The sequence below is a fragment of the Chiloscyllium plagiosum genome, unplaced genomic scaffold (genome assembly GCF_037043375.1).
Source record: "Chiloscyllium plagiosum isolate Xiang-an unplaced genomic scaffold, Cpla_swu_hap1 HiC_scaffold_16, whole genome shotgun sequence".
NCBI lineage: Eukaryota > Metazoa > Chordata > Chondrichthyes > Orectolobiformes > Hemiscylliidae > Chiloscyllium > Chiloscyllium plagiosum.
Genome location: NW_028270154.1, coordinates 17,657,650 through 17,946,007, shown reverse-complemented (window position 1 = coordinate 17,946,007; position 288,358 = coordinate 17,657,650). Strand labels below are relative to the sequence as shown.

General features: G+C 41.7%; 1 protein-coding gene across 4 annotated transcripts; it reads right to left on the bottom strand.

The window, feature by feature from the left end:
- Positions 1–58,609: 58,609 nt before the first annotated feature.
- On the bottom strand, positions 58,610–211,392 carry rad50 (RAD50 homolog, double strand break repair protein). Of its 4 annotated transcripts, none has more exons than XM_087995185.1 (26): positions 211,316–211,392; positions 191,214–191,418; positions 188,719–188,802; positions 183,184–183,335; positions 180,726–180,911; positions 176,657–176,861; positions 166,796–166,924; positions 161,582–161,747; positions 160,397–160,590; positions 159,143–159,349; positions 154,489–154,671; positions 149,017–149,174; positions 125,514–125,689; positions 123,628–123,865; positions 123,240–123,429; positions 117,317–117,443; positions 106,536–106,729; positions 105,289–105,399; positions 104,745–104,837; positions 104,545–104,658; positions 95,946–96,073; positions 93,086–93,310; positions 78,209–78,294; positions 74,944–75,086; positions 69,196–69,329; positions 58,610–59,170 (listed from the first exon to the last, which is right to left on the bottom strand). In XM_087995185.1, exons 2-26 carry the CDS (start codon positions 191,340–191,342, stop codon positions 58,984–58,986), a joined length of 3,939 nt encoding a protein of 1,312 aa, XP_087851311.1. In that variant the 5' UTR covers positions 191,343–191,418; positions 211,316–211,392; the 3' UTR covers positions 58,610–58,983. The 4 variants fall into 4 exon arrangements, with proteins under 4 accessions (XP_087851311.1, XP_087851312.1, XP_087851310.1 ...); XM_087995186.1 differs by having other exon boundaries at positions 191,214–191,398; positions 211,316–211,369; XM_087995184.1 differs by lacking the exon at positions 211,316–211,392 and adding an exon at positions 211,095–211,257.
- Positions 211,393–288,358: the final 76,966 nt, after the last annotated feature.

The following is a 288,358-nucleotide window of genomic DNA, read 5'->3' as shown; positions in this document are numbered from 1 at the left end:
GTAAATTGAAAGAGGAGAATGCACATTAAAACCTTGGTGTCTTTGTACACCATTACTGAAGATAAGCATGCAGAGCAGCAGGTAGTGAGGAAGGAATGTTGGCCTTCATAGTGAGAGGACTGTTGCAATTATACATGACTTTGGTGAGATCACACCTGGAGTATTGTATGTAGTTTTGGCCTCCTAATCTGAGGAAGGAAGTTCTGGTAATGGAGGGGGTGCAGCAAAGGTTTACCACACTGATTCCTGTGATGGCAGGACTGATGAATGAGGAGAGGTTGCATCAGTGAGGATTATATTCACTGGAGTTCAGAAGAATGTGGGGGGAATCTCACAGAAACCTATAAAATTCTAACAGCACTAGTTAGGTTAGATGCAGGAAGGATGTTCTTGATGATGGTGAGGGAGTCTAGAACTAAGGGTCACAGTATATGGATATGGGGTAGACCACTTAAGACTTAGATGAGGAAAACTTTCTTCACCCAGAGGCATTTGAAATTCATCACCACAGGAAGCAGTTGAGGCCAAAACATTGTATGGCTTCAAGGAGGAGTTGGATATAGCACTGGGGCTTAAGGGATCAAAGGATATGGGGGAAAACAGGATTGGGCAATTGAGTTGGATGATTGGCTATGATTATAATGAATGGTGGACCAGGCTCAAAGGGCCAAATGCCTACTTCTGCTCCTATTATTTATGTTTGTATGGCTGAGAAGAACAAGAGCAACAGGCACATTGTAGCAGCATGACTACAACTTCCTCTCTACATACCACCTGAACTAGGAACTCTATTGCCTTCACTGTTGTTAGCTCAGAACTCCCTCCCTAACACTGCTGTGGTTCTCTCTACAGCCTGAAACTACAGCACTCACAGAAGCATTTCATTCCATTTTCTCAAGGACAGCTAGGGATGAGTAACAAAGCTGGTCTTGCCTGTAATGTTCTCATTTAATATAACAACTCTTCTAGAGGTTCTGTTTGCAGACGAAGAGTTGTTATATCAAACGAGAATTCACACAATAGTTCTTTCTTTTTGTATGATCTGAACTTCTCTGAATTACAATTCATAGGATTCCAGTGTGCTGCTTATTTTCATCTATCATCTTTTAGTTTGAAGGATATTAATATATTGGGCCAAAGCCTTTCTTTAATGTCATCCAACAGAATAGAGGTATAATGTATGGGTCCACATTATTGTTTCTGCCAAGTCAATGTGGAACGCCATGCCACCAACCAGTATCCCATCTCATAGCATGGCACAGAATTGACCAGTTAGAGGAAACGCTGGTCCTCAAGTCAATGAACTGTTAATTAGGATTAAGGTGTCTGGAGAATTTCAATGACTGTCACTGTGTTGATGATTTTGAGATGCAAACTCAGCAGGTCATAGGGATGTACAGGACGGAAACAGACCCTTCAGTCCAACTCGTCCATGCTGGCCAGATATCCTAAATTAATCTAGTCTCATTTGCCATCATTTGACCCTAATCCCCAAACCCTTTCTATTCATATACCCATCCAAATGTCTTTTAAATGTTATCATTGTACCAGCCTCCACTATTTCCTCTGGCAGCCCGTTCCATACACGCACTACCCTCTGTGTGAAAACATTGTCCCTTAGTTCCCTTTTAAATCTTTCCCCTCTCACCTTAAACTCTTATGCCCTCTAGTTTTGGACTCCCCTACCCCAGGGAAAAGACCTTGACTGTTCATCCTATCCATGCCTCTCATGCTTTTATGAACTTCTATAAGTCAACCCTCAGCCTCAAGGGAAAATAGCCCAAGCCTATTCAGCTTTTCCCTCCAACCCAGGCAACATCCTTCTAAATCTTTTCTGAACCCTTTCAAGTTTCACAACATCTTTCCTATAGCTGGGAGACCAGAATTGAATGCAGTATTCCAAAAGTGACTGAAACAATATCGTGTACAGCCGCAACATAACCTCCCAATTCCTATACTCAATGCACTGACCAATAAAGGTAAGCATACCAAAGACTTCTTCACTATCCTGTCTACCTGTGACTTCACTTTCATGGAACTATGAACTTGTACCCAAAGATCTCGTTGTTCGGCAACACTCCCCAGCTTTGGAAGTATCTCTGGAGAGAGAAACAGAGTTAACATTTCAAGTCCAGTGATTCTTCTTCGAAACTGAAGTGAGGTGGAAAATGATGAGTTTTATGCTGTTGAAAGTTTTGTGGATTTTTTTAAAGATACTAGCTCCACTTTAGTTGATAAAGTAGCCAAAGGTTAATAGTGTTCACTGTTATTAATGCTGCAATCATCAAGTATCTTAAAAGCAGGGAAGAAATACCCTGTATGTTGCAAAACAAAAATGCTGCTGGAAAATTTACATTGCTCTTCCACTAACTTTGTGAAAATGGCAGTTTGCTCTCAACTGCCCCCTGAGTTTCATGAAAGTACTTTATTTAGCCAATATATTAATTGCCTGTTAAAAATGTCATAAAAATTTAGGATTGTCACTTAATGGTTGACTTTTTAAGGAGGAGTTATTTGTGCACTGCCAAACAACCTCTCTGGCCCAGTAAACAAACAATTGAAATTATGGATGTGTAATCTCTCTACACATCCATCCACAAGCAGGGTAGTCTGAAAGCTCTCCGCTTCTGCCTTGAAAAGAACAGTCTTCATTCTCCTTTACCTGGTTGAACTGATTCTCACTTTGAACAACATTTTCTTTAGTCCATCTCACTTTCCCAACATGGTTGACAGGGCCTTAAGCCACTTATCCATCACTCCCAGCATCTGCTCATGCAAACATAGAAGTAATTGCACCAGGCCTTTCTCCTCCCCCCCCCCTTCTCACTGTCCAAGGCTCCAAACATACCTTCCTGGTGAAGCAGCATTGTACTTATACAACTTTCAAACTATTCTACTGTATTTTCAGCTTGCAATGTGGCCTCCTTTACGTTGGCAAGATCAAATGCAGCCTGGTTGACAACATGGTCGAACATCTTCACTTTGTCCGTAAGAAGGACCCCGATCTTCCAGTTGCTTGCCATTTCAAAAAAACCTGTTACCTCCATGCAAATATTTCTATCCAATGAAGCTCAACACAAATGGAGGAACAACATCTTACTTTAGGCTTAGGGACTTTATAGACTCTAGCACTCAACAGTGAGTGCCACAACTAAAAGCATAACCTCTGTTCTTCATATATACTGCACCCCTCATCACCCCCTACTCCCATCCATGTTTTGTTAATGTCTTGTTTGCTCTCAGTGGAGTGGACCTATTTGCTCCTTTTCATACCTATCATTTACACCCATTTTCCATCTTGATCACTCCCTTACTACCATTTGCACTTCCTTGCCTTTTGTTCTGTGGACCCTCACAATCTATTCCACTCACTCATCTTCCCCTCTGTTAACAGCACAAAAAACAGCATTTTCTACTCTTTTCCTAAAAATGAGGCATATCAGACTCAAAGTGTTAATTCCGTTTATCTCTCCACAGATTCTTGATTAGATTCCCTACAGTGTGGAAACAGACCCTTCGGCCCAACAAGTCCACACCAACCCTCCGAAGAGTAACCCATCCTACCCCTCACTAATGCACCTAACACTATGGGCAATTTAGCATTGCCAATCCATTTAACCTGCACATCTTTGGACTGTGGGAGGAAACTGGAACACCCGGAGGAAAAATGCGCAGACAGGGGGAGAATGTGCAAACTCTACACAGACATTCACCCAAGGCTGGAATCAAACGTGGGTCCCTAGGGCTGTGAGGCAGTAGTGCTAACCACTGAGCCACCCCATTCTACCAGACCTGCTGAGTTTCTGCAGCCTTTTCAGTATTTTGCCTTTAGCAGATGTTGGGAATCTTTTCTGTAGCCTTTGTTGGATACTTAAAAAGGAATATAACATATTTACCTTATTTTTTCCTTTCATATTCTTTATTCTCTCACTTAATGCAGTCTTGCATCCCCGTTTTTACTTTTTTTTCCTGTTATGACTAATTTATCTTATTTTCATCTGCATGATTGCTCTCGTTCTTGTTCACACTTTAAAGCTACCAGCTGAAGTGACATACCAAGGTTCCAGGCACCCCCTTGCCCATAATGCAATGTTATCAGCTCATGAGTCCAGTAAGTTAAAGAAGAAAATACATAGTTTAAACTGAACGCTCTAGAACAAAGTCTAATCAACATTTATATAAATGATTTGGCTGTGATTTAGGAGGAATAGTTAGTACGTTTGCAGATGACACTCTAAAGTTAATGGTGTAGTTGACAGTGAGGAAGAGTATCTCAGAGTATAACGGGACCTTGATCAGATGGGCCAATGGGCCAAGGAGTGGCAGATAGAATTTAATTTACAAAAATGTGAGGAGTTACAGTTGATAAGGCAAATTAGGGCAGGATTTAGATGCATAACGGCAGGATCCTGGGGAGCATTGCTGAACAAAGAGACCTCGAGGTGCAGGGGCATAATTCCTTGAAGGTGGAGTCAGAGGTAGACAGGATAGTGAAGAAGGCATTTGGTATGCTTTCCTTTATTGGTCAGTTCATTGAGTACAGGAATTGGAATGTCATATTGCAGACTAACTGGACATTGGTTAGGATACTTTTGGAATACCGTGTACAGTTCTGGTCTCCCTGCTATATGAAAGATGTTATTAAACTTGAAAGGGTTCAGAAAAGACTTAAAAGGATGTTGCCAGGGTTGTAGGGTTTGAGATATAGGGAGAGGCTGAATAGGCTGGGGTTGTTTTCCCTGGAGCATTGGCGGCTGAAAGGTGACCTTATAGAAGTTGAGAAAATCATGAGGGGCATGGATTGGATAAATAGCCAACATCTTTTTCCCAGGGTAGGGGAGCCCAAAACTAAAGAGTATAAGGTGAGAGGGGAAAGATATAAAAGGGACCTAAGGGGCAACTTTGTCATGCAGAGAGTTGTACATGTATGGAATGAGCTGCCAGAGGATGTGTTGGAGATTGGTACAATTACAGAATTAAAAGGCATCTGGATGGGTACATGAATAGGAAAGATTTAGAGGGATAGGGACCAAATGCTGGCAAGTGGGACTAGATTAATTTAGGTTATCTGGTCAGTATGGACGAGTTAGACCAAAGAGTCTGTTTCCGTGCTGTGACTGTATGTGATCCTGCCAGAAAAATGAGTTGACATAACCCTGATTATGGCTGCTAGGAAATTCTCTTGACTGGAACAAAAAATCCTGCTCAGAAACATAGTGTAATTGGGCAGTGGAGACAGAAAACTTAATTGAAGGTGACAGCTTCAGTAGAATTCTGCAGTTACTGACATTGAATCAAAGTTGACAATCCTTGTACTGATTTATGTTTTAGACTTAGAAGAATTCCCAGATCTAATGATGAATGAGATAGGCAAAGTACAAGCATACATCCATTTTCAGTGGTTCGTTAGTCCTGGATTAGATTAGATTAGATTACTTTCAGTGTGGAAACAGGCCCTTCAGCCCAACAAGTCCACACCGACCCGCCGAAGCGCAATCCACCCAGACCCATTCCCCTACACCTAACACTACGGGCAATTTAGCATGACCTGCACATTTTTTTTGGACTGTGGGAGGAAACCGGAGCACCCGGAGGAAACCCACGCAGACACGGGGAGAATGTGCAAACTCCACACAGTCAGTCGCCTGAGGTAGGAATTGAACCCGGGTCTCTGGTGCTGTGAGGCAGCAGTGCTAACCACTGTGCCGCTGTTTGCTAGCCTGAAGACACAAACCAGAGATTGGCAATTAGTTATGCTGACCAGATGTCTCTGCCCCTCTTACCACCTGCCATTGATGTGTTTGAAGGATTTTCATGTTGATAACCAACTTGTTTCACATGTTAGAAAGGCATCTTGCATGATCAAGTTTGGAATGAGATTCGAACCCTGAACCTGTGGCTCTGAAGCAGGGTTGCTACCAATTGGGCCACCAGACCTACCCACTATGTTTTGCTACATTATTTGATTCGTGGGAATAAGCAGATGATGAGGGAATGGTCCAGCATTCAAGGAATCTAGGTGAGCAGAACCCACTCAGCATTTAATGGAAACTGGAGTGAAAATGCAGGCAAGAATTGAACATGCTATTTAGGTTCAAATTGGATGCGGTATTCTGATCTGCATCTGCGAGAACAGAAATGCACTTATTCATGGAATTTCCTCTTTTTGACCATGACGCACCAACTACAATATTGCTCAACCTGAATAACTATAGCAGTCAGACCATATATGGATCTTAACGATACATTTGAAGATAAGAAAAAGTTCTGAAGCCATCAACGCTCATCTGATTACAAAAGGCATATTTCGTTGAAAATAGCTGAAGATAATAATTATCTTCCATGATCAGCCACTTAACATCCTTCCATTGCTATCTAGCTGCAAAGTTGCTTTTTAACTCAGCATTGAGGTGACTTCCAAATAACACGGACAGTGCAACTAAGGAAGAACTACTTTTTCACAGAATCTTCATATCGTACAGTGTAGTAGGAATCCAGTTGGCTTATCAAGCTTGTGCTGACTCTTTAATAAATCAATCATGCTTTCTCTCACATCTCCCGCGCTTGTCCATAACTCTAGGAGTTCTTCATCATCCTCTCCAAATCTCTTTTAAAATTATTTTTGGAAATAGCTTGAAGTAGAGCCATGAGCTTTTCAGAAAGACCATTCCAAATCCTGACAACCTTCTAACGCATAAGATTTCTGCTCAGGTCTCCTCTAAACGTTTTTCTGCTGACTTTAAATCAGTGACCATTAATGTGTCAGCCTAGTGAGCATTGTATCACTCTTTACTTTGTCATAATATCATTATGAAAACCTCTAATGGATTTTACCATTGCTCATCTGAAACTAACAGCATCTTCTGGAGTCTGCACATTCTCAGTTGCATGCATAAACTTCAAATTTGTTGTAAGCGATTCCATACTTTTCCATTGTGGGTATGATTGAAGACTGCAATTTATTAGAAATCATTGAATTCATGAGAACTTGCCCATTCACATTCTTGTGCTGGTTTAAAGACTCTTGAAACTCTTAACTCAACTTTTATGAATGTTACCTGGGTTTTTACTGATATATTAAGTTCATGTCTACTATTGAACAGCCTCAGTGGTATTAGAATGCTACCATATTTATACATTCTTAAATCTCTCCATTATGATAAAATAAGACATGCAGTTTAAATCTTTTCAAAATGTGTTTTTTTATGTACTTGGCTTCTGCCTTAATCCTATGTATCTATCCCAACTACTTTCGCTGGGCCAAAATCTGGAACGTTCCTTCGAAACAGCATTTTCAGTATCCTTAACCCCAATGATTGTAACAAAAGGATTATAAAACCATAAGATGTAGGAACAAAAATAGGCTATTCAGCCCATCATACTTGCAAGGCATTCAATGAGAACATGGCCAATCTGGTAATTCCTCAACTCCACTCTGCTGCTAATTCCCCATAATTCTTGATTCCATCCTGCTTAAAAATATATTTATCTCAGAATTTTATACAGTCATAGAGATGGATAGCATGGAAACAGACCCTTCGGTCCAATCTGTCCATGCCGACCAGATATCCCAACCCAATCTAGTCCCACCTGCCAGTACTCAGCCCATATCCCTCCAAGCCCTTCCTTTTCATATACCCATACAAATGCCTCTTAAATGTTGCCAGCCTCCACCACTTCCTCTGGCAGCTCATTCCATACCTGTACCACTCTCTGGGTGAAAAAGTTGGCCCTTAGGTTTCTTTTATATCTTTCTCCTCTCACCCTAAACCTATGCCCTCTAGTTCAGGACTCCCTAACCCCAGGGAAAAGACTTTGCCTATTTACCCTATCCATGTCACTCATAATTTTGTAAACTCCTATAAGGTCACCCCTCAGCCTTCGATGTTCTAGGGAAAACAGTCCCAGCCTGTTCAGCTTCTCCCTATAGCTCAAATCCTCCAACCTTGGCAACATCCTTGTAAATATTTTCTGAATCCTTTCAAGTTTCGCAACATCTTCCAATAGTGGCCTAACCAATGTCCTGTACAGCCGCAACATGACCTCCCAACTCCTGTACTCAATACTCTGACCAATAAAGGAAAGCATACCAATTGCCTTCTTCACTATCCTATCTACCTGTGACTCCACTTTCAAGGAGCTATGAACCTGCACTCCAAGGTCTCTTTGTTCAGCAACACTCCCTAGGACCTTACCATTAAGTGTATAAGTTCTGCTAAGATTTTATATACTTAATGACCCAACCTCGACAGCCTTCAGTGGTAAAGAATTCCACAGATTTGTTACTGTCTGAGAGAAGAAGTTCCTCTTCATCTGTTTTAAATATGTAACTCCTTCTTCTGAGATTATGCCATTTGGTTTTAGACCCTCCCACAAGAGGAAACAGCATCTCCACATCTACCCTATCAAACCTCTCAGAATTGCCTACATATAAATAATGTCTCCCTATCCATTAATTTTGCTTTGTTACCATTTTCCCCCTTTGAGCTGATTTGCTGCTGTCATTTTATGCTTGTGCTCTCTATCCCTTCCTGCCCTGTGCTGGGTCTCATTGCCAAAACAGTTGTCCTGCAATGTGTTTTGTATATCCTTTTGTTCGTAAGCATACATATCCTCCCTCTCAAACCCTCCACATCCCTGCGTCCCTAATTAGTTTAAAGCTGTCTCCACACTCCTAGTTATTTGATTCACCAAGTCTCTGCAGCCAGCACAGCTCACCACTAGGGGAAGCAGAGACCTCACTCCCTCAATTGTTTTATTTGCCCTGTTCTATGCAACAGCAATGTAGCACTGCTCAATACAAATATCCACCTTTGGAAAGTCATGAGGATTATTTGTTGGAATGTTGAAAGCAGAAGAGCTCAAATGGCCCCAGTGCTTCTCTTTGATTTCATGTATGGGATATGAGTTTTGCAGAAAAGGTTGGCATTGTTACCCATCCCTGGCAGCTAATGAAGTGCTCCCATTGACACAGGACCTTAAACAAAACAGCCATGTACTTATCTGAAATTGTGTGGCTTCTACTGGAATATACTACTCACTCCATGACCTCACCTCCCACCTCCTCGTTGACTGCATCCTAATCAACTGCAATCTTGGTAACCAACTCAAGTGATGAGGCTCTGGATTTTATCCTTCCATGGATAATTTGGACAACCCTCAACTGCTTGAGGATAATTGAGGTGAGATGTGGTTATTTGCGCTACAAGAGGAACAGGTTTGCAGAGTCACAGAATTGTTATGGTGCAGAAGGAGGCTTTTTGGCCCATTGTGTCTGTACTAGTTCTCCAATGGGCATTGTCACATAGTGCCATTCTCCTGCCCTTTTCCTGGAACCCTGCACATTATTTCTATTCAAATAATCATCTAATGTCTTCTTGAATACTTTGATTGAGCCTGCCTCCATCATACTTGCTTCTTTTGAAAGCTGCTTTAAAACTGTACCCTCTCATTCTTGCTCCTTTAGCATGTGAAGACACTATCTTCCTGTATATTTTGTCCACACCTCTTGTGATTTTGCAATAGAGTCATAGAGTCATACAGCACGGAAACAGACCCTTCAGTCCAACTGTCCATTCCATACAGTTATCAGAATCTGACCTAGTTTCATTTGTTAGCATTTGGCCCATATCCCTCTAAACCCTTCATATTCATATATCCACCCAGTTGCCTTTTAAATGTTGTAGTTGTACCCACCTCCACCAGTTCCTCTGGCAGCTCATTCCACACACCCACGACCTTCTGCATGAAAAAGTTGCCCCTCAGACCATTTTAAAATCTGTCCCCTCTCACCTTAAAACTATGCCCTCTAGTTTTGGACTCTCCCACCATAAGAAAAAGACCTTGGCTATTCACTCTATCCATGCCCCTAATGATTTTATAAACCTCTGTAAGGTCACTCCTCAGCATCTGACACTCCAAGGAAAAAAGCCCCAGTACATTCAACCTCTCCCCATATCTCAAATCCTCCAGTCCCGTAATACCCTCGTAACTCTTTTCTGCACCCTTTCAACTTTAACAACATTCTTCCGATAGAAGGGCCACCAGAATTATACACAATTTTTGAAAAGTGGCCTCATCAAAGTCTTACACATCTGCAACATGATGTCTCACCTCTTATAATGTTCTGACCAATGAAGGAAAGCATGTCAAACACCTTCTTCACCACCCTGTCTACATGCGACTCCATTTTCAAGGAAATATGCACCTGCATCCCTACGTCTCTTTCTTCAGCAATACTCCCAAATGCCCTACCATTAACTGTGTGAGTTATACCCTGCTTTTTAACTTCTGTCAAATCTCCTCCTAGTCTTCTCCTACCAATTTCTCCAACCCATCACCATTGTGAAGATCTTCATCCCTGGAACCGTTCTTTTAAACTGCTGCTGCAATCTATGTAATTAAAATCTTTCCTGAAGTGTAACACCCAGAACTGTAAACAATACTCCAACTGAGGTAAAATGAGCATGACATACAAGTTCAGTATAACCTCTTTGCTCTTGTACCCCATGCCTCGATTAATAAAACTTGGGTACTGTATGCTTTATTATGTACTCTCTTCACATGTCTTGTCACCTTTAATGACATATGCACACCTATGCCCATGTCTCTCTGCTTTTGCAAATCCTTTAGTGAAGTATCCTTTATTTTGTATTGACCTTCCATTCCGTATCCTTGCATTTTTCTGCATAGTGAACTGTCATCTGCTCTCTACCTGTGTACTCCACTAACTTGTCAATGTCATTTTGAAGGTCAAAACTATCAGCTTAACAGTTTAAAATGTTACTAAGTTTTGCATCATTTACAAACTGGCCCCGTCATTAATATAAATCATGAAAAGCAAAGGCAGCCTTTGCAGACAGCGATCATAACTCCAATAGATTCAAGATTATCATAGAAAAGGACAAGCCAATTTTAATAAGATCAGATGTGATTTGGCCAGATTGGACTAGTAGCAGATATCTTTAGGTAAATTTGTATCAGGGCAGTGAGAGACATTCAAGAAGGAAACAAGATTTCTCAGGAGTTTTGCCTGCACCACTCTTAAAGGCAATGAATTCCAGATGCTCTAATTCCAGATTTTTCCTTGGATATCCACTAAAACACCTGCCTCTTTCCTGTATTCTGTGCTGCTCATCATTGACCTCTCCCTCCCCCACCCTCCCCAGCTCTAAGGCGAAAAGTATCTTCTTACCTACCCGAACTAGATCCCTCCTAATTTTAGGCAGCTCAATTATGTGCGCCCTCAATCCCCTCTGCTCCAAGGAAAACCATCCCAATCTATCCAATCTTTCTTTATACCTAAAACTCTCCAGCCCTGGCAACCTCTTGGTAAATTTCCTCCGCACCCTCTCCAGCGCAATCATACCCCTTCTGTGATGTGGATTCCAAAGCTGCACACAATAAAATATTTGTTAACATTCTTCTTTTCTTTTATTTATTACTGTGTTTGATCCATTGCTCACTTTGGAAATGATTGCTTTTACCTCCAAAGGAAAGAGATTAGCTTATACCTTAACTATCACTTCTCTAAATGCCTATCTATTTGGTTTTTCCAAGGATCAGGCAAGGTGAGGAACCTGAGACAGGAAGTCAGCCTCACCTCCTGGAGGCTCCTATGACAAGACATAGTTTTCACCTGAGAGGCAGGTGAGAAATGGATCCCAAAGCAAACAGTTGGAGACTGAGCTAAATTCATTGGAACTGATTGGATTTAGTTCTTGCTCTGCTACAGAGGAAAGAGTGAGATGTTTGGTGAGTCTCTGGTAAGTGGTTTTTATTCTTAAGTTTTAACATACTATATAAATTGACAGTAAGTTCATAAAACATATGAAAGGGAACATAAATAAGTGAATAACACCATTAACTAATTAAAAGTCTCAAGGATGGGAGGACAGGTGATGTGTCACAGCTGCAGCATATGGGAGCTCCTGGACCACTGATCCAGAACAAACACAGCTATAATAAGTATTTGGAGTTCAAGCAACTGCGGCACAGAGAGCTGGAGGCTATTCAGTCAAAGATACAATGACACATGGGAAATGTGGAAAGTTACCTGAATTTGTACCAGGAAGCAGTCACATCTCAAGATAAGGTCTTTTGTTTGGTCACATATCAGGGACAGCAAGTATTACTGTGGGTGAGGCAGGTAAGGGGATTCAGATAGTGGGGAACATTAACCTCTGCAATTGTCCAATAGGTTTGACAGTCCCCTTGGCTGTGTTGCCTATTCAATGCCAACTTTTGTGCAAGGCTGGAAAGGAACTTGTAGTGGAAGGGGGAGGATCCAGTGGTCATGGTGCAACTGGTACCAATGACATTGTAAAACTAGGAAATAGAGTTTGCAGAGAGGAGGTGGAGCTGAGCACTAAATTAAAAAAAAACTGAAGCTTCAAAGGTGATAATATCTTGGATAATTACTTGACCCAAATGCAAATGCCCATAATGCACATGAAACTAGAGGGGTGAACATGTGGCTTAAAGACTGGTATAAGAGAACTGGATTCTGGTTCATAGGTCACTGGCACCAGTTTTAGGGAAAGTGAGGGCCATACCTTTGGGATGATTTGCATCTGAAATGTGCAGGGACCAGGATTCCTGCGAACTGCATTATGAAAGAATTGGAGGGGTTTTAAACCAAATAGTTGGGGCAAGGGATAACATGTGGAAAGATGTGGGATATCAAAAAGCACAGTGAAAGCAAGAGAGAAAAATAATAATGTGGGAAATGAAGGTCACAGAATGGTTGGAAGGGACAGAGAAAAAGAAATCTAGGCATTCACCAACAATCAAAACCAAATAACAGATAACAAAAGAATTCTAAAGGCCTTGTATCTGAATGAATATTCCATTCTTAATAAAGTAAATCAATTGTTAGGGTGTACTGAAGTAAATAAATATGATCTAATAGCCATTCTGGAGATTTGGATTCAGAATGACTAGTATTGGGTTCTGACCATTGAGGAGGTATATGACATTGAAGAAGAATATGAAGCTAGGTAAAGGTAGAGGGGAATCACTATTAATTAAGAATGACATTTTGCAATATTTAGAAATTACCTTGGTTCATTGGGATGTAGGATTGATTTGGGTGGAGATGATGAAAATTAGGGTAAAAAGACATTTGCAGGCCTTCAAGCCACAATGTGAAGCAAATTTTATAAGAAGCAATATTGGGTGTTTGGGAATGGTAGTAATCATTAGTGATTTTAATTTACATATAATCTGGAAAATTTAGATGGGTAGTAATATCTCAACTGGAGTGTTCATAGAATCCTTTTGAGACAGTTTCTTAGAGCAGCATATTCTGGAACTGATCACGAAGCAGTTTATATTAGATTTGGTACGATGTACTGAGATGGCATTAATTAATGACCTCAGAATAAAGGCACCTTTAGGTAGCAGTGACCAGACTATGATTAAAATATACATACAATTTGAAGGGAGAAGATTGGGTCTAAGACTTGTATTTTAGGTCTAAATATGGACAACTATTTTGGCATAAAAACTGAACTAGCTCAGATGTACTGCACTTAAAAATGTGTTGCTGGAAAAGCGCAGCAGGTCTGGCAGCATCAAAGGAGAAGGAGAATCGACATTTCAGGCATAAGCTCACCCGAATCGTCGATTCTCCTTCTCCTTTGATGCTGCCTGACCTGCTGCGCTTTTCCAGCAACACATTTTTAAGCTCTGATCCCCAGCATCTGCAGTCCTCACTTTCTCCCAGATGTACTGCACACCAGCCTCGGAGATAGATCAATTGATGGGCAGTCGTAGACTTTTAAGGGAATATTTCAGAATGCACAGAAAAAGCATATGCCTTCTATAAAGATAAAAATACAAACAGAGATGAAATCCCGTTACACATCTCCCACCAGGATGGTCTCAGGGCTCTCTGCTTCTTCCTGAAGCAAAGGTCTGAACTCTCCCCATTCAACACCAGCCCCCTCTGCCTGGCCGAGCTCATCCTCACTCTGTACAACTTCTTTTTTAACTCCTTTCACTTCCTTCAAGTCAAAGGAGTTGCCTTGGGTACCTGCATGGGCAGCAGTTATGTCTCTTTGTGGGGTATGTGGAACATTCCTTATTCCAGTCCTATTCCGACTACCACCCACAACTCTTTCTCTGATACATTGATAATTTCATCGATGCTGCTTCCCTCTCTCATTCGGAATTGGAAAAGTTTATCAATTTGCTGCCAATTTCCACCTTGCTCTCACCTTCACCTGGTCCATCCCTGACTTCTCCCTTGTCTTCTTCGACATCATTGTTTCCATATCTGGGGATAGGGCTGGCCACCAATATCCACCATAAACCCACCAACTCCCACAGTTACCTCGACATATATCCTCACACCCTGCTTCCTGTAAAGTCTCTATTCCATCCTCCCACTTCCTCTGACTCCTTTGCACCCTGTTCTGGTGATGCCAACTTTGGCAAGGGAGCCTCCGCCATGTCCACTTTCTTCCTTATTCGAGAATTCCCCAGCACTGTTGTTGACAGGGTCCTCAGCCAAGTCTGACCCATCTCCCACACTTCAGCCCACACTCCCTCTCTTCCATCCTGTAAAAGTGATAGGGTCTCCTTACCACCACCCCACCAGCAGCTACATCCAGAAGATTATTAGCTGCCATTTCTGCCACCTCCAGCAGGATGCCACCACCAAAAATATATATTCCCCTCCCCTTCCCTCCCTTGTCCACCTTCTGCTGGGACCATGCCCTCTGGGACAGCCTGGTCCGCTCCTCCTGCACTCTCCACACCATCCACCACACCCACACCCCCTCCTCTCCTTACACACAGCGCCCCCCCCAAAGCCCCTTCCCCTGTAATCACAGAAGGTGTCACATCTGCCAGTTTACTTCCTCTCTCCTCAGTATCCAAGGGCCCAAACACAGATTCCAGGTGCTTTAACTGCACTTTACACAACCTAGTCAACTGCATTTGCTGCTCACTTTGTGATCTGCTCTACACTGAGGAAACAAAGCGTCGACTGGATGACCGCTTGGCAGAACACCTATGTTCTGTCCACAAAAAGAAAATACCCTTTGCTTCCAGTTGCCTGCTACTTTAACACATCACCTGTTTCCTGGCCAACATCTCTGTCTCAGGCTTGCTGCAGTGCTCCAGCGAAGCTCAGTGCAAGCTGGTAAAACAACACCTCATTTTATACTTAGGGACCCTGCAGCCCTCTGGACTCAATATCAAGTCCAACAATTTTAGGGCTTGAACTCTGTCATGTCTCAGCCACTACCACACGATTAGCACATGGTATGCTATTAAATATTATCTATTGTTAACCATTAATAGTCCCTATTAATCATCATTCATTCTTAGGCTAACGGTTATCCACTCCTTTGTTTGTCTGACTCTCTCTCTGGACTCTATCTCCATCTAGAGTATACTCCTTAACTTCTTCCCTTCTCCACCTACCCCCATCTTTTGCATAAATTTATTTTTTCCTAGCTACCACCAGTTCTGAAGTAGGGTCACTGGTCTCAAAACAAGAGGTGTAGTTAGTACGTTTGCAGATGACACCAAAATTGGAGGTGTAGCGGACAGCGAAGAAGGCTAGCTCAGATTACAACAGGATCTTGATCAGATGGGCCGATGGGCTGAGAAGTGGCAGATGGAGTTTAATTCAGATAAATGGGAGGTGCTGCATTTTGGGAAAGCAAATTTTTGCAGGACTTATACACTTAATGGTAAGGTCCTAGGGAGTGTTGCTGAACAAAGAGACCTTGGAGTGCAGGTGAGTGGAGTCGCAGGTAGATAGGATAGTGAAGAAGGCGTTTGGTATGCTTTCCTTTATTGGTCAGAGTATTGAGTACAGGAGTTAGGAGATCATGTTGCGGCTATACAGGACATTGGTTAGGCCACTGTTGGAATATTGTGTGCAATTCTGGTCTCCTTCCTATCGGAAAGATGTTGTGAAACTTGAAAGGGTTCAGAAAAGATTTACAAGGATGTTGCCAGGGTTGGAGGATTTGAGCTATAGGGGGAGGCTGAACAGGCTGGGGCTGTTTTTCCTGGAGCGTTGGAGGCTGAGGGGTGACCTTAAAGAGGTTGACAAAATTGAGGGGCATGGATAGGGTAAATAGGCAAAGTCTTTTCCCTGGAGTCGGGGACTCCTGAACTAGGGTGAGAGGGGAAAGATATAAAAGAGACCTAAGGAGCAACTTTTCACACAGAGAGTGGTACGTGTATGGAATGAGCTGCCAGAGGATGTGGTGGAGGCATTTGGATGGGTATGTGAATAGGAAGGGTTTGGAGGGATATGGGCCAGGTGCTGGCAAATGGGACTAGATTGGGTTGGGATATCTGGTCAGATGGGTTGGACCAAAGGGTCTGTTTCCATGCTGTACATCTCTATGGCTCTATGCTGCCGGACCTGCCAAGCTTTTCCAGCAGTTTTTCTTTCTGTTTCTGATTTCTGCCATATGTACTTTTTTTTTGGTTTTAAACATATTAAACCCTTCTGTTCATGAAGGGAGGGAGGCAGTAAACAGGAAACTAAGCTTCAGTTAGATTGACGTCTCTCTGGGGAAAGTGTTAGAATTGATCATTAAAAAGATTACAGCTGCGAGGTGAGAACATCTCAAGGTAATTGGGAAGTGTCAGTGTTGTCCTGTCAAAGGGAAATCACGTTTCATCAATTCTTTGGAGTGTGTTATGGATAAGGAGGAGCCTGTACTATTGGGAGAAGTTCCATATTTGGATTTCCCTAAGGTATTTGTTGCTAAATCAAAGGTTATTGCAGGAAATGAAAACTCATGATGCCAGGGATACCATATTAGCATGGATACCTAGCAGGAAATAATGAGTATGTCAAGGTAGGCCTTTGTCTGTTTGGCACAATATGATAAAATGAGTCTTGCAGGGATCTGTACTGGGGTCTTAACCTTTTACAATGAACACCTATGGTTTAGATGAGGAGACTGATGGCAAACAAGCAGAGCAGCTAAATTCACAGATAACACCATGATAAATAGGAAAGTAAGCTGTGAAGAAGACATTTGACAGATGGGAAATAACGTAAGAAAATGTGAACTTATTCACTTGTGAGTATCACTGGCTGGCCAGCATCTATTGCCTGCCCCTAACTGCTTGTGAGAAGGTGGTGATGAGCTGCCTTCCTGAACGGCTGCTATAGAATGTATTATAGAAATGCTTCAAGTTGTACAGAGTCTTGATGAAACTACGTATTGAATACCTTGAACAGTTTTGGTTTCCTTTCGTAAGGAAAGGTGTAAATGCTATTGAGATGGTTCAGCAGAGGTTTATTAGATCATATTAGGTTGTATTCTGTAAAAGGCTTGTGGGTCAATTGTTTTGAATTTAGGAGTTGCCCTTTTAGCAGTAACATGAGTAGAATGGTTTTCTCTCAGAGGGTTCGGCAGCTCTAGAACACTTAGCCTCAGATTAAATATTTATAAAGGCAGGGTTAATAGATTCTTCTGCTCCTTACTTTGAATCTCTGCCAACAAAGAGGAAAAACTCCTTCCCGTACCCTATGTCTCTGATAATTTTATACATGTATCACATATATTTCCAAGTCAGGATGGTGAGTGGCTTGGCGACAAATTTGCAGGTGTTATTGTTTCTATGTGTCTGTTACCCTTGTTCTTCTGGATGGAAGTGTTTGTGGCTTTGGAAGGTGCTGGCAAAGAAGCTTTGGTGAATTTCTGCTACTGAGCATTGGTGGTGGAGGAAGTGAAATATCACAAAATGCGCACAAAGCTCTATGGAATCTGGAGACTCTGGCTAAATTACATGAATTCTAGTCAGTAAGAACAGAAATTTAAACTGACTCTGAACTGATCTTCTAATGAGGTCTATAGCTTTGAAAGATTTTTTACCTCTTTGACTATTAACCCCGATATGTTAATTCTGTGTAGACCTTTGTTTCCAATTACCAAGCAGGTCTTAATGGCTTGTTTTCTGCCCTTACTCTGAAAAATGTAGATTTTCGACGAATCTACAGGTTAGATTTTGACCAGTAGTGAAGGACACAACTGCAGATATCAGTGATCAGCTGTAGAGCATCCTGAAAGGGAGTTATTGTGGCACAATGGTAATGTCCCTGCCAAGGAGCATGGGTTCAAGTCCCACCTGTTCCAAGGGTGTGTCTGAACACATTGATTAGATAATGGTTACTTTTTTCTCTAAAAGGGCAGGACAGCAATCAGAGATCATTTTACACATTGCTACCAACAACATAGGTTGAAAGAGGACTATGCAACAAGAATTTACAGAGCTAGGTAGCAGGAAACAGGCACTTGAGAGTTATAATTTCTGGATTATTCCCAGGGCCATGTGCTGGTGAGTATAGGAATAGGTGGATAGGACAGATGAATGAGGAGCAGAAAAGTTGGTACAGGAGAGAGAGCTTCAGATTCCTGCATCACTGGGTCTGTTTCTGGGGAAAGTGAGACTTGTATAAGACTGCGAGTTGAAGCAAAACAGGACTAACATCCTTGTGGTTGGTGGGGCTGTAAAATAATTTGTGGAATAGACTAAGATAGGGAGTGGTAGTGCAATACTGTGCAGAAAAATCAAATTCAGACACAGTGTGTGCAGTGAGATTAGGGCAAAATGATGCATGGTAAGGTTGAATAACATTTACTTTGATGCAAGAAGTTTTATGAGTAATATGAGTAAGTCAGATGAGTTGAAGGTGCTGAGTAACGCATGGGAGATGATCTCAATGTTATCCCAGTGACATATTTGCAAATGGGGCAGGACTAACAGCTCATTTTCTGGTTATGTATCCTTTAGGAGAGATAGGAGAGGGTTGTGTAAAAGTGGAGATGGTGTTAATCAAGAACTCAGTTACTGCATTTAGTAAAGATATTATCATAGAATCCCTACAGTACAGACAAAGGTCATTCAGCAGCACATCAAGTCTAGGCCAACCTTCCAAAGAGGATTCCATCCATACCCAGACCCTATTCCTGTAACCTCACATTTACCATGGCTTACCCACCTAGTCTGCACATCCTTCAACACCATTAGGTGACTTAATGTGGCCAATCCACCGAACCTGTACATCTTTGGACTATGGGAGGAAACTGTATCACCTGGCAGAAACCTACACAGACACAGGGTGAGTATGCAGGGTGAGTCATCCAAGGCTGGAATTGAACCTGGATGTCTAGTGCTGTAATGTAGCAATGTTGTGCACTGAGTCACCACAGCACCCCAATCACTTAATAGATTTCTCGATGAAAGCCATGTGTATATAAGTTGAAAATAAAAAACAGGCAATCACATTATTGGGATTGAACCATAGACCCTGAAACAGTGTCTATAGCTCTCAAGGGAGTTAGTAAATCTCAGAGTAGTAGGAATAAACCAGGGAACTTCAGGCCAGTGAGTCCAAAATCAAGGATATTTGTAATTACACTGAAGATGCTTCAGAGGAAATTCACCAGGATGTGGCCCACCTGGAGCACTTCAGCTATTGAGATCGGCTGGTGTTTACCTTGGAGTTGAGAAAGCTGAGGAGGGACCTGATCGTGGTTTTTAAAACTGTGAGGCACATAGACAGCGTAGATAGGAAGGAACTTTTCCCTTTTACTGGAAGGATCAGTAACCAGGGGACATAGTTTTAAGGGAAAGACCAGGAAGTTTAGCGAGGATTTAAGAAAAACCTTCTTCACCTGGAGGATGGTGGGTATCTGGAACTCACTGCCTGTAAGGGTGGTCAAGATGGAAACCATCACAGTGTTTAAGAGGTATTTACTTGTAATATTTGAAAAGCTATAGCATGCAGAACTTCAGGCCAAGTGTTGGAAATGGAATATCACTATATAATGCTTCATGACTGGCACTGGCGCGAAGCCAAAGGACCTCTTTCTGTGGTACGTATTCCAAGCCTCTATGAATCCTGATAAAAAAACATTTTGAGGTCTGTTTGTAGTTTTGTTGCGTCTCAATTTAAACCACAGAACATTTTAGGACGTCTGAAAATATCCTTTGGCATTTCCTTGAATGCTATCAATCTGGCACATACCCTAATCATTTGTGTTTTTCACTGAATTAAACTGGCTCCTTGACAGGGATTTGTCTGCTTACCAGCAAGTTATATTTTCAACACTCTCTGACTGACTGAAGAACAATGTCTTTGAGTCATGTATCATATACTTTAGCATGATTTAACATTGTTGACCATTTTTCTCCTGCACAATAACTTGCTTCTTGACTGTGCAAACACAGTCTCATTACTATGTTTCTTTCCACTTTTGTTCACCATGCAATGTTATTTGATTTGATGTATTATTGTCACTTTCCTAAGTACAGCGAAAGTTACGTTTTGCATGCAGATCATGTCATAAATTCAAAATGATATGACAATTATTTGCTCATCAGGGATTGATTAATTCTGCAGATCAGTTTATTTAATACAGTAAAACATACTATAAGCTATGAAGCAGATAATACAGCAAATAGACTGATGTCCAGTGTGTGCAGCTTGTAGAGACACACAGTGTAGTAACTGCAAGAATCACAACAAGAATGCATACACCATGTATCTTCAAAGTAAGATATACATACAACAATTACGACAGGTGACCAAAAGACTAATCAAAGAGGTAGATTTTAAGAAGTGCCTTCAAGGAGACAAGGGTAGGAAAGAGATTTAGGATGAATTATAGAGCTTAAGGTTTAGGTAACTAAAGGCATAGTAACTGTTGGAGGAATGGGTAAAGTAAGGGATGTGCAAAAGACTAGAATTAGATGATCACAGATTTAGTTCCTGATAGTTGTGGGACTGGAGAAGGTTATAGAGTTGAAGAAGGTGGAAAAGATTTGCAAACATGGATGGGAAATTTAAAAGTGAGAATATTGTTGGACCAGAAGCTAGTTAGCAAGTGTGGATGGAAACCAAGTCTTGACTACACTCTTGAATTTTCTTTACAACTTTGATCAGAGTTTGTCTTCTCTTTTTAAATATCTACCCAATGGGCCAGAGGTATGTGCACACAGCAGGAAGGAGAGGGCTATTCTACCATCTCCCCTGAACTCTGGTATTAATAACATCTGAACATAATTATGGTAAATTGTTTGCCATCACAACAGTAAGCTAATACATTGCTTTGTCTTTTTAGCCTTGATGGAAAATCAGTGTCTAAATTGCCTAATGACTTTGTACCGTTTTTCTTGCTGCCATGATACCTTTAAATTAAAACTCAAAGGATTCTTTCTCCTATGTTGATAGATAGGAAAGGATGGGACAGGAGTTCTGAAAAAGGGTCACCAGACCTGAAATGTTAACCTGCTTTCTCTCCATGGATGCTGCTAGATCCACTGAGTTTCTCCAGAATTTTCAGTTTTTATTCCACACTTCCAGATTGCACATTTCTTTGTTTTATTATAGATAGGAAAGGTCTTTGGTATTATCAATCAAAGTAAATGTTTTAATCTTCAAAGGCATGGATAGCTTTGTTTCTATTGTGGTCTGCATCCTCACTAGATTGCCTCCTTGTGGCCTGTAATGCATCGAAAACTGCATTGTCTGTTAATCCTATGACATAATTTAATTATTTCTTTGTAACTGAAAGAGAATTGGGTACAAATTCACCTTGGCTATAAGTTCAAAGTGAGCAGCATCTGAAATGTCAACTCCAGTGACTTCTATGGGTTGTCATAGCATTGTGACTATGTTACTGAGCTCGGAATCCAATGACCTGGACTAATAATTCCGGGGCATAACTCTGAATCTCACCCTGCCTTCGGTAAATTTAAATTCAACAGATTTAGTAAATCTGGCATAAAAATGCTAGTAGCAACTAATGGTGTCCATTAGATTACCATCAAAACCCAACAAGTTGATGGATGTCCCTCAGTGATGGAAATTAGCTATCCTTATTTAGTCTGACCCATCTGTGTATCCAGATCCACAGTGATGCAATTAGCTCTTAACTGTGGGGTCCTCAGAAATGGTCTAGCAAGTTGGTCAGTGGTTACAGGACAGGCAATGAATGCTGATTTTGAAAGTGAAGCCTATGAATGAATAATAAAAAAATGTGTGGTTGACAGGCATCTTGTTTAGACTTCTACCCAAGATGATCTTCTCAAGCCATTAAGTTTCTGATGGTATGAGATAGACAAGCAAATTCATTTTTACACATATCTAATTGCTCTCAATTATATTCTTCACCTTATGTCACATTGAGGCATTGAACCATTCACTTGGAAGAATCAACAAGCAGTTCCTTGTCAAAGTGTCATAGAGTCATACAGCACATAAAACAGAATCATTGGTCTGGACAGTTCATGCCAACCATAATCCCAAATTCAGCTAGCTCCATCTGCTTGCACTTTGCCCATAAATCTCCAAACATTTCTTATTCATGTGCTTATCCAAATGTCTTTTAATCATTGTAACTGATCCATCACTTCCTCTGAAAGTTCATTTCACACATGAGCTACTCTCTGTGCAAAAAGATTGACCTTCATGTCTTTTTATAAATCTTTCTCCTCTCACCTTAAAAATATGCCACCTAATCTTAAAATCCCTTTCCTAGGGAAAAGACACCTGCCATTCACCTTATTTATACCCCTCATGATTTTATAAACCTCTATCAGATTACCCCTCAACCTCCTATGCTCCAGTGAAGAATGTCCCAGCCTATCCAGACTTTCTTTATAACTCAAACTCTCCATTCCCAGCACAATCCTGATAATTCTTTTCTGAACCTTCTCCAGCTTAATAATATCCTTCCTATAACAGATTGACCAGAACTGGACACAGTACTCCAGAAGAGGTCTCACCAACATCCTGTACAATCTCAATGTGATGTCCCAACTCCTATGTTCAATGGTCTGAGCAATGAAGGCAGGCATGCTAAATACCTTCTTAACCGCCTTGTCAACATGCAGTGGAAACTTCAAAGAACTGACAATGGGAGAGATCTGGACTGCGGGGAATTGAGGCCGTGTGTGTGCTACATCCAAATGTCATCAAAAGCAAGAGAACCATTGGACTTCCCTTTTGCTCACCCGGTGGCACTGATGCCAACTGAAGAAGTTGGCCATTGCAACGGCTGAGACCAATTAATAAAGCAGACTCTCTGGTTCAAAACATTTCCTTGTAATGAAAGACATGAGGATTCAGGTATCATTCACAAAGATTCAGGTAGCACCAGGAAGCGTGAGAGTGACCAGGACCTGAATTCAACAGTTATATTCCAGAGGAGTGGGAGGGTTGTCTTTGGGAGGGTGGGGAATGACCCAAAGGGAGGGAAACTGGTTGGGAGTGAGGGGATAGATTGGGGCCATTAATGCTGTTGAGCTGGATGAAGTGATCGTGCAAATCTTAGCTCCACATAGGGTATATGAATCTTGAAATCTTACAGTTTTAATCACCCTCTTTAGCAGACTCTTTGAGATCTGTTGGTTAGATCACAAGTGAATCACACTTACCCAAATAGAGCTTTAGGTCAACGCAGATTAACTAGAACTTTCATCATTGGCTCAATTATGATCAGCTAAGATCAGCACAAAAGAATGATCAACCATTGGGATTTCCTGCTCTGCTTGAGTCAGTCACCTATCTGAGTATATCTAGCCACTTGCAGATAAATTTAATTTCTGATATCAAGACCTTTTATGAGTTCCAGACGACTTCATGAGTAGCATTTGGAGTTGATGACTTATCCATCTCAATTCTCCACCAATTCAGAGCAATGATTTCACTTAATGGAGCTGTTAGACCAGAAGACTATCAAACTTAGGCCATTCAGCCAACAGATTTTGCTCTGTCACTCAATGAGAATGTGGCAAATCTGATAATCCTCAACTCCAGTTTCTTGCCATTTCCCCCATAACTGTTGATTCCCTTACTAATTAAAATTCTGTATCTGAACCTTGAATAGACTTATACAGCCTCAACAGCCCTTTGTGGTAAATAATTCCACAACCGCTGAGAGAAGAAATTCCTCCTCATCTCTGTTTCAATCTGTCTCATCTCTGAGACCCCTTATTATGGCCCCTCTTCCGCAAAGGGTAATAATCTTTCTGCATCTACTCTGTCAAGTACGCCACGAATCTTGTACTTTTCATTAAGATCACCTCTCATTCTTCTACTCAATGAGTACAGGCCCAACCAATTCCTGTTAGAAATATTGTGAGACAGCATTTACGACTGCATGCATATAGACATTTACTTTTCATGTAGAAAAATCTTGCAATGCATCTAACAACAGTATAAAATAGAAACACTTTTGACACAAACCTTCGAAAGGTAATAATAGCACAGATTTATGAAAGAATGATCAAAGACGTAGGTTTCAAGGAACATCTGAAAGAGACTATACATTTTTTTATTTCCAGAGACAAATGCAGTGTTTTGTTTTGATTTAAGCAAAGTGAATGTTATATTTGCAGTCTTTCCTGTATGTGATTGTCTCATACACTGGGCACTGGGGAAAAGGTAGCACTGACCGAGAAAGGGTTGTAAGATGGGATGAGACTATTAATCACTAAGCTGAATAACATAGTTCTTAAATGGCAGTAGATGTTAAAGTACACATTTGTACATACAATGGAGAGTCTGCTAATCCACTCTGTGCTTGAGAATAGTTAATTTGTGGTTCCTTTCCCACTGAAGGGCAACTATGGATGGTCAAATGCTTAACTGGATGAATAGTTGTGATTCAGAGACGGTACCAGAGATCCTGGGATAGAGAAGCCTTCAGTGAATGACAGGACATGATGATTGGGACACCATAGGGATATGGTGCGTCGGTAATGAGTTGAGTTTGGGGAAATAGTGTGAGAAAGTCCCTGAGGCCTTAGGGAGAGAAACCCTCTATAAACCTCACTACAATTGACATGTAGTTGACTGCCGGTAAAATTCAACTGCTTGTCTCGACCCACAGGCAGTGATTGACCTCAGTAGAATGGGTGCAGCCATTGAAAATGGACATGAATCCACTCAGAACCACTATCTTAAACAACATCTTTGTTCTACATCACCCCCTACCCCAACAACCAAACTTTCTTGCCAATAGAGTACTCTCCCTATCGTGTTTACTAAACTAATCATCTAAGGGCTCCTTGGATGCCTGAAATTAATCTGCCTCCACAACACTTCCAGGTAATGTGTTCCAGACCCTAACTTCTCAGTGTTTTCCTCATGTCATATTTGCATCTTTTACAAGTTACTTTAGATTTATATCCTCTCCTTCTCGATCCTTTCATGAATGGAACAGTTTCTCCTGCTTGAATCTGAACAGATCCCTCATGTTTTTGAATACTTTTGGAAAATCCTCTCTTAGCTTTCCTTTCTCAAAAGAAATCAGCTCAATTTCTCAAAAGTGTTGTCGTAACTAATGCCTGGAATCTTTTCTGTAAACATTCTTGTAATTAAACCATTATACAATTATGGTAATAGCTATATTACATTTAGCACAACCTCAACTCACCCCAAATCTTTGTCTTCATAAACGTAGGTGATCTGGACATTTCATACTTTTCCCAGAGCGCACTCTCTTGAGACTTGGAAGAATGGTGGGTGTCTTGCTTGAGGATATTCATGCTGTTTCTGATAATTTCTCCACTGGTGGATTATTTTCTTACCTCTTGGATATACTTCATGGAGCATGATGTTCTTTGTAGATGTTGTTGCTGGAGGCTCCTTTTCCTCCTGAAATTCCTTCCTGCAGGACAACTATTCCAATTGTAATACAAGCTTTCTTCCTTGTGGCATCCTGGATTTCTAGATCAGCTAACCACCTTCCACTGGAAGAGGTTGTCTCTTTTTCTGCATTACCTTGGACGCTAATACCAGACAATTTTCTCTTATTCTTGACAATCATCTGAATCTGGGAATATTAGCCTGACCTGCCTAACACTCTCCACCACAGACATTGACTGTTCTGTTTGACAAGACAGTGGATTGAAAAGTTAAGCTAGTTCTGTAAAGTCTTTGATTTCCTCAAAGTTGACAATATTTATCAGGTCTCTGATGCTGACATAATGATCTCACTTGATTCTTCCTTCTGTTTGGGTTCTGCCATAAGTCACAGAGTCATAGAATCACACAGCACACGGACCCTTCAGTCCACATTGACTATGTTCCCAAACCAAAGTAGTCACATTTGTCTGTGTATGGCCTTTTTTCCCCTCTAAACCTTTCCTATTTGTGTACTTATCCAAATTTCTTTTAAATGTTGTAACTGTGCCTACATCCACCACCTCCTCTGGCAGTTCATTCCACAAATGAACCACTCTCTGTGCAAAAAAGTTGTCCCTTACATCCTTTTTAAATCTTTCTCCTCTCACCTTAAAAATATGGCCCTTAGTCAAACCCTCCATTCCCAGCAACATCCTGATAAATCTTTTTTGAACCCTCTTCAATTTAATAATATTCTTCCTATAACAGGATAACCAAAACTGCACACAGTACTCCAGAAGAAGACTCACCAATGTCCTGTATAACCTTAGCATGGCAGCCCAACTCCTATACTCAAAGGTCTAAGCAATAAAGGCAAGTAAAATGATTAATGAAAGCAAGCATGCTGAACATCTTCTTGCTCTACATGTGATGCAAATTTCAAACAATTATGTACCGGAACACGTGGGTCTCTCTGTTCTACATTAGCCAGGGCCCTATCATTAATTGTATAAGTCCCACCCTTGTTTGTTTTCACAAAGTGCAATGCCTGACATTTATCCAAATTAAACTCCAGCTGCCACTCCTCAGCCCATTGACCCAATTGATCCAGATCACTTTGTAATCTTTGATAACCTTCTTTACTATCTGCTATACCACCAATTTTGGTGTCATCCATAAAGTCACTAACCGTACCTCCTAAATTCACATCCAAATAATTGATATAAATGATAAACAAAAGTGGACCAAGCACTAATCCCTGTGGAACCACTGCTGGTCACAGACCACAAGTCTGAAAAAAGAACCCTCCCCCATCACCCTCTGTCTCCTACTGTCAATCCAATTTTGTATACAATTGGCAAGCTCTCTCCGCATCCCATGTGAACTAACTTTACTAATTAGTCTACTATGGAGTACCTTGTCAAAGGCTTTATCTAAGTCCATGTAAACAATGTCTACCACTCTGCTATCAACAGTCTTTTTGGTTACCTCCTCAAAAAACTCAATCAAGTTTCTCTCACACAAAGCCATGCTCACTATCCTTATTGGGTCTTTGCCCCTCCAAATGCACATAAGTCCTATCTTTCAGAATCACCTCCAAAATCTTACCCATTGCCAATGTCAGACTCACAAGACTGTAGTTGCCTGGCTTCTCCTTACAGCCTTTCAGTTATTTTACTTGCACCATGTAGTCTTCTTTCTGCAGGTTGTAATCTCTGCTTCTTCAGCTGAACTAATAGAACAGTAACATTTGCTCCTGCTTTAAGCACAAGATCAACAAGATGCCCAGAGACGTAGATAGGGTTCTGTCTAGAAACAAACAACCAAGAACGGTGGATTCACCGGACTTGAAACATTAACTCCATTTTCTCCCCACAGATGCTGCTAGACCTTTGAGTTTTGTTAGCAATTTAGGTTTTTGTTTCAGGGTTCTATTTCTTCTTGCTGATTTGCAATAACTAGTTCTCCGTGGAATGCCATGGATATCTTTTCCAATGGAGATATCTTGTCAAATTCAAGCATATTTTCTAATGATGGTAGATATTCTATTTTATAAACCTATTGTACGTGACCACCATGCTGTTCTGAAACTGTGTCTTACTTCTGCACCTCATTGAGAAATAACCTAAGGTTTTGAAAATGTTGCATTTCTTAGTAATGGCTGGACATAGTCTATGCCTGTGAGCCTTTGTTGTCTGCAGTATGACACTTGGTTTTTCAAATCAGCTGATTGGCATGCTTTTTTGTGCAGGCTTGTCATATGCCTCTCCAGAGTGTTCATGCTTTATAATGTCAATAAACTTTGGTTTTTGTTGAGGTTCTCCTCTCAGGATCTGTCTAAAAGACTTTCTGAATCCTGCTTCCAGAGTGATTTGATTAGCTTTGTCAATTTTAAGTCTTCCTTGGATGGTAAGAAATCAGACAAGGTTTCATCAAGGATTCCAACAACAATTCTGTCTTTTTTAATTACAAAGCTCCGCATTCACAATTTTCCACTAAAGATCAGTAATAAAATAGTCTATGAACTATCTTGGAAAATAATTCTATTAAATTTTTACCATACACAAATTTCATTTCTTCTTAAATTGAAATAATTATCAAACACTTTCCAGACATTTGGAATGTGTTGTATTCTCTTTCTTTTTTTTAGTAATAAAGTAAAGGTAAAATTGTGAGACTCCCACTCTCTTATGAGACAGAGGTGGGGGAGAGACAGAGAAAGAGATAACTGGTGCTGATTTAACCTGCAGGTGAGCATGCCTCAGGTGAGGGATGAGATCAAGAAGATGGGATTTCATGGTGCCCTCAGCTGGTACCCATTGAACCCATGCTGCTGGTGAAACTCTGAATTACAAACCAACCATCCAGCCAACTGAGCTAACTGCTCAGAAGCATTGTATCTTTTCCTATTGTCTTTGCTATAAAGCTGCTTTCAATTTGCAGCCTCACAATGCTGTTTGTAATCTTCTGTTCCATGGGCTTGCGTTCTTATAGTCATGAATGTCATTTTAAATTGAGTTACTGTAGTTTGATAGATCCTGTGTATCATTCCCTTTATTACTAGCTGTATTAAGCTCTAGTTCTAATATTGTCTTACTAGCCATTTTATTCTTAATGATCAGTTTTCATTGTAATACTATTTCCTGTCTTTTTTAATGATCAAAATAGTGGCCAAATACATTTTCTAGGGTTTTTCACCTTTTGCAGCCAAGATGGAGTCCTCTGGCTGTGGCCTTTATAGATCTTGTCACTAAAATTGCCACTTAATTACTGAATCCCTATCATAGAGACATAGAGTCATACAGCATGAAAACAGACTTTTCAGGCCAACCAGTCCATGCTGAACATAATTCCAAACTAAACTAGTTCCACCTGCCTCCTCCTATCCCATGTCCCTCCAAACCTTTCCTATTCATGTATTCACCTAAGTGTCTTTTAAATGTTGTAACTGTGCCAGCAGCCACTTCCTCAGAAAGTTCATTCCATGTGTGAACCACCCTCTGTGTAAATAAATTGCCCCTCATGTCTTTTTTAAATCACTCTCCTCTCACCTTAAAAATATGTCCCGAATCTTGGAATTTCTCATCCTAGGGAAAAGACCATTAACCCTATCTATATCTCTCATGATTTTATAAACACCTATAAGATTAATTTTCAATCTCATATTCTCCAGTATAACGTCCCAGCCTATCCAGCCTTTCTTTATAAGTAAAAGCTTCCATGCCTGGCAACAGCCTGGTAAATCTCTTCTGAATCCTCTGTAGCTTAATAATATTCTTCCTGTAACAGAGTGACCAGAAGTGGACACAGTATGCCAGAAAAGGCCTCACTAATGTCCTGTACAAACTCAGCATGATTTCCCAACTCCTATACTGAAAGGACTGAGCAATGAAGGCAAGTGTGCGAAATACCTTTTTAACCATCCCATCTCTCTTTGATGCAAACTTCAAAGGATTATGTACCTGAACCCTGTCCTTTTAAGTGTCTAACATTTCCTGAATTTACTTCTGTTAAGTTCTTTAAATATATGTTTAAGTTTGCTCATTATCTGCTTAAATAACAATATTATAAAGGAACAAATGTTTGTATAAGTTAAATAAGATTTTAATAGAATAGAAAAGGTTAATTCAGCGCATTATTTTAAAAGAAACCATAACTATTGATATCTTCATTAAAAGGAATTAGATTCAAACATATGATCAATAAGACCAGGAGAGATATGAGAAAGTACTTAATCCAGAGAGCAATTAGGATCTGGAATTCTCTTCCTCAGAGAGGTTTGGAGGTAGAACCTCTGCAGTTGTTTTCCATGGGTGAGCTAGATTGGTCTTACAGAAATTTCATGAAGATTCCAACACAGTGGAGGACAGCTAAACTTTAAAATGTAGTAATCCCTGCCGGCACCTGGAGGCACCTGTTATGGACAAGGCCAGACCACTCAAACCATTCTTGAGCAGGCAACACAGATCATAACTTTGCAATTTGTTTTGTAAGTGTACAGTGAAAATTACCTGGAGTAAGGTAGCTAGGTTGACTACCAGGTTTTAAAACAGACAAGAATTTATTCACAAAATTACACAATGAAACACAAAGAACAGAATTAAAAATCCCTACAGAACTCAGTCTATCCAAACTAGACTTAATTATGCTGTTCTGAATATACACAACAGTCCCAATTAGCAGACCCCTTTAAAACACAGTAAAAAATAATGGAACAGATGTTTACAGGTTGAAATTAGAAGGAAAGAAAGAGAGAGAGAGAGACTTTCCACACAGCTCACTGTTGAACTAGTTCTGGACTGAACTGCTCAGCTAGAGAGCTGAGCAGTTCAGTCCCCTTTCATTATATAAGTCACCTCTAAAACATGACCACTTTGGCCTGAAGTCTCATCTGTTTATATATAAACAAAAAGGTCTCTCAATACCCTTTAATCTCTGTAGCAAAATAGTCTAATTGGAACTGGGAAATGTTTATGACCCCTTTGAAAAAAAATCAAGGACACAGTTTCCTTGAGAAAAGGAACAGCTTTTAGAAAAAACGGACCAGCTTTGTGACAGCCCCCCCTTAAAGAAAAGAACCATCGACACCAAAAGATGGCTTCAATTTTAAAATCCTTCAAAAACAAACTGGTTAGTAGTCTAAACACACATACACTATACTAACGATACTCATACAAACATGCACAACCACATGCAAATTCAGGCCATGGCACACCCACCACCGAACACCTCCGTATCTCATTCGAGTCTCGATAACGCATTGTCAATCAGGTTTTCATGACTTGCCACATTAACAATTGTCAAATTGAATGGCTACAACAACAAGCTCCAGCTAAGCAATCTGGCATTGTTGTCCTTAAAATTTCCCACAAATGTCAATGAGTTGTGATCAGTGTATAAGATTGTTTCAGATGCATTGCTGGTAATATAAACACTGAAATGTTGTAATGCCAACACCAAGCTTAAAGTCTCTTTCTCCGCCATTGAATATTTCTGTTGATGAACGTTTGACTTCCTGGAAAAATACCCGATAGGTCTTTCTATTCCCTCATCATTCCTCGTGAAGGAGCACCGCACCGACACTCACATCACTGGTATCAATAGCCAACTTGAAAGGCTTCATGTAATCCAGTGTAGTTAATACTGGGGCAGCGGTTAACACAGTTTTTAGGCTATTGAAGCCTTTTGACAGTCTGCTGTCCATTGAACATCATGCCCTTTTTTTTTAACAATTCAGTGAGTGGAGCAGCCACACTGCTAAAGTTCAGCACAAACTTTCGGTAAAATCCACTCAATCCCAGGAACCGTAGTACTGCTTCTCTCATCGACAGTGTGGCAAATTCCCCAATTACTTTCGTTTTCACATGCCTTGCGGCATTTGCCCATGTCCAATAACATGGCCCAGTAACGTGATTTAGGCTTTGGCAAATTCACTTTTAGCTAGGTTTACCACCAAGCCTGCCTTCCGAAGTCGATTGAACGAGTCCAATAAATGCTGTAAATGTTCCTTCCATGAGTGACTGAAAACCACCAGGTCATCAATGTAAACAGCACAATTATGGAACCTGGCAATGACCTTATTAGTCAGTCTCTGAAATGTGATTGGAGCATTTTCACACCAGATGGCATGACTTTGAGTTAATATAGTCCTTTCGGAAGCCGGAATTGCCTCTGCTCTGACAGAGGTACTTGCCAGTAGCCTCTGAACAAGTCCAACTTAGAAAGGTAAGTTGCTTGTCCCACTTTTTTGACATGTCCTCGAACCGTGGAATTGGATATGCATCAGTCTTTGTAACAGTGTTGACTTTGCGATAGTCCACACACAACCGTTGGGTACCTTCTCGCTTTGGCACCATGACTATGGGTGAGCTCCAGTCACTGTAACTCATTTCGATTATGCCATCTTGAGTATGAGCTCTATCTCCTTCTGAACCTGTGCCAACTTTAGAGGGTTATGCCTATCAGGATGTTACTTAATTGGAACAACATCTCCTATCTCTACTTCATGCACAATGAGGTTAGTACTTCCAAGTTTATTCCTGTATATCTCCCTATGTGATAGTAATAACTCCTTCAGGTCATTTTGATTTTCTTGTGGAAGGTAACTCAATAATTTATCAGAATTTTTGATAACTTCCTCATTGTCCAATTTGATTTGAGGAATGTCCAATTCAGAATCCTCTGAACTTGGTTCTTCCTTCTGTGCTGTAATCAGTAACACCTTCACTTCTTGCTTTCCTTCCCTATCAAAATACCTTTGAGCATATTCACATGGCACACTCTGTGAGATTTCTTCCTGTCTGGAGTCCTTATCAAGTAGTTCAACTCACTCACTTTCTTCACGATTTGATAAGATCCACTAAACCTTGCTTTTAAAGGCTCACCTGGTATTGGAAATAACACCAATACCTTATCCCCAATTGAAAAATTGTGAATTTATGATTTCGTGTCTGCTTCTTGTTTCATTGTATGCTGTGATACTTTAAAATGCTGTCTAGCCAACTCTCCAGCTCTATTTAATCGTTCTCTAAAATTTGACACATAGTACAAATGGGTGGTCTCTGAATTCTGACTTATTAATTTCTCCTTCATCAATTTTAATGGACCTCTTACTTCATGTCCCCAAAATTAATTCAAATGGACTGAATTTGGTTGATTCATTCGGTACATCTCTGATTGCAAAATGTACAAATGGAGCTCCCTTATCCCAATCATCTGGATAATCCTGACCATAAGTCCTCAACATGGTCTTTAGTGTTTGATGCCATCTCTCTAGTGCTCTCTGCGATTCTGGATGGTACGCAGTAGATTTGAATTGTTTTATTCCCAAGTTATCCATAACCTCCTTGAATAATTTGGATGTGACGTTTGACCCTGATCTGACTGTATCTAGTTAAAAAATTAAGTAATTCTTCGACAACCCTTTTAGCTGTGATGTTACATAATGGGATTGCCTCTGGAAATCTAGTCGATATATGCATTATTGTTAATAAATACTTATTCCCACTTTTTGTTTGATGTAGGGGATCTATGTAACTAATCAAGCGAAAAAGGTTCCACAAATGCTGGAATAGGTATTAAAGGTGCAGGTTTTATTACTGCCTGTGGTTTTCCGATTAGCTGACGTGAATGACATGTTGGCAAAATTCAACTAAATCCTTGTGTAGCCCAGACCAGTAAAAATGTCTTTGTATTTTACTCTCTGTTTTCCTCACCCCTAAATGACCTCCAAGTGATATCTCATGCGCCACTCGCAGCACCTCCTTTCTATACCTTACTGGCAAAACAATTTGATGAATCTTTGCCCATTTCTCATCTGCTTGAATGTGTGATGGTCTCCATTTCCTCAATAAGACATCATTTGTTAAGTAATAACACACAGGAATGCATTCACTCTCTTTTGTAAATGCCTTTTGATACAACTGTTTTAAGATCTCATCTTTCTGTTGTAATTTGATAAGCTTAGCAGATCTAAAGATACTTGCATGTTTATCTAGTTGCTCCTGCTCTGTCCCACTTAACTGATCAAAAAAAGTATCAGATAAAGCTATGTCAGCCTCTTTTTCTGTGACTTTCGGTCTCTCCTGCTTCAGCTTGTCCCTCTTTGATCTTGTGACCACACAATCAGGGAAAATTCCTGAATAAAGATCCTTCATTTCTTCAGTTGCTTGCATCTCCACAGGCTTTTCAACTACAGTAGGCAGTACGCCTAAAAGTGAGTCAGCTATATCATCTGCAATGGCAAATTGTATTCCTGGAGCTGAGACTTTGGCCAGTACTCCCCCCACAAATTCTCTACTTTTCTCTGGACTCTCTAGCCTCACTTTACATAATCAAGCACTTTTTGTCTCACCATGAATTCCTGTTGCCAGTACCTTTTCTGGCAATAGTCCCTCAGGAGTACATATCTCCCCATCCTTCAGCATGAGAGGCTGAGAGGACCCTGTGTCCCTTAATAGTGTAACCTCCTTACCTACTGGCCCTGGCCTTTGTGAATAAACTTTACCATTGCATATATATTTTTTAAGCAGATCTGGCACTTCCTCCTTAACCAACCTCTGATCATCTTGTACACTCTGAGGCAGATGTCTAACTTCCCTTGTGCTTTTCATTACTAGTCCAACAAAACTTCCAGGCTTGCCTGGTTTTCCTACATCTGGCTTTCTCATAGCCCACCATGACAGTGATATCGTTGGCCCATTTTATTACAATGAAAACATCGGAGCTTTCTAACTTCTTTGTCCCCTTCAATGGCTTCTTTTTTATCCTGTGGTAAGTTGTCCTTATGATCTTCATCGAAATCTACTTTTCCCTTTCCATGTGAGGATTTATCTTTGCCCCAGTTTCTATCCCTCATGGACTGAAATTGATTCTGGAAGCCAAACAGTGTTTTATGGACAAGCTCATAATTATCAGCCACTTCAGCTGCTAACCTTGCTGTTTTAACTCTCTGCTCTTCCACATGGGTTTGCACTACTTCAGGCAGTGAATTTTTGAATTCCTCCAAAATAATTACCCCTGGCATCATAGGTTCCCTCGATTTTTAAAGCCCTTATCCATCTGTCAAAATTACTCTGTTTGATCCTTTCAAACTCAATAAAGACTTGACCTGGGTTCCTCCTTAGATTCCTGAAACGTTGTCTATACGCTTCTGGTACAAGCTTATTTGTACTTAAAATGGCTTTTTTCACCTCCCCAGGTACCTCCTCTGGTAGTGATGTGAATATCTCATTCGCCCTACCTACACATTTCGTTTGGATCAACAAAACCCACATTGCCAGTGGCCACTGCATTTGTTTTGCTACCTTTTCAAATAAGATGAAAAAGGCTTCCACATCCTTCTCATCAAATTTAGGTAATGCTCGAACAAACTTAAACAGTTTCTCACTGGGCTTCTGATTAGCAGGGGCTTGCTCCTCCTCTCTCTCTTCCTCACTGAGCCTACCCTCAGCCTTTATTTCCAGCTTTTTAAGCTTCATTTCCTTTTTAAGTGTCAGTTTTTGAAGTTCAAAAGCTCTCTTTTTCTCTCTTCTGCTGCTCTTTTTCCCTCTCTTCTGCTTTTAATCGTAACTCAAACGGTTTCATTTCTGCTACCCTTTCCTTATCTCTTGCCTCTATCTCAAGTTGCTGCATTTGCAATTGCATTCTTGCCATTTCTATAGATTCTGGTGGTTTCACCAGTGAGTTTAAATGTCGAGCTAATGCTGTAATATCTCTCCTTTCATCACAGAAGCAGGCAAATCCAATCCCAGTTGGTCTGCTAATTCCTGCAGCTTGGTCTTATTCACCTTTTGCAAATCTTCCAAAGTAACCGCATCCACTTCCAGAAAACATTTGGTGACTGAAAGAGCCATTACTATCCCAAGCCTTGTCTACACAATCAAACCAACACCCGAAATAAAGACACTAGCACCTACCACTCACTGTTTAAAATCCCGCAAAGAGCCCCCAATCTGTTATGGACTAGGCCAGACCACTCAAAACATTCTTCTGCAGGCAGCCCAAACGATAACTTCACAATTTGTTTCGGCAAGTGTACAGTGAAAATTACCCGTAGTACGTTAGCGAGGTTGACTACCAGGTTTTAAGACAGACAAAAATTTATTTACAAAGTTACACAATGAAACACAAAGAACAGAATAAAGAATCCCTACAGAACTCAGTCTATCCAAACTAGACTTGATTATGCTGTTCCAAATATACACAACAGTCCCAATAAACAAACTCCCTTAAAAAACAGTTTTTAAAAAATGGAACAGATGCTTATAGGTTGAAGTTAAAAGGGCAGCAAGGGAGAGAGCACATTTCCACACAGCTGAACTCCTACCTAGTTCTGGACTGAACTGAACTGCTCAGCTAGAGAGCTGACCACTCCCCTTTCATTATACAGGTCACTTCTAAAACATGACCACTTTGGCCTGAAGTCTCATCTGTTTACATATAAACAAAAAGGCCTCTCAATACCCTTTAATCTCTGTCCCAAACCAGTCTTATGGGCACTGGGAGATGTTTATGAACTCTCTGAAAAAAAACTCAAGGATAAAGTATCCTTGAAAAAAGAAACAGCTTTTAGGAAAAAAGGGACCAGCTTTGTGACACACCTTGCTTGATGTTTTTGATTAGTCAGGGGATCAAATATAACAGTGAGAAGGCAGGAGAATAGAATTGAGAAACATATCAGCCATGATTGAATGGTGAAGCAAGCTCAATGGGCCAAATGTTTTAATTCTGTATCTTACGGTCTATTAAGATGGTTTCATCAATATTAGGCTAAGGTGCAATTATTCAGCAACGATATTCATCTGAAGATCAAATATGATATAAGCTGGTTGCCCTCAGGCACTACAATCTTGGATGTGCTAACCACAGCTCTCATTGTTGCAGGATTTAGATGAAACCAAGGTCTACATTTCAGATTACAGCCTTGCAATTTCAGTTAGAAAGGATATAAATGACAAAATTAGACAAGAGCTGGTGAAATCTTTCCTTTGCAACTTCCTTGCTCACACTGATTCTTAACTGTTGGTGTTCAGACAAGAAGAACAGTGGATTTGCTGAATCATAGCCATCTTATGTCTCAAAAAAATCAACAGAATATAATAATGCAGTACACATTGAAGAGGCAGCAGTGCAGTGGTAACGTCATTGGGCTGGTAGTCTAGAGACCTAGGTGAATGCTCTGGCAACATGTGCTGAAATTCCATCAGAGCTACTGGTTGAATTCCACATTTAACTAACTAACAAAATATGGATGACAGCGTATCTCACTAATTAGTTCTTGCAAAAAGGCATCTGGTTTGGTGATATTCTTTAGTGAAGGTAATCTGCCACCCTTACACTGTCTAACCTAAATGGTGCTGAATGTTACAGAATTTCCCATCAGTACAGCATTTTCCTGCCACTATCCTAATTCCTGGCCATTTGCATGGAGACCTGATTAGTGACCGATTAATCAGTTAAAGTGCCGATTAAGGCCATGAATCAGACTAAACTCTCCAAACAACTTGTGTCCCCCACCTCTCAGTTTTGGAAGTGTGATAGATTGTGGAAATAGCCTCCAGTAACCAGTCCAAGATGCCAGAGCTTCAGGATCATTATGAAGCATTGCTTCACAAATCCTGCTGCTGGAGTCATTACCCAGCTTCCATTGCAGACTTGGACAGCTCTAAGGAAGACTTTTCACATTCATCCTGAAGTTTTCCTACAACAACAGGCTGGAGTATGGAATTCAAGTTACTGGATACTTTACTATCAATCCTCATAAATATGCTGGGTATGCAAGCTATATGAAGGCCTCACTACAGACACAGACACCATCATTTTTAATAAACTGCTTTATATATATTTCTGGTGTTGCAAAAACACAACTTGTCCAATGCAAACTATAACATAATGAATTAAGTAACACATGTTGATTTAAAACAGCAATGGATTTACAAAAACATATTTCACGTAAAATGGAGTTTTGTTGTGTGTAACTTATGGTCTCGGCTGATGGTAATCCCAGACAGAGTGATAGACCATAACTCTTTTAATTTTTGCAATCTGATTATCATGGTGGTCAATCACTGAAGATGTGGTTGCCGATGTACTTTTAATAAAACATATCTATACTACACAAATATTTTTTAAAAACTATGCACATGTGACATTTGAAAAGGTCTTATAAACAGCAAAATGGAAGATTCAACCCATTTTCTCTGCAAAATCCTTCATGGACACTCAACTCCAACCTTCAAGCATTAGTTTCTGACTCAACCGAAGAAGTTGCAAATGTTTTGCGACTTTCTGCACATTCCCCAGATGTCATTCTTTCTGTATCTCCATGAGACATGCAGGAACAAGCTAACTGACTGGCTTTTCCTCACTGAACATCTAAGAAAGCTCTGGACTTTTATCAGCTCTATCTATTTGAACTGCTGAAACAGCTTATGATGTCTTTCAGCTCATGGCCTGGTGATAGCAACAATTAACCTGTCTTTCTGCTGGCATGGATCTGAACTGAAACTGTTTCCAGCCTCTGGCCTCATGATCTAGATTGTAAAAATTCAGCTTCCTCTGTAAACACTTCAGACTCACCAGGAAACATCTCAACAAGTAGCATGTCTAGTAATTTATCTTAACTCCCATAATTTCTTGGAGAAGTTTTTACCTATTGATAAAGAAAATTGAATTTCTAACCTTTAAAAATAACAAGTTATCTTCACAGAAATGAAAACCAGAAATCCACTTACCTCTACTTTAGAACTCAATTATGAAAATAAATTATAAATGTCTATAACACTTGTTATAGTTGAATTGACACTTAAAGGATTAGCTTGTATAAATGTATAAGGAGATGCACCTTACACAATCACACAGCATCTCAGAATTCCTGAAGAAGAACTTATGCTTGAAATGTCAATTCTCCTGTTCCTCAGATGCTGCCTGACTGCCTGTACTTTTCCAGCACCAAAATATTTGACTCTGATCTCCAGCATTTGCATCCTCACTTTCTCACAGCATAGAAAGGAGGCCACTTGCCCAACTTATATGTATCAGCTCTCAGAATTAGGACTTCATCGAGTAACATTCTATTGCTTTCTTCCTGTAAACCTCAGCATTCTTCCTTTTCAGTAAATAATCCAATATTCTCTTCAGTGCCTCAACTGAACTTCCTCCACCACAGTCAGGCAGCACGTTCCAAATCTTCACCACTTACTACACAAAAATGCTTTCTTTATATTGCCATTGTTTCTGTTGCCAATACTTCAAAACTTTCTCTGTTCAATCCTTTCATCAGTGTGAAACATTTCTCCATATCAAGCCTGTGCAGACTCTCATGATCTGGAATTCCTCTAACAAATCTCCTCTAAGTCTACTCTTTTTTAAGTTCTAACTTCACTAATCTACCTGATTAAGATTTTCGTTTCAGCAACCATTGTCATCTTTTTTGCAATGTCTCTAATGTCTTGATGTCTTTTCTAAAGTTTGCGCCCAGAATTGGGTACTAATAATCCAGCTGAATGAAAATATCAGATGGACTACAATGTTGAGTGTATTGTAGGATTCTAAAGTGTTGCAAGCCACTCCTGGCACCATGCCCCAGCAGGCATTAGGGTAGCAACTGTGAGACTGATAGAAGAATTTGCCACAAAGAAGACTGGATTTCCTCAAAGCTGAGAAATGTGCATCCTTATACAGAATCCCTACAGTGTGGAAACAGGCCCTTTGGCCCAACAAGTCCACACCAACCCTCTGAAGAGTAACCCACCCGGACCTATCCCCCTACCCTATTATCCTATATTCACCCCTGACTAATGCACCTAACCTACATATCCCTGAACACTATGGGCAATTTCGCACTTCCAATTCACCTAATCTGCACAATCTTTGGAGAATGTGCTAGCTCCACACAGTCGCCCGAGGTTAGAATCGAACCCGGGTCCCTGACGCTGTGAGGCAGCAGTGCTAACCACTGAGCAACCATGCTGCCTTGATTAGCCTTGGGATCCCAGAAGAAAGGGAAACAACAAAACTGTTTAATGTAATAAACAATCAGCAGTTTGAGTTCCAAAGAACTGTCATATCAGACTTGAAACATTAACATTGTTCCTCTTGATCCCCACAGATGCTACCAGGCTTGCTGAGTTTCTCAAACCCTTTCTGTTTTTATTTCAGATCTTCAGCATCCACAATTCTTTGATTTTATCAAAAGGTAGGAGTTGGTTCTGAGTAAAACTGAGAACATTAGAGATTGTCTGCTTCAAAGTAGAAATAGCTGTCAATGTGTTACAAATGGATTTCCATTTGATGCAGTGCCACACAACAGACTTGTGGGGAAAGTTATAGATCATTTTAAAATAGGAACAGCAGCAAGGTAGATACAAAATTGGCTGAGTGATAAGAAATAGAGTTTGATGGTGAATGGATATTTTTTGAGGTGAAGGAAGGTCTATAGTGAAGTTGCCCAGGATCAGTATTGGGGCCCTTGCTTTTCCTGAAATATTTGAAAGATCTGGATCCTGGTAGCTGGGGAACAATTTTGAAGATTGCAGATGACATGAAACACTGGAAAAATCATTACCTGTGAGGAGAAAATGTGGAACTCCAAAAGCATGTCGACAAGTTGGTGGAGTGCGCAGACAGATGGCAGGTGAGAAGGTTCAGTGCAGAGAAGTGTGAGGTGATACAGGGTACAATTCTAAAGTGGGTGCAGGTGAAGAGTGAGCTGGGTGTATATGTGCATAGATCATTGAAAGTGGCAGGATAATTGGAGGGAGCACTTAATAAAGCATACAATGCTCTTAGCTTTTTCAGTAGGGGCATAGTGTTCAAGGGGCAAGGAAGTGATGCTGAACTTGTACAAGACACTTGTTAGACGATCTGGAATATTGTGTACAGTTGCAGACCCCACATGACAGTGTGTGTGTGAATGCATTGGAGTGTAGAGGTCATTTTCAAGAATGATTGCAGGAATGACAAAATTTCAGTTAATAGCACAGACTGAAGAAGTTGGGACTGTCTACTTGGAGATAAGAAGAACAAGAGTATTTGATAGAGGTTCTACCTCCTTCCCAAGATCCACAAGCCTGACTACCCTGGCCGACCCATTGTCTCAGCATGCTCCTGCCCCACTGAACTCATCTTTACCTACCTCGACACTGTCCTATCCTCCCTAGTCCAGAAACTCCCCACATACATTCGAGACACCACCCACGCCCTCCACCTCCTCCAAGACTTCTGTTTCCTCGGCCCCCAACGCCTCATCTTCACCATGGATATCCAATCCCTCTACACCTCCATCCGCCATGACCAGGGTCTCCAAGCCCTCCGTTTTTTCCTCTCTAGACGTCCCCAACATTACTCTTCCACCGACACTCTCATTCGTTTGGCCGAACTGGTCCTCACCCTTAACAATTTCTCCTTTGAATCCTCCCACTTCCTCCAGACCAAAGGGGTAGCCATGGGCACACGTATGGGCCCCAGCTATGCCTGTCTCTTTGTTGGCTACGTAGAACAGTTGATCTTCCGTAATTACACCGGCACCACTCCCCACCTCTTCCTCCACTACATTGATGACTGCATTGGCGCCACCTCGTGCTCCCGCAAGGAGGTTGAGCAATTCATCAACTTCACCAACACATTCCACCCTGACCTTAAATTTACCTGGACCATCTCTGACACCTCCCTCCCCTTCCTGGACCTCTCCATCTCCATTAGTGACGACCGACTTGACACTGACATTTTTTACAAAACCACCGACTCCCAGAGCTACCTGGATTACACCTCTTCCCACCCCATCTCTTGCAAAAATGCCATCCCATATTCCCAATTCCTCTGCCTCCGCCGTATCTGCTCCCAGGAAGACCAGTTCCACCATAGAACACACCAGATGGCCTCCTTCTTTAGAGACCGCAATTTCCCTTCCCACGTGGTTAAAGATGCCCTCCAACGCATCTTGTCTACATCCCGCACCTCCGCCCTCAGACCCCACCCCTCCAACCGTAACAAGGATAGAACGCCCCTGGTGCTCACCTTCCACCCTACAATTCTTCGCATAAACCAAATCATCTGCCGACATTTCCGCCACCTCCAAAAAGACCCCACCACCAGGGATATATTTCCCTCCCCACCCCTTTCCACCTTCCGCAAAGACCGTTCCCTCCGTGACTACCTGGTCAGGTCCACGCCCCCCTATGACCCACCCTCCCATCCTGGCACTTTCCTCTGCCACCGCAGGAACTGTCAAACCTGTGCCCACACCTCCTCCCTCACCTCTATCCAAGGCCCTAAAGGAGCCTTCCACATCCAAAGTTTTACCTGCACATCCACTAATATCATTTATTGTATCCGTTGCTCCCGATGCGGTCTCCTCTACATTGGGGAGACTGGGCGCCTCCTAGCAGAGCGCTTTAGGGAACATCTCCGGGACACCCGCACCAATCAACCACACCGCCCTGTGGCCCAACATTTCAACTCCCCCTCCCACTCTGCCGAGGACATGGAGGTCCTAGGCCTCCTTCACCGCCGCTCCCTCACCACCAGACGCCTGGAGGAAGAATGCCTCATCTTCTGCCTCGGAACACTTCAACCCCAGGGCATCAATGTGGACTTCAACAGCTTCCTCATTTCTCCTTCCCCCACCTCATCCTAGTTTCAAACTTCCAGCTCAGCACTGTCCCCATGACTTGTCTGGACTTGTCCGACCTGCCCAGCTCCTTTTCCACCTATCCACTCCACCCACTCCTCCCTGATCTATCACCTTCATCTCCTCCCCCACTCACCCATTGTACTCTATGCTACTCTCTCCCCACCCCCGCCCTCCTCTAGCTTATCTCTCCACGCTTCAGGCTCACTACCTTTATTCCGGATGAAGGGCTTTTGCCCAAAACGTCGATTTCACTGCTCGTTGGATGCTGCCTGAACTGCTGTGCTCTTCCAGCACCACTGATCCAGAATCTGGTTTCCAGCATCTGCAGTCATTGTTTTTACCTAGTTGTCAAAACCATGAATGGTCTGCACAGAGTAGACAGAGAGAAGCTGTTCCTGCTCATAAAAATGGAATGAGAGGGCATGGATTTAAAATGATGTGCAAATGAAGGAAGGGCAATGCTGTAGGAATGACATTATTAAATTGGAGAGGGTGCTGAAAAAACATACAAGCATGTTGCTGAGACTGGAGGGTTTGAGTTATGAGGAGAAGTTGGATAGGCTGGGACATTTTTCACTGGCGCGGAGGAGGTTGGGGTTTATAGAGGTTTTATAAAAGGTTTATAAAAATTCACCTTTTATTTATAGAGGTTTATAAAATCATGAGGAGCATAGATAGGGTCAATGGCCAAGGTCTTTTCCATAGGGTGGGAGAGTTCAAAACTAGAGGGCATATTAAGTGAGAGGATAAAAATTTAAAAAGAACCTGACGGGCAACTTTTTCACACAGAAGGTGGTTCATATGTGAAATGAACTTCAAGAAGAAGTGGTAGACATAGGTGCATGAATCAGAAAGGTTTAGAAGGATATCAGCCAAATGCAGTCAAGTGGCACTAGTTTAATTTGGGAAACTTGGTCAGCATGGACAAGTTGGACTGAAGAATCTATTTCTGTGCAGTATGGCTCTATGACTACGGGCAAAAAAAGTTTATCCTCACAGTGGGTAGTTAGGGTGTGAAATACCCACTGCCTGGAGATGTGTTGGAGGGAAGCTTGATTGAGGCATTCAAGAGGGAATTGGATGATTATTTGGATACAAATGGTGTGCAGGGATATGTTGAAAAGATGGGAGATGGGGCTAGGTAGCTGGTATGGGCATGATGGGCCGAATCATCTCCTTCTGTGCCAAGAAAATTCTGTGATTCCATTTGAAATCCCTTACTTCAGAGTACAGCTTTTTAAAAGAAAAAAAAAATCGTTTTTGTTCAAATGTTTACTACAAACTACAACACGCTTTAGTTTCACTTTGAACAATGAAAACCTCTGGTTTCACATGATTAGGTCACAAGAAGAAAGGAAAAGCAACAATCAGCAGCAGATGCTGGAAATTTGAAAATGAAATAGCACGTGATGGAAATACCGAGATTTGTAAAGGAACTTGTGCCCAGTATGTTTACTGTTCTATTCTCCTTAAAGACTCTACCTGATCCCGCAAGTGTCTTCAGGATTTGTTGGTTCTGACTTGGGAGCAAACAACTCTTTTGGTGAAAGTGTCCTTTAGTGCTAGCTCCTGGAAATGATTTGACATAAAAATTCCAAAACTCAAATGTCCTCTCCTACTAGAGTTAGAAAGCACAATGGAAGAATTAAACTCATATGCATTGAAGAACGAGACTACTCTTCTTCAAATCTCAGACACAACAGTTCCCAATCCTGATGGAGTGTTGAAACATTAACTCTGCTTTCTCTCCACAGATGCTGCCAGACCTGCTGAGTTTCACTAGCAATTTCTGTTTTTGTTTCAGTTACCAGCTGTCACAAGGCTCCTCCAGATGATCCAACCAAGACACCCAACAAATTCCAGGTGTCACCAGGAATTCATCAGCCATAACCCTGTTAGCCTCAACATGATAGCTGGAGCCGAGTGTCACTGTGCCCATTGCCACATTAAGGTCATTAATAAATGTCAGGAAGAGTAGGGATCCCAAACTGACCATTGGAGAATCCCACCATGAACCTTCCTCTTGTTTGAAGAACAACTAATGACTCCAACTCCATTTCTTGTCATTCAGCCAATTGATTCTTGCTGGCATTTTTCCATTATGATCCATAAGCTCTAAGTTTGCTGATATCCCAATTATGTGGCACTTCAGCAAATGTTGTTTGCAAGTCCATTTACACATCATCCACATATTACCTTCACTGACACTCTTTGTTAGCTCATTGAAAATTTCAAGAAGTTAGTATCCATGATTTTCCCCCAATAAATCAACACTGACTTTTCTTAATTAATCCATGTTTGTCCAAATGACTGTTAATTTTCTTCTAAATAGTTGCTTTTAAAAGCTTTCCAATCACAGCTGACTAGCCTAAAATTTGTTTGGTTTATTCTTATGCCCTACTTTGACCCAGGGTGTAATATATATTGTTTTCACATCATTTGCCACTGGACCAGTATCCAAAGAGAGAGTGCATCACAGCTACAGAAATGAAGGTTGTTGAGGAAGTTTTGTCTACTGAGTCAGAATGGGTGGAAGTTAGGAACAGCAAGGGAACAGCCACCGCAATGGGGGTTTTCTACAGACCACCTAATAGCAGTAGAGAGATTGAAAATCTTATAGGCAGGGAGACTCTGGAAAAATGCAGAAGTAGCATGGTTGTTGTTATGGGTGATTTCAACTTTTCCAATATCAACTGGAACCTCTTAAGTGCAGATGGTTTGGATGGAGCAGTTTTTGTCAGGTGCATTCAGGAGGGTTTCCTTACTCAGTATGTAGACAGACCCATGAGGGGAGAGGCCATTTTGGATTTGGTGCTATGCAACGAGCCAGGATAGGTGTCAGATCTCACGGTGGGAGAGCACTTTGGTGAAAATGGTCACAACTGCCTCACATTTAGCATAGCCTTGGAAAGTGAAAGGAGCAGTTACCAAGGGAAGATATTTAATTGGGGACAAGGAAATTACGACGCTATTAGACAGGAGTTGGGAAGTACAGACTGGGAGCAATTGTTCCACAGAAAGGGCACAGCAGACATGTGGAGACTATTTAAGGAGCAGTTGTTGCTAGTGATGCACACATTTGTTCCTCTGAGACAGGTAAGAAGGGGTAAGATTAAGGAATGATGAGAAGAGAGGAACTTCTTGTCAAAAAGAAGAAGGCAGCTTACGTAAGGTGGAGGATGCAAGGATATAGCACATCTTTAGAGGATTACAGGCTTGCTAGGAAGGAGCTCAGAAGTGGACTGAGGAGAGCAGGAGTGGACATGAAAAAGGCTTGGCAAGAAGGATTAGGGAGAACCCAAAGGCATTTTACTCATACGTGAGGAATAGGAGAATGATCTGGGAGAAGGTAGGGCTGATCAGGGATAGCGGAGGGAACTTGTGCATCGAATCTGAGCAGATAGGAGAAGCCCTAAATGAGTTTTTTGCTTCAGTTTTCACGAAGGAAAGGGAACTTGTTGTAAGTGAAAACTTAGAGGAGCTGGGATACAGTCTTGACCAGATCAAGATTGATGAAGTTGATGTGCTAGAAATTTTGGAAAACATTAAGATTGTTAAGTCCCTAGGGCCAGATCAGATTTAGGGGAGAAAGTGAGGTCTGCAGATGCTGGAGATCAAAGTTGAAACTTTATTGCTGGAACAGCACAGCAGGTCAGGCAGCATCCAGGGAACAGGAGATTCGACGTTTCCTGAAGAAGGGCCTGTGCCCGAAACGTCGAATTTCCTGTTCCCTGGATGCTGCCTGACCTGCTGTGCTGTTCCAGCAATAAAGTTTCAACCCAGATCAGATTTATCCTAGGCTGCTCCAGGAAGCGAGAAAGGAGGTTGCTAAGCCGCTGGCAAGAATATTTTCCTCCTCACTCTCCACAGGAGTCGTACCGGAGAATTGGAAGGAGGCGAATGTTGTTCCTCTTTTCATGAAGGGTAATAGGGAAATCCCTGGCAATTACAGACCAGTCAGTCTTGCGTCTGTGGTCAGCAAAGTTTTGGAAAGAATTCTGAGGGATAGGATTTATGACTATTTGGCAAAGCATAATGTGATTAAAGGCAGTCAGCGTGGCTTTATGAGGGGCAAGTCATGCCTCACAAATCTTATTGAGTTCTTTGAGGAGGTATCAAGACAGATCGACGATGGTAGAGCAGTGGATGTGTTGTATATGGACTTCAGCAAGGCATTTGATAAGGTTCCCCATGGTAGGCTTATTCATAAAGTCAGGAAGTATGGGATGCAGGGAGATTAGGCTATCTGGATTCAGAATTTGCTGGCTGACAGAAGGCAGAGAGTGGTTGTAGATGGAAAGTATTCTGCCTGGAGGTCAGTGTTGAGTGGGGTCCCGCAAGGCTCTGTTCTTGGGCCTCTGCACTCTGTCGTTTGTTTCAATGACTTGGATGAGGAGGTTGAGGGGTGGGTTCGTAAATTTGCAGATGACACAAATGTTGGAGGTATTGTCAATAGTATAGAGGGCTACTGCAGGCTGCAGCACAACATAGACAGGATGCAGAACTGGGCTGAGAAATGGCAGATGGAGTTCAACCTGGATAAATGCGAAGTGATGCATTTTGGAAGGTCGAACTTGAATGCTGAATATAGGATTAAAGACAGGATTCTTGGCATGTGGAGGAACAGAGGGATCTGGGTGTGCAAGTACATAGGTCCCTCAAAAATGCCACACAAGTGGATAGGGTTGTTAGGAAAGCATATTGTGTTATGGCTTTCATTAACAGGGGGATAGAGTTTAAGAGCTGCGGGGTTTTGCTGCAGCTCTACAAGTCCGTGGTGAGACTACAGTTGGAATATTGTGTCTAGTTCTGGTCGCCCTACTACAGGAAAGATTCAGAGGCTTTGGAGTGGGTGCAAAGAAGGTTTAGCAGGATGCTGCCTGGACTGGAGGGCTTGCCTTATGAAGAAAGGTTGAATAAGCTCGGACTTTTCTCTCTGGAGAGAAGGATGAAGAGAGGAGACCTGATCGAGGTGTACAAAATAATGAGTGGAATAGATAGAGTCAATAGCCAGAGACTTTTCCCTAAGGCAGGATTGACTGGTACGAGGAGTCATAGTTTGAACTTATTAGGAGGAAGGTATAAAGGAGATGTCAGAGATAGGTTCATTACGCGAGAGTTGTGAATGCATGGAATGCGTTGCCAGCTGTGGTGGTGGAAACAGAGTCATTGGGGACATTTAAGCGACTGCTGGACATACATATGGATAGCAGTGAGTTGAGGAGTGTGTAGGTTGTTACTATATTTTACATTAGGATTAAACCTCGGCACAACATCATGGTCCAAAGGGCCTGTTCTGTGCTGTACTTTTCTATGTTCAAAAAGAATCTGAAGTTTATAGCTAGTGCATTCACAATTTTTACCTTTGCTTCCCTCAGTATGTTAAACAATGCTTGGAATACTTCTAAACAGTCTGGTCTCTCTTTTACAAAGAGGATATAGAGAAGGTATAAAGATGTAAAGATCTGCTTGAATAATATGAGAACTGAGGCATGAAAACTATCAGGATGGAATCAAAAGGTAGTGCTAGTTTTGCCACAGTTTCAGCATTCGGGATCCGCTGCAGAGCTGGTGGAGTATTGAGGGAATATTTCACTGCTGACTTCTTAGAATCCCTACAGAATCTTAGAATCCCTACAGTGTGGAAACAAGCCCTTTGGCCCAACAGGTCCACACCAATCCTCCGAAGAGTATCCCATCCAAACCCAACCTCCTTTACTCTACATTTACTCCTGACTAATGCACCGAACCTACACATCCCTGAACACTCTGGACAATTTAGTATGGCAAATTCACCTAATCTGCACATCTTTGGACTGTGGGAGGAAACCCATGCGGACAGGGGAGAATGCAAATTCCACACAGTTGCCCGAGGCTGGAATCGAACCCGGGTTCCTAACACTGTGAGGCAGCAGTGCTAACTACTGAGCCACCATGCTGCCCCGACTCGCTGTCTTCTAGATGAAAGGTGCCCCTTTGAGATTGTTGCACTATTATGATGAAGAGTTGAGTTGGACACACACACACACACTCACAGGCATTTACTGCACGCATAATCAATCATACACACTCACTCCCTCCCACACACACACTCTCACTTCCTCACATGCACAAACACACACACACATGTATAAGTCAATGGGAAGAATTTGCATTTGCAGATACATTCTATTTTGAACAAAATAAACACAATCTATAGGCAGTCAGTCCAGGTGACATTTTATAAATTCCTACTCTGGAAATAGAACCAGTCTGACTCAAGGTTGGCATACAGACAGACTCTGACATCACAGCTTTAATGCATAGTCTCAGCTGACATGTCACTAATTTTTATAAAACATCAAGTTATCTCGGGAATGCAACCTTAAAGAGGTTCTGGGGTTTACAAATTAATGAATCGAAACCTGCAGCTCATTCTAAGTGATCAAGACTTAAAAGCAATTTAGGTTTGTTCAATACATCGCATTAGTTGAATAACACTTTGACCTTTTACTATGAATTCTGTGTCCTATGATCCTGCCCCACTAGCTACCTGATGAAGGAGCAGTGCTCTGAAAGTTTGTACTTCCAAATAAACCTTTTGGATTATAACCTGGTGTTGTGTGATTTTTTAACTTTGTCCACCCAGTCCAACGCTGGCTCCTCCACATCATGGACCCCAACTTGTGTCATTGAGCTGCAGTGTGCAGATGATGCTTGACCATGTCCAATTGCAAGGATAGTCCTCCAGACGACTGTCAGCACCTTTACAGAGGTGTATGACAGCATAGATCTTACCCGGAACACCTGCAAGATGAAAATCCTCCACCAACCTGGCCCAGCATTGTGGAGCAAATCCCTGATCATCAAGGTTTATAGGGAGGCCTTAGAGAATGTTGACCACTTCCAATAACTCAGGAGTGTCCTATTGACCAAAGCAGCTATTGATGAGGAGATCCAGCACAACCTCCAGTGTGCTAGTGCAGCCTCCTGCCACCTAAGGGAAAAGGGTGTTCGAGAACAACAACATCAGACCCAACACTAAGCTTATGGTTTACAGAGTAGTGGTGGTTCCAGCCCTCCCGTATAGTTCTGAAACACGGACACGTCAAGTTGCTGGGGGGAGCATGTACCACCAATGCTGCCTTACGCAAGATCCCGCAAATCCGCTGGGAAGAAAGACGCACCAATACCAGCATCCTTGAGGCACTGACCACCCTTGATTGGCTGTGATGGGCTGGGCACATCATCCACATGACTGACATGAGACTCACTAAGCAAGTCCTTCCAGCCTTGAAACGGTAGGCAATTCCCAGGTAGTCAGAAGAAGCACTTCATTGATATCCTCAAGGCCTTGCTGGTGGAGTGTGGCATTCCAACAGATAACTGGGAATCACTGGCCTAAGACCATCCAAACTGGAAGAGGAGCATCCAGGAAGACATAGGCACCTCGAGACTTGCCATCAAGAAAAAGCGAAAGCCAGGCGCAAACAGTGAAAGGAGTGCACTGCCACATCAATACCTTCCCCCACCCCACTTCACTCTTTTCCCATGACCACAGTCTGCCCAGAGTGTAACAAAGCCTGCGGAGGCTGCATCAGTCGGTACAGTCACCTAAGGACTTAGCCTGAGAATGAAGAGAGTCATCCTCGTCTGCGAGGGACCATTCATAATAGCTGTGGAATATGCTTGCAGGGCAGTTCAGAACCAGGGACCATAAGTGCAAGATTGATAAATTGAATTAAAAAAAATGTGAGAAGAACATCTTTAACCGGAAGGTGGTTACCTAGATTGTGGAATTTGTTGCTACATTAAATAATTCAAGCATAGATGTTTTTCAAGAAGAGATAGATAAATACGTGTGAAAGAAAAGATTAGAAGAATACACACGAAAGTGATAAAATATTTAAATTATTTCTTCGCTCCATTGTACATACATCTAGTATTTCAGTTCTCTTTAAAACTAAATGTACCCATGCCAGACATAATACTAACGGAAAATTGGAGTGACGAATTAGAGATAGCTATCTCCAGTTGTCTCATAACATTTTATACAAAAAATTCTTGTAGTTTCAGCAGTCTGATTGCAATAGTTCAGTTTGGTTTCTTGTCGATAAGTGCCCAGACACACCCAGTGCTGAGAACACTATCAGTTGAAATGAGCTTGCAAGGTAGTACTGTCTGTAAAACCAATTGCCTTGAGTTCTCTCCCTGCAGTCCCTCAAATGCCTGGACAGTGGTGGTATTTTGAGGCAGAGCTGGGGTGTCACCTCTGACAGGTCCATCTGAAGACAGAATCCATGAGCTTCGAATTGAAATGATATAATTAGCCACTTCACATACTCTTTACATTTAGTTTGCATCTAATGTTCTAACAAAAGGAAGTGGAGAATCTTGGCAAGATTAAACTGAGCAGTTAAGCATAAAAAAGTGCAACAAAAAAATTCTTGTGTTCACATTGCACTGGTTTCTATGGTAAGTATTCACGAGAATCATAGCCTTTTGAGATGATGTTGACAGAGGTAATAGGTGAATATATCATTTTGTATTCAGCAAAGTGACAATGCGCATTTAGCAGCTTATACCGTGGTTATTAGGTAGGTTGGTGAAATCATTAGTGAAGAGTAGATCCAAGGTGGCTAAAGTAATGGACAAAGAATGTCCATTGATGTTGATAATGTGAATCTTCAAGAGGTATTTGATAAAGCTACCACAAGTTATCCAAACCTTGTGGAATTGAAAATACATTACAAGTCTGGTTCGGAAATTGGCTGAGCAACAGGACATGTGGAGTTAGAGTAATGGGCAGGATTTCTATTAGCAGGATTTAACTAGTGGATGCCCTGTAAAGCTTTCAAGACCTTAACAATTCATTAGCAACTTAGATGATGAGATAAAAAGCCACATTTCCAAGTTTGATAATGACACAGATAGGTGGCATTTTAGGTAATATAAAATTGCACGGAAATGCTGATAATTTAAGTGAATGGGCAAAACTGTGGCATTTTAATGTGTGTAACTGTGAGTTCATTCATCTCAGATGTAAAGGGGATAAATAGTTGAAGTTAAAAGAGATTTTGGAGTGCAAATACATGTATGAAAATGAAATTGGGAGCTGGATTAGGTCTTCTGAGCATGCTCAATGATTCAAGATCTGATCTATTTCACTCCACCTTCCTGCACTGTATCCCTGTCCCTTATATATTTGTGTTAGACATTTTAGGGAGGTCATGTTGGAGCTATACAGAACTTTGGTCAGGCCACAGCTGGAGTCCTGTGTGCAGTTCTGGTCACCACACAGGGGAAGAATGTGATTGCACTGGAGAGGGTACAGAGGAGATTCACCAGTAATTTGATTTGATGGAAGAGTTTAGCTATGAAGAGACTGGATAAGCTCAGGTCATTTTCTTTTGAGTAAACTGAGGGAGGACCTGATAGAGGTGTATGAGATTATAAGGGGCACAGATAGGGTGTATAGAAATAGCTTAGTTGAAGAATTAATGAAAGAGGGTATAATTTTAAATTTAAAGGGAGGAGGTTTAGAGGGGATGTGAAGAAATATATTTTCACCAAGAGCATGACAGAAGTCTGGGAGGGTAGTTGAGGCAGGAAACCTCACAACCCTTAAAACATAGTTGGATGAGCACTTGAAATGCCATAACATTCAAGCCTATGGGCCTATTGAGGGAAAGTGGTTTACTGTAAGTAATAGCATATTTTTGGCAGTACTGACTTGATGGGTCAAAGGACCTCTTCTGTACTGTATGATTTTATGATTCTGTGGTGTTTCCATTGTGAGTCTACATATCACTGTGCCAGGGACCATCTGAGAATCAGATATTAAGTATTTGAAATAACTTAAAACATGGCTCACAAATGGGTGTATAAGACTGACCAGCAAGAAAATATTGTGTTAATCACCAAAGACTTAACCCATCTCATCTTAGTTGCTGATTCATTTCATTCTGTCATTTAAAATAGTGTCTGTAACTCAGCTGCACATGGGTGTGATTGGCTGAAACATTCTTTAAAACCCTGGACAAAGAAGATGAAAAGTAGTCAAAGGATGTGAAAGCCCTGCTTGTTTCGATTTGGTGGGTGGGCGAAGGTTGGGGTGGGGGGTTGGGGAAGGGATTAGAGTTACCACCTTTAAAGAGAATGGTTCTCTCCTGTGAAATTGCGGGGCTGCATTAATTCCAGCATGACATGCCAAAATTGCTGAGTATATCTTCTGAAAAAATGAAAATGCTGTTCAGACATGGAGATTAATAAAGTATTTGGTAGAGCAGTAAACCTACAGGACTTGGACATAATTATATTCTGTTGAGGCAACTGGGAATTTCTCACCAATCAGGGGAAAAATATCCGTTGGCTAGAATCATACCTGGCACATAGGAAGATAGCTATGGTATTGGAGTTCAGTCATCTCAGCTCCAGGACATCTCTGCAGGAGATCCTCAGGGTAGTATCTTAGGCCCAACCATCTTCAACTGCTTCATCAGTGACCTTCCCTCCACCATAAGGTCAGGAGTGGGGATGTTTGCTGATGATTGCACAATGTTCAGCACTCCTCAAATACTGAAGAAGTCCATGTTCAACAGAATCTGACCAATCTCCAGGCTTGGGCTGACAACTCGTAAGTAACATTTGCATCACACAAATGCCAGGCAACGATCATCTCCAATAAGGGACAACCTAACCACAAATGCTTGACATTCAAAAGGTATTATCACCACTGAATTCCCCTACTATCAACATGTAGGGGAACTCATCGTCATCATGGGAGGTTATCATTGACCTGAAACTGAACTGGACTCACCATACAAATACAATGGCTACAAGAGCAGGTCAGAGGCTAGGAATACAGCAAAGAGTAACTCATGTCCTGACTCCCCAGTGTTTATCCACCATCTATAAGGCACAAATCAGGAGTACAATGGAATATTCCCCGCTTGCTTAGATGGCTGCAGCTCCAACATGTTAGAACCTTGACACCACCCAAAACAAAGCAGCCCGCTCAATTGGCACCACACATCCACTCCCTTCACTACTGATGCTCAGTACACAGTATGCAACTATCTACAAGATGCACTGCAGATATTCACCAAAGATCCTTAGACTTAACACCTTCCAGATGCACACCCACTTTCATTTAGAAGTACAAAGGCAGCAGATAAACAGGAACACCACCATCTACAAGCTCCCCTCCAAGCTATTCACCACCCTGACTTGGAAATATGTCACTGTTCCTTCACTGTCACTGGGTCAAAATCCTAGAATTCCTCTGTAAGTGTAATATGGGCTGCATCAGTTCAAGAAAGCAGCTCACCACTTCTCAAGTAAACTAGGGATGAACAATAAATGCTGGCTAGGAAACGACACCTGTCCCAAGAGTGAATCAAAAAAAGAGATCCAAAGAGTTATTAATTGCTGCAGATTGGAGCCTGGCTGATAAGAAGATGATTAAATAGAAATAGAAAATGCCTGAATAATTTACTCATCCTTTGTCACAAAAAAATAAAATTGTTGTTAAAGAATGCCAAAGTTATGGATAAAGAATACAAACCCTGTGAAGAACAGGTCACAACTCAATGTGACATATGTATTAAATACTGTAAGACACCACTATTCCCAGTTGTTAGTGGTCCTTCAGCCTGGCAATTTAGTGAAATAGTAGGCATGGATCTGAAGATTGGAATGTCTACCACATTTAACTGATATGGAGACCAGGGTTATCCACAGGATAAATAATAAGGATAGTCTGTAGTGGACAAAGTCATAGAAATTAAGGTCAGCACAGGCTTGGGGTCACCAACAAAACTGTCAATGGATAATGGAGGTGAATTTGTAAATATGATTTATGGGACACGTGTCAGAACTTTAATATTATAGTCATGCATACTGCTGCAGAGAGCTCATCCAGCAATGGCTCGTGTGAAAGAAACCATGCAACAATTGATGAAATGCTGTAAGAAATACTGGCAGGATCACAGAATTAATGAAGTGCTACAGTACAGAAGGCTGCAATTCAATCCATGTCTGTACTGGTTCTCTGAACGAGCATTGTGACATTCTCCTGTCTTTTCATAAGTAGTAGGAGCAGAAGTAGATAATTCAGCACATTAAGGCTGCTCTGCCATTTAACACGATCATGGCTGATTTCATCTTCCTCAAGTCACTTTCCTGCCTGCATTACACTTCAACCCATTACGAAATAAAAATGTCTATCGCCTCCTTAAATTTACTCAATGCCCCAGTATCCACCATACTCTAGGGTGAATACCGGAGATTCACAACCTTTTAAGAGAAGCAATTTCTCCTCCTCTCCATTTTAAATCTGCCACACTCATCCTAAAACCTATTCCATATTCTTGCTCATTGTTTCTATTTAAATAATCACCTGACATTTCTTGAATGGCTCCTTTGAGCTCCACCTCTTCATACTTCCAGGTAGTGGATTCCAGATCCAAACCATTCATTGCTTTAAAAAAAAAAGGTTTTCCTCCTATCACATTAAAATGATGCCCTCTTATTTTGTTCCTTTTGCAGGTAGAAACAATTTCTCCTTATCTACTTCACACACCTCCCCATAATCCTAAAATCTCTATCTAATCTCCTTTTAGCCTTCTTCTCTCTAAAAAGAACAGTCCTATTTCTCAAATCTTTCCTGATTATTGAAGGTTCTCATCCCTTTATCTATTCTTCCAAACTGCTTCAATGCATTCTCATCCTTCCTATAATGTGGAGCCCAGAGCTGTACACAACATTCTCACTGCATTCTAACAAGTGCCTTATACAATTTCAGCATCACAGTCTTTCTCTATGCCCCTATTAATAAAGCCCAGGATACCATAAGCTTTATTAACTACTTTCCCCACCTGTCCTACCAACCTCAATATGTGCACATATACAACCAGGTCCCTCTGCTCATGCACTGCCTTTAGAATTGTATACCTTGTTATATTTGGAGATGCCTGTGCTGGACTGGGATGTACGAAGTTAAAAATCACAAAAGAAGGTTATAGTCCACCAGGTTTATTTGGAAGCACTAGCTTTCAGAGCGCTGCTCCTTCATCAGGAGGAGCAGCACTCCAAAAGCGAGTGCTTCCAAATAAACTTGTTGGACTATAACCTGGTGTTGTGAGATTTTTAACTTATGTTATATTGTCTTTCAATGTTCTTCCAACCAATGTGTATCACCTCACACTTCTCTGCATTGATTCTATCTGCCGACTCCTCTATGTCCTCTTGAAGTTATACATGATACTCCTCACATTTACAGTGTTTCCAAGTTTCATAACATCCACAAACTCGGAAATTGTCCTCTGAATACCAAAATCATTAATAAATTTCAGGAAAAGCAATGGTCCCAATAGTAACCTCTGGGGAAGTACACAACAAACCTTCCTCTAGCCTGAAAAATATCCATTGCCATTACTGTTTCCAATCACTTGAACAATTTTCTATCCATGTTGTAACTGACCTTTGTATACTATGTACTACATTTTTTCTCACAAGTCTGGACTTATGGTTGAAATACAATGGTCAAAGAGCATTGACAACAGTGTATCTTGATGGTTCACAAAGAGACAATTCTGTTTCTTACATTTAAAATAAAACTTAATACTTATTAAACTCTTCAGGAAACATGCTCTTGAAATAGTGTTTAGTATTTATTTGAACAGTGTTAGATTCTGCGTACCTCTTGTCTGTCCTCTGCTGTAATGTCAAACCTAGGTTTGGTTATTAAGAGAAACTAAGTCAGCTGGAAACTTATGACTCAAAAGATATTAACTATTGCAAAAAAAAACCCTCCTGGTTAGACATAGAATCGTTTGTGTCATCTCTGCATACCTCAAAGGCATAAAAACAAAATTGGCATGTGATGGGGAATCAATTAATCAGCTCCAGTTTCTTTCTTCATCAAGAAATTCACTAGGCTGTGGGATCAATGGATTTCTGAGCTTAAAATTTATTTGCTCATAGCCTGGATATAGCACTGACTCCCAAGAAGGTGATACCTTTTACTTTAAGCCAGATAGGTGGGACTAGTTTAGTTTGGGATCATGGTCAGTATAGATTGGTTGAAGTCTGCTTCTGTGCTGTATACCACTATACTTCTAAAACAGAATATACAATAACATTCCTTCATGTGCCCTCTACACAGTGGGAAGTGAGCAGTGCATTTGGGTAAAGGTATGAAACTGCCTTTACATATACACACACTCAAGACACCCACATGCACAGACTCACTTGGTCTCTCTCTCTCTCACACACACACACACACACACACACAATGTGGGATGAATTTGTACTTGCAGAATAACATGTTTACTTTGCTCAATAATAACTAAATACACATAAGATTCTGTAAATCCCACTTTAGAAATAGAAATAGTCTGACCTAACATTGGGACACTGACAGACTTTAACTTCACACCTTGCAATGAGCTGAGATGGCACCTATTGTTAAAAGCTATCTTGAGAATGTAACTTTAAAGAAGTTCTGGGACTTACATATGAAGGAACCGAAACTAACATGATTATTCTAAAAGATGAAAGACTTAAGCTAAATTTGTTTAATATTACATTCCATGACACTGCAATCCTGTGCCTTATGATTTTGCTCCACAACCACCTGATGAAACAGCAGCGCTTCGAAAGCTAGTGCCCCAAATAAACCTGTTGGACCATAACCTGGTGTTGTGTGATTTTTAACTTGGTTCACTCCGGTCCAACACTGGTCCTTCCAATGAGTAGCCTAAATATAACTTGTGCATTAATCGCAAAACACAATACTTGAAGCAGAGGACGGGTTATAATCCCAGCCAGACACGACAAACATTAAACTCAAGATCCAGTGACACAGCTACCAGATTCCAGGAATATTAGACTTAAGTGTGGAATACCCTAAAGAAACCAAAGAAGACTGTAAAGGCCAAACATTTTTTGTGTCCGAGGTAACATACTGATATTAGTAGAGTCAATTTTATTCTCATAAGCTCAAAGCTATAACCCGTGTATGAACAATCCCAGGGTTGAAAATGAAATAGATGCTGTTAAGTATTTTGATACCAGATCTCATGAGTGAGTAAGGCTTGCATTCTTCAACTTGTATTTTAATCTTATCTGAAGAAGGTCATTAATTTAAAATGATGTAGTCTCAAATAGTTTGAGATCAACAAAAAGAATTTATGTTTCGTGATCACATATTCAAAAAGACCTCCTAAAAAATATTGTTTATACATTTTAACCACTAGAACATTTAAGCTTTTGTCTTTTGCAATAAAAATTAGTCTAAACTACAAGTTTAGTCTTTTAAGATTCATGCCATTTGGATCCAGAGACTATTCTGATAACCTGCAAGTAAGCTCATAACAAGCTAAAGATTGCCTTGGAAACTTGCAGCTTAAATCATTACATGTGGAAGAATCATAAAATAATGCAACATAGAGGCTATTTGGCCCATCAGACCTGTCATGGATAGATTTAACCTTTTAGATATCATTAGGTTTTTAAACCAAGAATTTAGGGCTGCGCTCTCATTAGAGGGATATGACTGGTGGTGGTTTAACCTGGGGGGTGGTCACCGTGCTTCAGGTGAGGTGAGAGAAAGAGGGTCCTTCACGGTAACCTCAGCCAGTGCAAAATGGAACCCACAATGCTGGCCCACATTGTGTTGCAAACCAGCCAAGTGAGCTGAGATCAATTAGTTGTGAGGCAGTGATGCCAACAGTATGGGTTCAATTCCCCACACAGGCTGAAATTTCCACAACGGACCTCACTGTCACTCCCTATCACCCTTACTCCCTCACTTGACTCCACCACTGTCATGCTCACTCCCTCTCCATTTCACTTACCCCATCATAGTCACACTCACTACCTACTTTCACGCTCTCACTCAGGGTCACAGCCACTTCCTCAAAGTCTCTCCCTCTTACTCTCACCATCACAAAACCTTCCTCACAGTCACACTCACTCTTCACTGTCATTCTTCTTTTCCCAAACTCTCCCATCACCTGAGACAGAGTCATTTCTCTCTGATGAGAGAGAGCAGCCCTCTGGTCTGCTAGGACTATGGTGACTTTACCTTTACCAAGAACATATTGCTGAGGCAGTTTCGTGGCTCAATGCTTATGATTTATATGCTTTACTCAGGTACTAATCAAACTTAACGCTGGAGACTGTAACTCATTCTCCTTTGGACTAGGAGAAAAAAGGCAAGCATTATGTAAGATGGAGTGAGGAATACAGTAGAGCAGTGAGATATTTGAGGGTGAGGAAAGAAACTTCCTTCAGCTGTGAATGCAAAATAGGGCTCTTCAGCTGTTAGGCGAGACTGACCCGGAATAACAACCTGATTGTGAACTATGCTGTTTACTCCATTCACCTTTTATTGAAGAAAAAGTGTCTTAACATTCAAATCATCACAAACCACCTACAATCCAAAAAAGATGGATTTCTGCCTGGCTCCATTCACCTTCCCATGGGCAGGAATCCCACACATGTTGATCTCTGGTTTCTAAATGTCGGAGGAAAATGGAGTAGTGTGAACAAAAACTCATGTATTTCTGAACAGATTGAAACACTGATCATTTTGTAGGCAGTACACTGAAGTTCCATCAATAAGCACAAAATTAATCTTTTGATCACACAGAATGCTGTGAGAAGTGATGAAAAATATAGCTTCAGTTATAGGTCACCACAAAATGTTATCGAGACAAGAATATTTTTACATGAACAGTAAAATTCATGGACCATGAGTATTCAGGGAGCTGACACTGCACTTCACGATTTCTGAACACTGGTCGATGTTCTTTTTGACTCTGTAGAAGCTTTCAATGTATTGAGAACGACTGAGTAGCTCCACAAAGTCCTCGTCATGAGTGATCACCAGGAGCTGGAAGTTTCGTTGATTTGAGCGACACTTTATTATTCTGCAAAACAGTGGCATTTTATAAATAAATAAAAGACAGAGGGGCTCATCAGTTAATACATGTTACCTTCCACTACTTCTTCCTTGCAAGGACAGGAAAAGCTCAACTCAGAAGAAGCGGTCTCAAATCTCGGTTGTGTGCACTCAGGTTCGACTGTCTACCTGAGTAGACAATGGACATTAGCATTTCACTGCAGCACTAAGTAACTGCTGCACTGTCTGAGCTGCCACCTTTCATACAGGAGGTCAATGCTGCTCCTGATCCTATTTTCAGATGGATACAAAAGATTCCCAGCCACTATTTCAAAAACAGATTCCAGGCTTCTCACTTGATCTTATCACCAATATCACAAGAACAGGTCAAATGCAAAATTCTGCAGACCTGACATAAAAACAAATTGCTGGCAAAACTCTGTAGGTCTTGCAGCATCGGTGAAGACAGAAGGAGAGTTAACATTTCAGGGTTCTGAAGACCATATTGGATGCCAAAAGATTAACAGGTTGTTATTTGGTCACACCTTGAATATACCTTCCTAGGCTGTCAGGTCCTGCAGTGAGACTTGAATACAGAGTTTCTGGCTCAGAGGTAGGGAAGTTACCCACTGGGCCATGAAACCTGCTCATAAAACAGTCTATCTGACCATTTGTTATCAGTAAAATGTTAGCTTCCAGGTTCGCTACAAAAATCAACACTGCAATTCATTAGTTGGAAAGAAATTTAGGGCGTCCTGAACCCATGGAGGTGCATTCTAAACAGTCATTATTAATTTTTGTTCCGTACTCAGTGAAGATAAATTTTAAGAGTAGAACAGTTTGCATAGCTTTCAGCAAGGGGATGAAGAACAACAACATAATGTAACTGAACTGAAATGTAAACTCAGGACATCTCATTAGTCACTCATAACTTCAATGCAGCTTTTTGGTGGCTGAAACTTGCTGTTCAAAATTTATTTTGCTACTATAGCCATTGTTGCAGAGGCACCACAGTGATTGGCTGGCACCATGGCAACTGATGTGGGTTTCCTTATCTCTGGTACACAATTACCAGCTTTGTACAGAAGCGAGTTATTTATTGAGCAGTTGATGAGGCAGAAGTAGCATTTAGGAGGATGCCTGAATTGTAGGATACATTACAGTCACAAAACCAAAACACACATTGATCAAGATTGCAGAGTAGAGCAAACTAAGTCAGGGAGTAGAATTGAAGGAGGCAAAACCACAATGTGAAAACTGCAGATGGAATTTAATGCAGACCAGCACAAGGAATTGCACAGGGCAAGGAAGAAAAGGCATCACAGCCCACAGATCATGTTCAACACAGCATCGATCTGGATAAGTTCGAGGGATTTCAGACTTGATGCAAAGCACCATTTTCTTTATTCTTTCATGGTACGAGGATGTTGCTGGTAAGGCCAACATTTGTTATCCGTCACTAATTGCCCTTGAACTTAGTAGCTTGCCAGGCCATTTCAGAAGGCAGTTAAGAGTTAGTGGGGAGGCAATGGCCTCATGATATTCTCACTCGACTGTTAATCCAGAGACCCAGGCAATGATGTGGGGACCTGGGTACAAATCCTGCACGTCAGATGGTGGAATTTGAATTCAATAAATATTCGGAATTAAGAATCTAATGATGGCCATGAATCCACGGCCGATTGTTGGAAAAACCAATCTGGTTCACAAATACCCTTTGGAGAAGGAATCTGGCCATCCTGAACTGATCTGGGCTATATGTTACTCCAGACCACACAGCAATGTGGTTAACCTTTCACTGCCCTCTGTAATTAGTAAATGTTAGCCTAGTCTGCGACACCCCGATCCTGTGAATGAATTAAAAAAAAGTTGATGTGGACTGGTGAACTAGATTTTGTTTTTAAAATGACAATCAATGATGATTCCCTGGTCACCATGACTGAGATGGGCCTTGTCTTCTAGGTTTACTCATTGAAATCGCATTTTACAAATGCCATCATAGCATTTAAACCCATGCCCTCAGAGAAATGATGCTGCCCTCTGGATTACTAGTTTAACGACATGACTACTATGCCACCATCTCCCCATTGAAAGCCAATGCAATGTTACTTTTGACAGTTCTATACAGTTGAAGACAGAAGCATTCTAAACATATTGTATGGTATGCTGATTAGACTGCACATCCTGAAGTTAGTGTCCACAATAAGCAGGGAGGACACAATGGAAACACTTAGGTTCTGGAGATAGTTTAGCAAAAGTGTGGCCTCAGTTGTTAAGAAGCCTAATTGAAAGATCAAAGGATATGTGTTTTTCAACCTTCGAGCGGAGGCTTCTCAAGTGATTCATGAAGTTCGTAAGAGGCAACATTTGAAGAACATACTATTTTTTCCACTACTTGATTTCCCGCATTTTGTTCTAGGACCCTCCCATTTGTAATTTCAATGAGCAATACAACAACAAACAATTGCTGTCTCTCATAAAGTTCCAGCTCTTCTGCCACCATGACTGAAAATTTGCCACTTTTACCATTGGCTCATTCCCAAGAGCATGTGACCATTCGCAAGAAGACACTGACAAACACCCCGAAGACTCTAATGACACTGCTACAAAATAAATTTGAAGAACTGCGGTTGCTGGAAATCAAACAAAACCAGGGAATTACTGGGAAACCTCAGCATCTGTGAAGAGAAAGCAGAGTTAACATTTAGGGTCCAGTGACCCTTCTTCAGAACTGGTACCCTCAGTATGTACATATCACATACAATATATGCTAACTAGTCTTCAGTGGCATTTTTAATGGAACAAAATTGTCCTAGGCACTTTCAGAACAGCCACACAAGGTGGTATTGAGAAAGATGATCAGCAGCTTTTCCAAAGAGACAGATTTACAGAGGGAATTTAGAAGAGGAGAGAGCAGGACGAAGACGCAATTCAGTGATCTCAAAGCATTTCAGGGCTAGAAGAAATTACAGCTACCACGAGGAGTGAGACAACAGGCGAATTTGAAGATAATAATATGAAGTACAAACAAATACATGTACCCCACATGCAAAGTTTTCTCACGTCAAAGGTTATATTTGTAAAATTAATTTTAAATTGTGAAGGAACAAGGTGATAAAAGATTCAAACAAAAACAGAAATTGCTGGAGAAACTCAGCAGATCTGGTTGCACCTGTCGAAAGCAAGCAGAATTAACAGAGTTCTGTGACCCTTCTTCAGAACAAGCTAAAATTTCAAACATGAGTTCAGAAGAATGAGTGGGAATCTCTCAGAAATCTTCAAAATTCTAACACAACTAGACAGGGTAGACATAGGAAGGACATTCCTGATGACCAAAGAGTCTAGAACCGGGGGTTATAAGATAAAGGATAGGCGATTTAAGATTGAGATGAGGAAAAGTTTCTTCACAAAGACTGGTGAGCCTGTGGAATTCTCGAACACAGAACGCAATTGAGGCCAACACATGGAATGTTTTCAAGGGGGAATTAGATATAATTCTTAATAAAAAGGGATCAAAGACTATAGGGAGAAAGTAGGACTAGGGTAATGAGATGTATGAAGGGCTTCATTCCTGATGAGGGGCTTTTGCCCAAAACGTTGATTCTCCTGCTCCTCAGATGCTGTCTGACCTGCTGTGCTTTTCTAGCACCACTCTAATCTTGACTCTAATCTCCAGCATCTGCAGTACCCCACCTCCGCCTAGTAAGCTGGATGATCAGCCATGGTCATATTGAAAGGTGGGGCAGACTTGAAGGACCAAATAGCCTACTCCTGTTCCAATTTTCTATGTTTTTACATTGTGGATGAATGACCATGCCTGTTCTAATGCAACTTATGACAAATTCTACCATATATGACCATGGCTCAACTTTAAACTGGCTGTTTATGAATTAATTCAGTGAATGAATGGAAGAATTCTCCCAGTATACTGAGTAGTGGCCACCATCCCTCTCCTCTGATGACAGACACCTTCACAGTTTAGAATTAATGTCAGCAATGCAATATGTTCAGAAGGTACATCTCAAATTGCGGATTAGAAAATATGAGGATAGTGAGACAGCCAATAAAATTGTGCTTAAAAGTCTGAATGACCTTTTGAGGACCTTTAAAATGAGTAATAAAAATGTGTTCAATCTTCTAAATCATAAAAGTACATTCATTAGTATTAGTACAATTGTCGAATATCCTGAATTCAGACTGAATTTTCATTTTGCTTAGGTTAATCTAACCACCAGAGTTTGAAATAAATTGCACAATGCAAGACACCTGCAAAATGAGAAAAATAATACTGCCCATGACCAAAGATGTAATTTGCTGTCAGAGTGCAAATGTGCATCTTGTAAAGAGTTCCTTTTTTATTGAATGATTATTCTTTGTAAACTAGTTTAATTAATTTGGTCAGTTCTGGATGAAACAGCACTGATATAAAATATATCGACCTGATCTGAAGATAAATGGAACCAAACATTGGACACCACACTAGACATGTACTCTTACCAGGATGGGTAGATGGGAAGATACATACTATTTTAAGAATGAAACTAGAAGCAGGAATAGGCCGCTGTTCAACATGATCACAGTCGATTCTCTATCTCAACAGAACATTCCCACTCTATTTCCAGGTCTCTTGATGGCTTTAATATCTACAGATTTATCAATCTCTTTCTTGAACATACTCAGTAACAAGCCCTAATAGCCTTCTCTAGTATTCAATTTCACAAGTTCACTATTGTTTATTATTCATATGTGGCATGGGTGTCACTGGCTGGCCAGCATTTATTGCCCATCTCTATTCCCTTCAGAAGATGATGGTGAGCTGCCTTCTTGAATTGTTGCTGTAGGCTAACCCACAATGCTCTTAGACTGGGAATTCCAGGATTTTGACACAATGAAAGTGAAGGAACAATGATACGTTTCTAAGTTAGGATGGTGAGTGGCTTGGAGGTGAACTTGTGGTTGGTGGTCTTCCCATCCATCTGCTGTCCTTGTCCTTCTCAATGGAAGTGGTCACAGGTTTAGAAGATGCTGTAAAAGGATCTTGGGTGAACTTCTGCAGTGCATCTTGTAGATAGCACAAGCTGCTGTTACTGAGTGTCTGCGATGGAGGGAGTGGATGCTTGTGGATGTGACGTCAATCAAGTAGACTGCTTGGTCCTGGATGGTGTCAAGTTTCTTGAGTGCTGTTAAGGCTGCACTCATCCAGACAAGTGGGAAGTATTCCATTCACTCCTGCCTTGTCCACATGGTGGACAGGCTTTGGGGAGTCAGGTGTGTTACTTAGCTACTAGCCTCTGACTTGTAGCCAGTGTATTGATATGGCATGTCCAGTTGAGCTTCTGGTCATGGTAACCTAAGGATGTTAATAGTGGGGGATTCAGTGATGGCAATACTGTTGAATGTCATGGGGGCGGTGATTATTGGAGATGATTGTTGCCTGACATTTGTGTGGTGCAAAAGTTACTTGCCATTTGTCAGATCTTGTTGCATTTGAACATGGACTGCTTCAATATGAGAAGTCATGAATGGTGCTGAACATTATGCAATTGTTGGCGCCCACTTCTGACCTTATGCTGGACAGAAAGTCATTGATGAAGCAGCTGATGGTTGGGCATAGAATGCTACCCTCAGGAACACCTGCAGAGACACCTAGAGCTGAGATGATTGACCTTCAACAACCACAGTCATCTTTCTATGTGTCAGGTACACCAATGAGCAGAGACTTTATCCTCGGATATCTATTGATTCCAGTTTTGCCTCAATTCCTTGATGCCACACTCAGTTGAATGCAGCTTTGACATCAAGGGCTGTCACTCTCATCTCACTTCTGGTCAATCCAGTTTTATGTCAAGACTTTGTAGTGGTTGATATAACCGAGTGGCTCACTGGACAATTTCAGACAGTAGTTGAGAATCAACCAAATTGTTGTGGGTCTGGCGTCACGTGTAGGCTGGACTAGGTGAGGATAGCAGATTTCGTTCCTTGAAATGAGCCAGATTAGTTTTTCAATGGTTTCATAGCGCTCAGTAGATTCTTAATTCTAGATTTTTAAAAATTGAATTAAAACTTTGGAATTTGAATTCAATAAAAGCCATGATGGGATTCGAAACTAATGTTCGAGAAACCCAGGTGAGTTTCTAGGTTAATAGTCTGGTGTTAGAGGCTGATGGCCTCCCTTTTGAGTGCAGAATTATTTCTTTGTCTCAGTTGTAAATGGCCTACCCCATTTCCCATATCCTGAGACAGTGATCCCTGGTTCTAGACTCCCCAACAAGGGGAAACATCCCCCTCTGCAGCTTGTCTTTTGAGACATTTTATAATTTCATACATTTCCATCAGATCCCTTCTCATTCTTTTACATTCTAGTGAATACAGGGCTGGTTGAACCATCTGTCCTCTTATGAGATTCCTGCTACCCCAGACACCAGCCGAGTGAACCTCTACTGCACTCCCTCTCACTGAAGAAGAATAGCCTCTCATTGGCAGAGTGGCCACAAATGCACACCATACTCCAGGTGTGGTCTCACCATGGCCCTGTACAACTGCAGTAAGGCATCCCTGCTCGGGCACTTGAATCCTCTCGATAACGAGGCCAACATGCAATCCAACTTTCTGATTGCTTACTGCGGATATCTGTCTTTTATTGTGTGGTATTTCAAAGACACCATTACACACGCACATTTCCCAATATAACACCATTTAAATAATACTCTGTATTTCTGTTTTTCGCACTGAAGTGTACGACTTTACATTTATTCATATTATATTGCATCTGACGTGTTTGTTCACACAATCAATTTGTCGAAATCACCTTAAAGCCTCTCAGCATCCTTCTCATGACCTCATTGAGCTTCGTGTCATCAGCAATGTAGGAAATGTTTAATTTTATTCCGTCACCAAGTAATCTCCCTCGTTCATATATATTGTGAATAGCCTCCCTGAATATTATCTTATCAACTAGATAATCCAAGTTTCTTTACAAGCATCCTTCACACGTTACAATCAAACTGGCACAACTTAGTAAGGGGAAATGTGCTCGAATTCAATCTAATCAGCAGCTGTTTGGTAAAAATCTCATTGTAAATCTTGCACGTCAATAATGAATAAACTAGATTAATCTTTGAGAGAAATACATCTTATTATGGATGTACTGGGTCTGAAGAAAGTAAAACATAGCTCCCAAGAGCGATACCTGGACTTCAGAAGTTGAGGAGACATTATACGAACTAGGCCTGTTTTCTCTAGAATTTAGAAGGTTAAAAGGTAATCTGATTGAAATCTTCAAGATATTAACAAGAAAATAAAGAGAAACTATTCCTATCGGCTGGGGATTCTGGAATTAAAGGGCATAGTCTGAGAATTAGCGACAGGCCATTCAGTTGGGCTGTAAGGAAGCATTTCTACACACAAAGGGTGGTAGAGGTTTGGAACTCTCTTTCACAAACAGGAACTGATGCTAGATCAGTTGTTAATTTTAAATCTGAGATAGACTCATTTTTGTTAAACAAACGTATCAAGGGATTAGGGCCAAAGGCAGTTATATAAAGTTAGGCCACAGATCAGCCGTGATCGCAGTGAATGGTGGAACTGGCTTGAGGGGCTGAATGGCCTGCTCCTGTTCTTATGCAAGGGGAATAAGCTGCTTCTGAATATCCCTGAAAGATGTCAGGAGCGTAGATGAAGTGAATGATCCATGTGGCTACAAATCTGCCGAAGATCTTTGCATCATCAGAAATAAATAGCTAGTTAGGGGAAGTGATTAAATCCTCCCATTTTGGAAATAGGCTTTGCCTGGAACTTGTGTGATGTGAGAACAGAAAACTGCCTGAGAAACTCAGCAGGTCTGGCTGTATCTGTACAGACAGAAACAACTTAATGCTTCAAGTCTAACGACTCTTCTTCAGAACTCTAATTCTGAAGAAACCATTGGACTCAATGGTTAACTTTGTTCGTCTCTCCACACATCTGATCGATTTCTCCAGTACTTTTCTGTTTTTATTTCACATTCCCAGCCTCCAGTGTTTTGCTTTCACTTGTCAGATGTGGGTTGGTCTCAATTGGGGCGTTTAGATCCAGCTCTGGGGTACCACAGTTTGGAAAAGATGTGAGAGAAAGAGAGTTTAGAAAGTCCCAGTGATCAACAACCTCAGTTGCACAGAAAGACTGGAGGAGCTTAGACAAGAGTACATTGAGATGAAGATTTTATCAATATACTCAGATCATGAGGAGTCTGGACAGAGCAGAAAGGCAAAAGCTGTTCACATTGATAAAAGGATCAAGAATGAGGGAGCACAGATTTAAGGTAATGAACAAAACAAGCAATAGAACATAGAAAGAACATAGAACATAGAACAATACAGCACAGTCCAGGCCCTTCGGCCCACGAGGTTGTGCCGAACATTTGTCCTAGCTTATGCATCCATCCATGAACCTATCCAATTGCCGCTTAAAGGTCACCAATGATTCTGACTCTGCCACTCCCACAGGCAGCGCATTCCATGCCCCCACCACTCTCTGGGTAAAGAACCTACCCCCTGACATCCCCCCTATACCTTCCACCCTTCACCTTAAATTTATGTCCCCTTGTAACACTCTGTTGTACCCGGGGAAAAAAAGTTTCTGACTGTCTACTCTATCTATTCCTCTGATCATCTTATAAGCCTCTATCAAGTCACCCCTCATGCTTCGCTGTTCCAATGAGAAAAGGTCTAGCACTCTCAACCTATCCTCGTACGACCTATTCTCCATTCCAGGCAACATCCTGGTAAATCTTCTCTGCACCCTCTCCAAAGCTTCTACATCTTTCCTAAAGTGAGGCGACCAGAACTGCACACAGTACTCCAAATAAAAACACTAAGAGAGACTTCTTCATATAGCCAATGCACTGCCTGAAATTGTGGTGGAGATAAGCTCAACTGAGGTACTCAAATGGGAATTTGATTAGAAACATAGAAAATCTCTGCAGGAGTAGGCCATTCGGCCCTTTCAGCCTGCACTGCTATTCAATATGATTATGGCTGATCAGGCAATCTCAGTGTCCCATTCCTTTTGTCTCCCCACACCCCTTGATCCCTGTAGCTGCAAGGGCCACGTCCAGCTTCCTTCTGGACATATCTAATGAACTGGCCCCAACAGCTTCCTGTGGGAGAGAATTCCACAGGTCCACAACTCAGAGTGAAGAAACTCTTCCTCATTGCAGTTCTGAATGGCTTAGCCCTCATTCTGAGACTACGATTATGATAAATGGATAGAGTTGGGGAGGGAGATGCTCACTTGGAGAGTTTGCAAATATAGCAATCCAAATGGCCTTCTGCTGTGCTGGAAGAATGCTGTGATCTTGAATGGGTGAGATGAAGGACGCCAGCTTAAGAGGCATCAGAATTGCTGTGCTGGGAGGGCACTATGACATAGATGAGGGTTTTCAGCAGCGGACAGACCGGGGTATGATAGTGAATGATGCTGTGAAAGTGGAATTGGGCAGCCTCAGTGCAATAAAACAGGGCAAGCAATCGAAATCTCAGTACAGGGTCACCGTCTGGTTTAACCTGACAGTGCCCAGGGGAAGGGATAGAATTGCTGGCAAGGGTATTGTCCGACATTCTAAGATAATGACACTCATCTTATCAACGATTAGTCAGAGGAAATTGCAGTTCACCCAAAATTGGATGTCTGGTAAGCAACCTGAGAAGGTAGAGATAATGGGGGACTGTAAGAGTGGTTTCGAAGACTGGTTCACATGAAATTTGAAAATAAAAAAAAGATGTAAACATCCAAACTGAAAGTGTCAGTTTTGGCTCAGTGGTCCTGCTTCTGAACCCAAAGATCTTGGGTTCAAGTCTCATGTTAGAACTTTCAGCACACAATCTCAAAAGACACTTCAGTGGAGTCCTGGGCAATGTGGCTGAGTACTGGGTGATGCAGTTACACATTTAATCAGCATGTGGAAGGAAAGATAATGAATTGACGAAGTGATATGCAAGTTCAAGATGATACAGAGTGCCTCATGTCCCTGCAAATTAAATTTTTCCAAGAGGTCACAGAATTTGGTAAACTTACTCGACCAGGGCGTGAGCCAAGGATTCAATGTTCTCTCGGTCTAAGTTTGTGGTTGGTTCATCCAGTGCAAGGATTCCACAATTCAGGCAGAAGGTCTCAGCCAGAGCCAGACGGATAATGAGTGAAGCAAGGACCTGAAACGGCGTATGACAAGAGATCATTAAATAGACCAGCACAGAGATGATGGGCTGAACAGTTTCCTACGAATGCCTTTAACTATCTGATTTGGTGCAAAACTATCAGCAATTTACATTAAACTTGTACTACTGGATAAACTAATCTTACAATGATATTAATGAATACGTAACGCCATTAGTAAGTCAGAAAATAGGAACATAAGAACAGGAGCAGACCATTCAGCCCTTCAAGCCTATTCCACTATTTAATGACATCATGGCTGATCTGTTGGTCTAACTGCATATATCTGCCTTTGGCTTATATCCCTCAATACCTTTGCTAAAGAAAAAGAAAAAAATCTCAGATTTACAATTCAGATTTGAAGATCCAGCTTCCATTGCCATTTGTGGAAGAGAGTTCCAAACACATACCATCCTGGAGAAACCCAGTAGATATGATAGTATCTACAGACAGAGAAAAAGAGCTAATGTTCTGAACCAGTCTAACTCTTTGGAAGATTCTTCTTTCAACCTTCCATCATCTGTAGTATTTTACTTTTGCATTATTAGTTGGGGTTGAAGTAGCTTGTGTTTTTGAAAGATTTACTGTCTAGTCTCTACAATGAAGTAACCACCATATGGATGTTAGTTGTGGGTTACTGGGTACTCACATTGGAATTCCCTTACTTGCTTCACTGTGTCTCTCTACAGCTGATGGACTGCAGTGATTTAAGGTGCCAACTCAACAACACCTTCTCTAGGGCAATTAGGGATGAGCAATAAATATTGGGATGCTCACATCCCAAGAAACATTTTTAAAATGACTGTAAGTGAGACACTATGGTATCAAATCCTACTCAACACTTTTCTCTCAGCTTGATTGGGTATAAACACTGGCATGAACCTGTTGGCCAGGGTGCTTTACACACTTTACAATATCTATTAACTACTTAATCAAAATTAACTTCAGCAAGGTGATTGCGACAAGAAATGAATATTTCACCTTCGTTTATTTCTCGTTTTTTTAAGCATTTTGATTCTAATAATTACAATAAGCAACTTAACACTTCATTAAGCTAGTTTTCTGAACACTTTTAATTCATTCCTTGTTAATGGTGTCAATCCAGTTATTAGAGCAATGCCATTATCAGTTTGACACATTATATTCAGCCCTAAATCTCTATTCTGTAGAACTTGTAGCAATACATGGCTGTTGTAGCTTCAGCCAATTTGATCTGAACGTACCTTCAGCAAAACAGACAAGAATAGAAACTGAAAATCTGAACAGCAATTTTGTTAACTTCAAACTAAAGTTTAATTATTAAATAAGAAATACAGCACAGGAAACATAGCAATAAGTGAGTCCGTCACTTTAATAAATTTCTGTATTCTTGCTTCTCAAAGGAAGTATTTGAGAAATGCCAGTCTGGGTTTAAAAGAAGCTAAATATTGGCCTGTTAACCCCTGGTTTCTGGGGAGTTTAAAAACAATTCTTTCTGGGGAATGAGTGTTTTAGGAGCAGGGTATTTGTTGCCCATCCTTTGAACATAGTGTTCAGTCATTTCAGAGGACAGTTGTGAGTCAACCAAATTACTGTGGACCTGGCGTCACCCATAGACCAGATCAGTTCAAGATGGCAGATACCCTTCTTAAAAGGGCAGAAGTGAACCGGACTGCTTTTTATGATTATCAATCACAATTTGACTACTGAGGGACCAACATTCTTGTGGGACGGTTTGCAAGTGCTGTTGGGAGGAGTTTAAACTAGTTCAGCAGGGGAAGGGGACACAGTGTGTTAGTTCAATAGAAACACAGGATACCTCAGAAAAGGAAGCTTAAAAATGTGTTGCTGGAAAAGCGCAGCAGGTCAGGCAGCATCAAAGGAACGGAGAATCGTCGTTTCAGGCATTAGCCCTTCTTCTCCTGTTCCTTTGATGCTGCCTGACCTGCTGCGCGTTTCCAGCAACACTTTTTTAAGCTCTGATCTCCAGCATCTGCAGTTCTCACTTTTTCCTCAGAAAAGGAACCCAGGCACAGGGAGAACAGACATTGAGTCTCAAGCAAGTAAGGTGAGACTAGATGGTCTCTATTTTCGTGACAGGCGTATTATAGGTAAAACAGATGAGTTAAGGGTGTGGTTGACTCGAGGGATTGCAATGTCGTTGCCATCACAGTGATGTGGTTGACGGAGGGACAGGATTGGCAAATCAACATGCCAGGGTGTGGAATCTTCAGGCAAGACAGGAAAGTGTGTAAAAGTGGAGCTGGTGTTATCTGATGAATGAAGGGGTCAGTTACTGCAGTGAGGAGAACATATATTTTGAAAAGGGTAGCAAATGTTAAAAGGGGACAGTCATACTGATAGGAGTGTACTATAGGCCACAAGCAGTGGGCAATAGAGCAGCAGATGTGTTGACAATTCACTGAGGTGTATAATTGATTAACTGTATTAGGGGATTTCAATTATCAACATTAATTGGGATAATCATAGTGTAAAGGGTTTAGAAGGGGCAAATTACTTGAAATATATATAGGACAGCTTTTTATATCAACACGTGGAAGATCCTAACAAGGATCTATGGTGCAGGGCTGTACTTAATTCTGGGGAATAAAGCTGAACAAGTGTTCGAGGTGGCAGAGGGAGCATTTTAATTATAGTGACCACAACACCATAGATTTTAACTTTGTTCTGGAAAAGGAAAGAAATGGTCTGCCAAAATGCTTTTTGGATTGGTGGTGGGGTGGGAGTTAAAATAATGATATGGAGGTGCTGATTTTGGAGTGGGGTGGACAAAGTCAGAAGTCACATGTTACTTCACGGACAAAGGAACAGCGCTCCGAAAGCTTATATTTCAAATGAGCCTGTTGGTCTATAAGCTGCTGTTGTGTGACTTCTGACTTCATCCACCCCACTCCAAAATCAGCACCTCCATATCATTATTAAAACAAGGAAGGATCTGGCCAAAGGTGACGAGGAACAGCTACTTGTGGGTAAGTCTACTGCAGAACAGTGAAAGATATTTGAAAAGAAATTGCGGGGGTTGTGGGGGCGAGTGGAGTGGCAAGTATAGACCCAACATATTCCCTTTAGGGTGAAATATAGGAGTAACAAGCCAAGAGAGGCCTGGATGTCAAGGAATATACAGAACTAAAAGAAAAAAGAGAGCAAATCATGGAAAGCCCCAGTGGAGTACAGAAAGTCCAGGAGGGTCTTCAGAACATAAGACCATGGCTGTTCATTTTGTGAACTCAGCCTCCACTTATCCGCCCGCTCACCATAACCCTTAATTCCTTTACTATTCAAATATCTATCGTTGCCCTTAAAAACATTCAATGAGGTCACCTGAACTGCTTTCAAGGGGCAGGGAATTCCAAAGATTCACAACTTTGGTTAAAGGCATTTCTCCTCAATTCAATCAGAAATCTGCACCCCTTATTTTGAGGTGATGCCCTCTAGTTCTAGTTTCACCTGCCAGTGGAAACAGCCTCCCTGCTTCCATCTTATCTAATCCTTTTATAATTTTATATGTTTCCACAAGATCCCCCTCATTCTTCTAAATTCCAATCAATCAGTGTAGTCCCAGTCTACTCAATCTCTCCTTAAAAGCCAATCTTCTCAACTTCGGAATCAACCTAGTGAACCTCCCTCTGCATCCACTCCAGTGCCACTACTTCTTTTCTCGAATGAGGAGACCAAAACTATTCACACCACTCCAGGTGTGGCCTCACCAGCACCCTACACAGCTGCAGCACACCCTCCCTGTTTTTAAACTCAATCCCTCCAGCAATGAAGGACAATATCCTTTTACCATCCTAATTACCTGCTGCACCTGCAAGCCAACATTTTGTAATTCAATCACGAGAATAGCAATTAGGAGATCAAAAAGGGGACATGAAAAAAAAAAATCACTGGCAGGCAAGATTAGGAGGAATCCTGAGGTATTCTACAAGTATCATAAGGGGAAAGGAATAGCCAGAGAAAGAATAGGGCCGAAACTGTCATTGCCGAAAAACCCATTGGGGTGAATAATTTCCTTCGGTAAAGAAATCTGTCATCCTCACCCTAGTCTGGCCCACACGTGACTCCAGACACAAGTTATGTGGACGACTTGCAAGCGATTCAGATGTATCAATAGCTACAAAATCTCAGAAATGAAACTGAAAGGATCATCTGGTATCAACCCAGACACTGGAACAAACAACGGCAGAAACAGCCTTGTTGACACTGAGAAATTATCCTTACTAGTATCTGAGGGGTAGTGCCAAAATTTGAACCATGATGGATAAATATATGGATAATAATGGAATAGTGAAGGTTAGATAGGCTTCAGATCGGTTTCACAGATCAGTGCTACATCGAGGGCCGAAGGGCCTGTATTGTTCTATGTTTTATATGTGGGGGTGCTGGTGTTGGACTGGGGTGGATGAAGTTTTAAAAAAAAAAGAAATCGCACAATACTAGGTTATAGTTCACCAGGTTTATTTACAAATAAACCTGGTGGACGATGATTAGATTAGATTCCCTACTGTGTGGAATCTGGCCCTTCAGCCCAACAAGTCCACACAGACCCTCCGAAGAGTAACCCACCCAGTCCCATTTCTCTCTGACTCATGTACCCAACACTACGGGCAATTTAGCATGGCCAATTCACCTGACTTGCACATCTTTGGACTGTGGGAGGAAACCCACGCAGACACGGGGAGAATGTGCAAACTCTGCACAGACAGTTCCCCAAGGTTGGAATTGAATGTGTGTGTGTGTTTGGGGGGGCTTGCAGCATTTCATGAAGGCAGCTCACCACTTCCTTCTCAAGGGCAACTAGGGAGAGGACATAAATGCTGGCCAGCCAGTAACACTTACATTCCACAAGTGGAAAAAGTTCACAGCTTGTCTTTTTGTCTGATTAAAGAAAATGCACAGATTGGTGAAAGGAGAGAATCTAGACCATTTCAAAATGATATTTTAAAAAAAAAAAATAGATAAGAAGCTAGCGAATAAGGAAGAAAGACCACTTGAAAGAAACAAATGTTGTTGGAAAGATGATAGCAGTAGTATTAAAAAGAAAGATAGCTGGGAAGAAACTGATGCTCACAACAAAGATATAACTTGGGGTTCGATTCCACCCTCGGGCAACTGTCAGTATGCAGTTGCACATGCTCCCCTTGTCTGCACAGGTTTCCTCTGGGTGCTCCAGTTTCTTCCCACAGTCCAAAGATATGCAGGTTTGGTGGATTGGCCATGCTAAATTGTCCATACTGTCCTGAGATGTGCAGGCTACATGGGCTAGCCATGGGAAATACAGGTTACAGAGCGAGGGTAAAAAGGTAGGTCTGGGCGGGATGTTATTCTGAGGGTCCGTGTGAACTCGATGGGCCGAATGGCCTACTCCCACACTGTAGGGATGCTATGATTGTATCTTATGAATTTTTAAAAAGTGCAAGACAAAAATCAGAACATCTTCACTGCACTTTTGACAGAAAACTTGTTTAGCTAATCCATCAGGTATTGCCCATTCAACACCTCAGATGGGAAACATGAGATTATTGACCTTTGTTTCACAGAGTGACCTACATGTTCTCAAGTACCTGTAACACAAAGATGCAGTAATACAGACAAAAATCAATGACATACCTTTTGTCCAGCGCTGTACCTTCCTCTCATGTCCAGTGCTGTGTCTCCCTTCACCATTACTACACGGTAATTATAATTCCTCCTTTTGTCACTGGCTGACACATTTTCATCAGCATCAGAACGGATCTCAATATATTCAATATCTATTGAAAGAAAGCCCAAATCTGGCCTTGGTTACCCAAAGAAAAGTCAAAGATCACATTGTGTCCTTACTATTCAAAGCAGTGTGAGAGACACCGTGGTTAAGGACCATAATTGTAAAATGTGGAGAGAAAAATATGAATTATTCTTTGAAAATTGTGTTACATTAAAGTACTGCTCGTTTATAAAATATTTAGTCCCGGTATCTAAAGCTGATCAAATTAGTGTATTAAATCTATGTTAAGTGAAAGCTCTGCATTTATATTGCAGCTAATTATTTATAACTGTGATGGCTCAAGATGGCAGATGACTATGACCACCTTCTCAAGCAAAATGATTAATTTGCAATAAATCCTGTTCTTGCCAGTGCCCACTTCTGGTTTGTTGAGGATCAGTTGAGATTAAGAATGGCAGCTGGTATAGCAGGAAACAGATGATGTGTAATCAGTGAATGTAAGAGGGTCATGATAGAACCTTCTGGTTTTGAAGAGTAGCTCATGTGCTGCCTGAAAAAGGAGCAAGACAACTTTGCTAACTCTTAGAAGGAAGGTGCATCATATCTACTGCCCATCAGGCACTTGAGAGAACACTGGCAAATTGCCCTCCCTACTGAGGGCCTCATGACAAGATGTCTTGCTGGCCAATCAAGACATGGGCAGCTTTAACCCATGGAGAAAAGGAAGCTGCTGTCTTTGACTCTGCAGTGAAACACACTTAAAGGATGAAGGAGATATATGTCCCCTCATCAGTTGCTTTAAGCTCTGCTTCTGACCCATAAACTGCGAACCAGTCACTCTGAACCTCTTGGAAGTAAGTCAAAATTCCTGGATACGGAAAGGTCTAGGAGCAACAAGTCCAACCAAGCATGAAGACCATCTCGGCAAATCATGTAAACAGTGACCTTGAACTTCCCAGTTTTCCCCTTCACTCATCACAACAATTTTGTTTTGTCTGTTTATGCGTGATAGCAGGGAGTAGTTTGATAAGGGGGCTAGAATATCAAGTAGAGTAATATGTTGACTAATATATTTACTGTGGAAAAGGATATGGAAGATATAGGCTGTCGGGAAATAGATGGTGACATCTTGCAAAATGTCCAGATTACAGAAGAGGAAGTGCTGGATGTCTTGGAACGGTTAAAAGTGGATAAATCTCCAGGACCTGATCAGACGCGAGAACTCTGTAGGAAGCTAGAGAAGTGATTGCTGGGCCTCTTGCTGAGATATTTGTATCATCGATAGTCACAGGTGAGGTGCCGGAAGACTGGAGGTTGGCAAACGTGGTGCCACTGTTTAAGAAGGGCGGTAAAGATAAGCCAGGGAACTATAGACCGGTGAGCCTGACCTCGGTGGTGGGCAAGTTGTTGGAGGGAATCCTGAGGGACAGGATGTACATGTATTTGGAAAGGTAAGGGATAGTCAACATGGCTTTGTGAATGGGAAATCATGTCTCACAAACTTGATTGAGTTTTTTGAAGAAGTAACAAAAAGGATTGATGAGGGCAGAGCAGTAGATGTGATCTATATGGACTTCAGTAAGGCATTCAATAAGGTTCCCCATGGGAGACTGATTAGCAAGGTTAGATCTCATGGAATACAGGGAGAACTGGCCATTTGGATACAGAACTGGCTCAAAGGTAGTAGACAGAGGGTGGTGGTGGAGGGTTGTTTTTCAGACTGGAGGCCTGTGACCAGTGCAGTGCCGCAAGGATCGGTGCTGGGCCCTCTATTTTTTTGTCAATTACATAAATGATTTGGATGTGAGCATAAAAGGTACAGTTAGTAGGTTTGCAGATGACACCAAAATTGGAGGTGTTATGGACAGCGAAGAGGGTTACCTCTGATTACAACAGGATCTGGACCAGATGGGCCAATGTGCTGAGAAGTGGCAGGTGGAGTTTAATTTAGATAAATGCGAGGTGCTGCATTTTGGGAAAGCAAATCTTAGCAGGACTTATACACTTAATGGTAAGGTCCTAGGGAGTGTTACTGAACAAAGAGACTTTGGAGTGCAGGTTCATAGCTCCTTGAAAGCGGAGTCGCAGGTAGATAAGATAGTGAAGGCGGCGTCTGGTATGCTTTCCTTTATTGGTCAGAGTATTGAGTACAGGAGTTGGGAGGTCATGTTGCGTGTGTACAGGACATTGGTTAGGCCACTGTTGGAATACTGCGTGCAATTCTGGTCTCCTTCCTATCGGAAAGATGTTGTGAAACTTGAAAGGGTTCAGAAAAGATTTACAAGGATGTTGCCAGGGTTGGTGGATCTGAGCTATAGGGAGAGGCTGAACAGGCTGGGGCTGTTTTCCATGGAGTGTTGGAGGCTGAGGGGTGACGTTATAGAGGTTTACAAAATTATGAGGGGCATGGATAGGATAAATAGACAAAGTCTTTTCCCTGGGATCAGGGAGTCCAGAACTAGAGGGCATAGGTTTGGGGTGAGAGGGGAAAAATATAAAAGAGATCTAAGGGGCAACTTTTTCACGCAGAGGGTGGTACGTGTATGGAATGTGCTGCCAGAGGATGTGGTGGAGGCTGGTACAATTGCAACATTTAAGAGGCATTTGGATGGGTATATGAATAGGAAGGGTTTGGAGGGATATGGGCCAGGTGCTGGCAGGTGGGACAAGATTGGGTTGGGATATCTGGTCAGCATGGACAGGTTGGACCGAAGGGTCTGTTTCCATGCTGTACATCTCTATGACTCTATGACATTTTATATTTCTCTCTTGTAGGTAGAATCTATTCATTTCAAGTAAGTTCTTGTCAAGGACAGAAAGGTGGTATGGGCTTTCTTTTAAACTAGGTCTAAACGAAAGATAAATTGGGGAAATTTGAGTGCTTTTCTAAAATATTTAACTTTTGTGACACTGGAGTCTAGCAGAGTTTTACCCCCAGTGTGTATCTCAGTGAGGCATAAAAAGTAACTCATCAGTGTCTCTGGCTGGGTTTAAAAGTATGCTGAACTCTTCCTTTCACCTCAAAAGAGCTCAACTTCTTTTAATTTTTTTCTCTTGACCATAGACAAAAATCACATTTATTTGTCTTCCCTGTCGATTTTTTTTTGAGATTCAATGTTAGGAAAAGAAACCATGAGCGCCACCTGCAGGGCATCTTATAGGTTGTACCTTGACCTCTATAAGTGCTTCGCCACAGGTCACGGATAATTTTGTTGATTTCTTCCATCTTCATGCTGTGGAATCGCATTATGGCTCTGAAGGAGAAATGAAAACGAGAGGAAAGCAAAATTATTACCACAGGAACCAACCAAACTTTATTTGTGCCCATCAAACTTATCCTTCAAGAATCATAGAATGCTTACAGTGTGGAAACAGGCCATTCAGCCCACTGATTCCATACTGTCCCTCTGAAGAGCATCCCACCTAGACCCATGCCCTACAACCTTGCATTTCCTATGGCTAATCCATCTAACTTACACATCTTTGGACTGCGGGAATAAACCAGAGCACCCGAGGAAGTCCACATAGATACAGTGAGAATGTGTAAACTCCACACAGACACCTGGAGTCAAACCTGGGTCCATGGCAGTGCTAGACACCAGTAAGCCACCATACTAACCCTGTTCTGTTACAACTGCTGCAAGATGAAATTGTTATTTCTATATGCTAACATTCTAGTGGCCCTGATACATAGCAAATCACTTATTATACTGAAAATGTACTTACAGTAACACTTTTAAACTTCAGTGTTGAGTTTCAATCCCATTTCAGATTTACATAACCACCCACAATATATGGATTGAACGTGCTGTTACAGCGCATTAGTCCACTCATGCTGCTCAAGCAACACAACAGGATCTGCATAAAAATGACCCATTCGCACTTGCTTCAGAAACTGAGAATACTATCGAGCTGGATTCCAATAGGTCAGTCTGAAGTATCCTTTCTTCCCAATGAATGTTTGATCAATCGCTATAACCTTCCTTTACAATTTCCATGAGTGAATTGAAAACTACAATCCCCAAATATGAAGGCAGATAAAGGGCAGGTGGAGAGGCAAGTGACACTGTATGGCCTCTAAACTAATCCTAAGCTTGAAGCTCTTGCATTCAAATGAATTATTTCCTGAAGTGCAATCAGCCTCATTAGTTATAGAAACATGGATAGAGTCATCACTGATATACTGTATGAGCCATGCATCACACATTCAAATTACTGAATAATTAAGACTTTGAACTGTGCCTGGCAGGCTTCACTGACAATGCATTCAAACATTTTAAAAGCAAAAGGTAAGTTTGATACATCTCGTATGGACCATGTTTTTAGACTGACAATACATATGAGCAATAGAAATTTGTGTTTCCATAAAGTCTACCATCTAGACCAACAGGCAATGAATGACCTAATGCAATATATTCATGCACAGTGATGGTTTGCCTAAGTTGGCAAACTTTCAGTTTCATAGCTTTCAGCTGGAGCGGCAGTTCCCTGATAGCATGGAATAGTCACTGTCATTTACAAGTGAAAGAGGACTGAGTAAATAACATTTAGATTGAACACGCTCATTCATGCAAAATTTGACAAATGTATGATGTAAGCAGGTGAGGAAGTGGTTGCAGGTTCAGTGGAAGCGATTGTACTGGGAAATTAGAGGGAAAGTCTTGAGGTAAGGAAATTGGTTCTAAAAAAAGGACAATTGAGATGATTATAGAAGACATCTTTCCGATGCTGCTACACTTGGCAAGGTGCAGGGAGGGGTCTTCCACCCCGATTTTGTACATTCTTATTCACTTTACATTCCTGGCAGTGCTTTTTGCACACCGATACAGGATTGGTTTTGAAATAACTTAAGATCAGGATGTGCCACTTTCATGAACAAAAGAATGAAAATCATGCAAAGGCCACCTTTTAGTGGATGCAGCTCGCATGATTAAGAGGTGTTAACACTGCCTGCATTTACTGTTCAGCTTTTGGAGGTTGTGAGATGACTCAAAATACTGATCATAATAACCTGACATCGTCGACAGAATATTTATCTGATTCAAACAAAAAGATGCAATCAATGTGTTTTCTTCTTAACCAAACTCAAGTAGTTTTTGAGAGCTGACAGAAATGAGTCATACAACTTTTCCAAACTTAATTATGCACAAAGAATACCTGACATTGCAACTTTTTTTTTCAAAAAAAAGGTTATTACTCTTCATTCCTTGAAGGTGCTTTGTTCCTATTATGCTCTAAACCTTTGAAAACTGGCGGGCCTTGTAAAATCTAACAACGCATTGTGAAAAATAAAGCAGGAGAATTCAGGCAGTGGCTCTGGAAGGGTAACTGTAGATTAGTGTTGATGCAGTGACAGTTTTACAATGGAAGTAGTCTCATACAGGAGCTGTGTGTATATGAAGTGACTGAAACATTGCTTTTGTAAAATACCACTTTACTTTTACACCATACTAGTAGGATATCTGGCTGATAAGACATGCCTAAGGAGACTGGAGATGCAGTGGTGGGTTTTGGAGACTGATTAAGTACATGGTCTTTAAAGATGAAGGATTGGAGTTGGGGTAATATCCACAGTTTATTGAAGGGCACCTTGGAGAACTGAAAGAAACAGCTCGAAGCACCAGATACTGCAAAAGACTATAGACCTTGACAATATAATTTTTTGAAGTTTGTGTCACAGGTAGACATGTTGTTTAAGAATGCATTTAGCATGCTTGCCTTCATTCCTCAGACTTTTGACTAACAGAGTTGGGAAGTCATGTCAAGGGTGTACAGAACATTGGTGAGGCCAACTCTGTCCAATTCTCGTCGCTCTGTTATCGGAAGACTATTATTAAGCTGGAGAGGGTTCAGAAAAGATTTACCAGGGCATTGCCGGGAATGGAAGGTTTGAGTTATAAAGCAGAAGCTGGGCTTCTTTTGACTGGAGTGTAGGAGGTTGAGGGGTAATCTTATAGAGGCTTATAAAATCATAAGAGGCATTGATAAGGTGAATTGAAGGTGTCCTTTCCTAGCCTAGGGGTTTCAAGACTAGGGGGTATATTTTTAAGATGAGAAGAGGACTTGAGAGGCAACATTTTGTTTTTACAGAGTAGTGTGTGTGTGGAATGAACTTCCAAAGGAAATGGTGCTTGCCAGTACAGCTACAACATTTAAAAGACATTTAGATGAGTACATGAATAAGAAATGTTTGCAGGGATATGGGCCAAGCACAGGTGGGTGGGACTAGTTTCGTTTGGGAAAATGTTCGGCGTGGACTGGTTGGACCGAAGGGTCTATTTCCGTGCTGTATGACTCTAACATTCCAGCTATAGTACTTAACAGTACCTCCTGTTGGATACTGTATCAAAAGCCTTCTGAAAATCCAAATATACTATATCATCCAATTCTCCTTTAACAATTTTGTTAGGAAGATTTTCAGAAAATTCCAACAGGCCTTTTAAAAATGAATTTTCATTTCCATGCTGACTGTACTCAACCACATCATTTTTATCCAAATGTCCATTTATCATTTATAATTGACTTCAGCATTTTTCCCAAAACTGACTGAAGGTTTGTAGTTTCCTGTTTTTTTCCCTTGCTTTTTTATTTAAAAATATATTGGTTTGATATTTGCAAGCTTCCAGTCTGCAGGATTCAATCCAGAATCGATGGAATTTCTGCAGATGATTACCAATGCATCAACTATCTCTGCAGCCAACTTTTACTGGGGGACGTATTGACACTCAGCCCACTATCACTATAACCACTTACTTCTGGGGAACCTATCAAATTACAGCCCAATTAATTTCTCCAGTACAACCTTGTTACTAATACTCATTTCCTTTAATTCCTCACTCTCCCTCGTCACTTGGATCTCTAATACTGGGAGATTTGTTGAAACTTCCTCAACTTAGACAGACATAAGGTAATCATATTGGTTCTTTACCATTTTTCTATTCCTCATTATAAATTCTCCTAACTACTTTTAATGAACCCACATTCATCTTAATGCATGTTTTTCAGAATTTACTTTTGAAGCTTTTACAGTCCATTTGTATGTCTTTGATAGATTCCTATACCCATTTTACCATCCTCCATCAATCCCCTCATACTTGTTATATCTCCCACCAGATGCAGCCACTCTGCCAACTCAGTGTCAACTCAACTACCACTCTGTGCCATTACCTCTCCAATTTGCCCACGACCCAATTCACATGCTGACAATGAATAAAGCTCTCTATCTATTGCTGACATTGAACAGCACACTCACTGGTACGAAACTGTACATTAAATTCCTTCAAATATTTGTAAACAAACAGTCCCGATCTAAAAGCAGTCGGAACTGTACGCTCACCTGATTGATGCCATTTTCACAATGGGATGCCTTCGTGTAATCAGTAATGCAGGACAAATCCTACACTTTTAGGAGTATTCCTTGACAGTCTCAATCATCACCAAAGGAACGGAATTGATTGTCAACAGGACAATGAAGCAATAACCTATTCACTGTTGCTCAGTTTTGTTTCTGCCAGGATTACGGACCTCAGTATTAAACTTGCTCCAGGTTATAGATAGACAGCTGAACTCCACAGGTGGGGTGACATCTTGGCAATGCGAGATTAAGGATTTCTAAAAAATCTGGACCGAATAGGAATTGGCAGAAAACTGACAGTTGCAACTGTAAGGGACAGCACAAAGGATTGATCATGGTTGTTGGAGATCAATCATCTCAGCTCAAGGATGTGTGACTGCAGGAACTCCTCACAGTAGTGTCTCAATCTCAAACTTCATAATTTGTGTGAAGATTTGTAGCTCGGGTGCTTGTTGTTGTGGTTGTGTTCGCCGAGCTGGGAATTTGTGTTGCAGATGTTTCGTCCCCTGTCTAGGTGACATCCTCAGTGCTTGGGAACCTCCTGTGAAGCGCTTCTGTGATCTTTTCTCCGGCATTTATACCAGAAGCAGCAGATTCAAACCACTATAAATGCCGAAGATCACAGAAGTGCTTCACAGGAAGCTCCCAAGCACTGAGGATGTCACAGGGACTGTATTGATGAAGAGGAGAGTATGAAACGGACTGGTAAGCTAGAGGAGATACTTGTTAGGAAGGAAGATGTGTTGGGCATTATGAAAAACTTGAGGATAGACAAGTCCCCCGGGCCTGAAGGGATATATCCTAGGATTAAGTGGGAAGCAAGAGAAGAAATTGCAGAGCCGTTGGCAATGATCTTTTCGTCTTTACTGTCAACGGGGGTGGTACCAGGGAACTGGAGTGGCAAATGTTGTGCCCCTGTTCAAAAAAGGGAATAGGGATAACCCCGGGAATTTCAGGCCAGTTAGTCTTACTTCGGTGGTAGGCAAAGTAATGGAAAGGGTACTGAGGGATAGGATTTATGAGTATCTGGAAAGACACTGCTTGATTAGGGACAGCCAGCACGGATTTGAGAGGGGTAGGTCTTGCCTTACAAGTCTTATTGAATTCTTTGAGGAGGTGACCAAGCATGTGGATGAGGGTAGAGCAGTGGATGTAGTGTACATGGATTTTAGTAAGGCATTTGATAAGGTTCCCCATGGTAGGCTTATGCGGAAAGTCAGGAGGCATGGGATAGTGAGAAATTTGGCCAGTTGGATAGAGGTCCTTATGATGCAGAGCTGGGCTGAGGAGTGGCAGATGGAGTTCAATCCTGTCAAGTGTGAGGTTGTCCATTTTGGAAGGACAAATAAGAATGGGGAATACAGGGTTAACAGTAGGGTTCTTAGTAAGGTGGAGGAGCAGAGGGATCTTGGGGTGTATGTTCATAGCTCTTTGAAAGTTGCCACTCAGGTGGATAGAGTTTGTAAGAAGGCCTATGGTGTATTAGCGTTCATTAGCAGAGGGATTGAATTGATGAGTCGTGAGGTGATGTTGCAGCTGTACAGGACCTTGGTAAGGCCACATTTGGAGTACTGTGTGCAGTTCTGGTCGCCTCACTTTAGGAAAGATGTAGAAGCTTTGGAGAGGGTGCAGAGGAGATTTACCAGGATGTTGCCTGGAATGGAGGATAGGTCGTACGAGGATAGGTTGAGAGTGCTAGGCCTTTTCTCATTGGAACGGCGAAGGATGAGGGGTGACTTGATAGAGGTTTATAAGATGATCAGGGAAATAGATAGAGTAGACTGTCAGAGACTTTTTCCCCCCGGTACAACAGAGTGTTACAAGGTATGGGGGGGGGGGGGGGGGGGGATGTCAGGGGTAGGTTCTTTACCCAGAGAGTGGTAGGGGCATGGAATGAGCTGCCTGTGGGAGTGGCAGAGTCAGCATCATTGGTGACCTTTAAGCGGCAATTGGATAGGTTCATGGATAGATGCTTAAGCTAGGACAAATGTTCGGCACAACATCGTGGGCCGAAGGGCCTGTTCTGTGCTGTATTGTTCTATGTTCTATGCGCTTCACAGGAGGCTCCCAAGCACTGAGGATATCACCTAGACAGGGGACAAAACGTCTGCAACACAAATTCCCAGCTCGGCGAACACAATCAAACTTCATAAGATCAGAAGTGGGGACGTTCAGGGATAATCGCATGATATTCAGCATCATTCACTATTTCTCAGATACTGAAGCAGGTCGCATCCATTTGAAACAAAACCTGGACATACCCAGGGTTTGGAATGATAAGTGGCAAGTAACATTTGTACCATATAAGTGCAAGACAATGACCAGCTCCAGCAAGCCAGAATCTAATTGTATACCCTTGATGTTTAGTGTCAATACCAGCACTGAATCCCCCACTATCATCATCTTGGATGACCAGAAAATGAACTAAGACAGTCACATAAATAACATGGCTGTAAGAGGAGGTCAAAAGCTAGGATGTCTATGATGATTAACTCACCTTCTGTAGCCCCAGTGCCTGCCTACCAGCGACAAGGCACAAATCAAGAGTGTGTTGGAATACCCTCCACTTGCCTGATTGGTGAAGCTTTAACGACAAGTATGGGAAGAGAACAAAAGTATGGCGTTGAGTTCCAGCCATTATCATTGTGAGTAGCAGGGGAGGCTCAATAGGCCAAATGGCCTACTCCCGCTCCTATTTTCTATGTTTTCCTTGTGGGGAAGGAAATCTGCCAACCTTACCCAGTCTGCCTAAAAGTGACTGCAGACCCACAACCACGTGACTGACTCTTAACTGATGCTCAGGTGCACTAGCAAAACTGGTTAGATGAAATTAGATTAATTAGTGTGGAAACGGGCCCTTCGGCCCAACAAGTCCTCACCGACCCTCCGAAGAGCAACCCACCCAGACTTATTCCTCTACATTTACCCCTTCACCTAACACTACGGGCAATTTACCATGGCCAGTTCACCTGACCTGCACATCTTTGGACTGTGGGAGGAAACACGCAGACACGGGGAGAATGGGCAAACTCCACTCAGACAGTTGCCTGAGGCGGGAATTGAACCCCGGTTTCTGGCTATGAGGCAGCAGTGCTAACCACTGTGCCACCATGCTGCTCGTGCTGGTTACTTCAAGGAATGGATAACAAATGCCAGCTTTGACAAAGGGTCAGTTAGACTCGAAAAGTCAGCTCTTTTCTCTCCTTACAAATGCTGCCAGACCTGCTGAGATTTTCCAGCATTTTGTCCTTTGGTAACAAATGCCAGCCCTGCCAACATTGCTCAAATCACAAGAACGAATGGAACATCACAAGTAAGATTATCCTACACCAACAGCAAAGCAGATCAGGCAATTACCTTTCAAATAAAAAAGTAAATGAAGTGACACACAAGAGATCAAATAGAGAACTCCTGATAAAATACCACACATTACCTGCTTTGATCATCTCATCCTTTGCAATCTATGGTTAATGCATGAATCACTACACAAAGTCATTTAACAGTACAAAAGGTAAACAAACAGTATTCAGCACAACCTGCATATCTATTGCAAAGCCAAAAACAAAGATGCTTTTCTTGGACAAACATATAAAAACAAATTATCTTTGAAATACTAGAGTTACGCTGCAAGTAAGTACAGTACTTACCAATGTCTGCAGTAAGTACACCAATGTCTTATTCTCTCTGACAATTTCATTCATACAATTTTAGATACAGCTGCAATTTCCTTCGGGGATATTGCAGATGAACGTTAAACGCTAACTTTCCAAGATCAGTATTTGAGTCACTGTGAACATAAATACAGCTGTCACTTAGATGGTTTCTGCAGAAACATTGATTTATTACAGAAGGTGGCCTTCACTGTGCCTGCACTGGCTCACTTACCTAAACCATTCTCCATATCACTACACACCATTAACATCCAAGTAACCTTGCAAACAAAAAAAAAAATTTTAATGGGCAGCACGGTGGCAGTGGTTAGCACTGCTGCCTCAAAGCGCCAGAGACCGGGTTCAATTCCCGCCTCAGGCAACTGACTGTGTGGAGTTTGCACATTCTCCCAGTGTCTGCGTGGGTTTCCTCCCACAATCCAAAGATGTGCAGGTTAGGTGAATTGGCCATGCTAAATTGCCCGTAGTATTAGGCGAAGGGGTAAATGTAGGGGAATGGGTCTGGGTGGGTTGTGCTTCAGTGGGTCGATGTGGACTAGTTGGGCCGAAGGGCCCGTTTCCACACTAAGTAATCTAATAAAAACTCTTTTAATGCCTCAATTGAGCCCGCCTTTCAAGGCTGCACATCACTTAACCTAACAACCTGCTGTGTGACAAAGTTTTTTTCTCACGTAACCCCTTCATTTGTTTGCCCTTCACTTGGAAAAGATAGTTTATATTTTGAACAGAATTGCCTTGTTGATTGGTCCCAAATTAAAACAAGATGCAACATGGCCTTTCATTAAAGGACAATGACAATAGTGTCAAGGATTTGAAAGGGGAGATGCAGAGAAATGATTTTCTTTACTGGGGCAGCCAGAACAAGGGTCACAACCTTTAAATTTAGTTCAGAGACACAGAGGCACTAAAAGTGAAACTGAAAAGCAGTTGATCTGCAGGTCAATTGGTAATATAATAACTAAGATCAATAATGTTTTGCTATGTAAAGGTATTGAGGTACATGGAACTAAGGTAAGTAAAAGTACGTTTGTGGGCAGTATGGTGGCTCAGTGGCTAGCACTCCTGCCTGACAGCGCCAGGGACGTGGGTTCGATTCCTGCCTCAGGCGACTGTCTACATGGAGTTTATACATTCTCCCAGTTCTGCGTGGGTTTCCTCTGGATGCTCCGGTTTCCTCCTACAATCCAAAGATGTGCAGGCCAGGTGAATTGACCATGCTAAATTGCCCATAGTGTTAGATGCATTAGTCAGGGGTAAATAGGTGGGAGAATGGGTCGCTCTTCGGAGGGTTGGTGTGGACTTGTTGGGCCGAAGGGCCTGTTTCCATACTGCAGGGTATCTAGTCTGAAACCAGTTGAACTGATCAGTGTGCACGTGGTTGACAGTAGACAAACAAGTAATGCTTGCTTAATTTTTGACCTGAAGACTGTGCTTGGAATTCATTCAATTCACAATTAGCCACTGGATTTCAATGGGAGACTCTAGCCTTAGTACTAAATGTATTAATGTATAATTTTATTTAAACTTACTAATTTTTGAATTTGTGCCATTCAACATCATTTGCATCAGTTCAGGTTCCTCCATGATCCCAGTTTGGAAACAGTATAGGAGATTTAGTCATCATAAATTAATAAAAATGTCTTTACAGATTTTGAATATAAAAGATCTAATAATATGCATATATGTAATCTTTGGTAACTGTGCATCTTTTATACAACACAAGAACATAAGAAGCAGGAGTAGGCCCCCAAGTCTACTCTGCCTTTCAAAAAGAAGCTGCTCCAGACTTGGACTCAAGATTATAGAATCATACAGCATGGAAATGGACCCTTTGGTCCAACCAGGCCATGTTGAACATAATCCCAAACTAAACTAGTCCCACCTGCCTGCTCCTGGCCCATTTCCCTCCAAATCGTTCCTCTTCATTTACGTATCCAAATGTCTTTCAAAAACTGTAACTGTGCCCACATCCACCACTTCATCAGGAAGTTCATTCCACATGCGAACCACCCTCTGTGTAAGAAATTTGCCTCTCATGTCTTTTAAAAAAATCTGTTTCCTTAAAGATATGCCCCCTAAATCCTGAAATCCTCTTGGGAAAGGAGACATACCATTAAACCTATTATGAATAGGAAAAGGAAGCTTTTTTTTAAAACTTAAATTGATGACTTTGCCTTCTCGTGCCATCAATGGATGCATAATTTCTGATCATTCAGCATTTCACAACTGTTTAAATGTAGATTTTAATACAAGATTAATAATCAGGATGCTTTATCAGTTCTTTAAATTAGAAAAATATTACATAAACCAGCTATCATTTCCTGTTTTGACAGATCTCACTGATTAATCAAACCTTGACTTAAAATTGCTGTGAATGATCAATTGAGTTTTCAAAAATATACAAAGTCCATTTTAAAATGTGTTTCCTCAGTTAGGAATCTTGAAAAAAACAATTTTCTTTCAAATGTGTTTTATTATGTTTTAAAAGTACAAAACATTATCTTCGCATTGTCCTTCTCTCTCTCAACAGTTGATAGTATCACTCTCAATACTCAATGTAATTTGTGGAATCTTGTACAAAAGAGTGCATTTTCATAATTTTCCTATGATTCAACACAATGTTGTCCAATACATTAGTCAGCAACCATATGTGGCTAACTGTATTCCTGAACAGTAAAATAAGTTGTGTTTGACAGAATTATTGAGCACGTGATAGCAATACTCATTCATATGGCATATGCTGGTGCACTCTGACCTTCTGGATCACCTGTTGCAATAATGCACCTGAACTGGGTGACTAAACAACTGTCAGCACAGCCACACCTGCGTTTAGTCAGTGATTTCTAATGGTCAATGGCTGGATCAGTGTATTGTGCACCACCTTGTCAAATCCTGAGGTTCCTCTCCCAGAAAATTAGCAGCAAAGATCTCAAACAAGTTGGGGCATTATGATCAGTTTTAGCTCCTGTGACAAGGAAGATGAGTAACTTCAACACTTACTTCTTCTCATTATCTACTAACTGCAGAAAATCTGTGGGGACATAGTTTTGGGGGCGGGGAGGGTGGGGTGGAGTTGGAGAGGCAGCATTCCGGAGTCAACAGAGGATTGGACCAGTGTGTGAGGCTTCTATGGTTGAGCCTAATGTGTGCAGTGCTAATCACTGGATTACACAAAGGCATTAAAAACATTGTAAAAGGTGTAGAAAAGCTACAGAAATGACATGAGCATTGCGAAGTCACATCTACTAGGAGAGAATGAACAAGCTGGATACTCTGAAAGAATAAGGGAGAATCCTTTATAATTATAAAAGATTCTTACAGAGGGCAGAAAGTGAGAGGGGGAATCGTCCGGGTGAGGGTTGATATGGGCAGCGAAAGAAAGGTCTCAGGAGGTCAGGGCGTGGGTAGTCTTGGCTGCCAGTGGACTCCTCACTGCCCAGGTCCAGGCCTCAATCATGCGGATATTACCACAGCCTTTATAGCGCATCTCCATCTTGTCTGCTCACATTGCCTCCAGTTAATCGCAACACGCCCAGGGTGTCTGATAGACACTAGCAATCTGTTTTAATGGAGCACTTCACCAAACTGCAAATGCTTATGTCAATAAAGTGGTAAATCCAACATTGTTGTTTTATGAATTGGACTGATTCCAGGCAATACGAGAGAAAAGAGGCTGCCAGATGGATTTGTACTAATTGACTGCCTTTGATGGCCTCAGGACAGTCCAAAATGCTACATGGGCAATGAACATCTTTTCATGATTAGTCACTGCTGTTTGTAGGAACACATCAATTTGCACCAGCAACGCACCCATTAATAAATTCAGAGGGTGCAGAAGAACCATGCACTTTTTGATTATGTTTTCATGGCTGGCTGATTTCATATTTACTGCTGATCTCTAGATTAATCCCTTGTGAAGGTGGTGGTGAGCTGCCTTCGTGATCTACTGCAAACCATTTGGTGTAAGCAGACCCACAATGCCATTAGGGAGGGAACTCCAGGGTTTTGACCTAGCGACAATGAAGGAACAACATATTTTCAAGACAGGATGGTGAGTGGCTTGAAGGGGAACTTGCAGGTTGTGGTGTTCCTAAATATCTGCTGCCCTTGTCCTTCTAGATGGTAGTGTTTACAAGTTTGGAAGATGCTGTATTCTGAGAGTGTGCTGGCCATGTCATGTGTGGAAGGGTACAAGGGAACATCCAGAAGTCATTGTCCACATGGGAACTGAGGACAGAAGAAGGGCATGTGATGAGATCCTGTATTCAGTTTCAGGAGCTGAGAAGGTAATGAAGGTACAAGACCTGAAATATAATAATTGGCAGGCTAGTTACAAGTGGCATGGTTGGACTGAAGGGTCTGTTTCCATGCTGTACATCTCTATGACTCTATGGCATGACCTACTGAATATAGGAATAGGTAGGGTAAAACATGTTTCTACAGAATTGAAGCAGGAGAGTAGACTTCAGATGCTTGAAGCATTGGAATTTGACTGGGACAGGAAGGACTTGTTCAAGTTAAACAAGTTGCATCTCAGCATCCCTGGGGTAATATTGTTGTAGGAGAAAGTGATCACTGCACATACTGGAGATCAAAGTCAAAAAGTGTGGTGCTGGAAAAGCATAGCCAGTCAGGCAACATCAGAGGAGCAGAAGAGTCGACATTTCGAGCATAACTAGCTCTTCATCAGGAATGCAGAATTCCTGATGAAATGTTTATGCTCAAAATGTCGACTCTCCTGCTCCTTGGATGCTGCCTGACTGGCTGCGCTTTTCCAGCACCACACTTTTTGACTTTAATATTTTTGTCGGAAGATTAACCTGTGACATGAGAGATTAACCAGGGATGCAGTTTAAGTTGGCCTGTCAGGGAAAAGCCATCAGGAATAAAAGTGCAGAGAGATTAGAAGAGATAAAAAGCTTGCATATCGATTTGGAAACAGGAGGGAATGCATTGTAGACAAACATGAAGTAGTCTAACACAGGTTTAGAGACCATGTACAAGTTTAAAGCGGGAATGACTTGGAGATGAGTGGCTGGTGAAGGCAGAATTTACTGAAGACTACATTGTAGAGCTAAAGTGGGATGATTGAATTGACAGTCAAAGAAAGTACCTAGTTTATTAGAATAAAGGAACATTAAAGGAGGGGTTATGCTGCTGGATATATACTACAGGCTACCAAACAGTGCAGAAGAGGCACAGGAGAACATTTGCAGGAAAATTGCAGTCTAATTGGACAGCTTTATCTAAAAAGCCAACATAACACATTGTCTCCTTCGGTTCTGTGCCATTCTTTGATTCCGTGTGGTTGCCTACACAGATGAATTGATTAGCACCATGTGACATATCTAGTCATGTACTTTCCTGTTCTGAATTATGCTGAATTTTAGAAGCATATCTGCATGATCATGATGAGAAAGCCCGGGTGACAAATGTGATAGAGTTAAAAAAAATTTATAAGAAATCTTTCATTTCTTCCTGCGGGACCTTACGATCACCACAATGGTTTCTTTTTTCCTGCCTTACCATCTCCACTGATTAAAGTAAACCTTCACTGGCATCAGTGACAAAGCATTTCCGTTCTCACAAATCTGCCACGTCACAATCTCCGATGTCAGTAAGGAAAATCTCAATACTCTCTTGCTGTGTGAAACCCGATCGCTTTGCAGCCAAAATGAGAATGGCCAGGTCTTCTGCCTGAAAGTTATGTTTCTGCTGATGACCACAAAAACTGCAGACTTAGGAAATAACTCAAAAAGGAAAGACGTGTTCTGACACAGGGTGAATGGACTCAAAACATTAACTGGTCTCTCTCTTTTTCTCTCTCCACAGATGCTGCCTAACCCGCTAAATTTCCTTTCTTGTTTTTGATTTCTCTGGAAATCTCCTTAATTTTTGCATGATTTTTTAATGTTAGAACATTGCACAGAACTAACATTTAAATGTAACTTGGTGGAAGGCTAACATGCTTCATGCCCAACCTAAATTAATTGGATTTAGGAATCATTGAGCAAACATGACATGGGCTGCACTAACAGTTTATTCTCATTATCCCATTGTCCTCAATGTTAAAACCAGGTCGGACTGGGTGAAAGATTTCTTTCTGAAGTATTGGTCATGCCATATGTACGAAAGTTGGACAGCAAAATAAAGGTGTTTTTATTTTCCAATCTTGCGCATGGTTTCAAATCTCTCACTATCACCGTAACCTCCTCCAGTCTAAATTCCCACTAAGACAGGAATGCAGAGAACAGGAGCAGTAGTCATTCATTGGTGCCATTCAATAGGATCACAGGTGGCTCTTCTAACCCAATGCCATTTGCCTGCACTATGCCAATATTCCTTGGTATTTTTAACTTTTGGAAATCTATCAGTCAATCTCTCTCTCAAATATACACAACGACTGAGCCAGACAGATTTACCACCCTTGATTTCTCCTTAACTCAGTCCTAAGTGGCTTCCTCTTATTCTGAAGCTGTCCTCTGGTTCTAAAACTGCAGCATCCACCCCACCCATGACAGTTCATCTCTCTGGGTGATGATTTTTCACTGTTACACAGACAAAACTGGTACCGGAGAACCTTGGAAGTTGAAAGTAGCATAAATGATAAAGCTACATAAAGATCATTCGTGACAGCAGCAAAAATATATCAGCAACAATTTTAAAAGGGGGCCAGTTTAATGAGCCCTCAAATCTGTATCCCGAAAGGTGCAATTCCAGGCCACTGCATTGAAATAGCCATCCCTGCTGATGACTCGGTTCATTTCAGGACATTGAAAGGTGCTACATAAATGCAAGTTGTTGTTGAAATAAGTATTGAAACAGGAGTGGAATCATATCCTTTCCAGGACTTTCTCCAAGGTCTCTTTCGAAAACTAGGATATCATTAACCTAAGCAAGAACAGCACATCATATAATATTATAAACTATGAGCTGAGGGTAGAAGGTTCATAATTACACTTCCTTCACTGGACAGAACATGCAAGTCTGGGAGATTCTGGAATACAGGATTTTACTTACTGGTCTAGTGCCTTGTAATAAATATCCAGGTCCTTGTTAGCCAGTTCCGTCGTTCTCATTACGATCATCATTTCTCGGAACTTTTCCTCAGCGTCTCTATACTGAGGTTCTCTCAGTTCCTTTCTGAAATGAAGTATTTCCTCCTCAAAACCTTTCTGCCGCCCTTGAGCCAGGTTGCGATTTTTCTTGAAGCCCTCCAGTCGTTCTTCCAGCTGTTTCCGCTCACTGCCAGTTTAAAAAACACTTGTTGTACAAAACGAATGAAAAAAAATAACACTTTTATGAATCTGAGTGGGCAGGAACATATCAAGTGCTGAATGGCTATCTACATCAGATTTTAGGAATAAATACATGAACGATTTTAATCGGAAGAAAGGAAAATGGAGCTATTTATTGGTTCATGAGGCTGCAGAGATGTACAGAGAGGTACGGAGATGGAGGCAGAGTGATAATATCACTGGACTAGCAATCCAGGGGTCCAGGCTAACGCTCTGTCAACACTAATTCAAATCTGACAATGGTGGAACTTGAACTCCATTACGAAAACATCTGAAAAATTGCAAACATAATATAAATATATATTCCTAAATATAAGACAAATACTTAAATATAAATATATAACCTAAGTAATGGAGACTATCAAATTATTGTCGTCAACTGCTGTAGAAACCCATCTGGATCACTAATATCACTTAGGGAAGGAAATCTGCCATCCTTACCTAGACTGGCCTACATGCGACTCCAGACCCAAAGTAATGTGGCCCGAATTGCCCTCTGGTAAGGTCCTAGTAAGCCACTCATTTCAAGGGCAATTAACGTTGGCAACAAATGCCAGAGATGTCTTCATCCCATCACAATTTAGAAAAAGCTTCTCTCTTAATTTGAATTGTTTCTGCCAGGGTTTGCTCACATGCAGCATGTGTATATTTGTCTGAATCCAACCTAATGGATGGAAACACCAGTCTAAGATTTCAGTATGCAGGTTAGGCCGAAATGTTAGTGCAGTTCTGAAGGAGTGCTACCCTGCTGGAGGAGTCTAATTTCCTGTGAGATGTTAACCTTTGACCCTGAGCAATCTCAGATGCAAGTACAAGGTAAAACGTGTAAAAAGCCAGGAAGCTCCTCTTACATCCAGGTCAATATTTCTGTGAGCTTGCTGTGCACAAATCTGCTGGCAAATTCTGCCAACGTAAAGCAATGACTGCACTCCAAAACTCAAATATTTGTTCTGTTTTTTGGAATGTTACAAGGATGGGAAACTGACGATATGACTGCAAGCTCCTTCTTCACGATTTCTGAGAGCTAATTATAATGTCACATACGGCTTCACTTTTTTATTAAAAATTGACAATTCCTCATGGACTCCCTAGAATCCAGGAAAAAATTTACAAAACAAAATACTGTTCTATTTGTTCTTGTCCCCATTAAGCAAGTCCAACTTGCTCATTTTTGGAAACAAAAAAAAACCTCAAAATTATCCCTAGGAATCCCAACATCATCTTCCATCTTGGAGGCACAATTGCCTCAACTTCTGGAAAAATTTTATATTTCCTGAAGAGTTTTTTTTTCCACTTATGATTGATTGGCTGCAGTGGAAGATTGAACGGGCACAGTCTTCATGATAAAGAGAATCCTGTCAGTGAAAGGAGAGGCTGACAAAATATCTCTTAAGCTTTTTTGCATTTTATTGTTGTTTTAAAACAGAGATTCAACTTTTGCTGCTTTCAGTTGTGTCTGCCAGGGTAAAAAAACTGTTGACCAAAAAAAAAAGTTAACACTAGGACCCAGATCTTCTCCAACAAACAGGAGTCACACTTTTGGAGACAATCCTCGGACAACCTTTGTGGAGGTAAGCTATATTCCTAATTGCTCTTCTGAAGGCATTGATGAATGGTCTGTTTGAACCTCTGCAGTTCTTGAGGTGTAGATACATCCTTGAGCTGTTAGGGGAGGGAGTTCCAGGATTTTGACCCAGTGACACTGAAGGAACGAGTGATACAGGAAGTCCACGGGTTGCAAACAGGTTCTGTTCTGGTGTTCAATTGTGAATCACAGGACAATATAAAGTAGCCATTAGTAAGCACAAGAAATGTTTGTATGCCAGGTCTTTAAAGTTATAATCGTATATGAGATTGCATTTGAAAGGATAAGCGGTCAGTGATCAAATGCTCGGAAATCAGGGAACCCCTGTACATTGCCAAATCAGAATGGTGTTGGGGTGTGCGAACTTGCAGATAATGGTATTCCCATGGATCTGCAACTCTCATTCTTCTAGGTGGTCAAAGTCATGGGCTTTGTTGGTGCTCTTGTAGACCAAGTTCCTGCAGTGCATTCTTGTAGATGGTACACAGTGCTGCCACTGTGTTTAAGATGGTGGATGGGATACCAATCAACCCAGTTACTTTATCCTGGATGGTGTTTTCTTGAGTGTTGTGGGAGCTGCACCCATCCAGTTTTAAAGCTCAATTGTTATTTATATGCTCTCCAAAAAAAAACACCAGCTCCCATCTACTCAGGGGCAGCCTACTCACATAAAGCTCCGACCATAATTTAAGGATGCTTTGAAGACCCCTGGCATTAAATATTGGCAACAACAATTCAACATTTGCGGAAACACAGGTTGTTCTGCTATAACTCATATTGTGTCAACGCAAATTCATGGTAATGCGATCGACGAATTGGGAAGGTTGTTTCTAAAGAACGAACTTTTAAAATGTATGTTTTAAAACGCGATTCCATTGCCAACACTTTAAACTCTATTTCTAAAGTGCAATTCTTCTATAACGTGGGATTACACTAAAATGCAAGCATCATGTTACAGCATCACTGACTGTACTGTGTATTTTAAGCTTTGTCGTACTTTCTGAGATGCATTACTTTCATCTCTCCCATCTCTTTTAAAAGCTCCTTCCTCTTGCTCTCCACGACATTCAATTCTTCCATCCTCTTCCGTAACGTCAAGTTATCCTGCAACCAGCGCTCCTCAAGCTATAAGAGGCAGCAATATAACACAACCATGATCATTTTGTGCAGCATTCATTCACCAGGTTGACATATAAAAACATACAAAAACTACAAACGTACGCTTGCAAAGTGAAGAGAAACTTATTTGAGGGGGTCACTCTTTTTTAAGAATTCTCTTCCCAGACAAGCAGTGGAGACTGGCTCAATAAATACAATCAAGGCTGAATATCGGTTTTTAACTGACAAGGATGTCAGAGATTAGGGTGGGAGAATTCGGAAAGGGGAAAAAAAGGCCACAATCCAAGTGGCAGGAAGACTCAAGGGGCCGAATGGCCTATTCAAACCAGTAACAATTTTTGGTTGAGAGGACAGAAGGTTTGATGACCCAGTTTGCTGATGACACGAAGTTGAAAAATAAGATACCCACAGCACATAAAAAGCTCGAAAAAAAAAGAGGTTAAATGAATGGGCAAAAGTGTGGCAATTGCAGCATAATGTGGAAAAAGTTAAGCAGGTACAGCCAAGTGACTAAGAAAGCTAATAGATTTTGATCATTTACTGCAAGGGCAACAGAATCCAGAAGTAGGAAAGTTATACTTCAGTTATACAGGGCACTGGTGAGAGCACATCTGGCAAACCGTGCATTGTATTTGTTACCTGATGTAAGGAAGGAAGCGTTCATAGAGGGCTTACCAGACTGATATCTGGAATGAATGGATTGTATTATGAGGAAATATTGGACAGGCTGAGTTTGTATTCATCTGAGTTTAGAACAACAGGAGGGACTTGGGTGAAACATGTAAGATCCTGAGGGGCTAGAGGGGGTAGACGGGAAGAGGATGTTTTGCCTTATGGGACGAAAGGTCACTGCTTAAAAATCAGGGGTCATTCATTTAAAACAGACTTGATGCTCATCTCAGTGGGCTGAGTTTTTGGACCTCTGCTTCTACCATCTTTTCAGGAGAGTCCTTGAATATTTATAAGATAGCTTTTTAGTAACCAAAAGTATTATGGGTCATCAGGGTCAGGTAGGGAAGGGGATTTGAGGTTCCAATCAGATCAGCCATGAATCTTTTTCTGGAGAAGGGTCAAGGGGCTAAACGCTCGATTCTTGTGCTCCTGTCACGTGCACCCCTGCGCCCCTGCGCCCCCCGGTCACATGCACCCCTGCCATGTGTACTCCTGTGCCCCCTCCGTCATAAGCACTCCTGCATCCACCGCCCCCCATTGTCACGTGCACCCCTGCGCCCCCCCCGTCACGTGCACCCCTGCGCCCCCCAGTCACGAGTACCCCTGCACCCCCCATCACGTGCACCCCGCGCCCCCTCCGTCACGTGCACCCCTGCGCCCCCTCCGTCACGTGCACCCCTGCGCCCCCTCCGTCATGTGCACCCCTGCGCCCCCTCCGTCATGTGCACCCCTGCGCCCCCTCCGTCATGTGCACCCCTGCGCCCCCTCCGTCATGTGCACCCCTGCGCCCCCTCCGTCATGTGCACCCCTGCACCCACTGCCCCCCATTGCCACATGCACTCCTGCATTCCCCAGTCATGTGCATTCCTGCACCTACCCCATCGTCGCGTGCACTTATGCCTGTCACGTGCACCTCTACACCCACCAACCCCGTCATGTGCATCCCTGCACCCATCAACTCTGTCACGTGCACTCCTTCCCCCTCTACCACCGTCACATGCACTCCTGCCCCCACCACCCTCAGTCACGTGCACTCCTGCTCTTATTTCTTATGATTTTGGCTACATCAGCATTTGCAGAGAGTGAAGGAGTTCACACACTTTGCTTTGTGTGAAGCACTATAGCTTTGCCAGCTAAATACAGCACTTCAGAATACAACCCAAAGCAGATGCAGCCAAACATCATTAACTTCCATGATGGAGTTAGCACCCCGACTCCCCAGCTGCTAAGCTGGATCAAACGCAGGCAGCGATACACAACTCGGCCTCTGTTTCAATCGGATTAGGTAATGCCACTTAGAATGATTATAGCATTACACAAGGTTGCAGTCACTGCTGGGCTGGGATCAAAGAATGCCTGCAGACTCACTCATTCAGCTTAGATTTCTGTTCGAAGCTTTGCATGACAGCCAGGCCAGAACTGAGCTCTGTTACACATTGGCTGTTACACTGAATCAGACAATCTAACCTGTCTGATTTATGAAGCTCGCATCGATCAGTATCTTCTGGAAAGGAGGTGCAAGTCAGTAAAGGTTTTGGGCACTTACTCCAAGAAAATGTTCATAAAATAGACATTGCAAAATTACATCAGCAGCGCACACTGAAATGAGGCCACAGATTCATTGCCTGATTGGGCAGTTGCCAAACGGAATATCATTCATCTCTTAGTCTGAAGCCTAGATGTGAATCTAGTGAAAAACTAAGTAAAACCAGAAATTCCTGGCAATAAGCAGAAGGTTACAGAAACAGCTGCACAGATAACCACAAACAATTCCGATGACAGTCATATGCCTGAAAATGTGGAAATTTAACAGGTTTTGACCAAGGGATTGGTGCGACAGGAACAAAAAGAAGGTCCATAATAGAGGTGGCAAAGATGGATGACAGGAGAAGTTGAAGAATAATAGAATCCCTACAGTGCAGAAAGTGGCCATTTGGCCCATTAAGTCTGCACAGACACCTTGAAGAGCCAGAGGCAACCCCCTACCATATCCCCATAGCAGAGGCAGTAATACAGAGACTCTAACAAACAGCTTTGCCAACCATCCAACTCAAGCTTTGGGTCCGCTATGAGGATGACACCTTTGTCATCACTAAATGAAACAAATTAGAGGAAACCTTTAAGACCATCAATAATACCTTTACTGGCATAAAATTCACTAAGAAGGAGGAAAACAACAACAAACTGCCATTCCGAGATGTCGCAGTAGAGTGAACAGCCAATGGGCAACTTCAAACCAGCGTCTGCAGGAAAACAACACATACGGACCAAATATTGAACTACAGAAGCAATCATCTCAACATCCACAAATGAAGCTGCATCAGAATATTATTTCAATGAACAGCACAGAGGAACTATACAGAGCAGAGGAAAATCACCTGAACAGTGTACTCAAAAAGAATGGGTATCCAATGAACACAGTCTGCCGATTTCTCAGCAACAAACCCAAACAAGCAGACAAAACGCGTCCAGAAACCCTAGCCACTCTCCTCTACATCAAAGACATCTCGGAAATGACTGCCAGACTACTTAGACCCTTTGGTATCATGGTAGCCCACAAACCCACGAACACACTAAAACAGCAGCTAATGAACTTGAAAGACCCTATACAGACAACAAGCAAAACTAATGTCATTTACAAAATACCGTGCAAGAACTGTAACAAACACTACATTGGACGAACACGCAGAAAACTAGCCACCAGCATACATGAACATCAACTAGCCACAAAACGACATGAGCCTCTCTCACTAGTATCCTTACATATAGATAAGGAAGGACACCACTTCGACTGAGACAACACATCCATCCTAGGAACAGGAAATGACATCACCACAGGAAATAACATCGCCAACCAAAAGGAACCCAAACATATAAATTGAACGCAGGAATAATCAGCAGTGCTTTGCCCGGAGGCTCACTGAAGATGTTACCTCGCAGGGTGACAAAATGTCTAGAAATGAACCTTCCAGCTCAGCGAGCAAATCTACATCCAGAACCTCAACCTGAGCCACAAATCTTCTCAAAACTTGTATCCCCATAACCCTACATTTACCACAGCTAGCCCAAACATTCCTGAGCACTATGGGTAATTTATCATGGTTAACCCACCTAATCTGCATATCCTTGGATGTGGGAAGAAACCGGAGCACCTGGATGAAACCCACACAGACACGGGGAGAACGTACAAACTCCACACAGATAGTCGCCCGAGGCTGGAATCGAACCTGGGTCCCTGGCATTGTGAGCAGCAGTGCTAACCACTGAGCAACCGTGCCACTCGGATATAATTGTAGAATCCCTACAGTGTGGAAAAAGGTCATTTGGCCTAGTCAGTCTGACTTAGTCCTCCGGGATCAAAAAAATGGAGATGAGGCAAGGATGCTCCTAGATCAGAAGGTGCTGTTGACTGCAAGCAGAAAGGCAAGAGAGAAGAAAAATCAAAAATGCAAAGAAAACAAAACAGGCTTTGTCTGAATGTGTCGAACTCAAATTGGAATCTGCAGGGCTGCTACGAAAGATATCCCTCAAATGTATCTGGGGCTTCCGTGGATAGGCTCATGAGGACAGAGACGTCAGCCTGAGAGCAAGGCGGAGAATTAAGATGGCAGGCTGTGAAATTCTGGATCCTGTTTGCCGACTAAGTGGAGGTGCCTTGAAAAGTGGTCACAAAAACTGCAGGTGATTTCCCCAGTGCGGTGTGCTAGATTGTGAGCACTTGTCTAGATTAAGATAAGGGTATGGGAGAAAGTAAAGGACTGCAGATGCTGGAGATCAGAGTCGGAGAATGTGGTGATGGAAAAGCACAGCTGGTCAGTCAGCATCCAAGGAGCAGGAGAATCGACGTTTCTCGCATAAGCTCTTCATCAGGAACGAGAGCTTATGCTCAAAATGTCAATGCTCCTCCTCCTCGGATGCTGCCTGATCAGCTGTGCTTTTCCATCACCATATTCTCGACTGAGATAAGGGTACGTTAATCGTTGCTTCTCCTGTCAAATGGAATCTTGGCCACTTTTCTCAGAGGCAAGCTTCCCAATCACATCACTCCCTCATGGATTTGATTGGGAGAAAGTTAGGACTGCAGATGCTGGAGAACATCCATGGGACACCTGCACCTACCAACCCCACCACCCCATGTCTGAACTTCAACTCCCCATCCCACTCTGTCAAGGACATGCATGTTCTGGGCCTCCTCCACCGTCAAACTGTTACCACCAGACGCCTGGAGGAAGAACGTCTCATATTCTGCTTTGGGACCTTAGGACCACACGGGAAAAATGTGGAATTTAACAGCTTCCTCATTTCCCCCCCCCCCCACCACATTATCCCAGTTCAAAGTCTCCAACTCAGCACCGTCCTCCTGACCTGTCCATCACCCTCTGCCCCATCACCTTCTCCCTCACCTTTATCCATCTATTTGCTTTCTCAGCTACCTTCCCCCCCCCCCAACCCTACCCCTTCCCATTTATCTCTCAGCTCCCGGCCCACAAACTTTATTCCTGATGAAGGGCTTATGCCTGAAACATCCATTCTTTTGCTCCTTGGATGCTGCCTGACCTGCTGTGCTTTTCCAGCAACGCACTCTTGACCATTGTGGAGTAGAGTTCACAATCCTAAAGCATTCTCTAATTCAGATTCGTTAATGGCTATGTTCAAACTGACAAATATGGACAGTCAGTGTGAGAAATGGAGGCATCCCAGCAGTGCAGCCAGTTGGTAAAGAAGACACTTTGAGCTTGATTTTAGTTGTCTGTTGGTTAGTGCAGCAGTTGTACCCTGACTTGAAGCAGGAAGTGCAGGTAGTTACTGGATAATGAAGCAAAACAGAAATACATTCTTATTTTTGGGTCGCACAAAATTGCTGCTCTCTCAAATAAGTATGAAATCTTGACCTGTCTTACTTTTCAAATAAACAAATTCCTGTCAGCTATAACGTTTTGAATTTCCAATTGAATTATTTTGGAAACTGATAATAAGCTACTTGCAGGAACGTATAACCCCTTTCTCTCCCCTTCAATCCCAGGCCCACTCAATTGGTTTTAAACACAGAAAAAATCTTTTATCTTGCATCTTGAAGGATTTGCTTTGTTGATAAAACCTCAGTGTTCTGCCATAGTGAGTTAAATAAAAGTGTCATAAAGAAACACTTATCAGCGAGATCTATCTAGCCACACAGATAAAGTACAATGAATCTTCAAAAGTCCCATCAATTTGCTTACTGAAAGTGAAGCTTGAAAGGATGAATGTAATTTCCACATTTTGCAACAGTAAAATGTTTTCTAAACTATAATAGCAGTCTCTTGTTAAAGCCTAAGGCCAGCCTAAAATCACATCATTACCTCTTATATTGAGAATTTCAGCAGAAGTTTGAAAATTGATTTTTTTTAATCTTTATTCTTTTACGGGATACAAGCATCACACCATTTATTGCCTATCCCTAATTCCCCTAAACCGAGTGCTTATTGGCCATTTCAGGGGCAGTTATGAGTTAACAATGCTGCTGAGGATCTGGCGTCACATCCAGACCAGCATGGGGAAGGATGGCAGATTTCCATCCCTTAAAAAAAATACTAGGGAGCTCGATCTAAGAAAAATTACAACAGGTGGATATTTGTCATGATCACCAGCTTTATATTCCATTCTATTTACTGAATGTAATTATTGCCAGCTGTTGGATGTGAACCTGTGGCCTGAGAGCATTATGTTCTAGTCTCTGTCAGTTAGCTGGACCGCTGGTTTGTGAAGGGGAGTGATACCAATAGCATAGGTTCAATTCCTGCATCAACTGAGGTCACCATGAAGGTTCCCACCTTCACAACCTCTCCTTTGACTGAAACATGGTGACCCTCAGGTTAAACCACCACCAGTCAATACTCTCCAATGAGACAGCGGCCCAATGGTCCAGTAGGACTATAGCAACTTTACCAGTCCAGTCAGTGTCAACCCCTTCCCCTTTTTTAATACCTAAAAGATCATAACTTGAAATTCAGCTTTAAAAGATAAGGCAGTAGCAGTGGTCTTTCATACCAGATACCAACCAAATATTGACAGAAACCAATAGGAGATTGCAGCATCTCCAACATATTCCAGAGTCCAAAAGGGCACTTCTGGATTGGTCATTTGTTGCTATTCATGCTCCATTTATACCTCAGATATCTCTCACACACTCCAGCTCATCTCTCACATTCTACCTTCTGCACTCAAGGTGATCTGAATCTCTCCTACCTGTGTGGCAAGTCAATTTCCCCATTATCCCTGTACTCCCTGACCAACATCAGCTCCTGTAAAGTAAAGCAACCTCTTTCTGCCCAACAACCCCCTGAGATAGCTGCACTCATCTCCTTCTGCCCTCTTGATTACCCCTAACCTTAATCATTCCATAATTATGTAACAGCCTAGGACCCAAACTCAGGAATTCCTTTTTTATATCAATCAGCCTCTCTACTCCACTTTTGCTCTTTATGACATGTCTCAAAATCTAGCTCTTTAACCAAGATTTTGGTTAGCTGACTTATTATCTCCTTATGTGATTGGGTGTTGTTGTACTTTGTCAGGTAATACCCCTTTGAACACTTTGGGACAGTTAATTACATTAAAACTGCTCTGCGTTTTTGTATGGTTGTAATATATCTCTCACTCTGCCTCTCTTCAGGTTATTGCTAGGTGCTAGATGCACTATTGGTGATCTGTTTGTCAATTTAATTTGAGATGGGATAGCCACAACCTGAGAAATGTAAATCCATTTTTAAAGCAGTGTGTTCTTATTGTAATGTAATAAGAGGAATGAGAACAGAACAAAGAAGCTGCTTTATAGTGAGCTAGCAGTACCATCACTAAATAACTTACCAATGCTTTAAGCTTTGAACTTCTGGAAGTTGGATGGTGGTATCTTTGTCATCCAGTAAATGAAAGAAAATGGTAACGTGTGAACATAGATAGACCATTGAATTCCTGATAATGGGCTTATGCCCGAAATGTGGATTCTCCTGCTCCTCGGATGCTGCCTGACCTGCTGTGCTTTTCCAGCACCACACTCTTGACTTTTATCTCCAGCATCTGCAATCCTCACTTTCTCCTGGACCATTCAATAGACTATCTCATCACTATGGCCAAAACGTCAGTAGATAAGGTGAATAGCCAAAGTCTTTTCCCTTCGGTAGGGGAGTTTCAGACTAGAGGGTATTATTTTAAGGTGACAGGGGAAAGGTTTAAAAGGGACCTGAAGGGTGACGTTTTCACACAGGATGGTTCGTTTATGGAATTAACTGCCTGAGGAAGTGATAGGTGCAGGTACAGTGACCACATTTAGAAGACATTGAACAGATACGTGAATAGGAAATTTTTAGAAGGATATGGGCCAAACACAGGTAACTGAGATTAGTTTAGTTTGAGAAACCTGGTCGGTATGGAAGAGATGGACCGAAGAGCGTGTTTCTGTACTATATACCTCTATGATTCTATGACACAGAAGACTGTATCATTGACAGTGTTCAAAAGAGTGATTTTTAGATATTAAAGGCATCAAGGGATATGGAGAGGGAGCTTTGAGATGGAGGAGCAGCCATGATCATATTAATGGTATTACAATCTCAGAGGGTCATCTGGTCTACTCCTGCTCCACTTTCTATGTTAACTCTGTTTCTCTCTTTACTGATGCTGCCAGACCTATTGAGTTGCACCAAAACTGCTTCTGTTTTTTGTAAGATCTCCAGCATTCACAATAATTGTGTCTTTGGACATGAGTTCAAGTTACACAGGTCACATTGTTTCAGAAGCAGTTTGCAAATATGAATTGCTTCCCTTACTTTCTGTGTATCGATGTCCTTCCGTGTCGCCTCCATATCTTTATGGATCTTGTCTCGTTGCTTTTCAGCTTCACTGAGCTGAGTAATGGTATCTTGAAGCTCGGACTCTTTTTGCTTGGAAAGTAACAGAAATGCACAGATTTAAACAAATCAAGAACACTTCAGGCAACAACTGCTCACCTGTAAGCCACTGAGTTTACCTCTTTGTGTTCATCTCTTCTGTCCTTGATGTACTTCTCAATTTCTCTTGCATAAGCATCAATATTTTTGATTTTTTCTTTTATTTCATTTATCTAGACAAAAGACAGTTACAATTTAAGAGTATGCTGTCAAATGTATAGGCACTGCTTCTTCTATCAAAAGGGATGCTTGTATTTTCTTCAAAAAAAGACACAATCAGCTGATGAAAGGCATAATTAAAATTTGTCAACGTTTGTTCCTTTAGTACCAGTGCATTAAAAAAAAACCCTAGTGAGGATCTTGCAACTGTGACAAGTAGAATTGGTACATTTAAATGGGAACTTGTCAAACTCAATGGAAAAAGGAGTAGAAGCTTATCATGTTTGAGATTGGAATAGTGAGAGGAGGTGCATGAGATGCCTTGACCAGTCAGGCCAAATGGCCTGTATCTGTGCCAAACCTTCTCCACAAATAGCCACCAAACAGATGTATGCATATTTCATACCATTTCTGGAACTGCAATTCAAAACCTTCTGTTTGGAATTCAAGCATGTTATGCCTGACCTTATCTTGCATCTCCTTGTAGCTCTTATTTTTCCTTTCTATCAGATCTTGCTTTTCTTGCTGTAGTTTATCCAGAGCTGCAGCTAGTGGAGGTAACTGTTCCTTAGATTCCTGCAAGAGAGCAAACTCATATTTAATGAACATCTCCTTAGTTTCATACTTGACTGGATAAAAATCGTACACTGTTTACTTATTCCAATTTTAATTTGGATTCATGCATTTCCCGAGGGTCTCTGCTGTAACTAAGTTGATTAAATGGTTTCTCAGTTGAGGTTATGCTCAATACCTCGCCCCAATGTGACCTCCCGATAGCCACAGAGGTAAGATGCTATGTTATAAGCACCAGTAGTTCTCATGTCCCTGACTGGTCAGATTTTTTTTTAAATTGTGGGATGAGGGCGTCATTGGCTAGGCAACATTTATTGCCCATCGTTAATCGCCCAAAGAGCAGCTTAAAAGTCAACCACATTGCTGTGGGTCTGGAGTCACATGTAAGGATGGCAGTTTCCTTCCCGGAAAGGCATTACTGAACCAGATGGGGTTTTCCAACGATAGATTCATGGTCATCATTAGACCCTTAAATCCAGATTTATATTGAATTCAAATTTCACTATCTGCCGTGGCAGGATTCAATCCTGGGTCCCCAGAACATTATCCAAGTCTCTGGATTAACAATCCAGTGACAATACCACTAGACCATCACCTCTCCCAAAAAAAAACTTCATGCAAGGTGACAGACCATTTCGGGTTGGGGGCCCCTGGCAGAACAGGACAGAGGGTTATCAAAAGCCAAGTGCAACTCCGCCCCCATTTACTTTTCATTGGGAGTTGACAACAAAATCAGGAGGAGTGTCCAATGATGGGGTGGAATAAAGAAACATGTATGGAACTCTCCCAACCTAGCCAGAGCAGATACATTTACTTATGTGATGTTTGAACTGCAGATATCTACAGGGAACCTCTCAGTGTTGCTTCCAAGAGGTCTGGTTCTACAAATGATTTCCATCGTATTTTTAAACGCATGTGTAAAAAATGCTACTTAACCTCAGCTTTTAATTTTCACGGATGGATTCCATGAAAGCCCACCTCAAGTGTTAAGAACTGAGACAAGTTGGACAATGTACAGTAGCATCTGAGCATGCAACAAGTGGGTGCATTGTAATGGAGACTGCAGGATAACTAATTGAACGGTGTAGAGCTAAATTGTTTGCTCATGAAAGATATGAACCAAGTGAAAAACTACGTACTTTTATTTCTCGGTGTAGGGACTGAACCTCTGTGGAAAATTCAGCACTCTGCTCTTCCAGCTGCTGACGTCGCTGCATGTTGCTGGCGATTTGGAGTTTTTCTGCCCGGACCTCATTGACAATACTCTTCAGAAGCTGGATCTGCTCTTGGTGATCTTGAATCATTTTCCGCTTCAGTTCTATTTTATTACACACTACAATGGAAACAGCAATATCACAGTACACACATGTCAAAGGTCATGGCTCCAACAAGAGCTGCAGATTTTCATCAGGCCTTTACATGAATATTCAAATAACAGTTTCACTTTGAGATTGATCTGTGTTCCATCTGACAGGCTCATCTATCAGGAAGTCCTCAGAGCAGACACCTGCCTTGCGGAATTATCAGTTAAGCAATTCTAGTGTGAAATCAACGACTTTGGGCGGCACGGTGGCTCAGTGGTTAGCACTGCTGCCTCAGAGCGCCAGGGACCCAGGTTCGATTCCTGCCGTGGGAGACTGTGTCAAGTTTGCGCATTCTCCCAGCGTCTGAATATCGTACAGGTGCTCCGGTTTCCTCCCACAATCCAAAGATGTGCTGATCAGGTGAATTGGCCATGCAAAAATTGCCCATAGTGTTAGTCAGAGGGAGGTGGGTCTAGGTGGGTTACTATTCAGAGGGTCGATGTGGACTTTTTGGGCTGAATGGCCACACTGAAGTTAATCTAAACTTATACTTATAAAAGTGCATTGCATGGAATAGAACATCCCAAGGTACAACATGAATATTATTAAACAAAATCCAACTGAGCAGTGAGAGATGGTTTTAAGACTGGCAAAGAGACAAATCCCAAGGAGTAACTTAACCAGAGAATAGTACCTCAGTGGAGATGTTTAAGGAGCAGATTCCAGAAATGAAGTGCTGAGGTAGCTGAAGGAACAGCCACCAATGGCGGAGTAAAGCAAGTGGACTGGAATGGTGTAGAGTAGGCCAGAACTGAAGGGACGCTGAGAATCTGGAAGGTTGCTGAACTGGGGGTGATTACACAGCTAGGGAGGGGTAAGGTCATGGAGTCTGAAGCCGTGGAAAAGAATTTTAATATTGAAGTATTGCCCGATCAGCAGTACAAGCACGCCATACTGACGTGAAAACAAGACGCAGGAAAAGTTCAGCTGGCGTAATAAATTTCTTAGGCATTGCAAATATAGAAGAGGTAAAATCTGTTGGTTAGTTTAGGGTGTCAAAGGCGTTGGGTAAGAGAATGGCATCTAGGAAACATCCCTCTGGCAATTAAACCACAGTGAGCAACTCCCCAAAACCCCATCTATCTTTTACACACTGCAATGCTAGCTTCAATGAGAATGTTAACCCAGTTTGCTTCTAAACATTATGGATTTATCTTAAATATCACAATCAAATGTTAGTGAAGTTTAAAAGTACCAGCTCTCTAAGTCTAAATTGTATCTATACTATTTAGGGTCTCTATAATGACATACTAACAATCCTCCTCCAAATCTTATTCAAGAAATCTATATTTCCCTCAGTATGGGAGGGCTTTTATGGAGACCTCTGATGCCCTCAATGACTCTACCTGTAAGGCCCACGTTAAGGTACTTTACGTGGCCACCAAATGTCCTTTTCCTGGATTGATGTCAAAGTTAGAAATCTACCCTTCCCAAATTCATTGCCGTAAACAGTCACAGAAGGCCCTCGACCAAGGAGTGATCCAGGCCTGAGGTAGGTGTTGGCAGGAGGGGTTTCGTGCGGAGACAGGGGTCATCACCAAGGTGTTGGGGGCAGGCAGGGAGAAGTCATTCTCGGTGGGCCGATCTCCTTTTGATGCCAGGTCTCTCGAAGAGGCATGGAGTGCTTTTGAATACCAGCAGCAGTTGGGTGAAAGCCTTACGTGGTCGTGAACTGGCCATTTACAAGCCTTAATTGGCAACTGAGCCTCTGGTGGAGGCAGGGAGCGATTGGGATGCTCGCACACCCCACTTCCATCTGAGTGAATAGTCCCCGTGCATCCAAGCTCGCCATGAGAGGCGCTATAAAATCCCTCTTTGTTCTAGATGGGGCCTAACCACTGCTTTCGTACACATAGGGTAACATGATGTCTTTGTTTTATTTTGGATCTTCTACACAATAAGGTTAATGCTCGCTTTCTTTCACAAAAGCTTCTTGACAATGGTTATAAATCTTTAGTCATTACGGTACTGGAACACCTCAGCCCATTTCCTTCTCAACAGACCTTAGCTCTGAACTTTGCTTGGTTTATACATGGTGGAGATTATCCATCAGCACAACCCAAGTAGCATGTTTATCTCTTCTCAATGGCCACTGCCAAATACACGACTGTTTCCTCATTGCGCCGAAATCTAAATCTCATCTATTTTTCTTGTTCAAAGTACTACCACCCACACAAACCTTTGTATCATCTGCAGGCTTGCAGACTGGGCTCTCAACACATTAATACAGATCAGTAATATAGATTGTGCATTATAGACTTGAACTGCTTTTTTTTTAAACAATCAGTATCTGGCCCCCACACTGATAAGCTGCCAATAAATTCTGCCCACCAGAATGCAATCAATTCTTAATCTAATTCAAACGCAACCTGCAAATCATGCAGGACCCATGCTTCTGGAGCAGAATGTCCTGAATTCAAGCCATAATTGGTGCCAACTCACATCAAGAATTCAGACAGTTAAGCAGCAGATGAAAAAGCAGGACTGCGAGAGGTTGTAATTACTCCCTGTGCCATATGCTAGCAAGTGCAGAAATAAGAGAATCGGGCAAGATGGATGCATGGCTCAAACACTGGTGCAGGAAGGAGAGTTTTAGATTCCTGGATCACTTAGACTATTTCTTGGGACCTGTAGATATGGCAGTGTGCACTTGATCAAGAAGGAGACCAACATCCTTGTGGGTAGTTTCACTAGGGCTGTTGGAAGGAATTCAAACTAGTTCAGCAGTGAGATGGTTCACAGAGCATTAGTACAACAGGGGCACAGCACACCTTATTAAAGGAAATGAGACAGAGAGAATTCGGCTATGTTTGAGATTCAAGGATGTAAGGTGAGGCTAGAAGGTTTCTTATGCTCAGAGTGTTATAGTTAAAACAGATGAGTTAAGGGCATGGATTGACACGTAGAAGTGTGATATTGTTGGCATTACAGAGATGTGGTTAAGGGCTTGGCAACTCAACATTCTGGGGAATATGATCGTCAGGTGAGATGGGGAGGGTGTAAAAGAGGAGGTGGTATTGCATTTTTAAGGAAGGAGCCAGATCCAGCAACATGGAGAGTAACTATCTTTGATGGAATGTCAAATGAGGCTTAATGCATAGAAATAAAAAAGGAGCAGTAACAGTGCTGGGCGCGCATTATGGGCCTCCCAGTCATTCAGCGAGTAAGGCAGGAGCAAATATATAGACAATTCACTTAGCTATGTAATATATTAGGAAGTTTAAAGTTTCCCAATATTCATTGGGATAGACATAGGTTCAATGGTTCAGAGGTTGCAGATCCCTTGAAATGCATTCAGGAAAACATTTTTTGAAAACATGTAGAAGGTCCTATATGGGTCAGTGCAGTGCTGGCCCTAATTTTGGGGAAGGAAGCTGAACAGTAAGTTGAAGTCACAGCGGGGGGTGCATTTTAGTGGAAGCGACCACAAAACAGTACGATTTAAGTTAGTGATAGCAAAAGAGAAAGGTGGTCTGTAAAAAGGGTGTTTTTTTGGATTTGGGCAAGGCAGATTTCATTAAAATAAGGTAGAATGTAGCCAAGGTGGTCTGGGAACAGCTGGTTGTGGTAATGTCTATAGCAGAACAGTGGGAGCCATTCAAAAGGGAATTGGGGAGGACAAAAACCAAACATATTCCCTTTAGGGTGAAATGTAGGAGCTCCTCCATCTACCTATCACACTCCCAGCTACCCTGCCCCAGTCCCAGTCCCATACCCCGTCCCATTTGTCTCACCACCCCCTCGGCTCACAACCTCAATTCTCCTGCTCCTCGAATGCTGCTTGACCTGCTGTGCTTTTCCAGCACCACACTCTTGACTGAAATGTAGGAGCAGCAAGCCCAGAGAACCCTGGATGTCTAGGAATATTCAGGGCCGGACAAAAAGGCAGAGAGAGGCCTTTAGCAAGTGCAAAGGGAAGCCCTGTGGAGTATAGAAAGTGTGGGCGGAACACAAGGAAGCAATTAGGTGAGCAAAGAGTGGGCATGAAAATTATTGGCACCACCCTTGTACAAAATCTTTGTATTCTGTTTTGTCACAGGGAAGGTCCCATAAGACTGGAGAGTAACAATGTTGTTCTCTTGGTTTAAGAACGGCAACTGGGATAATCTAGGAAATTACAGGTCAGTGAGCTTTACGTCAGTCAGAGGGGAATTTCTGGAGAAGATTCTTACGGAAAGGATCTATTCACATTTGATAAAATATGGACTTATTCGTAAAAAGGCAACATGACTTTGTGTGGGGGCAGTTATATCTTTCAAATTGGAATGAGGTTTTTGAGGAACTGTCAAAAGTGACGAAGGTGATTGATGAGGGCAGAGCGGTGGGGATCTTGTCTACATGAATTTTACCAAGGCCTTTGTCAAAGTCCATCTTCTGTGACAGCCTGCCATGAGGAAGTCACATGGGATCTGGGGTGAACTGTTACAATGGATGCTGAACTGGCTTTGTCACAGAACACAAAGTAGCTGTAGAGTGTGTTTTTCTGACTGGAGATTTGTGACCAGTAGTGTCCCACAGGGATCAGGGCTGGGATCTCTGTTGTTTGTAAAATATATATGTATAAATGATTTGAAAGAGAATGTAGGTGCTATGTTTAGTAGGTTTGCATCTGACACAAAGATTGGAGGAGCTGCAAATAGTGAGGAGGATTGCCAAAGGATAGAGCAGGATATAGACAGGCTGGAAACTTGGGTGAAAAAATGGCAGATGGAATTTAATCTTGACAAATGTGAGGTGATGCATTTTGGAAGGTCTAATGCAGGAGGAAGTTTGCAATAAATGGCAGAACCCTTAGATGCATTAATATATACAGGGATCTAGGTGTACAGGTCCACAGTTCCCTGAAAGTGGCAATGCAAGTGGATAAAGGTGGTCAAAACAGTATAAAGCAGAAACATTCAAAAATCACGTTGCAGCTGTTTAGCAGTTTAGTCAGGCCACATTTGGAACATAGTGTTGTGAGCAGAATTGTACACAACCAGAAGGATATGGAGGTTTGGAGAGAGCACAGAAAAGATTTATCAGGATATTGTCTGGTTTGGAAGGTATTAGCTATGAGGAGAGATGAGACTAATTTGGCTTGTTTTCACTTGAACGTCCAAATTTGCAAATTAGCAAGAGTCATGGGTAAAATGGATAACTGGAGTCTTTTACCTGGGGTAGAAATGTCAATGCTGAAAATGTGTTGCTAGAAAAGCGCAGCAGGTCAGGCAGCATCCAAGGAACAGGAGAATCGATGTTTTGGGCTTATGCCCGAAACGTCGATTCTCCTGTTCCTTGGATGCTGCCTGACCTTCTGCGCTTTTCCAGCAACACATTTTCAGCTCTGATCTCCAGCATCTGCAGTCCTCACTTTCTCCTAGAAATGTCAATTACTAGAGGACAGAGATTTAATTTAAAAGGGAGAAAGTTTAAGGATGATGTGAGGGGCAAGTAGTGCTAAGTGCCTGGAATGTGCTGCCAGAGTAGGTGGTAGAAGCAGTCACATTAGCAATGTTTAAGTGAAATCTTGACAGATACATGTACAGTCTGGGATACAGGCCATATAGAAGCAATAGGTTTTTAGTTTAGAAAGGTGTTATGTGTTGGCACAGGTTTGGTGGGCTGAAGGGCCTGTTCCTGTGCTGTATTGTAGCTTGTTCTTTTTAAGGGTGATAGCGTTGTACCAGGAAATTACAGACCAATGAGTTTCACATCAGTGGCAGGAAAACTATTGAAGAAAATTCTGAAGGAGAATATTAATTCCCACATGGAGAGATAGGGTTTGACCAGGAATAATCAGCATGCCTTTGTCAGAGGGAGATCATGTCTAACAAATTGACTGAATTTTTTAAAGTGGATCAGGTGTGTAGGTGAGGGTAGTGCTATTGATTAAATTTATATGGATTTCAGCAAAGTCCCGACATAGGAGACTGATAAAGGAAGGAAAAGCAAATGGGGATCCAAGGTAAATTGGCAATATTGATCCAAAATTAGGTCCATTGGCAGAAGACAGAGTGTGGTAGTAGAAGCTGTACATAAATGAATGAGATCAAAGAAAATGTGGAGAGGTTGATACGAAAGTTTGTGGATGACACTAAGATCAATCAGTTATTAATAGTAAGGAAGGAGGTTTTAGGTTCCAAAAAGATTATTTCAGTCTTTGTGGTGGCATTTTCCTTGGAAGGTATACAAAGCCACAATCAGAGATATCACATGACTAGAAAGTATTGATACAATGCATCATCCTGATCATAAATTGACTGCCATCATTTCCAACACAGACCAAACTTCCTCTGGGCAACAGAGAAGTTTTTTTCATCTTGCCATCTTTCTATTTAGCTTTCATTTCCAAAACACACAATGATACAAACTTGCATACATAATCCCAATGGCCATGCAATGAATCATTCAACAGTAGGCAAAGTCAAACACGTGACAATGTATGAGTCTTTAGCCTACAAAGTACATTACAATCCAGAAGGTGAACAAACTGGGCCTTTTTTTAATCATCTAAAGCATTTATTTGAATAAAAACGCACTGTGCAAAATGTCTACTTGAAACATTTGGACGTCAAGTCACTAGCAGGAATTTGGTTCAATGTTCAGTTTAATCTGCCCTTCATCTAAATTAGAAATATAGTCTGTTTCATTATCAACACTGCATCCACAGGATATCCCTAAGCAATTCATAGAGATGAGTCACAAGTTACTTGCTTTGTAATAACAGCTGGCGATCTGACAAAGCAAACAGAAAATGAGAGAAGTGACTACAGTCGATTCTTTCGGTGGTGCTTAGGTTCTGGGAGAATGTTGATCATCTTCTTGAACAATGCCATGGGACACTGGAAATCCCCACCATCAGTTAATAACCTACTCCGAAGATATGACCTTGAATGATGCTCAGTGCCAGTGGATAGCGAGTGGAGAATGCCTCAAGCAGGACTTGAGCACAATAATGTTTGGCACAAATGTTGCTAGCTGAAGCTTGGCAGATATTTTAAAAAATGAAAATAGACTCAAATCCAACTGCCTTTAATGTGGAAGACTGTTCAAGTTGTCATGCCATGCAAGCAACAGACTGAATTAAAACACATCCAACAATATACCTTTTGCCACATTTTACCTGTCCATAGAGCTGCTTTTTATAATAAAAAAAACTTTCCCCAGTTGACGCTCTCAATAAATTCCCACATCATGGTTATCTCTACATGTGCAACAGCTGCACAACAAGATCTCTTGAAAAGGTTAACAATAAAGCAGTTTTATCTTACTAAATCATATCCAGCATACCAGCTACTTATCATAATGTGGAGAAAATTACAATGACTAATTACTGTCCAGTTTATGATTATCAAAACTTAAATCAACCTGCATGCCCTTCCAAACCCACAACCACTATCATCTAGAAGTGCAAGGGCAGCAGATACATGTGCACACCACCAACTGCAAGTTCTACTCCAAGCCCCTTTCCATCCTGACTTGAAAATGTATAGCCGTTCCTTCACTTTCACTAATCAAAATCCTCGAATTCCCTCCCTAACAGGATTGTGGGTCTACCTCCTGCAAATGCGCTGATGTAATTCAAGAAGGCAGCTCACCACCGCCTTCTCAAGGGCAACTGGAATGGGGCAAAAAAATGCTGGTTCAGTCAACAACACTGACATTGCGTGAATGATGAAAAGAGGAGGAATTGGCGACTGGTAATTGCACACAAACCAAGAGAACTATATCTGATACACTCATTTTACCATCGTAAGCTCTGCCTTTAAGTAAGCATCAAATTTACAGGACTCGCTGTCTTATTCCATTTTTCTTTTTTTTAAGCAAATGATGTAAGTATTTAGTTCCCATCCAAATTTCCCTGGAGATGGTGGCAGAGACGGTGAACAGCTGCAATCCATATTATGTAATGTCATTAGGGAGGTCCAGGGTTTTAACCCAGCAAGAGTGACAATACAGTTCTAAGTGAGGATGGAATGTGACTTGGAGGGGAATTGCATAATATAGTGTTCCAGTGTATCCGATGCCCTTGTTCCTCCAGGAAGCTGAAGTTACAGATTTGAAAACTCAGCAAGTTTCTGCCGTGCATCTTTTGGATGGTACACACTGCTATCACTGTGCACTGGTGGTGAGGAGAGTAAAAGGCAGTAAATGGGATGCTAATCAAGCAGCTGCTTTGTCTTGGATGGTGTCAAGCTTCCAGTGTTGTAGGAGTTATACTCATCCAGGCAAGTGGAGAGTGTGCTGAACTGAATTTGACACACCTGAAGTATGCCTGGTAGATAGCACACAAATACTGGGGTGACAGGAAGCGAGTTATTCGATGCAAGATTCCTAGCATCTGACCTGTTCTTGTAACCACCATATTTATTTGGCTGATCCAGTTCAATTTCTGGCCAATGATAATCCCAAAAACTATGTTCCTGCTAATTATTTTTTATTATGTTCAGAATTTAAAGGCCCTGGTACTGCAGTGACTTCCAAATGTGGAAGTCAATATATTGCGATGTAATCAGCATGTGGGCCCTCAGAACAACTGTGCAGCTGAGAAGCAAAGTTACCCGTAGGATTTTAATATTAGGGGTTTCAGAGACTTTAAAACCACTGAAAGTCAAAGGGCGATGGTTAGCTTCGCTCTTGTTAGAGTTAATCTTTGTCTAACACTTAGGTGGCACAAATGTTACTTGCCACTGCAACCACTCTCTGAAGAGATGGAGCATTGTGAGATTATGAGTGAACATCCCCGCTTCAGAGATTCTGATGGAAGGATGACCCAACTGTAAACTGCTGATTCATATTTAACTCAAATTAAAAGATTAGGGTAGCACGGTGGCTCAGTGGTTAGGCACTGCAGCCTCACTGCACCAGGGTCCCAAGTTCGATTCCTGCCTCGGGTGACTATGGAGTTTGCACATTCTCCCCATGTCTGCATGGGTTTCCTCTGGGTGCTCGGGTTTCCTCCGGGTGCTCGGGTTTCCTCCCATAGTCCAAAGATGTGTGGGCCAGGTAAATTGGCCATGCTAAGTTGCCCATAGCGTTTGGTGCATTAGTGAGAGTGAAATGGGTTACTCTTCGGAGGGTCGGTGAGGTGGGTTGGGCAGAAGGGCCTGTTTCCACACTTTAGGGAATGTATGATTCACCCTGCCACTTGTGGGAATTGTGGTATTTTGCTTGGCAAAGGCTAAGACCCCCTCAGTTACCAATTAATCAATAAATTAAATTCAGTGAGGTTTCCCATGAAATTATGGGGCTGGCCTAGAGAGTAATTGTGCTATCTATGGTGAAGACCTGTCTCCAACATTGTATGATGATGATAGGCAGGATTTAGATTAGATTACTTACAGTATGGAAACAGGCCTTTCGGCCCAACAAGTCCACACCGCCCCGCCGAAGCGCAACCCACACCATACCCCTACATTTACCCCTTACCTAACACTACGGGCAATTTAGCATGGCCAATTCACCAATTTAGATTCCAACCTACCAACCTTGTGATCTGAAACCTCAGCCACACAACTGCTTTTGTTTAGGATTGCAATACTGTAAGCCAACGTAATAAGTAAGTGGGCCAAGGTGGTTGGTTACTTACGTAACCTGCACGATAGACTCATTTCTGGATTAGAACTTTTGCCATTCAACTGCACATATTTCTGCAAGCTAATGACCTATTTGTGAATTAGGCGAACAAAAAGCTTACCCACGCTATGAACTGGCGAGTGCATAGTCTTGGAGCGGCATGGTGGCTCAGTGATTAGCACTGCTGTCTCACAGCGCCAGAGACCCGTGTTCGATTTCAGCCTTGGGCGACTGTCTGTGTGGAGTTTACACATTCTCCCAGTGTCTGCGTGGGTTTCCTCCCACAGTCCAAAGATGTGCAGGTTAGCTGAATTGGCCACACTATATTGTCCATAGTATTAGGTGCATTAGTCAGGGGTAATTGTAGGTAAATGGATCTGAGTTTGTTACTCTTCGGAGGGTCAGTGTGGGCTGAATGGCCTGTTTCCATACTGTAGGAAATCTAATCTCATCTAGCCAGTTAAACTCATCCAGCATTGCTACACATTGTAAGGTGCTGATTAGATTAGATTAGATTACTTACAGTGTGGAAACAGGCCCTTCGGCCCAACAAGTCCACACCGCCCCGCCGAAGCGCAACCCACCCATACCCCCTACATTTACCCTTTACCTAACACTACGGGCAATTTAGCATGGCCAATTCACCTGATCTGCACATCTTTGGACTGTGGGAGGAAACCGGAGCACCCGGAGGAAACCCATGCAGACACGGGGAGAATGTGCAAACTCCACACAGTCAGTCGCCTGCGGTGGGAATTGAACCCGGGTCTCTGGCGCTGTGAGGCAGCAATGCTAACCACTGTGCCACCGTGCTGCCCATAGGATGTTTAGGGTGGTTTACAAAAATGCCTTTGAACATGGGTAAGTGGGCACTTGGTTTCTCTTTGTTCAGAAAATGACAAGGAGGGTGCTGTCTATCAGAGTCGAAGGCAGATATGTGACCCCCGTGTGGAAATGCAAACATTTGCACATTCATAACTATCTTTGCTCTTTCTTACCTGTCTCCACTTGAAGTTGCATCTCTTGCTTCTCCTGGTTGACCTGCTGCATGGTTCGGTTCACATCTATTCCCTGAAGCTTGGCAGCCTGCTGGGCAATCTTTCGTTCAACGTCTTTCAATTCCATCTGACAAAAAAACCCATGGATGACCATTACAATGGAAACAAATCATGCATCACAAGACCATTCGGTCCATTGAGCCTTTTCTGACATTTTGAAAGAGCAATCCAACTCATTCCACGCCCTTGCATTGTTTTCTGTAGCCCTGCCATTATTTTCCCTTCAGGTTCAAATACAATTTAATTTTGACCATTACTCTTGAATCGGATTCTTCTGTGCTTTCAAGTAACTTCTTCACACAGAGAGTGATGAATGTATGGAACAAGCTGCCAGAGCAAGTGGTGGAGGCTGGTACAATTACAACATTTAAAAGGCATCTGAAAAATATATGAATAGGAAGGGTAAATGGGACTAGGTCAGATTGGGATGTCTGGTTGACGTGAACGAGTAGGACTGAAGGGTCTGTTTCTGTGCGGTATGACTCTAAACCCTAACCTCCTATGACCCTCTGAAAAGAAAAACTTTTCATATTCTTTTTTTTTGAAAAACCTTTTGTAACATCAAGGTGTTTTGGCATTGGTCAGTCATTTGCTGAGTTCAAACTGTTTGTTAACACCACACCCTGATATGTGACGGCTCTCACTAAATCAGGGGTGAGAGAGACACTGGCAAGGCTTTATTTCCGCAAGTGCACTCTCTTCTGTGTTTAGTCTAGATGGTTAGTCAAAGCGCTATGAGATATGAGGCATTAAAAACTAGGATGAGAACAATGTCTTCACTCAGTGTAGTGAGCCCATGGAATTCTCTGCCACAGAAAGCAGCTGAGACCAAACATTGTTTTCAGGAAGAGCTAGATACAGTTCTTAAGGCTAAAAAGCTCAGAGTATGGGGGGGGGGGGGGGAAGGTGGAACAGGGCACAGAGTTGGATGATCGGTCGTGATCATTTTGAATGGCTGGTGGAGCAGGCTCAAGGGACTGAATGGTCTATTCCAACTCCTATTGTCTATATTTCCAAAGTGCCCCCAACTGCAAGTTAGTTCAAGGGTCACTGCCAGTGATCAGAGTGGAAAACCTGGCAAACTGCTACTTTTTTTGATAGGAAAGAAACAGAAAACCATTATAGGACTTTCAAACCAGCAACCACCAGGACTGTACTAGCTGGCATCACACAACTGATCCATCCAGGAAACTTCTTCAAACTTGCTTTTATGAAATTTAACAACCATCACCAGTTCAAATTTCACATTGAGCTCCATAGCAACTGTTCTTGCATTTGCTAATTCAAATGGATAAAGTAGGAAATGGAATGGGAAATAATTAGAAGCATTGACTGGGCATGACGATGACAATGGTGGGCCTCTACCCCTCAAACCTCTATGTCCTATTGAGGCTACCGCATATGCCTGTGCCAGTCCATATCGCCCAATCCCTTCCCATGGATGTTCATGCCCCTAATGCTTGCTTATACCCCTCCATCCACTCAGAACCTCTTCACTCCTCACATCCCCAGTGCCGGGTTACACCCTGTCCTGATGCCTCACATGCTGCGAAATGCCCCTGTACCCATCACTATGCTCAGTTTTTTCCTCCCCATATCCTGCTATATAAAACCACACTATCTCCATGCCCACTGAAGGTTAATTTGTCCTAAATGATAATAGGTTGTGTAAAAAAAAAATAATTATTAATTACTTTCCACTGTGATGTAAAATGCCCCATTACTACTGGACAATAAAAGTGTTAATCATCCAGACCTTTGAAAGTATTAATGGCAGAAATTGCAAGCATGTGAAATCTCTTAACCTTGTATTAATAGACATTGCGGCATTGACAGCAGAGATCAGAGAACCAAAGCTGTCAATCAAGCAACATTTCTCTTGGAGCTCAGTTGTTTCAACAGCCTAATGGATTTCTGGAATGTCAGCCAAGATTCTCAGGATACACCCTAAAAGGCACTACTGAAAATCAGAGATCCCAGGTACGGTATCAGCGACCCACCTGCCATTTTTAAATAATTCTGCCGTCCTCCTGCCTTCATGAAAATTCAGGCTATTAACTCTGTTTCTGTCTCCACAGATGTTGCCTGACCTGCATTTTTCCAAAATCTTTTTTTTGGTCTTATCTTAGATTTTCATTATTTGTCGCATTTTGTGTACAGTGATTTGTGAAATGTTGCGAATTATGCGTAGCTACACATTAATGGCCTTCACTTTGGTCTCCTCAGAAAACCTGGCTTACAGGTCAGAAAATCAGGTGTCAGGATCACTTCAAGAACACAACATTGACACAGTAGCTGGAGATTATACTGGCACAAATTTCAATCTCCCCGCAAATTATCATAACCAGCCACATCTTTCAAAAAGAATCTGCTTAAGTGACGAGCTTATTGAGAGGACTTTGTTATAATATCTTCTGAGCACAATTGTGCAAGGTAGCAAAGTTACAAAGGAGATAGCATAAATAAAGGCATCGGATCAGGCAAATTTAATGATGCGTGTCAACGTAGTGCCCTCATGTGGTCATGTTTTGGAAGTTAACTACATCAATTCATCAGATACTGACTGGGCTCAGTTTCTACAAAATGTTAAAAATGCAACAGAAACTGGAAGAATGCACAGCAAAAGGGGAAAAGAATTCAAACTAATCTTGCTTCTTGTCTAAGATTTGACTTTTAAAAGATGGATGTCACAGCACATCCCTCTTTAAGAAAGTATTAAGAAAACATTTTTTGTTATCTATTCCAGGGCCAAAACATCTCTGCAAATGAAAAGCAGCATAATACATATTGCTTTTCACAATGAGTAACCAAGGGGCAGAACTTCCACAGTGCACAATATGGAATTGTTACAAAATCTAGGCTCTGCTTTGAATTTTCACAAGTGCATACACAGGTGCTGATTACTCTCAAGAGCACATCTTTGGTTTAGGTGTGTGCGGAGAATCTAATTATAGGAGAGGATCATTCGAGAGTCCAATGATAATATGCACTCGAGTCTGAACTAGATGAGTGCTCTTCACATAAGCCTTCCTATCCAACCCCTTCACAATGACACGCAGGGAGTCCATAATCACTACATCAGCAGGCACTGTATTCCACAGAGTCACTCCTCTTTACTCTTTGGAGACTGGTTAGCTCAGATGGCTGGACAGCTGGTTGCAAAACAAAAGGACATTAAAGGTGTGGGTTCAATTCTCACACAGGCTGAGGTCACCATGAAGGATTCTCCTTCTCAACCTCTCCCCTCGCCTGGGGCATGATGACCCCCAGTCACCCCTCTCTAATGAGACAGCAGCCCTCTGTAATCTCTTGCAGGAATTCAGCCAGGGCTACATATCACATGTCACCTGAAGGGACAGGCAGGTGATCGGATCCAAAAATTTTGCCAAAAATTCCCCACTAAGATGTTCTGTGGACAATCTCAGAGTGGGTGTGTGCAATGTCTAGAACTGCAATGTTCCACAATACACAATGACGAAACAATACGGGAATCTAACCTGGCCACTCACTTACACCAATTATTGTAAAGACAATATAAACATCATAACCATAGGATCATAGGATGTAGGAAATTCAGCCCACTGAGCCTGCTCTGCCATTCAATGAGATCACGGCTCATTTGATAATAAATGGGAGTCGTAACAAAGCAATAATTCAAGAGGAGCTACAATGCGAAATCAGGAGTGTGCAGATCAGCGGGTATCACTGACATATGTGTGTCTGGATAAGACTGTGGTCTCCAAATGGCTACAAACTCAATACAATTTTCTTTGATTTGCCTCCAATATATAAAAAACACCACATCAACACTCATCACAGTAATCACACAAACATCAAAGACGATGACATCAGGTGATGCGGTCAAAGGCTGGGTTAACAAGTAATTTTCATGGAATTCAAGGAGGCAAGGTGGAACACAGGGAGGTTGAGAGAAGGAATTTCAAAAATCAAGACCTACTCAGCTGTGGAGATATTATGGGTCAGAAATTCAGCTCAGTGATGTAATTCCAGAGCACATGCCTTGCAATATATGTATTGCCCGTTTCATTCAATTTCTGATGAAGGAGCAGTGCTCCAAAAGCTAGTGCTTCCAATTAAACCTGTTGGACTTTGACCTAGTGTTGTGTGATTTTTAACTTTGTACACCCCAGTTCAACACCAGCATCTCTAAATCATGTCTTTCAACAGTACCTGTTCTTACAGATTCTGCAACTTCTGGGTGCTCAGCACCATGATATCATTCACACTGAATGAATAATGCTGCTGATTTAATTGTTAAAATAATTAACTATTACTTGCAGAATACTCGACACCAGAACTGGGTGAAACTGCACCAACAAAAAATGAATAGCTGCTTCCTTTGAACTCTCTTTAGATATTGCTTGGAGCATTTGTTCAAAACATAAATGTTATACTGAGAAAGAATGCTGGAATTGTGAGCTAAGTGAGTAGAAAATAAGACTATACAATGGAGTAGAAGCAAGCCATCCAGCCCAGAGTCAACTCTGCCATTCAATGAGATTATGGCTGATCCAATAATTTCCAATATCACTTTCTTGCCTTTTCCCCATAATCCTCAATTCCTTTACTGATTAAAAATCTGTTTTAATGGCCCAGCCTCAACTGCTCTCTGCAGTAAAGAATTCAGAACCTTCTGAAGAAATGCCTCTTCATCAGTCTTAAATGTATTCTGAGATTACAACCTCTGGAATCCGTCACATTGGGAAGGAAGCTCTCTGCATCTGCCAGTTCAAGTCTCAGAAGAATCTTGAATGTTTCAACAAGGCTGCCCCACATTCTTCTCAATTTCAGAAATCAAGACCTAGTCAGCTGTGGACATATTATGGGTCAGAAGTTCAGCTGAGTGATATAATTCCAGAGCACGTGTCTTGCAATACAGGTATTGATCAAACTTACTCAACCTCTCTTCATCAGAGTATTTCTTCATACATGGTGTTACATCTAGTGAACCTTCAATGCCAGTATATCTTTTCTCAGCTAAAGAGAATAAAATAGATCACAGTATTCTAACTATGATCTGTCAAATCTTGTACAGTTTTAGCAAAACCTTCCTACTTTAATGTTCCATTCCCTTTGAAAAAAAAGTCAACATTCCACTCGTCTTCCCTACCACCCACTGAGAGATAGAACTGTAAGTGCTGGAGAAAGTCAGAGTCGATAAGGTGTGGTGCTGGAAAAAGCACAGCAGGTCAGGGCAGCATCTGAGGAGCAAGAGAGTCGACATTTTGGGCATATTCCTTCATCTGGACTGAAGGTTTATGTCCAAAATGTCGACTCTCTTGCTCCTCAGATGCTGCCCTGACCTGCTGTGCTTTTTCCAGCGCCACACTTTATCGACTACAACCCACTGAACCTGAAAGCCTTTTTTTTGAGATTCAAAGGAGAAGGTCTCACAAATCCCTCCTTTCTGTGGTCTTTCTCGATTTAAATAATATTCAGCTCCCCTAGTCTTCCTGTCAAAGAACATAACCTCAAAGAGTCACTCATTTCCAGTTATATTGCTGTAATTGTATACCATGTAAGGCATATACACATGACCTGCTCTGCAGATGGAAGTGATGTAGGTTGCGTGCTGGACTTAGTCTGTGTGACCTTCCTCCATATTCACAGCTCTGGGGACCTCAACCTTTCAAAAGACAATGCCCAATACCAAAAGGACTTCAGAGTTCTGACAACAGAGGTTTTCAATATCACGCAAGAGAAGCAACATGCTACCAAGTCGACACATGCAGAAAGCTTCAGTCCCAGCAAGACTTTTGAGAAATGCTGTCATCCCACAGACTCCACTTGGAATCCACAGAATGTTTCAATGAGCTTGTGAAAGTAATTTGCAAACAGTTACCTGGTATCTCTCCATGAGCGATATATCTTGCAGACACGCTTTTGCAGTGCCTTCCTCAGACAGGAAGGCAGCAAGAAGAGTCTCCTGTTCCTCCATTTCCTTCTTCAGGTGCTGAATCTCTCGATTGATGCTCTGGAGTTTATTGCGTAGTTCTGGCAAATCCTTTTCCTTAAGTTCAATAACAGTTTCCCTACAGAACAAAAACTCCAAGGGGTCACTTCACTATTTAAGACACAACAAAAATTAGTCTGTCAGACTGAGCAATAAATCTAGATAGAAAAACAAAAACTCTAATTGTTGAACCGAGTAAGCAACCAGTAAATTAATAATCATGGAGGTCAGAAATGGAAATGGAGACCAGTGAATACAGGTCTGGTTTATTTCATACCTGATTGGTTTCAGTCCCATCATCTCATCACGACGTTTCTCTTTCTTCTTCAGCTCAGACTCAGCTGATTTAAGTTTATCCGGGACAAGCCGCAGTTTTGACTGTAGATCATTGATGATGTCCTGTAACTCAGCCTCGGAGGGGAAAACGCGCTGACAGACAGGACAGCAGGGTTCAGTTTCCTCTGTTAACTGGCCAATAAATTGACTGTAGACAGCCGTCGCTCCAGAAAGCATAGCTGGGAAAACAGAGAGATTAGGCAAAGGGGGAAAAAAAACAGGGTTTAGCTTTCTCAGGTAGGGCGTGGACTGAAGACCAGCCGAACAAGAGAGAAGTTAATTCCCCTCATCATGCGACACGTTTGATTAGCAGTGAAAAGAATGCACGTTGACATGGCCAACGCTCAAAGCCTCCTTGCACAGCTTGACACTCATAATGTTATAAATACATTTAAAATCAAATCTTTATTTGCAGCCCTCCAAGAATTATCTTTCTTTGAGGGGAGCTGACGGCAAGGTGGACTAGTAATCTAGAGACCCAAGTAATGTTCTGGGCACCTGTATTCAAATCCTGCCACGGCAGACTGTGGAATATGAATTCAATAAAAATCTGGTATTAAGAGTCAGTTCCATTGGTTGAAAATCCCATCTGGTTCATTGATGCCCTTGAAGGAGAGAATCTGCCATCCTTACCTAGTCTGGCCTCTGTGGGGCTCCAGACTCACAGCAATATGGCTGACACTTAACTACCCTCTGGGCAATTAAGGACAGACTCTGGATTAGTGGTGCTGGAAAAGCACAGCAGTTCAGGCAGCATCCGAGGAGCAGTAAAATCGACATGTCGGGCAAAAGCCCTTCATCAGGAATACCTGATGTATTCCTGATGAAGGGCTTTTGCCCGAAACGTTGATTTTACTGCTCCTCGGATGCTGTCTGAACTGCTGTGCTTTTCCAGCACAACTAATCCAGAATCTGGTTTCCAGCATCTGCAGTCATTGTTTATACCTAATTAGGGACAGAAAAAAAAATGCTGGCCAGCAAAACTCACATCCCATGAATGAACTCAAAACAAATTTGTGTGTTAAAGGGTGTTAAAGGTCTCCAGCATGGGAACAGGCCTTTCTGCCCAACTTGTCCATGCTGCCCAGTTTGCACAATTAAACCAGTTCCATTTGCTGTGTGTTCCTGCCTGCCAAGCATTGAACAAAATGTCTCCACAAATGTGGAACACAGCATAGAATTTGTATGTACAGGTGGGTCTTCTTCTTCAAAAGAAAATGGGAATAGACCGGCAACAAATGGACTGCAACAGCTCAAGAAAGCAGCTCACCACCACTTTCTCAATGGCAATTATGAATGGTCAATAAATGTTGGCTTACCTCACATTGTCCACTTCCCATCAATGAACAGAAATAAATAAAAAGGTGCATTAGTGCAAGGATGGTGGGGGCAGGGGAAGAGGGGAGTGCTCAAGAAGTTAGTCTGAGTGGAGCTACTGGTCAAAATAATCTAGCTGCTACTGGTTAGGCATGAATGGAGCTAAATAAGGTGAGCTTGAAAATGTGAAGAGCAGAAGAGAAGCACTGAACAAGATTGGGTGGTTTAATCATCTCACCAGGTGTCCAAGTGGAAAAGGAAGGGATAAAGGATGGTCAGATTACACTGAGTACAGTTTCTGACCTTGGTGCTGCTGTGTAAATGCGAAGGATGGATGTTGGGCAAGCAGTGAGGGAAATAAAGATTCAGTTTGGTGAGAAATCGTGGCGCGGCAGTCAGAACAAAATAAACGGTCTGCTAAAAAATGTAGTTTACTGAAAATTCACCCAATTTCCTTCTGACGCAGAAAGCCAATCAACAAGGGTGCACAGAGTCAGATTCTAGCCTCACCTCTTTGCTTTGATGTCTTTTCGATGTCATCCTGAAGTTTATACAGGTCACTCTCAAAATCCTGGCCTCCGCACAAGTCGAAAAGTTTTTCCTCGTAGGTAGAGAGTTGCTGTTCTTTTGTTTTCAGTGCAGTACTTGTGTGATTTTTGTTCTGGTCTGCTGATGCCAAATCCTTACTAAAAGTTTCAGAAAGTAAAGTTCACATAAAACCTTACAGGAAATTACAGTCTCAGTGTGGTCAAAACTGTTCACAATATTCTAGATCTGGTCCAACTGGTGCGTTCATAACCTTCTCTATATTTATACTCCATTCCCTTTGAAATAAAGGCCAACAGTCCATTTATTTCCCTACTACCTGCTGAACTTGAAAGTTGGCTTTTTGTGATTTATGCACAAGGACACTCCAAATCCCTCTGTGCTTCAGCTTTTTGCAGTTTTTCTCTGTTTAAAAATATTCAAATCATCTACTCTCCCTGTCAAAGTGCAAGACTCATTTTCCCACACTAAGTCCTACTTGCCAAGTTCTCCCCACTCACCTAACCGGTCTATCACCCTCAGTAGACACGGTCATCCTCACTAGTCGCTTCCCTTCCTCTTCTTGTGCCATCTGCCAACTTGGTGACATAGTACATTCACCTCCCTCCTCCAAGTCATTGGCACGCATTGTAAATAATTGTGGCCCAACATGGATTCCTGTGGCATTCCACAGTTACAGGTGTCATCCTAAAATGTCTTCCTTAGTCCAAACCTCTTTCTTTTATTGGTTAACCAATCATTTATCCACAATAATGTAATAACCCAACACCATAGCTCTTATCTCTTTAAGAAGTGTCATGTGCAGTTCCTCATTAAATGTATTTCGAAATCCAACAATATTACTTTTACTGATTCTCCTCTGTCTTCAAAGAATACTAACAGATTTATCAGATCGGATTTCTCCTTCATGAAGTCATGTTCACAATGCTGGATTATGGTACATAGTTAAAATAGTCTGCTATTACATTCTTTATAACAGACTCTAATGTTTTCCAGTAACAGATATTAAGCTAACTGGCCTACAGGCATTACCTCTTGTTGTCTACCTTACTTTTTGATTGAGAGTGTTTAGTTTGCAGTTTTCCACCTTCTGGGACTTTTTGCAACAATAAGTATTCTTGGAAGATTACGAGTGGATCCACTATCTCTGCAGCTACTTCCTTTAACTTCCTTGGATGCACGGCACCAGGTCCAGGAGACTTACTGGTCTTTGGCTCATTAACTTCCCTAGTATTTTGTCTTTAGTTTTAGGTATTGCATTTCCTTTCTCCCTTACTTTTGCCCTTTATTTAGCATTTTTGGACTGCTATTAGGGATTCCTACTACGAAGATCATGCAAAGTCTAAGTCAACTACTCTGCCATTTCTTGGCTCCCCATTACTATTTCCTCCTCATTCTCTAAGGGGCCTATGTTCACTTTGGCCTCTCACTCCCATTTTATACAATTAAACAAACTCTTACTTTCGTTTTTTTATATACTTAATGATTTAACCACAAAGATTTCTCTTCCCACCCTTATTACTATTTAGTCACCTTTGGTTGGTTTTTAGAAGTTTTGGCATCTTCTGCCTTAACATTAATCCTCACTACATTGTATGTTTTTGTTAGTTTAAATTTGATACTAAATATCAATTGGATTTGATTATAAAATATGGTGATATTTAATTATAAACCTGGTTAACCATGGTTATCTTGCCCCCTTCCTCACAGACACATCTTTGCTGTGAGCCAATAACTATTTCTTAAACATTTTCCATTTTTCCTTAATCGACTTTCCTGTTAAATCTTTCACAATCCAGAGGTGATAAAATGTAGAACAGGAAAAAGCACAGGAGGTCAGGCAGCACCCGAGGAGCAAGAGAATTGATGTTTCAGGCTTAACCCTTCAGCAGGGCCCTGACAAAGTATTAATCTGGAAACATAGATTCTCTTGCTCCTCAAATCCTGCCTGACCTGCTGTGCTATTTCCAGAGCCACTTTCTCGACTCTGACTTCTCTAGCATCTGCAGTCCTCACTATCTCTTTTCCCTGTCCACTACAGTCAACTCTGTCTTCACTCCTTTTGAAAATACCTCCATTGTTTATTTTAGCACAGTTGCTTCTGACCCAAGTTTCTCACTCAAACTGAATGCTAAATTTTACCATATTATGTTTCCTCAGGGATACTGTACTCAGATCATTTATTATACCTGCCTTATTGATCCAAAATAGCCTGATCCCTGATGCATCCACAGCATTGTTTTTCGAAAACTATTCCAAATATTAGTAAGTTTCACATGATGGGAGGGGGAGAAATCACATCTGGAGTGAGATGCAATCTGACTGAGCACATAAGTTGGGGACTTTGGAGGCAGTGTGGGAACAGAACTGGTCACAGAGTCATAGAGATGTACAGCACGGAAACCGACTCTTTGGTCCAACTCGTCCATGCCGACCAGATATCCTAACCCAATCTAGTCCCCCTGCCAGCACCCGGACCATATTCCTCCAAATCCTTCCTATTCATATACCCATCCAGATGCCTTTCAAATGTTGCAATTGTACCAGCCTCCACCACTTCCTCTAGCAGCCCATTCCATACACGCACCATCCTTTGCGTGAAAAAGTTGCCCGTACCCTATCCATGCCCTTCATGATTTTATAAACCTCTATAAAGGTCACCCCTCAGCCTCCGTGCTCCAGGGAAAACAGCCCCAGCCCATTCAGCCCCTCTCTATGGCTCAAATCCTCCAACTCTGGCAACATCTTTGTAAATCTTTTCTGAACCCTTTCAAGTTTCACAACATCCCTCCAATAGGAAGGACATCAGAATTGCATGCAATATTCTAACCAACATCCTGTAAGCCGCAACATGACTTCCCAACTCCTGTACTCAATACTCTGACAAATAAAGGTAAATTTTCCTTTCTCCATTATAAGAGTTTAAAATTTAGTTACTAGATTAATAAGGTAGCTGACTGGGGGATAGTTATCAGTCAATCATCTGAACCCTGAATAGGGCCTCAATAGGTGTAAATAGTCATTGAAGCTTTACTGGTGAGAGTCAGCTCTACCTCAGAGAGGGCCTATTGAAAGCCTATGTGATCAGAAAACTTCACATGGTCAAGAAGGAAAGACCACATCTGGAGTGAGACACAGTCTGTCAGAGTATATGGTTCAGGCACTTTAGAGGCAGTATGGGAATTTGGTGCAGAAGGCAAGTGGTTCTTGCTTGGCTTTTTTAGACTCATTGTTTGTCAGGATTTTGTTTTAATGGGATAACCTTGAGTCCAGGATCAGGGACCCAGCACAAAAGAGTGATATCACAGGAAAACCACATTGATTAGTAAAGCTGCTAATTTGACTGTTATCTTCAGTTTGAGGCTAAATAGGAGAAATATTTACAGATTACAAACTAAAAAAAGGTGGAAATTTTAAGAACTAAAGTAAGAATTAAGCAGTTAAAAGGGATGTGTTGTAACACATGTGGGAGCTGGTGGACTCCATTCAGTGACCACATCTGTAGCAAGTGTTGATTGCTTGAGAAACTCTGGCTCAGAGTTGATGTGCTGGAGTCTGAGCTTTGAACACTATGACACACCAGGGTTGGAGAGAGTTATCTGCACACTGTTTCAGAAGGCAGTCACCAACCCTTGGATTAACTGCCTTGAATTCAATCAGTGGTCAAGTACAGGAGGGTGGCACAATGAATGTGGGACTGAGTGAGGAAGGTAGAGGCATCTGGGAGATAGTGCTGAAGGAACCTCAGCCTTTGAGCATGTCTGACAGATATTTGCTCCGTGTGGATGACAATGGGGGCTATTGGGAGAATGACTAAACTGACCACAGCACGGTGGTACAGGGAGCTATTTTGAGGGGGTGGGGGTTTGTGGAGGAGTTGGGAATCTATACTTGTAACTGGAGATAGTATAGTCAGAGGAATAGACAGTGTTCCCTATGGCCAGGACCGAGAGTCCCAAAGGCTGTGCTGCCTTCCTGGTACCTGAGTTCAGGATATCTCACCTGGGTTGAAGACTAACTTGGAGTGAGGGTGAAGATCCAGTTGTTGTGGTCCATGAAGGTATCAACATACATCTGGAGGAGGGAAGAGGTTCTGCCGAGGGAATGAACACAGCTAGGGACTAAATTAAAAGGCAGAATCAAAAAGGTAATCTTAAGATTACTGCCTAAACCACAAGCAAGTTGGCACAGGGTCAACTGGATTAAACAGGTTCTTTTCTAGTCCCTTCAATGTCACTGGCACCAACATGGACTTTGACAACCCCCACTCCAATTCATCTCCAGCACTAAGGATATTTTCTTAACTCTGGCACCAAGCAGATTGTACAGGTTTCAGGACTCTCATTTATGGCTTCAGGGAATTACATCAATCCCCCTAATTTTATTGTCTCCTACACTTACACGCTCCTATTTCTATCGCTCCTGAGGTTGAGAGCTTTTCACTGAAGTGTAGTTGTCCAGCATTCCAGGTCTGATCCCTGGGTATGAAGATATCATATTAGCAAAGAGTAAACAGGTTAGGACTCTACTCACTGGAGTTTAGAAGAATGAGGTGAACTCATTGAAGCATACAGGATTAAGGGCCTTGACAGGGTAAATGTTGAGGTTGTTTCCCTTCATGGAAGATTCGAAGACCAGAGAACATGGTCTCAGAATAAAGGGACACCAATTTAAGACTGAGATGACAGGGAATTTCTTGAGGGTGGAGTGTCTTTGAAGTTCCTTGCCACAGACAGCTCTGGGGGCAAGTCCTTGTGTATATTTCTTTGATCAGTTGTGGAATCAGTAGGAAAAATGCAGGACAGATGACATGAAGAATATCTGATCAACCATGTTACTATTGAATGGTGGAGCAGGCTTGAGGGCTTAATCTCATTCCTATTTCTTAGGTTCATCTTTTGGTAGCCTACTTAATTACTTGCTTCCTTTGCAATCTAACCTAGAGTTTAATTTGGAAAAAGTAACATTTGGTAAAAACTTACAGTATCTCATGGTGAAGAAGTAGTATTCCTGTCTATAACTTAGAGATTTTATGTTCTTCACTATGAAGGCTTTAACAAAGACAATTATTGCAATACAAGGAAAAACATAATTTAATATTTGAACATTCTGAGTAGTTAGAAACAAAGCAAAAGATCTATTGATGTGATTCTGAATATTCTGAGCTACAGGGAGAGGCTGAACAGGCTGGGGCTGTTTTCCCTGGAGTGTTGGAGGCTGAGGGGTGACCTTATAGAGGTTTACAAAATTATGAGGGGCATGGATAGGATAAATAGACCAAGTCTTTTCCCTGGGGTCGGGGTGTCCAGAACTAGAGGGCATAGGTTTAGGGTGAGAGGGGAAAGATATAAAAGAGACCTAAGGGGCAACATTTTCACACAGAGGGTGGTACGTGTATGGAATGAGCTGCCAGAGGATGTGGCGGAGGCTGGTACAATTGCAACATTTAAGAGGCATTTGGATGGGTATATGAATAGGAAGGGTTTGGAGGGATATGGGCCATGCGCATCCACGTCTCTACTTCCTCAGGAGACTAAGGAGACCTCATGTCTACAAGAACTCTTACTAATTTTTATACATGCGCCACATAAAGCATCTTATCTGAATGCACCACAGTATAGTATGGCAACTGCTCTTGCCAAGACGGCAAGAAACTAGAGAGAGTGGAGGACATGGCCCAGTACATCATGCAAACTAGCCTTCCATCCATTGACTTCATCTATACTTCTTGCTGCCTTGGTTATACTCACTCCCACCCACTTCTGTTGGTAAAAGATAAAACTTTGAATACATGTATGAACAGATTCAAAAGCAGCTTCTTCCCTGCTGTTGATTGACTTTTGCATGGACCTCTTCCATATTAATGGTGATCTCACACTCTCCCTTCTCTGCAACTATAACACTGTATTCTACGCTTTTTTACTGCCCTGATGCGCTTTGTATAGTACAATTTGCCTGTATGGCACTCAAAACAACACTCTCCACTATATCTCAATACATGTGACCATAATAAACCAAACTTAAAACTCAAAGATTAAGTGCCATGAAATTAAGTGTAAAATGGCAGCATAAATGGACGAATGTCCACCTTTCCCATTTCCCACAACTAGATGCCTGGCTAAACTGACATTATCAATTCATGCCAATAATGGGTTTTTTTCGCACACAGGTCCATGTCTACTTGGATTGGGTCAAACGCAATATGTGTTCAATGTGTCTGTGCAGGATCTGAACTTAGATAGAAGAGCATTGGTCTATTCCAATATACCACCTAGCCTATTTCTTTGAAACTCTTAAATCAATAACTTAAAATTTTACCAGGAATATTTCAGCATGGTAATGAACATGCTGAAATTTTCAGTGTCTTTACCTAAAGCCAATCTCAGGCATTTGCAATTATTTGTAACATCTTTGGGATTGTGATCAGAAACAGAGATAGATTTGCCATATAAATACTGTCATATGCCTGGGGTCGGGGAGTCCAGAACTAGAGGGCATAGGTTTAGGGTGAGAGGGGAAAGATATAAAAGAGACCTAAGGGGCAACTTTTTCACACAGAGGGTGGTACGTGTATGGAATGAGCTGCTCACCTCTGCTCTGCGTAATCTTCAGGATCCTTTTCACAGGACTTTTGCCCCCATATCGAGACTGGCTCAAGTTCAAACTAAATGCATTGTCAGCCTGTGTGCAGGAACAAAGAGGCCAGCTGATGGCAGTATTGAACAACATGCAACACAAATGTCCCAGTGGCTACCCCTGCTGGCATTTAGTGCTCCCTGCATGAAGAAGGAAGTCAAGTGAACAGGATAGTCATAAAGTAATACAGCATGGAAACAGATCCATTGGTCATTTCACACAGTTGTACCTATTGAGACAAAATGTGTTTATGTTCATTACAATGCTGAAATATTCCTGGTAAAATTTTAAGTTATTGATTTAAGAGTTTCAAAAAATAGGCTCGGTGGTATATTGCAATAGACCAATGCTCTTCTATCTAAGTTCAGATCCTGCACAGACACATTGAACACATATTGCGTTTGACCCAATCCAAGTAGACATGGACCTGTGTGCGAAAAAAAATCATTATTGGCATGAATTGATAATGTCAGTTTAGCCAGGCATCTAGTTGTGGGAAATGGGAAAGGTGGACATTCGTCCATTTATGCTGCCATTTTACACTTAATTTCATGGCACTTAATCTTTGAGTTTTAAGTTTGGTTTATTATGGTCACATGTATTGAGATATAGTGGAGAGTGTTGTTTTGAGTGCCATATAAAAACCTGACTGCCCCGGCCGACCCATTGTCTCAGCCTGCTCCTGCCCCACCGAACTTATCTCTGCATACCTCGACATGGTCCTGTCCCCCTTAGTCCAAGAACTCCCCACCTACGTTTGGGACACCACCCACGCCCTCCACCTCCTCCATGATTTTCGCTTCCCCGGTCCCTAACGGCTTATCTTCACCATGGACATCCAGTCCCTGTACACCTCCATCCCCCATCACGAAGGACTCAAAGCCCTCCGCTTCTTCCTTTCCTGCCGTACCAACCAGTACCCTTCCACTGACACCCTCCTTCGACTGACTGAACTGGTCCTCACCCTGAACAACTTCTCTTTCCAATCCTCCCACTTCCTCCAAACCAAAGGAGTAGCCATGGGCACCCGCATGGGCCCCAGCTATGCTTGCCTCTTCGTAGGACATGTGGAACAGTCCATCTTCCGCAGCTACACTGGCACCACCCCCCACCTTTTCCTCCGCTACATCGATGACTGTATCGGCACTGCCTCGTGCTCCCATGAGGAGGTTGAACAGTTCATCCACTTTACCAACACCTTCCACCCCAACTCAAATTCACCTGGACCGTCTCAGACTCCTCCCTCCCCTTCCTAGACCTTTCCATTTCTATCTCGGGCGACCGAATCAACACGGACATTTACTATAAACCGACCGACTCCCACAGCTACCTAGACTACACCTCCTCCCACCCTGCCCCCTGTAAAAACGCCATCCCATATTCCCAATTCCTTCGTCTCCGCCGCAACTACTCCCAGGAGGACCAGTTCCAAATCTGTACAACCCAGATGGCCTCCTTCTTAAAGGACCGCAATTTCCCACCAGACGTGGTTGACAATGCCCTTCACCTCTTCCACTTCCCGCTCCTCTGCCCTTGAGCCCCGCCCCTCCAACCGCCACCAGGACAGAACCACACTGGTCCTCACCTACCACCCCACCAACCTCCATGTACAGTGTATCATCCGCCGTCATTTCCGCCACCTCCAAACGGACCCCACCACCAGGGATAAATTTCCCTCCCCTCCCCTATCAGCGTTCCGAAAAGACCACTCCCTCTGTGACTCCCTCGTCAGGTCCACACCGCCCACCCAACACAACCTCCACTCCCGGCACCTTCCCCTGCAACTGCAAGAAATGCAAAACTTGCGCCCACACCTCCCCCCTTACTTCCCTCCAAGGCCCAAGAGATACTGCCATATCCGCCACAAATTCACCTGCACCTCCACACACATCTACTGCATCCGATGTGGCCTCCTCTATATTGTGGAGACAGGCCACCTACTTGCGGAACGTTTCAGAGAACACCTCTGGGACACCCGGACCAACCAACCCAACCACCCGTGGCTCAACACTTCAACTCCCCCAAGGACATGCAGGTCCTTGGATTCCTCCATCGCCAGACCATAGCAACACGACGGTTGGAGGAAGAGTTCCTCATCTTCCGCCTAGTAACCCTCCAACCACAAGGGATGAACTCAGATTTCTCCAGTTTCCTCATTTCCCCTCCCCCCACTTGTCTCAGTCAAATCCCTCGAACACAGCATTGCCTTCCTAACCTGCAATCTTCTTTCTGACCTCTCTGCCCCCACCCCTACTCCGGTCTATCACCCTCACCTTGACCTCCTTCCACCTATCGCATTTCCAACGCCCCTCCCCCAAGTCCCTCCTCCCTACCTTTTATCTTAGCCTGCTGGACACACTTTCTTCATTCCTGAAGAAGGGCTTATGCCCAAAATGTCGATTCTCTTGTTCCTTGGATGCTGCCTGACCTGCTGCGCTTTTCCAGCAACACATTTTCAGCTCTGATCTCCAGCATCTGCAGTCCTCACTTTCTCCTCCATATAAATACTGTGGCTACCAGAGTAGGTCAGAGGTTAGGAATCCTGCAGTTAATAACTCACCTCCAGACTTGTCAAAGCCTGTCCACCATCTACAAAGATCAACTCAGAAGTGGTATGGAACACTCCCTACCTGCACTCAGCCAGGCACCTCCAATGACACCCGAGTAACTCGACACCATCCAAATCAGTGGCCTAGTGGTATCAGTGGGCTGTTAATTCAGAGACCGAGGTAATGTTCTGGGAACCTGGGTGAAAATCCTGCCATGGTTCAATAAATATTTGGAATATTTTCAATAAATATCTAGAACTATGAGTATAATGATGACCATGAATCCATTGCTGATTATCTGGAAAATCCATCCAGCTCACCCATATCCTTCAGGAAAGGAAACTGCCATCCTTATCTGGTCTGGCCTACCCATGACCCCAGACCTCCAGCAATGTCGTTGACTCTTAACTGCCCATTGGGCCTAGCCAGGAACACACATCCCATGAATGATTCAATTAAAAAAAAGCAAAGCAATGTGCTTGATTATTGTCCTATCCACTACCTTCACCATTTGTATTATGTGCAATGTTATTTGTATTATGTGCAATGTTTAAAGAAAGATAGTAATTTTAATCAACCTGTTAAGACATGTTATGGGCACCTCTGGAGCACCTGAGACTTGAACTCGATGTTTTTTGGCCCATACATGAGGACAATACCACTATGTCATAAGACTGTTTTCTGAAGAAGGATATACTCACCATAAAAGGGCTTCATTAAATTAATCCCCAAGGTAGTGGGATTATGCTCTGAGGAGAGGTGAATGAAATAGAACCTGTATTTTCTAGAGTCTCGAAGAATTAGAGACAATCTCAAAAATTCTCTATGGGTGGCAGGGTGGAAATATTTAGGAAATTTCCCAGACAGGTGACTCAAACTAGGGGACATAATTTCAGGATAAAAGGAAAGTTATTTAATACGAAGACGAGTAGAAATTTCTATGGTGGTGAATCTTTGAATGGGGAATTCTTAAGGGCTATGGAAGCCCTATCATTTAGCAAGTTTGAGAGAGAAATCACTATGCCTTTGGAGACTGATAACATTGAGCAAAGTAGAGATATTGCAGGAAAGTGGCAGTGACAAAAGTGATCAGATATAATCCAGAATGGTGGGGCAGACACGCTGGGCTGTGTTTGTTCACACGTTCCATCACTGGTGCAGAGTGGCAGCAAAATGCACTCCAGCATTTCACAAAGGCTCCTTCCACAACATAGTCCTAATCGATTAAGGAGGACAAGAGCTGCAGAGCAGGTGGGAATACCACTATCTGCAAGTTTCCCTCGAACTCACATACCATTCTGGCTTGGAACTATATTGCCACTCACTATTTAGAGTCATAGAGATGTACAGCACAGAAACAGACTCTTTAGTCCAACTTGTCCATACTGACCAGATATCCTAACCTAACCTAGACCCATTTGCCAACACTCAGACCATATCCCTCCAAACCCTTCTTATTCATAGACCCATTCAAATGCCTTTTAAATATTGTAATTGTATCAGCCTCCACCATTTCCTCTGGCAGCTCATTCTGTACACGCACCACCATCTGTGTGAAAAAGTTGCCCCTTAGGCCCCTTTTATATCTTTACCCTCTCACACTAAACCTATGCCCCCTAGTTCTGGATTCCCCATTCCAGGGAAAATACCTTGTCTATTTATCCTATCCATGTCCCTCTTGATTTTATAAACCTCTATAAGGTCACCCCTCAGTCTCCGAAGCTCCAGGGAAAGCAGCCCCAGCCTATTCAGCTTCTCCCTGTCGCTCCAACCCTCCAAAACTGGCAACATCCTTGTAAATCTTTTCTGAACCTTTTCAGGTTTCACAACATCCTTCCGCTTTCTGGGTCAAAACCCTAGAAATTCCTTCTTAATTGCACTGATATGATACAGCAAATATAATCTGTAATTTCAAATGTGGCAAGACGCCTCAAGTGTGTCACATAGTGAAAAATAAGTTCATCACAACTGCATTTTACTAAACAGTTTAAATTTGACATGGTCTGATGCATTGCCTTCACAAATTTTCTTTGTAGAAAAGCAACCAATCCAACATGAATTTGCTCTTTATTGCTGGTCACAGCTCTATGCATATATCATTTCTTTGCTTCCCTCAGAGCGGGATTGTACATTTCTCTGGAAAGTATCCATTACGTCTGAAATACCTCAAAATCATGGCAGAAAATAAACCGGAAAGAGTTACAGGCAACAGCGGCCGAGTGCAGTAGGTCAATTATCACATTCTAACAAGATGCTAACCTTGATAATCTCAGAATAAATATACAACACTGGATACACAGTCATCGCTGTTTCCAACCCCTCCACCTCATTTGTCACGATTCCAAGAAGATACATCAGGGTAAAGCACAGAGCATTATTTATCACTCAATCTTTGCAGCGAGACGGTTCTTGAACTCTACTGCCTTTTTGTGGTTGGCACCCCTAACATGTACAGCCCTGCTTTCCATTTCACACTTGATAAGATGCAAATAGTTCCCAAGTGCTTGTGAGAAAATCTATCAGTTAAGTAGTAGCACAAAGGAATCACCCCAACTAAAAATCCCAACAGAAATTACAGAGCTACAGAAACATGTGCACTATTTAGAATTTCACAGTGGTCCTATAACTTGTTTAGCCAACAACTTTGGGGTTACTGAGCAAACCTTTCCATGAGGTACACAGAAAGTAAGCTTGTAGTTACATACGTCACAAAAGTCCTTAATTAAATTTGTTAATGAATCAAAGCTTGCAACAGAACCCACTTAAAATCACAGAATGATACAGTACAGAAGATGTCCACTCATCCCACTGTGTACATGCTGGCTTTTTGAGATATCCAAATATTTCCACTTCCTGCTCATTCCCATAACCCGGCAAATTATTCTTCTTTTAAGTATTTTGCCCCCTGCCCTCACTTCAATCACAGAGTCCCTAGTACAGAGATGGAATTCAGCCCCTTGGGTCTGCACTGAGCCTCGAAGGGGATCCCACCCAGAGTCGTCCCCAGTCATCAGTAGTCTGTGAATATTGGTTACCACAGCTTTGAACACTAAGCATATTTTCTGGTCTTTCAAACCTTCTTTGCTCAAAGGAGACTAAGTGCAGCTTCTCTGGTCTCCCCTTCTATCTGAATTCCCTCATCATTGGCACCCTTCTAGTCTGTGATGCAGAGTGACGCCAATGGCATGGGTTCAATCCCCACACAGGCCAAGGACACCATGAAGGACTCTCCTTCTCAACCTCTGCCCTTGCCTCAGGTGTGGTGACCCTCAGGTTAAACCATCACCAGTCCGAAAGAACAGCTGTTTGATCCAGTAGGAGGATGGTCATTCGACCTTCTGCATCCTCCCCACTGCCGTGACGCTCTTTCAAAGGTGCGATGCTCATAACTGAACATATTACTCCAATGGAGGCCAAACCAATTTTATTTTAAATACAAATTGCCATGATATTTTCTACTCTCTTTCAAGATTAAAGAAGCATTTCTAAAAAAAAATCACCTTCTTCAATGTGGTTTCATTTGGATAAGCACATGATTACAAAAGGTTTGGACAGAAGATAAGTATCTTTCTAGATAACACCTGACCCATGTGACCGCCCTCCAGTGGTTTCAATTACCTGAGGGGGCTCAGGTCGGGATTTCACGGGGTAATTTCCCCCACCCCTCAAGTTATTTCACCTTCTCCTGACTGATCACATGGCCGCCTAGAGGTACTGTGGGAATGTCTAATGCCACAGGTTTTGCAGGGTTTGGGTTGGCGGGGGGGTTCCAGATGTAGAAGCTTCCAGTCACGATACTTCCATCATCAAGGCTGGGGCCTGCCTGATGGAAATACAGATCTTTTCCTGCGTATCTACTTTAGAAGGCTTCAACTCACCACCTACTTGTTTTCTATTGCAGCTTGTAAGTCATTTCAAATTAAAATGGAACAGTCAAGAGGGCTTCCAATGATGAAAGTGATCAAACCTGAAAGTAAAGCCACAGAAACACAGCACAAAACCAACTCAGTGACGATTCTGACAAATGGCTTTTGAGGAGGGCCATGTTGTACCTCAAAATGTTAACTCAGTTTTTCTCACCACAGATGCTGTTAGAACCGCTGAGCTTTTCCGGCACTTTGTTTTATTTTGGTGACAGTAATTTGGTTCCTTTGGGACAGGGTGAGCATCAAAATGACTTAAAATTATGTCATAATAAGGGCAGGTCGTGCCTCACAAACCTTATTGAATTCTTTGAGAAGGTGACTAAGGAGGTGGACGAGGGGAAAGCAGTAGATGTGGTGTATATGGATTTTAGTAAGGCGTTTGATAAGGTTCCCCATGGTAGACTACTGCAAAAAATACGGAGGTATGGCATTGAGGGTGAGTTGGAGGTTTGGATTAGGAGTTGGCTGGCTGGAAGAAGACAGAGGGTAGTAGTTGATGGCAAATGTTCATCTTGGAGTGCTGTCACTAGCGGTGTTCCGCAAGGATCTGTTTTGGGACCATTGCTGTTTGTCATTTTTATAAATGACCTGGAGGAGGGGTTAGAAGGTTGGGTGAGTAAGTTTGCGGATGATACGAAAGTCGGAGGAGTTGTAGACAGTGAGGAAGGATGTGGCAGGTTACAGCGGGATATAGATAAGCTGCAGAACTGGGCAGAAAGGTGGCAAATGGAGTTCAATGTAGCTAAGTGTGAGGTGATTCACTTTGGTAAGTGTAATAAAAAGATGGGGTACTGGGCTAACGGTCGGATACTTGGTAGTGTGGATGAGCAGAGGGATCTTGGTGTCCATGTACACAAATCTTTGAAAGTTGCCACCCAGGTAAATAGTGCGGTGAAGAAGGCATATGGCGTACTGGCTTTTATTGGTAGAGGAATTGAGTTCCGGAGTACTGAGGTCATGTTGCAGTTGTATAAGACTCTGGTGCGGCCACATCTGGAGTATTGTGTGCAGTTTTGGTCGCCATACTATAGGAAGGATGTGGAGGCATTGGAACTGGTGCAGAGGAGGTTTACCAGGATGTTGCCTGGTATGGTAGGAAGATTGTATGAGGAAAGGCTGAGGCACTTGGGGTTGTTTTCATTGGAGAAAAGAAGGTTTAGGGGTGACTTGATAGAGGTGTATAAGATGATTAGGGGTTTAGATAGGGTCGACAGTGAGAATCTTTTTCCACGTATGGAGTCAGCTATTACAAGGGGGCATAGCTTTAAATTAAGGGGGGGGTAGGTATAGGACAGATGTTAGGGGTAGGTTCTTTACTCAGCGAGTCGTGAGTTCATGGAATGCCCTGCCAGTAGCAGTGGTGGACTCTCCCTCATTATGGGCATTTAAGCGGGCATTGGATAGGCATATGGAGGATAGTGGGCTAGTGTAGGTTAGGTGGGCTTGGATCGGCGCAACATTGAGGGCCGAAGGGCCTGTACTGCGCTGTATTGTTCTATGTTCTATAACTATTTTGATCTATCAAAAGCATCTAATGTCAGTTTTGAGTTTCCAGTGATCAGTTATTCACATTGAAAAAATTCAATCTTGCAACAATTTTGCAGTGATTTAAGTTAGTCAATTTATCTTCCACGTCAGCACAGAGTGAAAGTTCAGATGTCCCAGCTCTGAGTGGCATTGAGGCCTGAGGAAAGGGCAGGGATCCAGTCTGACCTTTGAAGTCCTCAAATTACTCTAAACCTCAAAATGAAATGGAACTCCTGTGTGACCAGTACATTCAGTCCCAAGTCTTACTTTTCTTTTAAACTAGTTTTCCCTCTGGGTTGTCTACTTTTCTTCTTTGGAAAAGCACAGCAGGTCAGGCAGGAACCAAGGAGCAGGAGAATCGACGTTTCGGGCATGAGCCCTTCTTCAGGATACACACAAGCAATTCTATTACTGAATGATCAAAATGGAGATACAGGCTGCTTTTTCCATCCTTATTCCACTGATTCTTTGTATTACTGAAAAAGGGCTCATGCCCAAAACGTCGATTCTCCTGCTCCTTGAATGCTGCCTGACCTGCTGCACTTTCCCAGCAACACATTTTCAGCTCTGATTTCCAGCATCTGCAGTCCTCACTTTGTCCTACTTTTCTTCTTTCTCAATCATCACACATGAGATTAGTAAGTGTGGTTGGGTGGGGTGCTGGAAAAGCACAGCAGGTCAGGCAGCATCGGGCAAAAGCCCTTCATCAGGAATGAGGGTCACTCACCATTAGGGAGTGTGGCGTCTTATCCATAGTAACTGAGATTATGCCCCTAACAGGCGAAAAGGATTCTCCTCCTCTCTCTGTCTGCTGGACTAGCAATGCTGCATATTCCCTTGGTAACACAATTTTTTTAGATCCACATTGCTCACAAAGCATATGAAGGAATGAGATCAGGATTCAATAATACACACTTCTGACCATTATCACAAGCTCATGTGTAATTCTTGTTTAAAAACACACATTGCATACACCTTAAAGTCATGGTACCTCTGCTAAACCTACTTGTCACTCAAATTTATTTTGATAATGTGAAACATGCAAATTAGGGACACCTAAGATATGTGCTTCAGGTGCCCATTACCTGCAAGTGTCATTCTTGTCAAACTGTCCTGTGCGTACACTCAAACAGATGAACTAAATACCCCATAATTATCTTTGCCTTGTGGTATTCCTTTCTCATTGCTATGTGTAATTCTAATGAAGTAGGATATAATTACTTTCATATCCTGTAGCACTTCTGTGATGTTCTGCTGGTTTCCCTAATTCATTAGGGCAGCACGGTGGCACAGTGGTTAGCACTGCTGTCTCACAGTGCCAGAGACCTGGGTTCAATTCCCGCCTCAGGCGGCTGACTGTGTGGAGTTTGCACATTCTCCCCATGTCTGTGTGAGTTTCCTTCGGGTGCTCCAGTTTCCTCCCACAGTCCAAAAATGTGCAGGTTAGGTGAATTGGCCATGCTAAATTGTCCGTAGTGTTAGGTGCAGGGGAATGGGTCTGGGTGGGTGCGCTTTGGCGGGTCGGTGTGGACTTGTTGGGCTGAAGGGCCTGTTTCCACACTGTAAGTAATCTAATCTAATCATTAGCTTTCCTGGGCTATTCCTTTTGAGGAATGTACATCCAATTCCTCATCACGCTTGCAGCCCGTACAGGATGCTCAGAGATCACAGTCAAATTTTAAGATGATGATGGGAGAGTTATTATTCTGCGGATTGTCTAGAAATTTATAATCTACTTGTTCACAGATGTTATAACATACCTGGGATTTAAGCCCAGGGCCCTGGCTCAGAAGTAGTGACACTACTCTTACCCACAAGGACTCTGCAGACCCATTTTTAATTAATGTGCTCAGACATGTTACAGCACACCTCTGGTGCCAATGGGGATTTGAACCCAGTCTCAAGGCCAGAGGTAGGGAGATTATTACTGCCCCATAAAAACTTGCTGCAGACTCTCAACTAGAACAATCTTCAATTCACTTTGGACAGTGACAACTGAAACTGTTTTCTACTGGAACAGTTTAGATACGTTCCCCACAAAGAAAAACGATGGTACTGCCAAATCTAAAGTCTGCTGTTTATCAAGTAGCATCAGCGTAAGATAAAATAGAAAAACGTAGCTATGACCATTTCAAAGAAAGTAATACTTTAGGAAGCTTAGTGGAATATAGAAAGTACAGTGATAGAGTAATACAACACAGAAACAGGCCCTTTGGTCCAACTTGTCTATGCTGACCAGACATCCTAAACTGTTCTTGTCCCATTTGCCAGTGTTTGGCCCGTATCCCTCTAAATTCTTCCTATTCATGTGCCCATCCAGATGCCTTTCAAATGTTGTAATTGTACCAAGCTCCTCCACCTCCTCTGGCAAATTGTTCTATATGCCTTCTTACCAGACCTATTAACCTATCTTGCCACCTTCACGGAAGTGTGAACAAGCACCCTAACATCCTTCTGTTCCTCTGAGCTCCCTGAGCTCTTCATTGAATACACCCTTGTCTTCTTCCTCCTTCCAAAATCCTCACATTTATCAGGGTCCATTTGACCAATCCATTTATAACTTCCTGTCACCTATCACCCTCCTCTTCTGTCAACCAGGCAGTCAATCTTTGTCATCCGTAAACTTAATTATCATCCTTCCAGATTCTCATTGAATTGACTTGTGAAGATCACAAACAATAATGGAACCAGCACCAATCCCTGTGGCATGCTGTGGCACATCTGGCTCCATTGACATAAACAGGCTTCACCACCACCCTCCACCCTCTGGGTGGCACGGTGGCACAGTGGTTAGCACTGCTGCCTCACAGCGCCAGAGACTGGGTTCAATTCCCGCCTCAGGCAACTGTCTGCGTGGAGTTTGCACATTCTCCCAGTGTCTGCATGGGTTTCCTCCAGATGCTCTGGTTTCCTCCCAGTCCAAATATTTGCAGGTTAGGTGAATAGGCCATGCTAAATTGCCTGTAGTGTTAGGTGAAGGGGTAAATGTAGGGGAATGGGTCTGGGTGGGTTGCTCTTTGGAGGGTCAGTGTGGACTTGTTAGGCCAAAGGGCCTGTTTCCACACTGTAAGTAATCTAATCTAATCTAATCTAACTACTTTCACTATGCCAATTTTGGATCAATCTTGCCAAATTACCCTGGATCCCATGAGCATTTACCTTCTTTATCAGTATCCCAAGTAGGATCTTGGCAAAGGCCTTGTCGGAATCCATATAAACTACATAAACTGCTCTACCTTCATCCAAACGCTTAGTCATCTCAAAATATTCCACTGGCCTTCGGGTAATACAGGGATGAAACTCGAGTCTCATTGACCGAGTTTCAAAGCCATGTCCACTATCCCCAATCAAATCATGCTTCGCTAAATGGAGATTATTTTTCTCCTTCACTATTTTCTCCAGTGGGATACTAACGTTAGACTTATTGGTCTATAGTCCTCTGGCCTATCTCCCCCCACACTTCTTATAAAGTGCCAGTCATCTGGCACCTCCCTCGTTGTCACAGATGATTTGAAAATTTGGTTAGCCCCCTAAGTTCCTCCTTCATCTCCCACAACAGCCTGAGATACAACTCATTTGGACCTGGAGATTTGTCCACTCTTAAATTCCCTAAAACTTCCAATACACCCTCGGTTCTTTCATAAATCTGTTCCAAGAATTTCACAGTCTCTTATCTCAAATGCTGTACTTACATACCCCTTCTCCTGAGTAAAGGCAGATGTGAAGTACTCCTTTAACACTGCGTTCTCCAGTTTCATGAAAAGATTGCCCACCTTAATGGGCTGTATTCTTTACCTGCTTATTATCGTCCTCTTGATACACTTGGAGAATATTTTCAGATTCTCCCTAATTCTCCCACCAATGTTTTCTCATGCTTTCCTTTTTGCTCTCCTAAATGGTTTCTTGAGATTCCCCCTGCACTTCTTATTCTCCTTCGTGCCTCTGTTGTTTTGTTCCCTTTGTATCGGTTATATACCTCCCTTTTCCTTTTTATATCGTCCTAGACATTCATGATTCTCTGGGCTTGTAGCTCCTACATTTAATCCTAAGGCTTGTACTCCCCTTTTTGAAAGCCTTCCACTTTTTCCGCTGTAGACTTACTGTCATGTAGCCTGTTCCCAGTCTATTTTAGCCAAAGCCTTGCCTTATTCCTGAAGAAGGGCTCATGACCGAAACGTCGATTCTCCTGCTCCTTGGATGCTGCCTGACCTGCTGTGCTTTTCCAGCAACACATTTTCAGCTTATTTTAACAAAGTCTGTCTTATCTCAATGCCTTTGTTGCAGGCTATCTTCTTCTTTTTCCATAAAAAACATAACATTCAGTGTTGTGGTCACTATCACTAAAATGCTCCCCCCCCTCCACTGTCACCTCAAGCACCTGTCTAGCTTCATTCCCTAGAATTAGATCCAGCACTGCATAGTTCCGTGTAGAGTCATCCACATATTGACATAAAATGCTCTCCTGTATACTTTTCAAGTAATCAGATTGTTGCCCAGAACCTAGAAGCTTGCTCACTTCTTTGGAATATAGACGAATAACAGGTGACTTTTCAGAAAAACACAAGATTCTTCGAGGACTTGAGATGGTAGTTACAGAAAGGTTGTTACCTCTTCTGGGAGAGTCTCGAACCACAGATCATATTCTCAAGAAAGGGGGTCACACATTTAGGACAGGGATGAGGAGTAATTTCTTCGCTCAAGAGGTTTGCATATCTGTGAAATTCTTTACCACAGAGAGCTGTCAAGACGGAATCAATAAAGTATTCAATGCAAGGAAGGAAATTAAGGTTATGGAGAAAAGACAGGAAAGTGGAATTTCAAGGTTTTCAGATAGCCATGATCTCATTGAATAGCCTACCATGGTCCTATCTCTCATGGTCTTAGACCATGAGACAAAAGGAGCAGAAATTAAGCCATTTGGCCCGTCGAGTCTGCTCCACCATTCAATTGTGGCTGATACATTTTTCAAACCCATTCTCTGGCTTTCTCCCCATAACCTTTGATCTTCTTGACAATCAAGAACGTATCTCTGTCTTAAATATACTCAATGACCTGGCCTCCATAGTCTTTTGTGGCAATGAATTCCATAAATTCACCACTCTCTGGCTGAAGAAGTTTCTCCTTATCTCTGATCTAAAGAGTCTTCCCTTTATTCTAAGGCTGTGCTCTTGGGTCCTCGCCTCTCCTATCAATGGAAACATCTTCTTAATGTCCACTCTGTCCAGGCTATTCAGTATTCTACAAGTTTCCATTAGAAATTCTAAACTCCATCGAGTGTAGAAAGAGTTCTCAAATGTTTCTTATATGTTAAGCCTTTCATACTGGAATCATACTCAAACCTCCTCTGGAACCGCTCCAGGACCAGTACGTCCTTCCTGAGGTATGGGGCCCAAACTTGCTCACAATGCTTTAAGGTTCCTTATGGTAGACTGGTTTGCAAGGTTAGATCTTATGGAATACAGGGAGAAGTAGTTATTTGGCTTGAAGGTAGAGGGCAGAAGGTGGTGGTGGTGGAGGGTTGGTTTTCAGACTGGAGGCCTATGAACAGTGGTGTGCCATGGGGATCGGTGCTGGGTCCACTGCTTTTTGTCATTTATTTAAATGACTTGGATGTGAATATAGGAGATATAGTTAGTAAGTTTGCAGTTGACACTAAAATTGGAGGTGTAGTGGACAGCGAAAAAAGGTTACCTCAGAATAAAATGGGATCTTGATCAGATGGGTCAATGGGCTGAGGAGTGGCAGATGGCGTTTAACTTAGTTAAATGTGAGGTGTTGCATTTTGGAGAGGCAAATCAGAGCAGGACTTGTACACTTAAATGGTAAGGTCCTGAGGCGTGTTGCTGAACAAAGAGACCTTGGAGTGCAGGTTCATAGTTCCTCGAAAGGGGAGTCATAGGTAGATAGGATAGTGAAGAAGGCGTTTGGTATGCTTTCTTTTATTGGTCAGAGTACTGAGTACAGGAGCTGGGAGGTCATGTTGCAGCTGTATGGGACATTGGTTAGGCCACCTTTGGAGTATTGCATGCAATTCTGGTCTCTCTCCTATCAGAAGGATGTTGTGAAACTTGAAAGGGTTCAGAAAAAATTTACAAGGATGTTGCCAGGGTTGGAGGATTTGAGCTAAAGGGAGAGGCTGAATTGGCCTGGGCTGTTTTCCCTGGAGCGGCGGAGGCTGAGGGGTGACCTTATAGAGGTTTATAAAATCATGAAGGGTATAAATAGGATAAATAGACAAAGTATTTTCCTTGGGGTGGAGGAGTCCAGAACTACAGGGCCGTGTGTGTATGGAATGAGTAGACACAGGAAGTGGTGGAGGCTGGTACAATTACAACATTTAAAAAGCATCTGGATGGGTATATGAATAGGAAGGGTTTAGAGGGATACGGGTCAAGTGCTGGCAAATGGACTCGATTAGGATAACATATCTGGTTGGCATGGATGAGTTGGACCGAAGGGTCTGTTTCTGTGCTGTGCATCTCTATGACTTCATCATTAAACCTCTGACCCTCAGCTCCCAGGAGGACATGGGTGGGGAACCACTAGCTAAGTGAAAACAAAATATTATGAACGCTGGAAATCTAAAGCAAACACCTGAAGTGCTGGAGAAACTGCAGATCTGGCATCATCTGTGGAAAGAGAAACAGGGTGAATGTTGAGTCCATGATGATTCCTCTCCAGAACTGAGAATTCATGAGCCCTCTGGCATGTCTCCCATAAAACTCCCAGATTCCCACTGCCCCACTGTTACCAAACCCAAGTACCCATCCAAATCCAACCATCCACCCCCTCTTAGTGTGGACATAGCTCAGAATCGTTCCCAAATTCTATGGCAGTTGATCCACAAAGTCTCACATGTCACCAGGTTAAAAATCGAATTAATTCACATCGCTGCAAACTGGTGTCCCTGATAATATAGAACACGTTACATGGCATTAAGCCTCTACCTCTGCAAAACAATAACTGTCTCACTACACTACAGAAGATTATCTGGACTTCATGAAGAATTGGAAGTATCTTCTCAACAGTTGCATTTCATTTATTTTAATGTAAAGGATTGCAATACCACTACATTCCTTCAGGTCGCAGTTCCAATATGGTCTCCATTTCTCCCAGTAACATCAGCGGAATGTTTTTGTTGGTCAAATACAGGAATTATTAAATATAACAGCTTTGGAAATACACGTGAAATATTGACAATGTACAGCTTTCCATCAACATTCTCCACTGTTCAAGCTTCCAGAGATTGTTTATTTGGGAGGGAGTGGATAATTAAAGGATCCTTTGAAATACAAGATCTGAGGCAATGATTCCTCAACTCCTCATTTTGCTCAATATTTTTCACAAGGGCCAGGGCATTTGGCCATGGATCACTTCGTTTTCACCAGAGGATGAATTATACCACATAATTAAAGAGTAAATACACTTTAAAATAGTCAAGATCCAAGAATGCATCACCAAAACACCAGATTTGACACTGCCATCAATTGGCATGCTTTCGAGGTCAGTTCAGAACTCCAATTTTTCAATGAAACAATCAGGCTCTAAACTCATTGGATGGCCTGTGAAGTGAGTTTAAACAATTCACCAACTACTTAAGGGTTTAAATTACAGCAATTTATTCGAGGGAAGGCATCCATGATTGACAATGCTGTATAAAACACAATGGCAGCACTCATGACCTTTCACAACAAATGCATTTCAGAAGAGACAAGGTGGGATTAATATTCCCAGGTGATCAATATCTCTGGAGGAGAAAGTGAGGACTGCAGATGCTGGAGATCATAGCTGAAAATGTGTTGCTGGAAAAGTGCAGCAGGTCAGGCAGCATCCAAGGAACAGGAGAATTGACGTTTCGGGCATAAGCCCTTCCTGAAGAAGGGCTTATGCCCGAAACGTCGATCAATCTCTCTCAACTGTTACAAGGTTGATTTTAGAGGGCTCGGCAACACCTCACCCACTGAGAGAATGAAAATTACTTAAGAAGAAAAATCTGCTATTATCATTGCAGGAAGTATTTAATGCTTCCTGATGAATCCCATCATTTGAAGTGCGGGAATCCCATTAATAAATTACTTTAAGTACCTTCTCAAACTAGAGTTTGCGTGAGATTTTTTTTAAAAACGTCCGGTATCTTTTCAAAATGGTCCCAAAGAAACATATTGTGTTGGAAACAACTTGAGCTTTGGAAACAGCAATAATTGGACATTAGTATTTGGCTAATGATGAAACTAGAAGTTGTACAATTGCAAGATTCTTTTTGTTATTTTATGGACTGGACACTGAACTGAATAGTTTGTTTGGCCATTTCAGGGGGCACTTAAGAGTCTGGAATCACATGTAGGTCAGACTAGGTAAAGATGACAGATTTCCCTCCCTGAAGGGGCATTCATGAGCCAGACAGGCTTTTAGAAGAAACAATGATAGCTTCATGGTCACCAACAATAAGACTTGCTTCATATTCCAGATCTTTATTGATTGAAGTCAACTTTGAAAAGATGCTGTAGTTTGAACCCAGATCCTCAGAACATTAGCCCATGTCTCTTGATCACTAGTCCAATGACATTACCACTATGCTATCATCTCCCACAATTTAGATTCTATATTCAACAAAGGTCAAGTTGAAGACAATTTCAATGAGAATGAGTTATACCTCAAATATTCAAAGTCACATTCAAAGCAAATAGTCACATATGCCCATGAGATATAACCACCCTTCAAGCCAGTGGGAAATACTGTGATATATATAACCAACTTATACAGTTACATGATACCTGCACCCAACTTGACAAATGAAAAATAACTGTAGCTTCAAATGTCAGTACTTACTTCATCTTAAACAGTTTATCTCTGGTCTGATTGATCTCTGTGGCTTTTGTATGAAGCCAATCTTCCAGTTGTCTCTTGTTTGGGAAATGCCCCAACAGCAAGACCAATTCCTCATTGCGCCTTGACTTAATCTTCCTGATCTGTTCTTCTTTGTCAGCCTGACAGAAACAAATGGATTTCCAGTTTGCATAAGCATGAGGAAACATTAAAAAAAAATTCACCAGTAGTAATTTGTGCAAACGTAATGCAGAGAGAATAACTAAAAAGCCATAGCTTCGGAGATTCAGTTCATCTGTAAAACAAGGGGAAAAGGTTCAATGGTCCAATCAAATAACGTGGCGTCAAGTTGCTGAAATTAAAAAAAGTCAATAATATTCTTTTTCCCAATTCTTTTTTGATCAACATACTATTTTTCACCAGAATTTATCCCAGACTTTTAAGCTTGGGCATCAATACAGAGGGCATTAAAACAGAAAAAATAATTCAGCTCAGTGCTCAACTCAAGCTTGAAAGGTTTTTGCCCGAAACGTCAATTTTCCTGCTCCTCGGATGTTGCCTGACTTGCTGTGCTTTTCCAGCACCACACTCTCGACTCTAATCTCCAGTATCTGCAATCCTCACTTTCACCTGGCCTCCACACCTGCCAATTTAACGCTGATTAAAACAACTAAAGCAAAAAAACCCAAAGAACTGAGAATGCTGGAAACCTGAAAGTGCTGGAAAAACTTAGCAGATCTGATAGCATCTGTAGAGGGAAAGCAGAATTAACATTTTGGTCCAATGACCAGTTTTATTAATTCTGCTTTTTCTCCGCAGATGCTACCCGATCTGCTGAACTTTTTTCCAGCAATTTCTGATTAAAACAACTTGAGTACATTGGCCTCTGGAAGATAGCTTGGAACAAAGAGGGGACTCCGAGGAAAGACTGAGTAAGGATGCACCAAGGCAGGTCTTAGTGAACCGAAGTGAAGAAACCACGAGTTCTTGGCAGACCAAGCAAGAAAGCCATTGACCCTGAAAAATAGCATTCCAGCTCTTTGTTGAGTTTCATCTATTTAAACTGCTGAAATCTTCAATATCCCAGGAAACCTACTAAAATAACCTGTTTCACTAACAGCCAAATTCCAAGTGAAGACAGAAGTGAGGCCATGAAGGGGGAAGAACTCTGGCTCTTTGCGGCTCTTTTAACGGACGATTTATGAGATTAGCATCAATTAGAGTCCAGAGAGAGATTTTCAACAGACCAATAATCACAAAAGTAGTGAGTGACTCAACTCAAAGGTTCTCTATTTTTAAAATATGTTATTGAAGGAAATATGCTTACCTTTAGGTATTGCAACAACAGTATATTTCACTAACTAACTAGGCTTGATTTTAAAAAAAACTGCAGATGATGTAATTCAGAAACAAAATTAGAAATAGCTGGAAAAACTCAGGTCAGGCAGCATCTGTGAAGAGAAATCAGAGTTAATATTCCTGGTCTGGTGACCCTTCCTTAGAACTGATGGAAAATGTTGGTTTATAGCAAGATAGGGTTGGGGGGTAAGGAGTAAACATGGAGCCCCCTCGAAGAGAAAGAAGAACAGTTGGCACAGACAAAGGAGTGGATAGAAGTGTGATAACTATTAATGGCTAACAATAAGTAGTGCGTAATGGTAGACTGTGTGATAACAAGGCCTGGTGCAGATGGGGGGGGGGGGGGGGGGTACATTGGAGAGTTCAGGCTCTAAAATTATTGAACTCAATATAGAGCCTGGAGGGCTGCAGGGTCCCCAAGTGGAACATAAGGTATTGTTCTTCCAGTTTGTACTGAGCTTTGCTAGAGCACTACAGCAAGCCTGAGACCAAGATGTTGACCAGAGAACACCATGGTGTGTTAAAGTAGCAGGCAACTGGAAGCTTAGGGTCTTTTTTGCAGACAGAATGTACATGTGTTCTGTGAAGCGGTCACTCAGTCTACACTTGGTTTCCCCAATATAGAGGAACACCTATGTTCTGCCCGCAAAAAAGGCCCCGAGCTTCCAGTTGCCTGTAACTTTAACAAATCACCCAATTCCCTGGCCAACATCTGTCTCAGGCTTGCTGCAGTGTTCCAGTGAAGCTCAGTGTAAGCTGAAAGAACAACATCTAATTTTCCAACTGGGGACCCTGCAGCCCTCCAGACTCAATTCAGAGTTCAATAATTTTAAGGCCTGGACTCCCCTATGTCCTGGCCCCCAACCCCACACACCAGGCCTTGTTATCACATAGTTTGCCATTACACACTACCTATTGTTGGCCACTAACAGTTTCCATTAACAGCTATTCACCCGCCCAGCCAGATCGTTATCTACTCCTTTGTCTGACCGACTATTCTTTTCTCTCTCTCTGGGGGCTCTGTCCCTGTGTATTGTTTACTCCTTGTCCCCTCCTGTCTTCTGCATATAAACCAACATTATTCCTAGCTACCATCATTTCTGAGGAAGGGTCACCAGATCTGAAACATTAACTCTGATTTCTCTTCACTGATGCTGCCAGACCTGCTAAGCTTTTCCAGCAACTTCGATTTTTGCTCATACTTGTTGTTATCTAAGTCAATGTTCATTTATCATCTCCAGCCTGCTACACCACATAATCATAACATAGCTCCTCTGAGATGGAATTCCAAACACTTACCTTTTCTTAGCTCACTTTATACCTTTCATTGACACATACCTATCAATCTCAGTTTTAAAATTAACAAATCGATCTAGTACCAAATGTCATTTGCAGAAAAGGTTCCAGACATCTATAACTGCTGTATGATGTTTTCCCCTGTTTCACTCCCAAAAGGTCTGGCTAGAAATAATCTGTTGAGATGTGTTAATGCACACTAGAACTGGCGAGCCTTAAACCTGGGTCTCCTGGCTCAGAAGAAGGGACACAACCACTGCACCACAGGAGTGCTCAAAGAAAAATAAATGCTTCTAATTCTTAAATAGTGTTGCATAGTTAAGGACTCGAAAACAAGTGGAAACAGTTTCTTTGAATCCTATTTGCTCACCTTAATATCTTGAAAATATTAATTAAATCACTCCTTAAATTTGTAAGGGCAAACGCCCTGATTGATGCAGAGCTCAGCAAACCTTTGTATTTAATATAAATTAAGTCATCCAAACAATACAAGAAGTACCTGAGAGTGTCAGAAACCACATTAGTATTCAGATGATGATTAAAGACCATGACGTTTCTTAGTTGTCTGTCACATGTGTTTCAATTGTTTCACAACACAACAGGTTCCTTTGACATATTATTGTAGACATGGTTTCCCAAACGTAATTAGTCTCAGCTTCTTGCGTCTGGCCCGACTCAACCTTTCCTATCCATGTACTTGTCTAAATGTCATTTAAAAGTTATAACTGTACCTGCCTCTACCACTTCCTTTGGTAACTCATTCTGCATACATGCACCATACCCTGTGTTGAAAACATTGCCCCTCAGGTTCCTTTAAAACTTTTCCCCTCTCACCGTAAACCTATGCCCTCTAGTTTTGGACTTTCCCACCATAGTAAAAAAGCCCTTGGTTATTCACCTTATCCATGCCCCTCATGATTTTCATAGAATCCCTACAGTGTGGAAACAGATTATTAGGCCCAAAACTGACTCTCCGAAGAGCATCCCTCCCAGAGTCACCCCCCCTGCCCTATCCCTGTTAACTCTTTATATCCCATTCATGGTCTACCTAACTTACACATCCTTGGACACTTAGGGCAATTTAGCATGGTTGTGCATATTTTGGACTATGGGGGGAAACTGACAGAAAGAACATGCAAACTCCACACAGACAGTAGCCCGAGGTTGGAATTAAACCAGAGTCCCTGGCACTGTAAGGCAGTAGTGATAACCACTGAGCCACTGTGTTGCGAATAAACCTCTACTTGGTCACCCCTTAGCTTGCTATGCTCCAGCGAAGAAAGCTCATCCAGCCTCTCCTTATAACTCAAGCCCTCCAGAGTTGGAAACTTCCTTCTAAGTCTTCTCTGTACTCTTCCCAGTTTAATAAGCATCCTTCCTATAGCAGGGCGAACAGAATTGTATTCAGTACTCTAAGTGTGATCTTACCAATATCTTGCACATTTGTAACATGATAACCAAACTCTTGTACTCAGTGTTTGGACCAATGAAAGCAAACATGCTAAATGCATTCTTCATCACCCTGTCTACCTGTGACACCACTTTAAAGGAACTATGCACCTGCACTCCCAGGCCTGTGTGTTCGACGACACTCCCCAGGGCCCTACCATTAACTGTTTAAGTCCTGTCCTGGTTTGTCTTAAAATGCAACCCCTCACATTTATCTGAAATAAACTCCATCTGCCTTTTCTTGGCCCAATGGCTCAGCTGTTCAAGATCCCATTATATTCTGAGATAACCTTCTTCATTGTCCACTACATCACTAATTTTGGTGTCATTGCAAATTTACTAACCATGCCTCCCGTATTTTCATCCAAATTGTTTATATAAATGACAAACAACAGTGGATCAAGCACCAATCCTTGCAGCACACTACTTGTCACAGGCCTCCTGTCTAAACAGCAACACTCTACTACCACCACCACTCTGTGTTCTACCGTCAAGCCAATTTTGTGTCCAATTAGCTAGCTCTTGCTAAATTCCATATGATCTAATTTTGCTAACCAGTCTACCATGTGGAACATTGTTGAACACCTTGCAAAAGCCCTTGTTCACAACGTCTACAGTTCTGCCTTCGATCTTTTTTTGTCACCTCTTTAAAACCTTAAAGTTTGAGAGATATAACTTCCCTCCGTCAAAGTCATGCTTACTATCTCTAATCAGTCCTTGCCTTTCCAAAAGCATGTAAATCCCATGTTTTGAAATCTCCTCCAACAACTTAAACACTACTGACATCAGGCTCACCAGCCTGTAGTTCCTTGGGTTTTCGTTGCAGCCTTTTTAAAATAATGGTGCAACTTTAACCATCCTCCATCATCTCACCCATGGCTATCAATGATCCAACTATCTCTGCTAGTGATTTCTTCCCTAGCCTCCCACGATATCTTGGGATATATTTCATCAGATCCTGGGGATTTATCTATCTTTATACAATTTAAGAACAACACCTCCTGTTCTGAAATACGGATTATTTTCAAGACATCAATATTTACGTCTGAGTTCCCTAACTTTCATGTCTTTCTCTACAGTAAATACTGATTAGAAATATTTGTTTCTGATCTCATCCACCTTCTATAGCTCTACAGACACATGATAGACACACTCCTGGATTACTACAATTTAACTGTAGAACAATTAAATAACCATACAAAGCAGAAAACACTTGTGGTGCAGTGGTAATGTCTCTACGTCTGAGCTAGGAGTCTTGGGTTTAAGCTCCATCAGCTCCAGAGGTGAGTCATTACAACCCAGAAAAGGTTAATTAAAAATATCTACACAGCAAAAGTGAAACAGATGGACAAAAGGTACACACCCATTTACCTTGTCTTTTTTCAGCATTTCCATCTGAGTTCTGGCCGTAGTGTGCAAGTTTAACATCTCCATTTCCTGATCGAGTTTCTTCAAGGACTTGTCTAGTGCTCCCTTCTCATTTAGCAGATTCGCCAGTTCAGCCTTCAGGCTGTCCACATTGCTGCCTCTTTCTGCACGGTCGAGGTCATGCTCCTGAAGAGCCAATAAATTCAGGAACAAGTGAGAAGTCACAAAGGCACCAGAAACAGTTAGGGGTCTGTTCACTGGAGATGTTAGAAAAAGGACCAGAAAGCAAGCTATTATCCGCAAGCCATTCTGAAGGAGGGTCACTGGACCCAAAACATTAATTCTGATTTCTCTACACTGATGATGCCAGATCTGCTGAGCTTTTCCAGCAACTTCTGTTTTTGTTTCTATTATTTGCAACTTTGGCATCACTATTTAATTCTATACTTCCTTTCCCATAAACGACAGTTGCATTCTATGAATGGGTGTCGAAACAGGTGTAAACCTAGATATTTCGTTCCTCAGCTTTAACTATTTCTCTGCTGTTTCACATTTTTCACTTCAAATTCTAACCCTCTCTAAAACATACATTCACTGGTCATTTCCAGTGAGCCCTACCATGTTACAGGTGTTTCAATGGAGATGCTCCACGACTTGCCTTCTAGCCTCCTGGCAGATGCATTTCCATTGAACTCTGTTGATGCAGTTTTCAATGTAATGAACACACAGAGGTATGTACTCAAATTTTACATACATCAGGGTCACTGTCATTAGTCCAACAGGCTATAGCTGACATAGCTTAGTCAAAATGAAAATTTATTCAGCATCTTTGGCAGACAGAGGTAGGTCAGGGTAATTCTTTCCAACAACATATTTTTATATTGCACTTTCAATAAATCATCCCACTTCACAGGAACGTCATGGAATAAAATTGGCTTAAAGGCAATAATCTGTCAGTGTATCACTTAGTCAATAACCTGAGTCACACAGCTGTAGGGAAGATCAGTAGATGTGAAGCCTTGACTGAACTCTTACACCTTACTGTTCTGAGGGTGATGAACTCACGAAGGACCCTGCTGCCTTCTCTAACCACACCACAAAGTCCACACAACAAGTTGCTCAGTCAGTACCTTTCTAAGGTTTATTAAACTTTTTTAAAATTGTTTTCCTGATCAAAATAGCACTAGAGATGTCTGATCCAGTCAGCATTCATGGCAGATTGGTACAAAAGGTGAAGTCACATGATATCAAGGTGAGCTGGCAAGATGGAGATAGAACTGGCTTAGTCATAGGAAACAGAGGGTAGCGGTGGAAGGATGCTTTTCGGAATGGATATTGTGACGAGCTGTGTTCCACAAGGATCAGTGCTGGGACCTCTGCTGTTTGTGGTCTATATGAAGGATTTGGAGGAGAACGGAGCTGGTCTAATTGGTAAGTTTGCAGAAAATACAAAGATTGGTGGAGTTGCAGATAATGAGGAGGATTGTCAGAGGATACAGCACGAAATAGATCAGTTGGAGGCATGAGCAGAAAAATGGCAGATGGAGTTTAATCCGGACACATGTGAAGTGATGCATTTTGGAAGGTCAAGTGCAGGTGGAAATTATTCAATGAATGCAGAACCCTTAGGAGTATTGATAAGCAGAGGGATCTGGGTATGCAGGTCCACAGAGCACTGAAGGTGGCAGCACAGGTAGATGAGGCAGTAAAAAAACAAGGTCTATGGCATGCTTGCCTTCATTGGAAGGGGTATTGAGTATAAGGAAGGGCAAGTTATGCAGCAGCTTTATAGAACTTTATTTAGGTCACACTTAGAATATTGCATACAGTTCTGGTCACCACACAACTTAACATCTGTAGTTGGGAAAATGCTGGAGGCTATCATTAAAAAAGAAACAGTGAGACATCTGGATGGAAAGGGTTCCATCAGGCAGATACAGCATGGATTCAGGAATCTTTGAGAATGTAACAAGTGCTGATAGGAGGATGGGAGGAGAACAAGAAGATGTTGTATAGTTGGATTTCTAGAAGACATTTGATAAAGTGCCACATAAAAGACTCCTCCATAAGGTAAGAATGCATAGAGTTGTGGGGAATATACTAGCATGGAATCAAGGAACTGGATAACCAACAGAAAGCAGAGAGTTGGGATAAATGGGCGTTTCTCTGGTTGGAGATCAGTGGTGAGGGGGGTGCAACAGGGGTCGGTGTTGGGCCCGCAACTGTTCATGATAATATACAAATGATCTGGAAGAGGGGACCGAGTAACGTATCCCAGTTTGCTGATGATACTAACTTGACTGGAAAGGAAAACTGTGTAGAGGATGTGGACGGTTTGCAGAGAGACTTAGATAGGTTAAGTGAGTGGGCAAAGGTCTGGCAGATGGAGAAGAATGTTGGTAAAAGTGAGGTTATCCACTCTGGAAGTAAAAGTAGTAGATCAGAATATTATTTAAAAGGTGAAAGATTGCGACATGACATTGTGCAGAGGGACTAAAGAGCGCTCGTACATGATTTGCAGGTGCAACAGATAATCAGAAAGGCAAACAGAATATTGGCTTTCAAAAGAGGGTGTATTTCAGGGAAGGGGGGGGCTTCTGCTGCAATCGTACGAGGTGTTAATGAGGCCACACATCGAGTATTGTGTGCAGCTCTGGTCTCCTTACTCGAGGAAGGATATACTGGCTTTGGAGGTGGTGCAGAGGAGGTTCACCAAGCTGATTCCAGATATAAGGGGGTTACCCTATGGGGAGAGGTTGTGCCGCCTGGGACTGTACTCGCTAGGAATTGAGAAGAATGAGAGGGTATCATACAGAGACATAAAATTATGGAAGAGATCGATAAATTAGAGGCAGGAAAGATGTTTCCGCTGGTGGGTGAGACTAGGGTGAGGGGACATGGCCTCAAAATTAGTAGGGAGTAGATTTCAGCCAAAGATGAGGAGGAACTGCTTTTCCCAGAGAGTAGTGAATCTATGGAATTCTCTGCCCAAGGAAGCAGTAGAGACAGCATCATTAAATATACTCAAGACAAAGCTGGATGTGTTTTTGCATAGTAGGGGAACTAAGGATTATGGGAATAATGCAGGTAGGAGAAATTGACACGATGGATAGATCAGTGTGACCTTAGTGAATGGCGGAGCAGGCTCGACGGGCCAAATGGCCTACTTCTGCTTCTATTACTATGAAATGATGAAGAATGATGTGAATGCTTTGGAGAGGGTACAGAAAAGGTTTGCCAGGATGTTGCCTGGTATGGGGGATGTTTAGCTATAGAGAAAGGTTGGTTAGACCAGGTTTGTTTTCACTTTGACACAGGAGGTTGAGGGGGCAACCAGAAAGAAGTTTATCAGGTTATAAATGGCATGGATAGTGTGGAAAGTGTGATCTTTTCCCCAGGGAGGAGGGATCAATTATTAGGGGAGACCAGTTCCGGAGTGGGGGGGCGGGGGGGGGGGGGGGACACTTTAAAATAGAGGTGTCAGGCAAGTTTTTCACACCGAGGGTGAGTGCCTAGAGTGCACTGCCAGAGATGATGGTGGATGCTAACACAATAGCAGCATTCAAGAAGCACCTGGACAAACACATGAATAGGAAGGGAACAGAGGGTTACACATCCTGTAGGTGAAGACATTTTTAATATGCAAGGGCAAAATGTGTCGGAGGAGTCTTGAGAGGGCCTGTTCCTGTGCTGTACTGTTCTTTGTTGTAATTCAATTTGAATCTTCTTGCTATGAATACAGACTTCCACCAGAGATAACTGCATAATGTAAAGCTTGCTATATGTTTGACTGAAGAACAAGTTTGTAAGTCATATAACCACAAGGGAGCAATTGCATCTGGATACTAGTATTACAGATTGTTCAACTTAGAAACTTCTGAGGCAGTACTGAGTGGGAGTATTATAGTTCAACACTCAAAACAGAAATATATGGATTGCCCATTGATTAATTTTGATCATTATCAGCAAATTACCACACTGCTGTCTGCTGTTTGTTTAAGTCCTTGAGCTGGAACCATCAGACAATGAACAGATAACAGTTCAGTCAAATTAATCCTCTCATTCAACAATGTTTCTTGGCAAAAGTGGTTGCACATCTATTCAAGATCTTTTGGTTGTTCTTTTCAGGATTTTAACTACCTCTCTTTCAAATCACCATGCCACTGTCTGTACTTTCCTTCCTACTAACAAGTGAATTCACACATAGGATCATATTTGTATTCTATATAGAAAATAATGCGTTTATATAGCACCTTCCACCACAATCGAATGTGCAAATTATGCACTTGGGAAGTGCAATCATTATTTTAATCGAGGATACAGCAAAGTTGCAGACTGCATTAATCCATCAAACAACTATAACAACAACGGCCGGATGTTCTGCTTTTATAATATGATTCAGGGCTACATAGTCCACAGAACAGGAGATAATTCTCCTGCTCACCTTCAATGTGGTACCAGGAAATCTTATTTGTACCTCAGATGCCACACAAGACCTCAGCTTAAAGTCTCATTGAAACAAAGGTATTGCTGGCAGTGTAAAACTCCCGCAGTCCTGCCTCAAACATTGCTAAATTCAGGAATCTATAGCCCCTACAATGTTTATCTGGATGGTGGAAGGAACAATGTGAAAGTTGGAGTTCCTTTGCTGCCTTACCGCTTTGTTGAGTTCCTGGTCCAATTCTTGCAATCTAGTGGAAGACCCTTCCAGTTGCTGGAGTTCCAACTTAACATTCTTCAGCTCATCCTGTCTCTTTCGCTGAATGCCCGACTTAAGTTCAATTGTTCGCTCCAGTCCTGTCTTTGTATCTCTAAGCTCATCAATCTGCCGCTGCTTGGTTGCTTCTTTTGCTGCATATTCTCCCTATTAAAACAAGCATGTTTTGAATGTTTGCAGTAATTCATGTTGGGTGTATGAAGGCAGCAACGGGCTCAGGATCCAATTGTAGGCAAATACCTTGCCACATCTGTAAATCTGAAAATCCTAAAAGGTCCACAGGTTGAACGCTATTTTACAATCTGACTCAAAAGTAGACCATAAGATATTTTACGTTAAAAAATGCACTTTGTACAATGTTAAGGGACTCCTCGCCAATTCATAGCTAATGTTTTACTTTTCAAATGCAGTTGTTTGTAATTTAATGTAATGTAACGCAGGAAACCTGGCAATCAATAGATGCACATGATAATGAAGCAGATAATCTACTTCAGTGATAATGGGTGAAAGAGTAAACATTCTGCAAGACATTCAACTTAAATTTAAAAAATATAAGTTTGGTTGTGGTTGTTCTAAAGCGAAATAATTCAAAGAAAATTGTAAGCTTTCAATTTGTACTTTCTTAGCTCAATGTTGTCTACAAATTGGTGGGGGGCTCAACTGCCTGACCACAACAGAATACAGTTATACAGTTGGTAAGTTCAGTAAAACTAGGACCTTGTCTTCCAAAAGTACATCCAGAAGCCAATCACAGCACAGGTTGGCTCAGCAGGACAGTCCACATTTTCACCATGATGTGGAGGAGCCAGTGCTGGACTGGGGTGGACAAAGTTAAAATTCACAACACCAGATTATAGTCCAACAGGTTTATTTGGAAGCACTAGCTTTTGGAGCGCGGCTCCTTCATGAAGGAGCAAAGGAGCATTCATCATCAGGGTACACAGAAAGATGGTTTGCAATTCACGAACAAGTTTCATATGGGACAATAAAATCATCAGTAATTGCCATAAAAAATCCATCTAGTTTGTCATGAAGGAGCAGAGCTCCAAAAACTAGTGTTTCCAAATAAAACTTTTGGACTATCACCTGCTGTTGTGTCACATTTTCCCGAAACAGTCCCATTTAACACCATTGGTGCAAACCAGAGAACTGTTAGGTGAGCCATATACTTTTGCTTAAAAAGAAAGTTCTCACCATCAGTTGGTTGGCCGATTCTTCCTCACTGCCTAATCTAGCTGCGATTTGACGACAGAAACTATCATACTGGCGATCGCTGAATGGTGCCCTTTCATAACCATCCAGTTCAAGATGCCTTGCTAGAGAGTGGACTAAAGAATCGCGTTTTTTGATGTTCTCCTGCTGCCGATCTGCCTGGAGCTGAAGTCGTCCTAAACGCAAGGAAAATGAAGGAGAATCAGACGTATTCAAAATATCATTTACTTACAGGAGTAAAGTCACTGCATTGATTGAGAACTTACCAACAGGCACATTTTTCAAGCATCTATAATTAAAATGAACAGTAATCAGAATATTAGGAGTCAATTCTTGATTTCCTTCCTCTGCCACCCCATATATGGAAAAGATGATGATTTAGTGGTAATGTCACTTGACTGGTGATCCAGAGGCTCCAATGCTAATGTTCTGGGGACACGGATTCAAATCCCACCACAGACTAGCTTTGAGATTCCCACCAACTGCTAAATTTATATTTTTAAATTATTCATTCATGAGATGGGAGTGCTGGCAGTTTTTGCATGTAAGGGACAATAACATAATCAGTAATTGCCATTAAAAATCCATCTAGTTTGTCAATGTCCTTTGAGAGAGAAATCTACCATCTTTAAGTGGTCTGGTCTATATGGTGATTTCAGACCCACAATAATGTGGTTGACTCCCAACTTCCCTATGAAGTGTAAAGGTAACTTCGGACGCGCAATAAACCTCACCTCCAATATCTGTATCTCAGGAAAGAACAAGTGAAAGAAACAGGCAATATATCAACTAACAATCATTTAAATACGTGCACAAGATTGCAACTAATTACTGGTTTGATTTCGACAATGCACAGACCACTATTGTACTTTTATAGAGGAGTTGTCAATTGTCCTATTTTCCAATCAAGACACTCAGAAATACAACTTGATTTCCTATTATAACAAAGGATTTCTGCATTCCACATCAGGGAAGACAAAAGGATGGTTTGCAATTCACTAGCAAGCTGATGTCAATGGTACAAAAAGTGAAACAGTAAAACGTGCAAAACTGACTATTGGAGGTCATCAATAATGTGTACGCATATCCAGAATAAGTTTAGTGTAGAATTTGTAAAATTGAGACATTTTGTGCAAACTACAAAAGTGAAAATGACTTTTCTGGTACCCTGTTCAACCAGCATCTCTGACTTCTGTCGGTTGAGTTTCTGGCACCTCTGGTTTACCCGATCAAGCTCACGCTGATGATCAGTCAGTCGTCTCTCTTTTTCAATCACTGTCCTCTGGTGATTGAGGTACTTGTCCCGAAGCTGCTCATCAGTTCCCTGGAATAGCTGAAATTCAAGACAAATGTAATAGATCATTATTAAATGTGAGAATTCCTTTACTGCTAGAGGAGTGATACAACTTAAATGTGGAAAACTCTTGTTCCAACTTTAAAGTGCGTGCAATTTCCAGAAGGATAGTAAGACAGTGATGTGTAGATGTTTGGATTCTTTTTTAGATTCTATCATCAAGTGTACTTAAGTGCAAGAATACAGTGAAAAGTGTATAATGCCACCAGACATGGTGCCATCTTAGGTGCCTAGGTAACAAAAACAGCTTATTTTCAAAGTTTAAGAAAAATGTGAGTTAAAAAGTTCAGCATTACTTTTCTACTATCCTGTGAAGTAAAGAAATAGGTAACAGCTTACATTGAAGTCTTTTGCAGTTTAAACTAGGAAAATAAAGGAATAAGTTTAAAGTTCAACAGTCTTTGATGAGTCTTCTGACCAGGTTGGGAGCTGCCGAGTGACCAAAGCGGGGATAGAAAAAGAGCAAAAAGGGGTGGACAAAACAGAAGGAGTGGAGGAGCTCTGCATGCACACAAACCATTTGCACAAAGGACATTGCATAAGATATTGAGCACAGATCAGAGCTCCTCTGATGTTCTGAAGAGTCAGTTAGCGGAGGGAAAAACATGAAGGTGTACATGGAGCAAGAGTTGACTTACAGATTACAACGTTCAAAGAAACAGCATAGAATGACACAAAGTGTTAATTCAAACAGGATCATGCATTTTACAAAATTTCTACAGTCAGTCTTTAACTTCCAAGTTTGTTGCATCCTCAGTCAGTATTCCTAGTGAGAGTGGCCTCTGTAGTGGATATATTTGAAATAAAATTTGTTATCAGTACAGATTATTTATTTCCTTCATAGCAAACATTTCAGTCATCTAATATGGATTTCCCTCAAAGGAACCGGTGTTTTTGACACTCCAGGCTCATGGATCTTAAACTGTCTGATACAATACAGATTCCTCAAAAGCTACATAAATCCTTCAAGAGTACAATATATTTGCAGGTAAGTACTAAAGAGAGAAAACACAGTAATTGACAGCTTCAATGATTAGAGATAGTTACTGCACAATGTAGGTAGCAAAAAGGCCATTCAGACCAAAAGCTTCAAACTAACCTCGCTGAATGGACTACATGGAGGCAGTTTACTTTTGTTTTAAGGGTAACTACAGATGGACACCAAACACCCTGGTTTTGAGAATGATGTTACGGAATCATAGAACTCTACAAGACAGAAAGAGGCCATTCAGCCCATCATTTCTCCAGCGATCCTATGAAGTGCTTCCCATGCAGCCAACACCCATTTAGAGATGTACAGCAAAGAAACAGACCCTTCGGTCCAACCCGTCCAAGCTGACCAGATATTTTCTGCAAGCATTTAGCCCATATCTCTCAAAATCCTTCCTAGTCATATACCCATTTATATGCCTTTTAAATGTTGTGACTGTACCAGCCTCCACCACTTTATCTGGCAGTTTGTTCCATACACACACCATCCTCTGCATTGAAATGTTGCCCCTTGGGTCTTGTAAATTTTTCCCCTCTCATCTTAAACCGATGTCCTCTAGTTCTGGATTCTCACAACCCAGGGAAAAGACCTTGGCTATTCACCCTATCCATGTCCTTCATGATTTTAGAAATCATCCCTCAGCCTCTGATGCTCCAGGGTAAACAGCCACAGCCTAGTCAGCCTACCCCTATAGCTCACATCCTCCATTCCTGGTAACATGCTTGTAAATCTTTTCTGAACCCTTTCAAGTTTCACAACATCCTTCTGATAGGAGGGAGACCAGAATCACACAAAACATTCCAAAAGTGGCCTAACCAATGTCCTGTACACACGCAACATGACCTCCCAACTCCTGTACTCAATACTCTGATCAATAAAAGAAAGCATACCAAAAGCCTTCTTCACTATCCTATCTATCAGCGAGTCCACTTTCGATGAACTATGAACGTGCACTCCAAGGTCTCTTTGTTCAGCAACACTCCCCAGGACCGTACTGTGAAGCGCACAAGTCCAATCCCGGTTTGCTTTCCCAAAATGCAGCACCTCATATTTATCCAAATTAAACTGCATTTGCCATTCCTCAGCTATTGGCTCATCAAGATCCTGTTGTACTCTGAGTCAACCTTCTTCTCTGTCCACTACACCTTCAAATTTGGTGTCATCTGCAAACTTACTAACCATACCTCCTGTGCTCATATCTAAATCTAATTCACCTAGCTTGCATATCCCTTTATACTACAGGGCAACTTACCATGGCAAAGCCACCTAACCTATGTATCTTTGGATATGGCAGGAAAGCAGAACACCCAAAGGAAACCCATGGGAGACACGATGGAGTGGTTGGGGGTGGTCGGGAACATGCATACATCATACAGTCATCCAAGGCTAGATTCAAACCCGGTTTCCTGGTGCTGATGCAGCAATGCTGACCATTGAGCCACCGTGTTCTCATGAGCTAACTTTTAAAAAGCCGACCTCTGCACTTTTTCATCCGTTAACAGCATGACTCCTTACTTTTTCATACCCCAAGGCTATCTAGCTTCTCCTGAAATGCATTTATGCAAGTCACTTCAACTAGCCTTATTGATAATATAGTGACAGTGATAAAGTTCGTCATCAGAGGCTCTTCAAATTTTGCTGGTGTAATTTAATTTCAGTCTCTGCTTAAGCAGCAAAGAACGGTCTTACTGCTGCAGCAAACAGACCTACTCCTGGTTTCTCCTTAATATTCATGCCAGTAATCTTGAGTGTGCAGGTTAAAGTATTCAGATGAGGAGAAGCACCATGATCAATAGGCTGGGACTTCCCTCCCTGGAGCATGGGAAGCTGAGGATGACCTTATAGAGGATTATAAAATCATGAGTGGCATAGATAAGGTGAATAGCCAAAGTTTCTTTCCTAGGGTTGGTGAGTTCAAACCCCCGGGGCATGTTTTTAAGGTGAGACGAGAAAGATTTAAAAGGGATCTGAGGGACATTTTCAACAGAGGGTTGCTCGGATGTGAAATGAACCACCATTTGATGCAGGTACAGTTACAACATTCCAAAAACATCTAGATACGTACATGAAAAGGAAATATTTGGCGGCATATGGGCCAAACACAGGCAAGTGAGACTGATTTAGTTTGGGAAACTTGGTCAGCATGGATCAGTTGAATTGAAGGTCTATTCTGTTCTATAACACTGGGAAACACTATCATGTGTTGTCCTTTTAACCACTTCACACTGGTGGACCAGAAGGTGGTGGTGATGGGGGTGGTGGTAAGAGAGGTGAAGCTAACAGACATCTTCAAAAAGTGAAACAAGATAGTCCTTCTCAATCAAAAAAAGCAATTTGTTAATTGCTTCATGATGTCCATGTAATGTGATCTTATAATCAATGATATCAATCTAACCTTAAGTAATTTAACCCAGCATCAACCTATATATGAACCAAGTATTTCAACCACAAACAAAACACTTAGCAAGGCAATTATTTTATAAAGGTCTTATGTTTCTATCCAGATGAATAATACCCTTTGCTTTTTACACTCAACAGTGTCGATTAAGTTAAAAACTATTGGATATGCAATTATTTCACACCAGATATAGATCCAACTAGAGTTTTCACATCATGTAACAGTACTATTCCTTGAATAGGAATAGTACTGTTACATGATGTGAAAAATCTACTTTGATCTATATCTGATGTGAAATTCTTGCACCGCAATTAAACTCTCATGCATTCAATCTTGCAAGAAATGCAAATGCTGACATGGTCCAATAAGCACCTAATGTTCCCATTTAAATATCAAGTGAATGTCGAGCAAGTTCCACTGCACATAAATCATTTATTATACACATTATTAATCTACCTATAGCCTCCTGCACACAAAAATACTGTTCTACTTTGTTTAGTGTGTAACAAACAGATCAGTTCAGTTGCCCCCCCCACCAGTAAACACGGCAGAAACACGGTTGACATATATAACAGCGCGGTTTTGTGCATTTTTAGATACAGCAAACATTTTTCAGCCACACGGTTTCCGATTAGCAGAGACAGTGCTGCACTTTTTGTCAGATACCACTGGTTAAAACGGCCTCACGAGTAAAAAGGTGGCTTTTCTTAGCAAATCATAGTGCCCTTGATAAACAAAACAATGCTTCAAGAATCTGTAGAATTTCCGAACAAAAATTTTATTTTCATCTCTTTGACCAAGTTTCTCTCTATTAAATTGGTCAGTACAGAGCCAGATTCATAGATGTTCAATTTATTGGAGGGTGATCTTGGCCCAAGGAGGGCATCCCCCTGAAAAAACAACAACTTCCCCTCCCATTTCTTCCTTACTTGCTTTTCAATTACAGGGTTCTTTAAACACAGTCAAGAGGACAGCAAAGTGTCACTGCCTAATGCTCCCTGCCCCTCCTTGTTCTGTCATGCCTCCTTCATGAGCTGGCCCACAATCCCAGCAGTATCGGCTAACAGGTTCTGGGTTCAGCTACCCGCATCTTAAATCAATAATCAATAACTAACTGAGCCTTCTAACAATCTGACTTACTCATGTCTCTTAGAACAAGGTGGGCAGCATGTTCACAGAAAACATATTTTGGAAATGTTGGGGTTAGGAGCTTTCAGGGCACCACCCATACATCTGCTTTTCATTTCTTGGTCTCTAAAACACCATACCTCATCCCCCAGGCTGCCTGATCCCTTCCAGCCCTACAAAAGGCTCTAAATTCTTGGCTCTGACATCCATCCACACTTCTTGCTCAAACTGCTCACATTCCCAGTGGCAACCACCGCCCAGCTTTGACGTTGTTGGGATTATTCGAGTTTGAGCTGGCAGCCAATCAGATTGGGTGGTAGCTCTTAGGGATGAGATTTGCTCTCACTGATTGGCAGACAAAACCAGCTCTGTCCTCCCCACACCACACCAGGAAGAACAAGCCCAGGAAACTGGTTGAATTCAAACATACTTGGGACGATTTTCTTCCTTAAAATCCAAGTCAACAGAATATCGGCACTTTTTTTTTTATAAAGCAGAACAGGAACAAACCTGCTCCATTTTCTCCTCCAGTTCATGGTTGTCCTCCTCCATTTGTTTTCTCCTGCTTTCAAGGGCTTTGATGTCATTGTCAAGCTTCATCACTTTACCCAGGTTCCGGTCAATTTGAGACAAGTGTTCCTGCAAAAGCCAGCAGTCCAGTTCACATCAAAGCCATTAAAACAAGGCCATTATATGTCATATCCAGCCAATGCACTGGTTGTTTAAATCAACCCATTTGGGCATGCAGTAATGCTCACTTTTGAGACCGTACCTAAATCTTCTCAATTAAAATATAGAACAAAAGAATGACACCGATTCAGGATGGCATGGTGGCTCAGTGGTTAGCACTATTGCCTCGCAGCACCAAGGACCCATGTTCGATTCCAGCCTTGGATGACTGTCTGCACACAGTTTGGACGTTCTCAACGTGTGTGTGAGTTTCTGCCGGGTGCTCTGATTTCCTCCCACAGTCCAAAGATGTGCAGGTTAGGTAGATTGGCCATGCTAAATTGCCCTGTAGTGACCAACGATGTGCAGACTAGGTGGCTAGCTATGGTAAATGCAGGGTTACACGAATGGGGGGGGGGCGCGGGGCGCGGGGGGGGGGGGGCGCAGGGGGGGGGGGGCGGGCGGGGGGGGGCGGGGGGGGGGCGGGGGGCGGGGGGGGGGGCGGGGGGGGGGGGGGCGGGGGGGGGGGGGGCGGGGGCGGGCGGGGGGGGGGGGGGGCGGGGGGGGGGGGGGGGGGCGGGGGGGGGGGGGCGGGGGGGGGGGGCGGGGGGGGGGGGCGCGGGGGGCGCTCTTCGAAGAGTTGGTGCAAATCGATGAGCCAAATGGCCTCTATTTATACTGTAGTGATTCTATGTTTTGAAACACTTTTGAGGCAGGTGGGTCATGAACCTGGATCTTCTGGTCCAGTGGTAGGGATATTACCTGTATGCCGTGAGAGCCCTTAGCCAATGGAATTACCTACAATAATTGGAAAGGAACCACCAGAGATCCTATAGGTACAGTAGTATGATGATTACACGGCTAGACTAGTCATCAAAAAGGACATAATTAAAACTCGGTAAAACTCCGCTAATTGGCAAGGTTGCGCCTGATCTTCCACCCCAATTCTATTCGCCAAACTTATCCCCATGTGCAAGAAATCAGATTCGAATAAATGTACTAATCTTAGTCTAATGTGATCAACAATCGAAAATTCCCAGCCCTCTGCAAGAAAGGAATTCTAAAGATCCAAAATTCTATGAGTAAAGAGATTTCTCCTCACTCCTCAATGTTAATAACATGTTAATTATCTTATTAAAAGGACTTACACAAGTGATTAAGTACTTTGAATACATAAAAGGGGAGACTTCTCCTCATTGGTTGTGTATTGGTTTGTCTCAAAACAGTATGGAGAGAAACTTCTGGGTCCATGGGAGTGTTGGTTAGGCAGCAGACTGACATTTATAATGAAGTAACATTAGAAGAATTCAGCAATACCCTCAATAATCATCAACCTTCATTAACTTTAAAGCTACAACATGCAAGGAAAGATTTGTTTTCCTGGACACCACAATATTTAAATTTGTACTCAACAGGTGTAAGTTAGAAACAGCCTTTTTTCAAAATAGTTAGTCTATTTAGACACATGCTTCTAAATATAAAACCTGATCACTGTACACAACCTACCCAAACTGAGATCACAACTAATATATTTCCATCAAATGTATAAAAAGATTGGAAGATTTTAAACCATGTGGTTACTATTCTTTATCCTGCACCTTCAATTTCAATCCCGATTTTAAATTTAAGCAATTAATAGCATCCAATTTCTTTTTTCCATCATAGTAGCTCTCAAACACTTGCAGCTTTAAACTAAAGATTCTACATTAATTTGCAAGGAATTTATTAATCTATAGTTTGAGATTCCCGTCACCCTCCACTTTTCTCTCCTTTGTACACATCAGGTCTCTCTTGAAAAGTGTTTTAATCATTTTGCAAATGAAAAGAAGGAAAAACAGTGTGGGTGAGTAATCCTGGAATACTCTTGTACACTCAAGTAGCTGGCTAAAAAATTACTAATAGACAGACTTTACAGCATTGATGGCCTGACTGTACAATACATTACCACATACACAGCCGTGCACAGCATGGTGACACTGGGACTGATTTGGTGCTTCTGCCAAATTAAAGCTCAGTTAAAGAAGCTCAAGTACATCATCATTGGTGCACGAACCATTGCCAAAAGCCTGCTGAAACTCCTCTATGCTCACGGCAGTGAGGATTTAGAAAGGAAACCAAAATAGTGTGATTGTGTAATGAAGGAGGAGTGAAAATTGAGTATTTGGGCGGTGGCACAGTGGTTAGCACTGCTGCCTCACAGCGCTAGAGACCCGGGTTCAATTCCCGCCTTGGCTCAGGCGACTGTGTGGAGTTTGCACGTTCTCCCCGTGTCTGCGTGGGTTTCCTCCGGGTGCTCCGGTTTCCTCCCACAGTCCAAAGATGTGCAGGGTCAGGTGAATTGGCCATACTAAATTGCCCGTAGTGTTAGGTAAGGGGTAAATGTAGGAGTATGGGTGGGTTTCGCTTCGGCGGGTCGGTGTGGACTTGTTGGGCCGAAGGGCCTGTTTCCACACTGTAATGTAATCTAATCTAAAGTCTATCCTTTCACTACAGTAACTACTCAGCCTGGCATAAAATATTTTGAACACGTTCAGTTTTTTATATTCCACAAAGTTGGTGGGAAATGTATTCCATGCTTTGTCATTTTCTTGGCTCAGGAATCAATAGCATTGTAGAAGGATTAATTATTCAAAGGATTAACATCAGTGATAATTAGCTATGAATTATCAGAAATAATACAATCATTGCACATAGTTTCTCTTTTAGCGACATGTTTTAACCAAAAGAGAGCTAGTTTGCATTTCATAGCACCAAAATGAATCAAACTCATCACATTTTCTTTTAAAATCAAAGTTTTAGGAGTGGAATGTGTTTCTTTCCTTACACTTTTCAAAAGGTGTAGCTGGTCTTAATGTGCACGGGTGAGGAAAAAATGCATCCAACTGCACAGAGCCTAACGTCACCTCTTAAATGCATTATCAGAAAGGTATATGTTCAGCTTACAGCCTTTGTAGTGTAAGTAAAACTGTTAACTCAAGGCAAGCTATCAGCAGTTTGAATACAACAGGGTCAGGTGCTGAGTAGTAGCAGGTGTACCACCTACAAGATGCAAAAATCCATCAAAGCCCCTGTAATTGCACCTTTCAAACTAACAACCATCACTATCTGGAAGGACAAAGGCAGCAGATATCAAAACGGAAAGTAGTGAAGAAACTCAGCATCTGTGGAGACAGACAGAGAGTCAACGTTTTGAATCAGACATTGTCTCCACTTCAGAACTGTGGGGGTGGGCTGGAAAATAGCAAATTTTATGTTGCCAGACAAAGAGGGAACAGCAGCGAGTGGAACAGATTGTGAGCCTAGAGGAGTTACAACAGACTTCTGATAATTGTTAGTTCAGTCGATTAATGCACCAATGGTGATGTACCTGATGCTTCCTTGGCTGAGCGCCAATTTGGCAGAAGCAGCAAATCAAACCCAGTACCACAATGCTCCAGATGGACACAAGACAAACAGGAGTGCTAATAGTGATGAAGGAATGATAGAGACGTAAAATGGGTGTAGATGAGGATATGAAAAATAGAAAACGCTGACAGCAAAGTCGACAAGACCCAAACAAGAAAGGGTGAAGGTGTGGTGTGTGTTTGTATGGGTGGAACAGGGTAAAAAAAGTACAGAAGTACAAGAAAAATGCTACTTCATCTGGAAGGTGCATCTGGGGCTCTGGGCAATGAAAAGGGAAGAGCTAAGGGCTCTGTCCGCCATGGTGGGTGGGAATGGTGACACAGACAGAGAAACTAAGAGAATGGAATGGAATCAAATCCAATCTTGCAGGAAGCAGGATGTGAGGAAGTGGGTCAGTGTAACTGTTTCCGTGGTTGTAGAAAGGACATCAGGTACAAGGGAACACTACCAGCTCACATGCCCATCCAAGACTGTCACTACCCAGACTTGGAAATATGTTGCCTTTCCATAGTGGCACTGGGTCCAAATTCAGAAATTTCCTCCTAATATGCATGCACCTACATCAAATATACTGCAGCAACTGAGGAAGGTAGCTCACTACGAGCATCTCACAGACAATAAATGCTAGCACAGCCCACACTCCGTGAATGCATTAGAAACACCATGTGTGACGATGCACAAGCAGTGTATTTCGTTCTTTTCTTTAAATGAAGAAAAGGTTGAGAGAGAAGTGACAGGCACTCTCCTCATAGCCAACAAACAGCTTGTGAAACCTTGTTTTTTTAAAATTATAACAGAAACAGCCTGAATAGGTGAGTCAAGCTCCCACAGAACTAGGATTGTTAACTTTAGCTCTCTGCAGTTGCTAGGGTCTTGAAACTAGATGTGAAAACTCTTACTTCTCTCTCTCTGTCACAGCTAAAAGCTGCTAGAATTGCACATCAGACAATCTATTTTACTGAATTTGCCTTTGCCAAGAGTGTGTTTATGGGATGTTACTGTATTGGAACTGTTGATTGGTAGGTATATTGTTAAGCAGATCCATACAGTTAGTTAAGCCAATTATTTTCTTTTCTATTTTGTCTGTATTTTAAATGTAGTGTAAATATAAAGCATGCTTTGATCAAGTAGAGTAGTAGGAGCAATTGAATTTCATCTGGATTACAACACCTTACAATGAACTTTACAATAAGAAAAAGTTGGGTCTAGGCTCTCTGAACATATTTTGAGGGGGTTGGTCTAGTCCACAACACGAAGAAATGAAAGGCACAGTCCCAATCCCATTGTAGCACCCTATTCACTGCACTGCACCATTCAATTTGAATAATAATTCCACTGATTTTTGCAGTATAAGTTCAAATAAATAACAGGAGCATTTTTGAATTACGCCTGAATGCAATATTGTTCATTTGAGGTGAACTGGAAATTCAGATGCAGCTAATCATTCTTCTAATTGACAAATAGAAAATGAATGATGGGCACCGTTCCTGGTAATACAAATTCAATACATGCGCAAAAAATATGCACATTGATGTGAATATTGTAGTGCATTCGTTCAAAAAAAGTGAAAAAGTGAAAAGCAATGTTCAAGCATTTATTTGACCATTAAGAGTTCCTTATTTCCTTGGTTACGGAATAAGGGTAAATATAAACATGTGAAGGGCATTACTTGTATGTGTTGTGTATATATAGAGATATTTTACATTAAAATTAATGCAAATGTTATTGCAGACACACAATATTGACACACCAGTCAATTTCAACCACTGGACAACAATGTATAAGTGTGGAATTTTTCTTTTTAGCTGGAATGGCATGATACTACTGGTAACACAGTACTTTCACCAGTGTAAGTGGTGTTCAACTCCAAGCAACATCTAAAATGGAGCCTAACTGTCTTTGTGATTAAACCCAAAAAATTCTCCCACTACCACAAGTTCCAACTAAAGCCTCCATCCAAATTTCGCCGAGCCCAACAACAGAAAGATAAAGAACCTACAGTAGAAACATGCCTCTATGCTAAACTCAAAGCCAGTGTTTATGCTCCTTACTATGGGGCGAGGTTTGGAACTCATAACAATTGGGATTCAGTATCATAAGTGCTGGCAGGGAAACAGAAAAACCAATTGATAAACTGGCTCCAGAAACTGGTTCTAGTAGCTGCATCAGCATCAACCAGCTCAGTTGGTTGGTTTGTGATGCAGAGTGATGCCAACAGCATAAGTTTAATTCCCGCACTGAATGAGATTACCATGAAATACTCTCTTTCTCAACCTCTCTCCTCTTTCCTGAAGTATGGTGACCCTCAGGTTAAACCACCATCTCTCTCTAATGAGACTGAAGTGCTATGGTTCCATTGGCCAAAGGCAACTTTACTAGAGTGTTTAGGCTACTGCAGCTCAGCCCTGTTACTGGGAGACGCTGCTAAATTTGAAAGGCATGATTTGGAGATGTCGGTGTTGGATTGGGGTGTACAAAGTTAAAAATCAACAACACCAGGCTATAGTCAAACAGCTTTATTTGGAAGCACTAGGTTTCTGAGCGCTCAGAAAGCTAGTGCTTTCAAATAAACCTGTATGACTATAATCTAGTATTGTGTAATTTTTAAGTTTGAAAGGGGTCTCCAATGTCATGAAGAATTTGGTCACAATTCCAAAAGGCCTGAAAAAATGAATTTTGGAGTGCAGCGTTGCACACCAGCAGCTTTAGATTACATCAAAACTCAACGAATGCTAAAATGATGAATATTTTATAGCCTCTTCCCCGATAAACATCAAGCTTGTCGTATTTAACTTGCACACTTTCAGCATGAAATAGCCTGACATGTTTGCTTTCTGTGGGCCTTTTGCATTTTACAGTTAAATTTGATTTCAATCTCTTCGAAAGGTGTGAAGTTGTGGTGGGTGCAGTCTAAAGCAAGTTGGATGATCAAAGTTGTGGCAATGGCTTACTTACAGTCGAAAGCACTCTGATGCTGTGGCATTTTGAACTGACATGGCCTGCTTTTAAAGTGCCTTACTGTTCTCCAAAGTGGGTCATTCATTAATGCTTCAGTTCTCATTTGAATGGGGAAGAAGCACTAAAGAGATGTCATTTTCTATGACCTGAGATCAGTTGCAACCTGCCAACGTGAACCACATGAATTATCTAACTGAATCATCCACCAGGAAGCCTCGTCTTCCCAAATGAAGGAAACTTTCACATGGATACCATGGACAAGTTGCAGCATTCAATCTGAGTTCATGCCACAAAAGGAAGCTACCTGCTGCACCTTCAATAGACATTGGAACTGCCAGTTGAGGGAGTGATGGTGTCATCACTACTGTGACAATGGACAGTTAATGTTCAACTTTCATCATTTTACCTGAACACCTAAGATCTTCATGGACTAAAAGTGGATTTAAAAAGGATACTGTTGACCTAAAATGGCAGCTGAGATCACCTGACAGCCTCAGGCAACCCACACGGAATATATGAAACCAGTTGCCTCAGATGACTACTACCAGAGGCATCGAAACTCAAAGGTGTCAAACAATTTGCAGTTCTTGTTTTCTCCAAACTTGTATGATAGCTGATCATAAAGAGATGAAATGTTGTTTACAACTATCCAGCTGGAAATGAAACAAGCAATCAAATCAAATCCAGAGAGGAGCAGGATATTAAAGGGAACCTATAAACAAACAGGAACAAAAAGAAACATAGGCTGATAACAGCAAAGAAACTGAAAAGCTCTTCTTTCTCACCATCTCTCTTTAACACAGGCACACAATCTCCTTCAAACTCAGAAACTTACTGATGAAAGACAACTCAGAACAATTCACTGAGAAATACAGAACATGCAGCTTCACCATTACGGAAGAAACGAGGCATGAATGCAACATTTACATTTGAGCGTTTTCATTATTGCAACTCAAAGATCTTTAATAAAAAAAGGTGGACTGAAACGGTCTTTGCCTTCCTTGATGTACCAGGGCAACTTGCCCCTTTCTTTCAGAGTTTGTCACCTGTATCTGTTCGTGTTTCTTTTGGCTCTTACAACTTGACTCTCTTTCACAATTAAGTTAGAATTAACTCTACTTCATTTTTGAATCTGCCTCACAACGAATTTTAACTGTAGTGTGATGGCCAGATGCTTTGAAAATGGGAAATATTTGTTGCAGCTGACAGATTGTGGGTTAACACAAAAGGGGAGATGTGGTACCCACCTCAATGAATGGGAATAACAGGAACAGGTGTTAAGTCATTGTACATGCTGCTGTAATCCCCATTCCCAGCTTTCTAGAGACCAGCAATGGGAACCCTACATAGTATTGACTGTGAATTAATGTACCGTGTGACAGTATTCCACAATTCTGCTACCTGTTGGGTTCATTATAATTTTATGGCTTGTCTATACTCAGCATTCTGTAGTATTCTTCATAAGAAACTGTAATGTCAAGGCTGGACTGAAAAACAATGGTTTTGCTTCACTGACAACAATGTCAGTTCATCAACTGTCAGAACAGGAAAGAGAAAGCACTCACATTGGAAAAGCAAATATTAGGCACGTGGGCCACAAACAAACTCAATATGGGTCAATTCAGCAACAACAAGCATAGGGCATTTGTTGTAGCTTATGAAAGGTCTAACCAATGTTCCCTCCAGTTAGTTTTCCCCACTTCACGGAGCTCTGAGGTCCAAGCGTGGCAGCCATGTCTGGAAGCAGAAACTAACACGCAGGCCCTTCAAATGATGTGCACACAACCTCCAAGCAACTGCCCAGCCTGGAGGGGACTCTGGATTTCACAAATTAGGGCTAGGTTTTACTGCTCATCTCTAATGGCCCATGGGCCGAATGACTTGCTAGACAGTTGAAGAGTGTGGTGTTGGTAAAGCACAGCTGGTCAGGCAGCATCTGAGGAGCAGGAGAATCAACACTTTGGGCATAAGCCCTTCATCAGGAATTATGCCCAAAATATTGATTCTCCTGCTCCTCAGATGCTACCTGACTGGCTGTGCCTTTCCAGCACCACACTCTTCAACTCTAATCTCCAGCATCTGCAGCCCTCACTTACTTTCTGACTTATTTGGCAGACTATTACAAATCAGATTTCCTTCCCTAAAATCACATTAAATGAACCAGATGGAGGCAAGAAAAGACACAACTGACATGATTCAGGAAGGAAAGGAGCCAGAAAAAAAGTTAAACATTAAAAAAAAAATGGAAAGCAAAAGTGGGAGGTCTGAGTTTACAGTCTAAATTCTGTGTTGAGTCTGGAGGCTGTAAGCTGTCGAACATGGATATGGGGCTGTTCCTGAAGCTTAAGTTGAGCTTCCTTTAAACATTGCAATCTGCTCAGGGCAGAAATATCAGAGCGAGAGCAAGGTGGTAAATTAAAATAACAAGGCACTGTAAAATTGGAGTCATTACTGTGGTCTGAAAGCAGGTGTTTCACACTGTGATCACCGGATCTGCGTTTGGTCTCCTCAACTTACAAGGTACTGCAGAGTGAGCAGCAAATACAGTAGATTTAACTGAAACAAGTCCACACAAGTCGCTGCTCCATTTGGAAGGACCGTTTGAGACCTTGGGTGGTCAGCAGGGAGAACATAAATGTCACATTTTCATGGAAATTACTTCTCGCACATGCAGTATTTTTGTCTCTTTGTCCTGCTTCAGCTTTGTTTGGTACTCTCGGACTGACTGTGACTGTTTCAGTCAGACATGCCGTAACATTTCCAAGGCTTTAACGTACCTGAAGCAGGACGGCAACACAGTGGCTACACATTACTATGAACAATCGGGTTGAATCAAAGGTCTGAAGATAACCTCAACATGGTAACATTCTGATTGAAATATTCCTCCTTCTTCTTAAGAAGAAATATTTAAGATTGGAATAGTTACAAAAGAACCTCTCTGCAAAAAGCTTAGGACAAGAAGATAACCTTCCATTTATATTGAAGTGTTTGTGAAATTGTCCTAGAAAGCATTCAAAACAAAAGGAAGTCACTCAGAAGACTGCCTTCTGGTGTAAAAACACACCAGGAGAAAAGGCCCAATCATGGATAACAGAAGTAATTAGGCACAGTATGAGATCCAAATAGGAATCAAGCATATAAAAAGAAAAGGATTAGGGATGACAACTGCATCAGTCAGAAACAGGAGAACTGATTATCAACATCTACTATAGTTGCTTTCACAATAACTAGGGAAGACAAAGCCTGTAATTCAAGATCACAATAAGCTTCAACACTTACCTGCTTTATTTTTACACAACATATACAAGGTGAAAAGCCATTACATATAAAGAGTATTACCTCCAAAGGGGCAATCTGATTTTCAAACGCGTGGACATTCTCCTTCAAAGCAGCCAGCTGGGTTTCTTTGTCTTCCAGTTGACCCCGAATCGTGTGGGCTTTCTCTTTGTTCTGTTTCAGGTACTTGAGCTCTGCTTGGTACTCCCGGACTGACTGTGACTGTTTCAGACGGACTTGCCGTAACGTTTCCAGGGCTTTAATATATCTGAAGCAGAACGGCAACATTGCGGCTATACATGGATTCAACCTCATTGTTCACAGTAAAGCTCTGAAGACAACTTCAACATGGTAACACTTTGATTGAAACTGCAACAGCGAACACGCAAACAGAGACAAAGGATGCATTTTCATTACAAGTTAACTTTTTTTACATTTATTTCAGATTTCCAGCATCTGCCACATTTTCCTTTAGCGTTCAGAAAGAAACCTATTTAGTGATATAACATTGTTAAAACTAAAATTAATTTGGACCAGTAACAAATATACGCAGTTTCTGCTGGAAGTTAAACGGTTCTTATTCATGTTATTACACCTTAGATACTTTGCATATTCAGGTCAGGTTTCTCATCAGACATTGCACAGCCTTGTTACTGAAACTTTAACAAAAAAAAAATCAAGAATAGATCTAAATTAGTATTTTTGATGTGGAGCAAAATTTAGGATAATACCAGTGTGACGGGAAGATATGAATTCTGACAGGTCCTCCTTGACGCTTGTAGATCAATATGTCTCCTTCAAGAAGCTCAATACGGTCTTGAGAAAATAAGAGTCTAGACTTTCACTTACGCACATCATCGCAGGAAAACTACATTCCACCCATTCCAATAAAGACAAGAACAAAAACAAAAAGTTACAGGAACAGGCCCTTCAGCCCTCCAAGCCTGCACTGATCCAGATCCTCTATCTAAACCTGCTATCCTCCCTGTCTATACCTCTCATGATTTTGTCGATCTCAATCAGGTTCCCCCTCAACCTCCATCTTTCTAATGAAAATAATTCTAATCTACTCAACCTCTCTTCATTGCTAGCGCCCTCCATACCAGGCAAAATCCTGATGAAACTCCTCTGCACCCTCTTCAAAGCATCCACATTCTTTTGGTAATTTGGCAACCAGAACTGTATACAGTGTTCCAAATGTGGCTGTACCAAAGTCCTACACAACTGTAACATAATCTGCCACATGTACACAATGCCCCCCCCCCACCCTCCCCCCCCGATGAAGAAAAGCATGCCGCATGCCTTCTTGATCACTCTATCGACCTGCATTGCCACATTCAGGGTACAATGGACCTGAACACCCATTTCCATTTACTGTACAGTTTGCTCTTGAATTGGATCTTTCAAAATGCATCTCCTTACACTTGCCTGGATTGAACACCATCTGTCATTTCTCTGCCCAACTCTCCAATCTATCTATATTCTGCTGCATTTTCTGACAGTCTCTTTAGCTATCTGCTACTCTATCAATCTTAGTGTCATCAGCAAACTTGCTAAATCAGACCATTTGTGTATATCATAAACAACAGTGGTCCTAGCACGATCCCTGTTGAACACCACTGGTCACAGTTCTCCATTGAGAAACTCCTTTATACTACTACTCTGCCTCCTGTTGCCCAGTCAGTTCTCTATTCGTCTAGCTAGTACACCCTGGACCCCATGCGACTTCACTTTATCCATCACCCTACCATGGGGAACCTTATCAAATGCTTTACTGAAGTCCATGTATATGACATCTACAGCCCTTCCCTTCATTAATCAACTTTGTCACTTCCTCAAAGGATCCTATTAAGTTGGTAAGAAACAACCTTACCTGCACAAAACCATGTTGCCTATCACTGATAAGCCCACTTTCTTCCAAATGTAAATAGATCCGATCCCTCAGGATCTTCTCCAGCAGCTTCCTTAACACGGATGTCAGGCTCACCGGTCTATAATTACTGGAGTATCCCTACTCCCTTCTTAAATAAGTGGACAACATTAGGAATTGTCCAATCCTCCGGGACCTCATCAGTGTTCAAGGATGCCTCAAAGATATCGGTTAAGGCCCCACCTATTTTCACTTCTATTGCCCTCAGTAACCTGGGATAAATCCCATCCAATCCTGGGAATTTGTCCACCTTAATGCTTTTTAGAATACCAACATTTCCTCCCTCCTTAAGCTGACCTGACCCAAACATCTATCCCTAACCTCAGCAACCATCATGTCCCACTCCTCGGTGAATTACCAACGCAAAGTACTCATTAAGAATCTCACCCATTTTCTCTGACTCCAGGCATAACTTCCCTCCTTTCTCCTTGAATGGGCCAACCCTTTGTCTAGTTACCCTCTTGCTCCTTTTATAGCCCTTAACTCTGTTTGCCAAACATATTTCATGACCCTTTTTTGCCCTCTTAATTCCTCGTTTTAGATTGGAAGAATATCAAGAAAGTAGGACCAAAGCTTCCTGTGTTTTCAGTCACCTGGACATTATGTCTGCTTCCTTTTTCCTTTTAGCTCATCTCACAATTTCACCTTTCATCCATGTTTCCCTAATCTTGCCCTTTCTATCCTTCATTTTCACAAAGGCATGTGTGTCCTGCATGCTAATCAAACGCTCTTCAAAAATCTCCCATATATCAAATGTGGATTTATCTTCAAACAGCTGCTCCCAATCCACATTCCCCAGTTCCTGCTGAATTTTGCTATAGTTGATCTTCTTCCAATTTAGCACTCTACCTCTTTGTCCACGAGCATTCTAAAACTTATGGAATCGTGATCACTATTCCCCAAGTAATCCCCTACTGAAGCTTTAACCACCTAGTCATTCCCCAATACCAGGTCCTGTATGGCCCCTTCCCGGGTTGAAGTATTTACATATTGCTCTACAAAACCTGCCTGGATGCTCCTTACAAATTCTGCTCCATTTAGACCTCTATCACTAAGTGAATCCCAGTCAAAGTTGGGAGAATGAAAATCTCCCATCACCACTACACTGTTGCTCTTACATCTTTTCATAACCTGTTTACATATTTGTACCTCTATCTCACGCTCACTGTTGGGAGGCTTGTAGTACAGCCCCAATATAGTTACTGCACCCCTCGTATTTCTAAGCTCTGCCCATATTGCCTCACTGCTCAAGCCCTCCATAGTACCCTCCTTCAGCACAGCTGTGACACCCTCTCTGACCACCCTTCTACCTCTCTCTATCCTGCTTAAAGCATCTATATTCTGGGGCATTTAGTTGCCCTTCCCTCAACCAAGTCTCAGTAATAGCAATAAAACCATACTCCCAGGTACTAATCCAAGCCCTAAATTCACCTGCCTTACCTACTACACTTCTCGCATTAAAACAAATGAATATAAGACCACTTGTCCCTCTACGTTCATCGCCTGCTCCCTGCTTAGTCTTCCCCATTGTCACGCTGACATCACTATCTAGTTCCTTACAGGCTTTAGTTCCTAACTCTTTACTGTCCACTAATCTCCTCATTTGCTTCCCATCCCCATGCCACATTATTTAAACCTTCCGCAACAGTGTTAGCAAAAGCACCCCGTAAGACATTGGTTCCAGTCTGGCCCAGGTATAGACTGTCCAACTTGTAATAGTCCCACCTCCCCAAGAACTGGTCCCAATGTCCCAAAACTCTGAACCCCTCCCTCCTGCATCATGTCTCAAGGCACGCATTCATCCTGCCTATTTTTTCATTTCGACTCTGGCATGTGGCACTGGTAGCAATCCTAAGATTACTACTTCTGGGGTCCTACTTTTTTTTAAAACTTGGCTCCTAACTCCCTAAATTCTGCTTTTAGGACCTCATCCCTTTTTTTAACCTATATCATTGGTATCCATATGCACCACAACAGTTGGCTGTTCACCCTCCCCCTTCAGAATGCACGGAGGCATCCCTGACCCAACAACATACCATTCAGGAATCTCATTGTCGACCACAGAACCACCTATCTAGTCCCCTTACAACTGAATCCCTTCTGACTATAGCCCTTCGACTCTTTTCCCACCATTCTGTACCACAGAGCCAGCCACGGTGCCATGCAAGTCTTCTCTGGAAATCGGAACAGAAAATAACTCACCTGGTGGCTGAGAAAATTTCATCAAATTTCTGTTTCAGAGCTTTTCCTTCGCTCAAAGGCCAGTTTGACTCTTCTTGATGACAGAAAATGACATTGTTTAACACAGCTTTCGAGACACCCAATGCACTGATCATCTCACGGTCCATCTCTGCGCATTTTGAGCTCAAGCTGACCTTCTCCCCATGCCTTTAAAATCAAAAAAGACTCTCAATGATTTTTTTCTTACTCTCTCCTCCTTTACAGAACACCATCTTTCTCTTTCCACCCAAAAAAAAAATCCATATTTCTCAGTCCAAAGTGGCTGAGCACCATGACATCTACAGGCAACTGAACTTTAGGGATCCTCACTATTTACTCCGAACTGGATTGTAAAGGACAATCACTGCTTATGGGCTGGAGGGGTTGAGGAGGAGAGGAAAATCAGTTAGCTAGACAGCTAGTTTGCGATGCAGGATTATGCTAACAGCAAGGGTTCAATTCCCACACCAGTTTTGGTCCTGACTGTGGTGACGACTATTATTATTTTCCTCCTCTTCCCACCTGGATAGTAAGGGATACTATTTACCCTTCCTTAAGTTGCTGTTCTTCCACATTTAACACAGATATGCTCCAAAACATTTGCAGTTTGCAAGAAACTGGCCCCAAACAGGGACAATCCTAAGTTTCCAAACTAAAGATAGAAATGGCAGTCAAAACTTGAAAGTATTGGCTGTCATCCTCCAACCAGCAGAGGGAAGCGAAGAGTCTTTCTCTCTCCTTGATGTGGTCTCTTTCATCTGACAATGCCCAAAGGCCTATCTAGACACCAATATGTGATATAATCTATTTCTTTTTACATCCATTTGTACTGTATTGACTGGTAGCCTGTCAAAATTGTAACATTTAAACACAAGATACTCCAATGCTGGTTATATTTAATTCTGCCTAGGAGCAAGGGCAGACTGTTACTGAGGGGAGAAAGTGATGTCTGCAGATGCTGGAGATCAGAGATGGAAATGTGTTGCTGGAAAAGCGCAGCAGGTCAGGCAGCATCTAGGGAACAGGAGAATCGACGTTTCGAGCATTAGCCCTTCTTCAGGAATTCCTGAAGAAGGGCTAATGCCCGAAACGTCGATTCTCCTGTTCCCTAGATGCTGCCTGACCTGCTGCGCTTTTCCAGCAACACATTTCCAGACTGTTACTGAGGTTTTTAATGGGTCACTCCAATCAGTTCAAGGGTCAGTGAACGGCAGTTTAACAGCCAGTTCTAAAAAGTGAATGGGGGAGACTCGGAAAAGAAGATTCCATGTTGTTAAAGTGTGGTTATTAGCAATGGAGCTAGAGTAAAGGTGGGCTAATAATTCAACATGGGAGTTCAGCCCAGTAAAGCTCAGTGCGATGCAGTTTCAGAAGAGATTGAGTAACCAGGAGGGGAGCAATCTCAGAAGTAGGTCAGATCAGCAGAAACTGGATCTGGCAACAGATTAGAGGTAGATCTGAAAGAGTGTGCCTTTTGGGTGAGGATGTTGTCGACTAAGGATTGAAGTAGCGCTATGAAGAAAGACGATAAAATTCCTCATGAGGGAGACAAAGCTTTTAAAAGCTCTTTTGTGGCTCAAAGTAATCATTCTTGTCTGGATATGTTGCTAAGAAATTCAAAGGATGTATCTTGGTGTAAAGTTAAAAATCACACACCACCAGGTTATAGTCTGACAGGTTTATTTGGAAGCACTAGCTTTCGGAGTGCTACTCCTTCATCAGGTGGTTGTGGCACAACTACCTGATAAAGGAGCAGTGCTCCGAAAACTAACGCTTCCAGTTAAACTTGTCGGACTATAACCTGGTGTTGTGTGATTTTTAACTTTGTACACCCCAGACCAACACAGGCTCCTGCAAATCATGTCTTGGTGTAGCTTTTAATAATATGCGCCCAAGGGGTGTTCAATCACAATTTGTCTGTTAATCGATTTTTACTTTATATTAAAATTGGATATTGGAGTTTAACTTATATACACACACTCTATGATATATAAACACAAAGATGTAATGTATATACATATTATGTGTGCGGAGTCATACTGGACTAGAAACTTTAACTTTGCTTCTCTCTCCACAGACACTGCCAGAACTGCTGAATTTCTCTCGATCACTCTGTAACTATTGTATATACTGCAGTGGATTGTTTTACTTTCCTAACCTTGTCTGACAAAGTTAGTTTTACTTGTTCAAAACCATGAGGTTCTTTTTTAAGCTTTACTTTCGTAGTATGCACCTGATATTTTAAACGTGGTTTAATTTTAAACAAAACAAAAAAATTACTGCTACTTAACCAGATAGTAACGTAAATTTGGTAGCCTTGTCTGGGATCATTACAATTTGCATCCTCTTAAGTCTTCAGCAATGTACAAAAGATAAATAAATAAATTGGAACGAATGATTGTCTGATTGAATCAAGTTATTCTTGTTCAGTTGCACTCACTTCATTCGTGTGATCACCCCCTCCAGTGTTTTAAACTCAGTCTTTTTTCCTTTTTGCGTGCAAAGCATTGACCTCTGCACAGCCACAACTCCTCCATTCACATCTCGAAATTGTAGGCGGATTTGTGCTCGTACATCAGTCTCATGGGCAACCTTCATTAAAGAAAATCATTCATTTTATGGTTAGAGCTAATAGAGATACCAATAAAAACACATGCATAAACTCTTCAAAGTTTGGGAGAAGATTTGTAGCTCGGTGCTCGTTGTTGTGGTTCTGTTCACCGAGCTGGGAATTTGTGTTGCAGACATTTCGTCCCCTGTCTAGGTGACATCCTCAGTGCTTGGGAGCCTCCTGTGAAGCGCTTCTGTGATGTTTCCTCCGGCATTTATAGTGATTTGTATCTGCCGCTTCCGGTTGTCAGTTCCAGCTGTCCGCTGCAGTGGCTGGTATATTGGGTCCAGGTCGATGTGCTTATTGATTGAATCTGTGGATAAGTGCTATGCCTCTAGGAATTCCCTGACTGTTCTCTGTTTGACTTCTTCTACAATAGTAGTATTGTCCCAGTCGAACTCATGTTGCTTGTCATCTGTGTGTGTGGTTACTAAGGATAGCTGGTCGTGTCGTTTCGTGGCTAGTTGGTGTTCATGGATGTGGATCGTTAGCTGTCTTCCTGTTTGTCCTATGTAGTGTTTTGTGCAGTCCTTGCATGGGATTTTGTACACTACATTGGTACACTACATGAGCAAAACCAATGTAGTGTACAAAATCCCATGCAAGGACTGCACAAAACACTACATAGAACAAACAGGAAGACAGCTAACAATCCGCATCCATGAACACCAACTAGCCACGAAACGACATGACCAGCTATCCTTAGTAGCCACACATGCAGATGACAAGCAACATGAGTTGGACTGGGACAACACTACTATTATAGGACAAGCCAAACAGAGAACAGCCAGGGAATTCCTAGAGGCATAGCACTCATCCACAGATTCAATCAATAAGCACATCGACCTGGACCCAATATATCGGCCACTGCAGCAGACAGCTGGAACTGATAACCGGAAGCGGCTGGTACAAATCACTATAAATGCTGGAGGAAACATCACAGAAGCGTTTCACAGGAGGGTCCCAAGCACTGAGGATGTCACCTAGACAGGGGACGAAACGTCTGCAACACAAATTCCTAGCTTGGCGAACAGAACCACAACATGCATAAAGTCTGTTGATAATTGTTACATGCATAAAATTGAAATCTGTATGAGGTTCATTACCATTTCACAGACTTGCAAACAAAAGCAGGGACCCCGGACTGAAGGGAAGGAGGGGTGTTTGGTTCTCATGCAAAAACCTTTAAATAAGGCTTGAAATTACATAGTGCCTCACAAACAATTAGATGCCCCAAAGTGCTCTGCAGACAATTTAGTTCCTTTAGAAATATAGTCAATATTGTTACTGTAAGAATTGCTGCAGCGAATTGCAGACAGCAAACCCCCAAAACAGCAACGTCATCTTGATGAAATAATGTTTTTGTGTTTTTGATAAATATTAGCCAAGTTACTGGAGATAACTTTCCTGACTTCTCTTCAAAGCAATGCTGTCAGTGCTGTTATGACCACACACGGCCTCAGGTTTAATATTTTACTTGGAAGGCAACACCTTCAATGATGCAGAGTTGCAGAGAAGTGTCAAACTGGATTGTGCTACACAAAGCCTGACATCAGATTTGAACCAAGAACTTTCTGAACCAGACATGAGTGCGCTACCAAATGAGTCACAACTGTCACAAAAGATACTGAACTTCAGCTCTACAGTTTAGAAAATTCAGAAGCCAGCAAAAATTAAAAGGGGCAAACAAAATACGATCCAGGCAACTGGTTACATGATCAACTAACAGCTATTCATGGTTAAATACCAAAAGTAGTTTTAGAACAAATGGAAATAGGAGTAAACCATTTGGGCTCTCAGGCTTCCTCTGCCCTTCAATTAGATCACAGCTGATCAACTTCAATACCATTTCTTGTTTTATTCCCATAATCCATATATGGATAATCCATAATCCCATATCTTTAATACCTAGACATCTGTCAACCTCTGTCTTGATGGGACTCAATGACTTAGCCTCTGCAATTTCCTCTGGGGTTGTTGATTCCAAAGCTTGACAATTCTGAGTGAAGAGATTCCTCTACCTCTCAATTCAATTTTTATTCTGAGATTGCACTCCTTAGTTCTATAACCACCTCCATCCGGGAGAAATGTCTTTCATGATAGCTGCCCTCTTAGACTTTGTAATGATTTTATACACTTCAGCGTGATCACCTTAGATTCTTCCTCATTCTTAATTCTACAGAATATAAGCACAATCTCCTTAGTTTCTCCTTGTAGGTCAACCCAACCATCCCAAGAGATCAGCCTGTGAACCTTCATTACCTCCTCCCCCCCCCCCCCCCCCCCCCCCCCCCCCATCTTAAAGAGTATCTTTTCCTTTGGGTAAGGACACAATATTTCATGTTTGTTCTCCATAGGTTGTATACAACTGAAGCAAGACATCTTTGCACTTGTTCTCAAATTTGCAATTAAGGCCAACATGCCTTTTGCCTTTCTAATTTCTTGCTGCACTTCCACATTAGCATTCAGCAATCTAAGAACAAGGATACTCAGACCTCTTTGGACATAAACCCTTCCCAAAAGTGAACAATTGTGATTGCTTCATCAAAGAAAAGATGTACTGGCATTGGGAGACAGTTCACTGGGTTGTTTTGAGGCATGAAGGGTTTTTTCTTATGAGGAGAGGTTTATTTGTACTCACTGGTATTTAGAAGAATGCAAGAAGACCTTAATGAAACATAAAAGACTTAGAGGGTGTGAAAAGGTAGGTACAAAGGGGTTATTTCCCCTTGTGGGAGAGGCTAGGATCAGAGGACACAATCGCATAATGAGGTGTTGCCTATTTAAGACAGAGATGATTAGCAATCTCTTCTCTCAGATGCTGTCGATTTCTTGTTGCAATTCAACGTGGACTGCTTCAGTGTCTGAGATGTTGCGAACGTTGTTGAACTTAGTGAAACCATCGTCAAACATTCCCACTACTCACCTTAGGATGGTTGAAAGATCATTGATGAAGCAGCTGGAAATACAGAATCCCTACAGTGTGGAAACAGGCCCCTTCAGCCCAACAAGTCCACACCGACCCACCAAAGAGTAACCCGTCCGGACCTATTACCCTATCCTATTATCTTATATTTACCCCTGACTCATACACCTAACCTACACATGCCTGAACACTGTGGGCAGTTTAGCATGGTCAATTCACCTAACCTGCACATCTTTGGATTGTGGGAGGAAATCCATGGGGAGAATGTGCAAACTCCACAAAGACAGTGGGAATTGAACCTGGGTCCTGGCGCTGTGAGGCAGCAGCCCACTGCGCCACCATGCCACCCCAGCTGAAGATGGTTGGGCCTAGGACACTGCCCTGAGGATTTCCTGCAGAGCTGTGCTGGAGCTGAGATGATTGACCTCCAGCAACCAGTAGCATTTTATGCTCAGTATGACTGCAATGAACAGACAGTATTCCTGAATCCCACTGACTCCTTGAAGCAGCATTTGACCTAATATGGCAGTGAAGTCAAGGGCAGTCACTCTTACCTCACTTTTGGACCAAAGCTGTAGTAAAAGGTCAGACATTGAGTCGTCTTGGAGAAGCCCAAAGCAAGTTTCAGTGAGCAGGTTAATGCTTTGGAAAAGCCACTTGATATTACTCTCGACAACCATTCCATCATTTTATTGATCAAGATTAGGCAGACACGATTGTAAATGGTAATTTTTACTGGGTCAAAATCCTGGAACGCACTTCCAACAGAACTGTGATGTATCCACACACAAACCACAACAATTCAAGGCAACAGCTCACCACCGCTTCCTAGAGGTGAATCGACGATGGGCAATAAATGGTAGTCTAGCCAGGAATGCAGAAACCAGATGAAGTTAAATAAAACATTAGCTGGAAGGACAAAGGCTTCGAAGAATGGAGACCCAAGCTGCTTTGGATACCACCATTCTGCTGTGAAGACATGATAACACTATTGGCAAACAGATCACATCTTTAATGCGCACAAAAGACTTTGACATCAAATGAAGTAAAACGAATACCAAACCTTCTATCATCAGTTTGATCAATGTAAGTACTGTCAACCTAGTCAAAAAAAAGATCATGGCCTGGACTACCATTCGAACACATGCTACATCAGTGCAATATGAATAGACTGACTCATTGTTGACCTTTGAGCTACGGTACTAAACCAAGTTCTTGTCTTTCGAGCAGAAGAGATAATTCCTCCACAATTTTGGCTGAACCAACAGGAGAATATATTAACTCATCACCTTTGCTACACGTGGGAGCTTGCCATTTCTGAAATACGCCACGTTCACACATATGACACGAGTAACTACTCTTCAAAACTAATACATTTGCAGCGGGCATTTTAGGATATCATACAGGTTATTTCCTTCTTTCACACTTCATGCTTTCGCAAATCAATTCCCTAGTGGAGGGAATCTCCTCATCACTGCAGTTACATGCAACAGCAAGATCAGTGTACCTTCAGCTGTCAGAGACTAGCTCAAGCTGAATATGCAAAGTAAAGTCACTGGCAAAAATTCCAGCACAGGCTATTCACAATTGAACCAGTCCAATTTTAATTGAAATCGGATTGCTTAAAATACTCCAGTAAAACTTGAATACTACATACTCTGAATACTGTAGCTTTAAATCAATTTATGAAGCTAGTACAATGATTGTTATTTTAATGTATATCAGAAAAACAGTCATCTAACGATCCCCCATAAAAACAATGTAGCTCTTCGAATTGCAGGATGATTTTTACAGAGAGATGAGAATTAGGGAATGATTAGGGCATGATTAGCGCTTCACAAGAGGCTCCCAAGCACTGAGGATGTCACCTAGACAGGGGACGAAACGTCTGCAACACAAATTCCCAGCTCGGCGAACAGAACCACAACAACAAGCACCCGAGCTACAAATGATTAAAAATAACAATATCTTTTTTGTCTCCGTTGTTATCAGCAAACTGTTGGGCTGCGGTTGATGATAAAAAGGAAAGCAGTCTTGAATCAAAGCTTTCATCATCAGGATTCCCAAATTGCACTCTCTATCAAACAGAGCAAGCCTAATATCGGCATTACTTAAACACCAACTAAATCAAAGCAAACACAGCTTATAAACAGGTAATTTCAAAGAATTTCAAAACCACAACAAGAGAGCATTTAAAACAATGCGATAATCCAGGTTAAGTTTTTTTTTCAAGATGAATACATTGAAGGGAAGTAATTTGCCACAAGGTTAACTACAGCTGTGAAGTGTAGTTTGTGATTCGAAATGGGTGCGTCTGAAATTAGGTGGAAATATAAGATTTCTACTTAAATGTCTGAACTGAAAAAATAATTAAATGAAAAAGGAATACTTCAAATAAACTAATCAATTAAAGATGCATCTTAATAAATCCACCCTACCTTTGGGTCATGCACAAACGTTTGTCCTTTAGTTCCAGGAGGGAAGTCACCTGTACAAATATACTTCAGGCACTCGATTATTGTCTGCAACATTTGAAAAGGGTAAAACAATATAAAACAAATGTCTTATTCTATAAGACTAAGTCATTTTAAGACAATTCTTCAAAGTATTTTTCTGATAAATTAACATTCAAGACAAAAAGAGTCAAACAAGTGCTGCTGTTTAGAGGAAAGTCTACAGGTTTTTTTCTCCCTCAGAAACTCTTAAATTATGTTGAAATTAACTGATTACATCACTATTGTAATCCACAATGGTTTGGTTGCATGCTCCGTGGACAAATTGGTTTCCAAGGGGTTTAATTGCTGGCTTGACACTGATCCAATCCTGCAGTCCCTACTGTAACAATGGTCAAAGTGATTAAGTGACCCCAATGTTCTCCTCTCTCCCCTCAGTTCCTCTGCTTCCACTGAATTGCAATCACTTCTTCTTTCGTTCATTGCCAACACCCAAAATCTACAGCCTTCACTTTCCTCTCAGTAACTTCTGCAACCGTATCCTCTTATCACACTCAACATGGTTCCCATTTTTGCTGCACGCCTTCAATCCAGGTACTCCCAGAACGTAGTTCACTTCCTCTTAGTAAAAGCTACAGACATTCATACTCAGGAACCTGCCTGGTGGAAAAGAAAGGAACCATTTTGTATTAAACAATTGTGGGGACAATAGTTCCCTAGCAATAGTTCCCAACATCTCAACCAATCAGTATCTTTTCTCATGCAATATAAATTCTGGCTGCCTTTGAAATTTGGCATTCTTGCATCGGTCCTGCTGAAAGCAAAATTAAAGTAGTAATATTGAGAGATAGGAGCAGAAGTAGGCCATCCTGCCCATCAGAGCTGAAAATGTGTTGCTGGAAAAGCGCAGCAGGTCAGGCAGCATCCAAGGAGCAGGAGAATCGACATTTGGGGCATAAGCCCTTCTTCGGGCTCATGCCCGAAACGTCGATTCTCCTGCTCTTTGGATGCTGCCTGACCTGCTGCACTTTTCCAGCAACACATTTTCAGCTCTGATCTCCAGCATCTGCAGTCCTCACTTTCTCCCATTCTGCCTATCAGGTTGGCTCTGCCATTCAATGCGATCATGGCTTATCCATGAATCTACAACTCCCTAATGACTGCTTTGACAGGATGTCCCTTTCCTCAGCAACACTGAAATGGTGTACTAACAAGTGATAAAATGTAAGTATTTTGGTAAGTAGTTAAGAACATCACTTACAGGAGACAATGTGCAGGTAGACCTTTAAAATGGCACGAGCAGGTGTGGAAAATAATCAAGAGATCAAATGGAACACTGGCCTTTATATGGAAAGGATTGGAGTACAAGGATCCTGACATTATACCGCAGTTGCAGAAGACCCTGACTGGAGTCCACTTAGAGTACTGAGAGCAGATCTGGGTGTCAGACCTTGGGAAGAATAAAGGGACCATGGTGGTGGTAGAATGTACATTTACAAGAATGTCAAGAGTTAAGTAATGAGGAGAACTTACACAAATTAAGTCTATTTTCTCTGGAATTCAGAAGATTAAGAGGTGACCTGATTGAGATCTGCAAGATATTAACAGGAAAAGACAGGATAGATAAAGATAACCTATTTTCACTGGTTAGGGATTCCAGAACTAGGGGACATAGTTAAAAGTTAGGGGTAGACTCTTAAAGAGCGAAGTTGAAAAGCACTTCTATATACAAAGGCTGGTCGATACTTGAACACTCTTCCAAAAACTGAAGTGGATGCTGGATCAATTGCTAATTTTAAATTTGAGATAGGTAATTTTTCTATTAAGCAAGGGTATTAAAGGATACGAGCCAAAAGGCAGGTATATGGAATTGAGCCACAGATCAGCCATGATCTCATTGAATGGCAGTACAGGCTAGAGAGGCTGAATGGCCTACTCCTATTCAACATTCCTTATGCTGGAAATCTCCATTTGGCATTCGACTATTAATTTAAACAAGCTCACAGAACAGCAAACAAATCATATTCTGCACGCTCGTTACAAAACGGAACAGCTCAAAACATGAAACTCTGTCCAAAATGCAAAAGAATTCAGTTATTTATTTCCACGTTATCCAATTTCAGTTAACTAAGTTGTACAGAAGATGAAGAACAGACTGCACTACACTATTTTTCTTTTCTCACATCAACTATTGTTGCAGGTTGAAGGGGGATTCCCAACTCACTGGTAGCTGGCACCATAATGTGACAATGTAAATTCAGTGCAAGAAGGGTCATTCTCACCCCTGGCAAAGAAAGGTATGTGACATGGGTTCAGTTATCTACCAATCTAGGCTGGATTTTAGTTTACCCTCCAGGAGATCACTTATTTAATCAGTTTAGGCTGCCCTGTTTCAGCTCGAATAACTCACATTGGATTAAATTCCTGCATTTGTTGCGTGGCCCAAATTCAATTTGCTATATTCCTGCTGTAGAACTCACCGTTTTGCCAGCGCCATTTGGTCCCACCAGAACAGTTAATGGAGTGTAGAAGGCGATAACCTGCTTGCTCTTGTCATCTATCCCAAAGCTCCTCACACCTTGAATACTCATCTTCTCAATTTTAGACATCTTGGCGGTCTTCAATTTTCTATCACTTCTGATCTCGTAAATAAATGATGCAGCACCTAAAATGAGGGGTAATTCACTTGACAGAAAAAAAGAACCACAATTTGTTGTCAATTTTCATTCAAATGAGCAGCAAGAGACCTCTCTTGATGAGAGTATCAATATGGTCTGTAGTGCAGTTAATTGAGGCATACTACATGTCACAAACCTCCCTCACATTGGGAACGTACAAATTAGGGGCAGTCCATTTGATCGCAAGAGCCTTTTCCAATAGTTGATCTGCTGTGGCCTCAGCTCAATTCTCCTGTCAAGTCCCTATACCCTTCCATGCCTTTGCCAAGCAACTGAGCCTTAAAATTATTCAATGGCTATGCCTCCACTGGAAGGTGGACTGGGGAAAGAAATTCCAAGAACCAGCAATCCACAAAGGGAAATGTTTTCCTTTCTTTCCCCTTACTTTTAAATCTTTTGATCTAGCCCATTATTCTAGCCATGAAATAGATGGGCCAAATGGACTGAATACAATCGACTAAAGCACCATTTTCTCAATTTGGACAAAAGGCTTTAGCAATATTCAGAGACACTGGGCCAAATGCTACTTTATAAAAGGTGTCAAAACATTTCCTTGAGAGCAAATCAGTGCACCCAATTCTTCCTTCCCAAGACAGTATTCAGAAGGAAAGAAAACTCCAGCTCCTCCCACAACAATTCACTAGTAAATTGTCAGGATACCAAAAGACAAAGAGAACACGAAAAGTCATAGAATCCATCCCCATCTTGGAAGAAAGGGCTGAAAGAAGACAGGTTCCACGTTCTAGGTTTGCAACCCCTTGAGGATGCAGATTCAGGGAGGGATTGAATTCATATGGTTAAATGATTGAAGGATTCAACAGGTACTGATTGCATAAAACATTGTTGTTCCTTCACCGTCACTTGCTCAAAATCTTCGAACTCCCTCCTGAACAGCAATGAGTGTCATTGGATGCGAATTTAGGGTGTGGTTAGTAAGTTTGTGTGGTATAGTGAAAAATAAAGGAGGTTATCTGGGAATGCTGTGAGATCTTAATCAACTGGCCCATTGTGCTGAGGAATGGCAGATGGAGTTTAATTTAGATAAATGCAATGTGTTTCATTTTGGTGAAGCAAACTGTGGTAGGACTTACACAGTCAATGGTCGGGCTCTAGAGAGTGTTACAGAAGAAAGAGATCTAGGGCTACAGGTTCATAGCTTCTTGAAAATGGAGTCACAGATAGACAGGCCAGTGAAGACAGCTTTCAATACGTGAGCTTTCATTAATCAGAGCACTGAGTATAGAAGATGGAACATCTTGTTGCAGATGTACAAGACATTGGCAAGGCTACATTCAGGGTGGTGCGTAGAGTTCGAATTTTTTTGATAGCCCTACTATTAAAAAATGATACTATTAAACTAGAAAAAGAGTGCAGAAAAGATTTACAAAGGATGCTACCAGGACTGGGAGGTTTGTGTTAGAAGGAGAAGTTGGCTAGGCTGGGACTTCTTTCCCTGGTGCGTAGGAGACCGAAGGGTGGCCTTATAGATGGATTTAAGTTATGAGAGGCATTGATAAGGTAAATCGCAGTCAACTTTTCCCTACGGTAGGAGAGATGGACACCAGTCATTTGCAAGTTTTTAAAAACATAAGATTAATTGGCAAGCACTTTAAAGGAATGTCCAACCACATTGGTAGATGGTGTTACAAAAGATCAAGCATGATTCGACTGACTGACTGGAGTAAGTGGAAGCCCAGGAGTCTGTCCTACATGATCCATTAGCTGATATCAGCTGGGGAAAACAAAGATCAGAGGAAACATTTCCCAGGGGTTCCCAGATCTGAAACTAGAACATGTGCACGCAACAGTAAAGATTTAGCTAATTACGTTTTACACAAACCTTATTGGGAAATGTACAACTATTATAATTCCCCCCTTTGGCTCATCAAACGGTCTTCTCATTCAATGCTAGGAAATCCATTTAATCACTATTCATCATCAATGTGAATCTAACAGCATCATTATAACCAATACCTATTTGCATCAGTCACTAGTTTTCGTCCCCCCAAATGTCACATGAAAGGGGAAGGTCACTATATATAGTACACACTTAAATTTACACAGGCAGTGGACAGGAGAGTACTGATACTTGATCAGAGGGAAAATTTCCCATCTTCTTCCCATAGCCAGCAACTAGACCAACTAAGACCTTACAATGAAACATCAGCCTTTCTTCTCTATGAGGAAACAACTTTGTGGGTGGACTCAAAGAAAGTTCTCTTATTGAAAAGGTGCATTTCCTTCCTTTTAGCTCCAGGAACTTTCAGTTGTACTGCAGGTCACACACTACTGTTATACTTGATGTGTGAAAACTTTGGCAAAACGTGTCAAAAAAGGCTTAAGTTGATTCATAGCTGTGAAAGTCAGTGTTAAAACATGCAGCAGGGTGTAAAAGGAGGAATTTCTCATCTCACACCTTTGTCATTCAATTTACTGGAGAGCATGTGACCCTCAGAAACTGTTGCACCTCAAAACATTGAGGAGGCACTCCAAACCCAAGTGAGGTTGAGAGTTTAAAACTCACTGACATTCATTCTTTAAAAGTGAAGCTATTTTCATTAATTGGGGAACTTAATTGCAGAAGATCTTTAACACTGTAGATGAAAGGTAAACTCAGAATCTTAACCTGATTACAGGTTTGTTTAAGAGAGCAGAAAGCACATAACTAGAAGGATAGGATGTACTTACAACTACTGACAAGACACAAAACAAGTGATGCCCCTTTATGCTATATCTTGCCTACAAAGAACAAAGAAAATTACAACACAGGAACAGGCCCTTCGGCCTTCCAAGCCTGCACCGATCCGTATCCTCTATCTAAACCTGTCATCTATTTTCTAAGGCTCTGTACCCCTCTGCTCCCTGCTCAATTCTGTATCTGTCTAGAAGTATCTTAAATGATGCTATAGTGCCCACTTCTATCACCTCTGCTGGCAATGCATTCCAGGCACCCACCACCCTCTGTGTAAAGAACTTTCCAGATCTCCCTAAAACTTTTGCCTTTTCACCTTGAACTCATGAGCCCTAGTAACTGAGTCCCCCATTCTGGGAAAAAATCTTCTTGCTATCCACTCTGCCTATACCTCTCATGATTTTGTCGACCTCAATCAGGTAGCCCCTCAACCTCCGCCTTTCTAATGAAAATAATCCTAAACTACTCAACCTCTCTTCATAGTTAGCACCCTCGATACCAGGCAACATCCTGGTGAACTGCCTCTGCACCCTCTCCAAAGCATCCATATCCTTTTGGTAATGTGGCGACCAGAACTGTATGCAGTACAGTATTCCAAACGTGGATGAACCAAAGTCCTTTACAACTGTAACGTGACCTGCCAACTCTTGTACTCAATACCCTGTCTGATGAAGGAAAGTGTGCCAGATGCCTTCTTGAACACACTTTCGACCTGCGTTGCCATCTTGAGGGTACAATGGACCTGAACAGCCAGATATCTCTGTACACCAATTTTCCCCAGGGCTTTTCCATTTACCGTCAGCCAGCATCCGAGGAGCAGGACAGTCGATGTTTTGAGCATGAGCTCTTCATTAGGAATGAGGGGTTGGCCCAAGGGGGCTTAGAGATAGATGAGGGAAGTGGGGGGGCTTGGAAGTGGGATGGGAGGTACCTGAGGTAGATGAAGGTGGGGGATGATGATGATGGTGACAGGTCGGAGAGAAGGGTGGAGCGAATAAGTGGGAAGGAAGTTGATAAGTATGACTGTTCAAGAGGGTGGTGCCGAGTTGGAAAAGTTGGATCTGGGATAAGGTGGGGGGAGGAGAAATGAGGAAACTGATGAAATCAACATTGATCCCATGTGATTGGAACATAGAACATAGAACAATACAGCGCAGTACAGGCCCTTCGGCCCTCGATGTTGCGCCGATCCAAGCCCACCTAACCTACACTAGCCCACTATCCTCCATATGCCTATCCAATGCCCGCTTAAATGCCCATAATGAGGGAGAGTCCACCACTGCTACTGGCAGGGCATTCCATGAACTCACGACTCGCTGAGTAAAGAAGCTACCCCTAACATCTGTCCTATACCTACCCCCCCTTAATTTAAAGCTATGCCCCCTTGTAATAGCTGACTCCATACGTGGAAAAAGATTCTCACTGTCGACCCTATCTAAACCCCTAATCATCTTATACACCTCTATCAAGTCACCCCTAAACCTTCTTTTCTCCAATGAAAACAACCCCAAGTGCCTCAGCCTTTCCTCATACGACCTTTCCACCATACCAGGCAACATCCTGGTAAACCTCCTCTGCACCCGTTCCAGTGCCTCCACATCCTTCCTATGGTATGGCGACCAAAACTGCACACAATACTCCAGATGTGGCCGCACCAGAGTCTTATACAACTGCAACAGGGTCCCAAGGCGGAAGATGAGGCGCTCTTCCTCCAGGTGTCAGGTGGCTAGAGTTTTGTGGTGGAGGATGGTCCGAATCTAGCCTGGAGTCCATGCGGGATCAGTCGGTTCCGTAGGCAGGCACTGAGGAAGGGGTTTGATCATGTACACGAGGAACTTGATTTGGATATGGATCAAAGAATTAAAGCTTTCAAATGACACAAAGCTTGAAAGGGTGGCCATCGATTAGCTCAGTTTGCTCGGTGGCTAATGTTGTGGGGCAAAGTGATAAGGTGATGCTGGTTGAATCCTATAGTGACATTGGTAACTCATGGAGGTCCGCTTCTTCTTGTTCCTCATGCTTATGGGAGGTTGAGGAGCACCATATCAAAAAACCATCTCTCTCTGACTGGGAGGAGATGCTCATGCTCTTGGTTGTGAGTTGACATGATAAAGATAATAATCTTGAGCGCAGCAGCAACTAGTGAAATGAGAATATATGAAATCTTACATGGGCATAAGTCAAATAGCATACTCTGGAAGAAATTAAATGTCCAGTGGCAATATAAGCATCCACTTCCTTCCACTTCTGACCTTCCATTCTGATGCAGGACGCTCTGTATTCAGCGAAAGTCTCAGTTTTATCTCTGAGCACCCACCTTAGTGAATTTCAGACACAACATGACATTGAACTCTCCTGTCACCTTTGCCTCTGAACCCATTTCTTTGGGCAAGAGTCCTCTTCCTATCCCATAGACACCGTCAGCTTCCTCTAAACTTCTCCCGGGAGAAAGTGAGGTCCGCAGATGCTGGAGATCAGAGCTGAAAATGTGTTGCTGGAAAAGCGCAGCAGGTCAGGCAGCATCCAGGGAACAGGAGAATCGACGTTTCGGGCATAAGCCCTTCTTCAGTATTGAGGAAAGTTTGTCCAGCAGGCTAAGATAAAAGGTAGGGAGGAGGGACTTGGGGGAGGGGGGTCGGAAATGTGATAGGTGGAGAGAGGTCAAGGTGAGGGTGATAGGAAAGACTGGGGTGGGGGCGGAGAGGTCAGGTAGGTCAAGCAGCATTTAAGGAGCAGGAGAGTCAACGTTTCAGGCATAAGTCCTTCATCAGGACTATCACTCTGAATTGACTGCATTGTGCTCTCCGATCCAACCCTGACTTTATACCCATTGTCAGCTACTAATTGCCCTCATTAGCAACTATTCATTCACCCAGACTGACCTTTAATCACTCCTCTGCCTGTCCATCTGTTGTTCTCTCTCTTAGGGCTCTATTTCCACCTATTATTTACCCTCCCACCCCACCTCACCTTGTGCATGAATATCAACCTTACCCCAGTTATCACGTGTTCTAAAAAAGGGATATTGGATCTGAAATGAAAACTCTGATTTCTCTCCACAGACGCTGACAAACCTGCTGGGTTTTTCCAGCTCTTTGTTTTTGTTTATGAGCACGTGGACTGTCGTGGTTCAAGGCAGAAGCTCACCGCCCATCAAGGGCAACCCAAGACAGGCAAGAAAATACTGGCCCAGCCAGGCATGTCAGTATCCCATGAGTGAATTAAAAAAAACTAAATAGAAAAACATTTTAAATATATACACTAACAAAGACCTGGAACAGTTTAAGCTACATCTTTGATGGTGGAAGGACAGGCTGATAATGTTTTATTTTTAAAAATATCCTTTGAGAACATTATGTTGAATTTTCAAGACACTGATAGTAGTTTTGCTGGGATTTGAGTCTGAGTCTAGGCTTCTAAACTTTAGAAAGAACATTAAGGCCTTGGGAAGTGTGCAGAGACGATTAATCAGATGGCACCAGCAATGACATTTTCCTGTTAGTTGAAGAGACTAGCAAAGATCAGATTATCTGTTGGAGGATAAGGAGGATTAAAGGAAGATTTCATAGAGGTGCTGAAAATTGAGGCGTTTTCACAGATTACATAGGGAGACACTGTTTCCAGTTACAGGACACTTGGTAACCGAGGGCTTGAAAAATCGAGAGGAACAAAAAGTTATTTTTTAAAAATCAGTAAGTTGTTGGATTTGTTGATATAAGTTTGCTCACTGAGCTGGAAGGTAGTTTTCAGACGTTTCATCACCATACCAGGTAACATCATCAGTGAGTGTCCGGTGAAGCACTGGTATTATAGTCCGCTTTCTATTTATGTGTTTAGGTGTACTTGGGTTGGCGGTGTCATTTCCTGTATTGGTGATGGCATTTTCTGTTTTTTTAAATCAGAGGGTGATAAATGGGGTCCAAGTCAATGCGTTTGTTGATAGAGTTCCAGTTGGAATGCCATGCTTCTAGGAATTCTCATGCATGTCTCTGTTTGGCTTGTCCTAGGATATTATAAACTGTTGTTTGGCTGTTCTCCACCCCCCACCCCTTCCCCACGCCACCCCCCATCTGATGGTTATAACAGGGGCATACTGAATAGTTTTGGCAAGGAAAAGTGAAATTTTATGAAATGATGTTGGCATATCAATGATGCCAGTTACTGATTAGCCCCACCTCACAACACTGCCCACGTTCTGATGAAAGGACTGATGCTTTTGTGACCCCGAAGATCCATAACTACATCGGAGTCTCGGCAAAGGCATTCAGAAAGCACCAATTACTACTGAAAAATAGGAGTGAGAATAACAATTGTCACAATGAGAATACAGGTCGAATAGTCTGATAACCTTTGCCTTGTATTTATTTTCAAAAAAAAAATCAAATAAATAACCTTAAATCAACAATTCAACTGGGTCATTCTGACCAAAGTATCTATAATGAGGACAAAAACAGAAATTGTTAGAAAAGCTCAGTAGGTTTGGCAGCATCTGTGAAGAGAAATCAGAGTTAACGTTTCAGGTCCAGTGACTCTTCTTCTGAACTTCTTCAGTTCTGAGGAAGGGTCAGTGGATCCGAAATGCTAACGCTGATTAACGAGGTAAAAGTTTGGCTGAGCAGAATTGATTGAAGGAAGAGGTTGGGAGGAGTATGTGTTTCTGGTCAATTGGCCACCATTTTTTTTAGGTACAGTCAAGGGACATTCCCTCTCATGGAAAAGGTAGGACAAACAAATCCAACATTCCCTGGATGATGGAGGAGGTAGAAACTAGCATTAGAAAGATAAAGTGTACTTATGACAATGCAAGGCAGAACGAACAGGAATACCAAACATTTGGAGTACATGAAAAAGCATACAAGAGAAACAAAGAACTGTAAAAGACTAGCAGCTAATAAAGGGAAATCCCAAAGTCAAGCTATAAGCATATAAGAAAAAAGTAGTTAAAGGAAGGAGTAAGACTGATAGAGAAGGGGATTTACACGTGGAGGCAGTGGGCATGGTTGAGGTGTTAAATGCATACTTTGCTCTATCTTTACAAAGGAAGATAATGCTGCCCAGAGCACAGTGATAGAGGAAGAGATAAAATGAATAAGGAACAAGTCTTGGGTAGATTGATGACACCGTAAGTCAAAAACACCCGATGAGGTGCAATCAATCATTCTGAAGGAAGTTACATTAGACATTGTAGGGCCATAATCATTTCATCTTTCCTGGACTGAGGGAGGTGCCAGAAGACTGAAAAATTGCAAACATTATGGCCCTGTTCAAGAAAGATTGCAAGGATAACCCCAAGTTACAGAGCAGTTAGTCTAACTTTGCTGGTAGCAGAAACTTCTACGAACAACTATTCAAGATAGAATTAGCTATCACACGGATAAAGGTAGATTAATTAGCAAGAGGTGGCTTGGACTTTTATTAGGGGAATTATATTTAACTAACTTGCTGGAGCTTTTTTTGAAGAGGTAACAGCAAAGTTCTACGAGAACCACTGCTGAAGTGATATCCATGGATTTCCAGAAGATGTTTGACATATTGTCACACAACAGACTTGTGGGGAAAGTTGTAGGTCATAATATAGAAGATCAGTAGCAAAGTGAACACAAACTGGCTGAGAACTAGGAAAGAGAGAGCAATAGTTAGAAGATATTTTTCAGATGGATGGCATTTTGTAGTGGAGTTCCCCAGAGGTTGGTATTGGGACTCCTGGTTTTCGTTAACTGGATCTTAGTGTACAAGAGATAATTTCAAAGTCTACTGATAACATTAAATTTGGATGAACGTAAGCTGAGGAGGACAGAGTGAATCTCTAAAAAGGTCACTGAAACTGGTAGAGTGGGTGGATAGGTGGCAGATGATGGTCAAAGCAGAGAAGTGTGAGGTGACGTACTTTGTTTGGAAGAACAATGAAAGACAATATAAAATGGGGAGTTTAATTCTACAAGGAGTGCAGGAAGTGAGAGTCCTGGATGTATATGTGCACAGATCATTGAAAGTAGCAGGACTGTTTGAGAGAAAAGTTAATAAAGCAGTGTTCTCAGAATTATTAAGAAGGACATAGAGTACAAGAGCAAAAAGGTGTTGTTGAATTTGTACAAGCTACTTGTTAGTCCTCAGCCGGAGTACTGTGTTCAGTTGTGGGTGCCATTTTATAGGAAGGCTGCAAATGCATTGGAGAGATTGCAGAAGCAATTTACATGAATAATTCCAGGGATGAGAATAATTAGTAAGGAGAATAGACTGAAGAAATTAGGACTACACTCCTTGGAGAGAGTCATAGAGATGTATAGCATGGAAACAGACCCTTCGGTCAAACCCGTCCATGCCGACCAGATATCCCAACCCAATCTAGTCCCACCTGCCAGCACCCGGCCCATTTCCCTCCAAACCCTTCCTATTCATATACCCATCCAAATGCCTCTTAAATGTTGCAATTGTACCAGCCTCCACCACATCTTCTGGCAGCTCATTCGATACACATACCACCCTCTGCATGAAAAAGTCGCCCCTTAGGTCTCTTTTATATCTTTCCCCTCTCACCCTAAACCTATGCCCTCTAGTTCTGGAGTCCCCGGCCCCAGGGAAAAGACTTTGTCTATTTATCCTATCCATGCTCCTCATAATTTTGAAAGGCTGAAAGGAGATATAATAGGGGTCTTCAAAATCATGGGTGGAATGGGAGAAGCAGTCCCTGCATGTATAAGAACACGGGCAGGAGAGCAAAGACTTGAAGTTATGCGGAAACGAAGCAAGGGTACTGTGATAATAACACTTTCACACAGTGAACAGTTAGGGGATGCAAAGCGCTGCCCAGGAAATGTGGTGGAGCCAGGTTCAGCTGAGACATTCAAAAGAGCATTGGATTATTATTTGGATAGAAATTGCTGTAATAATCCTGTGATGTAGCTAGTGCTAACATGGGAAGTATCTAGACTTGGAACAATTTTCTTAAAGTCCATACTAAAGGTGCTGATTTTCTACTGATCAAGAATCTTTGGTGGAAAGCACTGAAGAAACCCATCAGGAGCATTTGCCACAGAGGAAAACAAAAAACTGTCTGAAAATGATCAAGCGGGATCTTTTGGTTTCCTCTTCCACGAGAGTTTTTAAAAACTAGGAAACGTCTTGATACAGCAGAGAAGACATTTCCAGAAGTGAAAAAGAGCAGACTGTCAATGTCAGTGTCATCAAAAAATAGTCAGTGTACACAGAAGGAATAGCTTAGCCCAGAGAGGAGCAAGAATGTGGAATGTGCTACCATAGTAATTGTTTGAGGTGAACAGAGTGGCTACTACTCAATCCTTTAATTTCAAAGGATTTAAGGGGAAGCTTGGTTGTAGCACAGCAATACTGTTTCTACCTTTCGGCCAAAAGATCTGGATTCAAGGCCATCTCCAAAGATGTCTGAACAGGTGCATCAACACTGGTCTGACTTGGATGGCACAAATGGTCTGTTTACGTTGAATTTTTTAGATTAGATTAGATTACTTAGTGTGGAAACAGGCCCTTCGGCCCAACAAGTCCACATCAACCCGCCGAAGCGCAACCCACCCAGACCCATTACCCCTTCACCTAACATTATTGGCAACTCACCTAACCTGCACATCTTTGGACTTTGGGAGGAAACCGGAGCACCCGGAGGAAACCCAGGCAGACACGGGGAAAATGTGCAAACTCCACACAGACAGTTGCCTGAGGCAGGAATTGAACCCGGGTCTCTGGCGCTGTGAGACAGCAGTGCTAACCACTGTGCCACCGTGCCGCCCACTTTTATGCAAACAGTAATAGAGAAGAATAAAATTACCAGCAGAATGCACGATAAATGAGCATCTGATGAGACAGGCTAATGTTTCAATAAAACATTTCTGAATCCTAAATAGATAATCAAACGAGTATTTTAGTCAATTGGAGGCAAGGTGAGGTGTACATGGTTCAAGAAAACTGCTTGATCAATATCAAATTGATCTCAGTACTTCTCAAAAGGAGATCTGATATGTATCCAAGGGAGAGACAGGTAGTGTTGAGGGAATGGGAGGCTTCAGAAAGACTTGTACAGGCTAAGAAAGTGGTCAAAGAAGGCACATGAAATAAAATATGGGAAAGTGAGAGGTTTTGCACTTTTATAGAAAAAAAAGACTATTTTGTAATTAAGGAAAGGCTTTGGAAATGTCAAGCACAAAAGACTTAGGAGTCCTATTCAGGATTCTCTTAAGGCTAACATGTAGATTCAGCTGGCAGTGAGGTAGGCAAATTCAATGTTAGAACTGGTATCAAGAGGTTTAGAATACAACAGCAGGGATGTACTACTGAAACTGTATAAGGTTCTGGTCAGAACACATTTGGAATATTGTGAGTAATTTGGACCCCTATATTTTGGGTTTCTAAGGAAGGATATGCTAGCATCAGGAATGGGTTCAGAGGAGGTTTACAAAAATGATCCCAGGGATGAAAGGCTTGTCATATGAGGAGCAATTGAGGACTCTGGGTCTGTATGCAAAGTCTAGATAGTTTCAATCAGATCCCCGTCATCTAACAGAGTACTAAGAGGCCTGGATAAAGTGGATGTGGAAATGTTTCCATAAGTAGGAGAGAAGCGATGGTATGATTTCCTTACTGGATAAGATCATACAATAGGTGAGCACCTGACAGGTCTGGTTAATGTTTCATCAAAAAACTTCAGAATCCTCAACAGATAATCAAATTAGTATTTTAGGAAAATGGTGGTGGGGTGAGGTGTACCTAGTGAAAGAATGTGATTTGGAGATTCCAATCAATAACAAGTTGATCTCACTACTGTTCAATAGCACTGCATAAAGTAAAGCAATGCTTGTATTTCAGATTCTAAAAGGGATTACATTACAAAGATAGTGTTGACAATGAAAGATTATTCCAACTTGCCCAGAAGAGGAAATATCACAGAAATACCCTGGTGTAAAGCAACATTTCAGTAATCAAATATTCAATCAATGAGACAGACTCCTTCCTAAGAGAGAGAATAGGAGCAGTTAGTGTTGATTCATTTAAATACAAAGTAGACACATCTCTTCCAGAAAATAACATTTGTGGATGCAACATATGAGTAACATAGGGCATGCGGCTTTGGAGCTGTGGGTCGCTAAGTTCTGTGCATTTTGGTGTTTCTCAAGTCATTTCTAGTTTTGTTGCAGAAAAGTTGTTTGCTATTATCATTCTGTGTGTGCGTTACCAAGATAGATGAACAAGATAGACTTTGGCGTTCTTCACATTTAAAACTTTTGATGCAAAAATAGAAGACATCAATGTTTCTTGTTACATTTCCCTCCCCAGATCCTTTTTCCTTTCATTTCTGACATTTCAAACTTGTCTTCATAGAATCCCTACAGTGTGGAAACAGGCCCTTCAGCCCAATTCTGCACTCCAAAGAGTAACCCACCCAGGCCCATTCCCCCCCCCCACCCTATATTTACCCCTGACTAATGCACCTAACCTACACATCCCTGTACACTATGGGCAATTTAGCATGGCCAATTCACCTAAACTGCACATCTTTGGACTGTGGGAGGAAATCAGAGCACCCGGAGGAAATCCACACAGACACAGGGAGAATGTGCAAACTCCACATAGACCGTCACCTGAGGTTGGAATTGAACCCGGTTCCCTGGCGCTGTGAGGCAGCAGTGCTAACCATTGAGCCACCGTGCTGCCCAGGTCTTTTCTCTGCACCTTATTGACTGACTTACCTAAAGCATTTTCTGTTTTGGTTGTCCCAGTGCTGACTTAGGAGTTGGATATACATCATCATACAGATAGATGGAGTGGTATATCGTGGATTTCCACTGGCCACCTCCACTTCCAAGCTGAATATTAGCAAATATTTTCACACTGGAACGTAGATGCATAGGACACAGGGACAGTTGGGCAATTCCACCCTTTGGATGTGCCCCACCATTCAAAAAGATCACAACACATTCGATGATGGTCTTAACTCCGTTCTAGTGATAATACCATTGGTACATTTCCAAGGTATAGCTTTTGTCTTTTAGCAAAATAATGTAAAACTAGACTGATAAAGAGCTATTATTAATTAAAGGTGAATTCAAAGGTGCCCAATTTCTCTCCTCTACATTTGTTATCCCCTCTTTTTCATCTGGTTTCCTTTCCCCACAGATGGGCTCCTGGCTCTCTGTGCCTCCCACCTCACCAGCTTGTTGTGAACGAACCAGCAGAAGTGCTGCAATGGCAAATCACAAAGGCACAAAGGTACAACTATGGTCACAAGTAGATAAGACAAGTAGCAACAATTGGCATCATTACTGCAAAATCTGTTAAATCCAAAACAAAGAACATAAATATGTTAGGAATTACTGAACCCCACTATTCCAACTATTTTAGAAAAGTCTTCTAAGGTTTCCTCCTGTAACAGACTTCTGAGAATTCCATTATTGCCTTTTAATACAATCAACTTATTCCACATTGTGGGTCACTTGCATCTTTATACCACTGAAGGTCAATGTTCCTGTGTAATCTCCTTGACAGATTTATCCAACTAATGATACTCCTCTGCTCTGTCTCAATAGCAGTGTTAAGTAAATTCCTTTCAAGTACTTATCTAATCTCTTTCTGAAAGTTAATGTCCAGTTTCCATCGAGTAATCTTTTAGACAGCACATTGCAGATCTCAGCAACTGGCTGCACTGAAAATTCTTCATGTTATCACTTTTTCTTTACTCTAAATATTTGTTTTTTTTTGGTACTGGACCCTTCTGATACTTCCAATAGTTTCCTCTTATTGACTTTATACAGTAGCACAAAACATTTTGCTTTATGCTGCACAAATCCCATTGAAATTTTAAACTTCAAAGTTTATCTGCAATACAACTTGTCAGGGAGTGTATCTAGTCAAGTTCCAGGCTCAACAATTGGAGGCAGATATCAGAAACAACAGATGAAGTAACAGAATGCAGAAATAGCTGTGTTACAGTGCTGTAAAAATGACTGATCAGTGGTACTAACTACACATGCCATTAATGGAGTTTCTGTTTGCTTGCCACCCATTCAACAAAGACATCTACTCAGGATTGATTGTTCCTGCCAGGGATCTTCATGTGATTGAAAAGGACGATACTCAACCAGCAGCAAAGTAGACCATTAAGTAAAGGAACAGAAGTAGACCATTCAGCTCCTTGAACCTGTTCCACCATTCAATGAAATCATGGTTGACCTGTGGCCTGACTTCACAAACCTGATTAAAAATTACATTACACCAGGTTATAGTTATTTGGAAGCACTAGCTTTCGGAGCGCTGCTCGTTCATCAGGTGGTTGTGGAGTATAAGGTCATAAGACGCAGAATTTATAGCAAAAGTTTACAGTGTGATGTAACTGAAGTTATATATTGAAAAATACCTGGATTGTTTGTTAAGTCTCTCATCTTTTAGAATGACCATGTTGGTTTCAGTTCTTTCATATGTAAATCGCAGAACATTTTTAAAGTTATATCCTCAATTGAACTGAAACAATTAGTGTCATGTCGGCCCAGAAAATGCATTATCATATACCTTTGCTTATCAAAAATTTATCTATGTTGGATCTAAAATTAGTGAATGATCCAGCATCCACTGCCCTTTATGGAAGAGGGTTCTTAACATCTACCACCCTTTGCTTTGTGTAGAAGTGCTTCCTAACATCCCTCCTGAATGGCTGGCCCTAATTCTTCAAGTACAGGAGGATGGGAAAAATTTCTGGCTGTAAGAGCTGCTTCTTTTTTTGAGGTATTTTAGGTTTTGGAGGTGATTTTCTCGAATTCCAGGAGCAGCAATTACTGTTTATATGCTGTTGCATTGTTTTGGAACTTTGGAAAAAAAAAGTCAAAACAATAGCAGTTTAAACGGGAGAAGAGCAGACAAAGGAAGCACATGGTGAGGACAGTGCAGGAGAGAGAGAGAGAGAGAAAACCTGCACAGTTACTGCCTTTGCTGTTTGAATTTGTGTATCGCTGGACATCAGAGTGCATCTGGGAAAATTAATGGTGAAATTCACAACCAATCTTGGAGGAACTGTTGGGCGAAGTTCACAGCAAAGAATCAGATAAGTTAATTGTTGTTTTAAGTCTGTCCAAGAGAAAGGCTGCAGTGGTGGGTACAGTGGATTCTTTCTTGATTATATGTTTTTGGAGATAAGTCGCTTGATTAAACTTAAAATATAAGCCATAGCTATTAATTTAACTTGGGGCAGTGCTTGTAGAGGAATAAGACTGTTATTTTCTGGGTCTGTAGATTGTGAAGCATCAAAAATGGCCTTTGCAGTGATATGTACTTCTTGTCAGATGTGGGAGTTTAAAGAGAGTTTAAGGGTTACTGCAGATTATATCTGCCATAAATGCTGTTGGATGCGAATCTTATCAGATCAAGTGGATCGGTTGGAGAGACAAATAGAAGCAATGAGGAATTTGCTACAGCAACAGTATGTGATGGATGGCAGTAAAAGAAAGGGGGGAAAGTCTCAGATACAGTCACATAGATGGGTTAACTCCAGGAAGGGTAAGAGAGGTAGACAACTAGAGCAGAAGTCTTTTGTGGATATACCCATTTCAAACAGGTATGCTGTTTTGGAAAATGTAGGGGGTGATGGATTCTCAGGGGAACGTAGCACAAACAGCCAAGTTTCTGGTATTGAGACTGGCTCGAATGCAACGAAGGGTACGTCCGCTTCCAAGAGATCAATTGTGTTAGGGGATTCTGTAGTCAGAGGTACAGACAGACATTTCTGTGGCCAGCAGAGAAAAAGCAGAATGGTGTGTTGTTTCCCTGGTGCCAGGATCAAGGATGTCTCAGAGAGGGTACAGAATGTTCTCAGAGAGGGGCTAGCAGGAGGTCATTGTCCACATTGGAACCAACGACATTGGAAGGGAAAAGGTTGAGACTCTGAAGGGAGATTACAAAGAGTTAGGTAGAAATTTAAAAAGGAGGTCCTCAAGGGTAGTAATATCTGGATCACTCCCAGTGCTACGAGCTAGTGAGGGCAGGAATAGGAGGATAGAGCAGGTGAATGCATGGTTGAGGAGCTGGTGTATGGGAGAAGGATTCACGTTTTTGGACTATTGGAATCTCTTTTGGGGTAGAAGTGACCTGTACAAGAAGGACGGATTGCACCTAAATTGCAAGTGGACTAATATACTGGTAGGGAAATTTGCTAGAACTGCTTGGGAGGATTTAAACTAGTAAGGTGGGGGGGGGGGGTGGGACCCAGGGAGATAGTGAGGAAAGAGATTGATCTGAGACGGGTACAGCTGAGAACTGACGTGAGTCAAACAGTCAGGGCAGGCAGGGATAAGATACGACTAATAAATTAAACTGCATTTATTTCAATGCAAGAGGCCTAACAGGGAAGGCAGATGAACTCAGGGCATGGTTAGGAACATGGGACTAGGATATCACAGCAATTACGGAAACATGGATCAGAGATGGGCAGGACTGGCAGCTGAATGTTCCTGGATACAAATGCTACAGGAAGGATAGAAAAGGAGGCAAAAGAGGAGGGGGAGTGGCATTTTTGATAAGGGATAGCATTACAGTTGTGCTAAAGGAGGATATTCCTGGAAATACATCCAGGGAAGTTATTTGGGTGGAACTGAGAAATCAGAAAGGGATGATCACCTTACTGGGATTGTATTACAGACCCCCCAATAGTCAGAGGGAAATTGAGAAACAAACTTGTAAGGAGATCTCAGCTATATGTAAGAATAATATGGTGGTTATGGTAGGGGATTTTAACTTTCCAAACATCAACTGGGACTGCCATAGTGTTAAAGGTTTAGATGGAGAGGAATTTCTTAAGTGTGTACAAGACAATTTTCTGATTCAGTATGTGGATGTACCCACTAAAGAAGGTGCAAAACTTGACCTACTCTTAGGAAATAAGGCAGGGCAGGTGACTGAGGTGTCAGTGGGGGAGCACTTTGGGGCCAGCGACCATAATTCTATTCGTTTTAAAATAGTGATGGAAAAGGATAGACCAGATCTAAGAGTTGAAGTTCTAAATTGGAGAAAAGCCAATTTTGATGGTATTAGGCAAGAACGTTCAAAAGCTGACTGGAGGCAGATGTTCGCAGGTAAAGGGACGGCTGGAAAATGGGAAGCCTTCAGAAATGAGATAACAAGAATCCAGAGAAAGTATATTCCTGTCAGGGTGAAAGAGAAGGCTGGTAGGTACAGGGAATGCTGGATGACTAAAGAAATTGAGGGTTTGGTTAAGAAAAAGACGGAAGCATATGTCAGGTACATTCAGGATAGATCGAGTGAATCCTTAGAAGAGTATAAAGAAAATAGGAGTATACTTAAGAGGGAAATCAGGAGGGCAAAACGGGGACATGAGATAGTTTTGGCAAATAGAATTAAGGAGAATCCAAAGGCTTTTTATAAATATATTAAGGACAAAAGGGTAACTAGGGAGAGAATAGGGCCCTGAAGAAGGGCCTGTGCCCGAAACGTCGAATCTCCTGTTCCCTGGATGCTGCCTGACCTGCTGTGCTGTTCCAGCAATAAAGTTTCAACTTTGATCTCCAGCATCTGCAGACCTCACTTTCTCCTAGAGAATAGGGCCCCTCAAAGATCAGCAAGGCGGCCTTTGTGTGGAGCCACAGAAAATGGGAGAGATACTAAATGAATATTTTGCATCAGTATTTACTGTGGAAAAGGATATGGAAGATATAGACTGTTGGGAAATAGATGGTGACATCTTGCAAAATGTCCAGATTACAGAGGAGGAAGTGCCGGATGTCTTGAAACGGTTAAAGGTGGATAAATCCCCAGGACCTGATCAGATGTACCCGAGAACTCTGTGGGAAGCTAGAGAAGTGATTGCTGGGCCGCTTGCTGAGATATTTGTATCATCGATAGTCACAGGTGAAGTGCCGGAAGACTGGAGGGTGGCAAACGTGATGCCACTGTTTAAGAAGGGTGGTAAGGACAAGCCAGGGAGCCTGACCTCAGTGGTGGGCAAGTTGTTGGAGGGAATCCTGAGGGACAGGACGTACATGTATTTGGAAAGGCAAGGACTGATTCGGGATAGTCAACATGGCTTTGTGCGTGGGAAATTATGTCTCACAAGCTTGATTGAGTTTTTTGATGAAGTAACAAAGAAGATTGGTGAGGGTAGACCAGTAGATGTGATCTATATGGACTTCAGTAAGGCGTTTGACAAGGTTCCCCATGGGAGACTGATTAGCAAGGTTAGATCTCATGGAATACAGGGAGAACTAGCCATTTGGATACAGAACTGGCTCAAAAGGTAGAAGACAGAGGGTGGTGGTAGAGGGTTGTTTTTCAGACTGGAGGCCTGTGACCAGTGGAATGCCACAAGGATCGGTGCTGGATCCTCTACTTTTTGTCAGTTACATAAATGATTTGGATGTGAGCATAAGAGGTACAGTTTGTAAGTTTGCAGATGACACCAAAATTGGAAGTGTAGTGGATAGCGAAGAGGGTTACCTCAGATTACAATAGGATCTGGACCAGATGGGCCAATGGGCTGAGAAGTGGCAGATGGAGTTTAATTCAGATTAATGTGAGGTGCTGCATTTTGGGAAAGCAAATCTTAGCTTGGAGTGCAGGTTCATAGCTCCTTGAAAGTGGAGTTGCAGGTAGATAGGATAGTGAAGAAGGCGTTTGGTATGCTTTCCTTTATTGGTCAGAGTATTGAGTACAGGAGTTGGGAGGTCATGTTGCGGCTCTACAGGACATTGGTCAGACCACTGTTGGAATATTGCGTGCAATTCTGGTCTCGTTCTTATTGGAAAGATGTTGTGAAACTTGAGAGGGTTCAGAAAAGATTTACAAGGATGTTGCCAGGGTTGGAGGACCTGAGCAACAGGGAGAGGCTGAACAGGCTGGGGCTGTTTTCTCTGGAGCATCGGAGGTTGAGGGGTGACCTTATAGAGGTTTACAAAATTATGAGGGGCATGGATAGGATAAATAGACAAAGTCTTTTCCCTGGGATCGGGGAGTCCAGAACTAGAGGGCATAGGTTTAGGGTGAGAGGGGAAAGATATAAAAGAGACCTAAGGGGCAACTTTTTCACACAGAGGGTGGTACGTGTTTGGAATGAGCTGCCAGAGGATGTGGTGGAGGCTGGTACAATTGCAACATTTAAGAGGCATTTGGATAGGTATATGAATAGGAAGGGTTTGGAGGGATATGGGCCGGGTGCTGGCAGGTGGGACTAGATTGGGTTGGGATATCTGGTCGGCATGGACGGGTTGGACCGAAGGAAGGGTCTGTTTCGACACTGTACATCTCGATGACATCCTCTTGTTCTAAAATCCCCAACCAGTGGAAATAGTGTATTTATCTACTCCCTGTTTTCCTATTAATGTCTTGAAGTCTTCGATCAGATCACCCTTTAAAATTCTAAATTCTAGAAAACAGGCTTAACTTGTATAATCTCAAACCTTGAAGTCTAGGCATCATTCTTGTAAACCTATATTGTACTCCCTCCAAAGCCAATAGATGCCCTTCTTAAACATCCTGTTTATCAGCCACTACTGCTGCAGACGTTCAACAGTGCAGCACTGAAAGGCACAACAGATCACCAATTAGGGTAAGTATGGGTGGGCAATAATTGCCAGTCTTATCATAAATGGTCACTTCCGGGGAACAAGGTGAACAAAAAACTACCCCTCGTTACTACATGCTTTCTGAATGCAATCTGTTAAATCATACTTTGCAAAAAAAAAGTAACGACAAACCACAAGTGATGAATTGGTCATGATGTACTTTGGCATTTTTAAGGACGTTAAAATCGATGCATCGTGTTAAATCCATTCATTTTCATAAATTCTCTTTCAAAAACATGCAGTTCATAACCTTCCCGTTCAAAACAAACCCGGCATACACATCGGGAGGCCTTCTTCTACAAAAAAAAACAAACTGCGATGCTGTAAATCTGCCCTCAAACTCTCGGCTGAAGTATAAAATTACCCAGAATTTCAGTTGACCTGTTTTCAGAAAGTCAGCGTTACCTGTACGGCAAATGTTTTAGCAGGGGGCTGTGACCCATGTGCGAGATAACGACTCCCGCTCAGACGCGCAATGTAAAGTGAAAGTGACACTGTTGTTCAACATTGGAAATGGAATCCTTGATATCAGGCAACAAAATAAAACACCAGGGATGGGAACGAAGAGCAGGCTGCGGGAAAAGGGGGCTATAGAGGAAGAGAAAAAGCCAAAGTCCAGAACTTACACCAATCATAGAGGTTAGTCCCAGTCCGGAACCCGCTACACCCACTCCAATGGAACCCTAAGTCCAGCTGATTCCGCTCAAACTGCTACATTCAGCCACACTGCGCAGGCGTGCTGCCCGAGAAAGAGGACGGCGCTTCCAGTACTGGCTCTCCCTGTCAATCAACCTACTTTTACCTCCCAAATACAGCGAACCCGCTTACCATTTCTCAGGTTAATGTTGCAGAATTTCCAATCTATTCATATTGGCTACCTTTTTGCAGCGTCTTCTTTACAAATATTGATATTGCAAAATCTTGTAATAAAATGCTGCAACATCTGCACTGAGAAATTTCTACTCAACTTTTTCAGATGTAACACGCCTCCGGAGCAGATGGGTTTAGAACCCAAGCCTAAGAGCATTACCAATGAACCAGAAAAGCTCTGATACATGGAGACTTGTATTTTTGGCCGTGCTTCTCTAATTCTGCTCTCTGATGAATCTCCAATTTTAATTGATGTCTCGGGGGTGGGGGGACATAAAACAACAAAGATATAATCATACTTGCACTGGCCATACTGCAGATCCGTTTTGAGATATACAAAATAAGGCAGACCAGTGTGCAGCATTCACAAGTCTTACTGGCTTTTCGTAGTGCCTGTGCCTTCTGTAAGAATGATAAAGGATACACAATGAGAAAAAGTAGAAGAAAACCAAAAGAAAGCCATTTTTAAAACTGCTACACACAGACACAAAAAAAATATTGGTGTTATGGCATTTGTTGTGATATTCCTTGTGTTTTCCAAGGCTTTCTGTTGTCTGACCTCCTTTCTCAATTCTTTCAGTAGCTTGCAGGAGGCATGGGGTGACTGGTACACTAATTGTGAAGTCTATGAGCTAATGGGTAATGGCAATAGCCCGCAGCAGCTCATGGGCTTCTTTTAGGCTTTAGTTAGTCTGATGCAGAAATAGAGCAACAGAACTGGTACCACAAAAGTCAGGAGTTTCATCCCCCTCAATTGTAAAACAATTCCGATCTGCTCACTTGCCCAGGAACCATATAGAGAGTTGTTATCAAGAATGATGATCTTTAACATCTACAAATGGTTACAATTGCACAAACCAATCAACAATCTGTTGCTGGATAAATCTCAGTCTGCATACATTTCACGGCACCATGACGTTGTATCTCTCCTGCAAGGCAGTCATGTAAACACAACTCACAATAATTTCCAGTAAATTGCTTTTAAAAGTGTAACAAATTATTTCACTGTCATTGGTTTCAAAACAGTCTTTTTTCTACTTTAGTCCACAATTATGGATTTAAAAAGTGGTCTTTAAAACATTGGTGTATCTCTGTTCTCTTCTGGGCTATAAGTATTAATGGGAAATGGAAGATAGATTTCCAGCTCCATTCTCATTCAAAAATTTGCTGACAGTCCAATCAACCAAACCAATTAAACACTTGCATACATTCTCAGCAAATATCTCGTGAAGGAATTCACACACAGTAAACTTTTTATTTGTTTGGTTAAACTCACGGAAATGCCTTGTTAAATGCTATTAATTGTTCAAGATAATAATAAGAGCATGCTATTTGGCTCATAAAAATTCATGCTTTGTCTCATTGATGCATCCTTTCTACTGTAATGGGACCTCCAGATGGTGACAGTGATGGAGGGCACTGAGCAGGGTATCTGAGCAGTTTTGTGGGACTTCTATTAGCGCGTGGCAATGGCGAGGGAGGGCAGCTGGAGCAATTGAATGGACTGAGTTATGGACGAGGCCGGACCACTCAAAACGTTCTTCAGCAGGCAGCCCAGACCATAATTTGTTTCGGTAAGTGTCCAGTGAAAGTTACCTGGAGTAAATTAGCGAGGTTGACGACCAGGTTTTAAAACAGATAAAAAATGTATTCACAAAATTACATAATGAAACACAAAGAACAGAATAAAGAACCCCTACAGAACTCAGCCTATCTATCCAAACTAAACTTAATTATGCTGTTCCAAATATACAAAAGTCTCAATAAGCAAACCCCCTTAAAACACAGTTAAGAAAAAAGGAACAGATGCTTACAGGTTAAAGTTAGAAGGGCAGAAGGAGAGAGAGAGTTTTCAAACAGCTCACTATTGAACTCCCAACTAGTTCTGAACTGACCTTAGCTGCCCAGCTGCAGAGCTGACCACTCCCCTTTCATTACTTCTAAAACATGACCACTTTGGAGTGGAATCTTATTTGTTTACAGATAAACAAATAGGCCTCTCAATATCCTTTAATCTCTGTATCAACTAGTCTAATACGACCCCTCTGAAAAAAAACCAAGGACATAATATCCTTGAGAAAAGGAACAGCTTTTAGTAAAAAAGAGACCAGCTTTGTGACATTGCTCCATTAAAAAAATGAACCATCAATACCAAAAGATGGCTTCATTTTTAAAACCCTTCAAAACCCCAGTTAGTACTCTAAACACATGTACACTATACTAACTATAAACATGCAAACATGTATAATCACATGGAAATTCAGGCGGTGGCACACCCACCACCACCACACAACTCTGGAAACCATTTGAGTCTTGATAACACATTGGCAATCACATTTCCGCGATCTGCTACATGCACAATTGTCAAATTGAATGGTTGCAGCAACAAGCTCCATTAAAACAGTCTGGCATTTTTGTCCTTAAATTTTTCCACAAATGTCAATGGGCTATGATCAGTTTATACAATTGTCTCAGAATCATTGCTGGTAATATAAACACTGAAATGATGTAAAGACAACACCAAGCTTAAAGTCTCTTTCTCATCCATTGGATATTTCTGTTTATGATGTTCAACTTCCTGGAAAATTAACTGATGAGTTTTTCTGTTCCCTCATCATCCTTATGCAGGAGCACCAACACCGACACCCATATCACTGGCAACGATAGCCACCTTGAAAGGCTTTGTGTAGTCCGGTGTGACTAATACTGCGGCAGGGGTTAACACTGTTTTTAGGCTGTCAAATGCCTTTTGACTGCCCACTGTCCACTGAAACTTCTTGTCCTTTTTTAACAATTCGGTGAGCGAAGCAGCCACATTGCTAAAGTTTGGCACAAACCTTCGGTAAAATCCACTCAACCCCAGGAACCGTAGTACTGTTTTTTTCATCAATGGTGTGGGAAATTCCCCAATTACTTTCGTTGTCGCATCCCATGAGGCCATTTGTCCAGGTCCAATAACATGGCCCAAGAAGGTGACTGGTGCTTTGGCAAATTCACTTTTAGCCAGGTTTACCACCAAGCCTGCCTTCCGAAGTCAATCAAACAAGTCCAATAAATGCTGTAAATGTTCCTTCCATGAGTGACTACGAATCACCAGGTCATCAATATCACCACATAGTTGGGTAATCCAGCAATTAACTTATTAGTCAGTCTCTGAAATGTGGCTGGAGCATTTTTCATACCAAATGGCGTCATTTTGAACTGATATAGTCCATCTGGCATCATGAAAGCCTAAACTGCCTCTGCTCTCTCTGACAGAGGTACTTGCCGCAAGCCTCTGAACAAGTCCAACTTTGAAATGTAAGTTGCTTGTCTCATTTTTTTGACACAGTCCTCCAACCGTGGAATTGGATATGCATCAGCCTTTGTAACGGCGTTGACTTTGCAATAGTTCACACATAACTATTGAGGACCATCTGGCTTTGGCACCATGACGATGGGTGAGCTCCAGTCTCTGTAACTCACTTCATTCCATCTTGGAGCATGAGCTCTATCTCTTTCTGAACCTGTGCCAACTTTAGAGGGTTATGCCTATCAGGATGTTGCTTAATCAGAACAGCATCTCATATCTCTACATCATGCATAATTACGTAAGCACTTCCCAGTTTATTTCTCCATATCTCCCCATGTGATAGTAAAAACTCTTTCAGATCATTTTGATTTTCTTGTGAAAAGTAACTCAATAATTAATCCCAATTTTTGACAACTTCCTCATTGTCCAATTTGATTTGAGGAATGTCCAATTCAGAATCCTCTGAACTTGGTTCTTCCTTCTGTGCTGTAATCAGTAGCACCTTCTCCTCTTGCTTTCCTTCCCTATCAAAATACCTATGAGCATATTCTCATGGCACACTCTGTGAGATTTCTTCCTGTCTGGAGTCCTTATCAAGTAGTTCATCTCACTCAATTTCCTCTCGATTTGACACTAAACCTGGCTTTTAAAGGCTCACTGTTACTGGACCTTACACAAATACCTTATCCCCAATTGCAAAATTGCAAATTTGTGATTTCTTCTCTGCTTCCTGTTTCATTGTGATACTTTTAAATGCTGTCTAGCCAACTCTCCATCTCTATTTAATTGTTCTCTAAAATTTTACACATAGTCCAAATAGGTGGTCTCCTTAATCAATTTTAATGGTCCTCTTACTTTATGCCCAAAAATTAATTCAAATGGAGTGAATTTTGTTGATTCATTCAGTGCATCTCTGTTCGCTAAAAGTACAAATGGAACTCCCTTATCCCAATCATTTTAATAATCCTGACTATAAGCCATCAACCTAGTCCTTAGTGTTTGGTGCCATCTCTCTGGTGCTCCCTGTGATTCCGGATGGTATGCAGTAGATTTGAATTGCTTTATTCCCAAGTTATCCATAACCTCCGTGAATAGTTTGGATGTGAAGTTTGATCCCTGATCTGACTGGATCACTATTAGTAGTCCGTATCTAGTAAAAACAAATTAAGTAATTCTTCTACAACACTTTTAGCTGTGATGTGCCTCTGGAAATCTAGTCAACACATCCATTATTGTTAATAAATACGTATTCCCACTTTTTGTTTGAAATAGGGGACCTACGCAATCAGTCAAGACATTTGTGAAAGGTTCCTCAAATGCTGGCATAAGTATTGAAGGTGCAGGTTTTATTACTGCCTGTGGTCTTCCAATTAGCTGACATGTATGACACATCTGGAAAAATTCAACCACATCCTTGTGCAATCCAGGCCATTAAAAATGCCTTTGTATTTTTGCCTGTGTTTTCCTCACCTCTAAATAACCTCCAAGTGGTATTTCATGAGCCACTCGCAGCATCTATTTTCTATACCCTACTGGCAAAACAATTTGATGAATTTCTGCCCATTTCTCATCTACTTGAATGTGTGATGGCCTCCATTTCCTCATTAAGACATCATTTGTTAAGTAATAATGCACAGGAATGCATTCATTCTCCTTCTCTGTAAATGCCTTTTGATATGACTGTTTTAAGATCTCATCTTTCTGCTGTAATTCGACAAGCTTAGTAGAGCTAAAGATACTGGCATGTTTACCTATTTGCTCCTGTTCTGTGCCACTTCTCTGATCAAAAAAAGTTTTGGGTAACACTGTGTCAGCTTCCTTATCTGTACCTATTGATCCCTCCTGCTTCACCTTGTGCCTCTGTGGTCTTGTGATCACACAGTCAGGGAAAACTCCTGGATAAACACTCTCCACGTCTTCAGTTGCCTGCGTCTCCACTGGCTTCTCAACTAGAGTAGGCAGCACGCCTACTGGTGAATAAGCTATATCATTTGCAAGGACAAATTGGTATTCATGGAGCTGAGAGTTTGTCCAGTACTCCTACCACAAATTCTCCATTTTTGTCTGGACTCTCTAGCTTCACTTTACATAACTGAGCACTTTTTGTCTCACCATGAATTCTGTTACCGATACCTTTTCTGGCAATAGTCCCTCAGGAGTACATATGTCCTCAGCTTTCAGCTTTAGAGACTGAGAGGATCCTGTGTCCCTTAATATTGTAACTTCCTTACCTACAACTCCTGGCCTATGTGAATAAAGTTGACATTGCATGTATATTTCTTAAGCAGATCTGGCACTTTCTCCTTAACCAACCTCTGATCATCTTGTAAACTCTGAGGCAGTTGTCTAACTTCCCTTGTGCCTTTTGTTACCAGTCCAACAAAACTATCAGACTTGTCTGGTTTTCCTACATCTGGCTTTCTCTGATTTTGTATGACCCACTTTATTACAAATAAAACACCGAAGCTTTTTAATTTCTTTGTCCCCCTCAATGGTTTATTTTTTCACCTTGTGGTAAGTTATCCTTATGATCTTCACTGAGATCTACCTTTCCTTTTCCATATGAGGATTTCTCTTTGCCCCAATTTCTATCCCTCATGGACTGAAATTCATTCTGGAAGCCAAATACTGTTTTATGGACAAGCTCATAATTATCAGTCACTTCAGCTGCTAACCTTGTCATTTTAACTCTCTGCTCTTTCACATGACTTTGCATTACTTCTTCACTAAGGTTACCTTTAGCTTTTATCTGCAGCCTTTTAAGCTGACTTTCCTTTTTAAGTGTCAGTTTCTGAAGTTCAAAAGCTCTCTCTTTTTCTTTCTCTGCTCTCTCTTTTTCCCTCTCTTCTACATTTAATCAGAACTCAAACTGTCTCATTTCTACTGCCATTTCCTTATCTCTCACCTCTAACTCAAGCTGCTTTATTTGCAATTGAATTGCCATTTCTTTAGATTCTGATGATTTCTCCAGCAAGTTTAAGTGCTGAGTTACTGCTGTAATTATCTCTCCTTTCCTCACAGAAGCAGGCAGATCCAATCCCAGTTGGTCTGCAAATTCCTGCAACTTGGTCTTATTCACCTTTTTGCAAAACCTCCAAAGTCACCGCATCCAATCGGGAAAACATTTGGCGACTGAAAGAGCCATTACTATCCCAAGCTTTGTCTACCCAACCAAACCAAAAACCAAAATAAAGACATTAGCACCTACAACTCACTGTTTAAAATCCCACAAAGGAGCCCCCAATCTGTTATGGACTAGGCCAGGTCGCTCAAAACATTCGAAAGCAGGCAGCCCAGGCCATAACTTTGCAATTTGTTTCAGTAAGTGTACAGTGAAAATTAACTGGAGTGAGGTAGCTAGGTTGACTACCAGGTTTTACAAGACACAAAATTTATTCACAAAATTACACAATGAAACACAAAGAACAGAATAAAGAACCCCTACAGAACTCAGTCTATCCAAACTAATTATGCTGTTCTGAATATATATAACAGTTCAAATAAGCAAACCCCCTTAAAACACAGTAAAAAAAAAAGGAACAGATGTTACAGGTTGAGTTAGAAGGGCAGAAGGAGAGAGAGAATTTCTACACAGCTCACTGTTGAACTCTCAACTAGTTCTGGAGTGAACTAAACAGCTCAGCTAGAGAGCTAACCACTCCCCTTTCATGATACAGGTCACTTCTAAAACATGAACACTTTGGCCTGAAGTGTCATCTGTTTACATATAAATAAAAAAGGCCTCTAAAAACCCTTTAATTTCTATACCAAAGCAGTCTAATCGACACAGGGAGTGGTTTATGACCCTTCTGAAACAAAAACCAAGAACATAGTAACCTTGAGAAAGGGAACAGCTTTTAGAGAAAAGGAACCAGTTATGTGACAACTGGAAATGAAAGAGTTTTTTTTGTTGGGAAGAAGGTTAATGGGAAGGCAGGGTACGCACATAATGGAATTCCTCAACCCATTGTCAGCTACATGATGCTTCCATTTACTTTGTGTATTTACATTGATATTTATTAAGAGTACTCAACAACAGGTTGTAGTCCAAAAGGTTTATTTGGAAGTACTAACTTTTGGAGTGCTGCTCCTTCATCAGGTAGCTGTACCTGATGAAGGAGCAACACTCAAAAGCTAATACTTCCAAATAAACTTGTTGGACCATAACCTGGTGTTGTGTGAACTTTAACTTTGTCCACCCCAGTTCAACACTGGCACGTCCTCATCATCATTATGTCATGAAGGAGGAGTAGAGACAGGAAGCTAGAAGGGACTGATTGAAAGTGCAGTGTGTCCTGAACGAGGTGAAAATGTAATATTTGGTTGACACAGATTGCTGGTGGTGTGCTGCCATGGAACAAAAATAAATTCAAATTCAGCCAATCAGTTTAAATTGTGCTCCAGATAACAAAATCCAATCGAAATTGAATTTTATTTTTTTGGATGACATCAAACCAATGAAATGATCCAAAGCTTTGGAGTATAAGACCAGACATTTTGAACAGTTGGGGGAAAACTGCCAAGAAAATCAACAAGTATAGACTGCTAGCCAAATACCTCTCTGAAAGGTACCTGACCGCATGAAAGACCTGTGAAGCAGAATACTGAGGAAAGGTCATCAGAAGAAAATCTGGAGAAGAAATTGCAAAGAGAAGATTCGACAACTGGCTGTTTTTTTGTAAATCTTGATCGAGGTTTTTCTGTGAGAATTGCAATAGTTAGTGTTTGTCAGTTTCTGAACCAGAGCTGTCTGCAGATGTTTTATGCCTTGATGTTAATCCTAACTTTCTGCAGTGCCATCACCGAGAACTTCCCTTAGTCAGACGTTCAGTGAATTGAAATGCAGATTGAGCCAGGCCTGAATGCTGAGTGTGAAACAGGAACCTCCTCATTCTCTCACTAGAAGGTAAATTACTTGCTAAACTCCACTATGCACTAACCTGAGGTAACTCATCCCTCAGGTTCCTCTGGTATAATGCTATTTTATCCTTAATTTCCCTTCCTGTTTATGTTGCCATGATGCCAGTGGAACAAAGAATCTTTGTTCATTATCTTTGGGCTATATGTGTTCAAATCTTATGTTACATGCAGGTATAATCTGTGTGCGGCACATTGATATTTTAGTCCATAAGCTGGATATAGGTTTACTCGCTGAGCTGGAAGGTTCATTTCCAGATGTTTCATCACCCTACTAGGTAACATCTTCAGTGGGCCTCAGGTGAAGCACTGTACATGATTCCTGCTTTCTATTTATATGTTTGGGTTTCTTTGGGTTGGTGTTGTTATTTCCTGTTCTTTTTCTCAGGGGTTGGTAGATGGGGTCTAACTCGGTGTATTTGTTGATAGAGTTCCAGTTGGAATGCTATGCTTCTAGGAATTCTCGTGTGTGTCTCTGTTTGGCTTATCCTAAGATGGATGTGTTGTCCCAGTCGAAGTGGTGTCCTTCCTTATCTGTATGTAAGGATATGAGTGAGAGAGAGTTATGTTGTTTTGAGGCCGGTTGGTGTTCATGTATCCTGGTGGCTAGTTTTCTGCCTGTTTGTCCAATGTAGTGTTTGTTATAGTTCTTGCACAGTAATTTGTAAATGACATTAGTTTTGCTTGTTGTCTGTATAGGGTCTTTCAAGTTCATTAGCTGCTGTTTTAGTGGTGGATTTGTGGGGTACCATGATGCCAAGGGGTCTGAGTAGTCTGTCAGTCATTTCCAAGATGTCTTTGATGTAGGAGAGAGTGACTAGGGTTTCTGGACATGTTTTGCTGCTGTTTGGATTTGTTGCTGAGAAATCGGTGGACTGTGTTCATTGGGTACCCATTCCTCTGCTCTGATTTTCTCTGCTCTGCATAGTTCCTCTGTGCTGCAATGTGTGTTGGCTCATTGAAATAATGTTCTGATGAAGCTTCCTGTGTGGATGTTGGGATGATTGCTTCTGTAGTTCAATATTTGGTCCTTATGCGTTGTTTTCCTACAGACGCTGGTTTGAAGTTACTCATTGACTGTTTGCTCTACTGTGACATCTACGAATAGCAGTTTGTTGTTGTCTTCCTCCTCTTTAGTGAATTTTATGCCAGTAAGGGTATTATTGATGGTCTTGAAGGTTTCCTCTAATTTGTTTCGTTTAGTGATGACAAAGGTGTTATCCACGTAGTGGACCCAAAGTTTGGGTTGAATAGTTGAATGTTTGTTCAAGTCTCTGCATTACTGCCTTTGCTAAGAACCCTGTTACTGGAGATCCCATGGGTGTTCCGTTGGTTTGTCTGTAGGTTTTGTTATTGAAGTTGAAGTGTGTGGTAAGGCATAGGTCCAGTAGCTTGATGATACTATCCTTGCTGGTGAAGTTAGTGGTGTTTGGTGTATGCGTCTTTGGGTCTTCTAATAGTATAGGCAGTGTTTCCTTAGCTATTTGTAAGAAAATTACAGAACAGCAAGAGAATATGTTAAAAAAGACGTTTAGTTAAAACAGCATGAATTCAGAAGAAGATCTTTTTTGATCAATTCATCAAATGCTTTGTGGAAATAACACCGTGAAAGAATTGTGTTCAATCCTTTGACAGTATTGCATCAAGAGTTTCTGAAGACACCTGAGCAAATCCTGAGTACAGATCTCTACAGATCTAAAGTATGGACCACTCCCTGATGAATTCATGAACAAAGATGTTTCTCAATACAACCTTTTCCACTTTTTTCTATGGTACGAATGCTACGTTGTACAATTCTGGCATGAGCTGAACAAATCAAACTGTGAAGTTGCGAAATAAAGCCTGTTCCTGTCTGTACAAAGTGAGACATATTGACATTCATGACTACAGCAACATTTTTCCTCTGTTCTGTGGTTGTAGTTGTGGCCTCAGTACTTGGCTGATTTTAGAGAAAAAAATCCTGGCTGAAGCAGAGATGGTGGACACATTGTCCTATGTTCCAAGGTGAAAAGATTAGTGCACGTGCAGGAAGTGCCTGCTGAAGGTATACAGAGTAGGCAATACATTGTGATATCAATAAATGTGTAGCTATGATTAGGACGTGCAAGTTTTGGATTGGGGTGGACAACGTTAAAAATCACACAACACCAGGTTATAGTCCAACAGGTTTATTTGGAAGTATTAGCTTTCGGAGAGCTGCTCCATCGTCAGGTAGCAGCACTCCGAAAGCTAATACTTCCAAATATACCTTTTGGACGATTACCTGGTGTTGTGTCATTTTTAACTCTGAATGTACAGTCCTCATTGGATGCCATGCTGCCAATTAGGAGTTCAGTTCCAGCTGATACCACTTCTCAACCTGGCTGCAAAGGACATATCTATGCAGTCAGGATTATCGCCCCTACACAATACCCCTCCCAATCACCACCAATAGCACCATGAGCAGTTCTATGGAAAGGAACCATAACTTCTAGGCTTATATCTGATCGAGTCCCAATGTATGTTGTTTCAATTTTAAAAGAGCTTTTGCTTTCCAGAGTTATCTTTAAGTAATTGAAGTCTACAGGGAGCGTATGGTTTGTGCTTAAGGAATTTATCATGTCTTCAAGAATTCTTCCTACCAGACAGTGGTGTGCATTCCAATTGGATAAAAATATGGGAGGGAGAATGAGCAGAGGTAACACAAACTAATGCTGGAAGAAGAGGGTGAGAAAAGTTCTGAACAGAAACATATATCCATTTGGGGGAAGTTTTCCTACCTCAACCTCAGCATGGAACCATTTGTCAAGCATCTCTGCTTCCAGAAAAACTTCAAGGAAATCTGTTGTAGTCAGAATTGCAACATAAGATTGAGGTAAATGGTTAGCATGGCAATGAAAATAATCACTGTCATGACTGTTAATATGTTCTGTTCCTTATGGGTGGGAGCAGGTATAATTTGCCACTCCTTGTAATTTGTTGTACAGTACACAGGCAGGAGACTGGAAGAACACAGCAAGCCAGGCAGCATCAGAAGGTGGAGAAGTCAACATTTCGAGTGCAACCCTTCAGGAAGTTCTGTATTCCACGACAGCAAAATGCAGCACCTTGACTTTTCCTACAGAGAGGCAGGTTGAGTAAGCACATGGATTTGCAATGGATTCCTCATTGTGCAACATGCCTTTGACTATACATGCTGAGATACAATCAAAGCAGATGTCACTCCCTCAGTGTCTACCTAGTTTGTGATCATAGACTATCATGCAGGTCCAGTACTCTATCCTGTCTTCACTTCATTCCAGTTTACTGTGCTATTTGCACCACCGATAAGCAGAATGTATCTACCAGATCGGAAGAGATTTTTTTTGTTCATAAGGCTTATGACCCCACTGCAGAAAGCACAAGACACTTTGACAGCATGCATGTATAATTTCATACACATGAAATGGGGCTGAGCACAACACTGAGGCCACTTCAACAATGTTTAGCTGCTTGCACCACTTCAGAAGAGCCCTGGAGAAATCAACAATTGGTCAAGATTTGTAATGATTGCTATATGCTGCACATCTGTCATGAACAATTTATAGCATCAGATCACTTACAACATACTGAAGTTTTAATTGTGAAATGTGTTTTTGTTTTACAAATATCATACACAGCCAAAAAGTGACTGCGGATGTAATTTTGGTTTCCGAGTGGGGGGAGAGAGAAAGAAAGACATTGGAATGTTACATGTGATGAGGTGTCAAGGTAGCTTCAAAGACATGGAATTAAAATGGGGGGGAAATGTATTGCAAACTGAACTGTAATCTCCTAGAAATTATTGCAGACTGTTAAACTGATGACAGCAGTCAGGGTAAGAGGCATATTTTGTGACTCCTCTAATTCATGAATATAAAAGAACAGGGGTTAAAAGCCAATTTAATTCTGGTCTGTGTGTCAGTAGATAAAGATGAATTCAAGTATGCTAGCCTGGGTTTAAGTGCTTGTGTACTGTGAAGGTCAGAGTTAAAGAACCTGCCACTGGACACCATTGTTTGCAGGTAAAGGACTCTCTCACTCAGTGCTAGAAGCCAATTAGCCAGCAAACCAGACAAAATGGAACAAGTGAAAGAAATTCAATCAACCTGTAAGGCAAGAATTTCAAAATCAGCTGTTTTCCTTTCAAAGTCTGCTATATACTCTTCACGAACATCCCAGAGACTGACCTGTACATCATTTATCTTTTAGCTATTTTTGGGACTCACTTCTCTTTTCCAATCTATGTATATGTAAATTGGTTATTTTCCTTCTTGCATTTTGTAACTTACAAACTCACTCTTATCAACTCAAGACAGCCTAGTTAAATTGCTCCTCTTAAAGCCTCACTTCATTTTGCTCCAGGAGAGAGGTATCCAAAAGGAAGGAGATCGTCTGTGAATGAACCTTCTTTTGACCAACTGAGGAGAGAGCTTTTAATTTGATAGAATTGCAGATTGTGCTAAATTGACACTTCGTTATGGATGGGGCAATGAATCTTCCATCTCACCAGAAAAAAAATCAATTGTAGACCCTTTGCAAAGGGAAAATGTACTGAACTTTTCAAAATGAAAAATACTCTCTTGTTCTTCTTGCAATTTGCCCAAATAGATTGAGTACATAGAAGTTGGATTCATTTAAGAACAAATGGAATGTTGCAGAGGGGCTTTTGAGTATCAGTCTACATGGAAAAGAGAAGATGGACAAAATTAGCTTGCTCCTCAGCCATTAATTTGTGATAGAGTCATTGAGTTAAGGATATCCACAGTATGGAAACAGACCCTATGGTCCAACTCATCCAACCTGACTAGATATCCTAACCCAATCTAGTCCCATTTGCCAGCACTTGGCTCATATCCCTCTAAGCTGAAAATGTGTTGCTGGAAAAGCGCAGCAGGTCAGGCAGCATCCCGAAACGTCGATTCTCCTGTTCCTTGGGTGCTGCCTGACCTGCTGCGCTTTTCCAGCAACACATTTTCAGCTCTGATCTCCAGCATCTGCAGTCCTCACTTTCTCCTCATATCCCTCTAAACTCTTCTTATTCATATACCCATCCAGATGCCCTTTAAAGGCTGCAATTATACCAGCCTCCACCAACTCATTCCATACATGCACTATGCTCTGTGTGAAAAAGTTGCCCCTTAGGTCCCTTTCATATCTTTTCCCTCACACCCTAAATCTATGCCCTCTAATGCTGTACTCCCCCACCCCCGGGAAAAGACTTTGTCTATTTATCCTATCCATGCCCCTCATCATTTTATAAACCTCTATGAGCTCACCCCTCAACCTTTGACACTCCAGGGAAAATAGCCCCAGCTTATTCAAGCTCTCCCTTTACGTCAAATCCTCCAACCTTGGCAACATCCTTGTAAATCTTTTCTGAATCCTTTCAAATTTCACTGCATCCTTCCAATAGGAGGGAGACGAGCATTGCACACAATATTCCAAAAGTGGCCTAACTAATGTCCTGTAAGTGGCCTAACTAAAGCTGCAATATGACCTCCCACCTCCTAAACTCAATGCTCTGCTCAATAATGGAAAGCATACCAAATGCTGCCTTCACATCCTATCTACTTGCGACTCTGCTTTCAAGGAATCTGCACTCCAAGGTTTCTTTGTTCAGCAACAATCCCCAGGACCTTACCATTAAGTGTTTAAGGCCTGCTCTGATTTGCCTTTCCAAAATGCAGCACATCACATTCAACTAAATTAAACTCCATCTGTCACTCCTCAGCCCATTGGCCCATCTGATCAAGATCCTGTTTTACTCTGTGGTCACTTTCTTCACTCTCCACTACACTTCCAATTTTGGTGTCATCTGCAAACTTACTAACAATATCTCCTGTGTTCACATCCAAATCGTATATATAAATGGTGAAAAGCAGTGGACCCAGCACCGATACTTGTGTCACACCGCTGGTCACGTGCATCCAGTCTGAAACGCAACCTCTCTTAAAATAACATACTTAGAGTCATGAGTCATAGAGATGTACAGTTGCCTCTTCGGTCCAACCCGTCCATGCTGACCATATATTCCAACCCAATCTAGTCCCACCTGCCAGCGCCCGGCCCATATCCCTCCAAAACGTTCCTATTCATATACCCATCCAAATGCCTCTTAAATGTTGCAATTGTACCAGCCTCCACCACTTCCCGTGGCAGCTCATTCCATACCCGTACCACCATCTGCGTGAAAAAGTTGACCCTTAGGTCTCTTTTATATCTTTCTCCTCTCACTCTAAACCTATACCCTCTAATTCTGGACTCCCCGACCCCAGGGAAAAGACTTTGCCTATTTACCCTATCCATGCCCCTCATAATTTTGTAAACCTCTATAAAGTCACCCCTCAGATAACAAAAATAAATACATTTATTCACTTCAGGTTAATTTCAGTAGTATTATTTTGTCTATATAGACTGTTCAGGTAAAATGATTTGTCATGATGTATCATCTACAAGCATTTCTGTGAATTTGTATACAAACGGTATGCTGCTTATCTGATTCCTGACTTCGCACAAAAAGAAAATAACAGTTTCCGAGTGAGGACGTATAATAAGAAAAATCATTTGTCCTACTTCTGAGATCTGGATAGGTTTATAGGAAGAGCTAGAAGTAGTTTTCAGGTTTTCATACTTAAATGTTTGGGTGTCAATTTAGAGTGGGCGAATTCTCAGAATATTTGAGGATTGATATGAGTATTTGTCAGTGAGTATCTTTCCATGTCTGGCAACTGTTTCAATACAGTTTCTAGAAAGTTTTAACAACTTTCTGGTTTCTCACACACTCTAATATGTGGATAGCTTTTTTTTTATTTGTTCTTGATGTACTTTATTAGTGATAGCTTTTGGGGTGAAATATTGGAGGTGATTTTATTCTCTCTGGTTTATTTTAATTAGCTTTGGAAGATCCAAGCCTGTAGTTTGCAGATCTATTGCTTCAGCAAGCACACTGTTGAATTTGTGAAAATAATATTATCAATTATGCACAGCCTAGCCAACCCTAGGACTGGTTGACAACATGCCATAATACTTCAAGGAAGAATACAAAAGAACAAGGGTTAAAAGCCAATATAACTATGGTCTGTGTGCCAGTAGATAAAGATGAATTCAAGTATGCTAGCCTGGTTTAAGTGCTTGTATATGTGAAGCTCAGAGTTAAAGAATCAGCCAATGGACACCCTTGTTTGCAGGTCAAGGACTCTCTCAGTCAGTGCTAGAAGCCAATTTGACAGGGGATGGACATCAGCAAGAAACAATTAGAGAGGAGAAATTAAGTACACGGAAAATTGGGAGAAACAAGAGGCACAAGAATAAAGAAAACCACAGCAATATGAGATATCAAGCAAGAGTAAATGTGGAGCAGTCGAAACTGCGTTTGGAGTGCACACATTCAAATACATGGGGCATGGTGAATAAAGTTGGTAAACTGTGGCACCATTTGCCACATGGAATTATTATTTAGCAGAAACAGCAAATTGCTCAACAAAAGGAGGATTAGGACATGAATATTGCTGGCTGCCAGGCACTCAGGAAAGGTAGGGGAAAAAAAACCGAGGCAGGATGACAGGATTAATCAAAAATATTATTGTAGCATAGGGAATGGATGATGCTGCTGGACAGTTGCAAATAGTATTTAAACCCAAAGAACTCTGAGTGCCGTAAATCAGAAACAAAATCCGATATTGCTGGCAAAACTCAGCAGGCCTGGCAGCATCTGTGAAAAGAAAGCATTTTGGAACATTTCTGAAGTGTTGACTCTGTTGTATCTCCACAGATACTGCCAGATCCCTGCTGAGTTTTTCCATGTGATTTCTGGAAACAGAATATATTTGGTTGGAATTAAGGAACAATAGGTCCATTCATTTTTTTTGTGTGGAGGAATAGCCAGGACTTTGACCGAATGATAGTGAAAAAACATTAATGATTCCGTTTCTCTGTCCTATCATTCTGTGTTTCTATGATTTCTTGAAATCTGTGTTTATGCAAAAGGAGGAATTATTTCTGCCAGCAACTAAGATCCAGCAATTTATTTTTAAAAAGTGGGTAGGTGCATGAAAAGAAAAATGAAGGAAATACCTTGGAAATATGTGATTAAAAATAAACAAATACCTCAAATTGCTACTTTTAAGTCCTGACAAATTGTTCACAACCAGAAGTTTTCTTTACAGTTGCTGGTAAATCTGATAACTTTGCGATGATTATAGCCAACTTTGGCTGGATAGAAACCAATAGTAAAGGTGGAATTACAGTATCATACCCAGCCTAATATTATCATCCACAGACTGAAAATCACATGGAAAGTAAAACCAGTGCTGTAGCCAATCCCATGAGCTTTCTGTTAGGCCAGTTTGGTTAAAATTGCCCATCCAAGGTCTGATGTTTCTCTCTTCTAGGTTGAAATGAAGATGAAATTTGTGTTCAGGTGTTGCAACTATTTGTAGTTCAATCCTCAAGTACTATTGACATAAAACATGAAATAGTGAATCACTAACAGTCTCATAAGCAACACATATTCTATACTGAAAAACTCATAACGCAACAAAAAACCACCCACATTAACTAAACACTCAAACATTGCATACCTCCAGAAATTTTGCAGATTATAATTTCTTCTCATATTAACCTATTTGGACAAATTTCCTCATCAAATTACATTGCTGGAATTAACACTACAAACTATATTCGTGATGCACTGTTAATTAAAATGTGAAACATACAGAAAGTGACATTGTGAGGGGAGAGAAACAGCTTATTACTCAGACTTCTAGAAGCATTAGTTGCTGGTGCATTCAATTGCTACTGGAAATCAGATATGGTGCAGGGTGAGAAAGTTATTTTTTTCTTATCATTGTGCTTTATGGTAATCAGTTGAATTAAAATACAATTCAGCAAAGAAATAAATGAACATTCTCAGGCTGAGCAGAACCTTCAACGTCAGACAAATATATTCAACTTCCAAGGAAACATGTTTGAAAACTAGGAATACTTCAGCTTCTATATTTGCTTTCAAGATAGCCACTCTCACACAGGACTACAAGACAGTCATTAGCTGCTTTTGAATGTGTTCTCTACAGCCCACTCTATTTTTAGAATGGTGGTTAAAACCACACTCTAGATGCATTTTAACTATACATCCAGAGTGCAAAGTATACTTGACAGATGCCAGTTAGTGACACACTGAAAAATGGTCACTTCTATGTTGTGGTTGCACTCACACCAAGATCAGGCTGAAACTGATGTTCCCAGCAATTGTAAACACAGCAAAATTCCCTACACATTTCATGGACATTCCCAGATTTTCACACATGAAGAGGCCTCAATGGTTACTGAGTTGAGATGATTTGGAAGCCCTTTAAGAAATAATGGCGAGGTCTTGATTTAGTGAACACTAACCCAATTCTGAGGTTTCTGATTTTCAGCAGGGCCATTTCACTGTATAAGGTGGTCTGGTCACAAATCTGCACTGACCTCTGCAATTTTCAAGGAGTCAGGCCAGTTTTTTAAAAGGACTCTATTTTTGAGGAAGGAAAGTATTAAGCTGGGGCGGGTTCAGAAACGATTTCCCAGGATGTTTGCTGGGAATAGAGGGTTTGAGTTATGAGGAGATGTTGGAAGGGCTGAAACTCTTCACTGGAGCATAGGAGGTTGGGAGGTGACCTTATAGAGGTTTATAAAATCACAAGGGGTTTAGATAAGGTGTACAGTTGGTGTCTTTTCCCTATGGTAGGGGATTTCAAAGCTAGTGGGCATATTTTTAAGGTGAGGAGAAAGGCTTAAAAAAGACATGAGGGACAACTTATTTACACACAGAGTGATTTGGGTGTGGAATGAACTTCCAGGGGAAGTGATAGAAGCAGGTAGATTTACAACGTTTAAAAGACATTTGGATAATTACATGAACAAGAAATATTTGGAGGGATATGGGCCAGGCCAGGCAGGTGGCACTAGTTTAGTTTGAGATTATGGTTGGCATGGACTGGTTGGACTGAAGGGTCTGCTTCCATGCTGTATGAATCTATGACTCATTGTTCACAGTTCCTCAGCGGTTTAATGATTTAAAGTCTGAATGGTGGAAGTTATGATTGGGTCCTGAACACAGGTTCATCAAATTATTATGGTTCCAGACGGGATGCTCCTGGATGTGGGCGGAGGAGGGAACTGGGCTGCCTTTAATCACCCATGCCCTCGGTTGGTTACACAAGATTAATTTACAAAGGCCTGTGTGGACACCTTTCTGACAGACCAAATGAATTTATTGCAAAAGGAACCAAGTTAACCATATGTTGACAGAATAACAGAGTGGGCTTATTAGTTACTAAATATATAAATAATAAAAAGCAACTCACATTCCCACATTAGGAATAAGTGAATTCAAAAATAGATAAAAGTTAAAAATATATGGATTGGCTATATTTGTAGTTCATGAGTCCATTGAACAGTCACGTTCATGATCCTTGGCTTTTACAATTTGACTGAAATCCTTCCAGCTTATTTCCTTTTGATGGTAGTTAGCTGGCAACAATCAGAGCAAGCCAGTTCTTTTACCTGCAATGAATAGCAGGTTATTCTTCACCTGTGACCTTCACAGCGTACGAGTGCTTAATCCAGGCTAATATACGTAAACTTTCATTCACTCACAAACTTCCTTCCAATTGCAGACCTCCACTTAGTAATGCACAGACCAAGATTTCAATTTTTTTTTAACACAATTTTTATGCTTCTGGAAGAGCAAAGCACATATATGCCTGTAGAAGAGGACTTTCAGTTGAGTGGGAGGCAATAGTCAACTCCCCTTAATAACTCTTCATGTTGTGTCATTATCTCTATGAAGTTTTCTTGACACTCTACAGGTGCACCATTCAATGAGTCCCACACAGGACTTTGCGAAAGAGACATTGAATACATACCTTCAATTTGTTTTTTGTCTGTAGCAATCTTCTTTTAAAAAATACAGTTCGAAATTATCAGTTAACAAAACAAACATAGTATTTGGGCGTTCAGATCCATTGTTATGTCAGAAATGTAACTTCAATAAGTCCTCCTCACACCTTGCCTAACTCACCATCATCGCAATCACCTCATGCCCCCTATGCTAGGGGTGCTCCCCAACAACCAGCCATGACCCCTTATGAACACATGTCAAGCCTTACACCTAACCCACCCTCACCATGGCTCTTCTGCTGATGGAATCAGCATTAGATATGGTGAAGAATGGGCCACAGTGGGTGATATAATGGAAGCAGAAGCGGGCAGTTTAGCTTTTGAAAGGATGACGTCATCCACTAGTTATGTATATTGTGGAGGTGCCAATGTTGGACTGGGGTGGACAAAGTTAAAAATCACACAATACCAGGTTATAGTCCAACAGGTTTATTTGGAAGCACTAGCTTTCGGAGCACCGCTCCTTCATCACGTAGCTGTGGAGAAGCATCATAAGACACAGAATTTTAAGCAAAAGATTACAGTGTCACGCTACTGATACGACATATTGAACAAACTTAGATTGCTGTTAAGTCTTTCATCTTTTAGAATGGGTTATAGGTTTTGGTTCAAAGATTTTAGATTAGATTACATTCCCTACAGTGTGGAACAAGGCCCGTTGGCCCAACAAGTCCACACCGAACCTCAGAATAGTAACCCACCCATTCCCATATGACTAACGCACCCAACACTATGGGCAATTTAGCATGCCCAATTTACCTGACCTGCACATCTTTGGATTGTGGGAGGAAACCGGAGCACCCGGAGGAAACCCATGCAGACACAGGGAGAATGTGCAAACCCCACACAGACAGTCGCTGAGGCTGGAATCAAACCTGGGATGCTGGTGCTGTGAGGCAACAGAGCTAACCACTGAGCCACCGTGCTGGCCAATTATTAATATTTAAATCCCAGAAGTTCTTTTAAGTCACATTCTCAAGATAACATTCCAAAAGATGAAAGACTTAACAACAATCTAGTTTTGTTCAATATCTCGTATCAGTTGCATGACACTGTGGTCTTTTGCTATACATTCTGTGTCTTATGATCCTGCTTCACAGCTACCTGGTGAAGGAGCAGAGTTCTGAAAACTAGTACGTCGAAATATAACCTGGTGTTATGTGATTTTTAACTATGTATATTGTGTAATATAAGAACCGAACACAACTTGTGATATCTACACATGGCATTGGTTGGGGTTCTTTTGGCATAGTGATAGTGTCCCTATGTCTGGGTCAGAAGGCCTGGGTTCATGAACTCCAGGGATGTGCCATAACTCATCTGAGCAAGTTGTTTAAAACATTGACAGGACATTGGTGAGACCATATCCGATGCACTGTGAACAATTTGGGTCTCCTTATTTAAGAAATAATATAACAGAACTGGAAGCAGTGCAGAGAATTTTCATGCAATTGATTCCTTGTTTGAAGGATTTGTCTTGTGAAGAAAGATTGGACAGGTTGAACCTGTATCTATTGGAGTTTAGAAAAAATGAGTGGAGATCTTATTGAAGAACAGTAGATCATGAAGGACTTGGCAGAGTGGATACTGGAAGGATGTTTCCCATTGTGGGAGAGACAGCTAGTAGGGATACAGTCAATAAATAAGGGGTCTCATTTGCATTACAGGTGAGGAGAATATTTTCTGTCAGAGGTTGTTTGTTAATGGACTTCTCTTCCCCGAAGAACAATAGAGGCAAAGGAATTCAATACTTTTAAGGTTAAGTTAGTTAGACTCTTCACTGAAAATTGACTTGCAGGAAATAAAGGGATGGACAGGAAATTAGAGTCAAGCCCACAATCAAATCAGCAAGGATCTTCTCAAATGGTAGGGTGGTCGCAAGGGGACAAATGGTTAACTTTTGTTCCTAATTCATATCTCTGTAAACTCATGCATTGGACTCCTGAAATTATGCCACACACTACAGTATATGACAATATGACTAATATTAACCCCCTGTGGAATTTATAACAGGTTATCATATTCTTGCCGCATAATGTGAAGTCATCCATTTTGGTGGGAGTAATGGTAAAAATGAATATTACTTGAATGGTAAAAGGTTGCAGCATGCTTTTATGCAGAGGTACCTGGGTGTCCATGTGCACGAGTCACAGAAGGTCGGTCTGCAAGTAATCAGGAAGGCAAATGGAATCTTGCCCTTCATTGCTAAAGGGATTGAGTTTAAAAGCAGGGAGGTTATGTTAAGGCAGTAAAGGATGCTGGTGAAGCCACACCGAGAGTACTGCATGCAGTTTTGGTCTCCTTACATGAGAAAGGATGTACTGGCACTAGAGGCAGATCAGTACATTAATTCTGGAGTGAGGGGGTTGGCTTATGAGGAAAAATTGAATACACTGGGATTATAATCATTGGAATTTAGAAGAATGAGAGGGAATCTTATAGAAACTTATACAATTATGAAGGGAATAGATAAGATAGACATAGAGAGGATGTTTCCACATGCAGGTGAAACTAGGACAAGAAGGAATAGCCTCAAAATTAGGGGGAGCAGTTTTAGGACCGAAATGAGAAAATACTTCTTCACCCAGAGGGTTGTGAATCTGTGGAATTCCCTGCCCAGTGAAGTAGTTGACGCTAATTCAGTAAATGTTTATAAAGCTAAGATAGATTTTTTTTGAACAATGAAGGAAGCAAGGGTTATGGTGGGAGGGCGGGTAAGTGGAGCTGAGGCCACAAAAAAGATCAGCCATGACGTTAATGAATGGTTGAGCAGGCTCAAAGGGCCAGATGGCCTGTTCCTGCTCCTAGTTCTTATTTTCTTTTGTTTATATCATTCCCAATGTTTTGGGAGAGGTGTTTTGATTGAAGAGGAACCTAGAGAAAGGGTAGGATGACATAAGAACTTTATAATAGAAATATATAGAGCACTATTCTCCAGTTTTAATTTGGAGATCATTCCTTTAATTCAAAAGGTATACACAAGGAGTTTCAAATCCAGCTGTTTTCAATATTGCATAATGCATTAGCACCTCTGTTTAAACTTGTTTGTTTGAGTCTCCATTGGAGATAATGTTGTGGCTGTAGAGAACAAAGAAGAACAAAGAACAAAGAAAATTTACAGCCCAGGAACAGGCCCTTCGGCCCTCCAAGCCTGAGCCGATCCAAATCTACTGTCTAAACCTGTCGCCCAATTCCTAAGCATCTTTATCCCTCTGTTCCCCACCTACTCATGCACCTGTCCAGACGCATCTTAAATGAATCTACCGTGCCTGCCTCTACCACCTTTGCTGGCAATGCTTTCCAGACACCCATCACCCTCTGCGTAAAGTACTTGCCGTGTGTATCCCCCTTAAACTTTTCACCTCTCACCTTGAAAGCGTGACCTCTCGTTATTGAATCCTTCATCCTGGGAAAGATAGCTTATCTCTATCTACCCTGTCCATATCCTTCATGAATTTGTAAACCTCAATCAGGTCTGCCCTCAATCTCCTTTTTTTCTAATGAAAACAAACCCAACCTACTCAACCTCCCTTCATAGCTAGCACCTTCCATATCAGTTAACATCCTCGTAAATCTTCTCTGAACCCTCTGGAAAGTGTCCACATCCTTTTGGTAATGTGGTGACCAGAACTGTACACAGCATTCTAAGTGCTGCTGAACCAATGTCTTGTATAATCTTAACATGACCTGCCAGCTCTTCTACTCAATACCCCGTCCAATGAAGGCAAGCATACCATATGCCTTCTTGACCACTCTATCCACCTGTGCAGCAACCTTCAGGGTACAATGGACCTGCACTCCCAGATTTCTCTGCTCATCAACTTTTCCCAAGGCTCTTCTGTTCATTGTATAATTTGCTCTAGAATTAGACTTGCCTACAGCACATTGGTTAAGCCACTTTTGGAATATTGTGTGCAGTTCTGGTCTCCATCCATGGAAAGATGTTGGGAAACTTGGAAGGGTTCAGAAAAGATTTACAAGGATGCTGCCAGAGGGTTTGAGCTATAGGGAGAGGTTGAATAAGCTGGGGCTGTTTTACCTGGAGTGTCAGAGGCTGAGGGGCGACCTTACAGAGATTTATGAAATCATGAAGGGCATGGATAGGTTAAATAGACAAAGTCTCTTCCCTGGGTTGGGGGAATCCAGAACTAGAGGGCATAGTTTAGGGTGACAGGGGAACGATCTAAAAGAGGCCTAAGGGGCAACTTTTTCACGCAAAGTGTGGTGCAGAGGAAGTGGTGGAGGCTGGTACACTAACAACATTTAAAAGGCATCTGGATGGGTATATGAGTATGAAGGCTTCAGAGGGATATCTGGTCAGCATAGACAAATTGGACCAAAGGGTCTTTTTCCATGTTGTACATTTCTATGACTCTAAGACAGAAATCATATTTACATATCATTATTAATGGACTCAGGGCAAGACAGGGCAGCCACATGAATTATTCTTTGAACTTAGAAACTACACACTAAACACTATAGTTGCATTTCTGAAAAATGCAACTTTAAATGAAACAACCTCAAGACAATCAGGTTTCCCACTCCCACAATGTAAAAGCTGTAGTGAGTTTCTGAAAGCATTCTATTTCAGAAGAAGCAACATTGAAACATTATCCCCCGTAAGTTGAATTTCTATAATCAAAAATGAACTAACGTTTAGAAAAATGCAACTTTTGAGCTTCCATTCAGGACATGTCAAATATTCCTGGAAGATGAATTAAAACAGCTCTTGAAGATTAAGAGTTTGGTTGTAGTTTGATGTACCTAACATGTCCGGAACCATCTGGGTCAGTAGACTATGTACCATGCTGGCAGTGGGGCCATCATCTTGTGAGAAATCGTAGATGGGACTATACCTTAGAAGTTCATAAAGCTCTAGACAGGAGTAGGGCTCCTCTAATGTCTTAAAAGACCTCTCTACATTGGCTCCCAGAACAGCAGTATAAGCCTACTAATTACTGAAGCTGTCACTTGTGGAGATGTGAATAGAGAGACACCTTGACAATTGTAATGATGCTATTAAATCATTTCCAACATTGCCAACCATGTCCTGAGTGTTCAACTGTTGATATTAATATAGTCTGACTTCTTCCCATTGTTGATGCAATTGATTCTGGAAAGGGCTCCTGCCTCATGTAGTTAGGAAGATCCCAATCTTCCTGTCCAGTCCCTGCACCAAAGCCTCTCAGATAACATCTAAGAACTTTGGTGCACTCTCATTGCTTGCTAGAGCTAAATCTATGCTTTCAAGTGTCTACCATGTGTTTGCAGCCAGAGTCCACTTCCCTGGTAAGGGGCAATAAATGTTGTAAGTCCCAGAAAAGTGTACAACCAATGAACATTACGAGCTTCGAGCTGGTAGCTCGACATTATCATTAAAATGAAAAAGCAACATGAATATTGTATGTTGACTGACGCAATACACTTACAATATCATTGCATGTTCAGCTCCTTGTACATCCAATTCTGGCTGCAATTGGATTTCTAGACAATTTTCTTTTCAGGCCTTTTGTAAGGAATTCTTAACAGTCTTGCTTAGGACTATTGAATAGGGTGTTCAAGAACTGATACAACATAGAAGGAGCTGAAGCAGTACAAGTTAAATTTCACATTTTATGTCCTACAACTGTTATAGAATCTCAATTGCATTTTTAAGATCACAAAGCATTTTTCAGGCATGTTCTTGATGGCTTAAAATCATTTAGGTGAATAAATTACCAATTTAGAAGGCATTCCACCATGAAAATCAAGGATTAATTGTTCTGTGTTAAATAACATTCTGGAGAAGTATCTTCCTTTACAAGTTTTAAAGAAATTTGGATTTAATGATATTTGCTTACTGAATGTAAGTACCCTTTCTAAACCATTCTGAAACATGTGTAAACCCTTTGAAAATACCCAACTTTGCCACATCAGAACAGGAACATTGAGGTTACATTTCTTGATGATCCAGCGAACAAGTCTGACCTCAATACATTTCCCACGATTCTCTCCCAGCTTTAGTCACATTCACCTTTTCATCTTACTTACTATGACTGGAAAATGATGAAACCCAGACAAGAATTACACATGATGCTTTTGCAGCACAAACTGTACAAAACAGTTATCAAAAACCACCAACATTTGGTCCGTTTTATCCTTGGTTAGCATAAAACTTTATTTCAAATGGTAACAGAAACAGGGACTTGAAGGGGTATGAGGAGACTGCACTGAGATAGATAATTAGTCATGATCATATTGAAAGATAAGAGTGGACTTGATAGATTGAATGGCCTCCTTCTGCACCTATTTTCTATGCTTCTATGAAAAGAGAAGACTTTTTTTTCTTTCATTCACTCCTGGGATGTCAGCTTTGTGGGTTGGGTCAGCATTTACTGTCCTCAGCTACCCTTGAGAAAGAGGTGGCTCAATGCCTCTTTGAACTGCTGCTGTCTATCTGCCAAAGGTAGACCCACAATGCCATGAAGGGAGGAAGTTCCAGGATTATGACAGAGGTGTTCAAATTATGAACAGTTTTGTCAAAGTGAAGCAAACAACACTGGGCAGGATCTTCTCACCTTACGCCCTGCTGGAACAACAGAGCCTTTTGGTGGTCGACAATCCTACTCGTGGATTTGCGCGCTTGCTTTTCCCAAAAACAAATTAATTATCATTCTGCCTCCAGGCTCCAAGTTAATAGGGAAGACATGCAGGATGACCATTCAGTCAAAGAAACAATATTTTTAAAAGGAACCATAGACTGGGTTATATGTTCACCTGAACATAGATATTTGAGGCTTTAGAAACCAAAGTACAAAGAGATCTGGCCAAGCGTATCAGCGACTAAAATGTGCTACTAACCTGGATGCAGTGCACCAAAGAATCCTGGGACTTAGGAGGTCAAGATTGGAAATGGTTTGACATTTTCAGGTACCCCAGTGTGATTTGTCCAGCCTTCTCTATTACAGGATGCTTTAAGTCTCACAGTTTATACCTGCAGATACAATAAGTCCTCATTTGAACAGACCAAGCTTCACACTGACTCCGAGCCTTTTGACTTCTAACACCTATGTCTCTTGGTGATCCATCACTAGTGGTGTCTTTCCCTCTTCTTTGCAGAACCTATTACAAAACAGTTCTCTTTCTTTCCTTGCACAAGAAGGCAGTGTACAATTTGCTCAGTGAAAATGATCTGGAGATGGTGCCCCTTCAGTGATAATACCCAGACAGTCACTGGCAATACATATCCTGTTAGATAGGAGAAGAGAAGGGTCCGGGTCTGTGACTTTTAGTGAGAGCTTCATTTCAGTTCACCATGTACCATAACGTTTACAACTCACTGATTACTAGCTCCCCAAATTTATATTGCCAATTCTCACCCAATTAACACATCCATTACTTGTTTCCTCATTGCATTGTGTATCAGAACGTCCTTCAGACATTATTAAGTGATAAAAGTTTCCTCCTTCTTTCTAAATAAATCTACATATGATAAAAAATAAAATGACAATATATTATATTCCTTTATCTCTCTTTGCACATTCAAGTTCCAGCACTCTTTCTTGACTTTGCCCAACAGTTTGCTCCTTTCCGCATTAAATAATCAGATAACTGACCGCTGCTACCCAGCTATTGCATTTGGAGATTACTCCATTTTCCAGCATCTGTTCTAAAACAGTAATATCAATTCTCAATCATTTTTCATTCACACATTTCATTGAATGCACATTATCCCTTAGTGACTCACATCAATGCAGCACTCATTGGGTATTGCTGCTGAATCCCTTTATAGGATTTCTTCCGATATTTTTGCTAAGAGCAACTGCCTCATCAACGGTGAACAGTACTGTGCTTCTACTACTGTTTTAGCTTCCAAACCTAAAGGGCAACAATTAACCCCCTGTCTGACAAAAAAAAGTATGAACACTCCTGCACTTGAGAACCCATCACAGATATCAGAGTAAGAAGTATTACAAAAAAAAACTCATATTCTTGTCATCACCCAATACTGAAAACTTCAAAACACAATGCTCCATTTAATTTTTTTTTTAATGTTTTCTTCAATCAAGTAGTATCTTTCACCATGAAATTTTTCATAATTGTACTCTAATCTAAAATACCAAAACTGGCTACTGGAATGTTTTTGTGGAGTCAGTCAATTCAGCCTTCCTTTTAGAGAATCCAATTCCTGTTTCAGTTTTGGAAGCCATTGCATCTTTTTGTGAAGCCTTGCTATGCCTAATATAGGTCATAGAATATAGAACATTACAGCGCAGCACAAACCCTTCAGCCCTCAATGTTGTGCCGATCTGCGGAACCAATCTGAAGCCCATCTAACCTACACTATTCCATTTTCATCCATATGTTTATCCACTTAAATGCCCTTAAAGTTGGCGAGTCTACTATTGTTGTAGGCAGGGTATTCCACCGCCCCACTACTCTCTAAGTAAAGAATCTACCTCTGACATCTGTCCTATATCTATCACCCCTCAACTTAAAGCTATATCCACTCATGCTAGCCATTACTATCCGAGGTAAAAGGCTCTCAATGTCCAAGCTATCTAACCCTCTGATTTTCTTATATGTCTCAATTAAGTCACCTCTCAAACTTCTTTACTCGAACAAAAACATCCTCAAGTCCCTCAGCTTTTCCTCATAAGACCTTCCCTTTATACCAGGCAACATCCTGGTATATCTCCTCTGAGCCCTTTCCAAAGCTTCCGCATCCTTCTTATAATGCAAAGACCAGTATGCAATATTCTAAGTGCGGCGTACCAGAGTTTTGTACAGCTGCAACATGGCATCATGGCTCCGAAACTCAATCCCTCTACCAGTAAAAGCTAACACACTGATTGCCTTCTTAACAACACTATCAACCTGAGTGGTAACTTTCAGAGATCAATTGACATGGACGCTGAGATCTCTCTGCTCACCTACACTACCAAGAATCCTACCATCAGCCCAGTATTCTGCATTCCTGTTGCTCCTTCCAAAGTGAATCACCTCAAACTTTTCTGCATTAAACTCTATTTGCCACACCTCAGCACAGCTCTGAAACTTATCTGTCTCTCAGTAACCTGCAACATTCTTCTGCACTATCCACAACTCCACCAACCTTAGTGTCATCCACAAATTTACTAACCCATCCTTCTGTGCCCTCATCAAGGTAAGTTATATAAATGACAAACAGCAGTGACCCTGAAACATATCCTTGTGGTGTACCAGTAGTAACTAAACTCCAGGGTGAACATTTCCCATCAACCAACACCCTCTGTCTTATTTCAGCTAACCAATTTCTGATCCAAGCCACTAAATCACCCTCAATCCTATGCCTCTGTATTTTGTGCAATTGCCTACCATGGGGAGCCTTATCAAACACCTTACTGAAATCCAAATACATCACATCAACCGCTTGACCCTCATCCACCTGTTTGTCACCTTCTCAAAGAACTCAACAAGGTTTGTGAGGCACAACCTATCCTTCACAAAACCATGTTGACTATCCCTAATCAACTTATTCCTTTCTAGTTGATTATAAATCTTATCTCTTATAACCTTTTCCAACACTTTCCCCACAGCCAAAGTGAGGCTCACTGGTCTATAATTACCAGGGTTGTCTCTACTCCCCTTCTTGAACATAATATTATTGGGGCTAGCATTTTTCAAATACGTTTGCTGATAAAATGTGGCATTTGATCATTCTGCTTGAAAGCCCTAGAAGTCTGACTTCCAATGTAAAATCAAACCAAAACAGAAATTGCTGAAGAAATTCAGTGGGTTTGGCAGCATCTGTGGAGAGAAAGCAGAGATAATGTTTCATGTCAAATAACCCTTCTTCAGTGCTGAAGGCTCGAAAAGTGATGTTTTCTTGCAAAATGTCCAGATTACAGAGGAGGAAGTGCCGGATGTCTTGAAACGGTTAAAGGTGGATAAATCCCCAGGACCTGATCGGGTGTACCCGAGAACTCTGTGGGAAGCTAGAGAAGTGATTGCTGGGCCTCTTGCTGAGATATTTGTATCATCGATAGTCACAGGTGAGGTGTCGGAAGACTGGAGGTTGGCAAACGTGGTGCCAATGTTTAAGAAGGTCAGTAAGGACAAGCCAGGGAACTATAGACCGGTGAGCCTGACCTCAGTGGTGGGCAAGTTGTTGGAGAGAATCCTGAGGGACAGATGTACATGTATTTGGAAAGGCAAGGACTAATTCGGGATAGTCAACATGGCTTTGTGCCTGGGAAATTATGTCTCACAAACTTGATTGAATTTTTTGATGACGTAACAAAGAAGATTGATGAGGGCAGAGCAGTAAATGTGATCTATATGGACTTCAGTAAGGCATTCGACAAGGTTCTCCATGGGAGACTGATTAGCAAGGTTGGATCTCATGGAATACAGGGAGAACCACCCATTTGGATACAGAACTGGCTCAAAGGTAGAAGACAGAGGGTGGTGGTGGAAGGTTGTTTTTCAGACTGGAGGCCCGTGACCAGTGCAGTGCCACAAGAATTGGTGCTAGGCCCTTTACTTTTTGTCATTTGCATAAATGATTTGGATGCGAGCATAAGAGATACAGTTAGTAAGTTTGCAGATGACATCAAAATTGGAGGTGTAGTGGACAGCAAAGACGGTTACCTCAGATTACAACAGGATCTGGACCAGATGGGCCAATGGGCTGAGAAGTGGCAGATGGAGTTTAATTCAGATAAATGCAAGGTGCTGCATTTTGGAAAAACAAATCTTAGCAGGACTTATACACTTAACGGTAAGGTCCTAGGGAGTGTTGCTGAACAAAGAGACCTTGGAGTGCAGGTTCATAGCTCCTTGAAAGTGGAGTCACAGGAAGATAAGCGTTTGGTATGCCTTCCTTTATTGGTCAGAGTATTGAGTACAGGAGTTAGGAGGTCATGTTGCGGCTGTACAGGACAATGGTCAGGCCACTGTTGGAATATTGCATGTAATTCTGGTCTCCTTCCTATTGGAAAGATGTTGTGAAACTTGAAAGGGTTCAGAAAAGATTTACAAGGATGTTGCCAGGGTTGGTGGATCTGAGCTACAGGGAGAGGCTGAACAGGCTGGGGCTGTTTTCCCTGGACCGTCAGAGGCTGAGGGGTGACGTTATAGAGGTTTACAAAATTATGAGGGGCATGGGTAGGATAAATAGACAAAGTCTTTTCCCTGGGATCGGGGAGTCCAGAACTAGAGGTTTAGGGTGAGAGGGGAAAGATATAAAAGAGACCTAAGGGGCAACTTTTTCATGCAGAGGGTAGTACGTGTATGGAATGAGCTGCCAGAGGATGTGGTGGAGGCTGGTACAATGGCAACATTTAAGAGGCATTTGGATGGGTATATGAATAGGAAGGGTTTGGAGGGATATGGGCCAGGCACTGGCAGGTGGGACTAGATTGGGTTGGGATATCTGGTCGGCATGGACGGGTTGGACCGAAGGGTCTGTTTCCATGCTGTACATCTCTATGACTCTATGCTGCCAGACCTGTTGAGATTCTCCAGCAAATTCTGTTTTTGATTGTTTCAGATCTCCAACATTCCCAGTTTTTGTTTTATTTCAATGTTGAATTCTTAAAGTCCTGTTATTAGAATGTTTTCAAATTCACTACTCACAAAAAAAATCCACTTGCATCATAAAAATGGTATATTTGTCTCTTATTGTGTTAGCAAAATATGGCAGGATCTGTTTTTTTAATTGAACACAGCCAATTTTAATAAGACACACATTAGTGAGAAGTACAAAACTCTAGAGGCATAATTTAAACCATAAATGCATGATTTTAACTTCAGTGTCCCACTTCATTTGGTGTTTCCTTTGGATAATGAGAAAACACTTCCCTCTTGAGCTGTTCTTCCTGAAGAAATGTAGCTTTGATGTCCAATTTGTCTATATTCCCCAGCAAGTATGGTTAGCAAAGGTAAGACAATTTTCAAAATTGCTTTCCCTAAGATCACTGAATCTATTTTTTGTCTTTGTGCCTTGAGTTTTTCTCCAAAACCTTGTCTCACTAGCCTTACAGTTCCATCTGGAGATTCCTTTTCACTGTATATCCACCTGTGTGAATGGTGCGGTTGGCCCCTGTCTGACATCTCTGTGTAAAACCCAACTCTCTCCAGCTTTGTAGTTCATGTTGTCTGGGATATATCTCTTGACCTTGTTAAACTACATCTTTGAACTTTTACTGCTTCTGTTTAACTTTGCACTCCTATTAATAGAATTTCTTCAATTGTTTGCAATCTCTTTAGAGGCACATTCACTTCCAGAGGCTTTGTTTGCCTTTTCATTTGCATTTTCTTGCCTTTCAACTTTGTATGTAATTTTTCTAATCTGTGGGCCTAACCTTCTGCTTCTTATCCTGTATGTTCATGCTGCTTTTATATTCTCTGGTGGCCGTTTCTTTTCAACACATATTGGTTACCTTTCTCCACTGATACGCCTCTTCTGGCAAATATTTGACTTTAGTTCCTACTTTTGGAGTTGTTCTCTGTCCATTAGAACTGATCTGTCCATCATCAGACAAATGATCAATTACAGCAGTTTGATCCTCAGAACTGTGCGACATTCGAGTTTGAGAGGTTCCTGGCTCCTCGTTATTTTCTATAACTCCTTCAGAACCTGCAAATTTGTAATTGATAGGAAGCAGTTTGAAAAGTGTATCTGAATAGACTGATTTCCATGTTGTACAATTCTGTCTTTATCAATAATCTTCCCTGGGCCTCTCCATTCTTTAACCTCTCTCTTTGAATAAACAGTATCTTCCAGATTGAAACTGGTTTCCAATGGCCTTATCTTATATCTAAGGTTTGCCAAAGTCCTTTAGAGACTTTGACTTTCTGCCTCAGTACAGTGCATCCAGATGCTCTGAAAAAGTAGAGCTAATTGTAGCCCCTTTTCAAAACTGGGGCTGAACACTTATTACTAATGAAACTTGTGGAATCCTACCAACTAACTGATTTAGACTATATTCTCCAACCATCTGCAACTAATTCTTAGCACATATAGCCCTTGTTAGCATAGATGATAATTTATAATTTGTTTGCTCTGATAACATTTTATGAATAATGCTGTCTATTACTGCTTGGTTCCTTTCACACACCCCATTGTTAACAGGGTTTTCTGCTGCCATATTATGTTCATATTCACCCATCTCTAAATTAATCATTAACAAAGACTACCTATTGCCAATGAGAAATTTTACTGGTGGTCTGAGCCTGATCCCTATCCACTTTTGTTTTGCCTAATCTGCAACTATTTTCTTGTCTTTATTGTGTATTGTTGTTGACTGATCAAATTTTCATTTCACATTTTGTAGATTTGACAAGTTTATTCTTCCTCCTGTATCTTTATTTCCTACAAATCTCACATCTATCACTGACCTCTTTTATGAGCTTAATTAGATTAGATTAGATTAGATTAGATTACTTACAGTGTGGAAACAGGCCCTTCGGCCCAACAAGTCCACACCGCCCCGCCGAAGCGCAACCCACCCATACCCCTAACCTAACACTACGGGCAATTTAGCATGGTCAATTCACCTGACCTGCACATCTTTGGACTGTGGGAGGAAACCGGAGCACCCGGAGGAAACCCACGCAGACACGGAGAGAACGTGCAAACTCCACACAGTCAGTCGCCTGAGGCGGGAATTGAACCCAGGTCTCTGGCGCTGTGAGGCAGCAGTGCTAACCACTGTGCCACCGTGCCGCCCTAATGTTCTTCCCATCATTTATTCCTGCAGCATTAACAGTAAATTTTAAATGCTGGAAAGACAAATGGGTAAATTGCCCATGTAATTTTAATCCAACTGACATTTTGTTTCTTAAACTTCTACTACTTTATGTCAATAACATTTCTTTATTTAGTGACGAGATTATGTGGCACAAAAGGAACATAATTGTGAACTGATTGTGTAAATTGCATATTTACTTCGTTTTCAGACACAATAGTTTTTTCCACATTCAGCTTAATCTGTGATTTCTTTCTTGATGACCCACTTAATAATGATAATTCTTCACTGGACACTACATTTATGCTAATAAAATTATTAATTCCAGGTATTTTACAAAGAATGATGACTCTGGTCAAAAATTTTAATTATCCCTTAAGTCAAGAATTGGTGGAACTCTCATATTCCTTAACTTTCTCAAAAGTAATAAATGATTCTCATTACCCAGAGAGTTTAGTTAACATTTTAGCTTCACCATTGCACACAGTATTGACGTGCTTAATCATTACCACCATCAGCACATTCATCCATATACTGAAACCTCCTGTGATCAATACAATGGGTTCTCTTTAATCTCTAACATCCATTTTCTTTCTCTAAATCTTCCATGTCATGTTTAGTTTTGAATACTGTATTGTACCATTTTTGACAGCACAACGGTACTTTGAATCACAACTGAAGCATTGACTACACTCTAAATATTTCTAGGAATCATTTGCTTATGGGTAAATCCCAAACTTTCTTTGCTTCTCATAATTATCAATTGTATGTCTGTTGTCATTTCTTCTTGTTACGATTCCCCTTTCTTCTGTTGCCTGAAACCTGCATCTAGATGTTGTTTCCAATTTGATCACTTACACTGAAGTGTTCCAGCCATATCTGTTGACAGACTTCCATGCAAAGTACTTCTCTCAGACAGCACTTCACTGCTTGTAAGGAGATCACCATCTTTTTTATTTCTACAAGGAATGTGGGTGTCACTGGCTAGGCCAGCAATTATCGCCTATCCTAATTGCCTCAGAGAGCAATTTAGAGTCAACCGCATTGCTGTGGGCCTGGAGTCACATGTAGGCCAGGTAAGAATGGCAGATTCCTTCCCTAAAGGACATTAATGAACCAGATGGATTTGGCAATGCATTCATGGCTATCATTAGACTTTTTATTTCAGATTTTTTTGAATTCAAATTCCACCATCTGCAGTGGCAAGATTTGAGCCTGGGTTCCTAGGACATTACCTGGGTCTCTAGATTAACAGCCCAGCAAGGCCATTACTTCCCCATGTTTAGAGGGCCGTCTGCCCGTACAGTACTGCCTTCACCTAATGCTATACCTTCCCGCTGCCAGTCTGTGGTAGGGAAGGAATTTATGCTGCTTTACCTTCTGATGAGGCCAAATACAGAAGCATCACTACTGCCATCAACAGCACTACCTTCATGAATACATGGGGAAGAGGGATAGACACTTAGGCTCATTTTGAAATAGGCAAGGTCTACGATAATTAGATTAGATTACTTACAGCGTGGAAACAGGCCCTTCGGCCCAACAAGTCCACACCGACCCGCCAAAGCGCAACCCACCCAGACCCCTATATTTACCCCTTCACCTAACACTACGGGCAATTTAGCATGGCCAATTCACCTAACCTGCACATCTTTGGACTGTAGGAGGAAACCGGAGCACCCAGAGGAAACCCACGCAGACACAGGGAGAATGTGCAACCTCCACACAGTCGCCTGAGGCGGGAATTGAACCCAGGTCTCTGGCACTGTGTGGCAGCAGTGCTAACCACTGTGCCACCGTGCCACCTTAGTAGTAAACATGGCATGTAAAATCTTAACTTCAAGCATCTGACTGTTATATCTGTGACCTTCCATGGTCTACAATGGCTTTAAACAGGAGTCCAAGTATTGACCTAAAATGGCGGTCATGATGCTCTAACGATGCATTGAACTAAGTCAATCTGTGTGGAATAATTTAGACTGTCTGCACTTGAATCACCATTTAATTGATTAAATTAAAATCAAGTAACCATGTCAGTGTCAAGAGATGTGCACCTTCTATTTTAATTCATAATTGTCTGATAATTTCAGACATTGGAACATTAAAGGCTGACCTGCATGGGAAAATCAAAAGCAACAGAACAGAAGGAATGTGGATTGGTCTGTCTCTCACTCTGTCTAGTTTCCTTCAAGAATTCAGAGAAATGACTCTCTCTCGCTCTCGTCCTCTCTTGCTCTTGCTTCCCTCAAGCATTCCCCAGGAACTGAAAGATAGCTACTTCACTACTGCTGAAATTATCAGTTACCAATTAAACAATGGCAGTCTGAGGGTAAAACACAAGGATTATAAGGACCGCGAGACCTGTATTCTTTCTTTCTGTACTAAAAATTCTCTTTTTTCAACTTATGACCTGTGATTTATGTATTAAATGTTGTTTTAATTGCTTCTGTCACATTAGTAGGGAATCCTTTACTCAAGAAAACCTCATAATTGGCTTTTTCATTTTGAGGAGGAAGTGTCGTCATGGCAATGTCCTGGACAATTGATCCAGTTCCACCCCAGGCTAATGGTGGGATGATATAATGGCTCAATGGTTAGCAGTGCTGCCTTACAGTATCAAGGACCTGGGTTTGATTCCAGCTTTGGGTGACTGTCTGTGTGGAGTTTGTATGTTCTCCTCGTATCTTTATATGTTTCCTCTGGGTTCTCCAGTTTCCTCCCTTAGTCCAAAGATATGTGGGCTACGTGTGTTAGCCATGGGAAATGCAGGGTACCGGAATGAGGCAGGGGGGATGGATCTGGGTGGGATGATCTTCGGAGGCTCAGTGGACTTGATGGGCTGAAATTCCTGCTTCCCCACTATAGGGATTCTATTCCAAGATTCTAATGCTGTCGGGATGAAATCAAGATACTGAAAATGCTGGCAAGCCATAATAAAAACTCAATAGGTGGAGAAACTCAATAGGTCTGGTAGCATCTGTGGAGAGAGAAACACAGTTCATGTTTCGAGTCTGATACGTTGTTTCTTCACCACTTGACCTGTAACAAAGTCTAAAGAAAGGATTTAAGCTGGACAGACCACCCATCATGAACCTAAGAACCAGAAATGACAATGGAAAACAAAGCACTCTTAATCCTGCAAAATTCTCTTTAACAATATTTGGGAGCTTGTAGCAAAATTGGGATAACCGTCCCTCAGAACACAGCAACCAGACAATGTCATGCCCACAAAGAAAGTCTGAAAAACTGTTCTCTCCATTGAAATGCTGTCTGGCATGCCCTGTCACACCAGCAAGACAGACACACCATAAATAGTAACCAATTGGTACATAGTTGGGAATGAGGCTTCAATGCTGATCTCCGACTTCGTGAAATACATTTATAGAGTTATAGAGCACAGAAACAGATCCTTCGGTCCAAACAGTGCATGCCGAACACAATCCCAAATTAAACTAGTCACACTTGCCTGCTCCTGACCCATATCCCTCCAAACCTTTCCTATTCATGTGTCTATTCAAATGTCTTTTAAACTTTGTAATTGTATCAGCATCCACCACTTCCTCAGAAAGTTCATTCCACACACAAGCCACTCTCTGTGTAACAAAATTTACCTCTCATGTCTTTTTTAAATCTTGGTCCTCTCATGTTAAAACTGAGCCCCTGGTTTTTAAATCCCCCATCCTAGGCAAAATACAACTATTATTAACTTTATCTATAGCCCTCATTATTTTATAAACTTTTACCAGGTCGCTTCTCAACCTCCTACGCTCCAATAAAAAAAGTCCAAGCCTATCCAGCCTTTCTTTATAATTCAAACTTCCTATACACAGCAGCATCCTGGTAAATCTCTTCTGAACTCTCTCCAGCTTAATAATATCCTTCCTATAACTGGGCGACCAGAACTGGACACAGTATTCCAGGAAAGAGGTCTCACCAATATAGAGTAGAGTAGCTTTTATTTGTAATTTCTACCATATACAACTGATACAGTTAAAGACAAGACAGCGTTCCTCTAGGACCGCTACATGGACAGCACCAACTACACCATCATGTAAAGGGTGGCATAAGGTGTGTGAGAAGTGCAACACACGCAAATTACAGTGTAATAGAAGAACGCTAATTAATAGACATTGTTCTAGCAGCAATTCAAAGTCGTGCAAAGAATTTCAGATGGAAAAGTGTCCGATCATACTGTGTTAAGGAGCCCAGTGGCTTGGGGAAAGAAACTGTTTCTCAGTCTGGCCATGAGAGACCGCATGCTCCGTTATCTTCTGTCAGATGGCAGGAGGGAGAAGAGTTTGAGTGAGGGGTGTGTGGGATCTTCCACAATGCTCTTAGCCTTTTGGAAGCAGCGTGTGAAGGAAATGTCTGTAATGGAGGGAAGAGTGACCCAATGATCTTCTCAGCTGTTCTCACTATCTGTTGTAGTGTCTTACGATCCAAGACAGTGCAATTCCTGAACTAGATGGGGATGCAGCAGCTGGGTTTTCTTGACTAGGGAGCTGGTGTTGAGAAACCAGGTGAGATTCTTTGCCAGGTGGAAGCTGAGAAATTTAGTGCTTTTCACGATGTCCACAGGGGAGCCCTCAAAGTTCAGTGGAGCGTGGTCGTTCCATGCCCGCCTGAAGTCAACAACCATCTCTTTCATCTTGTCCACATTCAGAGACAGGTTATTGGCTCTGCACCAACCCGTTAGCCACTGTACCTCCTTGCTGTATGCTGACATGTTGTTCCAGCTAATGAGACTCACTACTGTCGTATCATCAGCGAATTTGGTGATGTGATTCCACCTGTGCATCACTGCACAGTCATGTGTCAGCAAGGTGAACAGCAGTAAACTGAGCACATAGCCCTGGGGGAGCACCTGTGCTCAGTATGAAGGTGTTGGAGATGCTGTTCCCAATTCAGACTGACTGAGGTGTCCCAGTCAAGAAGTCCAGGATCCAGTTACAAAGGGAGGTATTTAGGCCCAGCAGACTCAGCTTTCCAACCAGGTGCTGAGGAATGATAGTGTTAAATGAAGAAATTAGGTCTATGAACAGTAATCTGATATAGGTGATCTCTTTCCCCAGGTGGGTGAGGGCCAGATGGAGGGTGGTGGAAATGGCATCATCTGTTGAGGGGTTGGGATGATATATGAACTGCAGGGTGTCCAGTGAGGGGTGGGCGGCAGCAGGGTCTTAAAATGCCTCATCATGATCTGCTCGAAACGCTTCATGATGATGGGTGTTAGCCCAATGGAGCGGTAGTCATTGAGACAGGATGCTGAAGACTTCTTTGGCATGGGGGACGATGGTAGCAGCATTGAAGCACATTGAAACTATAGAGCACCTATGTTGAAGATATCCATAAAAAACATCCACCTGTACATCAGAGCAACCTCTGAGCACTCTGACAGAGATGTTATCTGGTCCAGCAGCCTTATCTGGGTTGACTCTGCATTAGGTTTTCCTCACACCAGCCATGGTAAGACACATCGCCTGGTCACTGGGGAGAGGAGCTGTACTTCCTCACTGCCATGTCACTTTGTGCCTCAAACCATACATAAAAGTTGTTCAACTCATCTGGGAGAGAAGCATCACCAGTCCTGTACAACCTCAACATTACTTCCCCATGCTGATATTCAAAGGACTGAACAATGAAGGCAAATGTGCCAAATGTCTTTTTAACCACCCTGTCTATATGTAACACAAACTTCAAAGAATTATGTACCTGCACCCCCAGGTCCCTCTGTTCTACAACACAACCTAAGGCCCTACCGTTAATTTTATAAGCCATACCCTTGTTTCTTTTACCAAAGTGCAATACTTGACATTTATCCAGATTGAATTTCATTTGCCATTTTTCAGCCCATTTGATCAAGATTCCTTGTAATCTTAGAAAACCTTCTTCACTGTCTACTATGCCATCAAATTTGGTGTCAACTGCAAAATTACTAAACATACCTTCTATATTCTCATCCAAACCATTTATATAAATGACAAGCAAAAGAGGAGGCAGAATCAATCCCTGCAGAACACTGCTGGTCATAGACCTCCAGTTCGAAACGCAATCCTCCACCATTACTCTCTGTCTCTTGCCATTAATCTAATTATGTATCCAAATGGCAAGCTTACCCTGAATCCCATGTAACCTAACTTTACTAATTAGTCTACCACATGGTACCTTGTCAAAGATTTTATTAAAATCCATATAATCAACGTCTACTGCTCTGCCAACATCCACCTTTTTGGTAACTTCCTCAATAACTCAATCAAGTTTGTGAGATATGATTTGCCTTGCGCAAAACCATGCTGACTCTATCTAATCAGTTTTTTGCCTGTCTAAATGTCCATAAATCCTATGTTTTATAATCACCTCCAACAATTGACCTACAACCAAAGTCAGACTCACATATATGTAGTTTCCAGGCTTTTCCTTACAACGTTTCTTGAACAAAAGTACAACATAGCCACCCTCCACTCATCAGGCATCTCATCTGTAGTTGTGGATGATGCAAATATTTCTGCAGGCGGCCTTGCAATTTCTTCCCTTACTTCCCACAATGTTCTGGGATACATTAGATCAGGTCCTGGAGATTTATCCACCTTTATATTCTCTAATACATAGCAAACTTCCTCGTCTATAATGTGAACTGTTCTTAAAACATCATAGTTTATTTCTCTGCATTCTCCAGATTCCATTTCTCTCTCCATTGTAAAAACTCTCTTATCTCCTGGGGTTCAACACAAAGGTGACCTCCTTGATCTTTAAGAGGCCCTACCCTCTCTCCAGTTACCCTTTTGCTCTTAACGTATTTGTAGAATCTCTTTGGATTATCTTGTGTGATCAGATCACACATGGGCAAAATAAACTTCTGAACCTTCTCAGCTTATGCATCATAGAGTTGTAGAGTCATAGAGATGTACAGCATAATACCTGCAGAATGCACTGAGGGTGAAAAGAGTACAGAATATAGCCAAGGTGGGGGACTTCAGTGTCCATTACCAAATATGGCTTGATACAACTTCTTGTGAGTGAGCTATCCAATTACTCAGGGAATTACCTGTTAGACGCATCAGGTGGTGAGGGAAACAAGAGGGGAAAAGCTGTTTGATCTTGTCTTCACCAATCTACATGTTGCAGATGCATCTCTCCATGACCAGAAACTCAATTGGACTCACTGCGTAAATATAGTAGCTACGAAAGCAGGTCAGAGGCCAGGAATACTGCAGCGAGTAACTCACCTCCCGACTCTTCAAAGACTATTCCTAATCTACAAGGCACAAGTCGTGGAGTGTGATGGAATATTCCCCACTTTCCTAGACGGATGCAGCTCCAACAACATTCAAGAAGCTTGACACCATCCAGGACAAAGCAGCACATTTGATTAGCACCATATCCACAAGCATCCATGACCTTCACCACTGATGCTCAGTAGCAGCAGTGTGTACTGGCTAGAGGATGCACTGCATAAATTAGTCTTAGATAGCACCATCTAAATGTACAACCACTTCCATCTGAAGGTCAAGGGCAGCTGATAATGGGAACACCATCACTTGCAAGTTCCCCTTTCACAATCCTGACTTAGAAATGTATCACCCTTCCTTCACTGTTGTGATCTAAAAATCCTGGAATTCCCTCCCTAAGTATATTATGGGTCCACTTTCAGCATGTGGATGATAGCAGTTCAAGAAGGCAGCTCACCACCACCCTGTCCAGAGTAACTTGGAACAGATTCTAAATACTGGTCAGCCAGCAATGCCCACATCCCACAAGTAAATGCAAGTAATTGGCAAGTGTGACCATAGATATGCAGAAAATAGTTGCAAGAGTAGGCCATTCAACCCTGCTATGTCATTCATTACGATTCTGGTTGACCATCCAACACAATAATCCATCTTTTCTCCATATCCTTTAGTGCCAAGTGTAATATCCAACCCCTTCTTGAAGTCATTTTGACCTTGACTGCTTTCCATGGTAACAAATTCCACAGTCTCACCACTCTCTGGGTGAAGAAATTTCTCCTCATCTCAGTCCCCGAGTATCCATAGACTGGGACCCCTAGTTCTGGACCAATGCACAGTCCTTGTGGAAACAAAGTCCTGTTTTCAGATGGAGGTACACACCATCATGCTGTGTACACTAACATCATACTAAACTGGATAGAGTTTGAATGTATCTAGGAAGTCAATTCTGGGTATTCATGAGCCACTGTGGGCTTGTGGGAGCAGAACAATTCAGCATAATCTGTAACCTCATGGCCCAGCATATCCCTCACTTTACCATTACCATCAATCTTGGAGTCCTAAATCATCAACTCCATATGCTGAGACTGTGTTCTTTGGTTCTAGACACTCCAGCAAGGGAAAACATCCTCCCTTTCCTCCAGTCAGTCCACCCCTGTTAAAATTTAATGTGTTTTTAAAAGACCCCCTCATGGGGAAATTTAGGATTGTCTTCTAACAACCTTAGTCACTTCTTTGTTACTTGTCAAACAGATGCTAGGGTATTCCCTGCTCACTTTCAATCCCACCCCAGGGGAAGTCAGAAGAGGCAGGAATGACTTTAAGGTCTTAATCCGACAGCAATTTCTGTGACGTCATCTCTCACTCTCATCAAAAGTCACCTCTGTGAGGCTGGGAAATTCCTTCTCAATATTTCTACCTCAGTTTGGGGGGTGGGGTGGGGGGAGGTTGGGGAGTGGGTGGGGGTGGCTCAAGAGTGAGATATAGCACGTTTGAGATTGTAACCAAAAAAAGTTTAAATTAGATTAGACAAATGTTCTTATATGATAGGGTCTTTCAGAACATTGAGAGAAGCAGAATTTGCGATTGCTTTTAAACGGCAGGTTGATAACTCATGGAATTTTTGTCAAACAGTATGGAAAAGAGTCAGGACTAAAGGATTCATGAGAAACAGCATAGATAAATTGAATGGAACAACCTCCTTGAAACTTTTAAATTTGCAAACGTGGCTATATTTTGTAAAAGCAGAATTGCTACATTGATAGATGCGAAGTGATTTGTTTTTGCTATTGCTTGTTTTTGTAGTGGTTAATGTGGGTGCCTCCTCTACAAGCAAAAGAGGTCAAAAGGTTATGATAAGCCAAGCCAGTGAAGGGAGTTCAGGTGCACTCTATCCAGAAAACAATCACATCCAGCTAGTGCCTCACATAGCTGCCCCGAATCAAACTGCTGTTCCTCAGCTTCATATACCCAGCCCTGTTGACAACTGTGTGAAGTATGTTAGGGAGTGCCTGGCATCTCGAGACCTGGTGGCTTCGAGTAAGTGGAACTTAACAGTTTTATAGTATCCTTTTAAGGAGACAGAATGCTCTGATCTTAAATACCCAACTATAGGTCAAATAGTAAGACCTTTATTGGCTGACCATACAGGGTAGAGCAGTGGCCGTTGGGAACCATCCCTCCTAAACTTTCTGCTGAGCCTCCTGCAAACTTCTCCTCTTAATCCACAACCTTAGAATACATTCAGCCCACTCCCCATTCCCCCACCCTTGGTCTAGAGTTGTCCATGATTCTGGATTCTTGGGAGTGCAGTCCCAGTAACAACCACTGCGTTTTCCTGGGGGCTCTTGCACCAAAGATCCATAGCCTCTTTCTGGTTGGGACCTCCACCTCCAGGGTCTTAATTGAAACCAAAGGCCCACCAGTGAGATAAGAGTGATAGCTCTTGACATCAAGACTGCATTTGACCGAGTGTGGCATCAATGAGCCCTAGCAAAAATTGGAATCAATGAGCATCAGGGCAAGCTCTCTGATGGCTGGATTCATATCTGGCTCACTGGAAGATGGTTGCGTTGTTGAAGGTCAGTCATCTCAGCTTCAGGATGTCTCTGCAGGAATTCCTCAGTGTAGTGTCCTGGGCCAAGTCATCTTCAGTTGCTTTCTCAATGACCTTCACTTCATCATAATGTCAGAAGTGGGGATGTATGCTGATGATTGCACAGTGTTCAGTACGATTCATGACTTCTCAGATACTGAGACAATCCATGCTCAAATTCAACAAGATCTGGATAATGTCCAGGCTTAGGTTGATATCTGACAAGTAACATTCGTGCTACACAAATGCCAGGCAATGACCATTTTCAATCAGAGACCATCTAATCACCACCTGTTGACATTCAACAGTGTTACAATCACTGAATCTTCCACTATCAATATCCCTTGCATTAACGTTGACCAGAAACTCAATTGGAGTTACCACATAAGCACATGGCCACAAGATCAAGTCAGAATCTTGGAATACTGCCGTGACTAACTCATCTCCTACCTCCCCAAAACGCTGCCCACCATCTACAGGACACAAGTCAGTGTGGTGGAATGCTCCCCACTTTCCTGGATAGGTGCAGCTCCAACAACACTCAAAAGGCTTGACACTATCCAGGACATAGCAACTGCTTGCTTGGCATCACATCCACAAACATCCACTCCCTCCACCACTGACCCTCAGTAGCAGCAGTGTGTACTAGTGACAAGATTAGATTAGATTAGATTACTTACAGTGTGGAAACAGGCCCTTCGGCCCAACAAGTCCACACCGTCTCTGATTGAATCTTAGTGTAAACCTTCCCTTTGCTTAGAGAGAAGTGATTCCTGATATACAGCGTTTCCATCACTTCTAGAGATAGCAATAAGCAGTCATTTATATGTTTTCAGTTCAAACTGCTGCAGTCAAGATGCAGAGGATGCTGTCTCTGCTCCATTGCCCTAAAGCTCAGTATAAATCGTGACCATAACACCAGTGACTGGGAGCAAGTGGTATGCTCAGAGACCTTTCAGAAGCATCCAACTCCTTCCAAGCGTCCAGCACCACATCCTTTGGACTTAACCAATTTTTCACAATTTCTCCAATGACCCTGCTAGCTCTACCACATCAAGTGGATAGTCAAAACAAACTCACCTGGATGTTGGATGATGATGCCTTTATACAGTGCCAGTTGTGGAGCTTTGAAACCCTATGTTCCACTGTACATGTATCAGACAGGGTGCTGACTGGAGATGGTGAGGTTTGAAATAGTATCGACGATCGACGTGATCGACGATGCTCTCCACCGCATCTCCTCCACTTCCCGCTCCTCCGCCCTTGAGCCCTGCCCCTCCAATCACCACCAGGACAGAACCCCACTGGTCTTCACCTACCATTCCACCAACCTCCAGATACATCGTATCATCCGTCATCATTTCCGCCACCTCCAAACAGACCCCACCACCAAGGATATATTTTCCTCCCCTCCCCTATCAGCGCTCCGAAAAGACGACTCCATCCGTGACTCCCTCGTCAGGTCCACACCCCCCACTAACCCAACCTCCACTCCCGGCACCTTCCCCTGCAACCACATGAAATGCAAAACTTGCACCCACACCTCCCCCCTTACTTCCCTCCAAGGCCCCAAGGGATCCTTCCATATCCACCACAAATTCACCTGCACCTCCACACACATCATTTACTGCATCTGCTGCACCCGATGTGGCCTCCTCTATATTGGGGAGACAGGCCGCCTACTTGCGGAACGTTTCAGAGAACACCTCTGGGACACCCGGACCAACCAACCCAACCACCCCGTGGCTCAACACTTCAACTCCCCCTCCCACTCCACCAAGGACATGCAGGTCCTTGGACTCCTCCATCGCCAGATCATACCAACACGATGGTTGGAGGAAGAGTGCTCATCTTCCACCTAGGAACCCTCCAACCACAAGGGATGAACTCAGATTTCTCCAGTTTCCTCATTTCCCTTTCCCACACCTTGTCTCAGTCCCAACCCTCGAACTCAGCACCGCCTTCCTAACCTGCAATCTTCTTCCTGACCTCTCTGCCCCCACCCCTACTCCGGCCTATCACCCTCACCTTAACCTCCTTCCACCTATCGCATTTCCAACGCCCCTCCCCCAAGTTCCTCCTCCCTACCTTTTATCTTAGCCTGCTGGACACACTTTCCTCATTCCTGAAGAAGGGCTCATGCCCGAAACGTCAATTCTCCTGCTCCTTGGATGCTGCCTGACCTGCTGCGCTTTTCCAGCAACACATTTTCAGCAATAGTAGTTTAATGTTGAGACAGCATTCAGCACTAAGCAACATATAGACCCTCAACTGACTCCTGTAGTGCTGAAGCCACCGGTATTATCTTGGATGATTTTGTGGCTATGCATACACCACCAGAGGGACTTAATGGACCGACTGCGTCTGCATTGGTGCTTTCAAAATATAACACACATACTCCTGCTCCTACTCTTTTGCCCCATAATATTGCAATATTTTCCACCATCAAGAATTTATTCAATTCCCTTTTGAAAGATATGATTAAATTTGTGCTCATCACGCAATTAGGCAGTACATTCTGGACCCTAACAACTTGTCTGTTATAAAAAAACAGATTTTCTTCATGTTGTCCCAGCTTTGTTTGTCAACCACCTTAAATCTGTGACCTCTGATCATTGGCATTTCAGCGAACGCAAACAGTTTCTCTTTATTCACACAGTCTAAATCTACATGAATTTAAATGCATCCATTGAATTAGTGATTTTTGAGAAGATTTGTAGTTCAGGTTGATGATAAGGCAGCATGGTGGCTCAGTGGTTAGCACTGCTGCCTCACTGCACCAGGGAGCCAGGTTTCATTCCAGCCTCGGGCGACTGTCTATGTGGAGTTTGCATGTTCTCCCTGTGTCTGCATGGATTTCCTCCAGGTGCTCTGGTTTCCTCCTACAGTGCAAAGCTGTGTAGGTTAGGTGAATTGGCCATGCTAAATTGCCCATAGTGCTACGTGCATTAATCAGAGAAAAATGGGTCTGGATGGATTACTCTTCAGAGGGTCGATGTGGATTTGTTGGGCTGACGGGCCTGTTTCCATACTGTAGGGAACCCAATATAAAAAAAGGATGTAAGTTAGCTCGCTGAGTTGGAAGGTTTGTTTTCAGATGTTTCATCACCATGACTAGGTAACATCATCAGTGAGAGTCTCCAGTGAAGCGCTGGTGTATGTCCCACCTCTCGATTTGTAGGTCTTGGTTTCTTAAGGTGGGTGACGCATTTCCAGTTCCTTTTCTCATGAGAAGATAGATGAGATCTAGGTCGATGTGTTTATTGATGGAGTTCTGATTAGAATGCTATGCCTCTAAGAACTCTTGTGCATGTCTTTGTTTTGCCTGTCCTAGGATGTGTGTCTTGTCCCAGTCAAAATGATGTCCTTCTTTGTCTGTATATATGGGAACTAGTGATAGGGGGTTGTGTCTTTTGGAGGCAAGTTGGTGTTTGTGTATCTTGGTGGCAAGTTTCCTACTTGTTTGTCTGATGAAGTGTTTTTTGCAGTTCTTGCACAGTATCTTGCAAATGATAGTTTTGCTGGTAGTTTCTAATGGATCCTTCAGGTTCAGTAGTTGCTGTTTTAGTGTGTTGGTAGGTTTGTGGGCTACCATGATACCAAGGGGTCTGTGTATCTGGAAGTCATTTCTGATATGTCTTTGATGTAAGGTAATGTGGCTATAGTTTTTGGTTGTGTTATGCCTGCTTATTTGGGCTTGTTTCTGAGGAATCAGCAGATTGTGTTTATTGGGTACTTGTTTTTCTTGAAAGCATGGTATAAACATTTCTTTTGCTGTTTGTAGCTCTTGGGTGCTGCAGTGTGATTGAAATAATGTCTTGATGCAGCTCCATTTCTGGGTGTTGGGATGATTCCTTCTGTTTTTCTGTTGGCCTGTTTGTAGTGTTTTGCTGTCAAAGCTGGTTTGAAGCTCTCCGTTAACTGTATGTTCAAATGTCACATCGAGGAATGGGAGTCTGTTGTCGTTCTCCTTCTGTTTTGTGAATTTTATGCCTGCCAGGATATTGTTGATGGGAACTTCCCACCAGGATACATGAACACCAACTGACCACCAAAAGACACAACCTACTATCACTAGTTTCCATACATACAGACAAAAGGAGGGCACCACTTTGACTGGGCCAACACACACATCCTGGGACACGTGAAGCAAAGACACACACAAGAATTCGTAGAGGCATGGCATTCTAACCAGAACTCCATCAATAAACACATCCACTTAGATCCCATTTCCCTTCCTTGAAAAGAAGAACTGGAAATGACATCACCCACCTTAAGAAACCAAGATCTATAAATAGAGAGGTGGGACATACCACCAGCATTTCACTGGAGACTCTCACTGATGATGTTACCTAGTCGTGGTCACAAAACATCTGAAAACAAACCTTCCAGCTCAGCGAGCTAGCTGACATACTTAACATCTATTGAATCTCTTCTATGCCAGCTCTGCTCTAAGGAGAACAAATCCAGTCTAATATTTTCCCAACTAAGTACATTATCCTTCCTTCATTATTTTGTTCCTCATCTTTCTTGAATACCTCAGGAAATAAACAGTGGCCAGTAAAAAGCATGAATAAAGGAAAGTGCAGCTTAAAGACCCAAGGGTGTCCATGATTGTCTCTTTGACATCTTGGATCATTAGCAGGAGAGAACATTTGTAGTTCTCTTTTGAGTTCTTGATGTTCAGATGCTTCTTTTTAATCAGTATTGTCATTCTTAGTAGTTGAAGGGAGTTTCTCGAAATTGAGAAAGGTGACCAGTGGTGTTCCACAGGGGTCAGTATCGGGGCCGCTGTTGTTTTTGATATACATAAATGATCTGGAAGAGGGCACTGTTGGTATGATCAGCAAGTTTGCAGATGACACAAAGATTGGTGGAGGAGCAGAAAGCATAAGGGACTGTCAGAGAATACAGGAGGATACAGATAGACTGGAGAGTTGGGCAGAAAAGTGGCAGATGGCTTTCAATCCAGACAAATGTGAGGTGATGCATTTAGGCAAGTCTAATTCTAGAGCGAATTATATAATGAATGGAAAAGCCTTGGGAAAAGTTGATGGGCAGAGAGGTCTGGGAGTGCAGGTCCATTGTACCCTGAAGGTTGCTGCACAGGTGGATAGAGTAGTCAAGAAGGCATATAGTATGCTTACCTTCATTGGACAGGGTATTGAGTATGAGAGCTGGCAAGTCATGTTAAAATTGTACAAGACATTGTTCGGCCGCTTTTAGAATACTGTGTACAGTTCTGGTCGCCACATTGTCAAAAGGATGTGGACGCTTTGGAGGGGGTGCAGAGAAGGTTGACGAGGATGTTGCCTGGTATGGAAGGTGCTAGCTATGAAGAAAGGTTGAATAGGTTAGGTTTATTTTCACTAGAAAAAAGGAGATTGAGGGGGGACCTGATTGAGGTTTACAAAATCATGAAGGGTGTAGATAGGGTGGATAGAGACAAGCTTTTTCCCAGAGTGAAGGATTCAATAACGAGAGGTCATGCTTTCAAGGTGAGAGGTGGAAAGTTTAAGAGGGATACACGCAGCAAGTACTTCACACAGAGGGTGGTGGGCGTTTGGAACGCGTTGCCAGCAGAGGTGGTAGAGGCAGGCACGGTAGATTCATTTAAGATGCATCTGGATAGATGCATGAGTAGGTGGGGAGCAAAGGGAACAAATGCTTGGGAATTGACCAACAGGTTTAGACATTTGGATCGGCTCAGGCTTGGAGGGCCGAAGGGCCTGTTCCTGGGCTGTAAATTTTCTCTGTTCTTTAAAAGACAGAGTTTTCTCCAGCTCATTCAGTTTGACAGTAAAAGAGTCCATCTTTGTTCTTCTGCCACTAGCATCTGTTTGAAATACACACAAAAAAAGAGAAAGAACTGAGAACGCTAGAAATCTGAAACAAAAACAGAAATTGCTGGAGAAACTCAGCAGGTCTGGCAGCCTTGGTGGAAAGAGAAACAGAGTTAACATTTCAGGTCCAGAGACGCTTCTTCAGATCTTTCTTTTTAGTTGAAAGAATTTTTTTAACCAACGTGATAGGTTGGATATAGCTGTGTTACAACACAGTGACTGGGGAACGGTCCAACAAGTTGGTCGTGAGATAGAGCTGTCAGTGTGAAAGATAATATTTTGATTTTGGATGATATTACCATGGGATAGCATGCAGGTGAGAAACAGAAGGGGACCAAGAATAGATCCCTGGGGCAACAGTGTATGACAAGACCTTACATTTATATAGTGCCTTGAATTAAAAAAAATACATTTTAGAGATATGCATTTAAAAACCTTATGTTATTTTCAGCATCAGCAAATAATTGTCCAAATTAGGCATGCATTTTATTGACTAAGAATAACAACTAAAGTGTTAGATTTGAAAATATACTGAGTAATTACCAATGCAAAGATTTCAGAATACAGAAAAGAGAGCTACAGAAACTAAGAGACTTAGATTTTCACTTGTGTGGTGAATTAATTGACTAGTTCAATCTAAAAAATCTCTCTCAAGTCCCTTCAGGACAATTCAGAATCTTTCCAATAAGTTTCAACATGATCAACCCCTTATTTTTCTACACTATCAATAGGTATAGCCCAATCTGCTCAACATTTTCTCCTAAGACAGAGGACAGTGTGAGAAGCAACTGAGAAGGATTCTGGGAGATGTCAGCTCGCTCAGCATGACCGAGAAAGGGAACACAGAGGACCTGGTGTCAAAGAGCCATGGGTTTTTAAGTATCCTTTCTGTAAGTTTTAAGATAGTTAAGGATGAAGATCAGACTGGTCTTTGGGTGTAAGTGCTACATTGTAGCAAGGCTAAATATGACAGTATTTGGCAGGAACTGGAGAAATTTGACTGGGGGCAGCTGTTTAAGAGTAAATCCACATCTGACATCTGGGAGTTTTTTAAAAGCCAATTGATCAGATTTCAGGACCAATATATTCCTGTGAGGATGCAAGATAAATTTGGCAAGATTCAGGAATCCTGGATGACAGAAGGTATTGAAAGTTTAGTCACAAAGAAAAAGGAGGCATATGTCAGGTTTAGGAAATTGAAATCAGGTAAGGCCCTTGAAGAATATAAAGGAAGCAGGAAAGTATTTAACCAAGTAGGTAGGAGGACTCAAAGAGGCCATGAAATGTTCTTGGCAAGTGGGGAAAAGAAGAATCCCAAGGCATTTTATATAAATATTCAGAGAAAAGGGTCCCTCAAGAAAGGGAAGATTCTTTCAAGGGCAAAGGAAGAATTTATGTATGGAGGCAGAGGGTGAGGTTTTTAATGAGTACTTTGCATCAGTATTCATGGGATGATGGAAGTGGATAATGGTATATTATTATAAGAAGAATGAAGTGTTGGGTGTCTTGATAAACGTTAATAAGGATAAGCCCCCAGGGCCTGATAATATTCTATTCTGGAATACTGAGGGAGGTAACAGAGGAAATTGCTGCGCGATCTTTATGTCCCCTTTAACATAGGTGGGGTCTAATGGAGAATAAGCAATGTTGTTCCTTTGTTTAAGAAGACCAATAGGGATAATCCTGGAAATTATACACCAATGAGCCTTACATTAGTGGCAGGGAAATTATTGGAGAAGATTCTTAGGGACAGGATTTATTCACATTTGGAAAATAATGGACTTATTAGAAATAGTATGGAATTGTATGGGGGAGAAATTGTCTCAAAAGAATTGTTTAAGACTTTTGAGGAGGTAATGAAGATGATTGATAAGTGGTTTCTATATGGACTTTACAAAATAGTTTGACAAGGTAGGCTGGCAGACTAGTCCAGAATATTAAGTCACATGGATCCATAGTGAGAAATAATATGGATAATGTGAATATAACAATTTGAAAAATGAAGGGGTGATGGATTCTCAGGCAAATGTAGCACAAACAGCCAAGTTTCTGATATTGAGACTGGCTGTAATACAATGAGGGGTAGGTCAGGTTCCAAAAGATCGATTGTGTTAGGGGACTCTCTAGTCCGAGGCACAGACAGACGTTCCTGTGTCCAGCAGTGAAAAATCAGAATGGTGTGTTGCCTCCCCGGTGCCAGAATCAGAGATGGCACAGAATGGGAAGAGGGAAGAGCAGGAGGTCATTGTACACATTGGAACCAATGACATAGGAATGGAAAAGGATGAGATTCTGAAGGGCCAGTATAGAGAGTTAGGCAGGAATTTAAACAGGAGGTCCTTGAGAGTAGTAGTATCTGAATTACTCCCAGTGCTGTGAGCTAGTGAGGGTAGGAATAGGAGGATAGAGCAATGAATGTATGGCTGAGGAGCTGGTGAATGGGAGAAGAATTCAAATTTTTGGATCATTGGAATCACTTCTCGGGTAGAAGTGACCTGTACAAGAAGGACGGATTGCATCTGAATTGGAATGGGACTAACGTACTGGCAGGGAGATTTGCTAGAGCTGCTCAGGAGGATATAAACCAGTAAGGTGAGTGGTGGGACCCATGAGGTAGTGAGGAAAGAAATCAATCTGAGACTGGTACAGTTGAGAAAAGAAGCGAGTCAAACAGGCAGGGACAAAGCAGAGAACAAGGTAGATAAAAGCAAATTACTGTGGATACTGGAATCTGAAACCAATAGAGAAAATGCTGGAAAATCTCAGCAGGTCTGGCAGCATCTGTAGGGAGAGAAAAGAGCTGATGTTTCGAGTCTAACTGACCCTTTGTCAAAGCTTTGACAAAGGGTCAGTTAGACTCAAAATGTCAGCTCTTTTCTCTCCTTACAGATGCTGCCAGAGAACAAGGTAGGCTTGATAAATTAAGCATTTATTTCAATGCAAGAGGCCGAACAGGGAAAGCAGATGAACTCAGGGCATGGTTAGGAACATGGGACTGGGATATCATAGCAATTACAGAAACATGGCTCAGAAATGGTCAGGACTGGCAGCTTAATGTTCCAGGATACAAATGCTAAAGGAAGGACAGAAAGGGAGGCAGGAGAGGAGGGAGAGTGGCATTTTTGCTAAGGGGTAGCATTACAACTGTACTGATGGAGGATATTTCTGGAAATACATCCAGGTAAGTTATTTGCGTGGAACTGAGAAATAAGAAAGAGAAGATCACCTTACTGGGATTGTATTATAGACCATCTAATAGTCAGTGGGAAATTGAGAAACAAATTTGTAAAGAGTTTTCAAATATCTGTAAGAACAATAGGGTGGTTATTGCAGGGGATGTTAACTTTCTAAACATAGACTGGGATTGCCATAGAGTTAAGGATTGAGATGGAGAGGGATTTGTTAAGAGTTTACAAGAAAATTTTCTGACTCAGTATGTGAATGGACCTATTACTAGTGAAGATGTAAAACTTGTCCCACTCTTGGGAAATAAGGCATGGCAGGTGACTGAGATGTCACTGGGGGAGTACTTTGGGGCCAGCGACCATAATTCTATAAGTTTTAAAATAATGATGGAAAAGGATAGACCAGATCTAAAATTTGAAATTCTAAATTGGAGGAAGGCTAATTTTGACAGTATTAAGCATGAACTTTTAAAAAATGATTGGGGGAAGATGTTCGCAGGTAAAGGGATGGCTGGAAAATGGGAAGCCTTCAGAAATGAGATGACAAGAGTCTAGAGACAGTTTATTCCAGTTAGGATGAAAGGAAAGGCTGGTAGGTATAAGGAATGCTGGAGGATGAGTGAAACTGAGGGTTTTAATAAGAAAAAGAAGGAAGCATATGTCACGTATAGACAAGATAGATTGAGTGAAACCTTAGAAGAGTATAAAGGCAGTCGGAGTATACGAAAGAGGGAAACCAGGAGGGCAAAAAGGGGACATGAGAATAGGGTTAAGGAGAATCTGAAGGGTTTTTACTCATACATTAAGCTCAAAAGGGTCACTAGGGAGAGAATAGAGGCCCTCAAGGATCAGCAAGGCGGCCTTTGTGTGAAGTCGCAGGAGATTTGAGGGGGTATTAAACGAGTATTTTGTATCAGTGTTTACTGTGGAAAAGAACATGGAATATATTAAATGTAGGGAAATAGATGGTGATATCTTGAAAAACGTCCACGTTACAGAGGAGGAAGTGTTAGATGTCTTGAAACGCATAAAAGTGGATAAATCCCCAGGACCTGATCAGATGTACCCTGGAGTATTGTGTGCAGTTTTGGTCGCCATACTATAGGAAGGATGTGGAGGCACTGGAACGGGTGCAGAGGAGGTTTACCAGGATGTTGCCTGGTATGGTAGAAAGATCGTATGAGGAAAGGCTGAGGCACTTGGGGTTGTTTTCATTGGAGAAAAGAAGGTTTAGGGGTGACTTGATAGAGGTGTATAAGATGATTAGGGGTTTAGATAGGGTCGACAGTGAGAATCTTTTTCCACGTATGGAGTCAGCTATTACAAGGGGGCATAGCTTTAAGGGGGGTAGGTATAGGACAGATGTTAGGGGTAGGTTCTTTACTCAGCGAGTCGTGAGTTCATGGAATGCCCTGCCAGTAGCAGTGGTGGACTCTTCCTCATTATGGGTATTTAAGCGGGCATTGGATAGGCATATGGAAGATAGTGGGCTAGTGTAGGTTAGGTGGGCTTGGATCGGCGCAACATCGAGGGCCGAAGGGCCTGTACTGCGCTGTATTCTTCTATGTTCTATGTAGATCTCTATGGGAAGCTAGGAAATGATTGCTGAGCCTCTTGCTGAGACATTTATATCATTGATAGTCACAGGTGAGGTACTGGAAGACTGGAAGTTGGCTAACGTGGTGCACTATTTAAGAAAAGTGGTAAGGACAAGCCAGGGAACTATAGAGCAGTGAGCCTGACATTGGTGGTGGGCAAGTTGTTGGAGGGAATCCTGAGGGACTGGATTGTACATGTATTTGGAAAGGCAAGGAATGATTAAGGATAGTCAACATGGCATTGTGCACAGGAAATCATGTCTCACAAACTTGATTGACTTTTTTTGAAGAAGTAACAAATAGGACTGATAAGGGCAGAGCAGTAGATATGATCTATATGAACTTTCAGTAAGGTGTTTGACAAAGTTTTCCATGGGAGACTGGTTAGCAAGGTCAGATCTCAGGGAAAACTCAGGAACACAAGGAGAACTCGTCATTTGGATACAGAACTGGCTCAAAGGTAAAAGATAGAGGGTGGTATGGAGGGTTGCTTTTCAGACTGAGACCTGTGACCAGTGGAGTGCCACAAGGATTGGTGTTGGGTCCTCTACTTTTCATTATTTACATAAATCATTTGGATGTGAGCATAAAAGGTACACTTAGTAAGTTTGCGGATAATACCAAAATTGGAGGTGTAGTGGATAGCGAAGAAGGTTACCTAAGATTACAACAGATGGGCCAATGGGCTGAGGAGTGGCAGATGGAGTTTAATTCAGATAAATGTGAGATGCTGCATTGTGGAAAGGCAAATCAGGGCAGGACTTATACACTGAATGATAAGTTCCTAGGGAGTGTTGCTGGACAAAGAGATCTTGGAGTACAGGTTCTTAGCTTCTTGAAAATAGAGTTGCAGGTGGATATGATAGTGAAGAAGACATTTGGTATGCTTTCCTTTATTGGTCAGAGTATTGAGTACAGAAGTTGGGAGGTCATGTTGTGGCTGTACAGGACATTGGTTAGGCCACTGTTGGAATGTTGCGTGCAATTCTGGTCTCCTTCCTATCGGAAAGATGTTGTGAAACTTGAAAAGGTTCAGAAAAGATTTACAAGGATGTTGCCAGGGTTGGAGGATTTGAGCTGTAGAGAAAGATTGAATAGGCAGGGCTGTTTTTCCTGCAGCATCGGAGGTTGGGAGGTGACCTTAAAGAGGTTTACAAAATCATGAGAGGCATGGATAGGATAAATAGATAAGGGGTTGGGGAGTCTAGATCTAGAGGGCATAGGTTTAGGGTGAGAGTGGAAAGATATAAAAGAGACTGCAGGGGCAACATTTTCACGCGGAGGGTGGTACATGTATGGAATGAGCTGCAAGAGGAAGTGGTGGAGGCTAGTACAGTTGTAACATTTAAAAGGCATCTGGATGGGTATACGAAAAGGAAGGGTTTGGAGGGATATGGGCTGGGTGCTGGCAGGTGGGACTAGAATGGGTTGGAATATCTGGTTGACATGGCCCAGTTGGACTGAAGGGTCTGTTTCTGTGCTGTACATCTCTATGACTCTAAGGCCAGATTTTCTGAGGTGTGGCAATTGATTGAAAAACATCTGGAATTTCTGAGAGGAGATTCCAATCAGGGGTCCCTCAGAAATGTGGAGCCGTACTTCCATTATGATAGTTTTTTCACTGCAGAGAACGATCAGGAAGGAAAGCTGTGCCCCTATTCACAGCAGTTAGCTGCTGTATCCTGAATTGGAAATGTCCTGACAGTAACATTGTCAGCTGCTGTCAGATCGTAAGTACATGTGGTCAGCGTGATGTTAGGGTGCTGGGAAGATCAGGTAAGCAGACTAGGATGCCAGGTAGGCAGAATGCCAGATAGGCAGGTTGCCAGCTGGGGAAAGAGTAGCATACCAGGGATAGGATTCCAGTTGGATATGGGATAGGGTACCATGGGAAGGATGTCAGATGAAGAGGGAAGGGGAGGGGTCTGATGAGTGGTGTGCCACACGGGAAGGATGCCAAGTGGAAAGGGGATAGGGTGCCAAATAGTTAGGATGACAGGGTATAAGGTGACAAAGTAAGTGATGCAGCATTTAGAATGGGTTGGGCTGTGTGTCAGGTCTTGGAGGTTTGGGTCATAAATTGGGGTGATGGGATTACTCAGGTAACGTCAAGTCAGGTCTAAAGAGCTCAGGCAGGTTCAGCATAGGCATTGTGTCAGGGTCAGAACCTTATTGGAGACAATGAGAAAGCAGCTTCAGGGGCTGTGCATGTGTCGGCATTTATAGCCCAGAGATACATCAGAACACACCAGACTAGTACCTTATTGTGCAGGTTGCAACCTTTGGCTTGAAGCAAAAGATAAAGCACAACATAGGAAGTGGGAAAGCAAAGATAGAGTACAATTAAATTGCAGATATATAAAGATAGGAAGATGAACTACATTTTAACTGTTCCTTTCAGAACCACAGGGCTTTCTAAGAGCTTCTTGAGCCAGTAATGTAGCTCTGTCATGTAGTCACTGTTGTAATAAAGTTAACACACTGAACATCAGAAGTGCTCAAACAAAGCAAAAGATTTACAGATATGCAGAAAGGAAAGTAAAAACAGTGGATGGCATTTTGAGATTTACAAGCTTTCAGAGAGTCATGTAAAAGAAAACATGAGAATTACACAATTACCGGGAGCGAAAGAGAAATAGAAAATTGCAAATAAATGAGGTCACGATGAATACAGTAGGAGGCAAGTCAAAAGGTAGTCACAGGAAAAGACAGAATTTAGATTTGATTTTCATGTGCAGCACCTGTATTATGTATTAATATACTATATTTTGCTTCATATAATGCTTTGTTCATTCTGTACAATATACTCATAGAATCCCTACAGTACAGAAAGAGCTTATTTGATCTGTTGAGTCTGCACCGAGTTTCTGAGGAGCATCCCACTCAGACCCAGGCCTCTAAGCTAAACCCATAACCCCATGATTAACCATGATTAACCTACTTAGGCTGCACAATTTAGCATAGCCAGGCCAGCTGATCTGCACATTTTTGGACTGTGGGAGGAAACTAGAGTACCCAGAGAAAACCCATGCAGACACAGAGAGAACATGCAAACTCCATGCAAGTAGTAACCCAAGGCTGGAATCAAACCTGAATGCCTAGCACTGTGAGGCAGCAGTGCTAATCACTAAGCCACTGTGCCACCTACGTTCTGAGCATTCATAGCCTTTAGCATCAACATACACTAGCTTCAGTATCTACCATTAAAAATATGCACTACAACAACTCAAGGCTCCGTCGATAGTATCTGCTCGGAACCATGTTTGCTAGACCAGTCGGAATTCTGAAGGATATGCACCTGGGACAGTTGGAAGTCAGTGTTACAACTTACAGAAGTATAGATGTAATTTGGCACCCATTCCTTGCAATCTTACATTGCCAACATAATGCAACTATGGCTGTTCTGCATGGAAATCGTAAACACGTGGAAAACATAAAGATTACCTGATGGAAATAAATGGGGCAACACTTTACGAAGAAATTCACGAAAGTTCCTTTGAAAGCACCTTTCAAACCTACTACCACTATGATCTCATAGGTCAAAGGCAGCAGACACATGAAATTATCACCATCTGCAAGTTCCTCTTTGAGCTGGTTCATTCCAGACTTGGAAATCTATTGCTGTTCTTTCACTGACGCTGGGTTAAAATCCTGGAATTCCTTCCCCAACAGTTCTGTGGGTGTTCCCTCACAAAACGAACTATAGCAGTTCAAGATGCATTTAGGGATGGGCAATGATTGCTGACACAGTCAGCGATTCTGAAACCCACTGAGTGGACAATGCAAGCAAAACTACCAGTTCCATTTATGGAATTCAGCATTGTGATAGAGTCATCAAGTCATTTAGCATGGAAACAGACCCTTCGGTCCAACTTATCCATGCTGACCAAGTTTCCCAAACTAAACTAAACCCACTTGCCTGCATTTGGCCCATATCACTCTTAACCTGTCCTACTCATGTACCTGTCCAAATGTCATTTAAATGTTGTAGCTGTATCTGCATCTACCACTTCCTCTGCGTGAAAAAATTCAGGGCCTTTTAAATCTTTCTCCTCTCAACTTAAAAAATTCTCCTTAGTTTTAAATTCCCCTACCTGAGGGAAAAAACCTTTGCTATTTACCTTATCCATACCCCTCATGAATTTATAAACCTCTATATGTGTGATCATTCACAACATTACCAAGATACCAGTCACAGCAGAAAATGTTAAGAGTACTCACTTCGAGTCCGTGAAAATTTCAAAGAATATACCTTGACAGAGTCAACACCGCAAGAATATTCAAAGGTTACGTATTGCTCCTCAGAGAAGAGACAATTCCACAATCATCCTTTCCAGAGAATGGAGTGCCCTTGTAAGGGTAAGCTGGGTGATATGGAATGTGACGGAATCATCTGTCATGTATGTCCGCACACACACTGGTGCAGTTCTACTACATGCACATAAAAGTTCATTTGGACACAAGACATCTAAATCTGTCTTGAAAGTGATTCCACTTCAAATTCCAACATTAGAGAAACTTAATCCCACATTCACAGGAGTTTTTATTTCCAATGTCAAGCATTCTGAAAAACACTAACATTTCACTTGAAAGTGGTGGAGAAATTCAGCAGATTTAGTGTCACCTGTAGAGAGTGAAACAGTGATAACATTCCACTTGAAATGTTATCACTGTTTCTCTCTCTACAGGTGACACTAAATCTGCTGAATTTCTCCACCACTTTCTGCTTTTATTTATCCAATCCTCAGCCTCTATATTATTTTGCTTTTATTTGAAATTGACCTTGTTCATTGACTTAGTTGGCGAAGGAATCTCAAAAAAATCACAACTTTCAGAACACCATTTGGAAGATATTGTTTCCAGGTGATTCCTTTTGTTCTATCTGTCAATAAGCATCTATTCCAGCAGTGTGTGAACAGAATTACAGAAAATATTTCTGAATTTATATGCAATGCTAATCATATTGTGGTGATCAGCAAAAACACAAAAAAGGCACAACTAAAATTTATAGTCATGAGGGGTCAGCAGGAAGGATGTGTCTTTAACTGCAAGAAATACCAGGTGAGTTTGAGTCAAATCAACATTTTTGGCTCTGTATATTCAGGTTATGGGATCTGTCCTGAGCCAGAGAAAGTTGGAGATAAACCATACATGTTAACTATCAGATCTGCAGAGATGTCTTGACCTTTTAACTTCCTGGAACCATATATACCAAACTTTCCTGACAAAGCATCATCATTAGTAGAACTTTGAAGGAAAGACAACTTGTATATACGATAGAAGGGTGATCAACACATAGTCAAATCACTCAAACAAACACTGACAGTAGAAATTTGTACCATAAAATACTATGATCCAGGAAGAAGACAATGTTGGAAGTCAAAAGGGTAAATAAGCTAAGGCTTTTTTTCCCTGGGGCGTTGAAGGCTGAGGGGGTGATCTTATAAAGGTTTATATAATCATGAGGGGCATGGATAGGGTGAATGGCCAAGGTCTTTTTCCTCGGGTGGGGAGTCCAAAACCAGAGGGTGTAGGTTTCAGATGAGAGGGGAAAGGTTTAAAAAGGTCCCTTTCTCCTGCAGAGAGTGGTGTGTGTATAGAACGAGCTGCCAGAGGAAGTGGTGGAGGTGGGCAAAATTATAACATTTTAGAAGAATCTCGATGGGTGTATGAATACGAAGGGTTTAGAGGGATTTGGGGCAAATGCTGGCAAATGGATCTAGATCAGATTGGATGCCTAGTCGGTGAGGACGAGGTGGACCAAAGGATCTATTTCCATGCTGTATGACTCAATGACTCTATGAATCTAATTCATCTCAGAAAGAATTATAAGTTCGCAGCATGTAAACCAATTGCATTTGGTTCCAGAAGTCTATCCAAAGTGCTACCAGCTTATTTCAAAAGAGATCCTGAATCGTTTGCTGTGGTATTTGTTATCTCAAGTTTCGATATGTTTCTGTTGCATAAGCAATTTGCTGTGGAAACCAATCATAGACCACTGGAAATGGCTTGGCACAAACCACTTGTAATAAAAGTGCAATAGTTGATCTCAATGTCTATTATAAAAGTGCTATCAAAATGATCACTTCAGATGCAGTGAGAAGATTACCAAAGCTGAATAAGAGTGCAGGAATTTCCATAATCTTAAAAATAGATAGTATGAACGTTGAAGTGAAAATGTCCTTTAGACTGATTTGAAGAACGTTGATTGGCAAAAATGCTACCAAGTTCAGAGAGAACCAGCTTATGATCCACAATCCGCATAAGAAAGTTTTCTTAGAGGATGGTCTGACACAATAGAAGAGGTACCATAAGTGACAGGAGCAGAAGTAGTCCATTGAGTCTATTTTGCTATTCAATGTGGTCCTGGCTGATCTGATAACTGGAAACTCTCAGATACACTTGGCTGTACAGAGATGGACTATGTATCTGAAGAGTTGTAATTTGTAAAGAGAAATAACTGCTTGGATCCAAAGCTCTGCACCAGGATTATTGTCACAGCTAGATCAGGAACATGTGAGCATTAAGTGAACAAAATGCCTGGCTTTGGATATTGTGTATTGGCCATGGATCAGCAATGACATTGAGAAGATAGTCCAGATGTGCAAGAGGTTTGGATGCAAGATAATCATGTGCTAGATGAGTAGGACACCAAGTGGGTAGGATACTGGATGCATACAGGGAGTGCTCAGTTTATGAATAGACAAAGCACAAATTCCTGGAAAAGCTCAGCAGGTCTGGCAGCATCTGTGGAGAGAAATCAGACTGGAAAAGCACAGTGGAAGTTCTGAGAAAGGGTTGCTCAACCCAAAAAGTTAATTTCTGTCCACAGATGCTGCCAGACCTGCAAAGCTTTTTCAGCAATTTATGTTTTTGTCTTTGATTTACAACATCCACAGTCCTTTCAGTTTTTACTCAGTTTATGAATGGCTGATTTACAAATACACATGTGTATGAATGTAATCTCATACAGGAATGTAACGATCCCACTTCCAAATGTTTCCTGTACTTACGAATAGTTATCTTTTATTGTCCTTCATTGTGTCCTGATTTATGTCCAAACTGACTTGCAAACAGACTCAAGAATGGAACCCATTAATCATCTGGTGACTGGTTGTAGTGCAGGGTGAGGGTTGCTGGGAGGAGTAAGAGGGGATGGATAGTCAACAGTGTTGGTTTGAGAGGTGGGAAGGTTAGTGCAAGGCCTTGGTGGGAGGAGGTACTTCATGCTGGTGATATGTCCAGAGGGGTCAGTAGGGTTAGGTGATGGGGGTCTCAGGGCTATGACTGAGGATGCTAAGTCATTCCATGTCTGAGGTAATCAGGCCAGATTTAGGGAACGCTTGGGGCTGTTGGGTCTAAGGCCTGTGACAAGGGTGTGTCCTGTCCAGGGGCATTCAGTAGCATTGGGTCTGGTTAAGCATGAAGGAATTCACTCTGCCAGAGGGGGAGCTATCACAGGATGCCACGTGTTGGGTGGGGTGCAGTGTCAGTCCTCCAAAGGGACTACGTTGGGGGATGTGGTGTTTGGATGTGGGTGTGCTGCGGATAGTCAGGTGCTGGGAAATATCAAGCTGGGGAGATGTCGGATCTGAATTGGGGGTTGAGTAAGTGGGGGGGAGATATGTTCAGATAGTGAAGGCATGGAAAACCATCATGACAACAAACAAGACACCAATACATTAAGAAGTTTTGAACAACTAAGTGTCAAGTCTAGATCTCTGGAAGTCTATATCATCATCGAAGTTGTGCTACTGTTTGAGGAGCTATTTAGAAGAATGAGAGATGGCCTTATTGAAACAGACAAACTCACAGGGAACTTGACAAGGTAGATGAGAAAGGGCTTGTTTTCCCTTGCTAGAAAGTCTAGGATCAGAGGGTGTAATCTTAGATTAAGACATCGTAAATTTAAATAGAGTTGTGGAGGAATTTCTTCTCTCAGAAGGTTGCGAGTAGAACATAGAACATTGAACATTACAGCGCAGTACAGGTCCTTTAGCCCTCGATGATGTGCCGAACTGTGGAACTAATCTGAAGCTGATCTATCCTACACTTTTCCATTTTCATCCATATGTTTATTCAGTGACCTTTTAAATGCCCTTAAAGTTGGAGAGTCTACTACTGTTGCAGGCAGTGTGTTCCATGCCCCTACTACTCTGAGTAAAGATCCTACCTCTGACATCAGTCCTATATCTATCACCCCTCAATTTAAATCCATGTCCCCTTGTGCTAGCCATCATCATCCGAGGAAAAACGCTCTCACTGTCCACCCTATCTAACCCTCTGCTTATCTTATATGTCACAATTAAGTCACCTCCCAACCTTCTTTACTGGAACAAAAACAGCCTCAAGTCCCTCAGCCCTTCCTCATAAGACCTGTGGAATTATTTAATGCGGAGTGCTTTCAAGGCTCAGTCATTAAGCATATTCAAGACTGGGATTAACAAATTTTTCATCAGTGAGGGAATCAAGGGTTATAGGGAAATAGCAGAAAAATGGAGTTGAGGATTATCACATCAGCCGCAATCCCATTGAATGGGAGAGCACATTTGATGGGCTGAATAGCCTACTACTATTCATGGCTATTCTATGTTTCATGGTCTTATGGTCTTAATAGCTGTTTAACAAATTATGTTATTGCTTTAAGTATTAACCAGAATGACGATCGTGTGTCCTGCCATCATGAGGATTACAAGCAGCAGCATGCTAGAATAAAGACATGTATATCAGCTGCTCTGTCACTGCAAGTTATCAATTTGTCAGTGAAATAGACCTTTTGAGATTTTAAAAAATTGACCCTATGCTATTTGCCAATCTAGCCTCTCCCCTTGCCTCAGATTAAACCACCACTAGTTGTTTCTCTGTATTGAGAAAGCAGCCTTATGATCCTCTGGGACTATGGTCACTTTACTTACTTATGAGAATGGGCATTTTGTTTTAAGGAAGTCAACACAATACAATGATATCTCGAACTGTTCAGACATTAATCTCTGGAATTCTCTCCTCTAAACTTCTTTGCCTCTTTCTGTCTCTATAAAATGCTTCTTAAAATGTAGCTCTTTGACCAAGGTTTCTTTATCTATCTGACTATCTCTTTGCGTGGCTCAGCATTTGATAATACTCCTGAGAAACATGTTGGGTTATTTTACCACATGATAGCTAAGTAAGCCTGTAGTCACTTTTTAAAAAATGGCCCTTTATATTTTAAGTTACTTATCAAGTTCTGGACGGAATAGTTCCTTTTACATTTCTCTTAACAATTTTTACAAAAACTGGAGGGTGCAGATCTAAAATGATTTGCAATTTAAGTGATGTGTGAAAAAGAGGTATCATATAGTGAGTGGTTTAGACTAGAACGTATTGTTTGGAAGGGTGGAGGAGGCAGCTTCAATTGAAACGTTCAAGAGGGCATTAGATTAGTATTTAAATGGAAGTTAGATGCAGCCTTATGGGGAAAGGGTATGAAAATGGTGTTAAGAAATGTTGCTCATTCTGAATGCTGGTAGAGACACATGTCCGTAACAAATCTGTGATTCTGTGATGCTGCAGCTCTAAGTTCATGACAATATACAGGTCTGAAACCAGTTTTTAGATTCAATGTTGTGCATCATGGAGAAAAGCTAACTCAAATCTGGTGAAATGTTCCTCCTCCACTTGTGGGTTCCAGGTTACCACACATCCTCTCCAAGTTCAGCTACTGCTCTGCAGTTACTTTCAGCACTTGGTTTCCGTCATCATGGTGTGACAAGCTAAGAGAACTTATAGATCATAATAATTTTCCCCTTATTTGGTTGAGAAGGGGAAATTAGTTATTAACAATTAGCTATGCTGGGGAAATAATTGTCTACTCTGATGGTCGGCCCTGGAGATCTCGAGCTGGTTGTTAGACTTATTGCTTTTCTAAATGGTTTCAAGTGGGTCTCAGGAATGTTGTGCACACTACAAATAAGGGAAAGCTGGCTGATCTGATTAAATCAACAAGACAGATGAAAATTCAATTGATAATCATAATCATCTAGATGATTAATAATATTGAACAGGAAACCACTGTCATAATAAGATTACAGCAACCCTCATCAAATAAATTGATGCACTCTCTTCGAATTGCCAGAATTTAAATCCAAGGCTGCAACTAATAGTGTTCAAATGTAGGTGTTTGATTAGCTCAGTTAACTAGATGGCTGGTTCTGGTAACAACAACAATTGTGTGTGCTCAGTTCCTTTACTAGCTGAGGTTACATAGAAAGTAGAACACAGAACATTATAGCTTTCAATATTACGCTGACCTGTGAAACCAATCTGAAACTCATCTAACCTACAGTACTCCTTTACTATCCATATGTTTATCCAATGACTATCTAAAGTCCATAAAGTTGGCAAGTCCACTACTGTTGCAAGAGTAAAGAACCTACCTCTGCACATCTGTCCTATATCTATAACCCCTCAATTTAAAGCTATGTTCCCGTATGCTAGCCATCACCATCCGAGGAAAAAGGCACTCACTGTCCACCGTATCTAATCCCCGATCATCTTGTATGTCTCAATTAAGTCACCTCTCAATCTCCTTCTCTCTAATGAAAACAGCCTCAAGTCCCTCAGCCTTTCCTCATAAGACCTTTCCTCTATACCAGGCAACATCCTGGTAAATCTCCTCTGTCAATCGAAGTGAACAGTGCCGTCACGTCGAATGATATCATGGTTGACAAAACCTTAGCCAGAGAAACAATAGCCAACCTACTGGACGTACAGAACAGAAAACAGGACGCTGAACTTATCAACAAAGACGGCATACTTAAACTACTGGACTTGTGCCTCACAACACGCTTCACATTCAACAACCAGATATACGAACAAATCAACGGAACACCCATAGGATCACCAATCTCGGGACTCATAGCAGAGGCAGTTATGCAAAGGTTAGAACAAACAGTCCTACCACAAATTCAACCCAAACTCTGGGTCAGATATGTCGATGACATGTTTGTAATCATTAAAAACACGGAAATAGAAAAAAACACACCGGATCATCAATGCCACACTCACAGGAATCCGATTCACGAGAGAAGAAGAAAAGGATAGCCAACTCCCATTCCTAGACGTGATGGTACAGAGAACACCAAACGGAGAATTCACTACAAGGGTATACAGGAAAGCCACACACACAGACCAAGTCCTAAACTATGAAAGTAACCACCCCAACACACACAAACGAAGCTGCATCAGGACACTATTCAAAAGGGCCACAACACACTGCAGTACACCAGGACTGCAAAAAGAAGAAGAGGAACACCTATACAAGGTATTCGCCAAAAACGGATACCCGCGCAACTTCATCAGCAGATGCCTAAGAGAAAGACCACGGAACGAGGACATACCACAACCAAAAGGACTAGCCACACTACCATACATCAGGAGCATCTCGGAACTGACTGCCAGACTATTGCGACCCCTAGGACTCATAACGGCACACAAACCAACAGCCACGCTCAGACAACAACTCACCAGAACGAAGGACACGATACCCAACATGAGCAAGACGAATGTAGTGTACAAAATACCATGCAAGGACTGCACTAAACACTATATAGGACAAACAGGAAGACAGCTAACAATCCGCATACATGAACATCAACTAGCCACGAAACGACACGACCAGCTATCCTTAGTAGCCACACACGCAGACAACAAGCAACATGAATTCGACTGGGACAACACTACTATCATAGGGCAGGGCAGACAGAGAACAGCCAGGGAATTCCTAGAGGCATGGCATTCATCCACAAACTCCATCAACAAACACATCGACCTGGACCCAATATACCAACCACTACAGCGGACAGCTGAAACTGACAACCAGAAGCGGCAGGGACAGACCACTATAAACACCGGAGGAAACATCAAAGAAGCGCTTCGCAGGAGGCTCCCAAGCACTGATGATGTCGCCTAGCCAGGGGACGAAACGTTTGCAACAAAAACTTCCAGCTCGGCGAACAGAACCACAACAACTTCTTAACAACCTTATCAACCCCTATAAGGACTCTACTTCTCAACCTTTTCCCTTGCCTGAGAGGTGGTGACACCCAGGTCAAATGCTCTATCAGTTGTCTCTAACTAGAGAAGAGCCTTACGGTCTTCTTGGACCATGGTGACTCTCTGGATAGCATCTATTCTGAAAACTACACAGAGAGTAGATCAAGTATAAAAAGCAATCTGCACTTTAAAACATCCTAGGAATCTATTGGATTGTGAAGGCACATTTTAATGAACTGCTGGGATATTTCTCACAAATATTTGGATTTAAAATCAAATTAGAGTCACAGAGATGTACAGCATGGAAACAGACCCTTCGATCCAAGTTGTCCATGTCATCTAGATATCCTAATTTAATGTAGACCCATTTGTCAGCATTTGGCCCATATCCTTCTAAACCCTTCCTATTCATATACAAATATTGTGATTGTACCAGACTCTACCACACTCTCTGGCAGCTCATTCCATACACAACCACCCTCTGCGTGAAGAAGTTGCTCTTTAGATCCCTTTTAAATCTTTCCCCTCTCATCTTAAATCTATGCTCTCTAGTTTGGGACTCCCCTACCCTGAGAAAAAAGACCTTGACTATTCACCCTATTCAGTTAAAAACTAGGGCTGCAGATGCTGGAAACCAGATTCTAGATTAGAGTGCTGGAAAAGCACAGCAGTTCAGGCAGCATCTTTTTTGAGGAGGAAAACTTCTTCAAGGCAGGCATCCTTTCAAGAGGATTCACAGTAAGGTTAAAATCAAATAAGTAAAAACAAGGGCTGCAGATGCTGGAAACCAGATTCTAGATTAGAGTAGTGCTGGAAAAGCACAGCAGTTCAGGCAGCTCTATTCCTGATTAAGGGTTTTTGCTTGAAACGTCGATTTTCCTGCTCCTCGGATGCTGCCTGAACTGCTGTGCTTTTCCAGCATCACTCTAATCTATTCATCCTATTCAGCCTATCATGATTTTATAGACATCTGTAAGTTCACCCCACAGCTTCTGCTATTCAAGGGAAATTAGTCCCAGCCTATTCAGCCTCTCTCTTTAGCTCAAACCCTCCAGCACTGGCAACATCCTTGTAAATCTTTTCTGAACTTGTTAAATTTAGTTCTCTGTGTCTCAATCAAGAAATCAGATTTGGATATGGTATGAAATTTTCTGTATCTTAGTTTTAAAAGAGCATATATATCTGAGGGAGAGTCCAAACAAATATGGAAGTGGTGACTTACTGAATAAGACACTATCATCAGTAAAGCCTTATGATGGAAAAAAAGATGAGTGATGGAGTAGTTGAATACAGTTGGGCCAGGGACATTACCCGAAAGAACATTTGTTATTATGTCCTGGCATTGCAATGATTAACCTCTCACAAGTTTTTGGGTATGATCCTAAGCAGTGGAGAGCTTTTCCCTTGATCACCATTGCCTTTGATTATACCAAGTCAAAAATCCCATGACACTAGGCTACAGTCTAACAAACTGCTTGATGCCATTCTTGGTCTAGTGCTGCCCTCAGGTCAAAACCAAACACTCACACCTTTCCTGTGGAATTCAGTTCTTTTGGACTGAGGTTTGACTTTATACTGTGCAACTCTATGGGGTTTGGAGTCAATGTTTAGGGCTCTTAGGGTTACACCCTCTTCATTGTACACCACTGTCATTTGGGGGTTTGTCCTGCCAGGAGGAAAGGTTGTATTCAGGAATGACAGGGGAAGGGTCTGGAACTTTTGTTATAAGTTATAATTTGATTATATGTTCTGAACTTTGAATTTTAAAAGGTGACTATGCTTTAAAATGTCTCTTATAATTTTAGTGAAACAAATGATCAAGATGGAGGAGTTGGTGATTAGAACAAATGTTTGCCCTGAGATTATTTGGTTGAATGGGGTAAGAAACACCAATAGAAATCTGTTGGAAAGATACATTTTTCACATTTTGAGACACAAAGTAGGACTGCTATTTCTTTTGTTAGAGATTGAGGAAGATGAGGAGAGATACAAAGGAATTACTGCCGTGTGGAGAAGTAGTTTACTGCTGTAAAGAGCAGGGTGAACTGTTTTTTGTATTAACAGCTATGTTTTAAAATGCTTGTTGTCTGTTCAAAAGGAAGGGGCAGGACTGAGAAAACTTTTGAAGATTTAAGACAGAAGGAAACTTTAGTTCAAGAACATAGTTTTTTGGAGTAGAATTAAACTATTTAGTCCTTTAAGCCTAGTCTGACATTTGATAAGATCATGACTGATTAAATTGTGATCTCAACTCCACTCTCCCATCTGTCCATCGGAACCCTAGGGTTACATGTCTTTCAAAAATATATCTAATTCAGCCTTGAATAAATTCAATGATCCAGCCGACATTATGTCATAAGGAAGAAAACTATTGACTCTTTGAAATAGAGCAATTCTCTTCAACTTGGGATGTTAGTTATATGTTAAGTATTGTTTGGTCTATGTTGATTTAGGATTATTTGTTACAATAGAAACCATAAAATTGTGCAATCATGTTCCTCAGTTATCTTTGTTGACCACTCGAAATTAAGCTAGTTACAGAACTACTATGCTATTATATTTTTAATTGTATGTTATTCTTGGGCTGCTATGTGTATCATTGCTATTTGCTAATGATACAATATGTGATTGCTTAGAGCTTTAGCCCATGGTTCATTTTACCACTTCCAAGCCTAAGGAAAGTATATCTTAGTTGATGACATTTCTATTAAGGTGGAATGCAACGGAAAGGTCACTGTTAGATGCATGACTTCACAATTTGTAGTGAAGATGTTGAACATAAATTGCATTTTGTAAGGAATGAGGACTTGTTTTTGGAAGCAATCTTATGTGCTGTCTATGAAGAAACAGATTGCAATTCAACAATATAAGTTATTTTGTCAGATGCAGAAACTGCAAAGCCTTGCAACCAACCCAACAGTTGTTGGGTGTAATGTTGGTGTTTTGAATCAGCGTTATAGATATCTGGGTGGATCAGAGACACTTTATGTTCTCTTACCGTAACCCAAATATCTAAGATGATTGCCTGCTGCATTAACCACATTTCTTTGCAATTTGGAAGAGGAGGTCAAATCTAAATTCTGACCCAAAGCCATTTTAGGTGTATTGATCTTAGCTTTGTTACAAAATCACTGAGATGAATTGCAGTATCAGAGATGAGTTGAAGAGCTGCCCCAGACTCCTGATGCTTCTTTGAATGTTCTTAAATATACTTAAGAAATTTAGGAGGAGGAACCTCCAGAGATTGATAGAAGCTGCTGTCTGTGGCAATGTCTGCAACATCATGAACATCCATTAATTCACAAAATGTAAGGAAACAAAAGCAGATTGGAAATGTAGAATCAGCTTTAAGGGTGTACAGGCTACTTCATTTTATTTTCTGTATTTTGGATTGGGGACTGAACTGGAGAAAAGACTTTTCCATCATGAAGGACTGAGGAAGGAATGGTTTATTTTCAAAAAAGCAAGTTACCAAAGCTCATTGCTTTATTCAAGCAGCATAAGAAGATATTTGTAGAAGGACTAGTCTGTGTACAAAGTGTGATTTGGCGAGCTGTAGGTTGCTGGCTGATTTATGGAGTTGTGACCAATTGGTGATGTGAAAGGTAACCAGCCTGACAACAAATATCTGGCTGAACAGCTTGTGGTGTGCATGATACTGGCAGAAGCCTTCATACTGCAGAAAGGGCAGATGGTGTGTCTCTGTCCAGTCAAATACCTAAAGCCTGAAGAAAGCCATTTTCTTTTCTCTAAGCTGTTGAATTTAACCAACGAGTTAGAGACTGTATAATTGTAAAGCAGTCACTTTGTTCCTCCTGTGATGAAATGAAAAAAAAACCTAAAGGAAAAGCTCAAAGGAATAAAAGTCAATGAAAACAAAAAGGACCCTTTCAATAAATCCTGAGGAATGTGCCATTTAACAGTTTCCCAATTTTGTTTTATCCCTCCACCCATAACACCAGCCTTTTTTTTTGGAGTATCTCTCTGTACGTGTGTTGAGCTGTGGGGCGTGTGTTCAAAGGGGTTTAAAACTTTAACTTGTACAGTTATATATCTACATGTCATAGTTACTTACCTGCAGTTAAAATCTATTGGGTTTGCATGAATTAGTAGTTTTTGATAAGTTTAGAAATCTCATCCGAGTTGAATTAATTTTTAACTTTTGTGATGACTCCAGGAATAGCATGGTGTGATTTTCAGCTCGCTACTCCAATAAGGCATGACAAGAGCATGATCTGGCTGTAAGCTGGCTGGGACCTATTTATCTCAGATGTATTAGAATGTGCATGGAACTTAGAAAGCAGGAGGAGTAACAATGTTAAAGAAATAATCCAATTTGGATTAGGAAGAGGTGATCAAATTAAGATTGAGTTGTCCATGAAAAATCACTGGGTAAAATTAGAGAATGGAAAGTTGCAACACTTTAGTCAGAAACGACTTCAAAAAACTTGATAACAGTGATAAAGTGGTGAGATGCATCAATATAGTGACCTGAGAAATCTTTTGCAGAGTCAAGATGGTTATAATGGCTAGATAAGGTGGAATTGGGTACTGCAGATGCTGGAGATTAGACTCAAGATTAGAGTGGTGCTGGAAAAGCATAGCAGGTCAGGCAGCATCCGAGCAGCAGGAAAATCGACGTTTCGGGCAAAAGCCCAAAATTCTGTGACTACACGTTTCTGATTTCAGTGTATTTTGAACCAACAAGACTGTTGAGTAACCAAATTAATTAACAATCTAATGAGAACAAGGAGCTAAAGGTGACCAGAACATAAGTGAATACAACATTATATTTGAGGTCAAGACGCCAGAGTTACAAACCAATGTTTTAAGTTGGTATGAGGCTGACTTTGCACTTTGAGGAGTCGGGGGTCATGGTCCATGTCAGTCATGAGGTTCCCCAATTCTTTGCAGATGCGCAAATTGTCAAGCTCTAAGTTAGGAAATATGAAATGGCTTCCTTTCTTTATTCAAGCCATTTGAACCTTCTTAGTTGGCCTCAGCAAGGTTAATTGAAAAGGATTCCTTCCTTCTGGATACCTTTCTCCCAGATCAGACTTTTCTGAGTTAACAAAAGAGTGAGTTAATGTGAGTGAGATATTTTTACTAAATGTAAGAGAAAAATTAAAGCAACATGAACACACAGATTTGAAATGTGAAGTGAGTGCTGACTAGAAATATATCACAAATTCTTTGGTGTGACTAGGATAACCTCCCTCACAGCATTATGGGTTGCTATACACCAAATGAACTACAGCGGTTCAACTGGTCAGCTCACCACCACCTTCTCAATGGCAACTAGGAGTGGCAATAAATGTATGCCCAGCCAATGACACCCCGTTTCTGTGAATGAGTAAAACATTGTTTTTTAAAGAAATTAGTCTCTGAATTCCTTGATGGGAGGTTGTGGGCATTACATTGGGAGATATTGGCAGAACAGATGTTTGTCATTAAACAGTTGACTTTGAGATGCTTGACATTGCATGTCAACTGAAAGATCTTTGTCCTGTCAACAAAGGAGAGAGAGTGAGAGTGATGCCTTCCTTTTTACACGCAGTGCAGGTAAGAATACAGTTTTTTTTCAGTTGTGAGCTTGACAGCACACAGCTTCACCCACTTGCACAGACAAAAATCATGGTTGAAACTAGTATTTAGCCCCATTCCTGTGTATTCTTGAAAGGGGTAAATGCAAGCATATCTCTTACCCAGACTGCTCTCTTTACTCCAATCATGCTTGCAGTTTGAGATTACTCACAGGAGATTACATTTCAGTTTGCAATGCATTTCTCCCTTTGGAGTTCTTCTCTTTAAAGATTCCTTTTGACTCATCAGCTGTGACATTCAAAGCTGAGGTTAATCACACAGACCTTCAAGATAGTCACTGAGTTTCATTGCTCAGAATTTATATTCTCCTTCATTTCTTGACTGTGTCTCCTCTTGTTGTTATAAAAAAAAAGCATTTTTAATTAAAATGTCATTATATCTGTAGGTGATATGAGATTATGAACTTAGAGGGCTGCGGAGATAATGCCGGAAAATGGGATGAGTGGATAACTCTTTCAGGAGCCAGTACAGACACAATGGGTCAAATGGCCTCCTTCTGTACTGTAAAATTTTATGATTCTATTATGTACAATTGTCATCACATAGTATGAATAGCATAGGTAGAAAGAGGAACAAAGTTTTACCAGCAATGTTTAGGGAGCTAGGAGAGTCTAGCAAACAGGACCTCAAAAGTAGGAAATGTTGTATTGCTATTAATATCTCACCCATTGTTGAATGCAGAAATGTGATTGAACAGCATACACATAAGTATTCCTGGTGAAGGGCTTATGCCCGAAATGTTGATTCTCCTGCTCTTTGGATGCTGCCTGACCTGCTGTGGGCTTTTCCAGTGCCACCATTTTCGACACTGAACTCCAGCCTCGCAATCCTCCCTTTCTCCTGGCATATACATGAGCGCCTGGAGAGATGATGGAGAAGGGAGGGTTTTTGAATTCTGGAATCTGGGACTAGTTATGGGGGAAGTGGAATATAGCCAGACCAGTTGGTGTGCACCAAAACATCCCATAACTAGCATCCTCTCACAATACTGTGTTATTGCTGTTGGTGAGGAATTAAATTAACTTGGGGGATGAGACCAGAATGTAACAGTGAAAGGAATAAACATCAGGATGGTGCCCAAACATTGAGAAAAGTGGATTGCACAAGAGCAAGAAATAGTTACATTTTGTGCAAGTTGTTAAACTTGAAAGGGTTCAGGAAAGATTTACAAGGATGTTGGCAGGGGTGGAGGGTTTGAGCTATAGGGTGAGGCGGAATATCCTGGAGCTATTTTCCCGGGAGCATTGGAGGCTCAGAAGTGACCTTATGGAAGTTTATAAAATCATGAGTCTCGTGGATGGGGTAGGGGAATCCTAAACTAGAGGGCATATGTTTAAGGTGAGAGGGGAAAGATTTAAAAGGGACTTAAGATTCAACTTGTTCACCCAGAGGGAGGTATGTGTGTGGAATGAGCTGTTGGAGGATGTGATGTAGGCTAGTATAATTGCAACAATTAAAAGGCATCTGGATATATATGAATAGGAAGGGTTTGGAGGGATATGGGCCAAATGCTGGCAAATAGGTCTTGTTTAATTTAGGGTATCTGATCTGCATGGACAAGTTGGACCGAAGTGTTTGTTTCCATGCTGTAAGTCTCTATTACTCGATGTCTCGAAGTCAGAATAATTGATAATACAGCAATGTTTCTGCAAGATTTGTAGGTATGTACAAGATTTGTATGTAAACAGCTGTACACATGTAAACACATGAAGCTTAGAAAATAATAATACTGAGCTGCAGTTGTTAACAGCCATGTGGGAATGTGATGTAGTGGCAATGATGGAAACCCGGCTTTAAAAAGAGCAGGAATGGGTACACATAATTCAGTGATATTATTTGCTCAATATTATTATTATTAAGACAAGGGAAGAACGAAAGGAGGGTGTGCTGTCTGTAAGGATTAAGACGAACATTACCATGTCAGAGGAGATTTCTTAAAGGGAACATGATGGAATCTAGTTAATTAGGCTTAAAGAACAATTACTAATACACATTTGGGTGTATTCTATGTTCTACACTATTCAACCAATGGGAACTGTAGGAAGGAGTAAATTACACAAAGACGCAAAACCTATTCAGTTTAATGGAGGACATTAATCATTCTTGTATGGGATGGAATAGTAACAGTGTAATGGTTAGTGGAGAAGGGGGTGTTGGAGTTCCTGAAGTGTGTTCAAATGATTTTCTGGATCAGTATGTCTCCATCCAATAAGGAAGGATGACGTCCCGGATCTGGTTCTTGGGAATGAGGTGGGACAAATGGATTAAACAGACAGGGAACTTTTCAGGAGGAGTGATCATAATATAACATGTTTTAGGTTAGCTGTGGAAAAGAATAACTATCAATCTGAAATAAAAATATTAAATTAGAGGAGGATGAATTTGAGTGGGACAAGAATTGGTGAGGGAAAAGTAGCATTCATGCAATACGTGTCTGGCAATAGCCATTTTCAGTGAGAATCTGACTGTCAGCACGCAATGTTTAATGACATTGCCATGGTAAACTCTCCCACTATCCATGTTGTTGGGGTTACCATTGACCAGGAAACAAACTGGACAAATGATATAACTCCTGTGACTACAAGCACAGGTCAGAAGCTCAGAGAACTATGCAATGAGTAACTTACTTTTTGTCTCCCCAGTGGCTGTCCATCTTGTACAAGGTACAAATCAGTGATGTAATGAAACACTCTCTTACTTGCCTGGATAAAAAAAAGCTCTACCAATTCAAGAAACTCTGCACTATCCAGGACAAAGCAGCCCTCTTGATTGACTACCCCATCCACTACTTTCACCACCATGTACAGTGGCAATGGTATGTCCCATGTGCAGAATGCACTGCAGCAACTCACCAAGTCTCCTTTGGATTAGCATCTTCAGAGCTATGACAAGGGAAATAGACATATATGAACACCTTTAGCTGTAAGCTTCCTTCTCAGCTACATACCACCCTGAGTTGGAGCTGTATTATGAACCCTTTATTCTTGCTGTGTTTGAGTCATGGAACTTCCTTTACGTCAGCCCATTGGTTGTACTGACACCCAAAGGAATTGTGTTTCAAGCAGGGAGCCCACCTTTGTCATGTCAAAGCAATTAGGCATGAGGAACAAATGCTGGCCTAGCCAACAATCCTTACAATCCCATGAACAATTAAAATAAACTCAAAAAATTTTAGCTTGCAGATTTTAGAACATAAGTCTAACATGACATGCTGATTCTGTAATTGGATAACACTTACTAAACAATCCCGATTGTGCTAAGAATTGCATGAACAACCAACTCATTTATTTAATATTCAAAAATTTAGCAGTTAAAATACTATTGCAGGAAGAATTAACAAACACAAGGGCTATAAAAGTTAGGTCACTGCTATTATACAGGTAAACACAGTACCTTATCTGAGCAGTGAGATCAATGTGGATTACAGGATGTTTTACATTGACCTGAACAGGCAGACAAGGGTTTCAGTTCAACACAGCATACGATGTATAAACTTGCTTTTGAATTCTCTTGAGTTCATAAAGTCAAGGGGTGTTCTAATTGATGTGTTTAAAATGATATAGAGATTTGGTAGGCAGATAAAAATAAAGTATTGTGCAAACATTCAGAATAATAATGAAGTGTGTGGGAGAACATTTTCCTATCAGCTCTCAAGTTTCTAAAGTCAACAACTTATTCTTACCTCAATTAGGTGAATATAACCTATATTTCATAAAGCAAACAATTGCACTTAGTCACAATGAAATTCCCTTCATGCGTTGCTTAAAATTATTGCTGATAATGTTAGTTAACATATGGGTTAATGTCATTTTTCAATGACTAACATATCAATTAAAAATAGTCTATCAAGATGGAGAGGTACAGAAAGAACATATGAACCTCATCAAAAGTAACTTCTATTTTTGCATATTTTAATTTGTGTTATAGCTCAATACTGCATACAAAGGAACAATTCGAGTATGATTGGTATGAACATTTTTGACCCAAAAGGTGTTTGCAACAAAAGTAATGTTCGTACAACATGACAAACCGGCAGTATTCTAACTATAAACTTTCATGAAATTTATGTTCAAAATTTCTCATCATTTTAAATTTCATGTTAAATAAAGAGTTTAAAACAGTGGACATGATCAGAGACGATAGCTTTGGCAAATAGAGTGAAAGCGAATCCGAAGGATTTTTACAAGTACATTAAGGACAAAAAGGTAACGAGGGAGAGAATAGTGCCTCTCAAAGATCAGCAAGGTGGCCTTTGTGTGGAGCCACAGGAGATGGGAGAGATACTAAATGAGTATTTTGCAGAAGTGTTTACTGTGGAAAAGTACATGGAAGGTATAGAATGTAAGGAAATAGATGGTGATATCTTGCAAAATATCCATATTACAGAGAAGCAAGTGCTGGGTGTCTTGAAATGCATAAAAGTGGATAAATCCCCAGGACCTGATCAGGTGCACCCTAGAACTCTGTGGGAAGCTAGAGAAGTGATTGCTGGGCCTCTTGCTGAATATTTGTATCATTGATAGTCACAGGTGAGGTGCTGGAAGCCTGAAGGTTGGCTAACGTGGTGCCACTGTTTAAGAAGGGTAGTAAGGACAAGCCAGGGAACTATAGACCAGTGAGCCTGACGTCAGTGGTGGGTAAGTTGTTGGAGGGAATCCTGAGGGACAGGATGTACATGTATTTGTAAAGGCAAGGACTGATTAGGGATAGTCAACATGGCTTTGTGTGTGGGAAATCATGTCTCACAAATTTGATTGAATTTTTTGAAGAAGTAACAAAGAGGATTGATGAGGGCAGAGTGGTGGACATGATCTGTATGGATTTCAGTAAGGTGTTCAACAATGTTCCCCAGGGGAGACTTGTTAACAAGGTTAGATCTCATGGAATACAGGGAGAACTAGCCATTTGGATACAGAACTGGCTCAAAGATAGAAGACAGAGGGTGGTGGTGGAGGGTTGCTTTTCAGACTGGAGGCCTGTGACCAGTGGAGTGCCACAAGGATTGGTGCTGGGTCCACTACTTTTCATCATTTATATAAACGATTTGGATGCGAGCATAAGAGGTACAGTTAGTAAGTTTGCAGATGACACCAAAATTGGAGGTGTAGTGGACAGCAAAGAAGGTTACCTCAGATTACAATGGGATCTTGATCAGATGAGCCAATGGACTGAGGAGTGGCAGATGGAGTTTAATTTAGATAAATGTGAGATGCTGTATTTTGGGAAAGCAAATTTTAGCAGGACTCATACACTTAATGGTAAGATCCTGGGGAGTGTTGCTGAACAAAGAGACCTTGGAGTGCAGGTTCATAGCTCCTTGAAAGTGGAGACGCAGGTAGATAGGATAGTGAAGAATGCATTTGGTATGCTTTCCTTTATTGGTCAGAGTACTGAGTACAGGAGTTGTGAGGTCATGTTGCGGTTGTACAAGACATTAATTAGGCCACTTTTTGAATATTGCGTGCAAATCTGGTCTCCTTCTTATCGGAAGCATGTGAAACTTGAAAGGGTTCAGAAAAGATTTACAAGGATGTTGCCAGGGTTGGAGGATTTGAGCTTTAGGGAGAGATTGATTAGTTTGGGGCTGTTTTCACTGGGTGACATTACATAAGTTTATAAAATCATGAGGGGCATGGATAGGTTAAATAGATAAAGTCTCTTCCCTGGCGTGGGGGAGTCCAGAACTAGAGGGCATAGGTTTATGGTGAGAGGGGGAAGATATAAAAGAGACTTGAGGGGCAATTTTTTTCACTCAGAGGGTGGTGCGTGTATGGAATGAGCTGCGAGAGGAAGTGGTGGAGGCTGGTACAATTGCAACACTTCAAAGGCATCTGGATGGGCATATGAATAGGAAGGGT

What these genes read in the sequence shown, in the direction of transcription:
- rad50 (XM_087995184.1), bottom strand. Translation starts at nt 211,132, where the DNA reads ATGGGTCACAGCCCCCTGCTAAAACATTTGCCGTACAG. An exon ending in AATCGGCCAACCAACTGATG is followed by an intron (nt 159,350 to 160,396) that starts GTGAGAACTTTC and finishes TTGTTTTAATAG; the next exon opens with GGAGAATATGCAGCAAAAGA. An exon ending in GATAAACTGTTTAAGATGAA is followed by an intron (nt 125,690 to 149,016) that starts GTAAGTACTGAC and finishes TGAAACTTTTAG; the next exon opens with TAAGGATTTGGCATCAGCAG.